This window comes from Macaca fascicularis, chromosome X (genome assembly GCF_037993035.2).
Source record: "Macaca fascicularis isolate 582-1 chromosome X, T2T-MFA8v1.1".
NCBI classification, from domain to species: Eukaryota; Metazoa; Chordata; class Mammalia; order Primates; family Cercopithecidae; genus Macaca; species Macaca fascicularis.
The window spans coordinates 244,456-527,472 of record NC_088395.1 but is presented as its reverse complement, the minus strand read 5'-3'; the positions used below and the strand labels follow the sequence as shown (position 1 = coordinate 527,472).

At 53.5% G+C, this 283,017-nt stretch overlaps 4 protein-coding genes and 9 long non-coding RNA genes across 64 annotated transcripts in view; 6 read left to right on the top strand and 7 right to left on the bottom strand.

Moving 5' to 3' along the window:
- Positions 1 to 47,216: 47,216 nt before the first annotated feature.
- LOC141409419 (uncharacterized) lies at positions 47,217 to 77,338 on the bottom strand. The gene is made up of 3 exons (XR_012430007.1): positions 77,279 to 77,338; positions 72,035 to 72,130; positions 47,217 to 48,020 (listed from the first exon to the last, which is right to left on the bottom strand). It is a non-coding gene; the product is annotated as an uncharacterized lncRNA (long non-coding RNA).
- Positions 77,339 to 121,353: 44,015 nt separating this feature from the next.
- Positions 121,354 to 138,381, bottom strand: LOC123570873 (uncharacterized). Of its 7 annotated transcripts, none has more exons than XR_006695090.2 (3): positions 138,019 to 138,381; positions 125,195 to 125,376; positions 121,354 to 121,689 (listed from the first exon to the last, which is right to left on the bottom strand). It is a non-coding gene; the product is annotated as an uncharacterized lncRNA (long non-coding RNA). The 7 variants fall into 7 exon arrangements; XR_010584309.1 differs by having other exon boundaries at positions 138,068 to 138,381; XR_012430000.1 differs by having other exon boundaries at positions 138,217 to 138,381.
- Positions 138,382 to 138,417: 36 nt separating this feature from the next.
- LOC141406882 (serine/threonine-protein phosphatase 2A regulatory subunit B'' subunit beta-like) lies at positions 138,418 to 179,241 on the top strand. 4 transcript variants are annotated; one of them, XM_074029501.1, is made up of 14 exons: positions 155,588 to 155,963; positions 157,226 to 157,303; positions 158,485 to 158,670; positions 171,304 to 171,407; positions 171,641 to 171,743; positions 171,939 to 172,013; positions 172,423 to 172,509; positions 172,908 to 173,064; positions 174,491 to 174,539; positions 174,993 to 175,082; positions 175,616 to 175,791; positions 176,997 to 177,115; positions 177,187 to 177,293; positions 178,963 to 179,241. In XM_074029501.1, exons 3-14 carry the CDS (start codon positions 158,644 to 158,646, stop codon positions 179,111 to 179,113), a joined length of 1,245 nt encoding a protein of 414 aa, XP_073885602.1. In that variant the 5' UTR covers positions 155,588 to 155,963; positions 157,226 to 157,303; positions 158,485 to 158,643; the 3' UTR covers positions 179,114 to 179,241. The 4 variants fall into 4 exon arrangements, with proteins under 4 accessions (XP_073885600.1, XP_073885601.1, XP_073885599.1 ...); XM_074029499.1 differs by lacking the exons at positions 155,588 to 155,963; positions 157,226 to 157,303 and adding an exon at positions 138,418 to 138,977; XM_074029500.1 differs by lacking the exons at positions 155,588 to 155,963; positions 157,226 to 157,303 and adding an exon at positions 146,306 to 146,768.
- LOC123570872 (uncharacterized) lies at positions 179,208 to 192,031 on the bottom strand. 2 transcript variants are annotated; one of them, XR_012429980.1, is made up of 2 exons: positions 191,509 to 192,031; positions 179,208 to 179,593 (listed from the first exon to the last, which is right to left on the bottom strand). XR_012429980.1 is itself a non-coding variant. In XM_065538270.1 (2 exons), exons 1-2 carry the CDS (start codon positions 191,664 to 191,666, stop codon positions 179,233 to 179,235), a joined length of 993 nt encoding a protein of 330 aa, XP_065394342.1. In that variant the 5' UTR covers positions 191,667 to 192,031; the 3' UTR covers positions 179,208 to 179,232. The 2 variants fall into 2 exon arrangements, 1 of the variants encoding a protein (XP_065394342.1); XM_065538270.1 differs by having other exon boundaries at positions 191,035 to 192,031.
- Positions 192,032 to 192,445: 414 nt separating this feature from the next.
- Positions 192,446 to 206,016, top strand: LOC141409414 (putative GTP-binding protein 6). 7 transcript variants are annotated; one of them, XR_012429979.1, is made up of 11 exons: positions 192,446 to 192,834; positions 194,005 to 194,052; positions 194,449 to 194,586; positions 196,944 to 197,014; positions 197,208 to 197,338; positions 197,780 to 198,043; positions 199,496 to 199,654; positions 201,092 to 201,300; positions 203,607 to 203,755; positions 203,979 to 204,131; positions 205,386 to 206,016. XR_012429979.1 is itself a non-coding variant. In XM_074029502.1 (11 exons), exons 1-11 carry the CDS (start codon positions 192,486 to 192,488, stop codon positions 205,507 to 205,509), a joined length of 1,599 nt encoding a protein of 532 aa, XP_073885603.1. In that variant the 5' UTR covers positions 192,446 to 192,485; the 3' UTR covers positions 205,510 to 206,016. The 7 variants fall into 7 exon arrangements, 6 of the variants coding, with proteins under 6 accessions (XP_073885603.1, XP_073885604.1, XP_073885606.1 ...); XM_074029502.1 differs by having other exon boundaries at positions 197,976 to 198,043; XM_074029503.1 differs by lacking the exon at positions 194,005 to 194,052 and having other exon boundaries at positions 197,976 to 198,043.
- Positions 193,964 to 236,469, bottom strand: LOC141406868 (PI-PLC X domain-containing protein 1-like). Of its 20 annotated transcripts, none has more exons than XM_074029521.1 (10): positions 236,431 to 236,469; positions 233,035 to 233,124; positions 230,868 to 232,907; positions 219,845 to 219,992; positions 216,782 to 216,918; positions 215,828 to 215,956; positions 215,127 to 215,282; positions 213,756 to 213,939; positions 205,346 to 209,685; positions 193,964 to 194,809 (listed from the first exon to the last, which is right to left on the bottom strand). In XM_074029521.1, the coding sequence occupies exons 4-9, from the start codon at positions 219,969 to 219,971 to the stop codon at positions 209,447 to 209,449; spliced, it is 972 nt and encodes a 323-aa protein (XP_073885622.1). In that variant the 5' UTR covers positions 219,972 to 219,992; positions 230,868 to 232,907; positions 233,035 to 233,124; positions 236,431 to 236,469; the 3' UTR covers positions 193,964 to 194,809; positions 205,346 to 209,446. The 20 variants fall into 20 exon arrangements, with proteins under 20 accessions (XP_073885622.1, XP_073885624.1, XP_073885612.1 ...); XM_074029523.1 differs by having other exon boundaries at positions 230,868 to 231,042; XM_074029511.1 differs by lacking the exon at positions 230,868 to 232,907 and adding an exon at positions 222,736 to 222,853.
- Positions 215,848 to 216,621, top strand: LOC141409418 (uncharacterized). The gene is made up of 2 exons (XR_012430006.1): positions 215,848 to 215,979; positions 216,241 to 216,621. It is a non-coding gene; the product is annotated as an uncharacterized lncRNA (long non-coding RNA).
- A 2,619-nt stretch (positions 236,470 to 239,088) lies between the features above and the next one.
- Positions 239,089 to 256,108, bottom strand: LOC141409415 (uncharacterized). 15 transcript variants are annotated; one of them, XR_012429985.1, is made up of 7 exons: positions 256,070 to 256,108; positions 251,757 to 254,166; positions 250,268 to 250,362; positions 245,856 to 247,823; positions 244,959 to 245,178; positions 241,682 to 244,252; positions 239,896 to 240,358 (listed from the first exon to the last, which is right to left on the bottom strand). It is a non-coding gene; the product is annotated as an uncharacterized lncRNA (long non-coding RNA). The 15 variants fall into 15 exon arrangements; XR_012429990.1 differs by having other exon boundaries at positions 241,825 to 244,252; XR_012429987.1 differs by lacking the exons at positions 239,896 to 240,358; positions 241,682 to 244,252 and adding an exon at positions 255,254 to 255,453 and having other exon boundaries at positions 244,621 to 245,178; positions 251,757 to 251,949; positions 253,999 to 254,166.
- Positions 242,492 to 245,333, top strand: LOC141409416 (uncharacterized). The gene is made up of 2 exons (XR_012430004.1): positions 242,492 to 242,603; positions 244,665 to 245,333. It is a non-coding gene; the product is annotated as an uncharacterized lncRNA (long non-coding RNA).
- Positions 256,109 to 256,375: 267 nt separating the features above from the next.
- On the bottom strand, positions 256,376 to 258,020 carry LOC141409417 (uncharacterized). Its single transcript, XR_012430005.1, has 3 exons — positions 257,870 to 258,020; positions 257,031 to 257,353; positions 256,376 to 256,969 (listed from the first exon to the last, which is right to left on the bottom strand). It is a non-coding gene; the product is annotated as an uncharacterized lncRNA (long non-coding RNA).
- Positions 257,897 to 259,614, top strand: LOC102123414 (uncharacterized). 2 transcript variants are annotated; one of them, XR_012429997.1, is made up of 2 exons: positions 257,897 to 258,111; positions 259,347 to 259,614. It is a non-coding gene; the product is annotated as an uncharacterized lncRNA (long non-coding RNA). The 2 variants fall into 2 exon arrangements; XR_010584303.1 differs by having other exon boundaries at positions 259,223 to 259,614.
- Positions 259,615 to 261,343: 1,729 nt separating this feature from the next.
- LOC102146553 (uncharacterized) lies at positions 261,344 to 265,624 on the bottom strand. Its single transcript, XR_012429996.1, has 4 exons — positions 265,495 to 265,624; positions 264,893 to 265,111; positions 263,561 to 263,617; positions 261,344 to 261,913 (listed from the first exon to the last, which is right to left on the bottom strand). It is a non-coding gene; the product is annotated as an uncharacterized lncRNA (long non-coding RNA).
- Positions 265,625 to 280,552: 14,928 nt separating this feature from the next.
- Positions 280,553 to 283,017, top strand: part of LOC135969191 (uncharacterized) — a 9,817-nt gene continuing 7,352 nt past the window's right edge. For both annotated transcript variants that reach the window (XR_012430003.1, XR_010584310.2), the window contains exon 1: positions 280,553 to 280,948. This is a non-coding gene — a long non-coding RNA (uncharacterized lncRNA). The remainder of the gene's footprint in view (positions 280,949 to 283,017) is intronic.

Below are 283,017 nucleotides of genomic sequence, written 5' to 3'. Positions count from 1 at the left end.
TGTCAAGAGCCTGGATGTCGGCTGGGGTTAAGGTCCCACTGGCATCTGGGGATGTCTCCCAAACCACCAGTATCATTACCATAAGCATTTGTAAATAATTTCCCAGAATAACCCTTGTATTCATCTGTTTTCACGCTGATGATAAAGACATGCCTGACACTGGGTAATTTATAAAGAAAAAGAGGTTTAATGGACTCAGAGTTCCACGTGGCTGGGGAGGCCTCACGATCATAGCAGAAGGTGAAAGGCATGTCTTACATGGCGGCAGACAAGAGAGAACGAGAACCAAGGGAATGGGGTTTTCCCTGATAAAACCATCAGATCTCATGAAATTTATTCACTACCATGAGAACAGGATGGGGAAAACCACTCCCATAATTCAATTATTTCCCGTGGGGTCCCTCCCACAATACAGGGGGATTACGGGAGCTACCATTTAAGATGAGATTTGGGTGGGGACACAGAGCCCAACCATATCAGCCCTTAAGTCGGCAGCTCTTTGGTTTGGCCCAACTTGGTGTCACAGGTTGACTTGAAGTGGAGTAAAAGAGAGACTGTCTCTGGCCTCAAACCCAATGACTTTGTGTGCAATTCCCAGGGATCCTGAGACGGCTCAGAATTTGGTATGTGTTTGGGGACATGAGAAAGGAACACAGCTCCTGCCCCTGTAGCAACAATGGAGGGAGAATCTCACTGCCCTAGACTCCTCTTCTATCTCTCCGACTTGCCCATCCTCCTTCCCTCCCAGGGCTACTTCTTTGATTGTCGCTGACGTTTCTCCTTCAGCATTTCTCAGACTGAACCATCCGCCTTTCCTGGCAACCAGCAACTCGCCCACCATGACGCTCAACTGAGACGTTCACGTTCCGGTGGCGCCAAATGAAGGTCTGATCCACTCTGAGTGGTGGACACAGCTGGGCGTTAATGGTTGGTTATCAAACACCAGTGGTGTGGCAACACCTGAGTTTACTAAATTGTCCCAATCTCCCCAAAGGGACATACTGCCTTTGTTTCCCAAATGAGATGAAGAGACATTTTGTGATGGTCGCCTGACCACAAAGTGTCAGGACTCGTATTCCCTCCAGTACCTGCCTGGCCCCAGAGCCTTTATGGGCTACGCCGGACTGTCTAGAGCCATTAGCTGTGACTTTCTCCATCAATGTGGGATGATGGCCACCATCTTGGATTTAGCTCCATTAACTGAACTTGAGTTTCCTTAGGACTTATCCAACAGATACTGTTTGTATCTACTAGATAAAATAGAATGTATGTCTGCTGGAAGGATGGCGTGTGTGAAAGAAAAAGATGCATTTTCTTACAACTGGCCAACCTGTAGAATATTTGCAACTGGTAACACACATGTTTACGGCAGCATTAGTGGCAACATTCAGAAGGTGAGAAGCGACCCAGGTGTCCATCAATGGGTGGATGGATGAACGCAATGAAATATATTCATACAATGGAATGTCTCTGTGATATAATCATACAATGGAACATTATTGAATATATTTATACAATGGCATATCTCTGTGATATAGCCATACCATGGAGTATTATTAAATATCGTCATACAATGGAATATCTCTGTGATATGGTCATACAATGAAATATTATTAAATATCGTCATACAATGGAATATCTCTGTGATATAGCCATACCATAGAATATTATTAAATGTAGTCATACAATGGAATATTATCAAATATATTCATACAATGGAATATCTCTGTGATATACAATGGAATATCATTACATATTTCTGTGATATATTCATATGGTGGAATATTATTTAGCCTCAAAAAGAAAGGAAGTTTCGACACCTGCTCCCACATGGATGAACCTCAAAGATTTGATGCTCAGTAAAATCACCCAGTTACCAAAGGACAAGTATTTTATGATTCCACTCACAGCTGGTCCCTAGAGTCATCGAAATCACAGAGAAAGGAAATAGAATGGTACGTTCCAGGGGCTGGAGGAGGGAGAGTGCGGAGTCTGTGTTTAATGGGGGCAGAGTTTGAGTTTTGCAAGATGAAGAGTTGTGTAGACAGATGTTGGTGACAGTTAAGAAAAGAAAAAAACAGACAAACAAACAAATGAAAAGCAGCACCTTTATTCAGGAAGAAAAATATGTTGAAAAACTCTGAATGAAAAGATCACAGGTCATTCTGATGAGGATCCACCAGGGTCTGAACCAAGCTCTGCTCACTTTTCAAAGTAACCAAATTTAAGAAAAAGAAGGCCAGGCTGTAATCCCAGCACTTTAGGTGGCTGAGGTGGGCAGATCACTTGAGGTCAGGACTTCAAGACCAGCCTGGCCAACATGGTGAAACCCTGTCTCTACTGAAAATACAGGAAAAAAAAAAAAAATTAGCCGGGCATGGTGGCAGGTGCCTGTAGTCCAGCTACTTGGGAGGCTGAGGTGGGAGAATCGCTTGAACCCGGGAGGTGGAGGTTGCAGTGAGCTGAGATCATACCACTGCACTCCAGCCTGGGCGACAGAGTGAGACTCTGAGTTAAGAGGAAAAAAATAAGAAGAAGAAGAAAAAATAAGTGAAAGAAGATATCAGTCCTATTGGATCAGGGTCCAGCCTAGTGGCCTCATTTTACCTGAATCACGTCTTTAATACTCCTGTCTGCAAATACACTCCCATTCTGAGATGCTGGAGCTTACGTTTTCAATATATGAGTCTGAGGAGACAGGGACCAGAATTCAGCCTGACTGTCCCTCAGTGTCTTTTTTCTTTTATTTTTATTTTTTATTTTTTTATTTTTGTTTTTTGAGGTGGAGTCTTGCTCTTGTCACCCAGGCTGGAGTGCAATGGCACCATCTCAGCTCACTGCAGCCTCCGCCTCTCAGGTTCAAGCGATTCTCCTGCCTCAGCCTCCTGACTAGCTGGGATTACAGGCGTCCGCCACCACGCCTGGCTAATTTTTGTATTTTTAGTAGAGAGAGGGTTTGTCCATATTGGTTAAGATGGTCTCAAACTCCTGAACTCAGGTGATCCATCTGCCTCGGCCTCCCAAAGTGCTGGGATTACAGGCGTGAGCCACGAGTCATTTTAAAACATCATCTGGCCGGGCACAGTGGCTCGTACCCATAATCCTAACGCTCTGGGAGGCTGAGGTGGGAGGATGGCTTGAGGCCAGGAGTTGAAGACCAGCCTGGGCAACACAGCAAGACCCCATCTCTAGAAAAATTAAAAACAGAAGGAACAGGCCCAGCACGGTGGCTCACACCTGTCATCTCAGCACTTTGGGAGGCCGAGGTGGGTGGATCACCTGAGGTCAGGAGTTCAAGACCAGCCTGGCCAACATGGAGAAATAGCATCTCTACTAAAAATGCAAAAATTAGCCAGGCTTGGTAGCGGGCGCCTGTGATTCCAGTTACTCAGGAGGCTGAGGCAGGAGAATCGTTTGAACCCGGGAGACGGAGGTTGCAGTGAGCTGAGATCGAGCCACTGCACTGCAGCCTGGGCAACAAGAGTGAAACTCCATCTCAAAAAAAGGAAGTTACTAGATGTGGTGGTGTCTGCCTGTGGTCCCAGCTACTTGGGAGACTGAGGCCAGAGGATTGCTTGAACCCAGGACTTTGAGTCCAGCCTGGGCAACATAGCAAGACCCCATCTCTACCAAACTAAAAATTAGCCAGGCATGGTGCCTGTAGTCCCAGCAACTCGGGAGGCTGGGGTGGGAGGATCACTAACGCATGTTAGGTAGAGTCTGCAGTGAGCCGTGATCACATCACTGCATTCCAGTCTTGGCAACAGAGCATACCCTGTCTCTAAAAAACAAACAAACAGGCCGGGCACTGTGGCTCACGTCTGTCATCCCAGCACTTTGGGAGGCCGAGGCGGGCGGATCACCTGAGGTCAGGAGTTCGAGACCAGCCTAGCCAACATGGAGAAACCCTGTCTCTACTAAAAATATAAAAATTAGCCAGGCGTGGTGGCACATGCCTGTAGTTCCAGCTACTCAGGAGGCTGAGGCAGGAGAATCGCTTGAACTCAGGAAGCAGAGGTTGCAGTGAGCCGAGATCTCACCACTGCACTCCAGCCTGGGGGACAGGGTGAGACTCTGTCTCAAAAAAATAAATTAATTAAAAAGATAAATAGATAAAATAATAAACAAATAATAAATAATATATAAACATAAATAAATCATCAATAAATAAAATAATAAACTATTTATTTATTATATAATTGTTTATTATTTTATAAATATAAAATTATATAATTATATAACATCATTATATAATTATAAAATAATATAATTATATACAAATATAATCATATAATTATATATTATATTAAAATTATATAATTATAATATATAAATTATATAATTATATAATATATAAAATTATAAAATTATATAAATATAAAATTATAAAATTATATAATATATGAAATTATAAAATTATATAATATATAAAATTATATAATTATATAATATATAAAATGTATAATTATATAATATATAAAATTATATAATTATATAATATATAAAATTGTATAATTATATAATATATAAAATTGTATAATTGTATATATATAAAATTGTATAATTATATAATATATAAAATTATATAATTATATAATATATAAAATTGTATAATTATATAATATATAAAATTATACAATTATATAATATATAAAATTGTATAATTATATAATATATAAAATTATATATTATATAATATATAAAATTGTATATTATATAATATATAAAACTATATAATATATAAAATTATATAATTATAAAATAATAAACAATTATATAATAAATAAATAAACAATAATATATAAATAATAAATACATTAATAAATCCATAAAATCAATAAGTAATAAGTAATCAATAAATCTACAAGTAAATAAATAAATAAACCGAAAAAACCTGAAACCAGAAAACCAAGGGTCATCCTTCCCTGAGGTCCAAGCAGCTTCTCCGCCGCCGACGCCGCACCAAATCCCTTTCTGTGCCCTGGAGAGAGAAGCCTGCACGTGAACGTCAGACCTCTGCACACCCTCCGTGAAGGATTTAAAGACAGGTGTGGTCAGGCGTCCAGCTGCCCATTTTTGCAAAGTGCAACGTGCAAAACCCTCCTGGCCTTGGACGTGAGGCGCAAATCCACCTGCTCTGGAGATTTCTGTCACTGGACAAGGGGGCTGGCTTTTCCCCAGAGCCATAAAAGCAGCTGAAAATAAGGTAGCTCAGCTCTGATCGGATGACGTGTGCCTGTTTCTCTGCGTTTAACATGGTGATTAAATCTGGTGAGGTCCCCCGGGGAACGGGGTGGGGGGGGGAGAGAATTTTTGATTTGAAGGTTAAGCCAATATTAGCAAGAAAAATAAAATAAAGTGAGTGAAGTTGCCCTAAGCCACACGGGCGCCATCGATTCCAGGAACGTTTGGCTACGAAATGAGCTTCTGCGTAATTGTGTAAATGCTGCTAATTGCGTGTGCAGAGCCCCGAGCCGGGCCACTGCCTGTAACTAATAAGAAATCAATTAGCTAATGAAGTACCCATTAAATGCATTGCTAATCTGAGCTGGGTTTTTTTATTTTTAATGTTTCTCTCCCCCCGCCACCCCACTCTCTCCTTTATGATTCTGTTTAATTGTGAGTGCCATACGGAGCGTGCAGTGTACGGCATGTCTAATGAAACATCATTATATCGTCGCTGGCATTCTCCGAAGGGCTGAACGAGACCTGCTTCCCAATTATTTTTAATTGCCAGACATTCTCACAACTGCGTCTTCCACGGCACGCTTCAGAGGCCCGGCTGTCATGTCTCTCTCACACAGACACACACACACACACACACACACACACACACACACACACACACACACACGCGGTTTCTGCTTTCTCTGCAGCCTCTGAACGTTCGGCTGTGGTTTCGGCCACGGCCGGTGACAGAGGACAGCGTGGCAAAGTGTAAATAGCGCCAGGGCGAAAATACTTCTCCCTTCCTTTGATGGAGGCTGGGGTAGGACCTCTGCATACGTCCCCTCTCCAGTGCACCTGCTCCATACGCCCTCTCCAGAGCGCCTTCTCCATACGTCCCCTCTCCAGTGCACCTGCTCCATACATCCCCTCTCCAGTGCACCTGCTCCATACGTCCCTTCTCCATACGTCTCCTCTCCAGTGCACCTGCTCCGTACGTCCCCTCTCCATACGTCCCTTCTCCATATGTCCCCTATCCAGTGCAGCTTCTCCATACGTCCGCTCTCCACAGCAGACCCAAGGCGGCCAGTCCAAGCGGGGCTGGCTCTGGGGTCAGCGGAGACCTGGCACCTGACACGCCTGTGCTGTTCCCCCGGGGACACACCTGGCCCCCGACATACGTGTTTCCAGCCCTAGACTCCAGCCTTTCCGACACGTGGGGCACATTGCAATTATGAAGTGGCTTAGACGGCGTAACTCTGCAAGTGACAAGCTGTCACCTCGGCAAAGCACGCTTCTGACCTGGCTGCGGTCCTCGTCCCCTGAAATTGGCAGCCGACGAGAAGACTCCTGGTGCCCCGACCGTTTGATACGTTCCCAGGGAGATTACGTATCTGTATCTCGGTTGCGGGAAGCCTGCATGGCCTGTTGAAGCTTTAAATCTTGGCATCTAAATCTTGCATCCCTGATGTGGACCAACCCGGGTCAGGACGCCTCCTCCTTACCATCCGACACCTGGAATCCATACCATAGCCATTGAAATTCTGCTTTAAAAAGTAGTAATAACGGCAGGGCACGGTGTCTCATGCCTGTCACCCCAGCACTTTGGGAGGCCGAGGCAGGCGGATCACTTGAGGTCAGGAGTTCGAGACCAGCCTGGCCAACATGGTGAAACTCTATCTCTATTAAAAACACAAAAATTAGCCAGGCGTGGTGGTGTGCACCTGTAATCCCAGGTACTTGGGAAGCTGAGGCAGGAGAATCGCTTGAACCCGGAGGCAGAGGTTGTAGACAGCTGAGATCGCACCACTGCACTCCAGCCTGGGCAACAGAGCGAGACTCCGTCTCAAAAATAATAATAGTTAAATTCAAAAAAATTAGCCGGGCGTGGTGACCGGCACCTGTCATCTCAGTGACTCAGGAGGCTGAGGCAGGAGAATTGCTTGAACCCGGGAGGCGGAGGCTGCAGTGAGCCGAGATGGTGACACTGCACTCCAGGCTGGGGACAGAGGAAGATTCCATCTGAAAAAAAAACAGTAATAATAATAATAAGTAATAATAATAATATAATAATATTATTATTATTATAAACAGTAATAATAATAATATTATAATAACAGTAATAATAATAATAATAACAGTAATAATAATAAGTTCCATCAGAGGAGGTGTGTGTCTCTCCTAATTAGTTAATCCAGCCAGTCCCCGTCTACCTCCCCATTTCAGGAAACGCTGCCACCAGCAGCTGCCAGGGGTTCGGACGTCAGGGGAAGAGAGATCTGATGTGACATTTTGTTCATTAAATAAACAAACCTGGTTCGGATAACAGCATTAGGTAGAAAGGCCTATCAATTCTCTTACCGTTAGTTCGCGTAACGAGAAGTGACATTTGTTCTTTTACATTCACAAACGCTCTATCGAGGAACAAAAGGGGGAGAGGCGCCCGGCAACCACAGTTGCTATGAAAAAAAAAAGGAGAGAGAGAGAGAGAGAGAGCGAGAACAGTTGATGTATATTAATGAGAAACGTCACTTCTGGCCCAAGGCAACCTCAAGTCCATGGGGTGTGGGCCTCTACTAACGAGGTTATGGGGGAAAGAAAAAAAAATCGAACCAGTATTTTTTGTGGAACGGTTTCATTATTTGGGGTTTTCCCCCTGGTTGACTTGGGGCAGTCGAGGGAGTCACTGGCCATGAAGAAGACAGCGGGGTTTCTACGTATGAGAAGGAAAAATGGAACCACCGAAGACTTGTACATTTTTCCAGCTGGAGATGATGCGTTGTCTTCAGAATAGGCTCAGATCTGGGAGGAAACGGAGTAAAAATCTGTCTTGAAAGACTCTCAACCCACAGGACGCCTGAGCACGTGGGGACTTTAAAACTTCCATTGCTTTTGGGAGGCTGAGACAGATGAATCATGAGGTCAAGAGTTCGAGACCATCCTGGCTAACACGGTGAAACCCCGTCTCTACTAAAAATACAAAAATTAGCCGGGCGAGGTGGTGGCAGGTGCCTGTAGTCCCAGCTACTCGGGAGGCTGAGGCAGGAGAATCGCTTGAACCCGAAAGGCGGAGGTTGCAGTGAGCCGAGATCACGTCATTGCACTCCAGCCTGGGCGACAGAGTGAGACTCCGTCTCAAAATAAAATAAAAGGCAATTTATGACGAGAATTAACTCAGATGCCATCACAAATGCACCTGTAAACTCAAGGGTCAGGGTCAACAAATCCACCTGTCAAGTCAGCGGTCAGGGTAAACAAATCCACCTGTAACATCAGGGGTCAGGGTAAACAAATTCACCTGTAAAGTCAAGGGTCAGGGTCAACAAATCCACCTGTAAACTCAAGGGTCAGGGTCAACAAATGTACTTGTCAAATCAGGGGTCAGGGTTAACAAATCCACCTGTCAAGTCCGGGTCAGGGTCTGCGGTCAGGGTCTGCGTCCAGCTCTCAGGTTAGGCTCACGGTTCTGCTGTTAGATACAAATCTCTTCCACAGTGGACTCGTATCTGAAAGGACCTAAAATGTGGGACTTGAACACTGAGAACACATGGACACAGGGAGGGGAACGTCACACGCCGGGGCCTGTCGGGGTGTCAGGGGCTGGAGGGCTAGGGGAGGGGAGAGCATTAGGAGAAATACCTAATGTAGACGACGGGTTGATGGGTGTATCAAACCCCCACGGCACGTGTACACCTGTGTAACAAACCTGCACGTTCTGGACGTGTACCCCAGAACTTAAATATAATTTTAAAAGTGAAAAAGAAAATGACAGAGAGACAGGGGGAGGCAAAGAGGCGCACAAAGAGAGACGGGGGGGGGGAAACAAATAGACACACATATATGTAGATGTGTGTATCTATAGGCAGGTTTATACATGCTTAGAAATATGTTTACAGAGATATGTAGACATATGCAGACATCTACACACAACTGCAGGTGTGTACGTATACACACACATGCACGGTTATGCATAGATGTATGCCTAGAGAGAGATATGTAGACATCTATACACATATACAGGTGCTTACATATAGAAGAATGCATGCTTATATATAGACTATAGACATATTTCTCTCTGTGTGCACATCTATACACATGTACAGGTGTTTGCACATAGACACATATATGCTTATGTGTAGACGTATGTCTATGAAGAGATACATATGCATATACACATCTATACACATATGCAAGTGTGTGTATATAGACCCATGCACGCTCATGTGTAGACATATGTCTATAGAGAGATATGTATGCATACAGGTATCATACACATGTACAGGTGTTTACACGTAGACCTATACATGCTTATGTGCAGACATAGGTCTATAGAGATACGTATGAATATACCCATCTATACATTTATGCAAGTGTGTATATTGTATATATACACTTGTGTATATGCAAGTGTGTATATTCTATATACACACTTGCATATATAGACACATGCACACTTATGTATACGCCTTTGTCTATGGAGCGATATGTATGCATACCGACATCACACACATGTGCCGGTGTTTACATGGAGACCCATGCACGCGTATGTGTAGACATATGTCCATAGAGAGATATGTCTGCTTATAGACATCATACACAGGTACAGGTGTTTACATATAGACGCATGCACGCTTATGTGTAGATATATGTCTATAGAGAGATAGGTATGCATATAGACATCAGACATGTGTACAGGTGTTTACATATGGACACATGCACGCCTATGCATAGGTGTATGTTCATAGACAAATATGTATGCATATAGACATAGACATATAGAGGTGTTTATATATAGACACACACATGCTTGTGCAGAGAGAGAGACAGGCAGACATATATAGATGTATACATATACAGAGACCGTGTGCATAGAGACGCAAAGACACGTGCCCTAAAATCTACATAGCTCTAGGCAAATATAGGTAGCCATCTCTATGTATGTATACCCATGCATGCTTATGTGTATCTATACATATCTAATATATGTGTACATGTGTGTGATGTGTATCTCTACATAAACGTGCATGGGTCTCTATGTAAACACCTGTACATGTGTATGATGTCTATACGCATATGTATCTATAGACATATGTCTACACATAAGCATGCATGGATCTCTATGTAAACTCCTGTACACGTGTATATACGCATATATCTCTCTCTACAGATGTATGTCTACACATAAGCATGCTTGCGTCTATATGGATGGACAGATGAATTAACAGATGAATGAATAATGGATAGATGAAAGAATGAGTGGATGGATGGATAGATGAATGGATATATGGATACATGGGAGGATGGAGGGATAGATGCATAGATATATGGACGGATGGATGCATAGATAGATGACTGGAAGGTTGGATAGACAACAGATGAATGGATGGATGCGTGGGTAGGTGGATGATGAATGGATAAATGGATGGATGAGTGGATGGATGGACGGATGGATGGATGGATGGATAGATGCATGGGTGGGTTAACGGATGGATAGATAAATACATGAGTGGATGGATGAATGGATGGAATGTTGGATGGATGGATAAATAGATGAGTGAACAGGTGAATGAATAATGGACAGATGAATGAATGAGTAGATGGATGGATGGGTGGAAAGAAGCATAGATAGATGGATGATTGGGAGGTTGGATGGATAATGGATGAATGGATGGATGAGTGCGTAGGTGGTGGGTGGGTGGGTGGGTGGATGGATAGATGGATGGATGGATGGATGGATGGATGGATGGATGGATGGATAGATGGGTAAATAAATGGACAGATGGGTGAGTGGGTGGATGCATGGGTGAATGGATGAATGGGTGGGTGGATGGATGGATGGATAGATAAATACATGAGTGGACGGATGAATGGATGGAACGCTGGATGGATGGATAAATAGATGAGTGAACAGATGAATGAATAATGGACAGATGAATGAATGAGTAGATGGATGGATGGGTGGAAAGAAGCATAGATAGATGGATGATTGGAAGGTTGGATGGATAATGGATGAATGGATGGATGGGTGGGTAGGTGGGTGGGTGGATGGATGGATGGATGGATGGATGGATAGATGGGTAGATAAATGGACAGATGGGTGAGTGGGTGGATGGATGGGTGAATGGATGAATGGGTGGGTGGATGGATGGAAGGATAGTTGCTTGGGTGGGTTAACAGATGGATAGATAAATAAATACATGAGTGGATGGATGAATGGATGGAACGTTGGATAGATGGATAGGTAGATGAGTGAACAGGTGAATGAATAATGGACAGATGAATGAATGAGTAGATGGATGGATGGGTGGAAGGAAGCATAGATAGATGGATGATTGGAAGGTTGGATGGATAATGGATGAATGGATGGATGAGTGGGTAGGTGGGTGGATGGGTGGGTGGGTGGGTGGGTGGATGGATAGATGGATAGATGGATAGATGGGTAGATAAATGGACAGATGGGTGAGTGGGTGGATGGATGGGTGAATGGATGAATGGGCGGGTGGATGATGTGTAACGAGCTGGCTGGAACGACGTATGGAAAGATGAATAGATAAAGAGATAGATGGGCAGATGAATGGGCAGATACATAAGAAAAAAAAACTGTCATTGAATATATGTGTCTAGACCGTGTCTGTCTATCTAGTTTTTAGACGGTTGAGCTTCCTCATCCCATTTCTTTAGTGTCATCCAAGAATTCCACGTTCGCTTGTTGACGGAGCGATACGGCAAAGCTATTTTTAAGCCAGACAAAGTTTAACTGTGTATTTTGTCATACAGGGAATTTTTAAACAGAAGAAAATTCTCCTTGCCTTATCATTAAAAGTAGGGTAAGTATTTTCTCTTAAAAAGCTTATATATTTTTTTTTGCCTGAGGAAATAAATAAGAAGGGCTGACATTGGTTCAGAAAACGAGTCCGCTGATGCAGCCAGAGAAACCTCTAGATAAGCAGAAAATAAACTCGGACAGAAGCGAGAACCCCCCTAATTAATGGAGCGATCTGCGCAGGCTCTGGCGGTGACTGAGGACAGTCCTGTGTGTCACACGGCGAAGGTGGGGCATTTAATCCTGGCAGGTGCACATTTTTATAGACATCTGTGGAAGTTACGAACAGCTGATTAGTGCAGTTACAGAGATACAGCAAAAGGCCTTCAGGCAGGTCTGTGCCCTAAACTGGGGCACGGAAATTAAGAGCAGTGACCAAAGAAATGCGTGATCAGGAAAATAATGAATCCAGCATCCCCAGAAAGAGAGACGGACAGCCACCCGCTTCGACAAAACGGTGCGTCCCCTCAAGGAGTTCCAAATGATAAAAACACATTAAACGCTTTTCCAGCCACGCCGAGAATCTGTCTTATTCATTTTGGACCCGCTTACATTTTGTTGTACGTGAGCAAACCGTTTCCCTGGGGGGGGGGGGGGGAGGGAACAAATAACCATACAATAAATCAGATTCCTCGAGTCATTTAATCCCAGAGTCAGCTCCAGAAATCAACACGATAAAAGAACGTCAGTATTTGTGTCATAACTATGCAGTTTTGTTTTGTTCTGTTTTGTTTTTTTGAGATGGAGTCTCGCTGTGTTGCCCAGGCTGGAGTGCAGTGGCGAGATCTCGGCTCACGGCAACTTCCACCTCCCGGGTTCAAGTGATTCTCCTGCCTCAGCCTCCCGAGTAGCTGGGATGACAGGCACCTGCCACCACAGCCGGCTAATCTTTGTATTTTTAGTAGAGACGGAGTTTCACCGTGTTGATCAGGCTGGTCTTGAACTCCTGACCTCGTGATCCGCCCATCTTGGCCTCCCAAAGTGCTGGGATGACAGGCTTGAGCCACCGCACCTGGCGTACCATGTAGATCTTGAGTCAGCATTGAGGCTCAACATCCTTCCTCATTACAGACATTAAAACCACGACATATCACTTCATACCCACAGGAATGGCTATTAAAAAAAAAAAAAAAAAGATGTTAAGTGTTTGTGAGAATCACTGTGTGTAGAAATGTCAGCTGATACTGTCACTTTGGAAAACGCGTTGACGGTTTTGTAAAAAGTGGAACACACACGCCTGTCATCCCAGCACTTTGGGAGGCCGGGGCAGGTGGATCACCTGAGGTCGGGAGTTCGAGACCAGCCCGGCCAACATGGAGAAACCCCGTCTTCACTAAAAACACAAAAATCAGATGGGTGTGGTGGTGCACGCCTGTCATCCCAGCTACTCGGGAGGCTGAGGCAGGAGAATCACTTGAACCCAGGAGGTGGAGGTTGCAGTGAGCTGAGATGCAGCCACTGCACTCCAGCCTGGGCGACAGGAGAGAAACACCACTAAAAAAATCAATAAAAAGTTGAACACAAGCTCACCATTCAAACCAGCCATTCATCCTGTGGGCATCTACCCAAGAGAAATGAAAACTTATATTTACTCAGAGACCTGTCGGTCGATATTCCTAGCAGCACGATTTGTAACAGCCAAGACGTGCGAACAGGCTGTTCAACAGCAGGTGAACAGATCAAGAAATTATGGTCTTTGCCCGCAATGGAGTATTATTCAGCCAATGAGATACTAATATATGTTCCAACACGGGTATACCTCAAAAACACTAAGCTAAGTAGCAGTCTGGGATAAAAGACTATATGTTGTGTAAAGGCTAGAAATGGGGTAGAAGGGAAGAGAAGGGAGTGCTGTTAGCTCTACAATTTCTTTTTCGGGGGTGATAAAAATATTCCAGAATTAGATTGTGGTGATGGCAACTCTATGAATTCACTAAGAAGCGTTGAACCGCGTAGTCAAAATGAAAGCATTTCATGGGATGCTGATTAAACCTCAATAAAGTTGTGTTTTTGTTTGGTCGGTTGGTTTTGTTTTGTTGCTTTGTTTTGGAGACAAAGTCTCGCTCTTGTCGTCCAGGCTGGAGTGTAGTGAGGCGATCTCAGTTCACTGCAACCTCCGCCTCCCGGGTTCAAGCGATTCTCCTGCCTCAGCCTCCCGAGTAGCTGGGATGACAGGCACCTGCCACCATGCCCAGTTAATTTTTTGTATTTTTAGTACAGATGGGGTTTCGCCATGTTGGCCGGGCTGGTCTCGAACTCCCGACCGCAGGTGATCTGCCCGCCTCAGCAGTTGTTGTAAAAAAATCAACATGTAAGTTGATTTTAAGATTCTGCATCGTCTAAGTTACCATTTTAGAGTAAAATCCTTTTCCTCTCTGTTCATCCGTCAGTATCCTGATGGATCCTCATCTTTCCCTGGTTTGAACAAACTGAAACTGCGTCTCCATTAAACCCTGACTCCCAGCCCATGGCACCCACCTCGGTACTTCCTGTCTCTATGGATTTGACCACTCTCGGGACCTCAGAGAAGCAAAATCCTACTGTGTTTGTCTTTATGAAACGCTGACTGAAGCTGTTTTATTTACCTATAATACAAATCCTCCTGCAAAGTGGGAGCTGAGTCACCCCGAATGGAGACGGGAGCTTCATGACTAAAGGGTTGGCCAGAGTGAAATGGAGTTCAACCTAGATGAGTTCATACTTCCTGGCACCAACTTTAATTAATTAGTTAATTAATTTAATTATTATTTTTTGAGACGGAGTCTCGCTCTGTCACCCAGGCTGGAGTGCAGTGGTGCGATCTCGACTCACTGCAATCTCCGCCTCCCGGGTTCAAGTGATTCTCCTGCCTCAGCCTCCCGAGTAGCTGGGATGACAGGCACCTGCCACCACGCCCGGCTAATTTGTGTATTTTTAGTAGAGATGGGGTTTCACCACGTTGGCCAGGCTGGTCTCGAACTCCTGACCTCAGTTGATCTGCCCGTCTCGGCCTCCCAAATTGCTGGGATTACAGGCATGAGCCACTGTGCCTGGCCCTTTTCTCTTTCTTTTTTTTTTATTTTCTTTCCTTTTTTTTTTTTTTTTTAAGAGTTTCACTCTTGTCGCCCAGGCTGGAGTGCAATGACACGATCTCGGCTCACTGCAACCTCCGCCTCCCGGGTTCAAGTGATTCTCCCGCCTCAGCCTCCCGAGTAGCTGGGATGACAGGCACCTGCCACCACGCCCGGCTAATTTGTGTATTTTTAGTAGAGACGGGGTTTCACCATGTTGGCCAGGCTGGTCTCGAACTCCTGACCTCAGATGATCCACTCGCCTCGGCCTCCCAAAGTGCTGGGATGACAGGCGTGCACCACTGCACCCGGCCCAAATAACGACATTCTTATCACGCATGACTTCCTGAGGCCTTAGAGGTGACCTCCCAGGGCTCAAAGGTAAAGGTCAGACCTCTTTGGGGACAAGCTTCCATCTTTGCTACACATTCACCCAAAAAAAAATAAAAACTGTTTTTTCTAGATACCAAGACCGCTGCTAAAATTGATTACTGCCATAAACAAGTGGCCACATTTTGCACTTTTCATGACTGTGTGAGTCACGGTCACTGCCCACGTCGGACGCTTCCTGTCCAGCAGGATCCAGGAATTCGCGATGCCCGTAGCCCAGCCGCTTCTGTGGCCCAGCCTGGGCCCTGCACGCAGGAGCCTGCTCTGCAAATGGGATGCAGGGGATGCAGCCGGGCCAGCCAGCGCCGCCGCTCAGGGACCCCGGCCTCCCAGGCCAGCCGGTGACATCCCCTTTCTTGGGAGATTAAGCCCCTATTTGTTGTGGTGATTTGCAGTTTCATCCCTAATGATCCGCGGCCCCGCTGCAAAGCTGTGTTCCTGACAGCCAGTGTCACGTGTGATTAGCAGCCCTGAGAGGGTTGACTCCCCCCCTCCCCCCGCACCGTCCACATGCCTGCAATCTAATCACTTCTCAGACAGACAGCGAGGTTCCAGGGACAGGGAGCAACCCGCAATCTCCCCCCTTCTCCCTGCAATGCCTGCAAACACTAACTGGGCCTTGGTCTTCTCCGTGCCAGTCTTGGTGATGTCCTGGACAGCAGCAGCTCCAGGCAAATCATCCAAAAGACCAACGCCCGCCGGCTAGGGGATGGCCAAGTGGTGTCTGAGGCATGAGGCCAACAAAATGTTCAGAGTTCATCGGATGTCACGGCTGCTAAAGAAAGAAAGGGTGGGCCGGGCGCGGTGGCTCAAGCCTGTCATCCCAGCACTTTGGGAGGCCGAGATGGGCGGATCACGAGGTCAGGAGATCGAGACCATCCTGGCTAATGCGGTGAAACCCCGTCTCTACTAAAAATACAAAAAACTAGCCGGGCGAGGCGGCGGCGCCTGTAGTCCCAGCTACTTGGGAGGCTGAGGCAGGAGAATGGCGTGAACCCGGGAGGCGGAGCTTGCAGTGAGCTGAGATCCGGCCACTGCACTCCAGCCTGGGCGACAGAGCGAGACTCCATCTCAAAAAAAGAAAGAAAGAAAGAAAGAAAGAAAGAAAGAAACGGTGCTTCCCTCCACGTCTCCCAGACACACACAACCAAGACCTGTTTCCATAATTGGTTACATCTCCCTTTTTACTTCTCACCTTGTATTCATTCGGCGACGGCTCCTGCACGCACCTGCCATCCCCCGTCCCCAAACCCCGCCACTCCCGCTCCGCCGCGACCCCCACCGGGAATAAAAAGACAGAACTCTGGAACTGGAACCGGGGAAGCCATTTATTTTTCCTAAAATCATCCGAGACATCACCTAACTCCCGCCTCGCCGAGGTCCCTCAGGTCTTCTTTCAGTAGGGTGAGCCATTCATTTAAAGGGGGATGTGCAGTGTGAGGTCGGCTAATCCCACTGAACAGTTCCCGGCAGGTAATTCGGAATAACGTGAAGCCGTCACAGTCACGGACGTCTTGAAACGAAACAGCAAGGGGGCAGGTTCGTGTCTAGCCCTGAGGAAGCAGCGGGCATCCGACCCTGCTTACACCCGGCCAAAGACAGATCACAGACGCCCACGCCCAGGTCAACTGAAAGCTACAGAGTGTCTACAGCTCCTCACGCATTCCAGCTCCCCCTGGACGGCAGCTCCCCGGGTTAAACGCACAGACCTCGTTTGCAACCTGTTACTATTCGTCGTTTTCTTTTTTTTTTTGAGACGGAGTCTCGCTCTGTGGCCCAGGCTGGAGTGCAGTGGCGCGATCTCAGCTCACTGCAAGCTCCGCCTCCCGGGTTTACGCCATTCTCCTGCCTCAGCCTCCCGAGCAGCTGGGACTACAGGCGCCCGCCACCTCGCCCGGCTAGTTTTTGTATTTTTTAGGAGAGACGGGGTTTCACCGTATTAGCCAGGATGGTCTCGATCTCCTGACCTCGTGATCCACCCGCCTCGGCCTCCCAAAGTGTTGGGATGACAGGCTTGAGCCACCGCGCCCGGCCTATTCGTCGTTTTCTTTACTGAGTGTATGCAAATCTCATTCGAAACCTCCTCACAACAGTTAAGAAACAAGATTCTCCTCCTCAGTGGTCAACGGGGAAGTATCGGTTCGACTTGCCCCGATCACCGGATCCAGCCTCTGGTGTATTTCAAAACATCTCCAACCGTTTCTCACATGATTGGGGTTAGGGATGAGGGGCCGGGCGCGGTGGCTCACGCCTGTCATCCCAGCACTTCGGGAGGCTGAGGCGGGTGGATCACCTGAGGTCAGGAGTTCGAGACCAGCCTGGCCAACATGGTGAAACCCCGTCTCTACTAAAAATACAAAATTAGTTGTGCGTGTTGGCAGGTGCCTGTAATCCCAGCTACTTGGGAGGCTGAGGCAGGAGAATCGCTTGAACCCGGGAGGTGGAGGTTGCACTGAGCCGAGATCGCACCTTGCACTCCAGCCTGGGCGACAGAGCGAGACTCCGTCTCAAAAAACTCACAATTAATCCGTAGACACCTGGTGATACCAGTAGCCAAAAGAAATTCCAAATCGCTCCTTTACGGTGAGTTCATGTTCTCCTTTCATTTCTGGCTCTCCCTTGAAGGGTAATTATTTAAAAGAATTATCTTTTTGTTGGCAATGATCTCATTTTTAACAGTTACCCGCAGACCTACCCCAGACTCAGCTTTTTTTACACGTTATTCCAATGAAGAAAAAAAAAAAAACAGCTGTGAGAAAATTCAGTCTCATATTTCAGAAAAAATGAGGTGGAAGGGGGGGATCCTATTTGCTCAGAAATATTCCTCCTGGAATAACAGAACTTTGCCAGCGTTCCTCCCACTTAGCTGGTTGTATTTTTAAATGATATTCTATCCAGGCAAAGAACGCAGACGACTATAAATAAAACCAGTATTTTAACACTTTTCTCTTTTGAAATTTCTTATTTATTTATTTATTTATTTACTTATTTTATTTTATTTATTTATTTATTTTATTTTTTATTTTTTTTTTGAGGCGGAGTCTCGCTCTGTCGCCCAGGCTGGACTGTGGCTGTGTGATCTGGGCTCACTGCAACCTCCGCCTCCCGGGTTCAAGCCATTCTCCTGCCTCAGCCTCCCGAGTAGCTGGGATTCCAGGCGTGCACCACCATATCTGGCTAATTTTTGTATTTTTAGTAGCGACGGGGGTTTCTCCATGTTGGCCAGGCTGGTCTTGAACTCCTGACCTCAGGGGATCCACCTGCCTCAGCCTCTCAAAGTACTGGGATGACACGTGTGAGCCACCGCACCCTGTCCCCAGTAACCATTTTTTTTTTCTATATGTCTTGCTACATTTATCTCATGGATAGTAGTCGCATCCATATGGACAGAAAGGACCATTCTCTTTCACAAAACCAGTTCCTCTTTCCAAGCAGTTTGAGTGCTGGGTTGCAGTTTCCACAGGACAACCTCCAGCAACCAGATCAGCCCAAGCCGTTTTCCACGGTCCCGTTTGCTTACCTTCGACTCGTGACTGCCCTTCTGTCCTACATTTCCACTTTCCGGTGGCCCCGGGATGCAGCATCTAGAAGGCCAGGCTTGGGGGCTCACACCTGTGATTCCAGCATTTTGGGAGGCTGAGACAGGAGGATGATTGCCTGGGGTCAGGAGTTCAAGACCGGCGTGGGCAACGTAGTGAGACCCCGTCTTTAGAAAAATAAAAGTTAGCCGGGCGTGGCGGTGCATGCCCGTCCTGTAATCCCAGCTACTCAGGAGGCTGACGTAGGAGGATAGCGTGAGCCTGGGAGCTGGAAGCTGCAGTGAGCCGAGATCGCACCACTGCACTCCAGCCTGGGCGGCAGAGTGAGACCCTGTCTCAAAGAAAAAACAAAAAAAAAAATACGTTTTAGATGAGAACAAAAGCAGACTGCATCTGTAGGTGCTCACATCTCGATTTGTGTTCTCATAGAAACCCTCTACTTGTCAATCCAAGGAAGGATTTTTAAAAAAATTTTTTTAAATAACCTGTCAGAGGCACTCCTGGTTCCATGTTTCCAAGCCCCTTCCTAGCTCCATGTTTCTCTCCAATATCCCGCCAGCTTTGTCCTGAATTACGGACGTTTCCATATAGACCCAGGCCCACAGGAATCTTCCAGGATCTCCCTAGACCTACGCAGCAGGACGTGCTGCACGTTTGGCCGGGTACGGCGGCTCACACCTGTCACCCCAGCACGTTGGGAGGCCGAGGCAGGTGGATCACTTGAGGTCAGGAGTTCGAGACCAGCCTGGCCAACATGAAAAAACTCCGTCTCTACTAAAAATACAAAAATTAGCCGGGCGAGGTGGCGGGCACCTGTCATCCCAGCTCCTCGGGAGGCTGAGGCAGGAGAATGGCTCGAACCCGGGAGGCGGAGGTTGCCGTGAGCCGAGATCACACAGCCACAGTCCAGCCTGGGCCACAGAGCGAGACTCTGTCTCCAACAAGAAAAAAGATGCGTTTCAGTGTCTCGTCTCCGGGAGGACAGTGCCCAGGGGCTAAAAACCGCTGAACCGGACCGAGAAGCCTTTGGCTGGAAAGTATGCAACGCTACCAATTTAGCCCAGGAATGCACCCCGCGGTTTCCCGAAAAAAGCATCACGGATTTTCTCAGTGGAAGAACCGCCCTCCGCAGAGCTGGTAGCAAAACCCACAGGACAGAACGTGGCGTCTCTAGACAGCCCAGCCCTTCCTCCAGCTTGGGACCTGGGACTGGGCTCCATCCTCTGCCGGGGGACGTGGACCCTGCCACGTGGATTCACAGAGTGGCATTTGTGCATGATTTTCTACAGGCCCTGCCCCACCAGAACGGTGGCTGGTGCTCACGTCTTTTCGGTCTGGTCGCGTTTCTGAAGTCCTGAACGCTGTGCACGTCCGACCCTGTGGGTGAGAGGGGAGATGGCAAAGTCAGCACAGTCATCAGTGCCAGCCCTGGGATGCCCACAGGCCTCTAGATGCCTTTCTTTGGCATCCAGCGTGTTCGTTGTAAGGAAGACGTTTAGTTTTCCTTCACCAGGAGATAAATGAAAAGAAAACAACACAGGAACGTAAAATCCGGCGAACGGTGGCCTCGCCGCATTTGGGACACTGTCCTCCTTGCTGTTCCCAGCGTCCACGCGTCATAAATATGGAACTGTGCGGTGAACGGCGGGCCTGCCCCGTGTTTGCTCTCGTTACCCACAAATCCAGAGGGTTCCCCCCTCCAGCCCCCCGCTATGTCCACACCACGAGAAGATTTACAACAGCGGCCGGCCTAGGCGGGCTCTCGTTACAGGAAGGTTCTTCTTTGGGAAACACACGAAGAACGATAATTATAATTTACGTGGACTATTTTAAAAAGCAGCAAGCCGGGGTTGCACGCCTCCTGGGTTTTGCAAAATCGCAGGCCTTTTTTTTTTTTTTTTTTGAGATGGAGAGTCTCGCTCTGTCTCCCAGGCTGGAGTGCAATGGATCGATCTTGGCTCACTGCAACCTCCGCCTCCCGGGTTCAAGTGATTCTCCTGCCTCAGCCTCCCGAGTCGCTGGGATGACAGGCACCCGCCACCACGCCCGGCTAATTTTTGTATTTTAGTAGAGACGGGGTTTCACCATGTTGGCCAGGCTGGTCTTGAACTCCTGACCTCAGGTGATCCACCCGTCTCGGCTTCCCAAAGTGCTGGGATGACAGGCGTGAGCCACCGCGCCCGGCCAGTCACGGAGCTTTCAATGTTTCTCTTGTCTCAAAAATTCACCCTGTTTGCCGAGGGACACTCTGAGGTCCCCCGACAGGGGCTGAGATGTGTCTCTTTTTTTTTTTTTTTTTTTCTCAGAAAGGGCCTCGCTCTGTCGCCCAGGCTGGAGTGCAGTGGCACGATCTCGGCTCACTGCAAGCTCCGCCTCCCTGGTTCAAGCGATTCTCCTGCCTCAGCCTCCCGAGTAGCTGGAATTACAGGTGCCTCACACCACGCCCGGCTAATTTTTTGTATTTTTACTAGAGACGGGTTTTGCCATGTGGGCCAGGCTGGTCTTGAACTCCTGACCTCATGATCCACCCGCCTCAGCCTCCCAAAGTACCGGGATGACAGACGTGAGCCACCGCGCCCGCCCTTAGCTTGGGATATTTCTATGACGCTGAAGCATAATGAGGACGGTCAGGGCTGGCTACTCACCCAACTCCCTCCTAAGCCCCCAAAACCCTGAAGGGATACCTGGGCCTCTTCGGGCCCCGCACACTCACAGATCCTTCTCCAGTCCATGCTGGTGTGCACATGATTTTATCCCAAACATGACTTACAAGTTATTCTTCAAATCCAGAGGTTTGCAAAACTGTCTGAGCCAAGATCTTTTAAAGCATGAAATAATCTTTTTTTTTTTCTTTTCCTTTCCTTCTTTTTTTGCAGTGGCGCGATCTCGGCTCACCACAACCTCCGCCTCCCGGGTTCAAGCGATTCTCCTGCCTCAGCCTCCCGAGTAGCTGGGATTACAGGCACCTGCCACCAGGCCCTGCTAATTTTTGTATTTTTAGTAGAGACGGGGTTTCATCGTGTTGGCCAGACTGGTCTCGATCTCTTGACCTCAAGATCCTCCTGCCTTGGCCTCCCAAAGTGCTGGGATGACAGGCGTGAGCCACCGCGCCCGGCCTCTGTCCGCTTTTTATTGGTGTTAGAAGCACCTAAGACTCTAGTATCATCTGCAAATGTCCTTGGGATGCTACCTGTCCCTCTTTTGTTTAAATTTTTGTTGTTTTTTTTTTTTTTTTTTTTTTTTGAGGCGGAGTCTTGCTCTGTCGCCCAGGCTGGAGTGCAGTGGCCGGATCTCAGCTCGCTGCAAGCTCCGCCTCCCGGGTTCACGCCATTCTCCTGCCTCAGCCTCCCGAGTAGCTGGGACCACAGGCGCCGCCACCACGCCCGGCTAATTTTTTCTATTTTTTAGTAGAGACGGGGTTTCACCGTGTCAGCCAGGATGGTCTCGATCTCCTGACCTCGTGATCCGCCCGTCTTGGCCTCCCAAAGTGCTGGGATGACAGGCTTGAGCCACCGCGCCCGGCCGAGATTTTTGTTTTATGAAGTTAAGCTGGAGACAACATAGAATTTGCCATTTTGAAGTGCACAATTTGGGAGCATTTAGCACATTCGCCGTGTAGCGCAACCAGCAACTCTATCAAATTTCAGAACGTTCTCACCGCTGCAAAAGGAAACCTTGTACCCATGAAGCTGTCATTCCCCATCCCCCTCCCCAACCCCTTGATGACCTTCAATCCTTCTCTTGTCCCTGTGGATTCGCCTGTTCCAGATATTTAAAATCAAAGGAATCCTGGACCGTGTCCTTTAGTGTCTGAGTTCTCTCCCTTATGTCCTCAACATCATGCTCAGTGTGGACTGTGTCAGAGTCTCTTTCCTTTTCCTGGCTGTGTAGTATTCCACTAGGTTGTAGTAGTGCACTACATTGGAGCCCATGCCAGAGCCTCTTTCCTTTTCATGGCTGTGTAGTATTCCACTAGGTTGTAGTATTCCGCTACATGGTAGCCCATGCCAGACTCTCTTTCCTTTTCATGGCTGTGTAATACTCTACTAGGTTGTAACCCATGCCAGAGCCTCTTTCCTTTTCATGGCTGTGTAATATTCCACTAGGTTGTAGCCTGTGTGGGAACCTCCTTCCTTTTCATGGCTGTGTAATATTCCACTAGGTCATAGCCCATGCCAGAGCCTCTTTCCTTTTCATGGCTGTGTAATAGTCCACTACATTGTAGTTCAGGCCAGAACCTCTTTCCGTTTCATGGCTGTGTAATATTCCACTAGGTTGTAGCCTGTGTGGGAACCTCTTTCCTTTTTGTGGCTGTGTAATATTCCACTAGGTTGTAGCCCATGCCAGAGCCTCTTTCCTTTTCATGGTTGTGTAATATTCCACTAGGTTGTAACCTGTGTGATAGTCCACTACATTGTAGTCCAGGCCAGAACCTCTTTCCTTTTCATGGCTGTGTAATATTCCACTAGGTCATAGCCTGTGTGGGAGCCTCTTTCCTTTTCATGGCTGTGTAATATTCCACTAGGTCGTAGCCCATGCCAGAGCCTCTTTCCTTTTCATGGCTGTGTAATATTCCACTAGGTTGTAGCCCATGCCAGAGCCTCTTTCCTTTTCATGGCTGTGTAACATTCCACTAGGTTGTAGCCCATGCCAGAGCCTCTTTCCTTTTCATGGCTGTGTAATATTCCACTAGGTCGTAGCCTGTGTGGGAGCCTCTTTCCTTTAAATGGCTGTGTAATATTCCACTAGGTCGTAGCCCATGCCAGAGCCTCTTTCCTTTTCATGGCTGTGTAATATTCCACTAGGTTGTAGCCCGTGCCAGAGCCTCTTTCCTTTTCATGGCTGTGTAATATTCCACTAGGTTGTAGCCCATGCCAGAGCCTCTTTCCTTTTCATGGCTGTGTAATATTCCACTAGGTCGTAGCCCATGCCAGAGCCTCTTTCCTTTTCATGGTTGTGTAATATTCCACTAGGTTGTAGCCTGTGTGGGAGCCTCTTTCCTTTTCATGGCTGTGTAATATTCCACTAGGTCGTAGCCCATGCCAGAGCCTCTTTCCTTTTCATGGCTGTGTAATATTCCACTAGGTCGTAGCCCATGCCAGAGCCTCTTTCCTTTTCATGGCTGTGTAATATTCCACTAGGTCGTAACCCATGCCGGAGCCTCTTTCCATTTCATGGTGGTGTAATATTCCACTAGGTCGTAGCCTGTGTGGGAGCCTCTTTCCTTTTCATGGCTGTGTAATATTCCACTAGGTCGTAGCCCATGCCAGAGCCTCTTTCCTTTTCATGGCTGTGTAATATTCCACTAGGTCGTAGCCCATGCCAGAGCCTCTTTCCTTTTCATGGCTGTGTAATATTCCACTAGGTCGTAGCCTGTGTGGGAGCCTCTTTCCTTTTCATGGCTGTGTAATATTCCACTAGGTTGTAGCCCATGCCAGAGCCTCTTTCCTTTTCATGGCTGTGTAACATTCCACTAGGTTGTAGCCCATGCCAGAGCCTCTTTCCTTTTCATGGCTGTGTAATATTCCACTAGGTCGTAGCCTGTGTGGGAGCCTCTTTCCTTTAAATGGCTGTGTAATATTCCACTAGGTCGTAGCCCATGCCAGAGCCTCTTTCCTTTTCATGGCTGTGTAGTATTCCACTAGGTTGTAGCCCGTGCCAGAGCCTCTTTCCTTTTCATGGCTGTGTAATATTCCACTAGGTTGTAGCCCATGCCAGAGCCTCTTTCCTTTTCATGGCTGTGTAGTATTCCACTAGGTTGTAGCCCGTGCCAGAGCCTCTTTCCTTTTCATGGCTGTGTAATATTCCACTAGGTTGTAGCCCATGCCAGAGCCTCTTTCCTTTTCATGGCTGTGTAATATTCCATTAGGTCGTAGCCCATGCCAGAGCCTCTTTCCTTTTCATGGTTGTGTAATATTCCACTAGGTTGTAGCCTGTGTGGGAGCCTCTTTCCTTTTCATGGCTGTGTAATATTCCACTAGGTCATAGCCCATGCCAGAGCCTCTTTCCTTTTCATGGCTGTGTAATAGTCCACTACATTGTAGTTCAGGCCAGAACCTCTTTCCGTTTCATGGCTGTGTAATATTCCACTAGGTTGTAGCCTGTGTGGGAACCTCTTTCCTTTTTGTGGCTGTGTAATATTCCACTAGGTTGTAGCCCATGCCAGAGCCTCTTTCCTTTTCATGGTTGTGTAATATTCCACTAGGTTGTAACCTGTGTAATAGTCCACTACATTGTAGTCCAGGCCAGAACCTCTTTCCTTTTCATGGCTGTGTAATATTCCACTAGGTCATAGCCTGTGTGGGAGCCTCTTTCCTTTTCATGGCTGTGTAATATTCCACTAGGTTGTAACCTGTGTAATAGTCCTCTACATTGTTGTCCAGGCCAGAACCTCTTTCCTTTTCATGGCTGTGTAATATTCCACTAGGTCATAGCCCATGCCAGAGCCTCTTTCCTTTTCATGGCTGTGTAATATTCCACTAGGTTGTACCCTGTGTGGGAGCCTCTTTCCTTTTTGTGGTTGTGTAATATTCCACTAGGTCGTAGCCCATGCCAGAGCCTCTTTCCTTTTCAGGGCTGTGTAATATTCCACTAGGTTGTAGCCTGTGTAATAGTCCACTGCATTGTAGTCCAGGCCAGAGCCTCTTTCGTTTTTGTGGCTGTGTAATATTCCACTAGGTCATAGCCCATGCCAGAGCCTCTTTCCTTTTCATGGTTGTGTAATATTCCACTAGGTTGTCACCTGTGTAATAGTCCACTACATTGTAGTCCAGGCCAGAACCTCTTTCCGTTTCATGGCTGTGTAATATTCCACTAGGTCGTAGCCCATGCCAGAGCCTCTTTCCTTTTCAGGGCTGTGTAGTATTCCACTAGGTTGTAGCCTGTGTAATAGTCCACTGCATTGTAGTCCAGGCCAGAACCTCTTTCCTTTTCATGGGTATGTAATATTCCACTAGGTAATAGCCCATGCCAGAGCCTCATTCCTTTTCATGGCTGTGTAGTATTCCACTACATGGCAGCCCATGCCAGAGCCTCTTTCCTTTTCATGGCTGTGTAATATTCCACTAGGTTGTAGCCCATGCTGGAGCCTCTTTCCATTTCATGGCTGTGTAATATTCCACTAAGTCATAGCCCATGACGGAGCCTCTTTCCTTTTCATGGTTGTGTAATATTCCACTAGGTTGTAGCCTGTGTAATAGTCCACTACATTGTAGTCCAGGCCAGAACCTCTTTCTGTTTCATGGCTGTGTAATATTCCACTAGGTTGTAACCTGTGTAATAGTCCACTACATTGTAGTCCAGGCCAGAACCTCTTTCCGTTTCATGGCTGTGTAATATTCCACTAGGTCATAGCCCATGCCAGAGCCTCTTTCCTTTTCAGGGCTGTGTAGTATTCCACTAGGTTGTAGCCTGTGTAATAGTCCACTGCATTGTAGTCCAGGCCAGAACCTCTTTCCTTTTCATGGGTATGTAATATTCCACTAGGTAATAGCCCATGCAAGAGCCTCTTTCCTTTTCGTGGCTCTGTAATATTCCACTAGGTTGTAGCCTGTGCTAGAACCTCTTTCCTTTTCATGGCTGTGTAATATTCCACTACATTCCTTGCCTCATTCCTTTTCATGCCAGAGCCTCATTCCTTTTCATGGCTGTGTAGTATTCCACGAGGTTGTAGCCCAATCCAGAGCCTCTTTCCTTTTCACAGGTGTGTAGTATTCCACTAGATTGTAGCCCATTCTGGAGCCTCTTTCCTTTTTGTGGTTGTGTAATATTCCACTAGGTCATAGCCCATGCCAGAGCCTCTTTCCTTTTCATGGCTATGTAGCATTCCACTAGGTTGTAGCCTGTGTGGGAGCCTCTTTCCTTTTTCTGGCTGTGTAATATTCCACTAGGTCATAGCCCGTGCCAGAGCCTCTTTCCTTTTCATAGTTGTGTGGTATTCCACTAGGTTGTAGCCTGTGTGGGAGCCTCTTTCCTTTTTGTGGTTGTGTGATATTCCACTAGGTCGTAGCCCATGCCAGAGCCTCTTTCCTTTTCATGGCTGTGTAGTATTCCACTAGGTTGTAGCCTGTGTGATAGCACACTGCATTGTAGCCCAGGCCAGAACCTCTTTCCTTTTCATGGTTGTATAATATTCCACTATGTTTTAGCTTATGCCAGAGCCTCATTCCTTTTCATGGCTGTGTAGTATTCCACTAGGTTATAGCCTGTGCTGGAACCTCATTCCTTTTCATGGCTGTGTAATATTCCACGAGGTTGTAGCCCATTCCAGAGCCTCTGTCCTTTTCATGGCTGTGTAATATTCCACTACATTGTAGCCCATGTCGGAGTCAGCTGCGGTGACTCATGCCTGTCATCTCAGCACTTTGGGAGGCTGAGGCGGGCAGATCACGAGGTCAGGAGTTTCAGACCAGCCTGGCCAACATGGTGAAACCCCATCTCTACTAAAAATACAAAAATTAGCTGGGCGTGGTGGCATGTGCCTGTCATCCCAGCTACTCAGGAGGCTGAGACAGGAGAATCGCTTGAACCCAGGAGGCAGCTGTTGCAGTGAGCCGAGATTGTGCCATTGCCCTCCACCCTGGGTGACAGAGTGAGACTCCATCTCAAAACTAAATAAATAAACCAAAATAATAAATAAAAATAAAATGCATCTTTCACACCAAAAGGAACCACGGCTTCTTGAAGAGATAGAAAAGAGGCCAGGCGCAGTGGCTCACACCTATAATCCCAGCACTTTGGGAGGCCAAGGTGGTAAGATCACTTAAGTACAGGAGTTCAAGACCAACCTGGGCAGCATAGCAAGACCCCATCTCTACAAAAAGTTTAAAAATTACCTGGGCCCGCTGGTGCATATGCGTGTCATCCCAGCTACTTGGGAGGCTGAGGTGGGAGGATCGCTTGAACCCGGGACGTTGAGGCTGCAGTGAGCTATGATCTTGCCACTGCACTCCAGCCTGGGTAACAGAGCAAGACTCTATCTCTTAGAGAAAAAAAAAAACGTTTTGAAGGTACAGGAAGCATTTTAGCTCAAGATCACTGAGCCGTTTAACAGCTCAGTGTGACCTGTGAAATGTGAAGAGTGTATGAGATGATGTGAGGGCATCATTATTAATCTTCTGATGTGTGAAAATCATATTTATTATGAAAAAAGACTTATTTTCAGAAGGTGGGTGCCACTATACGGTGGGTAAAAAGTTGTATATGCAACGTATTGACAAACTTGTTTTTGGCCGGGCACGGTGGCTCCCGCCTGTCATTCCAGCACTTTGGGCGGCCGAAGCAGGAGGATCACTTCAGGTTGGGAGTTCGAGACCAGCCTGGCCAACACGGTGAAACCCCGCCTCTACTAAAAATACAAAAATTAGCCGGGCGTGGTGATGGGCGCCTGTAATCCCAGCTACTCAGGAGGCTGAGGCAGGAGAATCACTTGAACCCAGGAGGCGGAGGTTGCAGTGAGCCGAGATCATGCCACTGCACTCCAGCCTGGGCAATACAGCAAGACTCCATCAAAAAAAAAAAGAAGAAGAAGAAAAGAGGAAAGAAGAAAGAAAGAAAGAGGAAAGAAAGAAAGAAAGAAGAAAGAAAGAAAGAAAGAAAGAAAGAAAGAAAGAAAGAAAGAAAGAAAGAAAGAAAGAAAGAAAGAAGGAAGGAAGGAAGGAAGGAAGGAAGGAAGGAAGGAAGGAAGGAAGGAAGGAAGGAGAGGGAGGGAGGGAGGGAGAGAGGGAGGGAGGGAGGGAGGGAAAAGAAATCTGTTTTTTAAAAAATACTTGCTTAATATATGTCTCTTATTCATGTGTATAGATAGGTATATTTAATATCATTTCAATGGGTAAATAAATTACTTGTTTATATATTTAGCTCATTTATTTATATGGGCATATCGGTGAATACACACACAACGTGTATATATATATATATATATATACACACATACATATATATATATATATATATATATATATATATATATATATATATATATAAATGGCACAATGCTGGCCAGGCGCGGTGGCTCACACCTGTAATCCCAGCACATTGGGAGGCTGAGGTGGGAGGATCACCTGAGGTCAGGAGTTCGAGACCAGCCTGGCCAATATGGTGAAACCCCGTCTCTACTAAAAATACAAAAATTAGCCAGGAGTGGTGCCAGGTGCCTGTAATCCCAGCTACTCAGGAGGCTGAGGCAGGAGAATCACTTGAACCCGGGAGGCGGAGGTTGCAGTGAGCCGGGATCGTGCCACTGAACTCCAGTCTGGGCAACAAAGCGAGACTCCGCCTCAAAAAAAAAAGAGGAAAAAAAAAAAAAGGCTCAATGTTAGCCAGGCACAGTGGCTCATGTCTGTAATCCCAGCACGTTAGGAGGCTGAGGCAGGAGGATCCCTTGAGCCCAGGAGCTCGAGACCAGCCTGGGCAACGAGGTGAAAACCTGTCTTAACATGAAAATCAAAAACAGAATAAACTGGCACAATGCTAATTACTGAAGCCAGGTGGTGGGTTTACGGGAGTTCTTGTTAGCGTTCTTTTGGCTTTTATATATGGCTGGGTGGTTTTTAAAAACAATACCAATTTCAGCCGGGCGTGGTGGCTCACGCCTGTAATCCCAGCACTTTGGGAGGCCAAGGTGGGTGGATCACCGGAGGTCAGGAGTTCGAGACCAGCCTGGCCAATGTGGTGAAACCCCGTCTCTACTAAAAATACTAAATAATGAAAATACTAAAAAATAAAAATACTAAATAATAAAAATTAGCCTGGCGTGGTGGCAGGCATCTGTTATCCCAGCTACTCGGGAGGCTGAGGCAGGAGAATCGCTCGAACCCGGGAGGCGGAGGTTTCAGTGAGCCGAGATCGCGCCACTGCACTCCAGCCTGGGCAACAAGAGTGAAACTCTGTCTGAAATAATAACAACAATAATAATAATTATTATTATTTAAAAGTAAAAGTCTCGGGAGGCTGAAGGAGGAGAATCTCTTGAACCCGGGAGGCAGAGGTTGCAGTGAGCCGAGATTGTGCTGTCGCACTCCAGCCTGGGCGACAAGAATGAAACTCCGTCTCAAAAAAATTACAATAGTAATTTAAAGTTAAAAGAATCACCGATAATTCTGATAGTCAGACAAGTTAGAGACAAACATTGACATGAAAAGCATGTCAGGGATGGAGACATTCCTGCTAGTCCGAGGCCCTGCAGGCAGCTCAGTGGGCGTTTGTGCAAAAATCCTGGGGGAGGATAGTGGAGTAGGGGGGACCAGAGGGGGTCTCACCCTCATCAGCCCTATCCTGGTGTCTCGTCCAACAACGTTCCCTGGTACACAACCCCCATCTTCCCCACTGCCATCTATGTCATGAGTATGTTCTAAATTTAATTTAATTTTCATTTTTGCCCTCAGAGGAACTGAGTGCAGCTGGTCCCATTGAGCTTCTTGGTCCTCAAGCCCTGAGGACTGTTATTAAATATCCCCTCAGCTGGTGCTCAGCATGCAAATCACATCCCAATTGGTATGCAAACAGCCTGGGTGCACCCCTCGCTGTGTTACACACCTGGGCAGAGGCCTGGGGGCAGAAACCCGGTCTCCAGGGCTCCCTGCGGAGCTTTCCAGCCCAACTCAAGGCCGCCTTTTCACCGTGGGAAGGAAAGGGCCCCTGATTCCAGCTCTAAATGCCAGTGGAAAAGGAATCCAACATTACGAGAGGCTGCGGAATAAAAATGCCTCTTAAAGAAATGAAAAAAGTGGCCACGGGACGATGGTCATCGTGAGGGCTTTGAATCGTCCTGCCCCTCGCAGTGACGGCCCTTGTCACTTTGCTGCTACGAGCTCCATGGGAGAGCCTTAGCCAGGTCCTGAGAGACAGGTACACTCACACCCGGGAGAGGCTCACGCTGGCAAAACCCAATGCGAGGGGAGCAAAAGTAAACAGCCAGGCAGCTTCAAAAAGGAGGGAATACAGTTAAACGGGAGAATGCCACTAAGAGGCAAAGGACTGCTGAAAGTTACCTCGGTATACACGCACACACACACACTATACACACATGCACACACACATATATACACACATGCACACACACACTATACACACATGCACACACACACACTATACACACATGCACACACACATACACACACACATGCACACACACACTATACACACATGCACACACACACTATATACACATGCACACACACACACTATACACACATGCACACACACATATATACACACATGCACACACACACTATACACACATGCACACACACACACTATACACACATGCACACACACATACACACACACATGCACACACACACTATACACACATGCACACACACACTATACACACATGCACACACACACACTATACACACATGCACACACACACTATACACACATGCACACACACATATATACACACATGCACACACATACTATACACACATGCACACACATATATACATGCACGGATATGCATACGTAACATATACAGGCAGAAACACATTTACATACACACGTTCTAAACACATACACACATATATGCACATACACTGAGATATACACACATACACAAATACACACATATTATAAACACATACACACGTATACATACACAGATATGCATAAAGAACATATACATGCATACACACATATACATACACACGTTATAGACACATACACACGTATACACACATATACACACATTATAAACGCATACACATATATATGCATACACTCAAATATACACACATACACATATACACCCATATCATAAACACATACACACATGTATACATACACAGGTACACGTAAAGAACATATACATACATACACACATATACCTACACACGTTATAGACACATACACACGTATACACACATAAACACATATACACACATTATAAACACATACATATATATGCATACACTCAAATATACACACATACACATATACACACATTTTATAAACACACACTTATATATACACATGCATGCACATATATACATACACACAGATATGCATACATAACATATATATGCATATACACATACACACGTTATAAACACACACATATACACGCATACATACATATACACACATTATAAACATACGCATATATACACATGCAGACACATATATACATACACAGATATGCATATACACACGCACGTTATAGACACATACACACATGTACACACATACACATCATAAACACATACACACATATACGTACAGATATGCATGCATACATAATATATGCAGGAACACATGTACATACACATCTTATAAATGCACATATACACATATACACACCTACACACATATATACACAAACACACAAATATACACACATACACACACGTATTATAAACACACACATATACACATGCTCAAATACACACATACACAAACATATACACACATACAAACACATACACACATATACACAAACACTGAAATATACACACATACACTTATATACACACATGCACACATATTAACACACACGGACACATTCACACATATACACACACGTATTATAAACATATACACACACATATAAAAATACACACAAATATACACACACATACACATACGTGTCATAAGCACATACACACATATATACACACATACACAAAAATACATAAAAACATATACACAAACACCTGTTTTATAAACACACACACACATGCACATACACAAATGTGTACATAGACCCATACACATACACACATTATAAACACATATGCACCTATATACACATAGACACAAATATACACTCATACACATATACACACATATTATAAACACATACACATATTCACATACAAAGAAATGCACACATACACTTACACACATTATAAATACATACACACATATGCACACAAATATACACACAGATATACATACATATGCATGCATACACACAAATCCATCCACACATATACATGTGTAAAACATAAGTCTGTGCCTACACACATTATATATACACATATTATACACATATACACACAAATATACACACACAACACATATACATACACACATTATATATACAGTCATACACACGTATACCATCTATACATATATACATATGCACATGTTCTATATGCACACAAACACAGGACATACACATAAACACACATGCACATGCACCTATATACCCACATACACATGTATATGTACACAGATACACACATATGATGTGTATAAATGAACACACACGTATACACGCATATACATACATACACACAGAAATATACACATGCACACAGATACACATACATACACACACATATATACACAGCACATATACATACACACATTCTATACACACAGTCATATACATATAGGCATATGTATACACATATATGCACGCACATGTTACATACACACACAAACACACACATAGTATACACAGCACACACATAGTATACACAGTATACATAGCACAAAAACACAGACACACACATATATACACAGACAGACATCTGTATATACACAGATACATACATATGCATACATATAAATAAATACACACAGATACACATATACACATTCACATTTAAAACATGCACATATATTCACATAGAGAAATACACACATGCATACAACCATATACAAATACATACACACAGGTACACACATACACACACACATCAATATACACATATGCATACAGACATACACACACACGCAAATACGTACGTGTCCACACATAGGCACCTGCATACGGCTATACGCATCCGTGCAAACTCATACCTATATACATGTACATACGTGCACCTGCAGACACATATGGACGCACACCTGCACACACACATGCACATTCGCACACATATGTCAGGCCTCTGAGTCCAAGCGACGCCATCGTATCCCCTGTGACCTGCAGGTGGACATCCAGGTGGCCCGAAGTCACTGAGGAATCACAAAAGAAGTGAAAACGGCCTGTTCCCGCCTTAACCGATGACATTATTACCTTGTGAAATCCCTTCTCCGGGCTCATCCTGGCTCGAAAGCTCTGCCACTGAGCACCTTGTGACCCCCGCCCCTGCCCTCCAGAGAACAGCCCCCTTTGACTGGAATTTTCCTTTACCCACCAAAACCCTATAAAACGGCCCCACCCCATCTCCCGTCACTGACTCTCTTTTCAGACTCAGCCCGCCCGCGCCCAGGTGATTACAAAGCTGGATTGCAGACACGCAGCCTGTTTGGTGGTCTCTTCACACAGACAGGCGTGACAATATACACATGGGATGGCTTCTCTACCCATTACACTTCCGTTAAACACCTGGCGCTTAAAAATATTTACAAACAATCATGGTGAGCTCCTGAGGACACTGGTTCGGCTTGATGAAGAGAGAAGCCTTGCAAAGTTTGCAAGACACGTCCAGCTGTGAACGGCAACATCTCCATCCAGGTTGGGCGCGGTGGCTCACGCCCGAAATCCCAGCACGTTGGGAGGCCGAGGCAGGAGGATCGCCTGAGCTCAGGACTTTGAGACCAGAGTGGGCCACGTGGTGAAACCGTGTCTCTACAAAAACGAAGAAAAAAAAAATTAGCCGGGCACGGTGGTGCTCACCTATAGTCCCAGCTACTCGGGAGGCTGAGGCGGGAGGATCGCTGGAGTCCAGGCGGTGGAGGCTGCAGTGAGCTGCGGTTGTACCACTGCACTCCAGTCTGGGCGACAGAGTGAGACCCTGTCTCTAAAACAAAAAAGAGACAGAGAGACAGAAGGAAGGAAGGAAGGAAGAGAGGAAGGGAGGGAGGGAGGGAGGGAGGGAGGGAGGGAGGGAGGGAGGGAATAGAGAAAGAAAGAAGAAAGAAAGCGAGAGAGAAAGAAAGAAAGAAAGAATGAACGAACGAACAGGGAGGGAGGGAGGGAGGAAGGAAAGAAGAAAGGAAGGAAGGAAAGGAAGGAAGGAAGGAAGGAAGGAAGGAAGGAAGGAAGGAAGGAAGGAAGGAAGGAAGGGAGGGAGGGCGGGAGGGAGGGAGGGAAGAAAGGAAGAAAATAGAGAAGGAAGGAAGGAAAGAAAGAAAAAGAAAGAAAGAAAGAGAGAAAGAAAGAACAGGGAGGGAGGGAGGAAGGAATGAAGGAAAGGAAGGAAAGAAAGAAAGAAAGAAAGAAAGAAAGAAAGAGAGAGAGAGAAAGAAAGAAAGAGAGAAAGAAAGAACAAACGAACGAACAGGGAGGGAGGGAGGAAGAAAGGAAGGAAGGAAAGGAAGAGAAGGACGGAGGGAGGGAAGGAAGGAAGGAAATAGAGAAGGAAGGAAAGAAAGAAAGAAAGAGAGAAAGAAAGAAAGGAAAGGAAAGGAAAGGAGAGAGAGAGAAAGAAAGAAAGAACGAACGGGGAGGGAGGGAGGAAGGAAAGAAAGAAAGAAAGAGAGAGAGAGAAGGAACAGGAAGGAAAGAAGGAAGGAAGGAAGGAAAGAAGGAAGGAAGGAAGGAAGGGAGGGAGGGAGGGAGGGAGGGAGGGAGGAAGGAAGGAATTAATTCTCCATGCAGCCCTCAGAATACCCCGGAGAACGGTTTCTCCAGCAGCCGCTGTACTAGCCTCGCTCCCGTGAAACTCTGGAATGTGTCTGCCCCACTCCCCACGGTCACGTTTCCTTTCCCGTCACTGCCCTTCCTCCAGCTGTCTGTGGCTGCCCCGGGGGCAAGGTCAGGCTGAGGAGAGACCCGTTATCCATCCGGACATGTCGCAGAGTGTGGTCAGCGCCAGAGGGACGACGGCCCATGGTTCGAGGGGACGGTCTCCGGGGATGGTCTCCGTGTCCTGCACGGACGTGAGACAAAAGTCAGGATTAGTAACAGGTACCCAGGGCCTCAGGACAGAAGGAACCACAGCTACTGGAGAAACAGACCCAGGAAGGAGGCAGGTGCACAGAAGGAAGCAGGGCTGTGCCTCCTGGAAAGACAAGAATCCCAGCCCTCACCCCCAGTCCCCTGCACACTCCCGAATCCTCCCTGCCGCCCCACACCAGTGAACACCAGCTGTCGCCTCCCAGATGAAGACACGAGCCGGCTCGCCTACCTCGCCCGGCCGACAGGGCCTGGTCGACTTTGATCTCATTCTGTTTGCTGTCGTCGGATGCGTGAAGCTGTCAGACAAAGAACTGTTGAAACACATCCCGCCTGACCTGTCAGGGCCAACAGGGCCCTGCGTGATGGATGATACAGAAAAACAAAAAAAAACCTGTAGCACCCAAACCACAGACACTCCTTCCCGGGACAGGGAAACGCGTGCAGGCCACACAAGAGGCCGATCCCATGGGCTCATACCACAGTCAACACTTTGGCCAGGACCAGGTCCCCCGGCCCCTTCAGCCTTCTTCTGATCAAAGACTCCGCCGTCGCCCCACTCCTGTCCATGTAAAGATTATGCTTTTTTTTTTTTTTTTTTTGATATGTGAGTTTGGCTCTTCACACGTGCGTTTACCTACTTTGCAGACACGCCAGCCACACATCACAGCAGGTGTCGCCTTGCAAGGAAGCATCAGCCCTGACGTGGGGTCTGCCGACCTCGGGAAGGGACTGCCCTGGTGGGTGCTGTGTTCCCTTTGTCGTGAATCGGGGAAGGGGATGGCTCCATCCCAGGAATGCTTCTTACCGTGTCTTCACGGTCTTGTCCACACCATCTGCTGGTCTTCACGGCAAACGGATGCGAGGCGGAAACGGACCGTGCGCCCTGGCTGACCACGGATGGCTTCAGAGTTGAGGAAGTCTCTGGATAGGCAGGAGCTGTGGACGGGAACCTCTGTCAGATCAGCCTCCAAGGTGGACGGCCCCTATTTCGGTTTATTTTTGTCTCCCCTTCCTTCCTTCCTTCCTTCCTCCCTCCCTCCCTCCCTCCCTCCTTCCTTCCTCCCTCCCTCCTTCCTTTCTTTCCTTCCTTTCTTTCCTTCCTTCCTTCATTTTTCCTTCCTTCCTTCTTTCGTTTTTCCTTCATTCCTTCTTTCCTTCCTTCCTTCCTTTCTTCCTTCCTCCCTCCCTCCCTTCCTCCTGCTCTCCCTTCCTTCTTTCCTTCCTTCCTTCCTCCCTTCCTTCTTTCCTTCCCCCTCCTTTCTTTCCTTCCTTCCTTTCTTCCTTCTTTCCTTCCTTCCTTTCTTTCCTCCCTCCTTTCTTTCCTTCCTTCCTTCCTCCCTCCTTTCTTTCCTTCCTTTCTTCCTTCCTTCATTTTTCCTTCCCTCCTTCTTTCCTTCCTTCTTTCCTTCCTTCCTTCCTTCCTCCCTTCCTTCCTCCCTCCCTCCTTTCCTTCCTTCCTTCCTCCTTTCCTTCCTTCCTTCCTCCCTCCTTTCCTTCCTTCCTTCCTCCCTCCCTCTCTTCTTTCCTACTTTCCTTCCTTCCTTCCTCCCTCCTTTCTTTCCTTCGTTCGTTCCTCCCTTCCTCCCTCCTTTCTTTCCTTCGTTCCTTCCTCCCTTCCTCCCTCCTTTCTTGCCTTCGTTCTTTCCTCCCTCCCTCCCTCCTTTCTTTCCTTCCTTCATTCCTTCCTTTCTTCCTCCCTTCCTCTGTCCCTCCTTTCCTTCCTTCGTTCTTTTTCTTTCTTTAAGATTTTTATTTAGATATAATTCACATACCATAAAATTCCCCTTCTGAGGCCGAGCACGGTGGCTCACGTCTGTCATCCCAGCACTTTGGGAGGCCGAGGAGGGTGGATCACCTGAGGTCAGGAATTTGAGACCATCCTGGCCAACATGGTGAAACCCCGTCTCTACTGAAAATACAAAATTAGCCGGGCGTGGTGGCAGGTGCCTGTAATCCCAGCTACTCGGGAGGCTGAGGCAGGAGAATCACTTGAACTCGGGAGGCGGAGGTTGCAGTGAGCTCAGATCGCACCACTACACTCCAGCCTGGGCGACAGAGTGAGACTCTGTCTCAAAATAATAAGAATAAGAATAAGAATAATCCCGTTTGAATGATTTTCAGCGCTTTGCAATCACCACCTCTATTTCGTTCCAGAATATTTTTATCACTCCAGAAAGAAACCCTGCACCGAGGCAGTCATGAGCCCCCAGCCCCTCCCCGACCCCTGGCAACCACAAATCCACTTTCTGTCTCTTTCTGGGTTTGCCTGTTCCGGACATTTTATATAAATGGAATCCTGCACGACGTGGCTTTTTGTGTCTGGCTTCTCTCACTGAGCATGATGTCTTCAAGGTTCATCCACACTGCAGCCTGTGTCAGAGCTGGCTTCCTTCCTTTTCATGGGTGTATAATATTCCATCGCATGGATGGACCACATTGCGTTTATCCATCAACAGACACTTGGTGTCTGTTTCATCTTTCAGCGACTGTCAAGCTTGCTGCTGTGAACATTGTCCTACAGTCTTTGTTTGATTCCCTTTTTTTTTTTTTTTTTGAGACAGAGTCTCGCTCTGTTGCCCATATTGGTCAGGCTGGTCTCAAACTCCCAACCTCAGGTGATCCATCCGCCTCAGCCTCCAAAAGTGCTGGGAATACAGGCAGGCGTGAGCCACGGTCCCTAGGCCCCCTTTTCTTCTCTATCTGCCTAAAATAATGTCTTAATAACTCTTACCACAGTGGCATGATCTGCCCAAGCAGGCTGTATCCAGAGTCCACGGAGGGCTGGATCCGGGGGGAGAGAAGGGCTTGTTCCCAAGCTTCATCCCTTTTCATGGCTGAATAATATTCCATTGCATGGATTAAATGATACTTTGTTTATCTATTTGCCTATTAATGGATACTTGGATCGGTTCCACCTCTCAGCTATGGAGAATGGTGCTGCTATGAACACACATGACATGGGTGATGTGGACACCTGTTTTCAGTTGTTTGAGGCACATTCCTCAGAAGAGCATTTCTGGGTCCTATCTGGAGATACCGAGGTGATAAGTTGCTCTCAGCCCACAGATTCCTTATCCATAAGTTCGGCTGTGTCCCCACCCAAATCTCAGCTTGAATCCTAGCTCCCATAATTCCCGTATATTGTGGGAGGGACCCAGTGGGAGGTCATTGAATGGTAGGGGTGGGCCTTTCCCTTGCTGTTCTCGTGAGAGTGAATAAATCTCACGAGATCTGATGGATTTATACACGGCAGTTCCCCCGCACACACTCTCTTGCCTGCCGCCATGTAAGGCGTGACTTTGCTCCTCCTTCAGCTTCCACCATGATGGTGAGGTCTCCCCAGTCTTGGGGATCTCTGGGTCCATTAAACCGCCATGATGGTGAGGTCTCCCCAGCCATGGGGATCTCTGGGTCCATTAAACCGCCATGATGGTGAGGTCTCCCCAGCCATGCGGATCTCTGGGTCCATTAAACCACCATGATGGTGAGGTCTCCCCAGCCATGTGGATCTCTGGGTCCATTAAACCTGTTTCCTTTATAAATGACCCAGTGTCAGGGATGCCTTTACTAGTAGTGTGAGAACAGACGAATATATTTATTTAAAGGATGAAGCAATGCACTAGGTTTTAAAGACACATAGCTGATAATTTTCCTGTGTTGATCTCAATTTTTTGAAGTTAATCAATTTTTTTTTTTTTTTATTGAGATGAAGTCTTGCTCTGTCGCCCAGGCTGGAGTGCAGTGGTGCAATCTCAGCTCACTGCAACCTCCACCTCCCAGGCTCAAGCGATTCTGCTGCCTCAGCCTCCCGAGTAGCTGGGACTACTGGCGCTGCCACCACACCTGGATAATTTTTTTTTTTTTTTTTGTATTTTTACTAGAGACGGGGTTTCACCCTGTTAGCCAGGATGGTCTCGATCTCCTGACCTCTTGATCTGCCCGCCTTGGCCTCCCAAAGTGCTGGGATGACAGGCGTGAGCCACCGCGCCCGGCCCCAAATGAGAATCTTAAATGTGGCAAAAGAGGATAAAGTCAAAAAAGTAACAAAAGTTACCGTGCTTGTGGGTTTGTAAACTCCGAATAACCACACATACAGAAAATAACACAAAAGCTACAGGTACAAGAACAGTGATGGTCTTTTGTTTATTTGTTTATTTTTATTTATTTTATTTTACTTTTTTACAGACAGGACCTGGTACTATCACCCAGGCTGGAGTCACAGGCAAGGTCCTGTCTCTAAAAAAAATAAAATAAAATAAAATAAAATAGGCAGGGCACAGCGACTCAGGCCTGTCATCCCAGCACTTTGGGAGGCCGAGGCAGGTGGATCACGAGGTCAGGAGTTGGAGACCAGCCTGGCCAACATGGTGAAACCCCGTCTCCACTGAAAATACAAACACTATCCAGGCGTGGTGGCACACACCTGTAATCCCAGCTACTCGGGAGGCTGAGGCAGGAGAATCGCTTGAACCCGGGAGGCAGAGGTTGCCGTGAGCCGAGATCGCACCACTGCACTCCAGCCTGGGGAACAGAGAGAGACTCCATCACAAATTAATTAATTAATTAAAATAAATAAAAATAAATCACGGTTTACTGCAGCCCCAACCTCCGGGGCTCAAGCAACCGTCCTGCTTCAGCCTCCCGAGTAGCTGAGACTACAGGCTCACACCACCACGCTGGGCTAATTTTCAATTTTTTGGAGAGATGGGGTCTGGCTATGTTGCCCGTGCTTGTCTGAACTCCTGGCCTCAAGCTGTCGTCCTATCTAGGGCTGCCAAAGTGCTGGGATTACAGGTCAAGAACAGAAACATTCCGAGAAACCCAGCAGCCCTTCAGTAGACACTCCCTTCTAGCAAGGAAATCCTCCTTCTTCCCCTCATCTTGACATCTGGGGACATCACTTTCTTGGTTCTTTGTCTGTTTGTTTGTTTGTTTGTTTCGCTCTTTCTTCGTTTTTTATTTGTTTCAGATGGAGTTTCATTCGGTCGCCCAGGCTCCTCCCCCTTTGCGTCAGCAGCCACCTGGGAGAGAAGATGGAAGCTCACACTGGGACACGGGCAGCGTCCCTCTTCTCTTCCTGCAGTCAAATGTGTGCTTCCCACAGCATGAAGCCATCCAGGCGAGACTTACTGCGTTAAAGAAACTAAAACTAGGCAACCATCAAAAAGGATGAGTTCATGTCCTTTCCAGGGACGTGGATGAAGCTGGAAACCATCCTTCTCAGCAAACTCACACAGGAACAGAAAACCAAACACCACATGTTCTCACTCATCAGTGGGAGTTGAGCAATGAGAACACATGGACACAGGGAGGGGAACGTCACACACTGGGGCCTGTTGGTGGATGGGGGACTAGGGGAGGGAGAGCATTAGGAGAAATACCTAATGTAGATGACAGGTTGATGGGTGCAGGCAACCACCATGGCACGTGTACACCTGTCTCACAAACCTGCACATTCTGCACATGTACCCAGAACTTAAAGTAAAATAAAATAAAATAAAAAAGAAACTAATAACATACCAGAAAAAATGAATAAAGGGAAGGTGGTCCTGTGTCTAACACAGTATTACCATGTTTCCAAAAAAAAAGCCTTCCTTATCTGATATTATTCCCTGTCTCTGACCAGGATCATTTGCATAATGGACCACCGTTGAAAAACACAGGAGAGGAAGACAGATGGGGCCCGTCGTCCGCTACAGATATGGTGAACCGCCCATCCCCGGGGGGAGGGCTCCTGGGACAGAAAAATGGGAAAGGGAGAATCCAACTTGAAAAAACTAAAACGAAGTGAACAAAGGCGGCAATATGGAGAGAACGTACATACATCAAATCCTGAGAAGACACGAACTCCAAAGAGACAAACGGACCTTATGTTACAAGAAGAAAATAACGTTATGCAGGCTGGGGTGGAGGTGGGGGGTTAAAGGGAAGGGAAAGGACAGATTGAAGGCCAGGCTCTGCGAAGCCCCTTCACCTCCCACCCCAACTGGTCCCCGATGTCACTCAATCACTCCCCCACTTACTCATTTCTCCGTCTTCGAATCCAGCCGCGAACCTGAATTCCAGCATTGACCCATACAGGGCACAACTTGGGAGAAAATAATAAATACATCCCTCTTGGGACGACTCCCAAATCACTAAGTCAAAGGGAAAAATTCAAGCTGGGAACTATCTCAGGCCAACCCGCTCCCCTTTTTACTCCTAAAAAAAAAGATAGCTACTAGGAGAAAAGAGCTACAGGCTTCCAACCCCACAATCTGTCCACAAGGAAATTCCTCTTGGACAAGAGACAAGAGAGAACTCAAGAACTCATTGCATCCCTCTGTTCCCTGAGATAAATGCGTGTCTCGTGGCCTAATCAAAAGCTCAACAGGGCCGGGTGTGGTGGCTCGCGCCTGTCATCCCAGCACTTTGGGAGGCCGAGGCGGGCGGATCACAAGGTCACGAGTTCGAGACCAGCCTGGCCTAGATGGTGAAACCCCGTCTCTACTAAAAATACAAAAATTACCCAGGCATGGTGGCGGGCGCCTGTAGTCCCAGCTACTCGGGAGGATGAGGTGGGAGAATGGTGTGAACCCGGGAGGCGCAGGTTGCAGTGAGCTGAGATTGCACCATTGCACTCCAGCCTGGGTGACAGAGTGAGAAGAAAGAAAGAAAGAAGGAAAGGAAGGAAGGAGGGAAGGGAAGGGAAGGGAAGGGAAGGGAAGGGAAGGGAAGGGAAGGGAGGGAGGAAGGAAGGAAAGAAAGGAAAGGAAAGGAAAGGAAAGGAAAGGAAAGGAAAGGAAGGAAGGAAGGAAGGAAGGGAAGGAAGGAAGGAAGGAACGAAGGAAGGAACAAAGGAAGGAGAGAAGAGAGAGAGGGAAAAGAGAGAAAAGAGAGAGGACAGAAAAAGGAGAGGGAAAGAGAAAGAGAGAAAACAAAAAGAGAGAAAAGAATGGGGAGAGGGAGAAACAGAGAGAAGAGAAAGAAAGAGAGAGAGAGGGAGAGGCAGAGTCCAGTCCGCAATCCACACAGAGCTTGCAGCCTCTGCCAGTGCGAAAAGCCCCAGCACAGACCCTTCATCTTCTCAGCGGAGAAAGGAGCTCCTGCTCCCGCAGGAAAAGGGGCTGGGGGCAGAGGAGCCGTAGGTGGCCTCTTATCTCTCTTATCCCAGCCGGCTGAGGCTGCCGCTGTCACAGAACAGAATACAGTGGGTGACTTACGAACAGCAGACATTTACCGCTCACAGCTCTGGAGGCTGGAAGACGGAGATCAAGGTGCGGTGGGTTCTGTGCCTTTTCTCTGTGCCCTCACGTGGAGGAAGGGGCCGGGGAGCTCGCCCCGGTGTCCCTTTTATAAGGTCACTCATCCCATCCATGAGGCTCCAACCCTATGACCTCTTACCTCTCAAACAGTCCATCCACCAACACCATCAACTTTGGAGAGAGGATTTATTCTCTTAATTATACTTTAAGTTCCACGGTACATGTGCAGAACGTGCAGGTTCGTTACGTAGGTAGACACGTACCATGTTGGTTCGCTGCACCCATCAACCTGTCATCTACATTACGTATTTCTCCTAATGCTGTCCCTCCCCTACCCCCGTCCCCCAACAGGCCCCGGTGTGTGAAGTGTCCATGTATTCTCGCAAAGGACATGAACTCATCCTTTTTCATGGCTGCATAGTATTCCATGGTGTCTGTGTGCCACATTTTCTTCGTCCAGTCTATCATCAATGGACAGTTGGGTTGGTTCCAAGTCTGGGTTTTAAGCTCCACGTGCATTAGGTATATGTCCTAATGCTCTCCCTCCCCTAGCCCCCACCCGCCGACAGGCCCCAGTGTGTGATGTTCCCCTCCCTGTGTCCATGTGTTCTCATTGTTCACCTCCCACTTATGAGTGAGAACATGCGGTGTGTGGTTTTCTGTTCCTGTGTGAGTTTGCTGACAATGATGGTTTCCAGCTTCACCCATGTCCCTCCAAAGGACATGAACTCATCCTTTTTCATGGCTGCATAGTATTCCATGGTGTCTATGTACCACATTTTCTTTATCCAGTCTATCATCGATGGGCATTTCGGTTGGTTCCAAGTCTAGCTTTTAAGCCACACATGCATTAAGTATGTGTCCTAATGCTCTCCCTCCCCTAGCCCCCACTCCCCAACAGGCCCCAGTGTGTGACGTTCCCCTCCCTGTGTCCGTGTGTTCTCATTGTTCAACTCCCACTGATGAGTGAGAACATGCGGTGTTTGGTTTTCTGTCCTTGTGTGAGTTTGCTGAGAATGATGGTTTCCAGCTTCACCCATGTCCCTCCAAAGGACACGAACTCATCCTTTTTCATGGCCGCATAGTATTCCATGGTATCCATGTACCACATTTTCTTTATCCAGTCTATCATCGATGGGCATTTGTGTTGGTTCCAAGTCTTTGCTATTGTGACCAGTCCCACAATAAACATACGTGTGCATGTGTCTTTACAGTAGAACAATTTATAATCCTTTGGGTATATACTCAGTAATGAAATTGCTGGGTCAAATGGTATTTCTGGTTCTAGGTCCTTGAGGAATCGCCACACTGTCTTCCATGGGGGTTGAACTAAGGACGGGGAGACAATTTCAACACAGGAATTTGGTGAACACAGACTGCTTAGGCCACAGCTGAGCATTGGACAAGCATCACTGCTGAGCGGGCTGCCCTGTGGACACCACCTATCTGCATACCCGCTTACCTGTCAAAGATCAAATGCCAAGGAGGTCAAAAAACCCAACGTTTATCAAGCTCTCTGTGGGAACCACGTCCTTCTGCACACCTGGCCTGATGAAGACACGGATAGAAACCGCGTTTGTTGGAATCTGAACACGGAGATACCGTAAATACCCTGCCAGAAGGAAGGAATCTCTGAAAACATTCTCACAACGGTTATATTAACAGATGTTTCATCTTTTCATCTTCCCTGCCTTGGGTAGGGCTTTGCGAGGTCTTCGTAGAGAATTCCCGTTGAAGCCTTCAAGAATCCTCTGCCTCTGGAAGGATTCGAAGGTCTTGGTGGAGACAGCGTTGAAGAAATATCATTAAAAGCAAAATCTGCCGACCCTGAGGACCTCGCCACAAAGGTAAAAGAAACAAGAAAATGATTTCATTATCGAACCAGCATCAAACCAGAATGCAAAGCCCGTCACAGGCAAGACACTAAAGAGGTGGCAACGACACAAAGAAATCTCAGCCTTCCGTAGAGCGAAGTGTGTACAATCCATTGACTTAGCTGGGTTTTGCAATCTCGAGTCGGGTGACAAGTTAGACCCTCCTCGTCCCCAGACACTGGGGCTACGGGCATCTTCCTCCTTCATGAAAAAGATTGACACGCATTTGAAAAAGACAAAAAAAAAAAAAAAAGAAATTCTGAAAGAGGTAAGGGAGGGGGTTGGGAAAGCCTCTTGCCTTATTTTTAACAGGAAGAATCAAGCCTCTTATTCTTAACTTGTCTACACGGCAGACATTCTGCGCTGGTCCCGGAGGAGCCTTGGGGCTCTTCGGACCCTGGAAGGCTTTCTGGGGTCTTGGTGAAGGCAGGCGGCCCTTGAAGTGATGCCCCAAGCTGCACGACTCAATTCACACAGGGCGGGGCACAGCAAGCCGTGGGTCCCAGGACACCAGCGGCTACGTCATCAGTACTGGGATGCCAGTGGCCATGTCATCAACACTGGAAACCCAATAACCACGTCACCAATCCTGGGAACACAAATGGCCATGTCACCAACACTGGGACACCAATGGCCACATCATCAACACTGGCACACCAGTGGCCACGTCATCAACATTGGGACACCAATGGCCATGTCACCAACATTGGGACACCAATGACTGCATCATCAGTACCAGGACACCAATGGCCGTGTCAGACACCAACGGCCACATCATTGATACCAGGATACCAGCGGCTGTGTCAGACACCAATGGCTGCGTCATTAATACTAGGATACCAACGGCCATGTCATTGATACCAGAATACCAATGGCCGCGTCAACAATATCAAGACACCAATGGGTGTGTCATCCATACTGGGACACTAATGATCACATCAACAATATCAAGACACCAATGGTGTGTCATCAGACCTGGGACACCAATGGCCACATCATTGACACCAGGACACCAACGGCTGCCTCATCAATACTGGGACACCAACAGCCACACCATTAATGGTAGGACAGCAACGGCCAGCTCATCAATACGGGACACCCAATGGCTGTGTCATCAATACTAGATCTCAACGGCCACATCTTTGAGATGGAGATACCAACGGCTCGGTCATTGACACTGGGACAGCAATGCCCACGTCGTCAATACCAGGAGACCAATGGCCAGAACAAACATCAGCGTCCCAGTGTCTGCCTTTGGAATGTATTTGCTGACTCTTCTCTCCACCTCACACAGAACTCAAAGCGTCTCCCCTTCAACACAAAAAGTCCTCTTCTCCTATGCAATACTTTACTCCTAAAAGAGCAATTTGAAGCTTTTGCTGAAAGATGGATGGAGTTTAATGATATGAGTATTTTATTTTCATTTTTTTCTTTTTTTTTCTTTTTTTTTTTTGAGATGGAGTCTCGCTCTGTCACCCAGGCTGGAGTGCAGTGGCGTGATCTCGGCTCACTGCACCCTCTGCCTCCCGGGTTCAAGCGATTCTCCTGCCTCAGTCTCCTGAGTAGCTGGGACTACAGGTGCATGCCACCATGGCCAGGTAATTTTTTATTTTTATTTTTATTATTTTGTATTTTTAGTAGAGACGAGGTTTCACCATGTTGGCCATATCATCTTGATCTCTTAACCTCGTGATCCGCCCGCCTCCGCCTCCCAAAATGCTGGGATTACTGGCCACCGTGCCCGGCCTGTCTCTTATTTTCAACAGAAAGAATCAGGCCTCTTGTGAAGTCTACAGTAGTCGAGCGTAATGTTCCCTGGGTAATCTCCAGGGGGTGGTGGGGGCTGAGAAGGTACCACTAGCCACATTTCTGTGTTTTTCCTTCCTGACAGTAAATATCGCACACTGTAAAATTAGTATTCAGTGGTGCAGAAGAATAAGTAGTTAAACATCCAGAGGGCCAGGATATGAAACCAAAAAAAAAATGCCACTTCCGCATAAGAATTATTTTGCCGCCGGGCGCGGTGGCTCACGTCTGTCATCCCAGCACTTTGGGAGGCCGAGGCAGGTGGATCACAAGGTCAGGAGTTCAAGTCCAGCCTGGCCAACATGGTGAAACCCCGTCTCTCCTAAAAATACAAAAATTAGCCAGGCGTGGTGGCAGGTGCCTGTAGTCCCAGCTACTCAGGAGGCTGAGGCAGGAGAATCACTTGAACCCAGGAGGCAGAGGTTGCAGTGAGCCGAGATCGCACCACTGCACTCCAGCCTGGGCAACAGAGCGAGACTCCATCTCAAAAAAAAAAAAGAAAAAAAAGAAACACTTCTCTGTTTTTCTCCTGCAAGGATCAGCAAGCAAACATGTGACATATTTTTTTTTAGAAAAGAAAAGGTTTTAGTCGCGTGACATAATATGTCAAGAAATGATTCGCATCTCAAGACGAGACACTTGGAGGTCACTGGGGTTTACGACGTTGTCCCTGGCACACGGTTCAGTTGGGAGTCTGCTCTTGACCTGGCACACGAGCCTCTCCTGGGCGCTGCCACGCAACACGGCGTTCAGAATGTCACAGAAGCAAACGAAATGAGGCGTAAACACATCAGGGACATCTGATGACTACGTTGGGGTTTTTCTTCTTCTCTTTTACACATCATGCTGTTTAATTATGGTTTTGTTGTTTTTTGGGGTTTTTTGGAGATGGAGTCTTGCTCTGTCCCCAGGCTGGAGTGCAGTGGTGCGATCTCGGCTCGCCGCAACCTCCACCTCCCGGGTTCACGCCGTTCTCCTGCCTCAGCCTCCCGAGTAGCTGGGACGACAGGCGCCCGCCACCACGCCCGGCTCATTTTTTTATATTTTTAGTAGAGATGGGATTTCACCATCGTGGCCAGGCTGGTCTTGAACTCCTGACTTTGTGATCCACCTGCCTCGGCCTCCCAAAGTGCTGGGATGACAAGCGTGAGCCACCGCGCCTGGCCCCTGCAATTTATTTATTTATGTATTTTTTGGTGGCATATTCTGAAGCTGTTCAGGGTCTCCAGGCTAATTCTTGAGAGAGTCACCATTTTCCCTCCAGTGGAAACTTGCAGCTTCATCGGGAAATGGTACGTTTCCATCAGGATGTAGGGGACCTCGTAGAACCACCATGCTATTTGGACAGGAAAAGCAAAAAATGTTTTTAAAAAAAAAAAAAAAAAAAAAAAAAAAGCTGACGCGCTTGTTTTTTAATACAGGACGTAACTTAATTAATTAACTCTAAAATCCAGCATATAAAGTAGACAGCTGGCCACGAGAAGAACAGTAATTGATTTTTTTTCCTATCCAATACAGTTGCATAATTTATTCTTATTATTCATTTATATGGCATCTCTCTTTTGAGAAGTGCATAATGGTTTTGCAACTTTGGCGTCTTATTAAACATTCATAATCGCCCTCAGAGGACAGAAAGAAGCCGATATTATTACATTATCCAACAATTTCTCCATGAAAACCTATAATTGGAATGAAAAAGCAATTTCAAGGAATGAAATAATGCCAGGGAAAGGTAACACTGAGATAATTGAATGATCGGTTGTTCTGATACTCAGCACAAAAGAGTTGTAAATTGACTCTTGTCCAGCTCGGGTACCACGTTGCTAACTGTGACGTGACCACAGACCCCAGGAATGCAGCTCCCTACAGGTGGGTGTCTGCCTCTCCCGGCGAGGAATCGGGAGGGAGTCACTTCCTGTCGCGTTCTGCCTGCTTTTGGAAAGATCTCAGAAGCAGAGAGGGAGGGGGAGAGGTTGAGAGTGAGAGAGAGACCGCGGTCCCCCCTCAGCCCTCCAGACTGTTCCTCACAAGACAGACACGGCCACCTCGGCCCAGAGACGGACGCAGCTCTGTCCGCAGGACGTAGGGACGGACACAGCTCTGTCTTCAACACCCGCAGGCAGATGCAGCTCCGTCCCGGGACATAAGGGCCGTCTACACAGCAGGCTCGAATCCAGCTGCATCCCAGGACCTAATGGCCATCTATGCAGCAGACTCGGATGCAGCTGTATCTTGGGACCTAATGGCTGTCTACACAGCTGACTGGAATCCAGCTCCTTCCCGGGACCTAATGGCCGTCTACACAGCAAACTTGGATGCAGCTCCGTCTCAGGATCTAATGTCTGTCTACACAGCAGGCTCGGAAGCAGCTGTGTCTGGGGACCTAATGTCTGTCTACACAGCAAGCTCAAACCCAGCTCTGTCCCAGGAGCTAATGGCCATCCACACAGCAGACTCAGATGCCGCTCCGTCTCAGGATCTAATGTCTGTCTACACAGCAGGCTCGAATCCAGTTCCGTCCTGGGACCTAATGGCTGTCTACACAGCACACTCGGATGCAGCTGTGTCTTGGGACCTAATGGCCATGTACACAGCAGACTCAGATGCAGCTCCGTCCCGGGACCTAATGTCTGTCTACACAACAGACTCGAATCCAGCTCCATCCTGGGACCTAATAGCCATCTACACAGCAGACTCGCATCCAGCTGCCTCCCGGGACCTAGCGGACGTCTATGCAGCGGGGTTGGCGGCCCACCCTGAGTTTATTCAGCTGCGGCCTTGCCCTCATGCCGTGGAGACTCCCGGCTCTTTCCAATCTTTTTTTTTTTTTTTTTTTTTATCACTGCTCTTGCAAAGGTTCCGTCGAGCTTTTATGCTGAGCTATCAAATTAGACCGATCGATTTTCTTCCTGTGTGCAGAGGCAGACGGGGCGCGACCGGCTTTATGAAGTTATAATGAACTGAACACCGAGGTTTCCGTGTCCACACTCCACCGAGGATGTTGTTTGCCTCCCAGACACACACACACACACACACACACACACACACACACACAGAGGACCAGCTTGCGGAGGGCCGGATCCTGCAGCCGGCTGGGGGCAGATGTGCACAGTCCTGGGAAGGACGAGCAATCCTCGGACTGGACCCCCATGAAGAGGGAGGGAGGGTTCGAGGCCTGGCCGGTCCCCGTCCCGCGCTCCCGGGACACTCTGGCCGTAGGATTTGCAACCGATTTACATTTCGTGTTGCCTCTGCCGGGTGAGAGGGCTCCGGGAACACAGCACAACGCCAGGCCTGCTGGTAGATAAGATGTTTCCCGGGTGTCTCTCGGAGACCTGGGTCTGGAGAGCCGGGTGCAGGCCCCGGAGGGCTTTGGGGACCGGATTTGCACTGGGGATGGCCATTCTTGCCGGGATTAAGAGGATTAAAAACCATTAAATGACCATCGTGCCACTCCCCACAGCAGACTTCCTTTCCTGCACGTGTCCTTCTAGAGGGCTCCGGGTACCCGGAGTGACGTACAGCAAACAAAGGGTGTCCGTTAGCATGAGAAAGGCAAACTGTTCGCCCCCCGGGGTGCCCATGATCTCTGCCCTATTGTTTTCCCCTTCGACACGGGGCTCCCTTCCTCCCCATTCCCTTTTTTTTTTTTTTTTTTAATGTCTCCATGCGGGAGCTCAAGGTGTCATATTAATTATTTAAATCTTGGGAAGATTTTTCAGCAGCGAGATCCACCAAGGCCCTGCTCGGAGCCAGAAGGCCTCGGATCTCTGTTACTTTTTCTTAATTACAGCTGAAGTAGGAACTTTGATCTCCCGGCACAGAATGGACAGAGAGAAGGCGGAGACACTTCCCATGCCATTCTTTTTCTTCTTTTTTTTTTTTTTTCCTTTTTTCTTTTTTGCCACACCTCTCCTCTGTCTGGGCTGTTTTTCTACCGTAGGACACTGTGATTTACCTCGTTCTGGAAAACAATTCACATAGAAAAGGAATGTAAACAGCTCCAAGGGCCGGCCAGGATTTCTACGTAGAAACCAGTGGTTTCTACGTCGGTCCCCACCTGCCAACGCACTTCTGTTATTTATTTTGGAGGTGGCGGGAGCAGACGAGGGGCCCCCATCCCAGGCCTCCAACATCGAGACCCATCTTGCCTCATTAATGCATCTGTTGCTGCAGAGGAGCAAAGGCCTGTGTTACTCTGCAAAAAAAAAAAAGCCTCGTGATTTTGCAGACCAGAGCTTCCCCCAGAAAGGGGGTCACCTCCCAGGCCTCCTTAGAATTCCTGTTCATTTACATTTATGTCATGCAAAAAGCAGAGGGTGACATGCAGCACACAAGGGGAAAAAATTAAAGAGAGATATCAGAAAGTGAACCAGGTTTCACGGAAGATGAAACTCGTGAAAGTTTGGAGACACCGGAGGCCCCAGAGGAACGACGCTACAGCTCTCTGTGGAGAAAATCAAACAGATGCTCCCATCTCCACCAGCCAGCCCGGCCCTGGGGCTGGAGCCCACCCTGGGTCCGCCCCGAGCCCGCTTCTCGCTGAGCTTTGCATATACAAGCCTTCATTAGCGCCCGACGCAGAACCATCCGGGCCCCCGGTTGCCTTTGGAACGATTCAGCCGCGTGTCACCCCGTGGGTCACGGGCGGTTTCTCTCTCCGTTTGCCGGGAACGGGAGGATGTGAACATTTGCTGCCATGACCCGGCTTTGAAAGAGCCGGTCTCACAATATCCAGCCTCACAGTCGTCCTGAGGTTCTGAGGTTTGGGGTGTAAATTATACCCACAGGATGGCAAGCTTTGAGCTTTTTTTTTTTTTTTTTCTTTCTGCTCTCTCTCTCTTTTTTTTTTTTTAAATAAGCTTGCATATTTGAGAGTGGATTTTCTGCCTCAGAACTAATTGGGGTTTACAGCTGTTAAGGTAATGAGATGCTCTCTCTCTCGCTGTCAGACTGTGGGAGACAGTAGCAGGGCGTTCTCTCCGGCCCGCGGATCCCAGAAGACGAGGGTGTGGACAGACTTTTCCCTTTATCCCCATAATCCAGCACCTCTGGGGCCCAGGGGCAAATGCATGCCTTGTGATGATGTCTGTGCCTCCCCTAAAGACCGCAAGGCCACAGGAGGGCCAGGAACAGGCTGACAGTTGCTCCGATTCCAACAAAGACGCTCCCACGTCTCAGGGCAGGGAACGGGATAAAACCTCTGTTATTTGTCCCGGAAAACGGTCCAAGCCAAAGACTCACCTGGTCAGGTGAATCATGTGGGTTTCAGAGTCCCAGACACCAGCTCAGGACTGTAACGCACCCAAGGGAAAAAAAAAATGGAATTGCTCTAAAACAGTGGTCTGTAGGCAGAGATGGTTAAAAAAAAGCAAATGGGGCCGGGCGCGGTGGCTCACGCCTGTCATCCCAGCACTTTGGGAGGCCGGGGCAGGCGGATTATGAGGTCAGGAGATCGAGACCATCCTGGCCAACGTGGTGAAACCCCGTCTCTACTAAAAATACAAAAATATTAGCCGGGCGTAGTGGCGGGTGCCTGTAATCCCAGCTACTCGGGAGGCTGAGGCAGGAGAATGGCTTGAACCCAAGAGGTGGAGGTTGTAGTGAGCTGAGATCGCACCACTGTACTCCAGCCTGGGTGACAGAGCAAGACTCCATCTCAAAAAAAAAAAAAAAAAAGAAAAGAAAAAAGAAAATTAGCCAGGCCTGGTGGCAGGTGCCTGTAGTCCCAGCTACTCAGGAGGCTGAGGCAGAAGAATCACTTGAACCCGGGAGGTGGAAGTTGCAGTGAGCCAAGATCATGCCACTGCACTCCAGCCTGGGCAACACAGCAAGACGCTGTATCAAAAAGATGCAAAAATTAGCTGGGTTTGGTGGCAGGCATCTGTCATCCCAGTTACTCGGGAGGCTGAGGCAGGAGAATCACTTGAACCCGGGAGGCAGAGGTTGCAGTAAGCGGATATTGCACCACTGCACTCCAGCCTGGGCGACAGAGCGAGACTCCGAGACCCCTTCTCCAAAAAAAACTAATTGAAAAGAAGCTGCGCCCCCAACCACCTTGGACCCTCATTCTCAGGACCTCCTGGAACTAAGTCACGGGCCGTGGTCACTCCTATTTGACTCAGAATAAATCTCTCCAAATATGTTACCGACTTTAGCTCTTTTCATCTACAACCTACTCCCATCTCCCTTCATCCAGGATAATCTCATCTTACTCTTGACAACAATGACATCTACAAGGACCTATTTCCAACAGAAATTGCGTTCTGAGGTTCACAGTGACCACTGAGGACAGAGAGTTGAGAGACTATTGCATCCAACACAGGAGCCATCAATGGGAAAAGGTGAGCAGGTGAATGGCCTGGCGTCTTCTCACCCGTGTCCTCACTCCCCACCTCCAGTGATTCCCAGACCTCAAGGTCAGGGGGACAAAGGCCCCTGTGCTCCCAATGCAGAAACAGCACCAAAGGCCAAGTGTGTAGTCTCACACCTGTAACCTCAACACTTTGAGAGGCCAAGGCGGGAGGACCTGTTGAGGCCAGGAGTGTGACAGCAGCTTGGGCCACAGAGCAAGACCCCATCTCTACGCAAATTACAAAAATTAGCCAGACGTGGTGACGCCCGCCGGGACTCCCAGCTACACGGGAGGCTGAAATGGGAGGATCATCCGAACCTTGGAAGGTCGAGGCTGTCGTGAGCCCTGATGTCAACGCTGCACTCCAGCTTGGGCAACAGCAGAGCAAGACCAGTGAGCAACTTTCGTAAACCAACCCCCGCAAAGCGTCTTGATGTTCTGAAATGCAGCTTGCAAAATCGGCATGCAGCGATGGTTGCAGCTTGCAAAAAAGGCATGCAGCCATAGCTGCAGCTTGCAAAACAGGCACGCAGCGACAGCTACAGCTTGCAAAATTGACACGCAGCGACAGCTGCAGCTTGCAAAATGGGCATGCAGCGACAGTTGTATGATCTTCCTAGAAGCCCGTTTTCTGGCGCCATTGGCTTTCTGTGCAACGTGGGCACGAGCTCACGGCCACCTTTCCAGCAGACAAACCCTGACCTGTCCTCAGCGGAGCCCAGCAGCCTGCAGGTGCAGCAGTGAGCTGGCATTCTGCTGTATGCACCTTTGCTTTATTTCAAAATAAAGCCACATCTCTCAGCACCTGCCCCCTTCCTCTGTCTTTAAAGCTGGCAGGGCATCTCCCCATCTCTTCTTTTTTTTTTTTTTTTTTTTTTTTTTTGAGACAGTCTTGCTCTGTCGCCCAGGCTGGAGTGCAGTGGTGTGATCTCGGCTCACTGCAACCTCCACCTCCCAGGTTCAAGGGATTCCTCTGCCTCAGCCTCCTGAGTAACTGGGACTGCAGGTGCGTGCCACCACGCCCGGCTGATTTTTTGTATTTTAGTACACACAGGGTTTCACCATGTTGGCCAGGATGGTCTCAATCTCCTGACCTTGGGATCCACCTGCCTCAGCCTCCCAAAGTGCAGGGATTACAGGCGTGAGCCACCATGCCTGGCCCTTCTTATCCCTCTTCCTCTTGAAAGTGACATCTAGACAACACGCTGCTGTCACGTGGGACATCGTCGACCAAATATTGCAGCAGTGGCTGTGGCCCTAGCAGCTGGAGAGCGGCCAGCATTGCTAACAAAATACAAAGCACAGCTCAAGGTACCAACAGCTGCAGTGAGGGGACCACACACCCTTCTGAAATCAGTGACACCAGGCCAGTCTCTGAGAAGGTCAAAGGCAACTTCTGGGGGGTCTGCGTGGCCGAGGCTGGGTGAGACACAACCTCATGCATTATGGATCTTTTTTCTGACACGATGAAACTGTTTTCTGTCTCTTTCTTTTTGAGACGGAGTCTAGCTCGGTTGCTCAGGCTGGAGTGCAGTGGTGTTATCTCAGCTCACTGCAACCTCCGCCTCCGGGTGCAAGCGATTCTCCTGCCTCAGCCTCCTGAGTAGCTGGGATGACAGGCACCCGCCACCATTCCCGGCTAATTTTTGTATTTTTTAGTAGAGACGGGGTTTCGTCATGTTGGCCAGGCTGGTCTCAAACTCCTGACCTCAGGTGATCCACCCACCTCGGCCTCCCAAAGTGCTGGGATCATAGGCGTGAGCCACCGCGCCTGGGCAAAAATATTTTCAAAGCCAGAAAGAAGGTGTTTCTCCCGCACCTGTTCAGGTTGGCCAGGCTGGTCTTGATCTCTTGACTTCAGGTGATCCGCCCGCCTCAGCCTCCCAAAGCGCTAGGATGACAGGCGTGAGCCACTGAGCCCAGCCTACTGCCCATTTATAAAGAACCACATCTCATGAAAACTCTCTCACTATACAGTCCTTGGGGGGCGAGGGTGGGGAGTGTTGGTGCTAAAAAATCTGTGAGAACTCTACCCCAAGATCCAGTCACCTCCCACCAGCCACTCATCTCCAATACTCGGGATGACAATTCCACAGGAGACTTGGGTGGGGACACAGACTCCAGAGACTTGGGTGGGGACACAGACTCCAGAGACTTGGGTGGGGACACAGACTCCAGAGACTTGGGTGGGGACACAGACTCAAGAGACTTGGGTGGGGACACAGACTCAAGAGACTTGGGTGGGGACACAGACTCCAGAGACTTGGGTGGGGACACAGACTCCAGAGACTTGGGTGGGGACACAGACTCCAGAGACTTGGGTGGGGACACAGACTCCAGAGACTTGGGTGGGGACACAGAGTGAAACCACCGCACTGGGGTTGCATTTTACATGGAGGAAGGTGCCACGCAGGAGGATGGCATCACAGATCCTGAGTTTGTGGAGAGCTGAGTGTAACTTGTGTTTATTTCTACTCTGAAAGCCCCAATCCCAGCCGGGCGCGGTGGCTCACGCCTGTCATCCCAGCACTTTGGGAGGCCGAGGCAGGCGGATCACGAGGTCAGGAGTTCGAGACCAGCCTGGCCAACATGGTGAAACCCCGTCTCTACTAAAAATACAAAAATTAGCCGGGGATGGTGGTGTGCACACTTGTAGTCCCAGTTACTTGGGAGGCTGAGGCAGGAAAATCGCTTGAACCTGGGAGGCGGAGGTTGCAGTGAGCCGAGATCACGCCATTGCACTCCAGCCTGGGCGACAGAGCCAGACTCCATCTCAAAAGCAAACAAACAAAAACAAGCCATAATCCATCCTTTTCCATCTGTCCTGTACCCCAAGACCCCCAACCTGCAAAACAGGGTTTGACCTGCTTCCTCTGCCTCCTGCTTTCTGCAAGAACTTACCCTAGGGAACCACTGGCAAGAAATGGGCTGTGATGTGGGTATTTACTCCCCAGCTCGTCTCAGGCGAGCCAGAATTCTGCACCACCTCTAACCTCCATGGAAGGCCACCGCTCTCATCCGTGGACCAAAATAAAAGTTGCCATTATCTAAAAAGGAAATAAAGATGACGATTGAAATATGTGCTTTTATGTTTTGAGACGGAGTCTCGCTCTGTTGCCCAGGCTGGAGTGCAGTAGTGCGATCTCGGCTCACTGCAGCCTTCACCTCCCGGGTTCAAGTGATTCCCTTGCCTCAGCCTCCCAAGTAGCTGGGACGACAGGCGCCCGCTACCACGTCCGGCTAATTTTTGTATTTTTAGTAGACACGGGGTTTCACCCTGTTAGCCAGGCTGGTCTCAATCTCCTGACCTCGTGATCCGCCCGTCTAGGCCTCCCAAAGTGCTGGGATGACAGGCGTGAGTGGTATTTACTATCTTGGTAGGTTCATTGCGAGGGGATGACCCATGGCCGGAACATCGCCTTTTCTCCTTGCAGGCTTTGAAAATTATCGAGACTTCCTTGGGACCTCCCGTTTTGAGGAGAAACAGCGCTATTTCTTCGTGACACGTCGTCTGCACTCATTACCTCCGTTTCATCGGGCGTGATTTCCACGGCGACCAAGTCCCGGCCACTCGATGGCCATGGACAGGAGGAGAGAAGGATGCTGGCCAGACAAAGGAGAAACGCCTCTTAGCCGGGCCCACCGTCGTCCCCAGAGGACACAGAGCAGCTCTCCGAGGCCATGGACGTCCGGCCGGCCGCGGCCTACTCTCTTCTGGAAAACGAGTTGTGCTGTTGGTGAGTGCCCGGGTCCTGCTCAGGGCCCGTCTCTGCGAGGGGATCTTTTAATTACCTCTTTCCCCCAATGACTTCTTTCGCCGCTGGAGTGGTGGTTGGAGACATTAGCAATTGAATGGCAAGCTTTCATACTGTATCCCGTTTTAATCTTCCACGTCTCCGGAAACCAGATGGTTCCCGATGACAAGCTCTGCCTCAAAACGGTGCAAACTTTCTATCAGAGGATTTGTAAGATGACGGTTTAAAAAGAGACACAGAGGCTGGGGGGGGGGGGGGGTGGGTTTGCATCCCAGAAAATGGCCTGAATTTTAATCGTACATCATAGTTTGTCAGTGATTTCGACGCGATTACCATTTCTGCTTAATGAGAAGGTGGATTAGACAGACAAGCAAAATGGCATGGAAAGTTCTCAGAAAGGAGATTTGCTTTTAAAATATGGAATCACGAAGCTAAGGTGACAGGTGCACGCCAAGGCGCCCAGCTCATTTTTGTATTTTTAGTAGAGACAGGTTTTGCCATGTTGGCCAGACTGGTGTCCAACTCCAGGCCTCAGGTGATCTGTGTGTGACTGTGTATGTGTGTGAGTCTGTGTCTACCCTCACGCACTGATCTGTGTGTGACTGTTGGCATGAAAATAGACGTGTGTGGCTGTATGTTTCTACCTGTGGGCGTGTGCACATGTGTGTGACTGTGTATGTGTGTGTCTGTGTGTGCTCACGCGCCCTGATTCTTGTGCGACTGTGTATGTGTGTGTCTGCAGACTCACATAAACAGTAGCACTGATCAGGGCGTGTAAGCACACAGACACACACGTACACAGTCACACATGGATCAGGGCGCGTGAGCACACACAGACACACACATACACAGTGAATGCACAAAACTAGGAGTGTGTGCTTTGCATTGTGCATGTGTGTGCATGTGTGTGCATGTATGTGCTTGTGTGTGCATGTGTGTGCTTGTGTGTGCATGTGCGTGCATGTGTGTGCTTGTGTGTGCATGTGTGTGCGTGTGTGCGTGTGTGCACGTATGTGCAGCTTGCATGAATGTGTGCGTTTACATGTGAGTGCTTATGACTCTGGGTGAGGGCCTGTCTTCTGTGCACCTGTGAATAAATGCATGCATGCACCTGCATGTGAGTGCTTGTTGCTATGAGTGCTTGCCTTCTGTACACGTATATGCATATGTGCTTGTGTGCCCGCGGGGACTTGCAAGAATGCGTGCCTGCACCTGCACGTGAGGGCTCACGACAGTGGCTGTGTGCTTACCTTCTGGCTATGTGTGACTGTGTGTGGGGTCAGGCACTTCATACCGTCCCCTGTTCATCCCTGAGATCGCCCACGCCTCTTCTCCCACCTGCCTCCCTGAAACCCCGTCTCCTCCGTCCTTCTCTCTGGTCCCGTGTGTTTGTGAGCTTGGAGGACGGCGCCTCCGTCCAACATTATATCAAACAGCAAGATTTTACACCCTCTTCCTTCTGAAGCTCCCAAAGGCATCTCTAGAAATTCCTCGTTCTTCCTTCCTTTGCAGGTGGAGATTCTCATCTCTGGAGAAAATTGCCTGTTGCCCTGTTTTGTGCAAGACAGCACCGATCCCAGGGCTGGAAAAGCCGCCTATCTTCACCTTCAGGCGGGCCAGGGCCGAGCCACAGGACTCTGCCCACTCAGAAGAGAGCTCGGGCCAGGTGCGGTGGCTCTTCACGCTTGTAATCCCAGCACTTTGGGCGGCCGAGGCAGGTGGATCACCTGAGGTCCAGAGTTCAAGACCAGCCTGGGCAATATGGACAAACCCTGTCTTTACTAAAACAAACAACAAACAAAAAAAGCCAGGCGCGGTGGCTCAGGCCTGTCATCCCAGCACTTTGGGAGGCTGAGGCAGGTGGATCACGAAGTGAGGAGATCGAGACCATCTTGGCCAACATGGTGAAACCCCGTCTCTACTAAAAATACAAAAAATTAGCCAGGCGTGGTGGCAGGTGCCAGTAGTCCCAGCTACTCGGGAGGCTGAGGCAGGAGAATGGTGTGAACCCAGGAGGCGGAGGTTGCAGTGAGCTGATATCACACCACTGCACTCCAGCCTGGGCGACAGAGTGAGGCTCTATCTCAAAAAGATATATATATATATACACACACACACACACACAAAATTATATATATACAAAATATATATTTTTTATATATTTATATTTTATTTTATAATATTTTATATTTATTTTATAATATATTTTATATAAAATAGATACTATATTATATATTATATAATATTATATAATATATATTATATATTATATATATTACATGATATGATATATTATATATAATATATATAATATATTTTATATATTATACAATATATACAATAATATAACAAAATATTTTATATATATTATATATATACACACACACACACACACACAAAATTAGTCAGGAATGGTGGCACAAGCCTGTAATCCCAGCTACTCGGGAGGCTGAGGCAGGAGAATCACTTGAACCCAGGAGGCAGAGGTTGCAGTGAGCTGATATCACACCACTGAACTCCAGCCTGGGCGACAGAATGAGACTCTGTCTCAAAAAAAAAAAATATATATATATATATATACACACACACACACACAAAATTATATATATACAGAATATATATATTTTATATATTTATATTTTATTTTATAATATTTTATAATATATTTTATATAAAATATATACTATATTATATTATATATATTATAATAAATCTCAAAAAAAAAGAGAGAGAGAGAGACCTCGGCCCCCACTGCACACATAATCCTTCACCCCTCCTCGTTAGATGTTATCTGCAGGTTGCATTGTCAGAAAAACACCATCCCAAAGACACACCATTCGTGTGTCAAATGCACGCACCTTGCACGGAAGCAGTGAAGACGCCCACGTTATGGGTGCATTCGCCCAGGTTTAAGGTCTAGTCAGCATTCGGTTTGCCAAAGAGCAGAGGTTTTGTCCTCCTCCTGCCTCCCGTCTTCTCACCTGTGTGCTAATATCCTGGGACTCTGTTTTTTTTTTTTTTTTTAATTGCCTAAATCATATTTTCCATTTAAAGAAATTTCTAAAGAACAGTTGACGAGCATTCAGGTCACCTTCTCCCCAGGGCTCACTTAGCACCTGCATGCAGATGGAGCGTCCGCGCTGGCCGTCTACACCAATCACGGCCGCGTCACTCATGCACAGTCAGCGTCCTGCTGCTGGCCGGCTCCAGCTGGACATCCTGTCTGCCGCTCTGAAAAGCAGTCACATCATATACTGGAACTCCAGAGTGTCCCAAGCACACCTCAGCCTCTGCAGTGCCCATCTCACAGTCTCTAAAGCACACCTCAGAGTCTGCGACGCACATCTCACGGTCTCCAAAGCACATTTCAGTCTGCAATGCCCACCTCAGGGTCTGCAATGCCCACCTCAGAGTCTCCAATGCCCACCTCAGAGTCTCCAAAGCACCTCTCAGAGTCTGCAATGTCCACCTCAGGGCCTCCAATGCCCATCTCTGTCTCCAATGCCCATCTCTGTCTCCAATGCCCATCTCTGTCTCCAACGCACACCTCAGTCTCCAAAGCACATTTCAGTCTGCAATGCCCACCTCAGGGTCTCCAATGCCCTTCTCAGTCTCAGAGTCTCCAAATCACATCTCAGAGTCTCCAATGCACACCTCAGAGTCTCCAAAGCACATTTCAGAGTCTGCAATACTCACCTCAGGGTCTGCAGTGCCCATCTCAGTCTCCAATGCCCATCTCAGTCTCCAATGCACACCTCAGAGTCTCCAAAGCACATTTCAGGGTCTGCAATGCCCACCTCAGGGTCTGCAATGCCCATCTCAGAGTCTCCAATGCCCATCTCAGAGTCTCCAAAGCACATTTCTAAGTCTCCAATACCCACCTCAGGGTCTCCAAAGCACATTTCAGTCTGCAATGCCCACCTCAGGGTCTCCAATGCCCACCTCAGAGTCTCCAACACACATTTCAGAGTATGCAATGCGCACCTCAGAGTCTCCAATGCCCACCTCAGAGTCTCCAAATCGCATCTCAGAGTCTCCAACGCACATTTCAGAGTCTGCAATGCCCACCTCAGGGTCTGCAATGCCCATCTCAGAGTCTCCAATGCCCACCTCAGAGTCTCCAAATCGCATCTCAGAGTCTCCAACGCACATTTCAGAGTCTGCAATGCCCACCTCAGGGTCTGCAATGCCCATCTCAGAGTCTCCAATGCCCACCTCAGAGTCTCCAACACACATTTCAGAGTATGCAATGCGCACCTCAGAGTCTCCAATGCCCACCTCAGAGTCTCCAAATCGCATCTCAGAGTCTCCAACGCACATTTCAGAGTCTGCAATGCCCACCTCAGGGTCTGCAATGCCCATCTCAGAGTCTCCAAAGCACACCTCAGAGTCTCCAAATCGCATCTCAGAGTCTCCAACGCACATTTCAGAGTCTGCAATGCCCACCTCAGGGTCTGCAATGCCCATCTCAGAGTCTCCAATGCCCACCTCAGAGTCTCCAAATCGCATCTCAGAGTCTCCAACGCACATTTCAGAGTCTGCAATGCCCACCTCAGGGTCTGCAATGCCCATCTCAGAGTCTCCAATGCCCACCTCAGAGTCTCCAACACACATTTCAGAGTATGCAATGCGCACCTCAGAGTCTCCAATGCCCACCTCAGAGTCTCCAAATCGCATCTCAGAGTCTCCAACGCACATTTCAGAGTCTGCAATGCCCACCTCAGGGTCTGCAATGCCCATCTCAGAGTCTCCAATGCCCACCTCAGAGTCTCCAAATCGCATCTCAGAGTCTCCAACGCACATTTCAGAGTCTGCAATGCCCACCTCAGGGTCTGCAATGCCCATCTCAGAGTCTCCAATGCCCACCTCAGAGTCTCCAAATCGCATCTCAGAGTCTCCAACGCACATTTCAGAGTCTGCAATGCCCACCTCAGGGTCTGCAATGCCCATCTCAGAGTCTCCAATGCCCACCTCAGAGTCTCCAACACACATTTCAGAGTATGCAATGCGCACCTCAGAGTCTCCAATGCCCACCTCAGAGTCTCCAAATCGCATCTCAGAGTCTCCAACGCACATTTCAGAGTCTGCAATGCCCACCTCAGGGTCTGCAATGCCCATCTCAGAGTCTCCAATGCCCACCTCAGAGTCTCCAAATCGCATCTCAGAGTCTCCAACGCACATTTCAGAGTCTGCAATGCCCACCTCAGGGTCTGCAATGCCCATCTCAGAGTCTCCAAAGCACACCTCAGAGTCTCCAATGCCCACCTGAGTCTCCAAGGCCCATCTCAGTCTCCCATGCCCATCTCAGATTCTCCAATGCCCACCTCAGGGTCTGCAATGTCCATCTCAGTCTCCAGTGCGCACCTCAGAATCTCCAATGCTCACCTCAGAGTCTCCAGTACATGTGGGTGTGCCAGCACCTGCCTCTCAGAATACTTTAGCTCATGTTGAACAAACATGTCGTCAGCACATTAGCAAACATCCCAGACTCAAACGCTTACAGGAGTAGGCAGGTCATGTCAGTGAGTCAGGCGGACCTGACGTGAGAGAGACATCAGGGAGCGGTGGAGACTGCGGCGAACGTCCCATCCAGCCCACTGGTGTTGGGCAAGAACGAAGGAACGCGTGGGCTGCCACTTCCAAAAATATTTCAAGGAATCCAGGAATCGTGTGTCCATGATCAATGGGCCGGTATTTCAAATGTTAGCATTAATTTAAGGATACTCTGTCTTCCAAGAAAAATACGACGGCCAGCTACTCTACAAGGTCGTCTCTGTTTTCTTGCATTCATTCTGCGAGTCTTGAATTACCAGATAAAAATGTGAGTCTAGGCAACTTTTATAAACTGTCTGAGGACTGGGCAGGGGAGGGTAGGACCCAAATTTCAACTCAGAGGCCAGTTTCAAAGACAGTCTCAGCTCCCCACGGCATGAGGCCCCCCCAAAATGCCACTCACTTCTGGATTGGGTCTCTCTTCAAAGTGTCGGGGCTTAAGGAACCAAGTTTAGATTTCATGGGTAATTTAATCTAGTGGGCTGCCTTTTTGTCTCTGTTTTCTTTCTTTCTTTTCTCTCTTTCTTTCTTCTTTAGTTTCTTTTCCCTTCCTTCCTTCCTCCTCTCCCTTCCCTTCCCTTCCCTTCCTCCCTTCCCTTCCCTTCCCTTCTTCCCTTCTCTTCCCTTCTCTTCTTCCCTTCTCTTCCCTTCTTCTCTTCCCTTCCCTTCTTCCCTTCTCTTCTTCCCTTCCCTTCTTCCCTTCCCTTCCCTTCTCTTCCCTTCCCTTCCCTTCCCTTCTTCCCTTCCCTTCCCTTCTCTTCCCTTCCCTTCTCTTCCCTTCCCTTCCCTTCCCTTCTTCCCTTCCCTTCCCTTCTCTTCCCTTCCCTTCCCTTCCCTTCTTCCCTTCCCTTCCCTTCTCTTCCCTTCCCTTCTCTTCCCTTCCCTTCTCTTCCCTTCCCTTCCCTTCCTCCCTTCCATTCCCTTCTTCCCTTCCCTTCCCTTCCCTTCTTCCCTTCCCTTCCCTTCCCTTCTTCCCTTCTTCCCTTCCCTTCTTCCCTTCCCTTCCCTTCTCTTCCCTTCCCTTCTCTTCCCTTCTTCTCTTCCCTTCCCTTCCCTTCTTCCCTTCCCTTCTTCCCTTCCCTTCCCTTCCCTTCCCTTCTCTTCCCTTCCCTTCTCTTCCCTTCCCTTCCCTTCCCTTCTTCCCTTCCCTTCCCTTCTCTTCCCTTCCCTTCCCTTCCCTTCTTCCCTTCCCTTCCCTTCTCTTCCCTTCCCTTCTCTTCCCTTCCCTTCTCTTCCCTTCCCTTCCCTTCCTCCCTTCCATTCCCTTCTTCCCTTCCCTTCCCTTCCCTTCTTCCCTTCCCTTCCCTTCCCTTCTTCCCTTCTTCCCTTCCCTTCTTCCCTTCCCTTCCCTTCTCTTCCCTTCCCTTCTCTTCCCTTCTTCTCTTCCCTTCCCTTCCCTTCTTCCCTTCCCTTCTTCCCTTCCCTTCCCTTCCCTTCCCTTCTCTTCCCTTCCCTTCTCTTCCCTTCTTCTCTTCCCTTCCCTTCCCTTCTTCTTCCCTTCCCTTCCCTTCTTCCCTTCTCTTCTTCCCTTCCCTTCCCTTCTTCCCTTCCCTTCCCTTCCCTTCCCTTCCCTTCCCTTCTTCCCTTCCCTTCCCTTCCCTTCTCTTCCCTTCTCTTCCCTTCCCTTCTCTTCCCTTCCCTTCTCTTCCCTTCCCTTCTTCCCTTCCCTTCCCTTCTTCCCTTCCCTTCCTTTCTCTTCCCTTCCCTTCTTCCCTTCCCTTCCCTTCTCTTCCCTTCCCTTCTCTTCCCTTCCCTTCTCTTCCCTTCTTCTCTTCCCTTCCCTTCTTCCCTTCCCTTCCCTTCTTCCCTTCTTCCCTTCCCTTCTTCCCTTCCCTTCCCTTCCCTTCTCTTCCCTTCCCTTCTCTTCCTTTCTTCTCTTCCCTTCCCTTCCCTTCTCTTCCCTTCCCTTCTCTTCCTTTCTTCTCTTCCCTTCCCTTCCCTTCTTCCCTTCTTCCCTTCCCTTCCCTTCTTCCCTTCCCTTCCCTTCTCTTCCCTTCCCTTCCCTTCCCTTCTTCCCTTCCCTTCCCTTCCCTTCCCTTCTTCCCTTCTCTTCTTCCCTTCCCTTCCCTTCTTCTCTTCCCTTCCCTTCTCTTCCCTTCCCTTCTCTTCCCTTCTTCCCTTCCCTTCTCTTCCCTTCCCTTCTCTTCCCTTCCCTTCCCTTCTTCCCTTCCCTTCCCTTCTTCCCTTCCCTTCCCTTCCCTTCCCTTCCCTTCTTCCCTTCCCTTCCCTTCTTCCCTTCCCTTCCCTTCTTCCCTTCCCTTCCCTTCTTCCCTTCCCTTCCCTTCTTGCCTTCTCTTCCCTTCCCTTCCCTTCTTCCCTTCCCTTCCCTTCTTCCCTTCCCTTCTTCCCTTCTCTTCCCTTCCCTTCTTCCCTTCTCTTCCCTTCCCTTCTTCCCTTCTCTTTCCTTCTCTTCTCTCCCCTTCTTTCCTTCCCTTCCCTTCTTCCCTTCCCTTCCCTTCCTTACCCTTCCCTTCTTTCTCCTTCCTTCCTTCCTTCCATGTCCTCCTTCTCTTTCTCTCTCTCTGTGTTTCTTACGGGGTCTCTCTCTGCTGCCCAGGCTGGAGGGCAGTGCTGCAATCTTGGCTCACTGCAGCCTCCAACTCCTGGGCTCAAGTGATCCTCCCGCTTCAGCCTCCCAGAGGAGCTGAGACCACACACACGGGACACCACACCCGGCTACTTTTTTTTGTAAAGATGGGGTCTCCCTAATTTTCCCAGGGTGGCCTTGAACTCCTGGCCTCTGGCAAACCTCCTGCCTCGGCCTCCCAAAGTGCTGGAATTACAGGCATGAGTCACCATGCCTGGCCAATTACTATGCTTTAAAAGTACATGGCCGGACGCAGCGGCTCACGCCTGTAATCCCAGCACTTTGGGAGGCCGAGGCAGGTGGATCACCCGAGGTCAGGAGATCGAGACCAGCCTGGATAACACGGTGAAACCCCGTCTCTACTAAAAACACAAAAATATAGCTGGGCATGGCCGGGCACAGTGGCTCACACCTGTAATCCCAGCACTTTGGGAGGCCAAGGTGGGTGGATCACGAGGTCAGGAGATCGAGACCATCCTGGCTAACTTGGTGAAACCCCGTCTCTACTAAAAATACAAAAAAAACTAGCCGGGCGTGGTGGCGGGCACCTGTGGTCCCAGCTACTCGGGAGGCTGAGGCAGGAGAATGGCGGGAACCCGGGAGGCGGAGGTTGCAGTGAGCTGAGATCCGGCCACTGCACTCCAGCCTGGGCGACAGAGCGAGACTCCCTCTCAAAAAAAAAAAAGAGATGAGTTATAAGCCCCAAACACCACCATTTTTTGCTATTTGGAGGTTCTAGCTAACCCAATATAATAATAAAACACAATAATTTTCATCTTTCTTTCAAACATTTGTTTTAATGATTTTTAGTGGCATGTGAAAATGGTTTAATTACTACGGATTATTTTTGTAATTTAATTTTTTAAATCAATTTCTAAAATTAATTTAAAACAGATTTTAAATTAAATTTAAAAATTAATTATAAGACACTAACAAAACATTATAGGAATGGGAAGTGGATATGGTGGTTAGATCATATAGGAACCCAGAAAATACAGTATTTCCACCTCATTTTTTTGAGACGGAGTCTCCCTCTGTCTCCCAGGCTGGAGTGCAGTGGCGCGATCTCCGCTCACCGCAACCTCCACCTCCCGGGTTCACACCATTCTCCTGCCTCAGCCTCCCGAGTAGCTGGGACTACAGGCGCCGCCACCTCGTCTGGTTAATTTTTTGTATTTTTAGTAGAGACGGGGTTTCACCATGTTAGTCAGTCTGGTCTCGAACTCCCGACCTTGGGTGATCCACCCGCCTCGGCCTCCCAAAGTGCTGGGATGACAGGCGTGAGCCACCGTGCCCGGCCTAAAATTGTATTTTAAATAATTGTGTAATCAGCTTCTCATTTGTGAAGACGACTGCTGTGGTTGACATTTAAGCAGCTACCATTTGTTTCTAATTTTCTGCAAGCTTTTTCCTGAGAAATTTCCTTGCGAATGTTTATCCAAAGTCTTTTCCGCATCGACGAATAAATTCAAATCGTACGTTCCTTTAACGTGAAGACATCATTAGTTTAACGGTCACAGATTTACAGACACTGAGACGTCTTTGCACTCCAGAAATCAATCTACTGGGTGATGATGGCGTTGTTCTTTTATTTAATACACTGCAGAATTGTGTCTCCTCCTATTGCATCTACCACGTGCACATCAAAATTCACCGGGAAATGGGAACAGACGTATCCTTTTTTGTAATAGTTTCACCAGGGTTTGTCTGTTAAACGCGGCTAACATCTTCAAATGAAGAGAGGAGCGTTCCATCTTTTACCACCATAACTGAAGGTTCTCGGAAGAGGATTCCGCACCAGCAGGAACTCCCCCCGCCCCGGAACTCTTTAGAAAGGGAAATGACTGAAATCCAGCTACGTTCCTCTGTTTATCCTTCTGCAAATACCAGACCCAGACCCGGCGGCTTAAACCACAGACATTGATTCTCCCACAGTCCTGGAGGCTGAAAGTCTGAGATCCAGGTGTGGGCAGGGCTGGTTCCTCCTGAGGCCTCTCTCCTGGGCTTGGAGACGCCGTCTTCTCCCTGTGTCCTCACAGCCTCGTCCCTCTGTGTGTGTCTGTGTCCTCATCTCCTCTTCTTATGGGATGTCTTAGTCCATCTCAGGCTGCTATCACAGAATACCATAGACTGGGCGGCTTATAAACAACAGACATTGATTCTCCCACAGTCCTGGAGGCTGGAGGTCCGAGATCCAGGTGTGGGCAGGGCTGGTTCCTCCTGAGGCCTCTCTCCTGGGCTTGGAGACGCCGTCTTCTCCCTGAGTCCTCACAGGATCGTCCCTCTGTGTGTGTCTGTGTCCTCATCTTCTCTTCTTATGAGGACCCCAGTCCTATGAGATTAGGGCTCATACCCTAGTGACCTCATTTTACCTGGATCACCTCTTTAAAGATGACACATCCAAATGCAGTCACATTCTGAGGTCCCAGGAGTTGGGGCTTCGACCTACGTATTTTAGGGAATGAAGCACATTTCTTCACCATCTCAGACCTACAGAATCAGAAACTCTGGAAGTGGGCCCCCTAATCTGTGGGTTTTTATTTTTTTCTCCGAGACAAGAGTCTCAGTCTGTCCCCCAGGCTGGAGTGCAGTGGCCGGATCTCAGCTCACTGCAACCTCCGCCTCCCGGGTTCCCGCCATTCTCCTGCCTCAGCCTCCCGAGTAGCTGGGACCACAGACGCCACCACGCCCGGCTAATTTTTGTATTTTTAGTAGAGACGGGATTTCACCGTGTTGGCCAGGATGGTCTCGATCTCCTGACCTTGTGATCCACCCGCCTCGGCCTCCCACAGTGCTGGGATTACAGGTGTGAGCCACCGCACCCGGCCCGTAATCTGTGTTTGAACCAGCCCTCCAGGGATATCTGATGGACCCTCAGTTCTGAGAAACACGGGTTTTACCAACGCAGCAGTTTCCCATTTTTAAAACTGAACATAGCGGCCAGTCGGGGGATGGCTCACCCCTGTCATCCCAGCACTCTGGGAGGCCGAGGTGGACGGATCCCCTGAGGTCAGGAGTTCGAGACCAGCCTGGCCAACATGGAGAAACCCTGTCTGTACCAATATCACAAAAACCAGCCGGGCGTGGTGGTGGCGTCTGTAATCCCAGTTCCTCGGGAGGCTGAGGCAGGAGAATTGCTCGAGCCCGGGAGGCAGAGGTTGCCGTGAGCCGAGATCAGGCCAGAGCAAAACTCCATCGAAACGACAGCAAGAAAAATGAACAGAGCAGCAAAAAAAATTGCCGGAAAGGAACGTTTCCACCATGACCATCTACCATCTTCAACCGGCTTTTTCTCCCATTCCTCTCCCATGTCGCTCCCGGGGACCCCGCCTCTCAGAGAAGCCCCTTGGACCCAAATCCTCATCTCAGCCTCTCAACCGAAATGACACCACCACTTCCCCTGTTCTTCCCAGCTTCTCCCCCACCTCCCCTTTCCCCTAGTTGATAAGACAGGAGAGAAGGAGGGAAAGCAAAACGTTGGAAAGAAACAGAAGTAAGATAAACAGCCAGACGACGTTGGCACTACCACCTGGCCCTGGTGGTTAAAATAATAATAATAATAATAATATAATAATAATAATAATATTAACCCTGACCCAAACTACTTGTGTTATCGGTCAATTCCAGACACTGTATGACAAAGCACCGTAAAACTTTCTGTTCTGTTAGCCGATGCGTGTAATCCCCCCCATCACGTTCCATCATGACCCTTTCACGTGGACCCCTTCGAGTTGTAAGCCCTTAAAAGGTCAGTTTTGTCTGCGGCTCGTCCTGCTACACAGAAAGCTACACCCCATCCAAGCAAGGTGTGTTCTTCCTGCCTTCTTTTTACCGTATATCGTCTCAGTCTATCGTACTACAGACTCCAGCCTGGGCAACCTAGTGAGACCCCATGTTTGCAAACTTGTTTCTGCTCCAAGACCTCCTTGGAGGCCCACAGAACCTTCTCCGGGCCACAGAGGCCGGGACAAGTTGGCCCTGGGGGAATCCCAACAGGCGTACCTGAACCAGGAGCTCCTGGACGCTATTCATGTACCATCACGTAAGCCACGTTTCCAAAATTAAAACCCACAGAGAAAGAACAGACTTGCCAACGAGTAGGGCGTGTGATCTAAATGACCGATATTGCGAGGGAGAAAATAAGTCAGGGCCTCACCCGTGATCAACCATCACAATTCCTTCTAAGGAAAAAGTGCTACATGTAAAAATTAAGTCAGGAAACGTAGCTTCAAATGCAGAAGATGGGCCGGGCGCCGTGGTTCACGCCCGTAATCCCGGCACTTTGGGAGGCCAAGGTGGGGAAATCACCTGAGGTCGGGAGTTTGAGACCAGCCTGGGCAACATGGTGAAACCCCGTCTCTACTAAAAATACAAAAATTAGCCGGGCGTGGTGGCAGGTGCCTGTAATTTCAGCTACTCGGGAGGCTGAGGCAGGAGAATCGCTGGAACCCAGGAGGCAGAGGTTGCAGTGAGCTGAGATCGCACCACTGCACTCCAGCCTGGTGACAGAGCAAGACACCATCTCAAAAAAAAAAAATAAATAAAATTAAAAAAAAATATATATATATATATATATACACATGAATATTACATCTCTACATTGAGAAGGACTTTCCAGGAATAAAAACAATGGAAGACATTATATGAACGAGACTGATCAATTTGACTACATTCAATTTTAAAACTCTTTATGTTTAAGAAACAATTTCAAGTAGCATAAAAGAAGCTGAAAAATCTTGATACCATAGGCCAATGATAAAAGAGCCTGTGTCCTTAATATATAAAGAGCTCTGAGAAATCAACAAGAATGATGGCTATTTTTGAACGCTTTCTGTGCATTAAAATTCTGTGCCACTCGATGTACATCTATTATCTGGTTTAAATGTCATCAAACCTCTAGGCGATTGGCTACAGACTCAGAAAATGAGAATTAAAGGAATGAACGAACTTCTCCGGAGAAACAGAGCTAGTACATTGTGGTGCTGTGTTTGGATTCAAACCCAGTTCTGTGTGACTCTGAAGCTCAGGGCTCTAAGAACTGCTAACACCGGAAAAATAAGCAAACCTCCCGACTAATTTACAGACGAGAAACACACATGGCCCGTAAACATGAAGAAGAAGGGTTCCCCCCGAGAAGTTTGTTTGTTTAAAGGCCACGTCAAAACCGTGGATGCCGTTTTGAAACCGTTAAATCTGCAGAGTTCCCCATTTTCCTTTTAAAATGAACCTCGATGTGAATCACGGCGTTAAGTCCCGGGCTACCTCTTGCTCCGCCAGGAGGAACACGTAAATTAGAACGGCTTTTTCCCACAAGCCATTAGAGATTATGAATCGCGCCTTTTAGAGGTTGGTATTTTAAATCCACTCATTTTACCTGGAGGGGTCGATCTTAACAATCCCCGTTTTACAGGCTAAAACGTTTATGGAATCATCTACATTCTCTTAAATAACAGCCTGGTCAAATAGCTGTGGGTGGACCATGTCCTGGAGGAATCCAAAATCTTGTTGTGGAGAGAGACGTCATGACATTCAGACATGCTCATTCTAGAAGGTTCTTGAAAGAACCAGAAACTAGATTTTTAACTTCAAAGTCGTATCCCACGGACCCGTCCCCAAGTACACAGGCAGAGAAAAGACGGGGCAGATGTATTCGCCTGCAGGTTCGGGGAGCCACAGAGGAGAGGGACGCGATGCCACCGTATTCTAGGCCTTCCTGGGACATCCTGCAGCAGAAACAGGGTGAGTTTCCACCACGAGACTGAGCCCCACCGAGGCCTTCACGGATCTTCGCCTCGAAGCCACGGCAAAGCCAGGGTCACCCGGGCCCAGACGGAAAAATGAATGCCCCACGCAGCGTGTCAGGGAACGAGGACCTGGGCTGTCTGCAGACCAGGAGTCCAAGGGATACGGCCTGTGGAGGGGGCGTTACAGGCCTGCTGTATACACACCAGGCAGGAAGACCACAGGCCGGGTGTATACATCCCAGTCTAGGGAGACACCACAGGCCAACTGTATACATCCCACTCCTGGGAGGGAGACCACAGGCTGCTGTATACATCCCACTCTAGGGAGGGAGACCACAGGCCGACTGTATACATCCCACAGTAGAGACGGAGACCACAGGCCAGCTGTATACATCCCACGCCTGGGAGGGAGACCACAGGCTGCTGTATACATCCCACTCTACGGTGAACGACCACAGGCCGACTGTATACATCCCAGTCTAGGGAGGGGATCACAGGCCAACTGTATACATTCCACATTAGAGACGGAGACCACAGGCCACAGCTGTATACATCCCACTCTACAGAGAAAGATCACAGGCTGACTGTACACATCCCACACTAGAGACGGAGACCACAGGCCGGCTGTATACATTCCACTCTAGGGAGAGAGACCACAGGCTACTGTATACATCCCAGTCTAGGGAAGGGGATCACAGGCCAACTGTATACATCCCAGTCTAGGGAGGGGGATCACAGGCCAACTGTATACATCCCAGTCTAGGGAGGGGGATCACAGGCCAACTGTATACATCCCAGTCTAGTGGCTCATCTCAGCACTTTGGGAGGCCGAGGTGGATGGATCAGAAGGTCAAGAGACAGAGACCATCCTGGTTAACAGGGTGAGACCCCATCTCTACTAAAAATACAAAATTAGCCGGGCGTGGTGGCAGGCGCCTGTAGCCACAGCTACTCGGAGGCTGAGGCAGGAGAATCGCTGGAACCTGGGAAGCAGAGGTTGCAATGAGCCGAGATCGCGCCACTGCACTCTGGCCTGGCGACAGACTCCGTCTCAAAAAAAATGAAATAAAATAAAAATTAAAAAAATACAATAAAATAAAAGAAAAAGAAAGAAAAGAAAAGAATATGACCCAGCAAAGAACACGTTAAAAATAGAAAGTTGGGACAGAAATTCAGGTGCTTGGCCTCTGTCTCGAAATCTGGATGCAGGTATAAAACAGCGTCTGAAATTTTTCAGCCAGATACACGTTTGCCTTCCTGTCCCCTCCGGGGAGGCGAGCTCAACTGACTTTATTTTATTTTCATCTCAATGAATGATAGCATGTATTTTGCACCTCCCTTCCCGCCCAGGCCTACCTTATAATAGATGCCGTGTGTGACTAAACACCGTCATTTCGGCTCCCAGCCTTGAAATTAAAACGTGGGCTGCCGATGGGTGTCTGCCGGCATCACCTGAAAACAAACAAACAAAAAAAGGCGGGTTGTGGAGGAAGGAGACCGGCGCTGTCCACATTCATATCTGTGTCACTTTATCTACCAGGAGGATTTGCATCTGGGGACATTTGCACCTGCCCCGAGTGCCTGGTTCACAGAAGAAACGGTAACGTGTAATCTTCTGAGTTGACAATGATGTATGGCTCTGGAGAAAAAAAAAAGCACTATTCAGAAATTATCCTGCAAGAGGCTTTCCCCGACCCTCTACATGACTTCGCACGTCCAAGACATGCACGGCCGTGTCTCCGGACGCCCCTGACCATGCGGCCACCTCATTCTGCGAGGAGTCGAGCCAGACTCATGGCAGCGAGCGACAAAACGCCGTTCCCGGAGGCTTCGCGGTTCTCCTGTGCACAGAGCCTGGGGGGTCTGCGAGTGACTTCAGAGGGGAGTCAGGGCTGCTACCAACGATGCCCTCCGATCTAGAGGACACATCCTCCGGCTGGGAAATGGCCTCAGTTCTCCCTCTTAAGCAACGGACTTGAATTAGGATTTGTTTTTTCTTCCTTCTTTCTTTCTTTCTTTCTTTCCTTCCTTCCTTCCTTCCTTCTTTCTTTCCTTCCTTCCTTCCTTCTTTCCTTCCTTCCTTCTTTCTTTCTTTCTTTCCTTCCTTCCTTCCTTCTTTCTTTCTTTCCTTCCTTCTTTATTTCCTTCCTTCCTTCCTTCTTTCTTTCCTTCCTCCCTCCCTTCTTTCTTTCCTTCCTTCCTTCCTTCTTTCTTTCCTTCCTTCCTTCTTTCTTTCTTTCTTTCCTTCCTTCCTTCCTTCTTTCTTTCCTTCCTTCCTTCTTTCTTTCCTTCCTTCCTTCTTTCTTTCTTTCCTTCCTTCCTTCTTTCTTTCTTTCCTTCCTTCCTTCTTTCTTTCTTTCTTTCTTTCCTTCCTTCCTTCCTTCTTTCTTTCTTTCCTTCCTTCTTTCTTTCTTTCTTTCCTTCCTTCCTTCCCTCCCTCCTTCCTTCCTTCCCTCTTTCCTTCCTTCTTTCTTTCTTTCTTCCTGATCTCTCCCTCTTAAGCTACTGATTTGAACTAGGATTTGTTGTTTCTCTTTCTTTCTCTTTCTTTCTTTTTCTTTCTTCTTTCTTTCCTTTCTTCCTTCTCTCTTTCCTTCTTTCTTTCCTTCCTTCCTTCCCTCCTTCCCTCCCTCCTTCCTTTTTTCTTTCTTTCCTCCCTTCCTTCCTTCTTTCCTTCCTCCCTTCCTTCTTTCCTTCCTTCCTTCCTTCCTTCCTTCCTTCCTTCCTTCCTTCCTCCCTCCCTCCCTCCCTCCCTCCCTCCTTTCTTTCTTTCTTTCTTTCTTTCTTTCTTTCTTTCTTTCTTTCTTTCTTTCTTTCTTTCTTTCTTTCTTTCTTTCTTTCTTTTTTTCTTCTTTCTTTTCTTTCTTTCTCTTTCTTTTTGCCTTTGCACTTAGCTACTTGTTACTACTTGTCCAAACAGCTGGGGAACCTGGCCGGGCATGGTGGCTCAAACCTCTCACCCCAGCACTTTAGTTGGGAATTTCCTGATCTCTCCCTCTTAAGCGACTGATTTGAATTAGAATCTTCCTTCCTTCCTTCCTTCCTTCCTTCCTTCCTTCCTTCCTTCCTTCCTTCCTTCCTTCCTTTCTTCCTTCCTTCCTTTCTTCCCTTCCCTCCCTCCTTCCTTCCCCCTCTCTTTCTCTCTCTTTCCTTCCTTCCTTCTTTTTTTCCCTTTCTTCCTTCCTTTCTTTTTCTTTTTCTTTCTGCTTTTACAGTAAGCTACTTGTTACCACTTGTCCAAACATTTAGGGAGCCTGGCCGGGCATGGTGGCTCACACCTGTCACCCCAGCACTTTAGAAGCGGGGAAGATTGTTTGAGTCTAGGAGTTCCCAACCAGGCTGGGCAACATAGTGAGACTCTCCCTCTATGCAAAAAATTACGAAATTAGCTGGGTATGGTGGTGCACACCTGTAGTCCCAGTGACTCAGGAGGCTAAAATGGGAGAACTGCTTGAACCTGAGAGGTAGAGGCTGCAGTGAGCTAAGATCGTACCACTGCACTCCAGCCTGGGCAATAGAGCAAGACCCCATCTCTTAATAATAATAATTATTATTATTATTATACTTCCCAGGGAGTATATATTATTATATTATAAAATATATTCTAATATACACCATATTATAATATATAATATATACTATATATATATAAATATGGTATATATTATTATATACTAAATATTATATATTATTATATATTATTATATAATGTAAATGTATAAAATATTATATAATTAACATATCAATATAATATATTAATATGTTAATAACTATATATTAATCATATTTTTATATTATATATTAACATACTAAAATGGGTAATTAAATATATTATATATTAATATGTCAGTTGTAATATATTAATAATATGCTATTATTAACATTATTATATATTGGCCCAGTGCAGTGGTTAACGCCTGCAATCCCAGCACTTTGGGAGGCCGAGGTGGGCAGGTCACCTGAGGTCGGGAGTTCGAGACCAGCCTGACCAACATGGTGAAACCCCATCTCTACTAAAATTACAAAATTAGCCGGGCGTGGTGGTGCATGCCTGTAACCCCAGCTACTCGGGAGGCTGAGGCAGGAGAATTGCTTGAACCCGGGAAGCAGAGGTTATGGTGAGCTGAGATTGCACCACTGCACTCCAACCTGGGCAACAAGAGTGAAACTCCATCTCAAAAAGCATATATATACATAATTATATGTTAATATAATTATCATAGTAATGTTATAATATAATAATATATTATGTAATTATTTTATTAATTATAAAATTATTTTGTTATAAATTATATTTATTATATAATTATTTTATTAATTATAAATTATTTTGTTATAAATTATATTTATTATATAATTATTGTATTAATTATTATAAAATTATTTTGTTGTAAATTATACTTATATAATTGTTTTATTAATTATTATAAAATTATTTTGTTATAAATTATATTATATAATTATTTTATTATTATAAAATTATTTTGTTATAAATTATATTATTATATAATTATTTTATTAATTATTATAAAATTATTTTATTATAAATTATATTTACTATAAAATTATTTTTATTATAAAATTATATTTATTATAAAATTATGTTTATTATAAAATTATTTTATTATAAATTATATTTGTATAAAATTATTTTATTATAAATTATATTTATTATATAATTATTTTATTATAAATTATGTTTATTATAAAATTATTGTAAAATTATTTTATTAAGTATTATAAAATAATTATACTATTTTATAATTATAAGATATCATTATACTATTATTATATGAAACAGCGGCGGAAGGCAAGGATATTTAAGGATGTTTTATGTGGTACAACGAGTCTCCAAAACACAGAGCCACCTCCAGGATAGGAAAGCTCCCACCTCCAGCCTCCTGAAGTGCCCAGAGCCTCCCCCTCCCTGGACAATCGTCCCACAGACGCCCGTGAGAGAGACGGCCCGGGCTTCTGATCCGAGCGCCTTAACTTTCTGTCACTCCCTCATCATTCGGAAGATTCCCAAACAACCTTGTCAAAGGTGTTGGAAGCAGAGCAACTCCCCCTTGAACAGGGTAAAATGAAGCTGAGACCTTCTGGGCTACCTTCTCAGAATGCTAAGCCTTTTTTTTTTTTTTTTTTTTTTTTTTGGAGACAGAGTCTTGCTCAGTTGCCCAGGCTGGAGTGCAATGGCACGATCTCAGCTCAGTACAACCTCTGCCTCCCTAGTTCAAGCGATTCTCCTGCCTCAGCCTCCTGAGTAGCTGGGATTACAGGCACCTGCCATCACACCGCACTAATATTGTATTTTTAGTAGAGACGGGCTTTCACCTTGCTGGCCAGGCTGGTCTTGAACTCCTGACATCGTCATCCACCTTGGCCTCCCGAAGTGCTGGAATTACACCACACCCTGGTAACTTTGTATTTTTAGTAGAGATGGGATTTCTCCACGTTGGTCAGGCTGGTCTCGAACTCACGACCTCAGGGGATCCGCCTGCCTCAGCCTCCCAGGATTAAGGCATTCCAAGCCACAGGATGAGATAGGAGGTTGGCACACGATGCAGATTGTAAAGACGTTGCTGATAAAACAGCTTGCAGTGAAGAAAGCTGGACAAATCCCACCAAAACCAAGATGGTGACGAAAGTAACCTCAGGTCGTCCTCACTGCTCATTATACGCTAATTCTAAGGCATGCACTGTTAAAAGACACGCTCACCCAGCGCCAGGACAGTTTACAGAGTCATAGGCACGCCAGGAAGTTACCCTGTATGGCCTAAAAACAGGAGGCATGAGGCCACAGTCTGTGGCTCATGCCCATCATCCCAGCACTTTGGGAGGCCAAGGCGGGCGGATTACGAGATCAGGAGTTCGAGACCATTCTGGCCAACATGTTGAAACCCTGTCTTTACTAAAAATACAAAAATTAGCGAGGCTTGGTGGCAGGTGCCTGTCATCGCAGCTACTCAGGAGGCTGAGGCAGGAGAATCGTTTGAACCCGGGAGGCAGAGCTTGCTGTGAGCCGAGATCGCGTCACTGCACTCCAGCCTGGGAGACAGAGCGAGACTCAGACTGAAAAAACAAAAACAAACTAAAAAGAACAGGAGGTATGAATGATCCAACCCTTGTTTAGCATGTCATCAAGAAATCATCATAAAAATGGGTAATCAGCAGGTCTCCGGGCTGCTCTGTCTATGGAGTGGACATTCTTTTATTTCTCTTTCTTTTTTCTGTCTTTCTTTCTTTCTTTTTTTTCATTTTTTTTGAGGCACAGTTTTTGCTCTTGGCACCCAGGCTGGAGTGCAACGGCACGATCTCGGCTCCCTGCAACCCTTCCGCCTCCATCGTTCAAGCGATTCTCCTGCCTCAGCCTCCTGAGTAACTGGGATGACAGGCACCTGCCACCACGGCCGGCTAATGCTTGTATTTTTAGTAGAGACCGGATTTCTCCATGTTGACCAGGCTGGTCTCGAACTCCTGACCTCAGGTGATCCGCCTGCTTCGGCCTCCCAAAGTGCTGGGATGGCAGGCGTGAGCCACCGTGGCCCAGCCCCTCTACTTTCTTAATAAACCTTCTTTCTCTTTGCACTGTGGACTCACCCTGGATTCTCTTGCGTGAGATCCAAGAACCGTCTGTTGGGGTCTGGACTGGGAGACGCGTCCAGTGACAGAAGGATATCAGTGTCCTGGCTCCAAAAGAAACCGCACAGAAAACGAGTGAAGCTGCAGAGGCTGAAACCGAGATCCCGACACTCCCACGGCGGCTTCCCCGAGGACAAGCAGACCCTGACCCTCAGATGCTCGCTCCTTCCCCGGCTGGAAATAATGGAAGAGGGAAGAGAGCTTCCCCCTGCCCCCCTTTTTCTTTCAGAGTTCCTTTCTCCTTCCTTTTCAAATGCTTGTTAAGTCTCTTAAACGGATGAGTGAGCCTTGTCTCCTGCGGGACCTGGGAACCACCTCTTTGAAATGTGATCTTTAAGGAGAAAAAAACACACACACACACAAAACAAAACAATGCTTCACCTCCCCGTTTCTAGGAAGGATCAGGGTCAAACCTCAGCCGGTTTTGCAGATTCACATCCAGAGTCCCCTATATACGAGAAATTGTTTGTCTCGAGAACACGAATGGGACGGGTTTTGTTTTTCTTGTTGTTTTGTGTGTGTGTGTGTGTGTGTGTGTGTGTGCGCTCAGCCCCACAAAAAGGCAACCTGCTCTCTGGGTTTGCACCTCTTCCCGGGTCAGCTGTGATGTACCTCTCTCCTCTCTTTTTGGTTTCATAATATTTAAATAACAAAACTGGGGCCGGGCACAGGGGCTCACGCCTGTCATCCCAGCACTTTGGGAGGCCGAGGCGGGCGGATCTCCTGAGGTCAGGAGTTCGAGACCAGCCTGGCCAACGTGGTGAAACCTCGTCTCTACCAAATACAAAAAATTAGCCGGGCGAGGTGGTGAGCGCCTGTAGTCCCAGCTACTCAACAGACTGAGGCAGGAGAATCGCTTGAACACGGGAAGTGGAGGTTACAATGACCTGAGATGGCACCACTGCAGTCCAGCCTGGGCGACAGAGCGAGACTCTGTCTCAAATAATAATAATAGTAATAATAATAATAATAATAATAAAACTGTATAAATGAATAAATAAACCAAAGCTTCACTTTTCCCTGCCTCCCATCCTATTCCTTAAAAAGATAGCTCCTAAGACCAAAAAAAAAAAAAAGCTACGTACCTCCCTCACGAGGAATTTCTTTATGGGCAAAGGACACACATCCCTGCGCTCACTGAGATAAATGCGTATCTGATTGTCTCCTTTGGAGACGCTAACCACAAACTCAAAAGATGGTCAGCTGCGGTGGCTCACGCCTGTCATCCCAGCACTTTGGGAGGCCGAGGCAGGTGGGTCACCTGAGGTCAGGAGTTTCGAGACCATCCTGGCCAACATGGTGAAACCCCATCTCTACTAAAAATACAAAAATTAGCCGGGCGTGGTGCGGGCACCTGTCATCCCAGCTACTCGGGAGGCTGAGGCAGGAGAATCGCTTGAACCCGGGAGGCGGAGGTTGCAGTGAGCCGAGATTGCACCACTGCACTCCAGCCTGGGCGTCAGAGTGAGAGTCCGTCTCAAAGAAAAACAAATAAATAAAATAAATAATAATAATAAAGACTAACGGGGACTCCCAAGGGTCAAGACAAGAATAAATACCTTGGAATATTAATATCCCTTTCACAAAGCCTGAGTGTAAATGCCCCTTTTCAAACAAAACAATACCGGCCGGGCGCGGTGGCTCACGTCTGCCATCTCAGCCGTTTGGGAGGCCGAGGCGGGTGGATCACGAGGTCAAGAGATCAAGACCAGCCTGGCCAGCACGGTGAAACCCCGCCTGTACTAAAAATACAAAAAAAATGAGCTGGGCGCGGTGGTGGGCACCTGTAATTCCAGCTACTCGGGAGGCTGAGGCGGGAGAATGGCGTGAACCCGGGAGGCGGAGCTTGCAGCGAGCTGAGATCCGGCCACTGCACCCCAGCCTGGGCGACAGAGCGAGACTCTGTCTCAAAAAAAAAAAAAAGAAAAAGCAACCGTGGAGAAAAAAAATCAGGACGGTTCACGGAGGCATCACCGCTACACAGATAATCTTCTTTGGAGCGAGGATGAATATTAAATGATCACAAGAAGAAGAGATTTTCGCGACAGGGATGGCAGGGACACACCCCACGGCCCCCTGGGATCACCAAAAATCTGACACTGTGGGGGTCGTCGCCACCGTCTCACTACGGGGGCTGCAAACATCCTGGGTGGGAGGCGATGGAGAGTAATGCACCTGCCACCGATGGCAATCAAAACAGGACACTGTGTCACGCTCAGAATGACAAGCAAATCACACTGCGCACATTTAAGTGTCTCTGCGCGCACAGAAATGCAACGGAGGGTTTTGTCCTGTTGCCTCCAAGTGAATAAGGGCCTTGGGGGAACATCGTGCACCCGTCTGATGCCTGTGCAGACGTCGCTAACAAATGCTGCTCACCTGTGACAGGTGCACACCGGTCCCCGGCTGGCTGGACGTCTGGACATCTGGACATCCGGACATCCGGACATCTGTGGACTCCTGTCTCTACTAAAAACACAAAGTTAGCAGCGTGCTTTCCTCCTGTGTGTGGCCCGGAGATCGCCGCAAAGCTGCAACCCGTGTACGAAAACAAACACGTTTTCTTTGGAGGCCACGCCGGGTGCGTTTCAACCGACCGCACTGCCTTCTTTCTAAAGGGAGTGTCTGGAAGGAATATCCTGATACTTCGTTATTTAGGATACTATGGATTTTTCTTCTTCTTTTTTTTTTTTTTTTTTTTTTTTTTTTTGGCTCTCTTTCCTTGTAAGATGACAGGGAGCCGGTGCCAAGCCTAACAATGGCCCGTGAACGAGCGAGTCTCATTGTTCCGCCGGGCTCTGCCTTCGAGGCAGGCTCCTCGCTCTGCCCCCCCACCCCCAGCGCAGAGGTCAGGGGTCACCTGCTAAATCCTATGGCACATCCGGGATCCCAGGTGAACGACGCGGTTGACAAACGGCTGCTAATGATTCAACCATAAATTGCAATTACGGGAATGATGGATGGCGTGTCTAACGAGCGCATTATTGCCAGCGGTGACCTTCCGGGCTGAAGGCCGTGTCAATATAAGCCACATCTCTCAGGCGGCCGGTGTGACGGCCACGTGCGTGTGCACGTGTGTGTGGTGTGTGCACAGGTGCGTGCACCTGCCTGTGTCCTCTCTCTCTCCAGACCTTGCCTCGGATTCTTTGAACCGCCGCACGGGCCATGCCACGCGAACCGCATGGGTCATCTCAGGAACACCCTTAATTAGAGCATTTTCATCCACCGGCACTGAAAACGCCCCACGCATAAAATACACACAGGGTTAAAGCTGAGTTTCCGGGCGTGCGTGTCCTCGTCCTCCGTGGTGGGGAAAAATCAAAAGGGACGGGAGACAAAGGGGGTGTCTCTGGGAAGCACTTCTGGTGGCTGAAGCCGGGGCTGAAAGACGAACTCAGGGGAGGGTCTCTGGAATGAAAGGAAGCTTTCTGCACCCAGGGCAGGACGGGCGGTCTCCGGGATGGCCGCGGTGCAGACTCCCCACGCCACCCAGCCCGGTGACCCCCAGAGACCGACGGCTCAGCTGGACTTCGACACAGGGCCCTGCACCACGGCTGTCCCAGATATAGGACCCACGGGGGTCTTGGTGTCCTACAACATTGAGACGTGGCCCGTCACGGCCACACCCAGGTTAGGCTGGACAGGGTGGGACACATGTCTGCGCGGGCGAGAGCCATGGCGGGTCCCCATCCAGGACACACGGGCACTTCTAGGGGTTGGGACGTGCTGGTCTGGCCGAAACGGAACGTCTTCTGATTCGAGCCAACCAGCCTCCAAGAAACAGCAGGAGTCCCTGGCGGTGGGTGGACACGTCTGTGCGGCAGTTCCACGTCAGACCCAGTCCCAGCCCTTCCCACCTGTCCAGGCTCCAGGTCCCCAGAGGGAGCAGATGACCTAGGAGATGCTGAGTCAGCACTTGGAGTCACATTCCAGAACTATGCTGTCTCTGGAGCCTCTAGGGGAGGCTCCTTCCTGCCTCTCCCAGCTCCTGGGGGCTCCGGGTGTCCCTGGGCTTGTGGCCGCATCACTCCAGTCTCTGCCTCCGTCTCCACGTGGCCTCCTCCTCTGTGTCTGTGTCTCCTCTTCTGTCTCTTAGAAGGACACCTGTCATTCTATTTAGAGCTGAGCTAATCCAGGGTGATCTCTTCTCAAGATACTCAACTGAATGACACCTGCAGAGACCTTCTTTCTAAATGAGATTCTATTCACAAGTCTACGGGTTAGGACATGGACAGATCTTTTGAGGTCACCATCCCAACCCACTGCAATTCTGTCTGGTTCTTTCTGGAGCCTCTAGGGGAGGCTCCTTCCTGCCTCTCCCAGCTCCTGGGGGCTCCAGGCGTCCCTGGGCTTGTGGCCGCATCACTCCAGTCTCTGCCTCCGTCTCCACGTGGCCGCCTCCTCTGTGTCTGTGTCTCCTCTTCTGTCTCCAACAAGGACACCTGTCATTGGACTTAGGGTCCACCCTAATCCAGGATGATTTCATCATAACTTATCTCTTAATTACATCCGCAAAGACCGTTTTTCCAGCATAGCTCCCATTCAAATATTGCAGGTTGATACAGGCTGAACTGTGTTCCTCTCTCCCACCCCCAAAACGTTCATATATTGAAACCTTAACTTCCAGTTTCTCAGAATGTGTATTTGGAGATGGGGAGGTCTTTAAAGAGGAGATTCAGGTAAAATGAGGTCACTAGGGTGGACCATGATCCAATAGGACTGGTGTCCTTATAAGAAGAGGAGATGAGGACACAGACACACACAGAGGGACGACCCCGTGAGGACACAGGGAGAAGACGGCGTCTCCAAGCCCAGGAGAGAGGCCTCAGGAGGAACCAGCCCTGCCCACAGCTGGATCTCAGACCTCCAGCCTCCAGGACTGTGGGAGAATCAATGTCTGTTGTTTATAAGCTGCCCAGTCTATGGTATTCTGTGATAGCAGCCCGAGATGGACTAAGACATCCCATAAGAAGAGGAGATGAGGACACAGACCCACACAGAGGGATGACCCTGTGAGGACACAGGGAGAAGACGGCGTCTCCAAGCCCAGGAGAGAGGCCTCAGGAGGGACCAGCCCTGCCCACACTTTGATCTTGGGCCTGCAGCCTCCAGAATCCTGGTAGAATAAGTGTCCACGAAACCCAAAGGAAGGCACCTCCTTCTTTAAGGCTGGCTTAGCCGTCGCCGGCTGCCATTTACTCCTCATGCTTCTGTTGCGTCTTGCTCTCTTCTCCTTCGCTGTGTTTCATGTTTCTCCTGGATGGTGTGTATCAATGTGAATGCTGGATAACATACACAAAATAGGATAGAGAAGAAGAGAATGGAAAAAATTGAATGCAATGCAATGGAATGGAATACAGTATAACAAGTGGAAAATAACAAGTGGAATGGGATGGAATAGAAAATAATATTATATATATTATGTAATAATAATAAAATAATAAAAAATAAAATAATAAATAAAATAATAAAAATAAATATAACGAGTGGAAAATAACAAGTGGAATGGGATGGAATCGAAAATAATATTATATATTATATAATAATAAAAAATAATAAAAAATGAAATAAAAAAATAAAAAATGCAAATAAATATATAACAAGTGGAAAATAACAAGTGGAATGGGATGGAATAGAAAATAATAAATTGAATGGAATGGAATGCAACAGAATAGAAAATAATGAATGGAATGGAATGGAATGGAATGGAATGGAATGAAATGGAATGGAATAGAATAGAATAGAAAACAATGAATGGAATAAAATGGAATAGAATGCAATGGAATGAAATAGAATAGAAAACAATGAGGCCAGGCACGGTGGCTCATGCCTGTAATTTCAGCACTTTAGGAGGCCAAGGAGAGTGGATCACGGGGTCAGGAGTTCAAGACCAGCCTGGCCAACATAGTGAAACCCCCTGTCTACTAAAAATACAAAAATTAGCTGCGTGTGGTGGCACACACCTGTAGTCCCAGCTACTCAGGAGGCTGAGGTGGGAGAATCGTGTGAACCCGGGAGGGAGAGGTTGCAGTAAGCTGAGACCATGCCATTGCACTCCAGCCTGGGTGACAGAGTGAGACTCCATCTCCAAAAAAAAAAAAGAAAGAAAGAAAGAGAAAAAGAAAAAGAAAAAAAAAAAGGAAAACAGTGAGTGGAATAGAGCAGAATAGAAAATAATAGAATGGAATGAAATGCAATGGATGGGAGAGAATGGAATAGAAAATGGAATGGATGTGTGCCGGTACGAATGCCGGATAGCATAGGTAAAACAGGATAGAGAAGAATAGAATGGGAGAAACAGAATAGAATGAAATTGAATGCAATAGAATGGAATGGAATAGAAAATAATTGAGTAGAATGGAATGGAATAGAAAATAATGATTGGAATGGAATGGGATGGAATAAAAATAATGAATGGAATAGAACAGAAAATAATGAATGGAATGGAATCGAATCGAAAATAATGAATGGAATGGAATGGAACAGAAAACAATGAATTGAATAGAATGGAATGGAATAGAAAATAATGAATGGAATAGAACAGAATATAATGAATGGAATGGAATCAAATCGAAAATAATGAATGGAATGGAATGAAACAGAAAATAATGAATGGAATAGAATGGAATGGCATGGAATGGAATGGAATAGAAAATAATGAATGGAATGGAATCAAATCGAAAATAATGAATGGAATGGAATGAAACAGAAAATAATGAATGGAATAGAATGGAAAGGAATGGAATAGAATAGAAAATAATGAATGGAATAGAACAGAAAATAATTAATGGAATGGAATGAAACAAAATAATGAATGGAATAGAATGGAAAGGAATGGAATAGAATAGAAAATAATGACTGGAATAGAACAGAAAATAATTAATGGAATGGAATGAAACAGAAAATAATCAATGGAATAGAATGGAATAGAATAGAATAGAATAGAATAGAATGGAAAATAGTGAATGGAAAAGAACAGAAAATAATAAATGGAATTGAATGGAATCGAATTGAAAACAATGAATGGAATTGAATGAACAGAAAATAATGAATGGAATAGAATACAATAGAATAGAAAATAATGAATGAGATAGAATGGAATGGAATGAACATAAAATAATAGAACGGAATGGAATGAAACGGAATAGAATGAAGTAGAATGGAATGGAATAGAAGATAGTGGAACGGAATGGAATGGAATAAAATGGAATGGAATAGAATAGAATAGAATGAAATAGAATAGAAAATAATGAATGCAATGGAATGAAATGAAAAGAGATAGAATAGAATAGAAGGAATGGAATGGAATAGAATAGAACAGAAGGAATGGAATGGAATAGACTAGAATAGAAGGAATGGAATGGAATGAAATAGAATAGAAAATAATGAATGGAAATGGAATAGAGAAGAATAGAAAATAATAGAATGGAATGGAAAGCGATGGATGAGAGAGAATGGAATGGATAGAAAATAGAATGGAATCGAATGACAATGGGAGGGATCGAACCTAATAGAATGGAATGGAATGGAACAGAATGCAGTAGAAAACAATAGAATAGAATCCAACACCATACAATAGAATGAGGGAAGGAGACTCACCCAGGTTTTCCCATCACAAACAGGAGGAAGAGAGAATTGGGGTGACCCCAGAGAGCAGGACGAATATGTATCTATTCTGTCTGTCGCCCAAGATCCTTCCGGCAGGTTGAGACCCTGCTGCCTCCCAAAGAAACCCAGGTAGATTGGAGGACCCTGCACCTGCAGGAGGGCCCGACTCACAGACACCTGCACCTGCGCTTCTCCCAGGTTCATTGTGTTCTGTTTTTGTTTGTTTGTTTGTTTTTGTTTTTGTTTTTTAGAGATGGGGTCTTGCTCTGTTGCCCAGGCTGGAGTTCAGTGGTGCAATTATGGCTCACTGCAGCCTCAACCTCCCGGCCTCAAGCGATCCTCCTCCCATCTCAGCCTCCCGAGTAGCTGGGATGACAGCTGCTTGCCACCCCATACAGTTAATTTTTGAATTTATTTTTTTGTAGCGATGGGGTCTTGCTGTATTGCCCCGTCTGGTTTCAAACTCCTGAGCTCAAGTGATCCTCCTGCCTCCTCCTCCCCAGGTGCTGGGATTCCAGGAGTGAGCCAGGGCAGCCGGCCTGTTTGTGGTGGTCTGAATCACAACCCAGCTCCAGGGAATAAAGTTAACTTCTGTCTCTTTATCCTTGTTTTTCTCTCTCCCATTTCAGCTGTGAATACGTTCTCTGGAATACACGATGTAAAGCCACACACTGGTTTACATATCTAAAAGTCAAAACCAACACCAGTGATAGAAGGATAACAAGAAAACAAGCTGAGGCCAGACCCAGTTCAGACATTAAGGCCTCCACGTTCTTCCTGTGTGGCCACGGCCAAGCTCTCGACCTCTCTGGGCCTCAGCAACTTGTGAACCTGAGACCGTAGCAGCATCTCCGTCGTGACCCAGTTGAGAACCAAGTTCGCCGGAGGTGTCAGGTGTTTGGAGTGAAACCTCACGTCTACGGGGACTCGTGAAATACAAATACCTCCCAAGGCCGACTCGGAGACAGACGTCTTAAAGAAGAGGTGGGTACTTCACCTGAGGTCGGGAGTTCGAGACCAGCCTGGTCAACATGGAGAAACCCCGTCTCTACTAAAAATACAAACATTAGCCGGGCGTGGTGGCAGGTGCCTGTCATCCCAGCTTTCTAGAAAAAAAATTAGATTTTCCCAACTTGCATATAGATATACATATATTCTATCCTCCAGGATAGTAACCGTATTACACATTATGATATATTATGTGTTATGTATAAAGTATGATATGGTATATGTTTAAATATCCAATAGTGCAATTTGTAGAAAATATAAGGTTTTCCCAGTTTGCAATATAGATGTGTATCTTTTTATATATTATATTGTCTACAATAGTTACATATGCCTAATAGTATATATAATATATATTATACGCATAATGCATCATATATATACACTTGACGATATGATAGAATATATAATCGTGGGCCAGGAGTGGTGGCTCACGTCTGTCATCCCAGCACTTTGGGAGGCCGAGGCAGGCGGATCACCTGAGGTCAGGAGTTCGAGACCAGCCTGGTCAACATGGAGAAACCCCGTCTCTACTAAAAACACAAACATTAGCCGGGCGTGGTGGCAGGTGCCTGTAATCCCAGCTTTCTAGAAAAAAAAATTAGATTTTCCCACCTTGCATATAGATATACATATATTCTATCCTCCAGGATAGTAACCGTATTACACATTATAATATATTATGTGTTATGGATAAACTATGATATGGTATATGTTTAAATATCCAATAGTGCAATTTGTAGAAAATATAAGGTTTTCCCAGTTTGCAATATAGATGTGTATCTTTTTATATATTATATTGTCTACAATAGTTACATGTGCATAATAGTATATATAATATATATTATACGCATAATGCATCATATATATACACTTGACGATATGATAGAATATATAATAGTGGGCCAGGAGTGGTGGCTCACGTCTGTCATCCCAGCACTTTGGGAGGCCGAGGCAGGCGGATCACCTGAGGTCAGGAGTTCGAGACCAGCCTGGTCAACATGGAGAAACCCCGTCTCTACTAAAAATACAAACATTAGCTGGGCGTGGTGGCAGGTGCCTGTAATCCCAGCTTTCTAGAAAAAAAAATTAGATTTTCCCACCTTGCATATAGATATACATATAGTCTATCCTCCAGGATAGTAACCGTATTACACATTATAATATATTATGTGTTATGTATAAAGTATGATATGGTATATGTTTAAATATCCAATAGTGCAATTTGTAGAAAATATAAGGTTTTCCCAGTTTGCAATATAGATGTGTATCTTTTTATATATTATATTGTCTACAATAGTTACATGTGCATAATAGTATATATAATATATATTATACGCATAATGCATCATATATATACACTTGACGATATGATAGAATATATAATAGTGGGCCAGGAGTGGTGGCTCACGTCTGTCATCCCAGCACTTTGGGAGGCCAAGGCAGGCGGATCACCTGAGGTCGGGAGTTCGAGACCAGCCTGGTCAACATGGAGAAACCCCGTCTCTACTAAAAATACAAACATTAGCCGGGCGTGGTGGCAGGTGCCTGTAATCCCAGCTACTCGGGAGGCTGAGGCAGGAGAATCGCTTAAACCCGGGAGGTGGAGGTTGCAGTGAGCCGAGATCGCACCCCTGCACCCCAACCTGGGCAACAAGAGTGAAACTCTGTCTCAAAAAAAAAAAAAAAAAAAAAAAAAAGATGGTCCAAGACTCCAGCTCCCGTCTGTCAAGGCACAAAAATTTTTTTGTTTTATTTTTGTTGTTGTTTCTGCTTTTGTTTTTTTGTGTTGTTTTTTTTTTTTTTTTCCGTGACTTTTGTTTTAGGTTCAGGCGCACCTTGCAGGTTCGTTACGTAGAAAAATTTGGGTCAGGGGACATTGGTGTACAGATTATTTCATTACCAGGTATGGATTATCACGGCACCCACCCCAACCTCACCTAGCCAGTGCCTGACCCGAGCACCCAATAAAATTATCTTTCCTGATCTTTTCCCTCCTCCCACACAACAAAGATTGGACATCCCTGGTCTAATTAGATCCCATTTGTCAACTGTCACTTTTATGGCAATTGCTTTTGGCATCTTTGCCTTTTTTTTTTTTTTTTTTTTTTGAGATGGAGTCGCGCTCTGTCACCCAGCCTGGAGTGCAGTGGTGCGATCTCGGCTCACTGCAACCTCTGCCTCCCGGGTTCAAGCGATTCTCCTGCCTCAGCCTCCCGAGTAACTGGGATGACAGGTGCCCGCCACCACGCCCGGCTCATTTTTTGTATTTTAGACGAGGTTTCACTATGTTGGCCAGGCTGGTCTCGAACTCCTGACCTCAGGTGATCCACCAACTCAGCCTCCGAAAGTGCTGGGATGACAGGCGTGAGCCACCGTGCCCAGCCCATCACGAAATTTTTATCCACCCACCAATAGACGCCAGTGTGTGTTGATCCCCTCCCTGTGTCCATGTTTTCTCATCATTTAGCCCCCACTTATAAGTGAGAACATGTAGTATTTGGTTTTCTGTTCCTACATTAGTTTGCTAAGGATAATGCCCACCAGCTCCATCCACGTCCCTGCAAAGGACACGAAGTCATTCTTTTTCATGGCTGCATAGTATTCCATCGTGTCTCTGTGCCATATTTTCTTTATCCAGTCTCTCAAGGATGGGCGTTTGCATCGGTTCCAAGTCTTTGCTATTGTGAACGGTGCTGCAATGAACATACACCTACACTGGACTCCTTCCTTTCACCATATACAAAAATGAACTCAAGATGGATTAAAGGCTGAAATGTAAAACCCAGAAGTATAAAAACCGTGTAAGACAACCTAGGTGATACCATTCAGGGCATAGGCACGGATAAAAATTTCATGACAAGCCAGGCGTGGTGGCTCACGCCTGTAATCCCAGCACTGTGGGAGGTTGAGGTGGATGGATCACCTGAGGTTAGGAGTTCGAGACCAGCCTGGCCAACCTGGGGAAACCCCGTGTCTACTAAAAATACAAAACGTAACCGGACGTGGTGGCAGGTGCCTGTCATCCCAGCTACTCGGGAGGCTGAGGCAGGGGAATCGCTCGAACCCGGGAGGCGGAGGCTGCAGTGAGCCAAGATCACACCACTGCACTCCAGCCTGGGCGACAGAGCGAGACTCTGTCAAAAAAGAAAAATTCATGACAAAGATGCCAAAAGCAATTGCAACAAAAGCAAAGATTGACAAATGGGAACTAATTAAACCAGGGATATCCAATCACTTGACTTTCCTGGACCACACTGAAAGAAGAATTGTTTTCAGCTACACATAAAATGCGCTAACACTCATGAAAGCGGATGAGCTATTAAAAAAAAAAAGCAATGCAAAAAAAAAATGATGTTTTAAGAGAATTTACAAATTTGTGTTGGGCTGTATTCAACACTGTCCTGGGCCACCTGTGGCCGGCAGGCTGTCGGTGGAAAGAGCTGGAATTAAACTAAAGAGCTTCTGCACAGAGAATGAGGCTGTCCACAGAGTCAACAAACAGCCCACAGAATGGGCAGAATGGGGGAAATTTTTGCAAAGTACACATGGGACAAAGGTCTAATACCTTTCCTCCTGGGGGGCCCAGTGGGCAACGGTTCCAAACAACAGCTTCCTGGGTGCTGTATGGACCTGTTTCCTCTATGGTTTGCACTGAGGGGACTTGGAGGGTGGTGTCTGCACCTGATTCCTGTATGGTTTGTACTGAGGGACTTGGAGGGTGGTGTCTGCACCTGTTTCCTGTATGGGTTACACTGAGGGGCTTGGAGGGTGGTGTCTGCACCTGTTTCCTGTATGGTTTGTACTGAGGGACTTGGAGGGTGGTGTCTGCACCTGTTTCCTGTATGGGTTACACTGAGGGACTTGGAGGGTGGTGTCTGCACCTGTTTCCTGTATGGGTTACACTGAGGGACTTGGAGGGTGGTGTCTGCACCTGTTTCCTGTATGGGTTACACTGAGGGACTTGGAGGGTGGTGTCTGCACCTGTTTCCTGTATGGGTTACACTGAGGGGACCTTGGAGGGGGGTGTCTGCACCTGTTTCCTGTATGGGTTACACTGAGGGGACCTTGGAGGGTGGTGTCTGCACCTGTTTCCTGTATGGGTTACACTGAGGGGACTTGGAGGGTGGTGTCTGCACCTGTTTCCTGTATGGGTTACACTGAGGGGCTTGGAGGGTGGTATCTGCACCTGTTTCCTGTATGGGTTACACTGAGGGGCTTGGAGGGTGGTGTCTGCACCTGTTTCCTGTATGGTTTGTACTGAGGGACTTGGAGGGTGGTGTCTGCACCTGTTTCCTGTATGGGTTACACTGAGGGACTTGGAGGGTGGTGTCTGCACCTGTTTCCTGTATGGGTTACACTGAGGGACTTGGAGGGTGGTGTCTGCACCTGTTTCCTGTATGGGTTACACTGAGGGACTTGGAGGGTGGTGTCTGCACCTGTTTCCTGTATGGGTTACACTGAGGGGACCTTGGAGGGGGGTGTCTGCACCTGTTTCCTGTATGGGTTACACTGAGGGGACCTTGGAGGGTGGTGTCTGCACCTGTTTCCTGTATGGGTTACACTGAGGGGACTTGGAGGGTGGTGTCTGCACCTGTTTCCTGTATGGGTTACACTGAGGGGCTTGGAGGGTGGTATCTGCACCTGTTTCCTGTATGGTTTGCACTGAGGGACTTGGAGGGTGGTGTCTGCACCTGTTTCCTGTATGGGTTACACTGAGAGACTTGGAGGGTGGTGTCTGCACCTGTTTCCTGTATGGGTTACACTGAGGGGACTTGGAGGGTGGTGTCTGCACCTGTTTCCTGTATGGGTTACACTGAGGGACTTGGAGGGTGGTGTCTGCACCTGTTTCCTGTATGGGTTACACTGAGGGACTTGGAGGGTGGTGTCTGCACCTGTTTCCTGTATGGGTTACATACAGGCAGGAAGGATCCTCCTCTAGAGCCTCTGGAAGGAACTGGGTACAACTGTAGTGGGTTGAACCGTGATCTTCCAAAGAGATGGTTCCATATCCTCATACCCAGAACCTGTGACTGGGACCTCGTTTGGAAATCGGGTGTTTGTAATAAGTGAAGGTTCTTGAGATGAGAGCATCCTGGAGTAGGGTGGGCCCTAAATCTGACAGGTGTCCTTGTTGGAGGCAGAAGAGGAGACACAGACACAGAGGAGGCCACGTGGAGACGGAGGCAGAGACTAGAGTGATGCGGCCACAAGCCCAGGGATGCGTGGAGCCCCCAGGAACTGGGAGAGGCAGGAAGGACCCTCCCTTACAGCCTCTGGAGGGACTGGTGGTCCTGCCCACATCTTGGTCTGTGACTCCTGGATGCCAGGACTGGGAGAAAACACGTTGTTGTTGTTAGAACTCCAGATGCCCCTACAACCCAGAGTTCAACCCTACCGAAAAAAAAAAAAGTTAGCTGGGCCTTGGGGGGTGGTGTCCGCACCCTGTTTCCTGTATGGAAGACCAAAGTCCCCCTTAATATGGTCACATAAACCAGCCAAAAAAAAGGAAGAAAATGTGGCATTCGCTACGACAAACGTGGGTCTCGGAACAGTGACGAAGTCAGACATCGAAAGATAAACCCCTGTGGGATTTAGACGAGGTCCCTGGCGTCCTCGGATTCGTGGAGACGGAGAGTAGCTTTGGCGGCAGCCAGGGAAGGGGGGTGAGTGTGTAAGGGGAACAGCGTTTCAGTTTGGGAAGATGAGAAGCTTCTGGAGATGTGGATGGTGACACGGCTGCAGATGCCAAATGTAGTTCAAACAAGAAGCACCAATAGGTGTCTGAGGCCGGGCCCGGCGGCTCATACCTGTCATCCCAGCACTTTGGGAGGCCGAGGCCGGTGGATCGAATGAGGTCAGGAGTTCGAGACCAGCCTCACCAACCTGGGGAAACTCGGTCTGTACTAAAAACACAATAAAATTACCCAGGTGTCGTGGTGTGCACCTGTCATCCCAGCTACTCAGGAGGCTGAGGCAGGAGAATGGCGTGAACCCGGGAGGCGGAGGTTGCAGTGAGCCGAGATCGCACCACCGCACTCCAGCCTGGGCGACACAGCGAGACTCTGTCTCAAAAAAATAATAATTATTATTTTTTGTGTGCATGATGTACATTTTACTACAATTTGAAAAACACTGGGGACCGGACACCGTGGTTCACGCCTGTCATCCCAGCACTTTGGGAGGCCGAGGCTGGTGGATCGCCTGAGGTCAGGAGTTCGAGACCAGCCTCACCAACCTGGGGAAACTCTGTCTGTACTAAAAACACAATAAAATTAGCCGGGCGAAGTGGGGGCACCTGTCATCCCAGCTACTCAGGAGGCTGAGGCAGGAGAATGGCGTGAACCCGGGAGGCGGAGGTTGCAGTGAACTGAGATCGTGCCACTGCCCTCCAGCCTGGGCGACAGAGCCAGACTCCGTCTCAAAAAAAAATAATGATTATTATTATTTTTTTGTGTGTGTGCGTTATGTACATTTTACTACAATCTGAAAAACACTGGGGACCGGACACCGTGGTTCACGCCTGTCATTCCAGCACGTTGGGAAGCGGAAGCAGGTGGATCACTTGAAGCCAGGCCCTGAAGACCAGCCTGGCCAACACCGTGAAACCCCATCTCGACTAAAACACGGGGGGAAACGTGTCAGGACGTGGCAGATTCAGGAAAGGAAATGGGACAATTTTGTGGCTGGAAACGGGGGAACTTTCTACGGAACCTCCACCCAGGACTCCTGGAATGGAGACGTCAGTGCCGACGGCCACACGGTCACCGTCATCTCTGCGTAAACAGCTCCTGACACGTGTTCGATAGGATTACGTTAAAACAACTGGGGCGTGATTGATAACGTAATATCCCGGCCCCGTGGATCATCTATCACCGGGAGTATATTAATTATTCAAAGGAACTCCCTTCTGTAAGAATCGATGTGGGAAATGGAGCCACAGGACGTCCAATCCTCTGCGGACTCCAACAACATCATAAAATACGAACGCGAAATCCCCTCCACCCGTCATCAGCGGTGTAATAACACCCATTTATTCACCTGTCAAAGCCCGGGCACGATTTCATTTTACAGAAGGATAATCGAATACATTTTCCAGTACTTATTTTATCGTTGCACAAAACGACCTGTGCGTGTTTTAAAGGAGTCGTGAAGGCCGAAATGTGAAACCGACGTTTACGGGTCGATAGCTCCGTCCAGGGTGAAGGTCAGAATCTAATATAGGTCCTCGCCCACACGGCAGGGCCTTAAAGATGGTCACTGGGGTGCAGTCCAGCTGGGAGAACCCCAAATCTCTGAGAACTCAAAAACCCTGTTCAGAGTCATCATCTTTGCTTGACTTATTATGTTTTGTATTTTGCATTTTTTTTGTAGAGATGGGGTCTTGCTATGTTGCCCAGTCTCAAGAGATTCTTTCAATCAGGCTCCCGGTTAGCCGGGATTATGCGCCCAGGCCACCTCACCCACCTTATTTTATTTTATTTTATTTTATTTTATTTTATTTTATTTTATTTTAGGGAGACAGAGTCTCACTGTGTCGCCAGCCTGGAGTGCAGTGATGTGATCTCGGCTCACTGCAACCTCCGCCTCTCAGGTTCAAGAGATTCTCCTGCCTCAGCCGCTCCCGAGTAGCTGGGATGACAGGTGCGTGCCACCACACCCAGCTAATTTTTGTATTTTTTGTAGAGATGGGGTTTCATCATGTTGGCCAGGCTGGATCTCCTGACCTCGTGATCCGCCCGCCTCGGCCTCCCAAAGTGCTGGGATGACAGGTGTGAACCACCGCGCCCGGTTCCACATTTCACTCCACGTCACACCCTCGAATCCCGGAACAATGAGGCATTTGTCCGTCGATCCCTGCCGTGTGGGAAACAGGCCACTCCCAAAGCAAAGCCCTGTGGAACGCGTCTCCCAGCCGTCTCAGAGCCCCGGCCGCTTTGCTGCACACCTGGTTAGTGAGACATTCCTGCTCATCTTCCAAAGTACCCCAGTTTGGATCAGAATATACAGCAACCCCCTCTCTGGGCTTGAGGGAAAAAAAATGATCCTCAAAATCCCATGTTTGTAATTAGCAGTAACCGATGTGTTTTAATACGTTGCAGGGAAAACTGTGTTTAAGACCGTTTACTTCTTCAAAAAAATTTTATAAGTTCTGGGATGCACGGGCAGAACGTGCAGGTTTGTTACGTGGGTAGACACGTGTCGTGGTGGTTCGCTGCACCCGTCAACCTGTCATCTAGGTGTTAAACCCCACATGGATCAGGTATTGGTTAGCATTACGATAGCATCCTAATGCTCTCCCTCCCCCTGCCTTCCACCCCCCGACAGGCCCCGGTGTGTGACGTTCCCCTCCCTGTGTCCACGTGTTCTCACTCACTGATGAGTGAGAACATGCGGTGTTTGGTTTTCTGTTCCTGTGTGAGTTTGCTGAGAATGACGGTTTCCAGCTTCATCCATGTCCCTGCAAAGGACATGAGCTCATCCTTTTTCATGGCTGCATAGTATTCCATGGTGTCTATGTGCCACATTTTCTTTATCCAGTCTATCACTGATGGACATTTGGGTTGGTTCCAAGTCTAGGTTTTAAGCCCCACATGCATTAGGTATGTGCCCTAATGCTCTCCCTCCCCTAGCCCCCACCCCCCGACAGGCCCTGGTGTGTGACGTTGCCCTCCCTGTGTCCACGTGTTCTCATTGTTCAACTCCCACTTAGGAGTGAGAACATGTGGTGTTTGGTTTTCTGTTCCTGTGTGAGTTTGCTGAGAATGACGGTTTCCAGCTTCATCCATGTCCCTGCAAAGGACATGAGCTCATCCTTTTTCATGGCTGCATAGTATTCCATGGTGTCTGTGCCACATTTTCTTCATCCAGTCTATCACTGATGGACATTTGGGTTGGTTCCAAGTCTAGGTTTTAAGCCCCACATGCATTAGGTATGTGCCCTAATGCTCTCCCTCCCCTAGCCCCCACCCCCCGACAGGCCCTGGTGTGTGACGTTGCCCTCCCTGTGTCCACGTGTTCTCATTGTTCACCTCCCACTGATGAGTGAGAACATGTGGTGTTTGGTTTTCTGTTCCTGTGTGAGTTTGCTGAGAATGACGGTTTCCAGCTTCATCCATGTCCCTGCAAAGGACGTGAACTCGTCCTTTTTCATGGCTGCATAGTATTCCATGGTGTCTGTGCCACATTTTCTTTATCCAGTCTATCACTGACGGGCATTTGGGTTGGTTCCAAGTCTTTGCTATGGTGAATAATGCCGCAGTAAACATACATGTGCGTGTGTCTTTATAGTAGGATGATGTATAATCCTTTGGGTATATACCCAGTCATGAGATGGCTGGGTCAAATGGTATTTCTAGTTCTAGATCCTTGAGGAATCGCCACACTGTCTTCCACGACGGTTGAACTAATTGACACTTACACCGATTCACCTCACATAATTGCTACAGAATAGCCAGGCAGGGAAAAGCACATGTATGTCAGCCCGGAAGGATTTGCCTAGCTCGTTTGTATGTTAAAGAAAGCGAAAAAATAATCATAATAAAATTAAAATAATAAAGGAGACAGACTTTAGGGTTGCAAATCTGTTTGAATGTGTGTTTGGGTTTTGTTGCTAGTTTGTTTTTTTTTCTCCCCCTGTCCAATTTATGGCTGAAATCAGCTGGTTAAATGGTGACTCAAGAAGTCAGGCTCTGTGCCACGCAATTATCTCTTCCTTTCCTAACCAGAAACAACAGGTGTCCACGAAGTCTGCAGACAGCATAGAAAAAAAAAAAAAATATATATATATATATATATATATATATATATATATATATATATATATATATATCCGGTCGTTTAAAAATTGTAAATCTAGGCCGTATGAATTTCAACCAGGCGTGCTTCAGCCGAGGGGCAGAGGCTGGTTAAGTACCAGGCAACGGTTTGCAGCAATAAGGGCAAGAAATAGGTCTCATTACATTTCCTTAGCAGACCGTTCTCCCAGGAAATCTCCTCGCTTTCACGTGCGGGCTGCCCGTTAATGACAGTTGCCTTCCCCAAAGCCAAAGCGATTTTGCGAAAAGGACTGTGTGACAGTGTTTGCTCATTATTTTGGATCCGAGTTATCTTCCATGGCAACGACAACCACAACAAAAATACACACACAATTATTAAAGCAAGCTTTTAGGGATGGTTTGTCTCTGATTCATTTGAATTTTTTTTTTCCAGCTTCCTTTCTTTTCCTTCAAATCTCACAGACCCTCAGAGCTCTGGATAGACGCCGGCTTGCGGTCGGTGCACGGTACCTTAGTTGCATTTGACATTATTTATTTTCCGTGAACACCCTGCCCTTTCCACACAGTTCACCGAAGATGTCAAGAATGACAAAGACCAGAGACAGCAAACAATGCCAGTTTACCCCAGCTCTCCTCATTCATCCCGTCCGCTGCCACTGTTTATCCCACTTTCTGAGAACATTAAAATGAATCTAAAAACTTCTCCGCCCTCCCCAGACTGCAGACGTGTCAGACCCACAGAGGTACAAAGGATTCGATATCACTCTGCCGTCCCGGGCCATTCCACCCTTCCCGGGACCCTTGTGTTCATCACACCTGCTGCCCCCACAGCTGGAAAGCTGGGTCTGGGCAGCAGGTGCGGTGGCTCTTCTGAAATAGGTGTGCCTATTTCATTAAAATTCAAGTGATTCGTCCATCCCCACTGCCGCCCCCTGGAAGGGATGACGCCGCTTTCATGCCCCCACGTGTCTGCAGAGAGAGCGAAATGCCAAAATCGGTGCCAGCCACGGGACTGTGTCGGATTCAGCTCCCTCCTGGAAACAGTCCAGGCCTGGAACTCACCTCAGGGGTTCATCCCACCAGGCAAGGAGGCCGCCCTGTGGATGCTCTGAGCCCTGGTCCCCCTCGTGCCCTCAGTGCCACCCCTGGGGAACCTGGTGGAGACCTTCCCAACGTGCAGGACTTGCCAGACACTGCCTAAGGGAAGGTGCTGGCCGGGAGCTCACACCCCTGTCATGCCAGCACTTTGGGAGGCTGAGACGGGAGGATCGCTGGCGCCCAGGAGGTCGAGGCAACTGTGAGCTGTGATCACACTTTTTAAAATATATATATACACAAATGTATATATTATAATTATATATTATATATTAAATATATATAATATATAATATATAATATATAATAATATATGTTAAATAAATATATAATATATAAATATATATTATATATAAAATATATATTTATATATAAAATATATAATATATAAAATATATAAACATATTTTACATAAAAATATATTTATAATATATTAATATAAATATATAATATAAATATATTATATAAATGTATATTATATATTATATTATATAAATATATAATATTAATATTTAATTATATATTAATATAATATATAATATATGAATATATGAATATATAATATATGAATATATATTCATATATTTTATATGTAAATATATATTTATATATTATATAAATATATATAACATTAACACTATATATATACACACACGCACATATATATATATATTTTTTGTATTTTTCTTAAAGACAGTTGTTATTTCAGATCTCATCTCAAAAACAAAAAAGAGGCCGGGTGTGGTGGCTCACGCCTGTAATCCCAGCACTTTGGGAGATTGAGGCAGGTGGATCACTGGATCCCAGGAGGTCGAGATAGCAGTGAGCCACGGTCACACCACTGCACTCTAGCCCAGGTGACAGAGCAAAACCCTGTTTAAAAAATATATATATATGTGTGTGTGTGTACATACATATATATATGTATAAAACATTATATTTATTATTGATTATTAATTATTAATAATATATTATTATTAACGTTATATATTATATATAAAAACATTAAAATGTTATATATACTTAAATATAAAACATTCATATATACATAACATTAAAATATTATGTATATATAACATTAAAACTATGTGTGTGTATATACATATATATATATTTTTTTAAGAGAGTTGTTATTTCAAACCCTGTCTCAAAAAGAAAAAACAAGGCTGGGTGCGGTGCCTCAAGCCTGTAATCTCAGCACTTTGAAAGGCCAAGGCAGGTGGATCACCTGAGGTCAGGAGTTCAAGACCAGCCTGGCCAACATAGTGAAACCCCGTCTCTGCTAAAAATACAAAAATTAGCCAGGTGTGGTAGCACGCACCTGTAATCTCAGCTACTCGGGAGGCTGAGGCAGGAGAATTGCTTGAACCCGGGAGGTGGAGTTTGCAGTGAGCTCAGACCGTGCCACCGCACTCCAGCCTGGGTGACAGAGCGAGACTCTGTCTCAGAAGAAAAAGAGAGAGATTAACTGCTGGCCAAGCACAGGGGCTCACACCTGCAATCCTAGCACATTGGGAGGCCGAGGAGGGAGGATCACTTGAGCCCAGGAGTTCAAGACCAGCCTGGGCAACATAGTGAGATCCTCTATGTACAAAAACATCAAACACTTAGCTGGGCGTGGTGGTGTGTGTCTGTCATCCCAGATACTCAGAAGGCTGAGGTGTGAGGGTCACTCGAGCCTAGGATGTAGAAGCTGCAGTGAGCCATGATCATGCCACTGCACTCCAGCCTGGGCGACACAGCAAGACCCTGTGTCAAGAAAAAATGAAGAGAACCTGCTGGCCGGGCGCAGTGGCTCACACCTGTAATCCCAGCACTTTGGGAGGCTGATGTGGGAGGATCACTTGTGTCCAGGAGTTTGAAAGCAGCCTGGGTAACACAGTGAGGCCTCATCTGTACAAAAGTTTAAAAAATTCGCCACAATGGTGGCACGCACATGCGTTTGAGACCAGCCTGGGCAACATAGTGAGACCCCATCTCTACAAAACATTTTTAAAAAATAGCCAGGTATGGGCCAGGTGCGGTGGCTCACGCCTGTCATCCCAGCGCTTTGGGAGGCCGAGGCGGGCGGATCACTTGAGGTCAGGTTATCGAGTCCAGCCTGGCCCACTTGGTGAAACCCCATCTCTACTGAAAATACAAAAATTAGCCGGGCGTGGTGCCGGGCACCTGTCATCCCAGCTACTCGGGAGGCTGAGGCAGGAGAATGGCTTGAACCCAGGAGGTGGAGGTTGCAGTGAGCCGAGATCCCACCACTGCACTCCAGCCTGGGCCACAGAGCAACACGTTGTCTCAAATAAATAAAATAATAAAATGAAAATAACTATTGCAAGTACAGAACGCGCGGGCCCACGACATCGCCGGCCTGCGGATTTTGAGTGGAACAAGTTGTGTTTGTTCTCAGAACCTCACACGTGAACACACACCGCTCCCTGCTCCCGGCCTCCGTGTCCGTCTGTCTCCGACACACACACACACACACACACACACACACACACACACACAAAGTATGTGGTACTTTCTCCTGTCAATCCCCGGGTACTCCAATGAGACCGTAGGAAACGTGAACACGTACGTGATCGATTCTGACAGTTCTTGGCAGCCCGGGCAGCTGAGCCCTGGCAAGCTTCTCTCTCTCCCCATCCAAGATTGAGTTTGGACGGAAACACAGTCCTCATTGAAGCAGCAATTAAAGGGCCTCATAGACTGCTGGAGAATTGCGATTAATGCAAAGAGTCTTGTTTAATGGGGATATTAAGTAAACGGCGGCTTAAAATGTCCATTTATCATCCACCGGTTCCTAATTGCCTTCCTGTTCGGCCGGCACGACGTTCCTTGATCGCGGCCGTTGCAAAGGCCATCAATCAAGCCGGAGGATTTTTAGTTAATTCTGAGGGAGGCTACGTGGAACCCATAGCAAGCCAAGGGGGTGGCCGTGAGCTTTCATGACAACGGGAAGGGAGTCCGGCCCCAGCTGTCCCCCCGGGGAACACGCGGATGTCCAGAGCCAGGCCGAGGCGCTACTCCCCAGACACTGTGAGGACCCAGACGGGCGGCCGCAGCAGCACGAGCCCCTGGTGTGTTAGGACACAGCTGTCGTCCCTCACTCACAACGGCAGGGACATTTGATTTCACCCCCCGGGGAAATAGGGAGCCACAGACTGTTCTTGAGCAGGTGACAACGACAAGCAAGAAGGGTTTCTGTTCTCACACAGCAAGTGGCACCTGAACAAGGCAAAGAGAAAGGTTTATTTTCTGTGAGGAAGGGCGACCCCCAAGATGTGCAGGTCGAAGCTGTCATCCCCCAGGGCCTTAGAATGTAACTGGATTTGGAGACAGATCTTAAAGGAGGTGACTAAGGTAACATGAGGTCACTAGCGAAGGCCGTCATCCAAGAGGACTCTGGTGTCCTTAGAGGAAGATGATTCAGACAGAGACACACACAGAGGGACGAGGCTGTGAGGACACAGGGAGAAGACGGCGTCTCCAAGCCCAGGAGAGAGGCCTCAGGAGGAACCAGGCCTGCCCACACCTGGATCTTGGACCTCCAGCCTCCACGACTGTGGGAGAATCAATGTCTGTTGCTTAAGTCCCCCGGTGTATGGGATTTGGTTATGACAGGTGCACCAGGGACTCATCCACACACTTAACTATTCGAACGTCTCTTGAACATGTTCCAACTCCTTTTTTTTTTTTTTTTTTTTTTGAGACGGAGTCTCGCTCTGTTGCCCAGGCTGGAGTGCAGTGGCCGGATCTCAGCTCACTGCAAGCTCCGCCTCCCGGGTTCACGCCATTCTCCTGCCTCAGCCTCCCGAGTAGCTGGGACTACAGGCGCCGCCACCTCGCCCGGCTAGTTTTTGTGTTTTTAGTAGAGACGGGGTTTCACCGTGTTAGCCAGGATGGTCTCGATCTCCTGACTTCGTGATCCGCCCGTCTCGGCCTCCCAAAGTGCTGGGATGACAGGTGTGAGCCACCGCGCCCGGCCTTTTTTTTTTTTTTTTTGAGACTGTTTTTTTTTTTTTTTGCTCTGTTGCCCAGGCTGGAGTGCAGTGGCTCAGTCTCAGTTCACTGCAACCTCTGCCTCCCGGGTTCAAACGATTCCCCCACCTCAGCCTCCCAAGTAGCCAGGGTTTCAGGTGCGTACCAGCACACTCGGCTACTATTCTTTTTTTTTTTTTTTTTTTTTTTGAGACATAGTCTCACTTTTGTTGCCCAGGCTGGAGTGCAGTGGCACAATCTCGGCTCACTGCAACCTCCATGTCTCGGGTTTAAGTGATTCTCCTGCCTCAGCCTCCCAAGTAGCTGGGATGACAGGCGCCCGCCACCACACCCGGCTCATTTTTTTGTATTTTTAGTAGAGACAGGGTTTCCCCATGTTGACCAGGCTGGTCTCGAACTCCTGACCTCAGGTGATCCGCCTGCCTCAGCCTCCCAAAGTGCTGGGATGTCAGACGTGAGCCACCGCGCCCGGCCCCTGAGGGATCAGATTTTTTAAGAGCCCCTGGGTGGGTGGTGGGCACGTCAGTGAGCGGAAGTGCTGATTGGTGAGAGGTGAAATCTTCTCGCACTGAGTCTGTTCCTGGGTGCGGACGGCAGGATCAGATGAGTCAGTTTATTCATCTGGGTGGGGTCAGGTGATCCATCAAGTCCATTGTCTGACAAATACCTCAAGCACCGAGATCTTAGCAGCTGTGTAGGGAGGATCAGAGTCCTGTCGCCAAAACCATCATTGCTAATCTTGGGGTTAACCTGTTGGTCTTGTAAAGGCAAAATCTCGTCCCCAGGCAAGAACGAGGTCTGTTGTGGGCATACCCACATTCACATAGACACACATATACGGACACATGTGCACACAGACACATATACAGGCATACGCATGCAGACATACACAATCACACACACATACGTGCAAGGCATGTCCACACTCACACACACATGCATGCACGCAGACACAGGGGCATATACATGCAGACATGCAGAAACATGTACACCCATATGTGCATAGTCATGCCCACACTCACACACTCTCATGTGCACACACAGGCATATGCACGCACAGATACACAGAAACACACACACACACACGTGCATACGCACGCCCACACTCACACACACACGTACACTCACATGCGTGCACCCAGATGCACATACAGGCATATGCACACAGATACACAGAAACATGCACACATGCATGCATAGGCATGCCCAGATTCACATGCATGGACACACACATACAGGTGTATGCACAGACACACAGAAACGTGTACGCACATCAATGCATAGGCATGTTCACACTCACGGACACACATACACTCACATGCATGCACACAGACATACAGACGTGTACGCACACACAGAAACGTGTACACACATCACTGCACAGGCATGTTCACACTCAGACACAGACCTACACTCACATGCATGCCCTGAGACACACACAGGTATATGCACGCACAGACACACACACACACACACACACACACGCATGGAGACACATGCAGACGCCACACACAGATGCACACACACGGGCGCGTGTGCACACACGGACCCACATAGACACACGCAGACACCACGCACACCTGCGAACACGTGTGCACACGCACATACGGACACACCCACGCACCCTCGCGCTGCACGGCGGCGGAACTCCGGCCCGCCCTTCCTGCAAACACCTCACACGCTGTTGCCGGAGTGAAAAACGCACACGCAAATGACTCTTAAAGTGGGGTTAGCGCGTCGCTTCTCCCCACTCTTGCCGGAGTGAAAAACACACACGCAAATGACTCTTAAAGTGGCGTTAGCGCGTCGCTTCTCCCCACTCTTGCCGGAGTGAAAAACACGCATGCCAAGGACTCTTAAAGTGGGGTTAGCGCGTCGCTTCTCCCCACTCTTGCCGGAGTGAAAAACACACACGCAAAGGACTCTTAAAGTGGGGTTAGCGCGTCGCTTCTCCCCACTCTTGCCGGAGTGAAAAACACACACGCAAAGGACTCTTAAAGTGGGGTTAGCGCGTCGTTTCTCCCCGCTCTGCACCTCGTGTGGGGTTAGAACCCGGGAAGCCACGCGTGTGACGGGGCAGGGGGCGGCTGCCGGGGGCCGGAGGAGGTGAGGGCCGGCCGGGACGGACCGAGGAGCCATCGCAGGGTCGGGGGGCCGCGTGTGCCGGGTGAACCGGGGCCTCCCCCCTCACCGCAACCTCCGTGTGGGTTGACTGTCGATGTAATGTGTCATAATTTGGCCTCCGATTCTGACAGGCCTGGCTGACTGGGGTATTAAATCATCGCCTCGAGGGACTCTCAGTCTCGCAACACGGACTGGTACAGCTGTCATCTCCTCCCACACAGTACCTATCACTTTTGACATGATTGGATCAAAATTAGTCAGTGCATTTAGATGTAAATTATAGACATCCAAGAATAGTAATGAGCGCTCACACACACACACACACACACACACACACACAAAATACAGGCCCCTCTAGAGCCCACACGAGCCACGGCTTCCACCCACCCCGCCCCGCGTCCCCCCGGCTGATGAAGCAAAAGCCTGATCACGAAAGTCGCGTATCAAACAAACTCAGGAAACTTTTTCGAGGGGGCGTATTTCACGACGCCTTCAATCCCCAGATAAGTCTGTCATGGGAGCTCACCCTGAAGTTCTCGGCGACCGAACGGCTCCCAACACCGACAGAGACGTACGTGGCCTCTCCTGCAGCCCGGCTCGGTCCCGGCACGGCTTTGCCTCTGTTCATGTATCTAAGATCTTTTTTTTCGCCATCGCTTTTGGATTCCTTCCGAGGGACAAGGAGACGGTGTCCACGGGGGCGACTGACCCGGGCATTCTTGGGGTCAGGTTTGCCGGGATAGGACAACCGGCCGCTGCTTTCGTTCTCGGCAGGTGAACTCCTTCACTGGGGCAGGTGGGATGATCTCCTCAGTCCCTCCTTCCTCCTGGAATCCGCACTCTCAGCTGCCACAAGGCCTTCCCTAAGGAGCGCCCCTAACGCTGTCCGAATACCTTCCAGGCACCGAACAGGGCTCCGCCCCGCCAGCCTCATATTCCAGGCCAAACGTCTGCCACCTGCTCCAGATACAAACAGGTTTGGGCTCAGGATCTGGTAGAAAACCTGCATTCTTTAAGCCGGCTTGTCCACGATGACCGCATTATTCCGGCCCCAAACTGGCCCACTTTGCCAGTAACTGGTTTTAAATTCTGGTTTTTAATCTAGCCACACACACACACACACACACACACAGACACACACACATACACACACACACACACAGACACACACACATACACACACACACACACACACACACACACACACACAGACACACGCAAAAGAAGGAGGGGAATGCTTCTCACTGCGTGCCTCTTTAAATATTCCTTCATCAGACACGGTCGATAAAACTGACAAGGCTGTCCAGAGGGCAGGTGCGAAACCGTTTCTCCTGCAAAACCGTGGAAATCTCGGCGCGCGCAGGAGAAACGGCTCCTCCGGCTCGGGCGGAGAAGACCTGACTTCATAGTTGACATCCGGAGGTAACGACGGGGCACCTGTGTTCATCCCCGGCTCAGCCTGTCCACGGGCCCAGGCGGGCTGGAATTCAATTAGGTAATTAGTGTGTGTTGGGCCTGTCACCAGCGTTTAGGGCCATAGCCCGGTGCATGAAGCCGTCATTAAACATCACGGGCTGCGATGACCGGGTGTGTGGGGGAGGTCTGGGGAGGACAGACCCGGGGTGGGAGGGGGGGTGTCCCAAGGCAGGCCAGGGCTGGGGGAAAATAAACCACCGTACCGTCCACAGGCTCCAGGACCTTTCTGAGGTCTGTGCAACAAGGTGCTCACCAGAGCTGGAAGGTTAAACGGTCTTCACACTCCCCCCAGCAGGTTCACAGCATAAGGTAACATCTAGAATATGCAGACAGAGCCCCCACCATCCAGGGTTTCACGGCAACATAAAACAATCCTGGAATAAAGCAAACATGTACCTGAGCGGTTTTTTTTTCTTTCTTTCTTTCTTTTTCTTTTTTTTCTTGAGACGGAGTTTTGCTCTTCTTGCCCAGGCTGGAGTGCAATGGCACAGTCTCGGCTGACTGCAACCTCTGCCTCCCGGGTTCAAGCGATTCTCCTGCCTCAGCCTCCCGAGTAGCTGGGATGACAGGCACCTGCCACCGCGCCCGGCTAATTTTAGTATTTTTAGCAGAGACTGGGCTTCACCTTGCTGGCCAGGCTGGTCTCGAACTCCTGACCTCATCATCTGCCCACCTCGGTCTCCCAAAGTGCTGGGATGATAGGTGTGAGTTAACGCACCTGGCCTATTTTTTTTTTTTTAATTTTTTTTTAAGACAGGGTCTTGCTCTGTTGCCCAGGCTGGAGTGCAATGGCACAGTCTCCGCTCACTGCAACCTCTGCCTCCCAGATTGAAGCCATTGCCCTGCCTCAGCCTCCCGAGTAGCTGGGATTACAGGCACCTGCCACCACGCCTGGCTAATTTTAGTATTTTTAGTAGAGACGGGCTTTCACCTTGCTGGCCAGGCTGGTCTCGAACTCTCGACCTCAGGTGATCCACCCGCCTCGGCCTCCCAAAGTGCTGGGATGACAGGTGTGAGTCAACGCACCTGGCCTATCTTTTTATTATTATTTTATTTTTTTAAGACAGGGTCTTGCTCTCTTGCCCAGGCTGGAGTGCAGCAGCTCAGTCATGGCTCACTGCAGCCTCGAACACCTGGGCTCACACGATCCTCCCTCTTCAGTCTTCCCAGTAGCTGGGACTACAGGCATGAGCCACCACACCTTTTGTGTGTGTGTGTGTGTGTGTGTAGAAATGTGGGGTCTTGCTATGTTGCCCAGGCTGGTCTTAAACTCCTGGCCTCAAGCGATCCTCCCACCTTGGCTTCTCAAAACGCTGGGATTGCAGGAGTGCAGGCGTGAGCCACCAACCCTGCCGCCTTTGGCCATTTCTGACCTCCTGAGCTGAAAGACTCAGTATATTTGAAAGCAGGTGTTTGTGGCCAGGTGCGGTGGTTCACGCCTGTAATCCCAGAACTTTGGGAGCCTGACGTGGGCAGATCACGTGAGGTCAGGAGTTCGAGACCAGCCTGACCAGCACGGGGCACAGGTGCGGCGCGCACCTGTAACCCCAGCTACTCAGGAGGCTGAGGCAGGAGAATCGCTTGAACCCGGGAGGTGGAGGTTGCAGTGAGCCGAGATCGTACCATTGCACTCCGGCCTGGGGGACAGAGCGAGACTCCATCTCAAAAAAGGAAAACAGAAAACAAAACCAATGTGCTATTTTTCTCCATGAAGGGGTCCTGTCCTTCCCGTATCACTGCTAAACGCATAGTGGGCTTAAACCCATTGATGCCTAGTGTTCCATTATTGGAACGCTGAGCCTCTGGGAGTCATTTACCTCCTCCTGCTCAAGGCCATGGCCAAGGTCTGGGTTTTCACACGTATCTGCAAGGCCGTTCAGTTTCAACTCAGGACAAAACGAAGGTTTTATTTTTTATGTATTTATTTTTATTTTATTTATTTATTTATTATTTTTATTTATTCATTTATTTTGAGATGACGTTTCACTCTTGTCCCCCAGGCTGGAGTGCAAAATCTGGGCTCACTGCAACCTCCGCCTCCCGGGTTCACGCCATCCTCCAGCCTCAGCCTCCCTAAGTCCTAGGATTACAGGAGTGAGCCGCCGTTTCTTTTTCAGCCAGTCTGCGAATGGCAATTTGTTACACCCACGGAAACAGCTTCGTAAGGGTGAGGCTTGTATTTCCAGAACCGTATCTGGATTGATGCCTTAGGTACGTTTACAGATACGTTGGGGGAGGGCCGTGGCTCCCACGCACAATCCTAGCACTTTAGGAGGCTGAGGTGGGAGGATCGCTTGAGCCCGGGATTTCGCGGCTGGATAAGCTATGACGATACTGCTGAACTTCGGCCTGGAACACATAGTAAGACCCCATCTCTACCAAAAAAAAAAAAAAATCACTTAAAAAAATTAGCCGGGCGAGGTGGCGGCGCCTGTAGTCCCAGCTACTCGGGAGGCTGAGGGGGGAGAACGGCGTGAACCCGGGAGGCGGAGGTTGCGGTGAGCCGAGATCACATCACTGCACTCCAGCCTGGGGAGAAAGTCAGACTCTGTCTCAAAACAACACAGTGCAGGGAACCTGATCACTTCACCACACTTCAGCCTGGGCAACAGAGCCAGGCCCCATCTGTACTAAAAATAAAATAACGGGCCGGGCACGGTGGCTCAGGCCTGTCATCCCAGCACTTTGGGAGGCCGAGGCGGGCGGATCACAAGGTCAGGAGTTCGAGACCAGCCTGACCAACATGGTGAAACCCCGTCTCTACTGAAAATACAGAATTAGGCAGGTGCAGGGGCAGGTGCCTGTCATCCCAGCTACTCGGGAGGCTGAGGCAGGAGAATCGCTTGAACCCGGGAGGCGGAGGTTGCCGTGAGCCGAGATCCGGCCACTGCCCTCCAGCCTGGGCGACACAGCGAGACTCCGTCTCAAAAAAAAAAAAATAAATAGAAACAAAGAAACAAAAAAACGCTTATTCCTCCACGACCATCACGTTCAGGTCTGTGTGTCTCGCCGAACCTCATTGAAACAAAGCCCGGCTGTGTGTGGTCCTGAGGAGCCGGTGGCCCAGTGTGGACTCCGGACACTCCGTCGGCCCAATTCGGCACCTGTAGAGGCTGCAAAATACCAGCCCTGCCTGCTGTAGACGGGAGTCCGGCCGCCCTCGTGGGCCACGGCAGGATCCCGGGCACCGTCCGGACGCCCCTCGCCGTGGGTGCCCCGAGCACGTTGTCCGCGTCGGCTTTGGAAGGGACCGGCTGCAGCGGCCACGGGAATCATTCCTGACGTCCAGGCCTCACCAACGCCTGCACGTCGCCCTCCGCGTCACCTCCCATCACACCGGCAGCTGCACCCGGAGCCCACGCCCGGCGGGCCCCACGCTGCCAAATACTAACGAGGGATCATGAGGGCACCCGAGCTAGAATTCAAGGCTCACGAGATTGCAGGTGTGACTCACCGTATCCAGCTATTTTTTTTTTTTATTTGCTGTAGAGACGGGATCTGGCTATGTTGCCCAGGCTGGGCTTGAACTCCTGGCCTCAAGCAATTCTCCCAAAGTGCTGGGATTACAGGCTGGAATTGCGGGTGTGAGCCACCGTATCCAGCTATTCTTTTGTATTTGCTGTAGAGACGGGGTCTGGCTATGTTGCCCAGGCTGGTCTTGAACTCCCGGCCTCAAACCATCCTCCCACCACAGCCTCCCGAAGTGCTGGGATTACAGGCTGGATTGCAGGTGTGAGTCACCATATCTGGCTTTTTTTTTTTTTTTTTTTTTTTGCTGTAGAGATGGGGTCTGGCTACGTTGCCCAGGCTGGTCTCGAACTCCCGGCCTCAAGCCAACCTCCCAAAGTGCTGGGATTGCAGGGCTGAACTACCGTATCCAGCTATTGTTTTGTATTTGCTGTAGAGACGGGATCTGGCTATGTTGCCCAGGCTGGGCTTGAACTCCTGGCCTGAAGCAATTCTCCCAAAGTGCTGGGATTACAGGCTGGAATTGCAGGTGTGAGCCACCATATCCAGCTATTCTTTTGTATTTGCTGTAGAGACGGGGTCTGGCTACGTTGCCCAGGCTGGTCTCGAACTCCCGGCCTCAAGCCAACCTCCCAAAGTGCTGGGATTGCAGGTGTGAACCACCGTATCCAGCTATTTTTTTGTATTTGCTGTAGAGACGGGGTCTGGCTATGTTGCCCAGGCTGGTCTTGAACTCCCGGCCTCAAACCATCCTCCCACCACAGCCTCCCGAAGTGCTGGGATTACAGGCTGGATTGCAGGTGTGAGTCACCATATCTGGCTTTTTTTTTTTTTTTTTTTTTTTTTTTTGCTGTAGAGATGGGGTCTGGCTATGTTGCCCAGGCTGGTCTCGAACTCCCGGCCTCAAGCCAACCTCCCAAAGTGCTGGGATTGCAGGTGTGAACCACCGTATCCAGCTATTTTTTGGTATTTGCTGTAGAGACGGGGTCTGGCTATGTTGCCCAGGCTGGTCTTGAACTCCCGGCCTCAAACCATCCTCCCACCACAGCCTCCCGAAGTGCTGGGATTACAGGCTGGATTGCAGGTGGGAGTCACCATATCTGGCTTTTTTTTTTTTTTTTTTTTTTTTTTTTTTTTTTGCTGTAGAGATGGGGTCTGGCTACGTTGCCCAGGCTGGTCTCACACTCCATCCGTCGCCCCTTCCTGACGGCTGCCCACCGTGGCCCAGGGAGACCGTGAGCTTCCAGGGGGCGAATATACCCAGGGAGGCCCGCCCAGGCGTCCCTTCCTTCTTGGCCTGGGAGCTGTCACCCCTGGGGGCTTCTGTCAGCCCATCGCAGACAAGCCCCCACCACAGCGTCTTCCCCGGCGGCCTGGTCACCCTCTCTCAGCCTCACTGCTGGGAGAAAAGAGGCTACACCTGCTTCTAACGGCCACAGATTCGATGCTCCAGTTTCCACAGCCCAGAGAAACAAGGGGCTGAGATGGGGGCTGTGTCTGGCGGCCCCCAAAGGGCTGCTGTTTGCATTTTTTTTTTTGAGACGGAGTCTCGCTCTGTCGCCCAGGCTGGAGTGCGGTGGCCGGATCTCAGCTCACTGCAAGCTCCGCCTCCCGGGTTCACGCCATTCTCCTGCCTCAGCCTCCCGAGTAGCTGGGACTACAGGCACCTGCCACCTCGCCCGGCTAATTTTTGTATTTTTAGTAGAGACGGGATTTCACCGTGTTGGTCAGGCTGGTCTCGATCTCCTGACCTCAGGTGATCCACCTGCCTCGGCCTCCCAAAGTGCTGGGATGACAGACGTGAGCCCCTGTGCCCGGCGGCTGCTTGCATTTTAACCCTTCAGTCCAAAGAAAAGCCTTAACAACTGCCTGTAGCAGACTCAGTTTTTTTTTTTTTTCCTTCCGGGTGCCTTTTACTTTTATTTTTTATTTCCATAGTTTACTGGGGAACAGGTGGTGTTTGGTTCCGTGAGTTCTTCACTGGCGATTGCTGAGATTTGGGCGCACCTGTCCCCTCACCCCCGTTGCACCCTCTCGCCCCCTCCACCCTCTTCCCCCACGTCCCCAAAGCTCATTATTTCATTCTCATGCCTTTGGTGATGGGCTGAGTTCTGTGCCTTACAAATGCACAGGTGGACGCGCTAACCCCAGACCCTCAGGATGTGACCGTGTTTGAAAACGGGGTCTTTAACGAGGACATTCGGGGAAAATGAGGTCACTGGGGTGGGCCCTGATCCAAAAGCATTGGGGTCCTCATAAGAGGAGGAGATGAGGACACAGACACACATAGAGGGACGACCCTGTGAGGACTCAGGGAGAAGACGGCGTCTCCAAGCCCAGGAGAGAGGCCTCAGGAGGAACCAGCCCTGCCCACGCCTGGATCTCAGACCTCCAGCCTCCAGGACTGTGGGAGAATCAATGTCCGTTGTTTATAAGCCGCCCAGTGTATGGTGTTCTGTGACCATAGCCTGAGATGGACTAAGATATGTCATAAGAAGTGAATTTTTCCCTTTCCTGGGGCCTCACCCAGACCTGGGACCTGGGGCCACAGTCTTGCCCATCCCGGCACCAGCCACCCACAACCAGCCCCGACGTCTGTCCCTTTCCTGGCAAAGGAAACGTTTTTTCCTTTTTTTTTCCTTCCCCCAGTTCATTTATTTATCTTCAGGCCGACGAGATACGCCCGTCACTGCACAAGAGAGCGCGTCCCCATCGCAGCGAACCGATCCGGAGGTAATTAATACAAAGATCGCTGAATTAAAGATGTGAGTCTCCACAATCCGGCGAGGGGCCCGGGGACCTCGTCTCCCAGGCCCGAATGATGCCGGAGACGGACCAATTAACACGGTGTCACCGGCTTTTATGTTCACTTCAATTAGGACCTTCTCACCGTTTGGAAACTTATTTTCTTCTTCGCCATCTGGGAGTGTCAGGGCCCCCGGGAACCCCCCCACCCACGGGTCACCGTAGCGTCCGCCGGCGGGAGACACGGTCACGTTCATTCGCTGCAGGTTTGGCTTCTTTCAGGAAATCTGGGTTTCTAGGGGGGCAAAGCCACAAACAGACGAGGTGAAAACCATCTACGTCGTCTCCCAGGGGTGGAGAACCGAAACCTGAGGGGCAGGTGTGTGAGGACGGGGATCCCTCGGGAGGCCTCAGGGGAGGCTCCTTCCTGCCTCTCCCAGCTCCCGGGGGCTCCAGGCGTCCCTGGGCTTGTGGCCGCATCACTCCAGTCTCTGCCTCCGTCTCCACGTGGCCTCCTCCTCTGTGTCTGTGTCTCCTCTTCTGTCTCTTACAAGGACACCTGCCATTGCATTTGGGGCCCATCGTACACCAGATTCACGTCATCTCTGGATCCTTATTACAAACACCCTATTTCCAAATAAGGTCCCATTCACTGGTTCTGGGAATTAGGATGTGGATGGAGCTTTTAGGAGAACCACAGTTCCATGCACTACAATTGTATCCACTTCCCTCTGGAGGCTCTAGGGGAGGCTCCTTCCTGCCTCTCCCAGCTCCTGGGGGCTCCAGGCGTCCCTGGGCTTGTGGCCGCATCACTCCAGTCTCTGCCTCCGTCTCCACGTGGCCTCCTCCCCTGTGTCTGTGTCTCCTCTTCTGTCTCTTACAGGGACACCTGTCATTGGGTTTGGAACTCACCTACTCCAGAATGATCTCATCTCAAAATCCTTGACTTAGTTCCTTCTCTAAAGACCTTATGTCTGAATAAGGTCCCACTCACGGGCTCAGGGAGTGAGGATGTAGACATGGCTTTTCGAGAAGACGATAGTTCAACCTAAAACAATTTTATTGGGTTTCTTCTAGGGCCTTACGGGAGGCTCCTTCCTGCCTCTCCCACCTCCTGGGGGCTCCAGGCGTCCCTGGGCTTGTGGCCGCATCACTCCAGTCTCTGCCTCCGTCTCCACGTGGCCTCCTCCTCTGTGTCTGTGTCTCCTCTTCTGTCTCCTCGAAGGACACCTGCCATTGCGTTTAGGACCCACCCCAACAGCAAGATGGTTTCACCTTGAGATCCTTCACCTAATTGTCTCCGGAAAGACCCCATTTCCGAATGAGGGTCCATTCGCAGGTTCTGGGAGTTAGGAATGGAAGAGCTCTTTGGCGGGAACGAAGGACGGAGGGAGGGAGGGAGGGAGGGTGGAAGGGGAGAGAGGGAAGAAGGAACGGAAGGAAGGAAGGAGGGAAGGTAGGAAGGAAGGAAGGAAGGAAGGAAGAGAAGGAAGGAAGGAAGGAAGGAAGGAAGGAAGGAAGGAAGGACAAAAGGAAGGAAGGAAAGAAGGAAGGAAGGAAGAGAAGGAAGGAAGAGAAGGAAGGAAGGAAGGAAGGAAAGAAGGAAGGAAAGGAAGGAAGGAAGAGAAGGAAGGAAGGAAGAAAAGGAAGGAAGGAAGGAAGAAAAGGAAGGAAGGAAGGAAGGAAAGAAGGAAGGAAAAAAGGAAGGAAGGGAAGGAAGGAAGGAAGGAAGAGAAGGAAGGAAGGAAAAAAGGAAGGAAGGGAAGGAAGGAAGGAAGAGAAGGAAGGAAAAAAGGAAGGAAGGGAAGGAAGGAAGGAAGGAGAAAAGGAAGGAAGGAAAGAAGGAAGGAAGGAAGGAGGGAAATAAGGAAGGAAGGAAGGAGGGAAATAAGGAAGGAAGGAAGAGAAGGAAGGAAGAGAAGGAAGGAAGGAAGGAAGGAAGGGAAGGAAGGAAGGAGGGAAAGAAGGAAGGGAAGGAAGGAACGAAGGAAGGAACGAAGGAAGGAGGGAAAGAAGGAAGGGAAGGAAGGAAAAAAGGAAGGAAGGAAGGAAACCCCGTCTCTACTAAAAATACAAAAAACTAGCCGGGCGAGGTGGTGGGCGCCTGTAGTCCCAGCTACTCGGGAGGCTGAGGCAGGAGAATGGCGTGAACCCGGGAGGCGGAGGTTGCAGTGAGCTGAGATCCGCCCACTGCACTCCAGCCTGGGTGACAGAGCGAGACTCCGTCTCAAAAAAAAAAAAAACAACTTGGATTTCGGAGTGAGCTGCTTGGAGAAGCCGGTGTGAGCTCATCTGCACCTGTGTGTCTAACTGTGGCCGTCCTCTGTTGACTGCCTTAGTGCAGTGTGGTTCTCAGCCAGGGGAGATCCAGGCCCCCTCCCCGGACACACTCAGCAACATCAGGGGACAGGTTTGGGTGTCACAACTGGGGGGTGCATCTGGCATCTGCTGGGTGGAGCCCACGGACGTGGGTCAGCACCTTACACCACCCAGGACGGCCCCATGACATAGAGTCAGCACCTACAGGGCCCAGGACGGCCTCATCACAGAGACTCAGACTCAACACCCTACAGGGTCCAGGACGGTCCCATCACAGAGACTCAACACCCTACAGTGTCCAGGACGGTCCCATCACAGAGACTCAACACCCTACAGTGCCCAGGACGGTCCCATCACAGAGACTCAGACTCAACACCCTACAGTGTCCAGGACGGTCCCATCACAGAGACTCAGACTCAACACCCTACAGTGTCCAGGACGGTCCCATCACAGAGACTCAGACTCAACACCCTACAGTGTCCAGGACGGTCCCATCACAGAGACTCAGACTCAACACCCTACAGAGTCCAGGACGGTCCCATCACAGAGACTCAGAGTCAACACCCTACAGTGTCCAGGACGGTCCCATCACAGAGACTCAGAGTCAACACCCTACAGTGTCCAGGACGGTCCCATCACAGAGACTCAACACCCTACAGTGCCCAGGACGGTCCCATCACAGAGACTCAGAGTCAACACCCTACAGTGTCCAGGACGGTCCCATCACAGAGACTCAGAGTCAACACCCTACAGTGTCCAGGACGGTCCCATCACAGAGACTCAACACCCTACAGTGTCCAGGACGGTCCCATCACAGGACTGAACACCCTACAGTGTCCAGGACGGCCTCATCACGGAGACTCTGGGGTGGCCGTCTTGTCTCTGAAGTGTCCGTCCCGTCTCTGGATCGGCCCTCCTGTCTCTGTCTCTGGATCGGGCCACAGAGTGAGACTCTGTCTCAGTTTAAAAACAGAAAAACGTTCACGTCCAGATCGGGATGTGCTTTTGGGCCCACAAAGAGCGAATTGAAGAGACAATTACAGGGTTTTTGTGGGGTTTTGCTGACACTTCTTAAAGGATTTCTTTTGTTTGAGATGGAGTCTCGCTCTGTCGCCCAGGCTGGAGTGCGGTGGCGCGATCTGGGCTCACTGCAAGCTCCGCCTCCCGGGTTCACGCCATTCTCCTGCCTCAGCCTCCCGAGTAGCTGGGACTACAGGCACCCGCCACCACGTCCAGCTAATTTTTGTATTTTTAGTAGAGACGGGGTTTCACCGTGTTGACCAGGCTGGTCTCGATCTCCTGACCTCGTGATTCACCCGCCTCGGCCTCCCAAAGTGCTGGGATGACAGACGTGAGCCACCGTGCCCGGCCACTTCTTAAATGATTTCTACAAAAACAACAGCAATAAAAAATAGGCCAGGCACAGCGGCTCATGCCCGTCATTGCAACACTCTGGAAGGCTGAGGCGGGAGGATTTCTTGAGGTTAAGAGTTCAAGACCCGCCTGGACAACACAGTGAGATCCCATCTCTACAAAAGTTTAAAAGTGAGCCAGGCACGGTGGCGGCACCTGTGGTCCCAGCTCCTCGGGAGGCTGAGGCAGGTGAATGGCTTGAGCCCAGGAGGTGGAGGCTGCTGTGAGCTGAGATCAAATCAACAACAACAGAGTAAGATGCTGGACTCGAAAATGTCCAGACACTGAGCCACGTACACGGAGAGTGGAGACCGTTCAGGTCAGCAGCACGGCGTCCTGCGCGCCCACAAGGATTGTTATTCTCAGGGAGAATGACGGGAACGATTTTTGGGGAACTTTTGTGGCCACTGAAACGATTTCTACAAAAACAAAAACAAACAAACAAAACATAGACCCGAGGTGCGGGGGTTCACACCTGTCATCCCGGCAGGTTGGGAGGCCGAGGTGGTGGACGGCTGGATCCCAGGAGTTCGAGACCAGCCCAGGCAACGTGGTGAACCCCCGTCTCTACAAAAAAAATACAAAAAAATTAGTTCGGTGTGGTGGCAGGTGCCTGTGGTCCCAGCTACTCAGGAGGCTGACGCAGGTGGATCACTTGAGGTTAGGAGTTCAAGACCAGCCCAGGCAACGTGGTGAACCCCCATCTGTACAAAAAATACCAAAAAAAAAAAAAAAATGAGTTGGGTGTGGTGGCAGGTGCTTGGGAGCCTGAGGCAAGAGGATCACCTGAGGTCAGGAGTTCAAGACCAGCCCGGGTAAGATAGTGAAACCCCGTGTCTACAAAAAATACAAAAAAAAAGAGCCGGGTGTGGTGGCAGGTGCCTGTGGTCCCAGCTACTCAGGAGGCTGAGGCGGGAGGATCACCTGAGGTCAGGTGTTCAAGAGCAGCCCAGGCAACGTGGTGAACCCCCATCTCTACCAAAAAATACAAAAGAAATAGTTCAGTGCGGTGGCAGGTGCCTGTGGTTCCAGCTACTCAGGAGGCTGAGGCGGGAGGATCACCTGAAGTTAGGAGTTCAAGACCAGCCCAGGCAACGTGGTGAACCCCCGTCTGTACAAAAAGCACCAAAAAAATGAGTTGGGTGCGGTGGCAGGTGCTTGGGAGGCTGACATGGGCGGATCACCTGAGGTCAGGAGTTCAAGACCAGCCCGGGCAAGATAGGGAAACCCCGTCTCTAGAAAAATACAAAATAAAAGAGCTGGGCGTGGTGGCAGGTGCCTGTGGTCCCAGCAACTCGGGAGGCTGAGGCGGGTGGATCACTTGAGGTCAGGAGTTTGAGACCAGTCCAGGCAACGTGGTGAACCCCCGTCTATACAAAAAGCACAAAATAAATGAGCTGGGTGTGGTGGCAGGTGCCTGTGGTGCCAGCTACTTGGGAGGCTGAGGCGGGTGGATCACCTGAGGTCAGGAGTTCAAGAGCAGCCCAGGCAACGTGGTGAACCCCCATCTCTACCAAAAAATACAAAAGAAATAGTTCAGTGCGGTGGCAGGTGCCTGTGGTCCCAGCTACTCGGGAGGCTGGGGCCGGTGGATCACCTGAGGTTAGGAGTTCAAGACCAGCCCAGGCAACGTGGTGAACCCCCGTCTGTACAAAAAATACAAAAAAAAAAAAAAAAAAAAAAGAAAAAGAATGGGTTGGGTGTGGTGGCAGGTGCTTGGGAGGCTGAGGTGGGTGGATCACCTGAGGTCAGGAGTTCAAGACCAGCCCGGGCAAGATAGGGAAACCCCGTCTCTAGAAAAATACAAAATAAAAGAACTGGGCATGGTGGCAGGTGCCTGTGGTCCCAGCTCCTCGGGAGGCTGAGGCGGGAGGATCCCCTGAGGCCACAGGAGACGGGGGCTGCCCTGAGCCGAGATCGCGCCCCCCCCCCCCCACGTGCTCCAGCCTGGATGACAGACGGAGACTCTGTCTGGAAAACACAAACCAAAAACTAACATCAATACATCCAGTTTTTTAAGAAACCCTCAGTGGACGGCAGGGTTTGCAGGCAGAGCCGGGACTGGCGGAGTCTCCGTTTTCTGCCCAGACTCAGGCCCAGGTCGGAGAAGCCGTTTTTCCGTCCTCGGAATGGGGGGCGTGTGGGAGAGAACGGGGGGCTGAGGAGACGGTGCTCCCGGGAACGTGGCTGGTGTTCACCTCCTGGGCTACAGATCGGTCATCGCCACAGCGTTTGCTTTGCAACGGGAGCGTCCGAAACGGGGTCAAGGCGGGTGGCACGGCCCCGGCCGTTGGGAATGAGCTGGTTGCGGGTGTGGACGGCTCGGGGGGTGGCAGCTGGGGGAGGGAAGGGGCTCGATTCCGGTTTGGGGTGAATGGAGGGACCCGAAGGCCAGCTCGGGAGGCGGGAAGGAGGCCCCGGCGTGCGCAGCGGGGGACCCCCGGGGTGGAGGCCGTTCAGGGTTGAAAACGCGGCGAAGGCCCCGACGCGCGTCCACCGTTTCCGTAGGTGACACGTCGCCATCGTGTGGCCGGCGGGAAACGACGCAACGAAAGACGCGGGGCTGGGGTGGCCGTCCCGTCTCTGGGTGTCCGTCCCGTCTCTGGGGGGTCCGTCCCGTCTCTGGGTGTCCGTCCCGTCTCTGGGGGCGTCCGTCCCGTCTCTGGTGTGTCCGTCCCGTCTCTGGGGGGTCCGTCCCGTCTCTGGGGCGTCCGTCCCATCTCTGGGGGTGGCCGTCCCGTCTCTGGGGTGTCCGTCCCATCTCTGGGGGGTCCGTCCCATCTCTGGGGTGTCCGTCCTCTCTCTGGGGCGTCCGTCCCATCTCTGGGGTGTCCGTCCTCTCTCTGGGGCGTCCGTCCCATCTCTGGGGGTGGCCGTCCCGTCTCTGGGGGGTCCGTCCTGTCTCTGGGGCGTCCGTCCTGTCTCTGGGGCGTCCGTCCTGTCTCTGGGGCGTCCGTCCCATCTCTGGGGGTGTCCGTCCCATCTCTGGGGGTGGCCGTCCCGTCTCTGGGGGTGTCCGTCCTGTCTCTGGGGGTGTCCGTGCTGTCTCTGGGGCGTCCGTCCTCTCTCTGGGGGTGTCCGTCGTGTCTCTGGGGGTGTCCGTCCCGTCTCTGGGGCGTCCGTCCTCTCTCTGGGGGTGTCCGTCGTGTCTCTGGGGGTGTCCGTCCCGTCTCTGGGGCGTCCGTCCTCTCTCTGGGGTGTCCGTCCCGTCTCTGGGGGCGTCCGTCCCGTCTCTGGGGGGTCCGTCCTCTCTCTGGGGGGTCCGTCCTCTCTCTGGGGGTGTCCGTCCCGTCTCTGGGGGGTCCGTCCCGTCTCTGGGGGATCCGTCCCGTCTCTGGGGCGTCCGTCCTCTCTCTGGGGGGTCCGTCCTCTCTCTGGGGGTGTCCGTCGTGTCTCTGGGGTGTCCGTCCTGTGTCTGGGGTGTCCGTGCTGTGTTGAGGGAACCGTCGCTTTTCATCAGGGCCGTGGGCGGTCGTTATTTTTAAGAGATATTCACTGAAATAGTCGAAGCCATTCAAATCTTCTCATGGTTTAAATACACAGAGGTACGTCACGTGTATCTATCCATGCACAGACACCTCTACAGCCGTAGGAATGCGTCTATACAGACAAGGTGTGAGTGAGTGTGTGTGGAGACAGAGGAGAAATACTCACTGAAATATCATCGCCATCAAAATCATCTAATGGTTTAAATATCCGTATTTATCATCTATATCTATAGATGCACAAATACCTCTACAGCTATGTAATTACATATATACAGACGAGGTGTGAGTGTGTGTGTGGGTGGAGAGAGAAATATTCACTGAAATATTATCGACCTCAAAATCATCTTCTAATGGTTTAAATATCCATATTTATCATCTATATAGATGCACACATACCTCCACCCCTATATAAATGCATCTATACTTACAAAATGTGAGTGTGAGTGTGTGTGTGGAGAGAGGAGAAAAATATTCACTGAAATATTATCGACCTCAAAATCATCTTCTAATGGTTTAAATATACACATAGATATCTCATCTATATCTATCCGTGCACAAACACCTCTACCGCTACATAAATGCACATATACATACCAGGGGTGTGTGAGTGAGTGTAGAGAGAGAGACGAGAGATACTGAAATATCAGCCATCAAAATCGTCTTCTAAGAGTTTAAATATCCATATTTATCATATATATGTATAGATGCACAGATACCTCTACAGCTAAATAAATGCATATATACTTACAAAGTGTGTGTGTCTGTGTGTGTGTGTGTGTGTGTGGGTGGAGAGAGAGGAGAAATATTCACTGAAATAGTATCGACCTCAAAATCATCTTCTAATGGTTTAAATATCCATATTGATCATCTATATAGATGCACACATACCTCCACCCCTATATAAATGCATCTATACTTACAAAATGTGAGTGTGTGTGTGTGTGTGTGTGTGTGTGGAGACGAGAAATATTCACTGAAATATTATCGACCTCAAAATCATCTTCTAATGGTTTAAATATCCATATTGATCATCTATATAGATGCACACATACATCTACCCCTAAATAAATGCGTATATACTTACAAAGTGTGTGTGTCTGTGTGTGTGTGTGTGTGTGTGTGGAGAGAGAGGAGAAATATTCACTGAAATATTATCGACCTCAAAATCATCTTCTAATGGTTTAAATATCCATATTGATCATCTATATAGATGCACACATACATCTACCCCTATATAAATGCATCTATACTTACAAAATGTGAGTGTGTGTGTGTGTGTGTGGAGAGAGGAGAAAAATATTCACTGAAATATTATCAGCCATCAAAGTCATATCATAATGGTTTAAATACACATCTAAATCCTATATACGTATATATGCACAAATACCTCTACACCTATACAAATGCATCTATACATACGAGGGGTGTGTGTGTGTCTGTGTGTGTGGAGGGAGACGGAGACTGAGAAAGAGAGAAAGAGACAATTTTCTAGGTTTAGAATTATGTGTCTCCCACAAAAGACCTGTTAGCCGGACGCGGTGGCTCGCACCTGTCGTCCCAGCACGTTGGGAGACCGGAGCGGGAGGAGGCCTCGAGCCCAGGAATCCAACCCCAGCCTGGGCAACACAGCAAAGGCGTCATGTCTACAGAACATGAGAAAATCGGCCGGCTCTGGGGGTCCACGCCGGTGGTCCCAGCGGCTCGGGAGGCTGAGGCAGGAGGATCACTTGAACCCGGGAGGCAGAGGCTGCAGTGAGCCGAGATCGCGCCACTGCACTCCGGCCTGGGGGACAGAGCGAGACCCTGTCTTAAAAATAAATGAATAGAAAAGAAAAGCACACGGCAGAAACAAAGGAAGGAAGGAAGGAAGGAAGGAAGGAAGGAAGGAAGGAAGGAAGGAAGGAAGGAGGGAGGGAGGGAGGGAGGGAGGGAGGGAGGGAGGGAGGGAGGGAGAAAGGAAGGAAGAAGGAAGGAAGAAAGAAGGAAGGAAGGAAGAAGGAAGGAAGGAAGAAGAAAGGAAGAAGGAAGGAAGAAGGAAGGAAGAAAGAAGGAAGGAAGGAAAGAAGAGGGAAGGAAGGGAAGAAGGAAGGAAGGAAGGAAGAAGGAAGGAAGAAGGAAGGAAGAAAGAAGGAAGGAAGGAAGGAAGAAGGAAGGAAGAAGGAAGGAAGAAGGAAGGAAGGAAGGAAGGAAGAAGGAAGGAAGGAAGGAAGAAGGAAGAAGGAAGGAAGGAAGAAGGAAGGAAGGAGAAGGAAAGAAGGAAGGGAGGAAGGAAGGAAGGAAGGAAGAAGGAAGGAAGGAAGGAAGGAAGGAAGAAGGAAGGAAGGAAGGAAGGAAGGAAGAAGGAAGAAGGAAGAAGGAAGGAAGGAAGGAAGAAGGAAGGAAGGAGAAGGAAAGAAGGAAGGGAAGAAGGAAGGAAGGAAGGAAGGAAGAAGGAAGGAAGGAAGAAGGAAGGAAGAAGGAAGGAGGAAGGAAGGAAGGAGGAAGGAAGGAAGGAAAGAAGGAAGGAAGAAGGAAGGAAGGAAGAAGGAAGGACGGAAGAAGGAAGGAAGGAAGGAAGAAGGAAGGAAGGGAGGAGGAAGGAAGGAAGGAAAGAAGGAAGGAAGGAAGGAAGAAGGAAGGAAGAAGGAAGGAAGGGAGGAGGAAGGAAGGAAGGAAAGAAGGAAGGAAGGAAGGAAGGAAGAAGGAAGGAAGAAGGAAGGAAGGAAAGAAGGAAGGAAGGAAGAAGGAAGGAAGGAAGAAGGAAGGACGGAAGAAGGAAGGAAGGAAGGAAGAAGGAAGGAAGGGAGGAAAGAAGGCCGAGGCGGGTGGATCACCTGAGGTCAGGAGTTCGAAACCAGCCCGGCCAACATGGTAAAACCCCATCTCTAATAAATATACAAAAATGAGCCGGGCGTGGTGGCAGGTGCGTGTCGTCCCAGCTACTCGGGAGGCTGAGGCAGGAGAATCACTTGAACCCGGGAGGCGGAGGCTGCAGTGAGCTGAGATCGCACCACCGCACTCCAGCCTGGGGGACAGAGCGAGACTCCCTCTTAAAAAAAAAGCAAACCCTCATCACAGGCAGCAGTTAGATACTATTTTCTTTGTCTACTCTCCCGATCTCTCCACTAGAGACGAGGGAACCTCACAGTCACCCCCTCACCCACGCGGCACCCGGCACAGCATCCCGGGCTCCGTGGACACTCAACGAGCATCCACGAGGCCCAGCTCAGCCCGGGCAGTGACCGAACGGAGAAAGAAAAGGGGTATTTGGGGACGGTTCCCCGGGGGTCCGTCCGTCAGCCAGAACCATTTCCAGTCTGTGTTTTTCTTCCCCGTCTCCGAGGCTGAGCAGGTGATAAATCTTTCAGCAACGTCGCGGCCTCCAGGCCGGAGCCGGCCGCCACCTACGTGGTGTGGCTCCCCCGGAACCTCCCCGCCGTCCCCGTCCCGAAATCCCGCTGCCTCGCCCCAACCCGGCCGCAGGTGCCTCGAACTGCTTTGTTCCTTCCTCGGGGTAAAAAACTAAAAATGAAAGGCAGCTGTGAAAACACTCATTTTATCCAGGTGGCGAAATACATGAGGCAGGGGAGGGACCTGCCGTGAACGCCGTCCCCGTTTATCGGGATTCCCCACAGGGCCTGGGAGGTCTGGACAGGGCGGGCTCCGGGGCCCGAGAACCAGGGCAGACGGGAGCGGGGAGCAGGTGGCGGCTCTGAGCGTTTTCAGAGTGAAGATTTTCTCCCACTGAGGCGGTTGGCTCAGGACGCCCGGCCAGGAAGGGTGGGAGGCAGCTGGGCCAGCCTGTGTCTCCCTTAGACGTTCCCTGTAACCCCTCACAAGACGCCGATGCCCTGTGGCCTGTGGGCTGTGTCTGCAGCATGAAAACAATGGCTTTTATTATCTTTTTTTTTTCCTATGTTATTTTTTGAGACAGAGTCTTGCTCTGTCGCCCAGGCTGGAGTGCGGTGGCCGGATCTCGGCTCACGGCAACCTCGGCCTCCTGGGTTCCAGTGATTCTCCTGCCTCAGCCTCCCGAGTAGCTGGGACGACAGGCACCTGCCCCCACGCCCGGCTAATTTTGTATTTTCAGTAGAGACGGGGTTTCACCATGTTGATTGGGCTGGTCTCAAACTCCCGACCTCAGGTGATCCGCCCGCCTCGGCCTCCCAAAGTGCTGGGATGACAGGCGTGAGCCACTGCATCCATCCTGATATCTTTATTTTTTATTTTTTTATTGTATTTTATTGATTGATGGATGGATGGAGATACAGTTTTGCTCTTGCCGCCCAGGCTGGAATGCAGTGGCTCTACGTCAGCTCACCTCAACCTCCACCTCTCGGGTTCAAGTGATTCTCCTGCCTCAGCCTCCCGAGGAGCTGGGATGACAGATGCCGGCCACCACGCCCGGCTAAGTTTTGTATTTTTAGTAGAGACGGGGTTTCACCATGTTGGTCGGGCTGGTCTCAAACTCCTGACCTCAGGTGATGCACCTGCCTCGGCCTCCCAAAGTGCCGGGATGACAGGTGCGAGCCGCCGTGCCCAGCCTTGTTTTTATTATTTTTGAGGTGGTATCTTGCTCTGTCACCTGGGCTGGAGTCCGGTGGTGAGATCATGGCTCATGCCGGCCTCCAACTCCTGGGCTAAAGTGATCCTCCTGCCTCAGCCTCCTCAGGAGCCGGGGGGGCGACAGGCACCCACGTCACTAGGCCCAGCTAATGTATCTTTTATTATTTTTAGAGACATGGTCTCGTTATGTGACCCAGGCTGGGGGACACTCAGACTCCTGGTCTCCGGAGATCCTCGTGCCTCGGCCTCCCAAAGTGCTGGGATTGCGGGTGTGAGCTACTGCGCCCGGCCCAAAACAAAATTTAGACAGCAAGAGAAGCACGGTGGCTCACGCCTGTCATCCCAGCACTTTGGGAGGCCAAGGCGGGTGGATCACCTGAGGTCGGGAGTTCAAGACCAGCCCGGCCAACATGAAGAAACCCCGTCTCTACTAAAAATAATAAAATGAGCTGGGCTTGGTGGCAGGTGCCTGTCATTGCAGCTACTCAGGAGGCTGAGGCAGGAGAATCACTTGAACTGGGAGGCGGAGGTTGCAGTGAGCCGAGATCACACCACTGTGCTCCAGCCTGGGCGACAGACTAAGACAGACGCCCTCTCAAAAGAGGAGAGGGGAGAGGAGGGGAAGGGAGGGAGCTGCTCATAAGAAAAATAGAGGGGCCGGGCGCGGTGGCTCACACCTGTCATCCCAGCACTTTGGGAGGCTGAGGTGGGTGGATCACCTGAGGTCGGGAGTTCGAGACCAGCCTGGCCAACACGGTGAAACCCCGTCTCTACTAAAAATACAAAAATTAGCCGGGCGTGGTGGCAGGTGCCTGTTATCCCAGCTACTCAGGAGGCTGAGGCAAGAGAATCACTTGAACCGGGAGGCGGAGGCTGCAGTAAGCCGAGATCGGGCCACCGCCCTCCAGCCTGGGCGACAGAGCGAGACTCCATCTCAAAAAAATAAAATAAAATAAAAGTTCCGCGGAGAGACGAGCCAGAACGTGTATATTTCCAACCGTTCTCTAGAGACCGAGGCTGTTTGTGCCGCGACGCTTCTCAAAGTTTTCTCGAACTCATTTATTTTTTTCCTTTATCGCGTTCCAGAATTTTCTGCCAGGAGCCTGTATTGCCTTTCATTTGCCAGCAGCAGATGGGAGCCCTTTTTTTTTTTAATTTTTAAAATCGAACCGCCGGTTTCTTTCTGTCTCTGTCAGGAGGATATGCTCCCGTCTTTGTCAGGAGGATATGCTACGGTGACCAATCCCAGCGCCGCACGGACCCCGTTTTGTGGGGACACCCGTGGGCAGCGCGGGTGAGACAGGAGGGTAGAAGGTGTCCTCCGTCCTGCGGTGGGCGCGGCGCCTCGGGCTGGGTCAGGGAGCAGGTGCTGCCACGCAATGCCCTGATTATTCTATTCCGTGGCACAGCTGTGGGCAGGACCCCCTCACGCAGGTGGGCCCCAGGTGAGCAGCCCCAGGTAAACCACACCCTGCCTCACTTGGCAAGCACGCTGGGGAGGTGACCCCACCCGCAGGTCACAGGCACGGCCGTTCTTACGGGAAGCCCGGAGCGTCCTGTGTGGTGAGGTGGCCTGGAAGGCGGTGGGAGGGATTAGCCCGTCCGGGCGTCTGCTGCTGTGGCCTGACGTCGGCTCCCGGCAAACACAAGTGGGTTTCTGAGACGCAGACCCTGTGATGTGGGAGCCGGGCGCCCGGGCTGTGCGGACGTTTCTCGGTAATATTTGTCCAGAAGCGAAGATTGAAACTCTTGGCTGGAGACTGTGAGGCCACTGTAGACAGACCACGGATTCCGGCCGCGGGGAACGTGGCAATTAGCAGGATTTATGATGTTTGCACGGCTCCCAGGGGCGGGATCCTGCTGGAGGCGGCCCTGGGCAGGAGCGTGGGGTCCAGACCGTGTCTCCAGCCCGGCTTCAGATCAGGCCACGTGCTGTCCGGGCGGACCCGTTGTCAGAGATCCTCGCCCGGAGATGTTACGGTTACAGGAACACGCTAGGCTGGGTGCGGGGGGCTCACACACCCTTTGGAATCCCAGCACTTTGGGAAGCCGAGGCGGGTGGATTGCTTGAGGTCGGGAGTTCAAGACCAGCCTCGCGTCTGGTAGAGACGGCGAAACCCTGTGTCTACTAAAAACACAAAAATTAGCCAGGTGTGGTGGCAGGCACCTGTCATCCCAGCTACTCGGGAGGCTGAGGCAGGAGAATCGCTTGAACCCGGGAGGCGGAGGTTGAGGTGAGCCGAGATCACACCACTGTACTCCAGCCTGGGTAACGAGAGTGAAACTCAAGTCTTAAAAAAAGAAAACAAAAGTATTTACTAAACAGACTGAGACTTGGGAGTGTCCTAATTAAAATTATTAATTAATAATTTATAATAATAAATTAATAATTTATTCTAACATATATAAAATATATATATAGGCATTTCTAATTTTGCGCTAAACATAATACTAATTCTTGGCCGGGCGCAGCGGCTCACGCCTGTAATCCCAGCACTTTGGGAGGCTGAGGTGGGTGGATCAGGAAGTCAGGAGATCGAGACCAGCCTGGCTAACATGGTGAAACCCCGTCTCTACTGAAAATACAAAAAACTAGCCGGGCGAGGTGGCGGCGCCTGTAGTCCCAGCTACTCAGGAGGCTGAGGCAGGAGAATGGCGTGAACCCGGGAGGCAGAGGTTGCGGTGAGCTGAGATCCAGCCACTGCACTCCAGCCTGGGCCACAGAGCGAGACTCCGTCTCAAAAACAAAGAAACAAACAAACAAAAAATGTCGCAAAAGGTGAATTCTAGGTTCTGCCCGTGTTACGTACCGCGGTAAACGGACAGGAGAACAAGACTGGGACAGCATTCATCGGCCACAATGTGAAAACCAGGCCTTCATCCATTTTTTATCATGAATTTCAGACGGCCAGTCAGGGCAACTCCAGAAGCAGGTATTTGGTTGAAGAGCCGCGTGAGTCCACGCCACCTGGGGTGCTCGGATGGTTAATTGCTAAATAATTAGAGAAAATTGGTGACTTCTCTCATCTCTCTTTCATCTTTCATCTGCGGCTAATGAGAATTCTGCAGCTCGGAGGGTGAACGTTAAAATCCAGACACGCTTCCGGTTCTATTCTAATGATGTTCCGGACGCCGCGGCCCAGGCACAAAGCAAGCTGACTGTTTTGTGCCATTTGGACTTTTTTTTTTTTTTTTTTTTCTAAATGTCATAAGGGAAATTTAATTCCTTTTAATTAAACGTCTTTAAAAGCCCATCCCCTTTAGTCTTTCAGCTCCTCTGCTCGGGCTGCTCCCACGCTGTGCAATGTCCTTCCGTTCTCCATAAATCCCCTCATTCCTTCCTTGCAAAAAAAATAAAAAATAAAACAGGGCCGGGCGCCGTGGCTCACGCCTGTCATCCCAGCACTTTGGGAGGCCGAGGCGGGCAGATCACGAGGTCAGGAGATGGAGACCATCCTGGCCAACACGGTGAAACCCCGTCTCTACTAAAAATACAAAAATTAGCCGGGCGAGGTGGCGCGCACCTGTCATCCCAGCTACTCAGGGGGCTGAGGCAGGAGAATCGCTTGAACCCGGGAGCGGAGGTTGCAGTGAGCCGAGATGGCACCACCGCACTCCAACCTGGACATCAGGAGCGAAACTCTGTCTCAAAACTAATAATAATAAAATAATTTTTAAAATAGGCCGGGCGCGGTGGCTCACGCCTGAAACCCCAGCACTTTGGGAGGCCGAGGCTGGTGGATCACCGGAGGTCAGGAGTTCGAGACCAGCGTGGCCAACGCGTCGAGACCCCGTCTCCACTAAAAATACAAAAATTAGCCAGGCATGGTGTGGGCACCTGTCACCCCAGCTACTCAGGAGGCTGAGGCAGGAGAATTGCTTGAACCCGGGAGGCGGAGGTTGCAGTGAGCTGAGATCGCACCACTGCACTCCAGCCTGGGCCACAGAGCAAGACTCCCTCTCAAAAAACAAAACAAAACAGAATAAAAATTGGCTGGGCGTGGTGGCAGGTGCCTGGAATCCCAGCTACTCAGGAGGCTGAGGCAGGAGAATCACTCGAACCCAGGAGACTGAGGTTGTGGTTAGCTGAGACTGCACCACTGCACTCCAGCCTGGGCGACAAGAGCGAAACTCGGTCTCAAAAACAAGAATCATCATCATCAAATAAATAAAAAATAAAAGGAGCCATTTCCCCTGCAATGGGTGTGACATGCTTCTCAGCATGACTGTGGGCAGCAGCCGGCCCTTGCCCTGCAGTCCAGCTGCACCTGCTCCTGCCCCGGCCCCGGCTGACCGAGCTCTGTTTGTGTCTCCCCCGTTATCACCCAGCAACGGAGACCTAAACACAGCTGAGCCGCACAGACAAGGGCCTCCGGGTGGCAACCACACAAGTCCTCCTTCTGCAGAGAAAAAGACCTAACTCCTGGGGATTGGGGTTCTCCTCTGCTCTGCACCCCACCCCCCACCCCCCGAGGTCTCCGGCAGCTCCGAGCTCGGCCGTGGGCCCTGGAGGAAGGAGGGAGACGCTGTGTCAAGGTTCCCCGCGGGTGGCACCCAGCGCCCTTCTCATTCGGAAGGTGGCACATTCCCCAGGCCTGAGGTCATGCTGGCTACGAGGGGACCTGGCTCGTTTTTTGGAAGGGCAGGCACTGTGGAGGCTGTGGGGCTCCCGGCTTCTCCCCAGCTTCCTTCCTCCCCGACCAGCCCAGCGGAAAAGCAAAATTCCTCCTGCAGACCTCAGAGCTCCAGCATCTCCGGCATCCAACCGCCCCGGGCCTCTGCAAGCCGCCCTGACCGCAGATGCCAAGCGGGATGTCTAAATCGGGCGCGTGCATTCCTGCCGCGCGGCGTGACCCCCGGTGAATCCCTGGCAGGGGGCGGCTGTCCTGGTCGTGGAATGTGTGGACGGAATGTTGGGGCCAGGAGAGCTGTTGAAAGCTCGTCCCCGGCGCCCACCCAGACTCTGAGACTATTTCCAGGATGGGGGAGCGGACACGGCCCCTTTCGGCCCTCGGAATTCCTGGCGGGGCTGCCCAGCTGGCTTTGCAGAGCGGCAGAGCCACAGCTGTGCTTTCCTGGGTGCTCTCTCCATTCTTATTTAAATCTCGCGGATCTAAAAGAAAAACCCTTTTCTATCTTCCTCTAGGAGGCTTGAGACTCTGTGCCTAGCGGGTCCGTGGTCCCACAGCTCTATTTTCACAGAGCATTGATTTTTTTATTTTTATTTTTTTAGACAGAGTCTCGTTGTCGCCCAGGCTGGAGTGCAGTGGATCTCGGCTCACTGCAATCTCCGCCTCCCGGGTTCAAGCGATTCTCCTGCCTCAGTCTCCCAAGTAGCTGGGATTACAGGTGCACATCATCAAACTTGGCTAATTTTTTTTTTTTGTATTTTTTAGTAGAGATGAGGTTTTGCCATACGGGCAAGGGCTGGTCTGGAACTCCTGGGCTCACGCAATCCACCAGCCTCGGCCTCCCAAAGTGCTGGAATTACAGGCAAGAGCCTCTACGAAAAATTTAAAAATAAAATTAGCCGAGGATGGTGGCTCACGCCCATAGTCCCAACCACTCAGGAGGCCGATATGGGAGCATCGTTTGAGGCCAGGAGTTCGAAACCAGCCTGGACAATATAGCAAGACCCTCATCTCTCCAAAAAAAAAAAATTAAAATTAGCCCGGCATGACGGCATACACCTGTAGTCCCAGCAACTCAGGAGGCTGACACGGGAGACTCAGTGGAGCCCGCGGGGTTGAACCTGGGCAACAGAGCAAGACCTCAGCTGAAAAAAATAAAGAAAAGTTTGATGCCGACAGGATTTTTTCTTTGAGACAAAGAAACAAAAAAACCTCTGAAATGGTTACATTTTGATTTCTCTGAGATCCAGGGTGTATCACCTTGGGACATTATTACATGATTGTTGCCAAATGATCTCCCACCCACGGTGGCCAAAACTTGGCGTTTGAGTCCAGAAACACGCACATACACTAGACAAGTACATTGAGACCTTCATTAAAGCTCTTTGAATTGGCACCTTTTTTTTTTCTTTTCTTTTGGAGACGAGGTCTTGGTCTGTTGCCCAGGCCGGAGTGCAGTGGTGCGATCACAGCTCACGGCAGCCTCGACCTCCTAGGCTCAAGCGATCCTCCCACCTGGATAATTTTTTTCTAGCGACCTAGCTCTTACTCTGTTGCCCAGGCTGCTCTCAATTATTTGGTCCTGCACTGAAACAACTGAGTTTCACTCTGTCCCCCAGGCTGGAGTGCAGTGACGCGATCTCGGCTCACTGCAACCTCCGCCTCCCGGGTTCCCGCCATTCTCCTGCCTCAGCCTCCCGAGTAGCTGGGATTACAGGCACCTGCCACCACGCCCGGCTAATTTTTGTATTTTTAGTAGAGACGGGGTTTCTCCATGTTGGCCGGGGCAGACATCAGCAAAATTCTATTTTTTTTTTTTGTTAGAGACGGAGTCTCACTGTTTCCCAGGCTGGAGTGCAGTGGTGCGATCTCGGCTCACTGCAACCTCCGCCTCCCGGGTTCAAGCAATTCTCCCGCCTCAGCCTCCAGGTAGCTGGGATTACAGGCGCCCGACACCACGCCCGGCTAATTTTTGCGTTTTTTTTTTTTGAGACGGAGTCTCGCTCTGTCGCCCAGGCTGGAGTGTAGTAGCCGGATCTCAGCTCACCGCAACCTCCGCCTCCCGGGTTCACGCCATTCTCCTGCCTCAGCCTCCTGAGTAGCTGGGACTACAGGCGCCCGCCACCTCGCCCGGCTAATTTTTGCACTTTTAGTAGACATGGGGTTTCACTATGTTGGCCAGGCTGGTCTCTAACTCTGGACCTCATGACCTGCCCACCTCAGCCTCCCAAAGAGCTGGGATGACAGGTGTGACAATACTACAATATTATTACCCTATGTAACGTATATATACATAACAGTATTCTATCCAACATCTAATACGCTATATTGCTGCAATATGTATACACCTTATATACGTGGAACGTGTATGTAGGTTATGAAATAGATGGCTAATAGATTATGTATTGCATATTACGCATTATATCATCATATGAGATATATCATTATACTGTGTATAAGTTATATAATCTATAGCAATTGTAGAATATACTTAACACACCGCACCGGCTCCGTAAACATGTGGCACACACGTACTTATCTTAAAGGCAGCACACGATACGCTTGTCTTGCAGGTTGCCTTTCCTCATCTAAAAGCACGTCATGAACATGCTTCTCTTGGGAGCTGAGAGGTCCTCCTCATGCTGTTTCCTGGTGCCCACATCAGTCACCCCAATTCCAGGTGCGTGGCTCTCATCCCGCCCTTCCTGCCGAGGCCCTGGCTTTGTCCCTCGGTCCGTGTCTCGCCTTTGAGCTGTCCCTGTCTGACTAACATAGTGAAACCCCGTCTTTACTAAAAATACAAAAATTAGCTGGGCGTGGTGGTGGGCACCTGTAATCCCAGCTACTCAGGAGACTGAGGCGGGAGAATCGCCTGAGCCCAGGAGGCGGAGGTTGCAGTGAGCCGAGATCACGTCATTGCACTCCAGCCTGGGAGACACAGCGTGATTCTGTCTCAATAAAAATAAAAAATAAAATAAAATGGGCCGGGTGTAGTGGCTCACGCCTGTAATCCCAGCACTTTGGGAGGCCGAGACGGGCGGATCACGAGGTCAGGAGATCGAGACCATCCTGGCTAACACAATGAAACCCCGTCTCTACTAAAAATACAAAAAAACTAGCCAGGCGAGGTGGCGGGCGCCTGTAGTCCCAGCTACTCGGGAGGCTGAGGCAGGAGAATGGCGTGAACCCGGGAGCCGGAGCTTGCAGTGAGCCGAGATCGCGCCACTGCACTCCAGTATGGGCGGCAGAGCAAGACTCCGTCTCAAAAAATAATACTAATAAATAAAATCAAAGTGAGTCAGAAAGGAATCTGGAATTGATAATCCACTTTCTGTAAACCCAGTTCTGACTCTACCATGTGCCCCGTGGTTAGAAAAGTTCTCAAACTGGAGACCAAGGCCTATCTTGACGCATTTGTCTCACCAACAACTGCGGGGGACGTGGGATTTGGGGGACGTCCTGTCTCTGCCACTCAAGGTGCTGTGTTCAAACTGGTCCCAACGCCACAAACGCTTCGAGAAGGGCACGACCTTCTCCTCACCACCAACATCCACTCTATCCCATCTGCCACTGTGGCTATGCCCAGTAGCTGGGATTCCAGGCACGCAGCACCACGCCTGGCTAATTTTTTGTATTCTCTGTAGAGATGGGGTCTCATCATCTCTACGCTATTTCCAAATAAGGTGCATAAAATCGTGCGTTTCTGGCCGGGGGCGGTGGCTCAGGCCTGTCATCCTGGCATTTTGGGAGGCCGAGGCGGGCGGGTGACCTGAAGTCAGGAGTTCGAGACCAGCCTGGCCAACGCTATAGGTGTGAGCCACCGGCCCTGGCGTGGGACCCTATTTGGAAACAGCATAGACATGAAATGAAACCCCATCTTTTTTTTTTGAGACGGAGTCTCGCTCTGTCGCCCAGGCTGGAGTGCAGTGGCCGGATCTCAGCTCACTGCAAGCTCCGCCTCCCGGGTTCCCGCCATTCTCCTGCCTCAGCCTCCCGAGTAGCTGGGACTACAGGTGCCCGCCACCTCGCCCGGCTCATTTTTTTTTTTGTATTTTTTAGTAGAGACGGGGTTTCTCGATCTCCTGACCTCGTGATCCGCCCATCTCGGCCTCCCAACGTGCTGGGATGACAGGCGTGAGCCACCGCGCCCGGCCGAAACCCCATCTCTAGAAAGAATACAAAAAATTAGCTGGGTGTGCTGGTGGGCGCCTGGAATCCCAGCTACTGGGGAGGCTGAGGCAGGAGAATCGCTTGAACCCGGGAGGCGGAGCTTGCAGTGAGCCGAGCTTGCACCACTGCACTCCAGCCTGGGGGACAGAGCAAGACTCTGTCTCAAAAAAAAAAAAAAAAAGTGTGTTTCTGCACGGAAATGCCTGACAGAGCCTTGAAGGTGGGGATTAAGAGTGAATCGCATTCCTGGGATTCTGGAACCAGAAAGTCACGGCAGCACTAACGCAGCGCGTGGCCGAGGCTTCCTGAAATCTGCTGCTCCCTGACCTCTGGGGCACGAAGAGGAGGCCTGAAAATAACCGGAACGGCTCCCGGACGGCAGCTGTTCTCCCCGGAGGCGTCCCTTCCACACAGGCTCCTTCGGAAGACAAAGACGGCAGATGGTGCCCGCCCAGCGAGCCCACGGCCTCCTCAGTCCTGGAGGGTGTGTGTGTGCGGGGGGCGGGGGCAGGCGGAGACGGCCGTGGTGTCTGGGGCAGCCTCCTCCGGCCACTTCTCAGCAAGTCCCTCCGACCACGTCCGGATTTTCTGCTCACACCCAGTGCATTCGCTGTTGCAGTGACAGGGGGGTTGCCAGGGAGTAAAGTGACCACACAACGGCAGCTTAAAACATCAGGAATCCATCCTGTCCTTGTCCTGGACGTATTATGAGTCTGAGATGAAGGTGTCTCAGGGTCACACTCCTTCCAGAGCCTCCAGGGGAGGCTCCTTCCTGCCTCTCCCAGCTCCCGGGGGCTGCAGGCGTCCCTGGGCTTGTGGCCGCATCACTCCAGTCTCTGCCTCCGTCTCCACGTGGCCTCCCCCTCTGTGTCTGTGTCTCCTCTTCTGTCTCTTACATGGACACCTGCCATTGCATTTAGGGCCCAGCCTAATCCAGGACGATGTCATCTCCAGATCCTTAACTCATTACATCTGCAAAATTCGTTATTTCCAAATAACATCTCATTCCAGGTTCTGGGCTCTAGTATACGGACATATCTTTTCAGGGTCTGCGCTTCAACCCATTACAACTGGACCCAGTTCCCTCTGGAGGCTCTAGGGGAGGATCCTTCCTGCCTCTCCCAGCTCCCGGGGGCTCCAGGCGTCCCTGGGCTTGTGGCCGCATCACTCCAGTCTCTGCCTCCGTCTCCACGTGGCCTCCTCCTCTGTGTCTGTGTCTCCTCTTCTGTGTCTCAGAAGGATGCCCGTCATTGGATTCAGGACCGGTCCCACTCCAGGACGATCTCATCTCCAGGTCCTTCAGTTAATCACATCTGCAAAGACGCTATTTCCAAATAAGAAGCCAGGCCGTGGGCGGTGGCTCACACCTGTCATCCCAGCACTTTGGGAGGCCGAGGCGGACAGTTCCCTTGAGGTCAGCAGTTCGAGACCAGCCTGGCCAACACGGCGAAACCCCGTCTCCACTAAAAATACAAAAATTAGCCGGGCGTGCTGGTAGGTGCCTGTCATCCCAGCTACTCGGGAGGCTGAGGCAGGAGAATCGCTTGAACCCGGGAGGCGGCGTTTGCGGTGAGCTGAGATTACATCATTACACTCCAGCCTGGGCGACAGAGCAAAAACTACGTCTCAAAAAAAAAAAAAAAAAGAAAAAAGAGAAAAAAAAGAGAGAGAGAGAGAGAAAAGAAAATGCCGTCTGCATGTCCTTTGCAAACATTTCCTCCCAAACGTCTCCTAGAATATGATAAAAAGCCACCGAGAATCTGGGTCCACTCGTCCCAGGCTCACAATCTTTTCATCTCTGGCCGCCGATTCCCAGGCTTGACATGGTCCCACCCCCGGTTCTGAGCCCCGTCCGCACCCTGGAAGTCACAAGCCTCATCTTACGGGCTGGCGACGGCCGTGTCGGTCGGGATGGGCTTCTGATCCTCCATCACCTCCAAAGATTTAATCTTCCCCTTTTCTAAATTCATCTTAGGCGATCGTTGTCAGGTTCACCCGGCCCAGCAGCTTCTGACAAGGCGACCTCACCGGTCCCTGGAATCTCCGCGACTTCATGTAAACAGCGGCACGTGGCGGCCGCCTCTGGCCCTCGGCCCCGCATCCGGTCGCCCGGTCTCGCTTCCATTAATTCTTCATTGGTGACCACACGACGTTTTTTTTTTTTCTCCTTTTAAACGGAGATGTGGTGAGTAAGGGAATCAGAGAAGGCCGGGGCCCTGGCCATGCAAGGCACATTTCGGCCCCCGATAGAATTACTGAATGGCCTTCATTATTTCTTCCAGTAGCGGACGTCTGACGGCTGGAGCCGTGGTATTTCCACACGCCATCCATCACCGCGGCCGCGGCGGCACGCTGAATATTCCGACTAAATTGGAACGTGTTCCCTGTGAATAAGGGATTTCATTCAACCCTGGAAGATACACCGTCTCCGGGGAGAGGAAACTGAGTTGAAGGTTTTGCTGAAGATCGTATTATCAAAACACAGAGTTTCTTTTCCTCGTCGTCAAAACCTGACACACGGCCGTGGGGGACCGACAGGCCAGCAGAGAATTCAATTAGAGATGAAAACGGAAATCGGGCCTTTTCCCACTTACCTTTTATTTTGCCAAGCAAGTGGCGGCGGAGGCCGCTCGGGACAAAAGCTGGGGCTCGTGTGAAGGGTTCCTGGTTTCTGGAAGATGGATGAGGACACGGCCTGAAGTAGTTACGAAGGAAGAGGCCAGGCACTCTGACGGATGCCACCGCGCCCGGCCTAATTTTTGCATTTTTAATACAGACGGGGTTTCACCATATTGGCCAGGCTGGTCTCGAACTCCTGACCTCAAGTGATCCGCCCGCGTCGGCCGCCCAAAGTGCTGGGATGACAGGTGTGACCACAGCACTCTGGGAGGCCAAGGCAGGAGGATCGCTTGGGGTCAGGAGTTTGAGACAAGCCTGGGCAACAAAGCAAGACGCCCACCTCTACAAAAAGATGCAAAAATTAGCCAGGTGTGGTGGCACATACCTATGTTCCCAGCCACTTAGAGGGTGAGGTGGGAGGGTTGCTTGAGCCTGGGAGGTTGAGGCTACAGAGAACTATGATCACGCCACTGCACTCCAGCCTGGGCGACAGACAGAGCAAGACCCTGTCTCAAAAATAAATAAATAAAGGCCGGGCGCGGTGGCTCACACCTGTCATCCCAGCACTTTGGGAGGCTGAGGCGGGCGGATCACGAGGTCAGGAGATCGAGACCATCCTGGCTAACACGGTGAAACCCCGTCTCTACTAAAAATATAAAAAATTAGCCGGGCGAGGTGGCGGGCGCCTGTAGTCCCAGCTACTGGGGAGGCTGAGGCAGGAGAACGGCGTGAACCCGGGAGGCAGAAATTGGATTGAGCTGAGATCGCGCCACTGCACTCCAGCCTGGGCGACAGAGCGAGACTCTGTCTCCAAAATAAAAAATAAAAAACAGAGAAAAAGAAAAGAACCTTCACACAAAACTCATAGCTACTTTGAGAGAAAACTGACTTTACATCAAACTTACACGCATTTGTGGCTGCTTTGGAGTCAACTGACAGAAACAGAGATTATTTCTGTTTGTTTTGTTTTATTTTTGAGACAGAGTCCCGCTCTGTCGCCCAGACTGGACTGCAATGGCGCGATCTCGGCTCACTGCAATCTCAGTCTCCCGGGTTCAAGCGATTCTCCTGCCTCAGCCTCCCGAGTAGCTGGGATGACCGGCATCTGCTACCACGCCCGGCTGACATTTGTATTTTTAGTAGAGACGGGGTTTCACCATGTTGGTCAGGCTGGTCTCGCTCTCCAGACCTCGTGATCCGCCCGCCTCGGCCTCCCAAAGTGCTGGGATGACAGGCGTGAGCCACCGCGCCCGGCCAGGATTTCTTTCTTTCTTTCTTTCTTTTCTTTTTTTAAGTCATCATGCGGAATGCAAGCAGCAGATATAAACTTGATCCCTGTTTGACCTCTCACTGCATACGCCTAGCTGGGAGCTTTGGGCCAGCCCAGGACCAGGGAGATCCTACACCTGCCAGGCGCTTCCTCTGGGGCATCTCCAGGTCTGGAGCTTTAGCGTTCGATCAACCACCCAGGGCTGCGGTGCGAAGGCCGACTGATATCCAGAGCACGTCATGCAGGGGGTGAGTTTGCACTTCTGAGCAGCTGCAGGTGTGTGAACCTCACAACGTGGGGCCCTGTGGGCTGCAGAGGCTGTGGCCACACAGGAGACCCGGGCTCAGGTGGGTGAAGGGAGGAGCTGCTCTCCCTCTACAACCGTCGTGGCTCCCACCTTCCTCACCCCCCAAGGAAGCTCCGGGATCTTCCTCTCTACTCTTCCCTCCCCGTTCTCGCTTTTTATTTTATTTTTACTTATTTTTTTGAGATGGAGTCTCGCTCTGTCGCCCAGGCTGGACTGCAGTGGCACGATGCCGGCTCACCGCAACCTCCGCCTCCCGGGTTCAAGTGATTCTCCCGCCTCAGCCTCCCAAGTATCTAGGATGACGAGCACCCGCCATCATGCCCAAGTAATTTTTGTAGATACGGGGTTTCACCCTGTTGGTCAGGCTGGCCTCGAACTCCTGACCTCAGGCGTTCCCCCGGCACCTCGGCCTCCCAAAGTGCTGGGATGACAGGTGTGAGCCACCACGTCTGGTTGCTTTTTAAAAATTAATGCTTTTAAGGACAGGGTCTTTCACTCCTGCCTAGGCTGGAAAGCGGTGGTGAGATCTCGGTTCACCGAATCCTCAACCTCCCAGGCTCAATCGATCTTCGCACCTCAGCCTCCCGAGTAGCTGGGACCACAGGTGCACACGACGATGTCCAGCTAACTTTTTTACATTTTCTCTAGAGATGGGGTCTTGCCATGTTGCCCAGGCTGGTCTTGACCTCCTGGGTTCAAACAATCCTCCTGCCTCGGCCTCCCAAAGTGCTGGGATGACAGGCGTGAGCCATTGCACCCGGCCTGCCCTCACCGTTGTCTCCCCAGGATGATTCCGCTGGCCACCCAGCAGCCCTGCAAGACGGACAGACCCAAACGGGCAGGGCGTCCATCCTGCTGTAGGGCAGCTTGGATAACTGGAGCTGGCCACATGCCAGCAAGCTCTGCACACCTCACGCCCTGCCAGCCTGGGGGCCCGACAGCACCTCTTTGTTCTCCCACAGCGGAGCCTGCGCCGAGGCCCCAGCGCACACTGAAGAAACATTCTGTTTCTGCCCTGAGTTTATTTCTGTCCTGTTGGCCCTGGGCCTCGCCACTGCGCCCCAGGACCCTGGCAGATAAAGCTCTCTTGTGCTAGCGTTGAAAGGAATCCTTTCCCCTCACAACCGCAGTGATGCCTCACACAGGGACTCAATGAACACCACGTTTGTTCTTTGAAAAGATGCCTGTGTAGGAGACACACTCTAAACAGAGATCTGTATTAACATATCCACTTCCCCGTAGAAATCACGGCGTCTCGCACACACACACACACACACACACACGTGTGCTTCCCGGTTAGTCAAAATAAGTTCACAGAATTCCTGCGTGATGCGGCTCTTCTGACCAAGAGCGCTCGGATTTTTATGTCCGGTCATGGAACACAACCTGAGATTGAAATCAGGACGGACACAACACAAAACCGTCGTTGATGAGTGACTGACGCCGGGCGCGGTGGCTCACGCCTGGAATCCCAGGAGGCCAAGACAGAAGCAAAGGCAGGAGGAGGGCTTGAGGCCAGGAGTGTGAGACCAGCTTGGGCAACAGAGCCAGACCTTCTCCCTATCAACAACAAAATTAAAAATTAGCCAGGCATGGTGGCGTGTGCCTGTTGTCCCAGCTGCTTGGAAGGCTGAGGTTGGAGGATTGCTTGAGCCGGGAGATCAAGGCTGCACTGAGCTAAGATCGCAGCTTGGGTGACAGACCAAAACCCTGTCTCAAACGAACGAAAAGAGTTACTTAGGCCGGGCGCGGTAGCTCACGCCTGTAATCCCAGCACTTTGGGAGGCCGAGGCGTGTGGATCATTTGAGGTCAGGAGTGCGAGACCAGCCTGGCCGACATGGTGAAACCCCGTCTCTACCAAAAATACAAAAAATTAGCCAAGCGTGGTGACGGGCGCCTGTAATCCCAGCTGCTCAGGAGGCTGAGGCAGGAGGATCCCTTGAACCCAGAAGGCAGAGGCTGCAGTGAGCCGAGATCTCACCATTGCACTCCAGCCCGGGCAACAGAGCGAGGCTCCATCCCAATAAATAAATAAATACGTAAAACTCCAAAAAAGAGTTACTTATTGAGTCTAGCTGGATTGATGCAGCTCAGAAGTAGGAGACCCTGGCTCATAAAAGACCTTGAATTTACTCTAAAAGGGTGCAAACCCAGCTGAAACCCTATTTTGATAAAAACATGAATAAAAGGGGGGGTGGGGAAGACGTAAAGGAAAGAGGTGCATGTGTGCCAGAGAGAGGATAATGCAATGTCTTGATGGACACTGTTGAAAGCACAAACAGACACAACTCCTGGGTCAAGTTATTTAAAGAACTAACGTCACATCCCCGGACGTAGACGATTTTTGCAATTTTCAAAGCAGTGGACGCTCATCCCAGCACTCCAACGTTTACAGGGGTCCAACGCCTCCAACCTGTCTTTACTGTCTGATAAGCAAAGCTAACAGAAACGGGGCCCTTTGGGTCCCACGGAGCCCGTTATATTGAAAAGTTGCGTTTATTTTTCCCCCGCGCGCTCCCGCAGGCCGCACGCTCGCTCCCGAGCTCGGCGGGCGCGCACCCCGCATGCTCGCTCGTTCCCGGTGCCTCCCACTGCGCAGGCGCACTCCCGTCCCCCAGCCCCGCCCGCTCACACACCTTCCAGCCTCTGCCTCGCGCCCCGCGGGCAGGCACTGCGCATGCTCACCCGACCGGCCTCCCGAACGAAGCGCCTCCACCGCTACGCACGGCGCATGCTCCATGCGGAGGCTGCCCCTCCCCTCGCTCTGGCAGGGACGCATTGCGCATGCTCGCATCTCCGCCGCTCTAAGGCCGCCTCGCCGCCATGGGCCGCACCTCTTAAATTCCTAAACGCAGAAAGGGCTCGGGCGGGACGGCCGCCACAGCCCCTCCTCCGTCCTGACCGCAGCCGCTTGGCCCCATCAAAGCCTCCTGCAAAGGCTCCGAGGGCCGCGGTGCGCGCGGGGGCCAGCGGCGGCGTCGCCCGGTGATGACGTCGTCGCGATGACGCGGCGCAGTGACGTGAACGCGGGCGCCGTTGTTTGGGACGCGCCCGTTTTGAAGCTGCCCTGAGCGGCGCGGGCCGGACCGCGCCCCGTCCTCGGTCTCCCCGAACCCCGCGAGTCTGCGCAGTTCCCGAGGCGCGGGCCTCGTTCCCTGCGCCGCGCCCACTCAGCAGGCGGGGCTCGCATCCCCCGGGTCCGTCCGGGCCGGACCGAAGCCCCCGGGGCGGGGTGCGGGCGTTCCGGGGCGCCCCAGGCCCGGCCCCCGCCATGCCGCCCGGCAAGGTCCTGCAGCCGGTGCTGAAGATGAAGGTGGACGAGCTGTTCCTCTACTGGCTCAGCGAGGCCAGCACGCAGCGGATGCTGCAGGACTGCCTGCGCCGGATCAAGGCGCCCGGGCGGGACCCGCCGACCGCGGGGGACGGGGAGCTGCCCGGGGTCTGGCCCGCAGCCCCGCTCGCCGCCCCCAGACCCGGCGGGCTCGACCTCGCGGCAACCCCCGGCCCGGGCCCCGCGCTGCCCCTGGGCGCCGCCTCCAGCCCCAGGAACGCGCCCCACGCTCGAGGCACCCGTAGATCCGCAGGGACGAGAGTAGTAAGTGACTCTTCCTTCTGCTAACACCTGCGCAGGTGGCTCTGGAAGCTTAGCGGACGCGTGGCTGCGCGGTGGAGGCAGGTGGGAGAGCGTCAGACCCCAAAACGGTTTCATATTGAGTCTGTTCCCCGCCCCGACCCGCCCCCCCGCCACACACACAGAAAGTTGCACCTGCTGAACATTCCGTCATTGACAGTTGTCAGCCTAAATATCACACAATTTATAAAGGTACAAAGGCTTTCTTCCTCTTTATTTGATGCTATTCTATTCCATTCTCTTTATTTTATTTTAATTTAATTTAATTTTATCGTGAGACGGGGTCTTGCTCTGTCGCCCGGGCTGATGGCCCGATCTCGGCTCACCGCAACCTCCGCCTCCCGGGTTCAAGCGATTCTCCTGCCTCAGCCTCCCGAGGAGCTGGGATGACAGGCACCTGCCACGACGTCCGGCTCATTTTTGTATTTTTACTAGAGACGGGGTTTCACCATATTGGCCAGGCTGGTCTCGAACTCCTGACCTCAAGTGATCCGCCCGCGTCGGCCGCCCGAAGTGCTGGGATGACAGACGCGAGCCACCGCGCCCGGCCCCTTTTTTGTTTATTTGAAATTTTTTTTTTTTTTTTTTTTTTTTTTTTTTTTTGAGACGGAGTCTCGCTCTGTCGCCCAGGCTGGAGTGCAGTGGCGCGATCTCGGCTCACTGCAAGCTCCGCCTCCCGGGTTCACGCCATTCTCCTGCCTCAGCCTCCCGAGTAGCTGGGACTACAGGCGCCGCCACCTCGCCCGGCTAGTTTTTTTTTGTATTTTTTAGTAGAGACGGGGTTTCTCGATCTCCTGACCTCGTGATCCGCCCGTCTCGGCCTCCCAAAGTGCTGGGATGACAGGCGTGAGCCACCGCGCCCGGCCTTTATTTGAAATTTTTTTGGAGATAGGGTCTTGTTCTGTTTCCTAGACTGGAGTGTGCAGTGGCACAAACAGCTGGACTTCCTGCCTCAGCCTCCCCAGTAGCTGGGATTACAGGCCTGCACCATCACGCCAGGCTAATTTTTGTATTTTTTTGTTTGTTTTTGTTTTTAGACAGGAGGTCTTGCTATGTTACCCAGAGTACTGTATTTCTTAAACGTCATTTATTTCACAGAAGGTGATTATTCACTGCAGGTGAGACGCACAGCCTCCGGCTAATGTGCTTGTAATCTCAGCTAAGCTGGGAGGCTGAGGCAGGAGAATCACTAGAAGCTGGGAGGCTGAGGCTGCACTCTAGCCTGGGCAACAGAGCAAGACTCCATCTCGGAAAAAACAAAACAAAACTAAACTAAAAGCAAGCAGTTGGGGGGAAGAAAAGATGAGACAGGAATTTATGCTCAGTGGGTTGGCCAAGTGTATGTATGCAAGAAGTTACAGGAAGTGCTATGGATTTTCACCAAGGGAGTCCTGACACATGGGTGTTGAACAAATATGCATGTTACCTACTCCCAAGTTGATATTGCAGTGGAGACTTAACATTTAAAGGCAGTATAGTTAGGCACCCCCAGGTCAAAAGGTGAAGCAAGTTTGCAGCCCCTCTAAACCTGCCAGAACCAGTCCGTGGTCGGTGGTTATCAGGAAAAAGTGATTGCAATCAGTCTCTTTTTTTTTTTTTTTTGAGACGGAGTCTTGCTCTGTCGCCCAGGCTGGAGTTCAGTGGCACCATCTGGGCTCACTGCAAGCTCCGCCTCCCGGGTTTACGCCATTCTGCCTCAGCTTCCCGAGTAGCTGGGACTACAGGCGCCCACCGCCACCAAACCTGGCTATTTTTTTGTATTTTAGGTAGAGATGGGATTTCACCTTGTTAGGATGATCTCAATCTCTTGACCTCGTGATCTGCCCACATCGGCCTCCCAGGGTGCTGGGATGTGCCCGCCGACAGCAGTGTATTTTTAAAAATGCTTCCTGTCGTTTTATACTATGCAGTTTAAAGCAATAAAACATTGCTTCCAGATGTTTTAGACACACATATGGCTGGTGCGTCTTGTGGCCCGAGAATATGACGGAAGCCTGAAATACTCAGAATGTTCCCTTGGAACTTGTTTATACCATTTGACATTTTTTCAGCTCAACACTAGCCTCCCATCAGCAGCAGTAATAAGCATGTCACGCAGTGATTATTTATGTAGCACCATAGTTTTCCAGCCCCAATGGTCCGGCCTCTACTTGCTGAGGGAGAGGTGGGTGGCAATCCGAGGTGAGCTCCTTGGGTTCTAAATTCCTGGTGGTTGTCCGACGTGTTCTGATCGATCTAGAACGTTTTCCAAAAGTACGTGTGGATGAAAACGTGAACCAGAAATGGAGGCAGCTTGGAGACCGCCTGGCTCAGGCCCTCCCGATCCCGATCCAGGAGGGGACTCAGGGCCCCAGGACGCATCTCTTGAGCTCCGGCCCAGTGTGCTCTCCCGGTTGCCGATGAGCTGCCATTTTGTCGTTAAACGTGTTGAATGACAGCCAGACACTAAGGTAAATGCTTGAATGTTGTGACTTTGCATGAATTCTCCTACGGCTGGGAATATCGACAGAAGGTCAGGTCTGTGCAAACAAGGCCGTCTGGGTGCATGGGAAAAGATGATACATTCTGTACATCGGGCAACAAGCCTCTAACAAGAGGAAATTAAGTTCCAAAGGTGTTCACAGCAGGGAGAGGTCGTTTCTCTCCTGGAGAAAGTTTTGAGGAGGAAGTGAGTAGCGGGACTTGGGAAATGCACTGAGTTTATTGGGTATGGGGGGGCAGGACCAAGGGAGGCCGCTCCAGGAGGGATGACGGGCAGAGTGTGAAAATGAGACCAGGCACAGTCGCTCATGCCTGTCATCCCAGCACTTTGGGAGGCTTAGGCGGGTGGATCACCTGAGGTCAGGAGTTCAAGACCAGCCTGGCCAACACGGTGAAACCCCATCTGCACCAAAAATACAAAAATGAGCCAGGCATGGTGGTGGGCGCCTGTAATCCTAGCTACTCAGGAGGCTGAGGTAGGAGAATCACTTGAACCCGGGAGGCAGAGGTTACAGTGAGCCGACATTACACCACTGCACCCCAGCCTGGACAGCAGAGAGAGACTCTGTCTCAAAAAAAAGAAAAAAAAAAGAAAAAGGGTAAGATGTTCAGGTCGTGTTGAGCGACTGGAGTGGTCTAACGAGAGAAGCAGAAGGAAGGATGTGTGTGGATCATGGCGTGGCGGCCGTGACTGAGCTTGTCTGGGACCTCAGGTTTGCTTTAAACGTGTCTTCCTGTTTGGGACCCGTGGCTTACTTCAGAAGTGAATAACTTAGAAGGATGTGTCTGTTCATTGGGACAAAAGGGATGCGGAAAAGATTTTCATAAATGAAACAGGTTTTTCTCACCCACACAGGTACAAGATTGGGTATGAGCTGTCAGGAGGGATTGTTCTAGGTCCGTTGAACTCCCCAGGCAAAGGTGAAAGGGAAGGCATGTCCGTTGTGAAAACATTACGTGGCACTTTCAAAGCGGACGTAACCAGCGCTGCCGTGGCTGTTTTACGTCATCTGCACCTTCACGGTCCCTGAGCAGAGAGATTGCACTGTGTGTTTGAAAGCGGTGCTTGCGATGGCTCCCTCCCATCTCTGGGGAAGAGAGACCCGTCGTACAAATTAGAAAATGTGAGCGTTGGCCGGGTGCGGTGGCTGAATCCCAGCACTTTGGGAGGCCGAGGAAGGAGGATCACTTGAGGCCAGGAGTTTGCGCCCAGCCTGGGCAACATAGCGAGACTCCCCCGTGTCTATAAAATAATAAAATCAGCCAGGCATGGTGGTTCATGCCTGAAGTCCCAGCTGCTTGTGAGGCTGAGGCAGGAGGGTCCCAGGAGTTCGAGGCTGCAGTGAGCTATGTCTGTGCCACTGCACTCCCGCCGGGGCAACAAAGCGAGACCCTGTCTCTAAAAAAAAAAAAAAGAAAAGGAAAGGAAATGCCAGTATCGATGGGCTGATGATGCAAGCCAGGGTGCTTCTGCTGGGGGCACCCTAAATGCACCTTTAAAGTAAGTTGTTACAAGGGGAAGTAAGAACTTCATGTCTGGCCGAGCGCGGTGGCTCACGCCTGTAATTCCAGCACTTTGGGAGGCCGAGACGGGCGGATCACGAGGTCAGGAGATCGAGACCATCCTGGCTAACACAATGAAACCCCGTCTCTACTAAAAATACAAAAAAACTAGCCAGGCGAGGTGGCGGGCACCTGTAGTCCCAGCTACTCGGGAGGCTGAGGCAGGAGAATGGCGTAAACCCGGGAGGCGGAGCTTGCAGTGAGCCGAGATCGCGCCACTGCACTCCAGCCTGGGTGACAGAGCGAGACTCCGTCTCAAAAAAAAAAAGAAAAGTGAAGAGATTTTTACGAAAATTTTGCATAAAGGTCTTCTGGACATTTTAGGAGCATTAGAGGTTGATGGTACGATTGTGTCCGCACGGGAGAAGGACAGTGGAGATTCGGGTGCCGTGAGGGCCTTCCTTGGCCCAGATGGCAGTGCTGTCTCGTCAGCGTAGGAGTGTGGGGGACACAGGCTGAAAACAGGCCTCACCGATTCCACGCTGGCTTGTGGTGCACACACACGTGTGTGACGGCCGGTCCCTGCACACAGTCGTGTATAGACAGCTGCATGGTGGCCCCACCGGGTGTGGACGGCCCATCCCTGCACACAGTCGTGTATAGACAGCCGCATGGTGGCCCCACTGGGTGTGGACGGCCCCATCCCTGTACACGTTAGTGGATAGAGAGCCCCGTGGTGGCCCCACTGGGTGTGGATGGCCCCATCCCTGTACACGTTAGTGGATAGAGAGCCCCGTGACGGCCCCGCCGGGTGTGGACGGCCCACCTCCCCCATCCCATGTAGACAGCCCCCTGGCAGCCCTGGGGGTGAGTGGTGCAGGTTCTGCATCCGGCCTGGACGTCCGGGTTCCAGGGAGGCCGTGGGGGCTGCATCCGGAGGGGGTTTGAGGTGCACTTCAGGATTTTGAGGCTCACTGCAACCTCCGCCTCCTGAGTTCAAGCGATTCTCCTGCCTCAGCCTCTGGAGTTACTGGGATGACAGGCGCCCGCCACCACGCCCGGCTAATTTTATATTTTTAGTAGAGACGGGGTTTCACCGTGTTGGCCGGGCTGGTCTTGAACTCCCGACGTCAGGTGATCCGCCTGCCTCGGCCTCCCAAAGTGCTGGGATGACAGGCGTGAGCCACCGCGCCCGGCCGTGTTCCAAAAGCCTTGTACGGAAAGAGGAAACGTGGCAGTAAAGTCCGCAGGGGCGTGTGTCACCCGGCGTGACAGGACGGGGCGCGTGGCCTGAGCGTGAGGATCGCACCTCCATGGGCTGGCTGCCCCCGCATTTCGGGTTTGATCTTTGACTTTGGGAGGGAGATCGCAGGAGGTTGGCTCCTAATCTGGTTCCCCCAGCTGCGTTTGGGAGGCCGTCCGTGTGTGGTGCTGGTCTGAACTCAACGGGCGGCACCTCTGCTCTGTGAGTTTGCGCCCCGCATCGTGGGGGACTGGGCGGCGCCTCTGCCCTGTGCCCTGTGAGTTTGCGCCCCGCATGGTTGGGGACTGGGCGGCACCTCTGCCCTGTGCCCTGTGAGTTTGCGCCCCGCATGGTTGGGGACTGGGTGGCGCCTCTGCCCTGTGCCCTGTGAGTTTGCGCCCCGCATCGTGGGGGACTGGGAGGCGCCTCTGCCCTGTGCCCTGTGAGTTTGCGCCCCGCATCGTGGGGGACTGGGAGGCGCCTCTGCCCTGTGCCCTGTGAGTTTGCGCCCCGCATCGTGGGGGACTGGGAGGCGCCTCTGCCCTGTGCCCTGTGAGTTTGCGCCCCGCATCGTGGGGGACTGGGCGGCGCCTCTGCCCTGTGAGTTTGCGCCCTGCATGGTTGGGGACTGGGCTGCGCCTCTGCCCTGTGAGTTTGCACCCCACATCGTGGAGGACTGGGCGCACTTATTTAAATCGTCTCCTGGTGGTTTGAGCACACTGCCTCTGGGGCTGTCTTTAAGCTTCTGTTTGGAGACTTAGAGGGGGTCAGAGGCCGACTTCTGAATCCTCAAGGACAGTAGGGAAATGAGAAGGATGGAGGGATGCAGGGACGGCTGGAGAAGGGAGAGAGGTGGAAGAGAAGGACGTGGAGAGGGGCGTCCCCCTAAGAGGAGTGGGAAGGGGCGTTGAGGGTGGGGAGCTGCGGTGGGCGTGAGAGGTGGTGTGGAAGGTTGCAGGAGAAGAGGCCAGTCTGAGATGGCTGCAGACTGCTGGTTCCAAGTCTAGGACACTCGGGAAAAGGAAAACGATGGAGACAGGAAACAGATCGGGGGTTAGGAGGGAGGGAGGGGTGCGTCGGTGCCACACGACGTTTTTCGGGGCAGGGGCTTCTCTGCATGACCGCACAGTGGTAGATCCGTGTCATTCTGCGTTTCTGCAGACTCAACAGAGTGTGCGGCAGCGGGAGAGCCCCGTGCACGCTGTTGCCTCGGGGTGATAATGACCCGTCCAGGGAGGTTCATTGACTGTAACGGGCACAGGCGGTCACGCCGGACCTTCCTGGTCGGGGACCCGGGATGTGGCCAGTTTCTGACCGTCAGCCCGCAGATGTCCTGTCTCCCTCCCGGTGGGATGACGGTGCAGGCCCCGGAAGCTCAGCTCATCCTCGGTTAACGTGGCCCGTCCCCCTTTTCCACCGCCCCTCTTTTCTTGTTCTGAATACGGTCGCAAGCCAGTGCAGTTACCACAGTGAGCAGCGGCGGAGAAGACGAGATCCTGGATGCCCACTGCAGCTTAGCTGGATTCTAGAAACTCTTCAAGTTTGGGGAGGGGCGGAGATGCAGGCGTGCCCTGATGCTGGGGCTCCCGGGGCCTGCCGTGCGTGTGTTTGTGGAGGCGCAGCTGCACCTGGTGCGCCCTGGGCTCTGGAGGGGCGGGCCGGAGCGGGCACCGAGCCTGTAGCCAGCTCTGGTGTTGTCATGGGCCAGGGGGGACCCTATTTCTCGGGAGAAGCGCCTTCGACTGGGTCCCCAGGCTCTCCTCTCGGGGACCTGTTCGTGCGCGCTCCACCCAGGCTCTCTCGGGGACCTGTTCGTGCGCGCTCCGCCCAGGCTCTCTCGGGGACCTGTTGGTGCGCACTCCGCCCAGGCTCTCTCGGGGACCTGTTGGTGCACGCTCCGCCCGGGCTCTCTCGGGGACCTGTTGGTGCGCGCTCCGCCCGGGCTCTCTCGGGGACCTGTTGGTGCGCGCTCTGCCCGGGCTCTCCTCTCGGAGACCTGTGGTGCGCGCTCCAGGGCGAGCCACGTGACCGCGCAGAAAGCGCCCCCTGCCCTGCGGGACGGCCCAGCCCGGAGCGAACGGGGAGAGGAGAGGAGAGGACCGGGGGGAGCGGAGGGCAGTGCAGGGAGCGGAGAAGGAGGAGAGGAGAGCAGCGCCGGGGGCGGCCGGGTCTGCACAGTCGCGGGTCGGGAGGGGCGGCCGCCGCCACCCCCGGCGCCATGAGCCCTCCTCAGCCAGAGGAATGCGCGCGGCGCGGGCCCCGGCCCCAGAGCGCCTGGCGGGCGACGCATGGAGCGCGCTGAGCCCGGGCCCCGCCTGCAGCGCCCCGCCGGCCCCGGCCCGGCCCTGCCCCGAGAGCGCAGCGCCCGGCCCGGCCCGCGGAGAGCCCTGCGCGCCGACGGCATGCGGCTCCGCGAGCGCTCGCTGCGCCAGGACCCCGACCTGCGCCAGGAGCTGGCCTCGCTGGCCCGCGGCTGCGACTTCGTGCTGCCCTCGCGGTTCAAGAAGCGGCTGAAGGCCTTCCAGCAGGTCAGCCCCGCGCGCCCCGCGGCTGCCCCACACCGGGCGAGGCCTCCCGGCCCCGCGCGGGCCCCCCTCGCCGCTGCTGGCCGTGCACCCGCTGTCGCGTGGCGGGGCCCGAACCCCAGATTTTCAGCACCAGTCGCGGGCGCGGGGGACCCGCTCGGGCCGCACACGCCGCCGAAAACCGGGTGCTGCTCGTTGGGAAGCTGTGCCAAGCTTGTTAGCAAACCCGGGTTTTGGAAAGAGCCCCCGCTTCTTTCCCGGGAGTTTTGGCTGTGAGTGCGCGCCTCGCTGGGATCCACCAAGGCGGGGGGGGCGGGGGTGAGAACCGTCAGTGCCTGGGAGGCATCGCTGCAGGCAGATTTTTAATTTAAATAACACCTTGCACCGCTGGTAACAAACCCCGGGAAACTCCTTCACCCTTTGTCAAGGCGTCGGGCGGGTGAACCTTCCCCGGCGTTACTGCAATGCCCCGCGTTCCTTCCCACTGGCTGACTGCTTTAAAAGAGTCGGTCGAGATATCGCTCACATACCGTGCTATTTATGCTGCGTGGTTTCAGTCAGTCACTTGCTGGCTTTGAAATTTATTTATTTTTACTTTTATTTATTATTTATTTATGTTGACACGTTGTCTCTCTGTCGCCCAGGCTGGAGTGCAGCGGCGCCATCTCGGCTCACTGCAACCTCCGCCTCCCGGGTTCAAGTGATTCTCCTGCCTCAGCCTCCGGAATAGCTGGGATGACAGGCACCTGCCACCAGGCCCAGCTAGTTTTTGCGTTTCTGGTAGAGACGGGGTTTCACCATGTTGGCCAGGCTGGTCTTGAACTCTTGACCTCAGGTGATCCACCCACCTGGATCTGGGATTAGGGACGTGAGCCTCCGCCCCAGCCGGCTTTGAAATTTAATTTCAGTTCTCATTAGTGCTCAGGGAAGTAACATTTGTGTGTGCACCCCGTGTATATTGTATAAGATGTGGTTTAAACGTGTAAGTCTTCCCGGGACAGCCCCGATATAATTTGAGAGCTTAGGGTTTGGCTGTGGCCGAATCTGATCCGAGTCTCATCCAGGCAGGGTGTGCGTGGCGGGCGCCTCACACCCACGGGGTCCATCAGACCCACTTTTCACGCTTGGTTCCAGGAGTCTGGAACTGGTGGCCTAAACCTCAAGTTGAACCAGAGCATCCTGCTTGAAGGGGGACGGAGACCCACTTCTTTCTGTTGATATTTTAATTGGAATTTTTTCTCTCAGATCACATCAGCTTTTACACTCCCTCAGAGTATTTGTCTGACCTCTGTCTTCCAGGTTTTGACATTTTGCCTGTAAGTGGATAAGGACGAGGCTGGTTTTGTTACAATGGTCTTAACCTGCAGACCCTGAGAGTGAGAATCAGCCCCGTGCGGGATTTGCGTTAGACGGTGGCAGGTGCGTGTTTGCTGGTTGCAGAGTCAGGTGATGAGCTCGCCCGTGGCTGGATGAAGCAGCCCTTCTGCCCTGGGGCTGGGCCCTGGCTCTTCTGCGGGGGGCTGGGGTGACGATGCACCTGAGTGTCCACCTCCAGGAGGCAGAGCCCGTTCCCCACAGTCTGCGTCGTTTTGGCAGGACTGTTTGTTTTTTAAAAGTCACTTTTTGGGAAACCGTGAATTCCGTTTACAGAAGTTTGTTCCGTTTTACAGAGAATCGGTTTCCACGTGTTCAGGGAGTGAGAACAGACGTTGTGTGAAATGCGTGCCGTCTGAGGGGTGGTGGAGGAATCACGGGCTTATTTTGGGGTATTTGTGGGGGCGGTGCTGGGAGACAAGCGGGTGTTTCCTGGCTGCTTTCACTCCCCGCGTGAGCGTGGGCTCTGTCAGGTCCCCCCAGTTGGACACACCCTCAGGAGGGTTGTCCGGGAGCATCAGTGTTGGAGCCACTGGACGTGTCTGGGGGCCGCGCCTCCGCCCTGGGACGCTGCAGGCTGGGCAGCACGGTGCTGTCTCAGGGGTCCCGTGACAGGCACAGCCTTCCGCGGCTGACGTAGACTCTGCAGCCACGAGCCTCCGGTGGGTGCTCCTGAGCTTGTTCTTCCGAATGTGCAGACGTCCCGCCTGGGCTTCTGTTCCTGCAAACCCCCTGGCGGATGCTCCCTGCCCGGCTGGTGAACCCCGGCTCCTCCTCCTCCCGGTCACTGCCCACTTCCCAGTCACCGGCATCCTTGCCAAACCAAACCCGGTTTGGGGGGGTCAGCGACCGCCGGCCTTGGGAGGGGAACAGCATGCGTTCACGCCGTGGGTCCGGGGAGCCCCGTGTGACGACAGCGTGTTACACGTACTCTCGCCGTGGGTCCGGGCAGCCCCGTGTGACGACCGCGTGTTACACGGCACACGCTCTCACTGTAGGACCCAGCGTGTACCTGGAGCGTGGCCATGCAGCTGCCTGGCCAAGCTCTTCTTGCTGGAGCCACTCTGCCTGCGCCTGTGCCCAGGGATTCTCGGGCCTTCTGTTCCCGGGCAACAGCAGGACCGCTCAGACCTTGTTCCCAGCCCAGGACAGCTGTGCTGCCCCAGCCTGGCCCTCCCTGCCTGGGGAGTGACCCTCCCGCTCCCCACACACTGGTTCACACACAGATGCTCCTCTTCACCGGTCCTGGTCACACAGACACTGTCCAGCGTCCCCACGGGGTCCTTCGGGCGGACGCACAGACCCTGCACAGCACCGTCCACGGCTGAAAGCGCCGTGCCCGACGCGGCAGCCCCGCTGTGGTTGGAGCCGACTTCGGCGTGGTGGCAGCCTGGGCTCTGGGCATCCCCGACGCACCCGCTCTCACCGCCAGAGCACGTGCTGTTCCCCTCCCAGGGCCCGTGGTCGCTAGAACCCTTGCAGCCTTTGGTCTGGCCAGGATGCCGCCCAGGATGCCGCTCCCTGGGCAGTGGCAGGGAGAAGGTAGAGCGGGTTCCCCACCTGGCAGGGAGCCGCAGCGCAGCGCAGGGGGTTAACAGGAAACAGAAGCCCGGGCGGGAATACCCACACACAAGACCAGGCTCCGGAGTATCCGCCAGGGGCTTGTGGACGCAGGGAGGGGCCAGATCCTCCCCTCGCTGTGGTGCCCGGCATCCACTGTGCCCCCCGGCTGGTGGACAGAATGACCCCCACGTCCCCCAGCCCAGCCTTCTGAGCTCTGTGGAGACTCACACCTCACTGCAGCCGTGCGTGCAGGTGCCAGCGCCTGGGCCGCAGGGGTGGGTGCAGGTGCCAGCGCCTGGGCCGCTGGGGTGGGTGCAGGGCACCCCCAGTGTCTCTTGGCGTCCGTCGAGGGCCCGTGGCTCGGCCGCGGTCGTGTGTCTGAGTGAACGTTAGCCCCGTGAGCTCTCGCCGACTCAGACACCTGGACCTGCTGCGTTTCCGTGTTGATCCCTCCACAGCGGTTCTCCGTCTTTGCTAGAGAGGGGATTTTTAAACGCACACGCGGGGCCTGACTCTCTCGCCTCCGTGTTCGGCTCCTCTGTGTAAACACCGACGTTTTTGACTCCGTGTTTAGCCGTCCGGCGTGTGGTTTGCAGGTGTAGCTGGCAGCGTTCTACCAGCCCTCGCAGAGGGTCCCTGGGAGTCGAGTGCTGGGCGGAGAAGAATGCTCAGAGCTTGCAGCGGGCCCTGCCTTCCAGGGGGTGGCCGCCGTCTGGGTGGGCGAGGGGCTCGGCTGGAGTCCATGAGTGTGGGTCCCGGCGGAACCCCTCCATCCCATCCCACAGCCTCCCGTGCTTCCGCCTCGCGCTGCAGGCTGGGGGCTCCTGGGGACACGGCTGTGCGTTGCAGCCTCTACTGAGCGTGCCTTCCGCCGGCCCCCTGCTGCTCCGGCCTCTCCCCTGTGGCCTTGACCGTGGTGTCTGGTGCCGCTGGGGTTGGGGCGAGGGTCCTTCCTGCTGGTCACCGCGCCCGGCCTGCTGTGCGCACCCTCTGCACACGCGGGGGTCCCGCCCGCGGCTGGTGTCGCCAGAGGACGTGTGACGGTTGCACGTGGCCTGTGTTCTCGGGAAATTCACCTGCACTCATCAAGCGCACGCTTGAATTTCTGTTTCTGCAACAGGCGGCATCGGTGTTAGGCTCAGCCTTTGTGTTTGGTCGTATATGGACGTGTTTTGCAACACTGTGGGTGTGCTGTGGGAGGGCGACACGTATCTGTGGCTGCTGGAATTGTGACGAGTCAGGGAGCTGCCGTCTCCGTGCCCTCAACAGAAATAGCTTGTCGGGAGGCAGGGCCTCGCCTTGATCGGTGTGCTTCGGGTGGCGGGCGCTTGACGGAGCACTTTGTAAAGTCCACGTGTGGAGGAGGATTTAAAGTGGGTGGCCGGGCCGCCCGAGGCCCCTCTGGTTCGTCTGAACTGTTTAACGAAGAGGCAGCTGACTTTAGAATTCTTCTTCCACACCCCGGCAGCTGTTTTTGCTCCTCGTGTGTTTACCGTGGATGCCCGGCCTCCCCGGCTACGCTCAGGGCAGGGCCGCAGTCCCTGTGATTCCTTCACAGTCCCCTGAGACCCGCTGCTCGGCCCGAGAGGCGGCCAGTTCTCAAGTGCGCTGTGCGTGTTGAAAAGAATGTGTGCCCTGCAGCTGTGCTGGGGCCGAGTCTATTTCTGTCCGTGAGATTAAACTTGTAAATCCCGAGCCTGCATGGGTGGCTGTGCTGTTTGTTGTTCCGTCTCTCGTCTGTCGGTGCCCAGGGTGGGGGCCCCAGCTTCCCCCTGTCGGTGCCCAGGGTGGGGGCCCCAGCTTCCCCCTGTCGGTGCCCAGGGTGGGGGCCCCAGCTTCCCCCTGTCGGTGCCCAGGGTGGGGGTCCCGGCCTTCCCCGTGTCGGTGCCCAGGGTGGGGGCCCCAGCTTCCCCCTGTCAGTGCCCAGGGTGGGGGTCCCGGCCTTCTCCGTGTCGGTGCCTAGGGTGGGGGTCCCAGCTTTCCCCGTGTCGGTGCCCAGGGTGGGGGTCCCAGCTTTCCCCCCATCAGTGCCCAGGGTGGGGGTCCCGGCCTTCCCCGCGTCGGTGCCCAGGGCGGGGGTCCCGGCCTTCCCCGCGTCGGTGCCCAGGGCGGGGGTCCCGGCCTTCCCCGTGTCGGTGCCCAGGGCGGGGGTCCCGGCCTTCCCCGTGTCGGTGCCCGGGGTGGGGGTCCCGGCCTTCCCCGCGTCGGTGCCCAGGGTGGGGGTCCCGGCCTTCCCCGTGTCGGTGCCCAGGGTGGGGGTCCCGGCCTTCCCCCCATCAGTGCCCAGGGTGGGGGTCCCGGCCTTCCCTGCATCGGTGCCCAGGGTGGGGGTCCCGGCCTTCCCCGTGTCGGTGCCCAGGGTGGGGGTCCCGGCTTCCCCCTGTCGGTGCCCAGGGTGGGGGTCCCGGCCTTCTCCGTGTCGGTGCCCAGGGTCGGTGGTTCCGGCCTTCTCCGTGTCGGTGCCCAGGGTGGGGGTCCCGGCCTTCTCCATGTCGGTGCCCAGGGTGGGGGTCCCAGCTTTCCCCCCATCAGTGCCCAGGGTGGGGGTCCCGGCCTTCCCTGCATCGGTGCCCAGGGTGGGGGTCCCGGCCTTCCCCGTGTCGGTGCCCAGGGTGGGGGTCCCGGCTTCCCCCTGTCGGTGCCCAGGGTGGGGGTCCCGGCCTTCTCCGTGTCGGTGCCCAGGGTCGGTGGTTCCGGCCTTCTCCGTGTCGGTGCCCAGGGTGGGGGTCCCGGCCTTCTCCATGTCGGTGCCCAGGGTGGGGGTCCCGGCCTTCCCCGTGTTGGTGCCCAGGGTGGGGGTCCCGGCCTTCCCCGTGTCGGTGCCCAGGGTGGGGGTCCCGGCCTTCCCTGTGTCGGTGCCCAGGGTGGGGGTCCCAGCTTTCCCCCCATCAGTGCCCAGGGTGGGGGTCCCGGCCTTCTCCATGTCGGTGCCCAGGGCGGGGGTCCCGGCCTTCCCCGTGTCGGTGCCCAGGGCGGGGGTCCCGGCCTTCCCCGCGTCGGTGCCCAGGGCGGGGGTCCCGGCATTCCCCGTGTCGGTGCCCAGGGTGGGGGTCCCAGCTTTCCCCCCATCAGTGCCCAGGGTGGGGGTCCCGGCCTTCTCCGTGTCGGTGCCCAGGGTGGGGGTCCCGGCCTTCCCCGTGTCGGTGCCCGGGTGGGTGTTCTCTTCCTTTCCTGGCGTGCTGAGTTTGTGCCCAGTGGTGTTTACTCGATCGGTGCCAAGGCTGCGTTGTCAGGCACGGATAAAGTTAGCGTCATCCTGTCCTCCCGTGACCGACCTCTTCAGCGTTCTACGGTGGCCTGTCCGTCTCCGGGTCTGTCCATCGCCTCGTGTCACTTCGTGGATGTTAGTACGGCGACGCCAGCTTTACTGTCTGCCTGCTCTGTCTTTTTCCACCTCAAAACAATGTGCAGCCTCTGGGTCCTTAAGCCACGTGTGTCTCCTGTGTCCTTCTGTCTCCTGTGTGTCCCGTATACACAAGTGCTGTTTTCTTTCTGCAGCCAGATCTTTGCCTTGTAACCGGAACACTTGGTTCATTGATGTCCATGTCGTCTGCTCGTCCGTGTGATGGACTCTTACGTCTCATCCTGCATCCCTGTCTCCCGCTGTTTTTTGTTTTTTGTTTTTTGTTTTGAGACGGAGTCTCGCTGTGTCGCCCAGGCTGGAGTGCAGTGGCCGGATCTCAGCTCACTGCAAGCTCCGCCTCCCGGGTTCACGCCATTCTCCGGCCTCAGCCTCCCGAGTAGCTGGGACTACAGGCGCCCGCTGTTTTTCAGCTCCGTCACCTCTTCTCTCGTTTGGGGTACACGCTTTCTACGAGCTCACTGTTTATCCCACAGAATCGGCGGCTGGCCGGGCACGGTGCCTCACCCCTGTGATCCCAGCGCCTTGGGAGGCTGAGGCAGGAGAATCGCTGGAGGCCAGAAGTTCAAGACCAGCCTGGGCAACATGGCGAGACCCCCGTCTCTTTAAAGGAAAAAAAAAAAGGAACGTTCACTAAATATTTCAAAGCCCAATATTAATCAATATCTTTTCCTCCAACTCACAAACAGGCACACACTCATCCAGTCACCATTTCACTGACAGTTGTTTTGAGTTTTTTTTTAAGAATTGAACGTACGTTGTTATCACTGATTTCTGTGGTCAGCGTGCCCAGGTTTTCCCACTCGTTACCGCCCTTCATCCCTTCTTTCAATTCCGACCTTCGCTTTGGGAGCTCTTGGCTTCTCCGGGCTGCTTTTGCTCAGCTTTTGTGTCACAGGGTGTCTGTTAACGGCATGTTAATGGTCTGTTGTTGTCTGTTAATGGCGTGCATGCTCTGTACATTCTGGTCTAAACGTGTCTACGTGTTCATCTCTTTTTTTTTTTTTTTTTTTTTTTTTGAGACGGAGTCTCGCTCTGTCACCCAGGCTGGAGTGCAGTGGCGCGATCTCAGCTCACTGCACCCTCTGCCTCCCGGGTTTAAGCGATTCTCCTGCCTCAGCCCCTCAAGTAGCTGGGATGACGGGTGCCCGCCACCACACCTGGTTAATTTTCTGTTTTTTGTTTTAAGACAGAGTCTCGCTCTGTCACCCGGGCTGGAGTACAGTGGCCAGATCTCAGCTCACTGCAAGCTCCACCTCCTGGGTTGGAGCGATTCTCCTGCCTCAGCCTCCCAAGTAGCTGGGATTACAGGCACCTGCCACCAAACCCAGCTAATTTTTTCTATTTTTTTTTTTTTTTTTTTAGTAGAGGTGAAATTTTGCCGTGTTGCCCAGACTGGTCTCGAACTCCTCAGCTCAGGCATCCTGCCCCCCTCAGCCTCCCAAAGCGCCAGGATTGCAGGCACGAGCCACTGTGCCCGGCCAGTTTGAGGGTTTGCGCACCGTCCTGGTGACCTAAGTTTGGTTTACAAACCTGCCGGAGAGTCGGCTGTGGCTGTAAGTTCTCGGGGGAGAGCTCCGCCCTGCGCAGCTCCTACAGGCAGCTGATCCTTTGCTTCCCGGGGCCGGAGGCGCGCTGGGGACGTCTTTGGAGTTCTTCTTCCCACCGCAGGTGCCGTGTTCTGGGCGCCGCACTTAGGGCGGCTTCCCCTGAGGACCCTGGGTTTTGCCTCGTCTTCCCCAGAGCCCTGCAAGACTGAGCGATTTCGGGTGAGCGCGCTCGGCCCACGCTTCTGCAGGCAGAGCCTGTTCAGGCTCCACGGCCTTCCCTGGGCTGCTCCTTCCAGGCAGCCGTGGCCTGAGGTGTCCTCCTTTCCTGCCAGCCTGGGGTGCCGTCTGGAAGACGTTTGTGAAACATTCCATCCGGGGTTCCTGGCGGTTTCCAGCAGGGAGGTTGGTTTGTGTGTCCAGGTCATCATTGTATTGCCAAAATCAGGAGCCCGAGAGCCCCTCTGCACCCCAAATAGCAGAGCGGTGTGAACCCAGCGTGATGGAGGGGAAGAGCCGCAGGCTCCACGGTGGGGCCCCCGCTGCAGGAGGCGGGAGGGAGACGGGAAGACGCCGCTGTGCGGACACGTCGTGGGCCCGGGGAGGTGCGCCGTGGGCCCGGGCAGGTGCGCCGTGGGCCCGGGGAGGTGCGCCGTGGGCCCGGGGAGGTGCGCCGTGGGCCCGGGGAGGTGCGCCGTGGGCCCGGGGAGGTGCGCCGTGGGCCCGGGGAGGTGCGCCGTGGGCCCCGGGAGGTGCGCCGTGGACTCGGGGAGGTGCGCCGTGGACTCGGGGAGGTGCGCCGTGGGCCCGGGGAGGTGCGCCGTGGGCCCGGGGAGGTGCGCCGTGGGCCCGGGGAGGTGCGCCGTGGGCCCGGGGAGGTGCGCCGTGGACTCGGGGAGGTGCGCCGTGGGCCCGGGGAGGTGCGCCGTGGGCCCGGGGAGGTGCGCCGTGGGCCCGGGGAGGTGCGCCGTGGGCCCGGGGAGGTGCGCCGTGGGCCCGGGGAGGTGCGCCGTGGGCCCGGGGAGGTGCGCCGTGGGCCCGGGGAGGTGCGCCGTGGGCCCGGGGAGGTGCGCCGTGGGCCCGGGGAGGTGCGCCGTGGACTCGGGGAGGTGCGCCGTGGGCCCGGGGAGGTGCGCCGTGGGCCCGGGGAGGTGCGCTGTGGGCCCGGGGGGTGCAGGGACCTCCTGCCGCAGGCACAGAGCTCACGTTCTGAATCACACGGGAAGGTAAAGCTCTGCTGAAGGAGCGCTCGGTCGGCACCTGCTGCGGGAAGCCTGCTCCGCCCCAGGTCACGGAGGCGGCCTCCTTCCTCCTAGATGGGGATCAGAGTAAAGCAGCGGAGTCTCACCTGGGGTGAGGGCCCTGTGGAGACAGCAGGGTGGGGACCGTTGGGGCGCTGTGTGTGGGACCCTTGTGACGTGGGGTGAGGGTCCTGTGGGAGTAGCGGGGTGGGCTGTGTTCTCTGTGAGGACACTGGAGCTGGGACCCAGGCCTGGATTAATCCCAGCAGTCAGGATTGTGGCTGCAAAGGCCCCTGAGCTGTGGTCCATCGGACCCTCCTCCCCGGCTTCCTCCCGGGACCCCTCCTCCACGGCAGTTGGTGGAGGAGGACCCGGCCCCGTCCCCTGGGTAGTTGGTGGAGGAGGACACGGCCCGTCCCCTGGGTAGTTGGTGGGGGAGGAGGACACAGCCCGTCCCCTGGGTAGTTGGTGGAGGAGGACACAGCCCGTCCCCTGGGTAGTTGGTGGAGGAGGACACGGCCCGTCCCCTGGGTAGTTGGTGGAGGAGGACACGGCCCGTCCCCTGGGTAGTTGGTGGAGGAGGACACGGCCCGTCCCCTGGGTAGTTGGTGGAGGAGGACACGGCCCGTCCCCTGGGTAGTTGGAGGAGGAGGAGGACACGGCCCGTCCCCTGGGTAGTTGGTGGGGGAGGACACGGCCCGTCCCCTGGGTAGTTGGTGGAGGAGGAGGACACAGCCCGTCCCCTGGGTAGTTGGAGGAGGAGGAGGACACGGCCCGTCCCCTGGGTAGTTGGTGGAGGAGGACACGGCCCGTCCCCTGGGTAGTTGGTGGAGGAGGACACAGCCCGTCCCCTGGGTAGTTGATGGAGGAGGACGCGGCCCTGTCCCCTGGGTAGTTGGTGGAGGAGGACACGGCCCGTCCCCTGGGTAGTTGGTGGAGGAGGACACGGCCCGTCCCCTGGGTAGTTGGTGGAGGAGGACGCGGCCCCGTCCCCTGGGTAGTTGGAGGAGGAGGACACGGCCCGTCCCCTGGGTAGTTGGTGGAGGAGGACACGGCCCGTCCCCTGGGTAGTTGGTGGGGGAGGACACGGCCCGTCCCCTGGGTAGTTGGTGGGGGAGGACACGGCCCGTCCCCTGGGTAGTTGGTGGAGGAGGAGGACGCGGCCCCGTCCCCTGGGTAGTTGGAGGAGGAGGACACGGCCCGTCCCCTGGGTAGTTGGTGGAGGAGGAGGACACGGCCCGTCCCCTGGGTAGTTGGTGGAGGAGGACACAGCCCGTCCCCTCAGTAGTCATGGTGGAGAAGGACACGGCCCGTCCCCTGGGCGGTTGATGGAGCAGGACGCAGTGCGGTCGCTGACGCCGTTAACCGTTTCAGGCGGTGTTTCAGCATCACGGGATGAGATCACACGTCCACCTCGCGGGCTGTGTAGAGACTGAAGCAGGAGACTTTTGAGTGCGTGTTCCGGGGCCTGTGGATGTACTGGGTGAGGGGAGAGCTGATGCTGACTGGGGCCAAGAGCCCGTGGGCGCGGGCGAGGGGCTGGGTGAGGGGCTGAGGCGTGTCCACAGCAGTACCTGGCGGTCGGCCCCTTCGCCCGGCTGTGCGGTTGCCTGCCCTGCCTGTGCCTCTCCGGACGTGAGTCGCCCGGGCTCCAGGGGCAGGGCTGCCTGTGGACGGCACCTGGGCCTCTCCACGTCTGAGCCCTCAGACGCCTGGGGTGCGGCTGCCCGTGTTCCCGGGGCCCTGCCGGGTGTGGTGGGGTCCGTGTTGTGGCCCATGGGAGTCGGGAGTGGGTCTTGGCTGGGCTCTCAGGCGCCTGGGATGTGGCTGCCCGTGTCCCCGGGGCCCTGCCGGGTGTGGTGGGGTCTGTGCTGTGGCCCATGGGAGTCGGGAGTGGGTCCTGGCTGGGCTCTCAGACGCCTGGGGTGCGGCTGCCCATGTCCCCAGGGCCCTGCCGGGTGTGGTGGGGTCCGTGCTGTGGCCCATGGGAGTCGGGAGTGGGTCCTGGCTGGGCTCTCAGATGTCTGGGGTGCGGCTGCCCGTGTCCCCGGGGCCCTGCCGGGTGTGGTGGGGTCTGTGCTGTGGCCCCTGGGAATTGGGAGTGGGTCCTGGCTGGGCTCTCAGACGCCTGGGGTGCGGCTGCCCATGTCCCCGGGGCCCTGCCGGGTGTGGTGGGGTCCGTGCTGTGGTCCATGGGAGTCGGGAGTGGGTCCTGGCTGGGCTCTCAGATGTCTGGGGTGCGGCTGCCCGTGTCCCCGGGGCCCTGCCGGGTGTGGTGGGGTCCGTGCTGTGGCCCCTGGGAATCGGGAGTGGGTCCTGGCTGGGCTCTCAGGCGCCTGGGGCATGCAGCTGCCCGTGTCCCCGGGGCCCTGTGGGGTGTGGCGGGGGCTCAGTGGTGCAGAGCAGCCACCCAGCGTGGGGTCCGTGGCAGCGTCGTGTGTCCTCCTGGGCGGAGGTGGCCCCTGCAGTGCAGTACCCGTGTGGTCCCCGACAGGGACTGCAGCGTGTCCTCTCCCGGCCGGGGTCAGGCGGCCTCGGCACCGTCGGCCCCGGAGAGGCCCCTCGTGTTGTCCGGGTGGAGAAGGCGTTCGATGCTCCCGGGTTGTAACCGAGCGCTGTCCGTCACTCTTCAGGTTCAGACGCGGAAAGAAGAGCGTCTGCCCCCGGCCAGCAGCCAAAGCATTCCGACCTTCTACTTCCCCAGAGGACGCCCGCAGGACTCGCTCAACGTGGATGCCGCCATCAGCAAGATCGAGAGCGCCTTCGCCCGCCTCCCCCACGAGAGAGCCACCATGGACGACATGGGCCTGGTGGCCAAGGTGCGTGTCCCCCGTGTGACGTGGAGCAGCCGAGGTGGTACTGCGGGCGTGAGACGGTGAGGCGGGGCGGCCGGGGCAGGTGCGTGTCACACGCGTGAGAGTGAGGTGGGGCGGCTGAGGCAGGTGCGTGTCACACGCGTGAGAGTGAGGTGGGGCGGCCGGGGCAGGTGCGTGTCACACGCGTGAGAGTGAGGTGGGGCGGCCGAGGCAGGTGCGTGTCACACGCGTGAGAGTGAGGTGGGGCGGCCGAGGCAGGTGCATGTCACACCCGTGAGAGTGAGAGTGAGGTGGGGCGGCCGGGGCAGGTGCATGTCACACCCGTGAGAGTGAGAGTGAGGTGGGGCGGCCGAGGCAGGTGCATGTCACACCCGTGAGAGTGAGAGTGAGGTGGGGCGGCCGAGGCAGGTGCATGTCACACCCGTGAGAGTGAGAGTGAGGTGGGGCGGCCGAGGCAGGTGCATGTCACACCCGTGAGAGTGAGAGTGAGGTGGGGCGGCCGAGGCAGGTGCCACCGGCGTGTGAGGGTGAGGTGGAGAGGCTGGAGTGGCCGAGGTGGGTGTGTGTCACACGGGCATGAGTGAGGCCAGCGGCCGAGGCGGGTGCGTGTCACGTGTGCGGGAGTGGCCCAGGTTTCCTCTGAGGTTACAGTTGTGGCCTGAGGTTTGCTGTCTGGTCGCTGCTGTGTGAATTCTTAAGCATCTGAAACTCAAGTGGGAATTCCGTCTGCATTCTCGTCCTGAGGCCGTTCAGCACCCTCCTGGCCGTGCCCCTTTCTGCCCGAGGAGCCGCCGTCCCAGGCTGGGCGGCTGTGGACCCCTGTCCCCCGGCAGTGGCCCCGAGGGCCCATTTCTGGACTCACCCTGAGTGCTGCGGCGCCATGTTCGTCATTTGCCGCCTGCTTTCCTTCTCAGCTGCCTGCTTTCCAGGCTGCCTGCGTGGACGTCCGCAGATCGGGCACGCTCGGTTTAGTGTCTGTGCGTTACCAAGGCAAGGCTCACTCCAGGGACGTGTGTCCGGACCCCTGGTGGGCGATTGTGTTTCCAGGGACCCGGGCCCACCTCTCCAGCGTCCCGTCCTCCAGGTGGAGTCGCCGGAAGGCAGATGCTCCCACCCCTCCAGGTCAGAGCCCAGAGCCTTAGTGCACGGTACTCGTGAGCCCCTCGGGGCGAGACCCCTGCTCCCCAGCCCTCTCCAGCTCTGCAGCTGTGAAGGCGGTCCTCAGGAGTGGGCAGGTTTTTGTTTTTTCAGTTTGCTTGTTTGTTTTGAGGCAGAATCTTGCTCTGTTGCCCAGGCTGGAGTGCAATGGTGCCCTCTCGGCTCACTGCAACCTCCACCTTCCGGGTTCAAGCGATTCTCCTGCCTTGGCCTCCCAAGTAGCTGGGACTACAGGTGTGTACCACCACGCCTGGCTAATTTTTATATTTTTAGTAGAGATGGAGTTTCACCATATTGGCCAGGCTGATTCAGGAACTCCTGACTTCAAGTGATCCACCTGCCTCGGCCTCCCAACGTGCTGGGATAGAGGTGTGAGCCACCAAAGTGCTGGGATTGAGGTGTGAGCCACCGCGCCCGGCCGGTTTTTGTATTTTTAACCTATGAATACAGTCTATTAAATGAGTGGGTTTTGGGATGTTAAACCAACCTTGCATTCCTAGCATAAATTCCATGTCGTCGGTGTGTCTCGTGTCTTTCATATGTTGCTGGATTCCGGTAATTTTTGCAACTGGATTCACAGAGAACACACTGCCTGAGAGTTTTCTTGTGAGTCCTTTGTCTGGTTTTGGTTTTAGAGAAATACGGGTCTGAAAGAACACGTTGGGAAGTGTCCCCCCTTTCTCTATTACAGACTGTCCTTTTAAAGTATTTTACAAAGTCTTGTTTTATAAATACGTAAAAACCTCTGTGGTTCCAAAGTGAACGCTAACAAAGCAGACACAGTTAGGTAAGTCCAGGTTCCGTCCCTGTCTGCGCTGTTTCTCCCCCCGAGGTAAGAGTTCCCGTAGCTTTAGTTTACCCTCTTATTGTCGTTTTAGCTTTTAATATGAGCAAGTACACGCGAATGTGTGTATGAGGATGAACATGCATACATCCTGCATTTCTGAGAGAAAAATTAGTATGCTGTTTTACACTTGGGTATTTGTTCTTACTAAGTCCGTATCTGTAGAGGTGGCGGCGTCTTGCACGGCAGCGTGGGGCCGTGTAAGGACCAGATAAGCTGCGAGCATGCAAAGCCATCTTACAAGGAAAATTAGGGTCATTCTGTAGTTGCTTTTGTTGAAATATTAGAAAGTTTCTTACAGTTGGTTGCAAACGTGGAGTGAATGAAAACAGCTAATATTTACCTAGTATATGCTGTAATTTAAAACACCACACACGTTAAGAATTGTTTCATGTCTCGGTACAAACGTGCCACAGAGGTAGTGACAGCCGTGCCGTCTCCATGTCCGGTGTGAAGTGGGCACCCACCGCCCGCCCTGGCAGGCTCGCTCGACTCTCCACGTGTGTCTCGGCTTCCAGTGTGTTATCCTCCGTGCTCTTGAGGCTGTGGGATATCGCTGAGAGTTCCTTCACGGGGAAGTCTGTTTGCTTGCACCTGGGACGGCTTCATCCTTTTCAGCACAGCCTCGGTGATGTGGAGAGAACTCGCCCTCGCCGAGTCTGCCCAGCCCCCCACGCAGGGTCTGCACGCCGCCGGCCGGGTCGGTCGCCTCTTCTGCGGCTCGCGTGCTGTGTCCCCTTCGGGTCCTACCAAGCCACTCACGCAGCGCGGTGAGGTTCCTGCACGTGACCCGCACGTACCCCTCGGGGCTTCCCCGCCACGGCGCCTGGTTCTCACGTGCACGCTCCGTGTCGTTTTCCTCCCGGGACGCAGCTTTCCACGTGACCTCACCTCAGGCGAGGCGGCGGCGGCCTTGGTGGCCGTCGAAGGTGGTGAGGCTTCCAGGCTTGAAAGAACTTGGCCCGTTGGCCGGGTGTCACGTTTGGTGGGAAAAAGCAAGTTTTCTCATGGTCTTCGATGCCCCGAGAAGCAGGGTGAGCTGGGTGTGACCCCGCGGGACGGGGAGAGCTCTGAGACTGAAGTTCTCTTGCTTGCAGTGTCTGCACCGCTGGGAGTCCGAGGGACACCTCCACAGGCCCTGCTGTCCGTGCACACACCGGCTGTTCGTACACGCACCGGCCCGGCCCCGGCAGGCAGAGCGCGTGGTGCTCGGGCCCCCACGGTGACTGTGGGCAGAGGCCGGCAGGGGCTGTGCTTTCGTGACTTAATGCACCTGCGCTGTGGCAGCAGAACCCCGTGAGTGTCCCGCATGTGCGGGGGCCACAGGCCAAGTTCCGCTCCCCCCAAGGCCGCTGAGCCTGTCTGGGTGGCGCCCAGCTCACCGCCACGTGCGGGCGTCCGTCCCCGTCTCCGTCGTGTGCCTTTGGGACGGTTTTCTGTGAGCCGGGCCCCGGACCAGGGGACGAACGGGTAGCCCGGGTGTCGCTGGCATCCTCGGGTTTTCGCGCGTGAGGCCCGTGTGGTTTCGAATTTTCTCCGTCAGTGAGTGAGTGAGTGAGTGAGTGAGGGCCTGAGTCACAGCCCACGGCGTGTTCTCAGCTGCCTGAGAACTGACGTCTGAGGGGACGTGGAGTCTGTGCTTCCCCCTGTGGATCTTATAGCTGTGGCCGTGCAGTGAGGTCGGCCCGGCCGTTCCTGTCCGGTGTGTGAGTCGGGGCTGATCTCACGCATTCTTTCCTCCCTGTCATCATGTTCACTCCTCCGTGTTTTCTCTGAAGCCGTTTGGGAAACGATCGTCAGCTCCTTCGCCTCCGCCAGGCTCCACCCCGTCAGCGCCCCACAGGGAAACACGGTTTTCTCTCCCGTAATTTCCTTCAGATGTCGTTGGTTAATTCCGGGTTTTCGTTCATTGAGTCTATTATGATTATTTACATTTTTTCTAAAACACTTTTTTGCATAACTTATCAATTCATTGCCCTAAAGCTCTTGTCTTGTACGATTATCGTATCTGCATCCTCTAGACACTCTTTCTTGACAGAATCATCCATTTCTGCTTCCCTCCTCGATCCACCATGCTGCAGACTAATCTATATCTTTTTCAGTCAGCAGCCGTCAGGGTTACAGAGCATTTCGATTCTTTCTGTCCCATGAATTCCTGCGATCATCTTTCTCACACACCAAGATCCCCGGTTTTAAGTGCACAATCGATCCGTTGTGGTCCAGCACACACCTGGGTATCCACCCCCACAGGGGGGACCGGCCGTGTGCCGCCTGCCCCGGGTTTCCCCTGCGCCTCCTCCTGCACCGTGTCAGTCCCCCCATTTCTCCCCGTCCCAGACCAGCCACGGACGTGCTTCCAGTCACTGTACTTCGCCTCTCTCAGAGTTTCATATTTTTTTTTTATTTTAAATTTTATTTTGAAGGGACAAGTAATATTTGTATATATTTACGGGGTACAGCAACATGCTTCACTGTGTGTGTGGTGAGGATCGATTAAATCCTGCGGTGTGGATACCGTGGGGCTCGCTGTGTGTCTGGCCGGGGCGTGGTTTCTGTGGGGTTCCCCGTGTGTCTGGCGGAATGTGGCTACCACGGGGCTGGTGGGGTGTGGAGACTGTGGAACTCGCGTGTGGCTGGCCAGGGCACGGCTGTTGTGGGGCCGGCTGTGTGTCCCTGGCCACACGGGCAGTTTGTTCTTTGCATCAGCGAGCAGGAGGGGAGAGACGGAGCACACCCACCGCAGACTCCAGAGGCCCTTCCCTTTCTGTTCTTGTTTGCCAGGAGCTCTCTTTTCTTTTTTTATTTTATTTAATTTTTTTTTGAGCCAGGTTCTCACTCAGCCCCTGGGCTGGAGTCCAGTGGCATCATCTCAGCTCACTGCAGCCTCGACCTGCTGGGCTCAAGTGATCCACCCACCTCAGCCCTCCCGAGTAGCCGGGACCCCTGGCACCTGCCACCACACCTGGCTGATTGTTTTTTTTTTCGTAGAGACAGGGTTCCGCTCTGTTGCCCAGGCTGGTCTGGAACTCCTGGGCTGCAAGGGCCCTCTTGTCTCAGCCTCTCCAAGTGCTGGGACGATGACGGGCATGAACCACCATGCCTGGCCTCAGTTTTACTTTATAAAATTACAGACGTGCCTTGCAGTTTGTCCAGTACATCTGAGTATGAAGGCAGCTCCGGTCCCCGGTCCACTGCAGCGTGTCACGCCTCTCGTATGCATTAGCTGTGCATTGCCAGGCCCAGCAGGGTCTGGGTCATGAAGAACTGGTCTTGACCTGACGGACATGAGTGTGAAGGCAACCCCGGTCTTGGGGTGAGCCCCGGTCTTGGGGTGAGCCCCGGTCTTGGGGTGAGCCCCGGTCTTTGGGGTGAGCCCCGGTCTTGGGGTGAGCCCCGGTCTTTGGGGTGAGCCCCGGTCTTGGGGTGAGCCCCGGTCTTGGGGTGAGTCCCGGTATTTGGGGTGAGTCCCGGTCTTGGGGTGAGCCCCGGTCTTGGGGTGAGCCCTGGTCTTTGGGGTGAGCCCCGGTCTTTGGGGTGAGCCCCGGTCTTGGGGTGAGTCCCGGTCTTAGGGTGAGCCCCGGTCTTGGGGTGAGCCCCGGTATTTGGGTGAGCCCCGGTCTTGGGGTGAGCCCTTGTCTTGGGGTGAGCCCCAGTCTTGGGGTGAGCCCTGGTCTTTGGGGTGAGTCCCGGTATTTGGGTGAGCCCCGGTCTTGGGGTGAGCCCCGGTCGTGGGGTGAGAGCGCCAGTCTCTGGTCCAGCACACGGTGTCACACTTCTCCTCTGTGTTGGGTGCAGATGGCCTGGCCTTGCAGGGGTTGTGTCTGCGCTCGTGAAGGCCTGGCCTGTGGTCTCCTTTTCTTGTCATGGCTTGGTCTGGGGGGATGCGGGCCTCGGGGAGCTGCTTGGGAAATGTCCCTTAGAATTCACTTTTTCTGGAGCCGTTTATTTACACCGGGTGTTATTTTATGTGAGTGTTTGCTGGAACTCATCAGTGAGGCCATTTGGGACGGAGTTTTCTCTGTGGGAAGGTTTTTAATGACAGCGTGAATTGTTTCCGTAGACACAGGCTGTCTGTTTCTTGTGTTTGTTTTTGAGAGACAGAGTCTCGCTTGAACCCGGGAGGTGGCGGTTGCAGTGAGCCGAGATGGTGCCACTGTACTCCAGCCTGGGCGACAGAGCGTCCACCCCCATGACCCAGTCAGCCCCCAGCAGACCCCGCTCCAACACTCAGGATCGCGGTGCCCCATGAGATTGGGGTGGGGGCTCCGAGCCAAAGTCCAGCCCGGCTTCATGTGACCCTGAGGACTCATCCGGCTCCACGATGTCATTTGCTGGCATCTTTCCGTGTCTGCACATGTTCCCCTTGTCCTGGCACCGGCCGAGGAAGTCGTGCTGAACTCGCGAGCCGTGGCTGTGGCGTCCTCCTGTCTCCCCTCAGACCCGTCGGTCGGTGTCAGCGTGCCCCGTGCGAGTGCAGACGCCCGGGTCTTGGTCCTCCTCGCGGTGCCCCTGCCGCAGCAGCACCATCACGTGGCCTCGGGGCCGGTGTGCTTCGTGCTTAGGGACCTGCTGTGCAATCACCAGAGCCGTAATGGAATGGAATAGGATGCAGCCGGACACGGGCCGACGATCCACACGGAGCAGCGTGCCGGACTCCTTCACGCGGGCGCTGAGCGAGGGAAGCCAAGCCTAGAAGCTCCAGGTCCTACTGCCGTGGCCTGGAAAAGGTGAACCGGAGCCCCGGGCAGGAGGCCTGGGGGCTGTCGCCGCGCTGGGGTGCGGAGGGTCGGAAGGGACTGTCGGGGCTGGCGGCCTCGATCCCCGTCCTGGCTGTGCGGTGGGCGTGCCGCGGCTCGGCCTGGCCCCACCCGGAGTTGGTCTTTCTGTGTGTGGATCCCGAAAAGACTTTGAGAGTCGAATCAGGTTATCTGGTGTGTTACTCCCTTTCAGATAAGGATTTTGTAACATTTAGGATAAACTCCTTTCCTTTGTGTCTTTTGCATTTTGGAGTTGATTGTCTCCATTTACTTCAGGATTTTTTTTTTTTTAATTGTGAGCTAATTAGTTTGGAGGTGATTTTCGGGTTTGGTGTGGTGGGGGGACTGTGTGCCCAGCACTCCCACGCTCAGTTCTCATCACCCAGACGCCGGGGATGCAGCTGTCTCTGGTTGTGGTGTCAGCCTGCAGTCCCAGCACTTTGGGAGGCCGAGGCGGGAGGATGGCTTGAGGCCAAGGGTTCCAGACCAGCCTGGGCAACATAGACTTCACTCTACAAAAAAAAAAATAGCCACGCATGGTGGCACGCACCTGTGGTCCCAGCTACTTGGGAGGCTAGGGTGGGAGGATGGCTTGAGCCCGTGAGGTTGAGACTGCACTGAGCTGGGATCACACACTGCGCTCCAGCCTGGGCAGCAGCAAGACCATGACTCAGGAAAAAAAAAAGGATCACCGTGTAGCCAGCCTGCAGGACCGGGTAGATCTGACTGTAGCCTGCAGGACCGGGTAGATCTGACACTAGCCTGTAGGACTGGGTAGATCTGACTGTAGCCTGCAGGACCGGGTAGATCTGACTGTAGCCTGTAGGACTGGGTAGATCTGACTGTAGCCTGCAGGACCGGGTAGATCTGACACTAGCCTGTAGGACCGGGTAGATCTGACTATAGCCTGCAGGACTGGGGAGATCTGACTGTAGCCTGTAGGACCGGGTAGATCTGACTGTAGCCTGCAGGACCGGGTAGATCTGACTGTAGCCTGCAGGACCGGGTAGATCTGACACTAGCCTGTAGGACCGGGTAGATCTGACTGTAGCCTGCAGGACTGGGGAGATCTGACTGTAGCCTGTAGGACTGGGTAGATCTGACTGTAGCCTGCAGGACCGGGTAGATCTGACACTAGCCTGTAGGACCGGGTAGATCTGACTGTAGCCTGCAGGACCGGGTAGATCTGACTCTAGCCTGTAGGACTGAGTAGATCTGACTGTAGCCTGCAGGACTGGGTAGATCTGACTGTAGCCTGCAGGACTGGGTAGATCTGACACTAGCCTGTAGGACTGGGTAGATCTGACTGTAGCCTGTAGGACTGGGTAGATCTGACTGTAGCCTGTAGGACTGCATAGATCTGATGCTAGCCTGTAGGACTGGATGGATCTGACTCTAGCCTGTAGGATTGCATGGATCTGACTGTAGCCTGCAGGACTGGGTAGATCTGACACTAGCCTGTAGAACTGGGTAGATCTGACTGTAGCCTGCAGGACTGGGTAGATCTGACTGTAGCCTGCAGGACTGGGTAGATCTGACTGTAGCCTGCAGGACTGGGTAGATCTGACACTAGCCTGTAGGACTGGGTAGATCTGACTGTAGCCTGTAGGACTGCATAGATCTGATGCTAGCCTGTAGGACTGGATGGATCTGACTCTAGCCTGTAGGATTGCATGGATCTGACTGTAGCCTGCAGGACTGGGTAGATCTGACACTAGCCTGTAGAACTGGGTAGATCTGACTGTAGCCTGCAGGACCGGGTAGATCTGACTGTAGCCTGCAGGACCGGGTAGATCTGACTGTAGCCTGCAGGATTGGGTAGATCTGACTCTAGCCTGCAGGACTGGGTAGATTTGACTCTAGCCTGTAGGACTGAGTAGATCTGACTGTAGCCTGTAGGACCGGGTAGATCTGACTCTAGCCTGTAGGACTGAGTAGATCTGACTGTAGCCTGCAGGATTGGGTAGATCTGACTGTAGCCTGTAGGACCGGGTAGATCTGACTGTAGCCTGCAGGATTGGGTAGATCTGACTGTAGCCTGTAGGACCGGGTAGATCTGACTGTAGCCTGTAGGACCGGGTAGATCTGACTGTAGCCTGTAGGACCGGGTAGATCTGACTGTAGCCTGCAGGACCGGGTAGATCTGACTGTAGCCTGCAGGACCGGGTAGATCTGACTGTAGCCTGTAGGACCGGGTAGATCTGACTGTAGCCTGTAGGACCGGGTAGATCTGACTGTAGCCTGCAGGACCGGGTAGATCTGACTGTAGCCTGTAGGACCGGGTAGATCTGACTGTAGCCTGTAGGACCGGGTAGATCTGACTGTAGCCTGTAGGACCGGGTAGATCTGACTGTAGCCTGTAGGACCGGGTAGATCTGACTGTAGCCTGTAGGACCGGGTAGATCTGACTGTAGCCTGCAGGACCGGGTAGATCTGACTGTAGCCTGTAGGACCGGGTAGATCTGACTGTAGCCTGTAGGACTGGGTAGATCTGACACTAGCCTGTAGGACCGGGTAGATCTGACTGTAGCCTGTAGGACCGGGTAGATCTGACTGTAGCCTGTAGGACCGGGTAGACTGGGCGCCAGCCGGTAGGACTGGATACATCTGATGCTCCGTCCGTGCCACCAGGTCATTACGGTGTGTCTTGCACACCATGAGGAGCACAGATGTGAAGGCTGACACATCCCCACATTCCTGGGTGTTGAGTGCTTGGGGTCTGAAATCTGCATGGCCCGTGAGCCAGAACGGCCTGATGAGGTCAGAAGCGTGAGACCAGCACCAGCCCAAGGGCCCAGTGCCCGGCACCCAGCTCGTTCCCTCCCGCTGCACCACGGCACCCTTCCCAGGTGGCCAGGGCTGAGCTCCCTCGGGATCCTCGCCACGGGAGCCGGCACGTGCCTGTGCGTCCTGCAGGGCCCGGCCCCTCCGCTCCACACGGCTGCCTTCGCGTCATCCACAGGTGCACCAGCCGGATAGCATCTTTTCCCGTCGCCGCACTGCGCGCCGTGCTGTGGCGTGCAGCCCCTCCAAGTCCCCACACGCCACCTGTGGTCACTCCCGCCCCGCACCTGTCCGGGCGACGCTGCCGTCAGTTTATTCCTCCAGCCCCTGCTCTGGCATCAGGCTTCTCTCCCCGGGGCACCGTGCATCAGGCAGCCGGCGTCCGCATCCGTGCGGCTGTCACGGGCATCGGCCATCTTCCCGCTGGTGTGCTTCTGGGAGGACGGATGCCCCGGCCGGGCCTCGGGGCTTATGCTCAGCCCCCCTGTGGTCCACTTTCCCGGCAGCTGTGCGGCGTCCCGGTTCTCCCAGCAACGCGGACGCCCGGCTGCCTGGCAGCCTTGCCCGACCTGGCATCTTCAGTCCTTTCTGACTCAGCCGCGTCTCGTGCTCGTGTTGGCACCGCTCCGTGCCCCGTGAACCCTGCCCTCACCAGCGCCAGTGCCGGGCGCGCTCCCCCTTGTCTGCCGGCCGTCGTGCGCCCCTCTCTGGAGGGCAGTGCACGTCCGGGCTCTGTCGTGTTTGGGCCTCTTTCTCGGTGGCTTCTCCTGTCATTCTGTTCACCATGCCGGGCGCTGAGCCGGAGTCCCGGGCCGGGGCGGGGCAGCTGGCCACTCTCTTCCTTCAGGGGGTGCACGTGTGCCCCGTTCAAGAAACCCTGGCCACGGCAGAGCCTCTCGTTTCCTTCCAGGAGGGCCGCTGTCTGGCCTTTCACCCTCGGGCTGGGATCCCCCGGTATTCAGTGTGTGTGAAGTGGGTTTGCTCTGTCCCAGCTCACTTCCTTCCCTTGCTCCCTTAGCCCACCAGTGCCTGAGGGAGACTCTTACATCCATCAACATGGTCCCCTGGAAGTTCTTTTGTGTTCCCTTATAAGTTTTCATGCGAGCCTGTCAGTGTATACTGCACACCCCAAAACAACAAGCCCTTGGTGCATGTAGGTGGGGGCTGCGTGGACCCTGGGTGGGGGCTGCGTGGACCCTGAGTGGGGGCTGCGTGGACCCTGGGTGGGGGCTGCGTGGACTCCGTGGGTGGGGGCTGCGTGGACCCTGGGTGGGGGCTGCGTGGACTCCGTGGGTGGGGGCTGCGTGGACCCTGGGTGGGGGCTGCGTGGACTCTGTGGGTGGGGGCTGCGTGGGCCCTGGGTGGGGGCTGCGTGGACCCTGGGTGGGGGCTGTGTGGACTCTGTGGGTGGGGGCTCTGTGGACTCTGTGGGTGGGGGCTGCGTGGACTCTGTGGGTGGGGGCTGCGTGGACCCTGGGTGGGGGCTGCGTGGACCCTGGGTGGGGGCTCCGTGGACTCTGTGGGTGGCGGCTGTGTGGCCCCTGGGTGGGGGCTCCGTGGACTCTGTGGGTGGGGGCTGCGTGGACTCTGTGGGTGGGGGCTGCGTGGACCCTGGGTGGGGGCTGCGTGGACCCTGGGTGGGGGCTCCGTGGACTCTGTGGGTAGCGGCTGTGTGGCCCCTGGGTGGGGGCTCCGTGGACTCTGTGGGTGGGGGCTGCGTGGACCCTGGGTGGGGGCTGCGTGGACCCTGGGTGGGGGCTCCGTGGACTCTGTGGGTAGCGGCTGTGTGGCCCCTGGGTGGGGGCTCCGTGGACTCTGTGGGTGGGGGCTGCATGGACTCTGTGGGTGGGGGCTGCGTGGACTCTGTGGGTGGGGGCTCTGTGGACTCTGTGGCTGGGGGCTGCGTGGACTCTGTGGGTGGGGGCTCCGTGGACTCTGTGGCTGGGGGCTGCGTGGACTCTGTGGGTGGGGGCTCCGTGGACTCTGTGGCTGGGGGCTGCGTGGACTCTGTGGGTGGGGGCTCCGTGGACTCTGTGGCTGGGGGCTGCGTGGACTCTGTGGCTGGGGATTGTGTGGATTCTGTGGGTCAGCAGAATCGTCTGGAAGAAATTGCAGCCTGTAAACCCAGCAGTGCAGTGAGGTCCATGTTACCACGTTTAGGTCGTCTTTGATTTCACCCCGCCGTGCTCTGTAGTTTGCTTTGTAGACAGTGTGTGTGATTTGTTTTTATTTTTTTCAGACAGTCTCTTTCTATCACCTCCCGGGTTCACGCGATTCTCCTGCCTCAGCGTCCTGAGTAACTGGGATTACAGGCGCCCGCCACCACCACGCCCAGATAATTTTTGTATTTTTAGGAGAGACGGGGTTGCACCATCTTGGCCAGGCTGGTCTCGAACTCCTGACCTTGTGATCCGCCCACCTCAGCCTCTGAAACTGCTGGGATGACAGGCCTGAGCCACCGCGCCCAGCAGGGTTAATTGTTAAGGATCTTTCAAATCATCAAGTTTTGATTTTCCTGATTTTCTCTGTTGAGTGTTTTTCCTTCCATGTCTGCCGTGTGTGTGTGACTTTGAGGTAGAAGTGCAGACGACTGATGTTAAACTTTCCTTCCTCGCGTGTGTATTTAAGGCTGTATTTAACCTGCCATGGGCTCTGCTGCAGACCTGTCCCACACGTTCCATAAGACGTTTCCGTCGCTGTGGGACTCACCACTTGCCTGGCTGACGGGGCCATTTCTTCCCGCACATACTGGTTCTTAGTCTGCGCCGCTTGGTTTGCAGACACTGGGGACGCAGCCGCCTCTGGTTACAGTGTCCGCGTGTGGTCTCTGGTCGGGGGACTGCGTGCCCGGCACTCCAGGGCTCAGCTCTCCTGACTCGGTTCCAAGGCCGGAGCGAAAGCCACATTGAGTTTGCAGATACCCAGACGTGCCTGGCTGTGTGTGCTGCGTCTGGCCACAACAGAGGGTCTCCAGGCAGCGGGTGGTCAGGCGCCAGGAGCGCGGCAGGAGCGCAGTAGGAGCGCGGCAGGAGCGCAGCAGGAGCGCAGGCGTCCGGGTCCCGCTGACCGCCCCTCCTGCCCTCTGTGCCCCAGGCCTGCGGCTGCCCCCTCTACTGGAAGGGACCGCTCTTCTGTGGCGCCGGCGGGGAGCGCACGGGCTCCGTGTCCGTCCACAAGTTCGTCGCCATGTGGAGAAAGTGAGTCCCGGGCCGGGCACGGGGCCGTGTCGGGAGGGCGGAGGCGTCCCCGGGTCCCCCTGGCGTCAGGACAGGTGCCCCCTACGGCTGCCACTGTGAGAGGAGAAACCCGCGCGTGGGCGCAGGCCTGCCGGGGTCGTGCGTGGCGGCCTGCCCTGTTGTTCCACCCTGTGTCTGCGGGGTCGAAACCCCCCCGCCTGTGAGGGTGGCGCGCAGTCATCCTGTCCTTCCAGAATCCTCCACAACTGCCACGACGACGCGGCCAAGTTCGTCCATCTGCTCATGAGCCCTGGCTGCAACTACCTGGTGCAGGACGACTTCGTCCCCTTCCTGCAGGTGAGAGCCGGTGTCTACACGGCACGCCTCACCCTTCACGGGGGGCCGTTGTCTACACCGCACACTCCACGGGAGGGCCGGCGTCTACACTGCACGCCTCACCCCTCGCGGGGGGGCCGGCGTCTACACTGCACGCCTCACCCCTCACGGGAGGGCCGGCGTCTACACCGCACGCCTCATTCTTCCCACCCGCAGGACGTGGTGAACACGCACCCGGGGCTGTCTTTCCTGAAGGAGGCGTCCGAGTTCCACTCGCGCTACATCACCACGGTGGGTCCCCAGCGGAGGGGCCGGGGTGAGCCCGGGGGCGGTTCCGGGGCGGGCGGGGTCCGGGGTCTTGAGTTTCGGGAGGAGGCGGCTGTTTCCTGGGAACGTGTCTGCCGTGCCCGGGAGCCCGGCGTTGGGGGGACTCTGGCTTTCCGGGGTGGCCGCGCCCCTTTCCCACCTGTCCTGGGCCCGCGTAGCTCCGGGGCGTCCCCGGCCAGACCCTCCCCGCTTTGCTTGGCCTGGGGCGGCGCCTCCCGCAGGGCCCTTCCCGCCGCGCTGCCCCCGCCCGTCCGGCCCTGGCGAGCCTGGTGCGGCTGAGACCAAGGCCGCGCCCCTCTCCCCGGCGCCGGGTCTCCGTGCGGGGCGAGGCTCGGGGGTTCGCGCACCCAGCGCACTGACGGCGCCCCCGCAGGTCATCCAGCGGATCTTCTACACCGTGAACCGGTCCTGGTCCGGCAGGATCACCTGCGCCGAGCTGCGGAGGAGCTCCTTCCTGCAGGTGCGCGGCGCGCCCGCCCTGTCCTCCCGTCCCTCCCTCCCCCTCCTTTCCTCCCCCCTCCTTTCCCCTCCCCCGCACTCCCACCCCATCCCCACCGCCCCCACGCTCCCTGCCCACCCCCAGGCCTGTGAGCGCCGCCTGCACTTGGGGGTCCATGGTTGATCTGCGAAGTGGGGGGGGCCGTACTGGGCACCAGGGAGAGCCGAGCCCTCATTCCCTGAGAGCTGCCCCCCACCCCCACGCCCGCCTAGGGAGCCGCCCCCGCGCTGGAGCTCCCCCCACCGCAGAGCTGCCCCCACTCGGAGCGACCCCGCCTTCCCTGCCCCCGCCCGCAGCCACCCGGACTTGGGGCGTCCCCCCAGAGGCCCCGCGCTCAGGCCGCCTGGGTCCTTTGGCAGAATGTGGCGCTGCTGGAGGAGGAGGCGGACATCAACCAGCTGACCGAATTCTTCTCCTACGAGCACTTCTACGTCATCTACTGCAAGTTCTGGGAGCTGGACACGGACCACGACCTGCTCATCGACGCGCACGACCTGGCGCGGCACAATGACCACGGTGCGCAGGGGCAGAGGGGCGGGCGCGGCGCGGGGACACCGAGCAGACCCTTCTTCTCTCAGGGCGTCCCGGGTCTGCAGCTGCCTCTCCTCCCCCACTCCCCGCTCCGTGTCTGGGTCCCCGCGTGTCTGGGTCCCTGCGTGCGCCTCTGCACCAGGCGTCCTCCCCTGGCCGTCTGCAGGGTCCGTGTGGGCCGCTGGTCCTGAGGCTCAGACAGCCGCACCCGGCCCGAGGGCCTGCAGTCCCGCGCGGCTTCGTTGTTAACACCCGAGCAAGGGCGTGCAGACCAGCCGCGTCCCTCACCTCCAGGTTCCAGCCCCCAAGGCCGGGAGCAGTTTCCATCCAGTCCCCGACTGGGTGGAGCGCGGGCTTAGAGGGCGGTCAGATCCCTCCGCGGGAGGCGGCGCCTCCCCGGTGTCCTCACCCGGCTCCTGTAATAGTCGTGCAGCTTCCAGGGACGAGAGCCTGCCTGTGGCCTGTGCGGCTGGAGTTTTCTAAAGGGTTCCTTGAAGTCTGCTTCCCCCCGCCCAAAAAAACCAAGAGTATTTCCCAGTGACGGTGGCATCTGTTGCGCGCAGCCGACTCGCGTGCCTGGTGCCCGGAATGTGAGCTCCGCCCGTCCGGGTCTCCCGGGGCTGCTCCTGGGCCGCGCGGCCGCCGTAGACCCCCGTCCTGCGTGCGTGGGACGCGCCCCTGAGCAGACGTAGCATTGCCTGGATTTGTCCTGTGCCCGGTTCAGGGAGCCACCTGCGCCCTGGACCCCACATGTAGCCGCGAGGAGAGCCCAGCTCGGCACAGCCGCCCGTGTGGCCCGAGCCAGCGCTTCACCGCGGGGAATCGGCCCCGAACCAGGCGTTCGCTGTCCCTGGAAACCCCGGGCCCGCCCCGGCTTTCCCTGTTCCGCTGGTGCCCACCCTGGGTCTCCGGGCAGCATGGCCTGTGCGGCCGGGCGATGGCAGGTGCGGCCGCGCTGGGCTGTTTCTCACACACGGCGGCCTGAAGCGGGGGCGTCTTGGCCCCGTGCGTGCCGGGGACACGGGTGACCGCAGGGATGGCCGCCCGGGCTGCGGGACCTCGTGGGCCGGAGCTGACGGCGTCGGTGCCTCCGCTCTTGCCTCTTGTTAGCGGAGTTTGGGCTGAAACGTGTTTGTTTTCGGGATGGCACTGAGGCCTCCCTCACTCTGCGTCTGGAAGCGGAACCTGTGAGGCCTGAAGGTTCCGCCCTTTAATGAACCACGGTCAGCTTCGTGCGCCCCTGGTCCGCTCGAAGGGCAGGGGTGGCTGCACCCGGGAGGGGCCTGTGCGGGGGCCCCGGGGCCGCCTGTGGGCATTTCGGTCCTTGCCCCGTTCCGGCTCGGCTCGGGGGGGTCGTGACATCGGGGCCGAGGCGCGGTGCGGGCTGCCCATCAACCCCCTTCCTTTCCAGCCATTTCCACCAAGATGATCGACAGGATCTTCTCGGGAGCAGTCACGCGGTACGTGCGGCTCAGGCCCCACGAGGACCCGGCTCCTCCTTGCCTGACACGAGCTTGTCGAGTTCCCACAGCGACTGGCCGTGGGGAGGGGGATACGTGTCTGTGTCACCCGAAAGCCTAGTGGGGGGCACGACACTCTGTCATGTGAGGTCTGAGGAAGGGGCGGCCCGTGCCCCAGGTCAGGGGTCCTCGTCGGGCGCTGGGCCTGAGCGAGCCCCGGGAAGGGGACGTTGCCGGCGTCCAGGCGGCCGTGGCCGTGGTGCAGGTGCACTCCTGACCCCACCTGGATCTCGGGAACGCCCTCTGGCCACGGGGCCTCCACGTCCTCCCTGGAGGGGCAGGAGGAGGGCTGGGCCGGGGGCCCCTCTCGCCCCCGGTCATGGGCAGGGGCTCCACGCCTGGGAGTCTCTCCGTGACACCGTCTTCGTCTGTCCATCCTGGCCTGGGGTCTAGAGGCAGAAAAGCGCAGAAGGAAGGGAAGATCAGCTACGCAGACTTTGTCTGGTTTTTGATCTCTGAGGAAGACAAGAAAACGCCGACCAGGTGGGCTCCTGCCGCGGTGCGGGTTTGTTCAGTGCAGGGCCGGGAGCCGCCCGTGTGACGTGTGTCCCCAGGCGGATGCGCGCACGTCTGGTGGGGGGCTGCAGGGCACGGGCGGATGCGCGCACGTCTGGTGGGGGGCTGCAGGGCACGGGCGGATGCGCGCACGTCTGGTGGGGGGCTGCAGGGCACGGGCGGATGCGCGCACGTCTGGTGGGGGGCTGCAGGGCACGGGCGGATGCGCGCACGCCTGGCAGAGGGGCTGCAGGGCACGGGCGGATGCGCGCACGCCTGGTGGGGGGCTGCAGGGCACGGGCGGATGCGCGCACGCCTGGCAGAGGGGCTGCAGGGCACGGGCGGATGCGCGCACGCCTGGTGGGGGGCTGCAGGGCACGGGCGGATGCGCGCACGCCTGGCAGAGGGGCTGCAGGGCACGGGCGGATGCGTGCACGCCTGTTTGGGAGGCTGCCCCCGGGGCCGCAGGGCACGGGCTGGGAGGGTCCGGGGCGGGGCCGACAGAGCTCGCTGTGCCACAGCATCGAGTACTGGTTCCGCTGCATGGACCTGGACGGGGACGGCGCCCTGTCCATGTTCGAGCTCGAGTATTTCTACGAGGAGCAGTGCCGGAGGCTGGACAGCATGGCCATCGAGGCCCTGCCCTTCCAGGACTGCCTCTGCCAGATGCTGGACCTGGTCAAGCCGAGGAGCGAAGGTGACGCCCCGGGAGGGCCCAGGGTGAGGGGACGGGTGGGCGAGAGGACGGGACAGACGGGAGAGAGGACGGCCCAGGGTGGGGGACCCTGGGAAACGGCCGCTCCTACTCTGAGTTGGTGACGAGGCCCAGCACCGCAGGTGTCCGGTCTCACGGCGCAAGAACCTCCTACTCGGGGCATCGACACCCCCGAGGGTGGCCTGGAGAACCCAGGCCGGGGCTCACTGGGGACGTCGGCACCGGCTGAGGGACCAGTTGCCACGTTTGTGCTGATGCCACACAGGGTGGGGTCCAACCCTCTCTCCCCGTCTCCTCCCCTCACCCCTGTCTCCTCCTCTAACCCCCCCGTCTCCTCCCCTCTCACCCCGTCTCCTCTCCTCACCCCTCTGCCTCCTCCCCTCACCCCCATCTCCTCCCCTCACCCGTCTCCTCCCCTCTCACCCCTCTGCCTCCTCCCCTCACCCCTGTCTCCTCCTCTAACCCCCTCCGTCTCCTCCCCTCTCACCCCGTCTCCTCCCCTCACCCCTCTGCCTCCTCCCCTCTCATCCCCCCCCCCCCCCCCCCGTCTCCTCCCCTCAACCCTGTTCTGCCACCCATCGTCCCAGCTCCTCCCGGCCCGGCCCCCGGTGCGGGAGGTCCTGAGTAGGAGGTTCTTGCGCAGTGAGACCCGACACCTGCGGTGCTGGGCCTCGTCACCAACTCAGAGTAGGAGCGGCTGTTTCCCAGGGCCACTGAGGCAAAGGGGAGCGTCCACGCTGCTCGGCTTCCTTCTGCATCTCAGACTCCAGCTCTGGGACTTTCACTTTGGAAATGGCTCCGAGGCCCGGGCACCGCCCTGTAGCCGTCCCTCTCCCTGGCTGGGGCCCTCCTGGTGCTTGGTGTCCCCGGGACACCCTCTGGCCACGGCCTGCGTGGGGAGCCCCGGGCTCTGTCATTTCACATCCAGGGGTGCCTGCACCACGTCCCCGTCCCTGCGTCCTCGGGGCACAGGTGGCCCGAGCCGCCTCCGCACCGCGGCCTCCACACCTCAGTCCCCGCCCAGAACCACGCGCGTGTCCGCCTGTCCCGTCAGACCCGTGGCGGGAGAGCCCGGAGCCTCGGGCCGCGTCCTTACGCGCGTGTGACCCGAGGCGCGCGCCGCACAGCCCACAGCCGGCCCGAAGGTGAGGCCGGGCTCACGCCTGGGACACGTCCCCTCCCCGCAGGGAGGATCACGCTGCGGGACCTGAAGCGCTGCAAGCTGGCCGGCGTGTTCTTCGACACCTTCTTCAACATCGAGAAGTACCTGGACCACGAGCAGAAGGAGCAGATCTCGCTGCTCAGGGTGAGTGCGGGGGGCGCGCGGGCGGGGCCGCGCCAGGCGGGTGCGTGACGTGACGCGTGCGCTTCCCCCAGGACAGTGATGGCAGCGGCCCCGAGCTCTCGGACTGGGAGAAGTACGCGGCCGAGGAGTACGACATCCTGGTGGCCGAGGAGACGGCGGGGGAGCCCTGGGAGGACGGGTGAGCGCGCGGCCGGGGGGCGCGGGGGACAGGGAGGTGCGGGGGCGCGGGGCACAGTGAGGGGGTGCGGGGGCGCGGGGCACAGTGAGGGGCTGCGGGGACTTGGGGGACAGTGAGGGGGGTGCGGGGACTTGGGGCACAGTGGGGGGGTGCGGGGACTTGGGGGACAGTGGGGAGCGCGGGGCACAGTGAGGGGGGTGCGGGGCAAAGGGGGTGCGGCGGACAGTGCAGGGACACCGGGCACAGTGAGGGGGGCGCGGGGATGCGGGGTGGGACCAGCCCACTGTCCCCCGCCCCGCTTTGGGGGTGTAAACGGTACTTTTAAGATTCCCGGTTCCGCCGGTTCGTTGGCGGCCATGGAAATACGACTGATTGACCTTGTGTTTTGCAACTTGACGCAACCCACTTGGGAGATCTGAACGCTCTGGCGGTTCTCGGCGGCTTTCTGCGCGGACGGCCCGTGTCCGTCAGTGGGTCCGTGTCTTGTCTTCCTTTTCACCCCCGCGTGGCCATCTCTTGCTTTCTCTTCCCCGCTGCGCGGCCTGGACGCTGCTGGGTGGGGTCCGGGCCGACCACGTCCAGCCAGACTGAGCTGTGCGGGTTTGTGTGCGTCCCGGTGCCCGGTCCTGGGGGCGTCTCCCCTCCCCCGGCGGTCACTGGGGGGTGCTCTGGCCTCTTCCTGGTGGGCGGAGGTTTTCCCACACGGGGCTGAGTGTCTCAGATGCTTGCGCTCCATGTTCCTCTGTCCGTCCGTCCGGCCGGTGAGTGACACCGGGGCGTCTTCAGCCAGCCGTGTGTTCCCAGCATAGACCTGACTCATTTTATCCTTGTATAGGGTTGGACTCTCTGCAAGGATTATCTGGAGTCGTTTATAAATTTTTTTTGAGACACGGTCTTGCTCTGTCACCAGGGCCAGGGCAGTGCTGTCGTCACAGTTCACTGCAGCCTCCGCCTCCTGGGTGCAAGCGATCCTCCACCCTCGGCCTCCTGAGCACCTCGGATTACAGCGGTGTCCCCCTGCGGCCAGCTAATTACTACGGGGGTGCCCCCCGCGCCTGGTTAATTACTATGGGGTGCCCCCCCAACGCCCGGCTAATTACTACAGGAGGGTCTCCCAGCGCCCGGCTAGTTTTTTGTTTTCTAGAGACAGAGTCTCGCTATGTTGCCTGGGCTGGTCTCAAACTCCTGACCTCGGGCCATCCTCCCGCCTCGGCCCCCCACAGCGCTGGGAGTGCAGGCCTGAGCCACCGAGCCCGGCCTGTGGCTTTTCCTGGGATGTCGTGGTCTGGCTCGGGTATCAGGGTGCTGCTGGCGCACGGAACGGGGGGCAGTCTGCTCTCCCCGTAGTTTCTGGAGGAGTTTGTGCACAGCACCCGTGATGTCTTCTCTCAGTGTCTGGTAGAATTCACCACTGACCCCATGGGGGCCTGGTTTTATTTATTTCAGACAGAGTCTCGCTCTGCGGGTTTCCACCTGCCCCGCAGGCCACGCCCCGGGCGCGTTCGTGGAGCTTGTTGCTGGCGCAGTGGCCGCAGCTCGGGGTCGGCTCAGGGGACTTTCTGGTGCTGGAGGCTGGGCCTGGGCGGCCTGCGTGTCCCGGAAACCAAGCGCTGTCTCCAGGGCCTGGCTCTGCGCCGCCGGCCCCGCCTTCACCACCCCCTCGTTGCAGGTTCGAGGCCGAGCTCAGCCCTGTGGAGCAGAAGCTGAGTGCCCTGCGGTCCCCGCTGGCCCAGAGGCCGTTCTTCGAGGCGCCCTCGCCCCTGGGCGCCGTGGACCTGTACGAGTACGCGTGCGGGGACGAGGACCTGGAGCCGCTGTGAGGCCGCCCGGGGACCCCACCGCGGGCCCCTCTGCACGGGCCGCGGCCACCGCGGCTTGTGTAAAAACTCTTGTCTGTTGTGGAAAGCGAGTGCGTTTGTACGGAATGGTAAATTTTTATTTATTCACAGAAGCATGTGCTGTGAATTCCCGCCGTGGGTTCGCGGCTGGACCGGCCTCGGGCTCTGGGGCCTGGTGACCCCGCCCCGCTCGGGACTGGGACAGGCGCCCACACGGACACCCGCCGGCCTCTGCCGTTCCGGGGGCCTCGTCTCTCTGGAAAGGTCCAAGCTGTGACCCGCGGCTCCCGGGCACGTCCCCCGCCCCGGACAGGAGCCTCCGCCGCAGCCTGCACGTTCTGTGTAAATGGACAAGAGCGTTGCTGGCGATCGCGCTTGCGTTTTTGAACGAACGTTGGGAGGATTTTCAGTCGCGGGCTCGGCCGGTCCCTCCCAGCCCGGGAGCCAAGGCCGCCAAAGATCCTGGAAAGGAGGAGCCAGCGTCGAGTCGGGGCCTAAACGAGGGGGTTCGGAGACCCCGCCGGGCACAACCCTGAGTGCAGGGAGGACCACGAGCCCTCCAGGGACGCCCGACACGCCTGAGCCCAGGCCCAGCTCTGCTCCTTCCACAGGCCAGGGAGGGTCACGGGTGGTGACCACGGGACGACCCCCGTTCCTCGCACACGACAAAATGTTCCCCCCGGACAGGGACGTGGCCACACGGCCGGGAACAGGCGGGCGGGGCGGGAGCACCCCGAGAGCTGCGCACACGCCCCGTTCACCCGCCGCAGCCCTGGCTGTGAAGGAGCTGGACGCACAGGCGGTCCCTGCGACCCCGAGGAGAGACGGCAGCGGAGGCTGGGGGCAGGGGGGGAACGGCCGCTGCCCCAAACGTGTCCTCAGTGTCTCCAGGTGTCCCCGGATTTCCCGGGGGACGCCCCCACCTGGGTCTGCGAAGGGTCAGGGCCCCCCAACAACAGGACAGGTGCCGGGCAGGAGGGTCCGACGGTGGCCGCCGCAGGGAAATGGCACCGGGAGCCACGGCCTGGGGGCCCACCCTGCCCCGCGCTCGGGGGAGCCCGTCCGGGCGGGCAAGTCCGCCCCCCACCCCCTCAGGGCCCCCCACGGCCATGGTCATGGGACTGAGGGGGCCAAAGCGGGGAGTTCACCTCTGACCGGAACCCTCCATCTCCCACGCTGACGGGAGGAGGCCCCCAATGGGGGGTTGAAGGCTGGGGTTCAAGGCTGAGACATCAGAGGGCTCCCTGGGGCCATGAAAGGAACAGCGTCCCCCACCCACGTCCCTGGTGAGGCCCCCGCACAGCCGCCGACACCCCGTACTCACCGCATCCCCCAAGCGCCCCCTCCTCCCACTGCCGCGGCCCCGATGCCCTGGGCCACACCAGGGCCGGCCGTGCACGCTCAGCCTCGGCCGGGGAAGTGGGGGTCCCCGCGGACAGCGGCGCGGTGGGGAGACCCCGAGCCCAGCAGTCCCGCCCCCACTTGGTCTAAGGGTCCGTCCCCCTGACAGCCCACATGCGGGGGGCCGGGGGTTCCCACAAAACAAGCACCCGGGTCACCCTGACAGTGGCCAGCGGCCGGCGTCCCTCCAGGACAGGGGCCAGGACGTTCCAGGGCTCGGCGGGGGCGCCTGTGGCATCCCCACCCCCCCGGGAATGGCCGTCCCGGGCGCCCTGCGGTTGACGGCCGTCACCCCTGGAGATCCCCCAGCAGGGACTCAGCCGGCCCCTCCCTCGCAGGGTCCCTTCATGTCAGATCCCAGCGCGTCCACGGGGGCACCCCAGGCTCCCGGCATTGGCGCCAGAGCGGCCCCCAGAGCGCCGTCCCCAGGGGCGGCAGGGACGGGCCTGGGAACACGGGGGCTCCCCAGAACGAGGGGCCCAGCCTGGGGCGGGGGACGGGGCCTGGACAGCTGTGAGACGGAGAAGAGGGAGACGGGGCGTTGGGGGAGAACGGGGGGCATCAGACGCAGGAACTGGACGGAGCCGGACCAGCCGCGCCCAGCAGTTGTCGGAGGAGACACGGCCCTGGGGGGGGAGCAGGGAGGCCCTCGGGACTCTCAGAGCCGGGGAAGGAGCGGAGGCCGGAGGTCGTCCCCAGCACGGTGCCCACGTGCCGCCCCGCCCGGGCCAAGGGGTCAGACCCCACGTGGCACAGGGGCCCGTCTGTGGGTGACGGGGACGCAGCCCCCCGGGCCGGCCCGACCCCGCGTGGCACAGACGGCCCTGCCCAGCCCGAAGCCGTAGACGCGGCCCCTCACCCGGCCAGACGCTGCTGTGTGGCTCCCGCGGGGGCCTCGAACCCAGCTCCCCGTGACCCGCGGGCCGACCCCGGCAGGGCAGCGATGCCCGAACCCCGGCACCCTCTGTAGAAGCCACAGCTTCCCCCAGGCTCGGCCTCCGCACCACACCTGGGCAGCCGCCGTTCTGGTCTCCGGGGACAGCACCCGACCGCACCCCGGGCCCCAGGACGCGTCCGCCGGGGGCTGCCGCGCGCCGGCCGTGTCCTCACCAGGGCGTAGCTCTCTCCACCCCGGCATCGGGTCCCACAGCAGCCCGGGCCGCCGCCGCGAGGGGGTCCTGCCCACCCTCTGTGGGGACACAGCCGCCCCGTTTCCCCAGCGTGGCCCGGCCTGACCTCAGGGAGCAGCCAGAGGAGGGGGCGAGGCCCCGTCGGGAAGGGAGACCCCAGAGGTGCAGGCACAGCAGGTCCCGCTCGGACAAGCCCCCCACAGCCCTCCCCCAACAGGCCTCCCGGGCCCGTCCCTCAAACCCCAGCACACAGACCCCTGCCCCGCAACCCAGGCTGGCCTGAGCGGTACCTACAGCCGGCAGCTCACAGGTGCGACCACGGGGGGGACACGGAGGCCCCCGTCCTCCCCGCCAGGGCCTCGGCCCCCAGGGACTCACACAAACCCCGCAGGACACTCGGGGACCAAGGGCAGGAAGCGGGGCTTAGAGGAGCGGCCGCCTGGCCACGGCGATTCCAAACGGGCAGGCTCCACGCTGCACCTCTTTTTTTTTTTTTTTTTTTTTTGAGACGGAGTCTCGCTCTGTAGCCGGGGCTGGAGTGCAGTGGCCGGATCTCAGCTCACTGCAACCTCTGCCTCCCGGGTTCCCGGCATTTTCCTGCCTCAGCCTCCCGAGTAGCTGGAACTACAGGCCTGTGCCACCGCGCCCGGCTCATTTTTGTATTTTTAGTAGACACGGGGTTTCACCGTGTTGGCCAGGCTGGTCTCGAACTCCTGACCTCGTGATCTGCCCGCCTCGACCTCCCAAAGTGCTGGGATGACGGGCGTGAGTCACTGCACCTGGCCTTTAATAGAAAACCGGGCCCCCCCCCCTCCTGCCCAGGCTGGTCCTGGGCTTAAGTGATCCCACCCCGGCCGCCCAAAACGCTGGGATGACAGGTGGGAGCCGCCGGGCACAGCGCAGCAGCCACACGAGCTGAGCACACGGGGGTGCTGACCAGGAACTCGAGCAAACATACCTGCCACATGCGACTCTAGAAATGCCATGGGGGCCGGGCGCGGTGGCTCACGTCTGTCATCCCAGCACTTTGGGAGGCCGAGGCAGGTGGATCACTTGAGGTCAGGAGATCGAGACCATGTTGGCCAACACGGTGAAACTGCGTCTCTACTAAAAATACAAAAATTGGCCAGGTGTGGTGGAAGGCACTTGTAATTCCAGCTACATGGGAAACTGAGGCAGGAGAATCGCTTGAACCCGGGAGGCGGAGGTTGCAGTGAGCCGAGATCGAACCACCGCACTCCAGCCTGGGTGACAGAGCGAGACTCCGTCTCAAATAAATAAATAATGTGCCACGGGAACCTGCTCCGTGCTCACCTCCCCCAACGTCGGAGTCAGGGACACGGGCCGTGCCTCACAGGGTGGGGTGACAGGACGTCCACCCGGGCACTGACCCTCCTGACCTCCCCTCATCCGGGGGTGCCCTGACCCTTCAGGACTGTGGGGTGCCCTGGACATTAGGGCTGTGGGGTACCCTAAACATGACAGCCGTGGGGTACCCCAACTTTAATACCGTAGGGTACCCTGAACATGACAGCCGTGGGGTGCCCTGAACATGATGGCTGTGGGGTACCCCAACTTTAATACCGTAGGGTACCCTGAACATGAGGGCCATGGGGCACCCCAACCCTGTGGGACCGTAGGGTGCTCTGAACATGAGGGCCGGGGGTACCCCAACCTTTTGGGACTGTGAGACACACTGACTTCTTAAGACCACGGCTTACCCTGATGCTTAGGGCTCCGCGGTGCCCCCGACTCCCCAGGCTGTGGTGCCTACGGGACGCCGGGCCTACGTGGGGAGGGGGCGGAGGCACAAAAGCGATGGGGGAGGTGGAGGGCATCGGCTGTCCCTGCCCTGAAGGACAGGATGGGGCCAGTCAGGAGTGTGGCCAGGACCAAACCCAAGGACTCAAGGGAGAGATGGGGCGTGGAGAGAGGAGGGGAGCGGTGGGGAGAGGAGAGGGGTGGGGAGACACGAGGGGGGTGGGGAGACACGAGGGGGGTGGGGAGACAGGAGGGGGGTGGGGAGAGAGGAGGGGGGTGGGGAGACACGAGGGGAGGGGTGGGCAGGCAGAGGGGAGTGGAGGGGGGAGAGAGGAGGGGTGGTGGGTATGGGGGGACGGTGGGGGGAATGGGGGGCACGGACTGGGGGTGGGGAGGGGACAGAGGGGAGGAACCGGGGTCACACGTGGGGCCGGCGCCCTGACTGGAACGTGGCCTTCAGCCACCTGTCACCAGCCTGTGGGACCTCAGGGACACGGTGAGAGGGACACGGTGAGGGGGACACGGTGAGGGAGCCAGGCCTCGGGGCCCAGCCTGGATGCCGCCCCCTCCCATCCCCCAGCCTCACCGAGGGGCCACTGACTTCGTCACACCACAGGGACCCCGTCCCAGGGTTCTGGGGCCCGTGCAGGAAACACGCAGGTGCAGGTGCGGAGCCAGGTCCCCACACCGCGGGCGTCTATTTGTATCCCCGTGGCAGGAAATCCAGGGACGCGTGTAGACGAAGAACCGTCTGCACACCTGGACCCCCAGCGCCTCGGGAAGCCGATGTGGGGGGATCCCCTGAGCTCAGGAGTCTGAGCCCAGCCTGGGCCACATGGAGAAACCTCGTGTCTGGGAAGAATTACAATCAGAGGGACATGGTGGCGGCACCTGTCACCCCAGCTACTCGGGAGGCCGAGACGGGCAGCCATCCTCCCACCTCACCCTCCCGAGTAGCTGGGACTACAGGACCCATGTCCAGCTCATTTTTTTTTTTTTTTAAGAGATGGGGGTATCAGTATGTTGCCGAGGCTGGTCTTGAACTCCCATCCCCACTCGGTCTCCCAAGGCAGTGGGATTCCAGGTGTGAGCCACCGCGGGACGCACACGGACACGGCTCACACCTGCCCCTGACACACAGGTATTTCTGACCCCGAATGGCGGGGCGGTCCCTGCAGAATCAAAAGGAACCTGAAGCCTGCGGCCCTGCACCATCCACGTGCCACTGCACTGACTTAAAGCTTCTCACGGGCGGGCGCGGGGGCTCACACCTGTCATCCCAGCACTTTGGGAGGCCGAGGCGGGCGGATCACCTGAGGTCAGGAGATGGAGACCAGCCTGGCCAACGTGGTGAAACCCCGTCTCTACTAAAAATACAAAAATTAGCCCGGACGTGGTGGCGGGTGCCTGTCATCCCAGCTACTCGGGAGGCTGAGGCAGGAGAATCGCTTGAACCCGGGAGGCGGAGGTTGCAGTGAGCCGAGATCGCACCACTGCGCCCAGCCTGGGTGACAGAGCGAGACGCCGTCTCAAAAAGAAAAATAAATAAATAAAGCTTCTCATGAACGATGAAAACCAAAATTCCCATCGCGTCTGCACCGTACGGATCCGCCTCTGCTCCAACCAGCAGGACCACAGCTGGGCTGTGACTCAGTTTCCCTACGAGAAGCACCAGGGGTGACCAGGACTTAGTCCCCCCCCCACCCCCCCGGGTGCCACTCACATCCCGACCTGCTCTCAGGAGCCCGGCGGACGTGTGGATCAAACTCGATTGGAGACACGCGTCTCATCCCGTTCTGGGCGGCCCACGCGGTGCTTGCCCTGAGCACGTTCAGCCTATGGTTTGGTTTGGTTTTTGCTGTTTTCTGACACAATCTCAGCTCACCGCAGCCTCCACCTTCCGGGCTGGAGCGATTCTCTTTGCACAGAACATACAGGCCCACACGGACCCTTTCCAGAGAGACGTGGCCCCCGGAACTGCAAAGGTCAGTCGGTGTCCGTGTGGGAGCCTGTCCCATTTTTATTTTTTTAAAGAGATGGGATCTCACTACGTTGCCCAGGCTGGTCTGGAACTCCCGGGCTCCAGCGGTCCTCCCCACTTGGCCTTCCAAAGCGCTGGGATTCCAGGCATGAGCCACTGCGCTTGGTGTACAGTAGGTTTTTTTTTTTTTTTTTTTTTTTTGAGACGGAGTCTCGCTCTGTCGCCCAGGCTGGAGTGCAGTGGCCGGATCTCAGCTCACTGCAAGCTCCGCCTCCCGGGTTCCCGCCATTCTCCTGCCTCAGCCTCCAGAGTAGCTGGGACAACAGGCGCTGCCACCTCGCCCGGCTATTTTTTGTATTTCTTACTAGAGACGGGGTTTCACTGTGTTAGCCAGGATGGTCTCGATCTCCTGACCTCGTGATCCGCCCGTCTCGGCCTCCCAAAGTGCTGGGATTACAGGCTTGAGCCACTGCGCCCGGCCTACGGTAGGTTTTAAGTTAAAAATGTCACAAGACAGGCCGAGTGCAGTCTCAGGCCTGGAATCCAGCAGTTTGCGAGGCCACGTGCGGAGACCTGCTTGAGCCCGGGAGTTTGAGACCAGCCTGGGGAACACAGGCTGAGAGTCTGTCTCCATGAAAAAAAAATAAACAACAAAAAATCACACAGTAGCCAGGTGTGATGGTGCATGCCTGGAGTCCCAGCTACTTAGGAGGCTGAGGTGGGAGGATCGCTTGAGCCCGGGTGGGAGATGCTCTCCCATGTGGGCAACACAGCAAAATCCTGCGTCAAAAAAAAAAAAAAAAAAAAAAAAAAGTTTTCAGGCCGGGCGCGGTGGCTCACGCCTGTCATCCCAACACTTTGGGAGGCCGAGGCGGGTGGATCACCTGAGGTCGGGAGTTCGAGACCAGCCTGACCAACATGGAGAAAACCCGTCTCTACTAAAAATAACAAAACAATTAGCTGGGTGTGGTGGCGGGCGCCTGTCATCCCAGGTACTCTGGAGGCTGAGGCAGGAGAATCACTTAAACCCAGTGGCACAAACTGGCTCACTGCAACCTCCGCCTCCCGGGTTCAAGCGATTCTCCTGCCTCAGCCTCCCGAGTAGCTGGGACTACAGGCGCCTGCCACCGTGGACTGCGGGAACAGAACCAAATTTTTTTTTTTTTTTTTTTTTGACACGGAGTCTGGCTCTGTCGCCCAGGCTGGAGTGCAGTGGCCGGATCTCAGCTCACTGCAAGCTCCGCCTCAGGGTTCCCGCCATTCTCCTGCCTCAGCCTCCCGAGTAGCTGGGACCACAGGCGCCGCCACCGCACCCAGCTAGTTTTTTGTATTTTTAGTAGAGACGGGGTTTCACCATGTTGGCCAGGCTGGTCTCGATCTCCTGACCTCGTGATCCGCCCGTCTCGGCCTCCCAAAGTGCTGGGATTACAGGCTTGAGCCACCGCGCCCGGCCAGAACCAAATCTTAACAATGTTCACCTCAGGGCCGGGCGCGGTGGCTCACGTCTGTCATCCCAGCACTTTGAGAGGCTGAGACGGGCAGATCACCTGAGGTTGGGAGTTCAAGACCAGCCTGGCCAACATAGCGAAACCCCGTCTCTATTAAAACTACAAACATTAGCTGGGCCATCGTGGCGTGCACCTGTCATCCCAGCTACTCGGGAGGCTGAGGCAGGAGAATGGCTTGAACCCGGGAGGCAGAGGTTGTAGTGAGCTGAGATCGCACCCCTGCACTCCAGCCTGGTGACACAGTCGGACTCTGTCTCCAAAAAAAAAAAAAAAAAAAAAAAAAAAAAAAAAATTCTTACAGAGAAGAGGGTCTCACTGTTGGCCAGGCTGGTCTGGAACCCCAGGGCTCCGGCAATCCTCCTGCGTTGGCCTCCGACGGTGCTGGGAGGACAGGCCTGAGCCACCGCGCCCGGCCACCTGTGGCTTTTTGTCCCCAAAATCAGACCAGAAAGAGCCACAGCTCAGGCGTGAGCTGCCCGAGTCGACGCCAGGTGGCGCCCAGGCCCCGAGCCAGCTCTGTCTGCAACGCAGCCCTCATCCCCGGACCTGCTCGTCCCCTTCGTCCCAGAGCTCGACCCCCCAGAGCCATCACCCCCCGACCGCAGGGCTCACCCTCCCCACGGACCCCTGGCCGCGCTCTGGGCCTGCGTGGTGGTCCGTGGACTCGCTTACGGACACCCGTTCTGCTCAGCCTCCTGACGCCCTTGGATAGCTCGGAGTGCACAGAGAGCAGGTCCTAAAGGATATCGATGGCTACACACACCTCCCCGAGTTCACCACCTCGGGGTGCCCAGAGCTCCTCCCACAGCACCTTTGAAGCTCTCATTCCGTCTCAGTCTATTAACAGGGCAGACGGAGCCCAGGAGATTGTCGGCTACACACACGCACACACACGCACACAGACGGAGCCCAGATTGACGGCTACACACACACACGCCCCTGAGCTGTCCACCTGGGGACGCTCTCATTCCGTCTCAGCCTATTAACAGGGAAGACAGAGCCCAGGAGATTGACAGCTACACACACACACACACACACACGTCCCTGAGCTGTCCACCTGGGGACGCCCAGAATTCCTCCCACAGCACCTTCAAAGCTCTCATTTCGTGTCTCAGTCTATTAACAGGGAAGACAGAGACCAGGAGATTGACAGACACACACACACACACACACACACACACACAGATGGAGCCCAGCAGATTGACGGCTACACACACACACACACACACACACACACGTCCCTGAGCTGTCCACCGGGGGACGCTCTCATTCCATCTCAGTCTATTAACAGGGAAGATGGAGCCCAGCAGATTGTCGACTACACACACACACACACACACACACACACACACACACACAGATGGAGCCCAGATTGTCGGCTACACACACACACACACGTCCTGACTTCACAACCTGGGGATGCCCAGAGCTCCTCCCACAGCACCTTCAAAGCTCTCATTCCATCTCTCAGTCTATTAACAGGGAAGACAGAGCCCAGGAGATTGACAGACACACACACACACACACACACACACACAACGTCCCTGAGCTGTCCACCGGGGGACACTCTCATTCCATCTCTCAGTCTATTAACAGAGAAGATGGAGCCCAGCAGACTGTCGACTACACACACACACACACACACAGATGGAGCCCAGATTGTCGGCTACACACACACACACACACACACACACGTCCCTGACTTCACAACCTGGGGATGCCCAGAGCTCCTCCCACAGCACCTTCAAAGCTCTCATTCCGTCTCTCAGTCTATTAACAGGGAAGACAAAGCCCAGGAGATTGACAGACACACACACACACACACACACACACACACACACACACCCCAGATTGACGGCTACACACACACACACGTCCCTGAGCTGTCCACCGGGGGACACTCTCATTCCATCTCAGTCTATTAACAGGGAAGATGGAGCCCAGCAGATTGTCGGCTACACACACACACACACACACACGTCCTGACTTCACAACCTGGGGATGCCCAGAGCTCCTCCCACAGCACCTTCAAAGCTCTCATTCCATCTCTCAGTCTATTAACAGGGAAGACAAAGCCCAGGAGATTGACAGACACACACACACACACACACACACACGTCCCTGACTTGACCACCTGGGGACACTCTCATTCCGTCTCGCAGTCTATGAACAGGGAAGACGGAGCCCCGGAGAGGCCTTCGTCCCGCGCTGCATTGGCAAATCTGGGTTCCGAGTCTGAGTTCAGCGGTGTTAAAAAACAATAGTCTACGTCCCCCGCTTGGGGCCACATACAGCAAACCCTATTTACCGCATCCGGGCACATCACGATTCCACCTGCCGAGGCCCCCACCACTGTCCTAGGTCCATCCCCAGCTTGGCGACGGTTCCAAATGCCTCCCCCGACCGCCCCCCAGTCAAAGTCTCGCTCTGTCGCCCAGGCTGGAGTGCAGTGGCGCGATCTCAGCTCACGGCAACCTCCACCTCCCACGTTCAAGCGATTCTCCTACCTCAGCCTCGGGGGTAGCTGGGACTACAGGCACCTGCCACCACACCCAGCTAATTTTTGCATATTTAGTAGAGTCGGTATTTCTCTGTGTTGCTCAGGCAGGTCTCGAACTCCTGACCTCAGGTGATCCACCCACCTCGGCCTCCCAAAGTGCTGGAATTACAGGCTTGAGCCACCGTGCCTGACCTCAGACACCTTTTGGTGCTTCTTGTTTGAGATGTGGGGTCTTAACTCTGTCACCCAGGCTGGAGTGCAGTGCTGCAATCTGAGCTCACTGCAGCCTCCACCTCCTGGGCTCAAGTGATCCTCCCACCTCAGCCTCCCGAGTAGCCGGGACCACAGGCACCCACCACCACGCCTGGCTAATTTTTCTTTCTTTTTTTTCTTTTTTTTTTTGTAGGTAAGGGGCCTTACCATGTTGCCCATGCTGGTATCAAACTTCTGGGCTCAAGCAATCCTCCCACCTCAGCCTCCTTCCCAACGCATAAATGGGGGTGACACTTCTGCCCAATCCCCACTGTCTCCCTCATTCTGTTTTACAACTACGGTCACATAAAGTAACGCAGAGAGGCGAGCCCCGTTATTCCCCCTTAAAACGTAGCCTGGAGCTTGCAGGACGCGGGCAGGTGGTAAAGATTCAGAGGCCAATTGAGATCACACGATTTTAAGCTAATTCAGGTGATTTTTAAGCTAATCAAGGGCCCCTTTCACGCAGGTGACTTTAAATGAATCGAGTTCTCCTTTCACAGAACTAAAAGGGGAGGTTAATTTACACAAATGCGCAGGCTACAGCCACCTGTCCTTCCTAGGGACTTCGGGCTGAAAATGTCACCTCTCGCACCGTTAATCCAAGCCCTGCAGGGCTGTTAGGAAGGGAATTAGCAGCTGGGATACCCCCATCCTACAATGAGGGGGGTTTAGCAAACCCTCCTGAAATCCCAAGGCCACAGCTTCCTGCAGACGCTTAAGGAACATGCCAAATGCAACTGATCTCCTGAAAAATGCAAGCACTGCTGGTGAGGGCTGGGGTTCCGGGACGCTTTGCACACCACAGGTCACAGTTTGTGGGGGAGCTTCTCTGGGACCGGCTGACTCTTACCGTCCCCTGGACCCAGGGGGGCGCCGCTCGCATCCTCCTGGCATCTCCCAGGCCCCTGCCGCACTCACAGCTCCACCGCAGGGGCTCCCGAGGCTGCACTCAGACCCGCTGGATCCCATCCAGGCCCCAGTGTAGACTCAGAGGCCCCTGGGATGGACTCGAGGCCCCAAAGCAGACTTCAGGACCCTCAGAGCTGGACTCCACCCTCCAAGGCAGCATTCGGGACCCTCAGGGCTGGACTCAAGGCCCAAGGCAGACATGGGGACCCCTGGGAGGCGTCCGGGACCCCCAGGACAGGATTCCAGCCCCCCAGGTAGACGTGGGGACTCCTGGGCGGTGTCCAGGACGCCTGGGGCTGGACCCAAGCCCCCAAGGCTAGATGTGGGGACCCACCTGGGCGACGTCTGGGACCCCCAGAGCAGGTCTCCAGCCCCCAGAGCAGAGGTGGGGACTCCTGGGCGACCTCCGGGACCCCCAGAGCTGGACTTAAGCCCCCAAGGCAGACGTGGGGACCCACCTGGGCGGTGTCTGGGACTCCCACGGGGGAATGCCAATCTCCAAGGCAGATGTGAGGACCCCCGGGCGGTGTCCGGGACCCCCAGGGCTGCACTCGAGCCCCCAAAGCAGACATGGGGCCCCCTGGGTGGCGTCCGGGACCCCCAGGACAGGATTCCAGCCCCCCGGCCAGACGTGGGGACTCCTGGGCGGTGTCCAGGACGCCTGGGGCTGGACCCAAGCCCCCAAGGCTAGATGTGGGGGACCCCCAGGGCTGGACTCAAGCCCCCAAGGCAGACGAGGGGACCCACCTGGGCGGCGTCCGGGACCCCCCAGAGCAGGTCTCCAGCCCCAGAGCAGAAGTGGGGACTCCTGGGCGGCGTCCGGGACCCCCAGAGCAGGTCTCCAGCCCCCAGAGCAGAGATGGAGACTCCTGGGCGGCGTCCGGGACCCCCAGAACAGGTCTCCAGCCCCCAAGGCAGACGTGGGGACCCACCTGGGCGGTGTCTGGGACTCCCACGGGGGAACGCCAGTCTCCAAGACAGACGTGAGGACCCCCGGGCGGCGTCCGGGACCCCCAGGGCTGCACTCGAGCCCCCAAAGCAGACATGGGGCTCCCTGGGTGGCGTCCGGGACCCCCAGGGCTGGACTCATGCCCCCAGGGCAGACGTGGGGACTCCTGGGCGGCGTCCGGGACCCCCACGGCGGCACTCCAGGCTCCAGAGCAGACGTAGAGACCCCCGGGCGGTGTCCGGGACCCCCAGGGCTGGACTCGAGCCCCCAAGGCAGACGTGGGGACCCCGGAGCGGCGTTCGGGATCCCCGGAGATTGAAGTCAAGCCCCCGAGGCGGCGTTCCGCACTCTCGCAATCAGACTTGGACTCTACCCAGCGCGGAACGGGGTAGGACGGGAGCGGGAACGAGGCGGGTGAGGGCAGCGCCGCCGGGGCTGGGGGTCCTGGCGCCTACACGGCCGGCGGCTGCACCGGGCCCCGGGTCTGGCAGCAGCAGCCCACGCCTAATGATAAGCGGCCCGGCCCCGCCTCCCCCGCCCGCGATGCATGCCAATCACCAGCACATGATGCGGGTTGACCAATGAGGAGCCCTCCCGTGCTGCAGAGCCCGCCCCGACCGCACGCCAATCACCAGCACGTGACGCGGAATGACCAATGAGGAGCACGCCTTGTGCTGGGGCGTGGCACTGGGGAGCCCGCCCCAGCCGCACGCCAATCACCAGCACGTGACGCGGGAGGACCAATGAGGAGCACGCCCTGTGTTGAGGGGGGTGGAACTGGGGAGCCCGCCCCGGCCGCACGCCAATCACCAGCACGTGACGCGGGACGACCAATGAGGAACACGCCCTGTGCCGAGGAGAGGCGCTGGTGAGCCCGCCCCGGCCGCACGCCAATCACGAGCACGTGACGAGATCGGCCTGTGGGCAGCCCCGCCCCACCGCTCAGCTGCCCGACGCGCCATGTGGGCCCTGCGGGCCGCCGTACGCCGGGGACTGCGGCTCTCCCGCGTGGGCCGCGGCCTCCCGGCTCCGAGGGCAGCCGCGCCGTCCTGCCCCGCGCGCGCGCTCGCCGCTGTCGGCCGCAGGGGCCCCGGGAATCTGGAGGGGCCATGGGGCGGAGGGCCGGGTCTGCGGGCGGACGGCGGCCGAAGCCGCGCGGAAGACGACGAGGAGGAGCCGGAAGATGCGGACGAGAACGCGGAGGAGGAGCTGCTGCAGGGAGAGCCTCTGCTGCCGGCGGGGACCCAGCGCGTGTGTCTGGTTCACCCTGACGTCAAGTGGGGCCCGGGAAAGCCGCAGATGACGCGAGGTGACCGCGGCGGGGCTTCCAGGACAGAAACGGGAGCTGCAGATCTGGGGGCGGGGCTCTGAGGGGAGAGTCTCATTGGTGGAGATTCAGGGGCGGGGCTCCGGGGAGAATCTCATAGGTGGAGGTGCGGGGGCGTGGCTCTGCAGGGAGGATTTCATAGGTGGAGATTCGGGGGCGGGGCTCGGGAGAATCAAATGGCGATTCGAGGGCGGGGCCCGGGAGATTCATAGGTGGAGACGCAGGACGAGGCTCTGAGGGAAAGAGCTCAGCTGGCGACTTAGGGGCGGGGCTTCAGGGGGCGAGGCTCTAAGGAGAGGATCTGATGGGTGGAGATGCAAGGGCGTGGCGTTGAGGGGCGGGGCTCTGAGGGGACGATCTCCTAGATGGAGATTCAGGGGCGGGGTTCTGTGGGGACAATCTCATAGGTGGAGGCAGGGGCGTGGCCCTGCAGGGAGGATTTCATAGGCGGAGATTCGGGGGCGGGGCTCGGGAGAATCACAGGAGGAGACGCAGGACGAGGCTCTGAGGGGAAGATCTGAGGTGGGGACCTAGGGGCGGGGCTTCAGGGGGCGAAGATCTAAGGAGAGGATCTGATAGGTGGAGACGCAAGGGCGTGGCATTGAGGGGCGGGGCTCTTAAGGGAGGAGCTCCTGGATGGTGATGCCGGGGCAGGGCTCTGAGGGGACGATCTCGTAGGTGGAGGTGCCTGGGCGGGGTTCGGGGGAGGAGCCTATGGTGAAAGGGCGGGACTTATGGGGAAGAGGGGAGGCTGTCATAGGTGGAGGTGCATGGGCGGGGCTTCAGGGGGAGGGGCTATGGGGTAAAAGTGAGGGGGCGGAGCTTATGGGGAGGAGCTCGTGGGGCGGGATGGGGTGGGGTCGAGCCCGTGGGATGGAGCCCATGGGGTTTGATGGGGTGAGGTCGAGCCCGTGGGGCGGAGCCCATGGGCTGGGCTGGGCTGGGCTGGTTCTCACTGATGGGACCCGTTTCTCTTGCCCCTGGGTTAGAGGTAGGCACGGCGTGTTTGGGGTCAGGGGAGGGAGGGTGTCCAGCGGACCAATCTGTGTCCAGTCCCCCCACCCCACTCCACTCCCCTAGGAGGAAATGCAAATGAATACGTCGCTGCATGTGCCAGAGTCTCAAAAACGTTGATTTTTTTCCCCTTGGAAGCCCCTGTAGTCGTTGAATGGTTTTCCTCTACGGGTGTTTTCCAAAATGGTCAGTTCTTGGAACAGCGGAAGCCCCAAACTGCTCACAACATTGCGCAGACCTCTTGCCTCTCTCCTCCCAAAACCTGCCCACGGTTCTTCAGTAATCCCTGAGCACCCCCAGCTCCCCGGTTCCCTGCTGCGCCCTCCTGGAGCCCAAATTCCACGTAAGGCAGGGTCGCCCTCGTGTCCCGCTGTGGCTCCGGCGTCCCTCCCCCGTCAGATTCCTGCTTAGAGGACCTACGGGGCACGGAGTCGTATCTGGGGACAAACGCCGGCTGGGGGTGCGTTCTCAGGGGACATTGTCTGAAGGACAGGGGGAGGCCTCCCTGGGCAGGTGTGGACGGGGGCCCCGGGCCTACCCCAAAGGGAAGCATCTCTCACGCTGGCCCTTGTGTCCCCGCAGCCGAGTGGCAGGTGGCGGAGGCCACAGCGCTGGTGCACACGCTGGACGGCTGGTCCGTGGTGCAGACAATGGTCGTATCCACCAAATCACCGGACAGGAAGCTCGTCTTCGGCAAAGGAAACTTCCAACACCTGACAGGTGGGTCCGTCCACACCTGCTCCTTCCCCAAACCTCCTTTCCTGTCCGCTGCTGCCGAGAACATTCGAGCCAGACGCACTGAAGGACGGGGGTCTCGCTGGGCCAGGGGGGAAACGGCCTCTTGGGCTGCCCGGGTGAGCCGGGAGCACACACCAGTAGGAGTCGGAGGACGCCGAGGCCGCACCTGTGTCGAGACTCACAGCCGGCCCTGGAGAGAGTTAAACTGCTAAAGGTTAGGTCGGGGCGGTTTATAGAGTCCAACAAACAGGGTGGGCAGTGGACCGGCTGTATCCCCACCTGCTCCTGCAGTCCCGACAGCCAAATCCTCCTGCTGGGTGGCTCCCCGTGCAGTCTGTAAGGCCGGGGTCCTGCACGGGATCCTTGCGCTTCCCAGGTTTTTGACCGTCCGGCTTATAGTACAGAGTAGGGAAGATGCTACTCACTTGCCCAGGTCGGGGGTCCGGTTCCCTGGGTCACTTGCCCAGGTCGGGGGTCGGCTTCCCTGGGTCACTTGCCCAGGTGGGGGTCGGTTTCCCTGGGTCACTTGCCCAGATGGGGGTCGGCTTCCCTGCCTGACTCGGATGCATGTCATCCCGGCCGGGATGTGTTCACCACGTCTGTGTGTGTTGCACCAGAATGTGTTCACCATCTGTGTGTCTGTCCACACTGCGATGTGTCCACTGTGCATGTGTGTCTGCGTGTGTCCCTGTCGGGATGTGTCACACTGTGGGTGTGTGTCTGTGTCTGTGTGTTCCACCGGCTGTGTCCACTGTGCATGTGTGTCTGTGTGTCCTTGTCAGAATGTGCTCACCGTGTGTGTGTGTCTGTCCGTCTGGATGTGTTTACTGTGTGTGTCTCTGTGTGTGTGTGTGTCCCTGTTGGGATGTGTTTACTGTGTGTGTCTCTATGTGTGTGTGTGTGTGTGTGTGTGTTTACTGTGTGTGTGTGTGCGTGTGTGTCCCTGTTGGGATGTGTTTACTGTGTGTGTCTGTGTCCCTGTTGGGATGTGTTTACTGTGTGTGTCTGTGTCCCTGTTGGGATGTGTTTACTGTGTGTGTCTCTGTGTGTGTGTGTGTGTGTTTGTGTCACTGTTGGGATGTGTTTACTGTGTGTGTCTGTGTCCCTGATGGGATGTGTTTACTGTGTGTGTCTGTGTCCCTGTTGGGATGTGTTTACTGTGTGTGTGTCCCTGTTGGGATGTGTTTACTGTGTGTGTCTCTGTGTGTGTGTGTGTGTGTTTGTGTCCCTGTTGGGATGTGTTTACTGTGTGTGTCTGTGTCCCTGATGGGATGTGTTTACTGTGTGTGTCTGTGTCCCTGTTGGGATGTGTTTACAGTGTGTCTGTGTGTGTCTGTGTCCCTGTTGGGATGTGTTTACTGTGTGTGTCTGTGTCCCTGTTGGGATGTGTTTACTGTGTGTGTCTGTGTCCCTGTTGGGATGTGTTTACTGTGTGTGTCTGTGTCCCTGTTGGGATGTGTTTACTGTGTGTGTCTGTGTCCCTGTTGGGATGTGTTTACTGTGTGTGTCTGTGTCCCTGTTGGGATGTGTTTACTGTGTGTGTCTGTGTCCCTGTTGGGATGTGTTTACTGTGTGTGTCTGTGTCCCTGTTGGGATGTGTTTACTGTGTGTGTCTGTGTCCCTGTTGGGATGTGTTTACTGTGTGTGTCTGTGTCCCTGTTGGGATGTGTTTACTGTGTGTGTCTGTGTCCCTGTTGGGATGTGTTTACTGTGTGTGTCTGTGTCCCTGTTGGGATGTGTTTACTGTGTGTGTCTCTGTGTGTGTGTGTGTGTGTTTGTGTCCCTGTTGGGATGTGTTTACTGTGTGTGTCTGTGTCCCTGTTGGGATGTGTTTACTGTGTGTGTCTGTGTCCCTGTTGGGATGTGTTTACTGTGTGTGTCTGTGTCCCTGTTGGGATGTGTTTACTGTGTGTGTCTGTGTCCCTGTTGGGATGTGTTTACTGTGTGTGTCTGTGTCCCTGTTGGGATGTGTTTACTGTGTGTGTCTGTGTCCCTGTTGGGATGTGTTTACTGTGTGTGTCTGTGTCCCTGTTGGGATGTGTTTACTGTGTGTGTCTGTGTCCCTGTTGGGATGTGTTTACTGTGTGTGTCTGTGTCCCTGTTGGGATGTGTTTACTGTGTGTGTGTCCCTGCCCGGATGTCTTCACCGTCTGCTTGTGTATGTGTGTGAGACACACAGCCCTAGAGACACACCCTCTCCCACACCGACTTCCTGGATCCTGGGTCCCGTGCTCCTGGGGACGCCTGTGACCTGGGCACTCCAGAGGGCATCGCGGGCTCATCCCGCAGTCCAGGGACCTGGACGGCCAGCCTCTGACGGGACCCCCTCTTTCTGTTAGAAAAGATCCGAGGGTCTCCGGACATCACGTCCGTCTTCCTGAACGTGGAGAGGATGGCAGCCCCGACGAAGGTACCACAGAACGTGGCTGGCTGTTCGTTCCGTATTCCCCGTGATGGAGGAGTGGACGCCACAGTGTCCCGCCGGGCGGGGGACAGATGGGGACACGGTGGAGTTAATGACACAGACGTCCTCCTTCCTCTGCGGTTGGCCACCAGCGCCTGGCCTTCCCCTGTGGCTCCTCAGTCGCTCTCTCCTTTTGTAGAAAGAACTGGAAGCCGCCTGGGGCGTGGAGGTGTTTGACCGCTTCACAGTCGTCCTGCACATTTTCCGGTGCAACGCCCGCACGAAGGAAGCCCGGCTTCAGGTGGCCCTGGCGGAGATCCCGCTGCACAGGTATCGTGACGGGGTACCCGGGCCCCTCCGTTCTGTGCTCACCTGTAGGTCGTTCTGGGGGTACGTGAGGAAGAAAAGCATCGTGGGGGGCCGGGTGCGGTGGCTCAAGCCTGTAATCCCAGCACTTTGGGAGGCCGAGGCGGGCGGATCACGAGGTCAGGAGATCGAGACCATCCTGGCTAACACGGTGAAATCCCGTCTCTACTAAAAATACAAAAAACTAGCCGGGCGAGGTGGCGGGCGCCTGTAGTCCCAGCTACTCAGGAGGCTGAGGCAGGAGAATGGCATGAACCCGGGAGGCGGGGCTTGCAGTGAGCCCAGATTGCGCCCCTGCCCTCCAGACTGGGCAACAGAGCGAGACTCCGTCTCAAAAAAAAAAGTGCCGTGGGGTCACTCTGTCCGGGGCCTGATGGGCTGGTTTTCCCCGACCGCCCACCCCAGCTCCCGGCGAGGTCCCCTCGGTCTGGGACACACGTCAGTCACAGTGTCTGAGCTACACGCAGAGCGGGGGCCCCAGCACCAGCCCCTCCCTTCCGCCCGGAGGCCCCAGCTCAGTGCCCCCTTCATCTTCGCCTCGACCTCTGCTGGGAGGGAGACGGCGTCCGCAGAGAGCGAGGCAGTCTCGTTCCCACGCCAGGTCGAACCTGAAACGGGACGTCGCCCACCTGCACCGGGGAGCCGGCTCACGCTACATCATGGGGTCAGGTAACTCGGCCGCGTCCCAGGGCGTCCCGGGAATGCAGTCGTCCGTCCGCGGCAGCCACCCTCAGCCCTGGAAGATGCCGACAGGGTGGGGGCCGGCTGGGGGCTCGTCTCCTGGTGGCATGTGAGGAGATAGGAGATGATGGTGGTTCTTTGAGGTTTTGCCCAAATAGGGAGTCACAAACCGGGGATTTAAACAGCAGAAACCTATAGTCTCCCATCCTGGAGACCAGAAGTCTGAGATCAGGGTGAGGACAGGGCCGCGCTCCCTCCAGAGCCTCCTTCCTGCCTCTCCCAGCTCCCGGGGGCTCCAGGTGTCCCTGGGCTTGTGGCCGCATCACTCCAGTCTCTGCCTCCGTCTCCACGTGGCCTCCTCCTCTGTGTCTGTGTCTCCTCTTCTGTCTCTTAGGACACCCGTCATTGCATTTATGGCCCATCCTAATCCAGGATCATCTCATTTCTAGATCCTTCACTTAGGACAAACACCCTATTTCCGAATAAGGTCCCGTTCACCGGTTCTGGGAATTAGGATGTGGACAGAGCTTTTAGGAGAACCACAGTTCCATGCACTACAGTTGTATCCAGTTTCCTCCGGAGGCTCCAGGGGAGGCTCCTTCCTGCCTCTCCCAGCTGCTGGGGGCTCCAGGCGTCCCTGGGCTTGTGGCCGCATCACTCCAGTCTCTGCCTCCGTCTCCACGTGGCCTTCTCCTCTGTGTCTGTGTCTCCTCTTCTGTCTCTTAGAAGGACACCTGTCATTGCATTCAGGGCCCGCCGTAATCCAGGATCATCTCATCTCTGGATCCTTCTCTTAGGACAAACACCCTATTTCCAAATAAGGTCCCATTCACCGGGAATTAGGATGTGGACAGAGCTTTCAGGACGGCCACAGTTTCGTCCACTACAGTTGTATCCAGTTCCCTCCGGAGGGTCTAGGGGAGGCTCCTTCTGCCTCTCCCAGCTCCTGGGGGCTCCCGGCGTCCCTGGGCTTGTGGCCGCATCACTCCGGTCTCTGCCTCTTAGGACACAGGTCATTGCCTTAGGGCCCACCCTAACCTAGGATGGCCTCTTGAGATCCTACAAAGAGCATATTTCGATATCAGGTCCCATCCCCAGGTTCTGGGACTTCGGATGTGAAGGGGCGTCCCTGAGCCCCACTCCCAGTGACGTCCCGGGCCGGGCCCCGGTCGGAGGCCTCCGTAGTGCTCAGGCCTTGCCTTTCTCCCCGAGTCACGGGAAGCCCTCGTGGGCCTCACAGGGTGGATGCGCCCGGAGGCGAGATCCCGTTCCGCCGAGCACGGCCCTTTCTCACGGAACGGGGCAGCGTCGGGCCGCTGCTGGGGAAGGCGGCCGGGCCCCCAGATGCCGGAGCAGGAGCAGGCCCCGGGCCCTCGCGGACCCTCGGCGGCACCCCCCGCTCTTGCGTGGCTCACGCCTCCCCGTCTTGGCTGCTTTTAGGAGAGTCCTTCATGCAGGTGCAGCAGCGTCTCCTGAGAGAGAAGGAGGCCAAGATCCGGAAGGCCCTGGACAGGCTTCGTAAGAAGAGGCAGCTCCTCCGGCAGCAGCGGACGAGGCGGGAGTTCCCCGTGGTCTCCGTGGTGGGGTACACCAACTGCGGTGAGCACCCCAGGGAGGACGCGCCCAGGGAGGGTGCCCCGGTGTCCGCGTGGGGTGCACCAGCGGCCGTGAGAACTTGCCCAGGAGAGGGGCGCCCCGTGGTCTCTCTGGAGGGGTTCACCGGGGCTGTGGTGAGGACGCCATCTACCCCGTCCTCCTATCCAGAGCATTACCGCCCCGTCTACACCACAGGCTTCCCTCCGTCTACACCGTCCTCCTGTCTACACCATCAGCACTGCCCCATCTATACCACCACCGTCTACACAGTCCATCTGTCTACACCACAGCGTCCCCTTCGTCTACACCGTCCTCCTGTCTACACCATCACCCCTGCCCCATCTATACCACCACCCCGTCTACACAGTCTACCCGTCTACACCACAGCGTCCCCTTCGTCTATCCCGTCCCACTATCCAGAGCATTACCACCCCGTCTACACCACAGGCTTCCCTCCGTCTACACCGTCCTCCTGTCTACACAGTCACCACTGCCCCATCTATACCACCACCGTCTACACAGTCCACCTGTCTACACCACAAGCTTCCCTCCGTCTACACCGTCCTGCTGTCTACACCATCACCACTACCTCATCTATACCACCACCCATCTACACAGTCCACCCGTCTACACCACAGCGTTCCCTTCGTCTACACCGTCCTCCTGTCTACACAGTCACCACTGCCCCGTCTATACCACCACCCCGTCTACACAGTCTACCCGTCTACACCACAGCGTCCCCTTCGTCTATCCCGTCCCACTATGCAGAGCATTACCACCCCGTCTACACCACAGGCTTCCCTCCGTCTACACCGTCCTTCTGTCTACACCATCACCACTGCCTCATCTATACCACCACCTGTCTACACAGTCCACCCGTCTACACCACAGCGTTCCCTTCGTCTCCACCGTCCTCCTGTCTACACAGTCACCACTGCCCCGTCTATACCATCCTCCTGTCTACACCATCACCTCCCCTGTCTACATCATCCTCCTGTCTACACCATCACCCCTGCCCCATCTATACCACCACCCCGTCTACACAGTCTACCCGTCTACACCACAGCATCCCCTTCCGTCTACACTGTCCTCCCAGCCACAGCAGCACCACCCCGTCTCTACCATCCCACCATCTACGCCATTGCCAGATCTACCCAGACGACCCCACGCCCATCCACGCCTTCACACACACACCGTCTGCACCACCAGCTGCCCTGTGTCCACACCGCGGCCCTGCTGCGTCGGCCCGAGAGCGGCGACGGCGGCTTCGTCCCACGCGTCGTGTCCGGCCCGGGGGTGCCCGAGGGGCTCGGGGACCGTGTAGCCCGGCGTGCGGCCACCCAGGAGGGTGCCGTGGTCTCCATTCGGAGGGCCCGGGTGCCGCGCCGGGAGCTGGGACACGAGGGTCTCTGCAGCTCCCTGACCTCCACGCCCTCCTAGGGAAGACCACGCTGATCAAGGCGCTGACGGGCGATGCCGCCATCCGGCCGCGGGACCAGCTGTTTGCCACGCTGGACGTCACGGCCCACGCGGGCGCGCTGCCCTCACGCATGACCGTCCTGTACGTGGACTCCATCGGCTTCCTCTCCCAGCTGCCGCACGGCCTCATCGAGTCCTTCTCCGCCACCCTGGAAGACGTGGCTCACTCGGTGAGTGCGGGAACGCCAGGGGCCGGGCGCTCGGACACCCAGTTAGCCAGGGGCCAGGCGCTCAGACACCCACACAGTGAAGGGCTGGGCGCTCGGACACCCAGTCAGCCAGGGGCTGGGCGCTCGGACACCACTCGGCCCAGGGGCCGGGCGCTCAGATACCCAGTCAGCCAGGGGCCAGGCGCTCGGACACCCACACAGCTACAGGCCGGGCGCTCGGACACCCACTCAGCCCAGGGGCCAGGCGCTCGGACACCCACACAGCTACAGGCCGGGCGCTCGGACACCCACTCAGCCCAGGGGCGGGGCACTTGGATACACACACAGCTACAGGCCAGGCGCTCGGACACCCAGTTAGCCAGGGGCTGGGCGCTCGGACACCCACTCGGCCCAGGGGCCGGGCGCTCAGATACCCAGTCAGCCAGGGGCCGGGCGCTCGGACACCCACACAGCTACAGGCCGGGCGCTCGGACACCCACTCAGCCCAGGGGCGGGGCACTTGGATACACACACAGCTACAGGCCAGGCGCTCGGACACCCAGTTAGCCAGGGGCTGGGCGCTCGGACACCCACTCGGCCCAGGGGCCGGGCGCTCAGATACCCAGTCAGCCAGGGGCCGGGCGCTCGGACACCCACACAGCTACAGGCCGGGCGCTCGGACACCCACTCAGCCCAGGGGCCGGGCGCTTGGACACCCACACAGTGAAGGGCTGGGCGCTCGGACACCCAGTCAGCCAGGGGCTGGGAGCTCGGACACCCACTCGGCCCAGGGGCGGGGCACTTGGACACACACACAGCTACAGGCCAGGCGCTCGGACACCCAGTCAGCTAGGGGCCAGGCGCTTGGACACACACACAGCCACAGGCCAGGCGCTCGGACACCCACTCAGTCTAGGAGCTGGACTCTCGGGCACCCACTCAGCCCAGGGGCCAGGTGCTCGGACACCCACTCGGCCCAAGGGCCGGGCACTCGGACACCCACTCGGCCCAAGGGCCGGGCACTCGGACACCCACACAGCGAAGGGCCGGGCGCTCAGACACCCACACAGCGAAGGGCTGGGCGCTCGGACACCCACACAGCGAAGGGCTGGGCGCTCGGACACCCACACAGCGAAGGGCTGGGCGTTCGGAAACACACAGCCAGGGACCCGGCGCTCGGATACCCACAGAACTCGGGGCCAGAACAACACGTGCCTCCTGGGGCTCAGACCGAGTGTCCCCGAAGCCTGCCATGCCCCGGGGCAGAGGCTGAGCGGTGGCCCCAGCCTCACCCACACTCAGGGCCGTGTTTTTGCCGCCGTGAGCCCGTGTACAAACAGGAAGCCTCGACCCCCTGAGCTCCAGCGATCCTCCCACCTCAGCCTCCCGACTAGCTGAGACCACAGGCGCCCACAACCAGGCCCGGCTCACGTTTGTACTTCGTGTAGAAACCGTCTCGCGCTCTTGCCCAGGCCGGTCTCCAACTCCTTGCCTCAAGCCACCTCCCAAAGTGCTGGGGTTGCAGGAAAAACATTATTTGTATTAAGTGCATCTAAACAAACAGAAAGGAGACGTGGATACCCCGGCCGCATACGTGGTAGAAGTAGACACGGTTGTTTTTTTCCCTGCGTTTTTCATAGTTTGTATCAGGAACCTGTGCCCGTAAGAGGTTTTATTTATTTATTTTATTTATTTATTTTTTTTTTTTTTGAGACGGAGTCTCGCTCTGTCGCCCAGGCTGGAGTGCAGTGGCCGGATCTCAGCTCACTGCAAGCTCCGCCTCCCGGGTTCACGCCATTCTCCGGCCTCAGCCTCCCGAGTAGCTGGGACTACAGGCGCCCACCACCTCGCCCGGCTAGTTTTTTGTATTTTTTAGTAGAGACGGGGTTTCACCATGTTAGCCAGGATGGTCTCGATCTCCTGACCTCGTGATCCGCCCGTCTCGGCCTCCCAAAGTGCTGGGATGACAGGCTTGAGCCACCGCACCCGGCCCGTAAGAGGTTTTAAATGCGAGAAAAAGCATCCTTTAAAGACAAAAGATCTGACAGGGGGATGAAGCTGCCCAAAGCTTTGAAGACCCACCGCGTGGGCGGGTGGTGGTGTCGTCGTACACGGCACCCCCTCGTGCGTGGGTCTGGGGGTGCAGAGCTGCTGACTGTGGCGTGGAAGGCCGGTCCTGGGGTGTCCGAGCGGCCTGCACATAGGGGTACCTCCCACTCCCAGCCTGTCGTGGGGAGCTCGTGCCAGCCCCTCTCCCGGGCCGGTCCGCAAGCTTGGGGTCGGACACCAGGAGCTTCGCAGCTCTGACCGCGCGGCCCGGCCCGCAGGATCTCATCGTGCACGTGCGGGACGTGAGCCACCCCGAGGTGGAGCTCCAGAAACGCAGCGTTCTGTCCACACTGCACAGCCTGCAGCTGCCCGCCCCGCTCCTGGACTCCATGGTGGAGGTTCACAACAAGGTGGACCTCGTGCCCGGGTGAGTGCGGCCCTGGTGCCCGCAGGCGTCTCCTTCCCCTGCATGCACTGGGGCCGGGTGGGGAGATGCCCCGTCTCCTCCTGTGAACCGCAGCGGTGGCAGCCGAGACACAGGGAGTTGGCCCCAGGCTGTACCCCGTGGGCAGCGGACTCCTGGGCAGGACCCTGATTTCGTCCGGCCGCCCTGAGGCTGAGCGGGGCCTGTGGCACCCCGACCCCGGCAGGTACCGCCCCACGGAACCGAACGCCGTACCCGTGTCTGCCCTGCTGGGCCACGGGCTCCAGGAGCTGAAGGCTGAGCTCGATGCGGCCGTTTTGAAGGCGACCGGGAGACAGATCCTCACTCTCCGCGTGAGGCTCGCGGGGGCCCAGCTCAGGTGAGCGGCCTGCCGGGGCAGGAGACGGGCTGGTGCTGTGGATGTGCCCGTCTCTGCCTCTGAGGTGGGCTTTTGGTGGGTACGAAAAGAGCTGTGGGATCCCCCGAGAGCTTTAGGATGTCCAGACGCGATGAATGGGTTTGCATCAAATGGATGTTGCTGACTGCATACGACAGGTGCCTAACCTGTGCTGACAGTCGAGGGATGTAGGTCTCCCTACCGATAAGCAAGGGAGCTCGAATTGGATGCAGTGCCACAGGCCTGTAACCTCAAGACTTTGGGAGGCCAAGGCAGGAGGATTGCTGGAGCTGAGGAGTTTGAGGCCAGCCTGGGCAGCACAGTGAGATCCCATCTCTACAGAGAATAAACAGTTACGCCAGGCGCGGTGACTCACGCCTGTAAAATCCCAACACTTCGGGAGGCTGACGCTGACGCAGGCCGATCACCCGAGGTCAGGAGTTCGAGGAACCGGCCTGGCCCACTAGGTGAAACCCCGTCTCCACTAAAAATACAAAACTTAGCCAGACCTGGTGGCGGGCGCCTTTCGTCCCAGCTGCTCAGGAGGCCGAGGCAGGAGAGTTGCTGGAACCCAGAAGGCCGAGGTTGCAGTGAGCTGAGATTGCATCACTGCCCTGCAGCCTGGGTGACAGACGGAGACTCTGTCTCAAAAAAACAAAGCAGCTGATGGAGGCGCACACCGGTCGTCCCACCTACTTGGGAGGCTGAGGTGGGAGGATGGCTTGAGCCCAGGAGGTTGAGGCTGCAGTGAGCCATGACCGCACCACTGCACTCCAGCCTGGACTACAGAGCAAGACCCCATCTTAAAAAAAAAAACGAGCACGGTGGCTCAAGCCTGTAATCCCAGCACTTTGGGAGGCCGAGGCGGGTGGATCACGAGGTCAGGAGATCGAGACCATCCTGGCTAACACGGTGAAACCCCGTCTCTACTAAAAATACAAAAAACTAGCCAGGCGAGGTGGCGGGCGCCTGTAGTCCCAGCTACTCGGGAGGCTGAGGCAGGAGAATGGCGTGAACCCGGGAGGTGGAGGTTGCAGTGAGCCGAGATCCGGCCACTGCCCTCCAGCCTGGGCGACAGAGCGAGACTCTGTCTCACAAAAAAAAACGAAGGGAAACAGAACAGTCTGATGAATGAATAGTTTGGGCTAAGCTCTTTTTAGCATCATTATTTACTGTGAAACTAAGCAAATACTTACGGGTTCTGCTTGCTTCCGTACAACCCGCGTCTGTCCCCAGCTGGCTGTATAAGGAGGCCACGGTTCAGGACGTGGACGTGATCCCTGAGGACGGGGCGGCCGATGTGACGGTCATCATCAGCGACTCGGCCTACGGCAAATTCCGGAAGCTCTTTCCAGGATGAACGGACCCCCGCGGAGGGCTGGGGAGCTGTGGCGTTGCTGCTGTGTGTCGGGTGCAGCCGGGTGTCGGGTACAGCCGGGTGCCCCCTCGCTGGCTCTGGGCCCGCCTCGTTCCCGGCCATTTGCTGGGATGAACGCGCAGGCTGGTGTCACGGCCACGGCGCCCCAAAGGGGGTCTCGCCCGAGCGTCCACTCCACACGATTCCAGCGGGCCCTCGGTGCCTGCCGTGAACTGGCTCCCCTCGGAATGTTTCCGTAGCAGGACATTAAACCTGTGTTCTGACTTCTGTCAGCAGCGTTTCCAGTTCCTCCTGCACCTGTCGTGAGCCGTGGCCCTTGGTGGGCACCGAATGGCCCCTCCGCCCGTCTGTGTTCACACACGGTCTCATGTCCCATGGTGGCGTCGGGGCAATGACTAAAAATCAAGTTTCCCGACAGCACAGAGAACTGTTCCACAAAAGTAGAAGGGAAAGAAAACAGTTTTATTCAAGAAGAAACTTCAAACCAGACCAGGACGTGTGTCACAGACCATCCGCTAACAGATGCAGGGAGAATTTCACCTGCATGTGACCAGGCTGTCCAGCCGTTACATGTACATTTGCCGTCTCCAACAGGAAAACAAAACGCCTCGCTCTGTCACCCAGGCTGGAGTGCAGTGGTGTGATCTGAGGTCTCTGCAACCTCCGCCTCCCGGGTTCAAGCGATTCTCCTGCCTCAGCCTCCCGAGGAGCTGGGATTACAGGTGCCCGCCACCACGCCCGGCTAATTTTTGTATTTTTAGTAGAGATGGGGTTTCACCATGTTGGCCAGGCTGGTCTCGAACTCTTGACCTTGTGATCCGCCCGCCTCGGCCTCCCAAAGTGCTGGAATTCAGGCGTGAACCACCGCGCCCGGCCTGAATTAACATTTTTTTTTTTTTGGAGACAGAGTCTTGGACTGTCGCCCAGGCTGAAGTGCAGTGGTGCGATCTCGGCTCACTGCAACCTCCGCCTCCTGAGTTCCAATGATTCTCCTGCCTCAGCCTCCTGAGTAGCTGGGATTACAGGTGCGCGTCACCATACCTAGCTAGTTTTTTGTGTTTTTAGTAGAGACAGGATTTCACCATGTTGGCCAGGCTGGTCTTGAACTCCTGACCTTGTGATTCGCCTGCCTCGGCCTCCCAAAGTACTGGGATGACAGGCGTGAGCCACCGCGCCCGGCCACCATACTCAGCCTCACAACTTGATTTTTTAAAACCTCTGACCTGAAAAACGTGCCCTATGAATTAACTTTTCCTTTTTTTTTTTGTTTTGACTTGGAGTCTCGGACTGTCACCCAGGCTGGAGCGCAGTGGCGCGATCTCAGCTCATCGCAACCTTTGCCTCCCAGGTTCCAGTGATTCTCCTGCCTCAGCCTCCTGAGTAGCTGTGAACTACAGACACCTGCCACCACACCTGGCTAATTTTTGTGTTTTAGTAGAGACGGGGTTTCACCCTGTTGGCCGGGCTGGTCTCGAACTCCTGACCTTGTGATCCGCCCACCTCGGCCTCCCACAGTGCTGGGATGACAGGCATGAGCCACCGCGCCCGGCCTGAATGAACATTTTCTAAAGACGCCTCCCGCCTGCCATCCTGAAAGCCACCAAAGCTGTGTTGGCTGCACTGGTGGTGACCAAAGTCATACACAAACTTGACTTTGTCTTCGTTGACTGAAACGATCTGTATGAATTCGGGGGTGGTGTGGAACGCTCCCGACAGACCCCAGGGTTTCCCGATGGGGATTCGGGGCCAGTGGAAGTCAGAGAGGTTCCCTGCAACTTTGGCGTCTCCGCAGGCCCTTCCCGAGCCCTGATCCAGCAGAGTCGTGGGGCTGACGTAGCCGTTGGGTGCTCCCCAGGACTGCGTGTTTCTGGATCTGGGGCACCTTCATTTCCCCATTTCCCGGGTGGCAACTGGGTACCAAAAGCAGAAGCAGGTTTTTGGAAAATGAGTCATTAGGTCCCAAAGAGAACCTATTCCAGCATGGACTGGATAACCCTCTTGAGGACCATCCTGAGAAATTCTGACGTCTGCTGTTACACCATGAAATAAACGGGAGACCTCCTCGGGAAAGGGGAAGAAAAGTGGTGGCTGGTGTCCACCGTGGCTGAGAACTTGAACCAGCAGCTCCAACGAGTGACATAGAAAATGACATATAGGCCGGGCGTGGTGGCTCTCGTCCATCATCCCAGCAATTCTGTGAGGCCGAGGTGGGCAGATCACTTGAGGTCAGGAGTTCAAGACCAGCCTGGCCAACACGGTGAAACCCTGTCTCTACTGAAAATACAAAACAATTAGCCGGGCGTGATGGTGCACGCGTGTAATCCCAGCTACTCAGGAGGCTGAGGCAGGAGAATTCCTGGAACCCGGGAGGTGGAGGTTGCAGTGAGCCAGGATCGCACCACTGCACTCCAGCCTGGGCAACAAGAGCGAAACTCTTGGGAATTTGAGACCAGACTCTGAAACATGGAGAAATCCCATCTCTACCAAAAATACAAAAGTTAGCCGGGTGTGGGGGTGTGCCCCTGGAGTCCCAGCTACTCGGGAGGCTGAGGTGGATCACTTGAGCCCTGGAGGTTGAGGCTGAGTGACCTATGACTGCGTCACTGCACTCCAGCCTGGGTGACAGAGCAAGACCCTGTCCCTAAAAACTAAAGAAATATTGGCGACCGGGCATGGTGGTTCCTGCCTGTCATCCCAGCACTTTGGGAGGCTGAGGTGGGCGGATCACCTGAGGTCAGGAGTTCGAGACCAGCCTGGCCAACGTGGTGAAACCCTGTCTCTACTAAAAATACAAAAATTAGCCGGGCGTGGTGGCGTGTGCCTACAATCCCAGCTACTCGGGAGGCTGAGGCAGGAGAATCGTTTGAACCTAGGAGGCAGAGGTTGCAGTGAACCAAGGTGGTGCCACTGCGCTCCAGCCTGGGCAACAAGAGCGAAACTCTGTCTCAAAAAAATATATATATACACACACACATATATACACACATATATGTATATACACACATATATACACACACACCATATATACACACATATATATATACACACGTATATATGTATATACACATGTGCACACATATACACACATATATAGACACACTATATATACACACACACATACACACATACACTATATACACACACATATATGCGCACACACACATATACACACATACATATACTAGGCTTTGGTGTGAGAGCAGCCGAGGGGCTGCCTGGCTTGCACAAGGCAGGCTGGCCCCTAAGTGGGTTGTTGTCCTGTTCGTAATTAGTGAGCTGTGAGAGGTCAGTGTTTCCCTGGGTCTGTAAGGGGCCCAGACGCCACAGCAAGGAGAATACAGAAATAAAAAAAAACATATTTCGGGCTGCCGTGGTGGTTCCTGCCTGTCCTCCCAGCACTTTGGGAGGCTGAGGTGGGAGGATCACTTGAGGCCAGGAGTCCCAGAGCAACCGGGCCAACAGAGCGAGAGCCCATCTCTATTTTCTTTCTTTTTTTTTTGAAATAAGTCTCACTCTGTGACCCAGGCTGGGGTGCAATGGCAGGATGTCCGCTCACTGCAACCTCCGCCTCCCGGGTTCAAGCGATTCTCCTGCCTCAGCCTCCCGAGTAGCTGGGATTACAGGCACCTGCCACTATGTCCGGTTAATTTTTGTATTTTTAGTAGAGACGGGGTTTCATCATGTTGGCCAGGCTGGTCTTGAACTTTTGAACCTGTGAACCGCCCGCCTCGGCCTCCCAAAGTGCTGGGATCAGGCGTGAGCCACCGCGCCCGACCACCCCATCTCGATTTTAAAAAAAAAAAGAAAGAAAAAGAAAACATATTATCGGTCCTATGATCCCCAATATTTGGCCCCAACAAAGTCACGGTACTTGGAAGTAGGGGGTGAAACTTCAGCCCCCGCGTCCTGAACCCCCACGTCAGCACCAAAGCAGCTTCTGGTTGAGAGCGATGACGTCCCCGACAAAGCTGTCCGCTCCGATGAAGTCGCCCGCGATGACGTTGGTGCACCGTGAGCCCGGCCCCGGGTGCTGCTCTCGGACCCACGCGCTCAGCCGGGGAAGGTTGGGCAGCGTCATCTTCTCCAGGGACTCAGACGGGTGCGCCAGGACGTACTGCAGGTTCTCCGTGAGGTTGGTGCCGGCCACGAACAACCCTCCTGCAACAGGGCGGTGGGGGACGGGTTTACACCGTCAGGTGCCTCACCTGCCCGTTGATCCCCCTAGTCACATGGTTGGACGTTCAGATCTCAGGAATTCGAGTTGGAAAGCATCACATCCAACAAGGAAATCAGGGGAACTTCGGTGGTGGGTGGGGCCGGGCATGGTGGCTCACGCCTGTCATCCCAGCGCTTTAGGAGGCAGAGGCGGGCAGATCACCTGAGGTCAGGAGTTTGAGACCAGCCTGACCAACATGGAGAAACCTTATCTCTACTAAAAATACAGAATTAGCCAGGCGTGTTGGCAGGTGCCTGTCATCCCAGCTACTCGGGAGGCTGAGGCAGGAGAATTGCTTGGACCTGGGAGGCGGAGGTTGCAGTGAGCTGAGATCACACCACTGCACTCCAGCCTGGGCAACGAGCGAAACTCCGTCCCCCCAGAAAATCAAACACGTGGTGGGTGGTGAACAACCCCAAAGGTATCCACGTCCTAACCCCACGTGGGAGACAGAATAATGGACCCAAAGATGTCCATGTCCTAATCCCACGTGGGAGAATAATGGACCCAAAGATGTCCACGTCCTAATCCCACGTGGGAGACAGAATAATGGCCCCAAAGATGTCCACGTCCTAATCCCACGTGGGAGACAGAATAATGGACCCAAAGATGTCCACGTCCTAATCCCACGTGGGAGACGGAATAATGGACCCAAAGATGTCCACGTCCTAACCCCACGTGGGAGACGGAATAATGGCCCCAAAGATGTCCACGTCCTAATCCCACGTGGGAGACGGAATAATGGCCCCAAAGATGTCCACGTTCTTATCCCACGTGGGAGACAGAATAATGGACCCAAAGATGTCCACGTCCTAATCCCACGTGGGAGACAGAATAATGGCCCCAAAGATGTCCACGTCCTAATCCCACGTGGGAGACGGAATAATGGACCCAAAGATGTCCACGTCCTAATCCCACGTGGGAGACGGAATAATGGCCCCAAAGATGTCCACGTTCTTATCCCACGTGGGAGACAGAATAATGGCTCCAAAGATGCTCACGTCCTAACCCCACGTGGGAGACGGAATAATGGACCCAAAGATGTCCACGTCCTAATCCCACGTGGGAGACGGAATAATGGCCCCAAAGATGTCCACGTCCTAATCCCATGTGGGAGACGGAATAATGGCCCCAAAGGTATCCACGTCCTAATCCCACGTGGAAGACAGAATAATGGACCCAAAGATGTCCACGTCCTAATCCCACGTGGGAGACAGAATAATGGCCCCAAAGGTATCCACGTCCTAATCTCACGTGGGAGACAGAATAATGGACCCAAAGATGTCCACGTCCTAATCCCACGTGGGAGACGGAATAATGGCCCCAAAGGTATCCACGTCCTAACCCCACGTGGGAGACAGAATAATGGCCCCAAGATGTCCACGTTCTTATCCCACGTGATACACAGAGAAGAATGCTGTTGTCTGAGGCACTAAGTCTGTGCCGTCTGCTATGAGGCTTACGGAGAGGGCTGACATTGACCAGTGATTCTCTAAGTGGAGCCTCTGCAATAATTACAAATGCACATGTTCGGTCTCCATGGAGATCTGCTGAGCCACAATCTCTGGGGGCAGAGGGATGCGGTCTGCAAGCTGTGTTTGAAGAAGCTGCCCCAGACGTCCGTTCCAGTGCCCCGGTGTTGACCAGCTGGACTGACTCCTCAGCCAGAGACAGCAGAGTCAACAGACGTTTATGGCCAAGTTCTCTGAGTGGTTTTTAACGGTTATTTCTACGCTGGGCACGGTGGCTCACGCCTGTCACCCCAGCGCTTTGGGAGGTTGAGGCCAGGGGATCATCATGTAAGGTCAGGAGTTCAAGACCAGCCTGACCAACCGGCTGAAACCCTTTCTCCAGTAAAAACACACCAAAAAATTAGCCAGGCGTGGTGGTGTGCCCCTGTAATCCCAGCTCGGGAGACTGAGGCAGGAGAATCACTTGAACCCGGGAGGCGGAGGTTAAAATGAGCCGAGATCGCGCCACTGCACTCCAGCCTGGGTGACAGAGCAAGACTCTGTCTGAAAAGAAAAAAAAAAAAAGGCCAGGTGTGGTGGCTCACACCTGTAATCCCAACACTCTGGGAGGCCGAGGCGGGCGGATCACCTGAGGTAGGGAGTTCGAGATCAGCCTGACCAACATGGAGAAACCCCGTCTCTACTCAAAATTTAAAAATAAAAAAATTAGCCGGGCGTGGTGGGAGGCTGAAGCAGGAGAATCGCTTGAACCCGGGAGGCGGAGGTTGCAGTGAGCCGAGATCGCGTCACTCCACTCCAGCCTGGGCGACAAGAGCTAGACTCCGTTTAAAAAAAAGAGACATGGCCGGGCGCGGTGGCTCAAGCCTGTAATCCCAGCACTTTGGGAGGCCGAGACGGGCAGATCACGAGGTCAGGATATCGAGACCATCCTGGCTAACACGGTGAAACCCCATCTCTACTAAAAAATACAAAAAATCTAGCCGGGCGAGGTGGCGGGCGCCTGTAGTCCCAGCTACTGAGGAGGCTGAGGCAGGAGAATGGCGTGAACCTGGGAGGCGGAGCTTGCAGTGAGCCGAGATCCGGCCACTGCACTCCAGCCTGGGCGACAGAGCGAGACTCCGTCTCAAAAAAAAAAAAAAAAAAAAGAGACATTCCTGAAGTCTAATCTGGTTCACCTGTGAGGGCGAGAGACCAAGTTGACAAAAGCTGCTCCTTTGCCCGGCCGGTGAGCTGGGTTTTACGTTGACCCCGTGGGATGCAGCAGGACCGAGATGGCCGCACCTGCCACCATCCCCTCAGGGAGGACCTTCCTTCCTCCAGCCCTCGGGCTCCTGCCAGTGCTGCCTGCACCTCACAGCCCCTCGGTGGCTCTCTTACAAAAATTGTGCTGAAATTCACACACTAGAAAGTTACCTTTTTTTTTTTTTCCCAAGACAGAGTCTCGCTCTATCACCCGGGCTGGAGCGCAGGGGCGCGATCTCGGCTCACTGCAAGCTCCGCCTCCCGGGTTCCTGCCATTCTCCTGCCTCAGCCTCCCGAGTAGTTGGGACTACAGGCGCCCGCCACCGCGCCCGGCTAATTTTTCGTAGAGACGGGGTTTCACCGTGTTAGCCAGGATGGTCTCGATCTCCTGACCTCGTGATCCACCCGCCTCGGCCTCCCAAAGTGCTGGGATCACAGGTGTGGGCCACCACGCCCAGCTGACACAAGGAGTTTGAGACCAGCCTGGGCAACACAGTGAGGCCCCTTCTCTATAAAAGAATTAACTAAAAAAATAAAGAGTGCGTTCACATTGTGCAACTCCGACCTCTCCCTAGTTTCAGAACATTCTCATCGCCCCAAAAGGGAGACCCCGTTTCCGTGAAGCAGTCCGTCCTCATTTCCCCTCCCCAGCCCCCGGCAACCACTCATCCTCTTTCTGTCTCTGCATTGGCCTGTTCTGGGCATTTCGTGTAAACGGATTCACACACTATGTGGCCTTTTGTGTCTGGCTTCTCTCACTGAGCGTGATGTCCTCAAGGTTCATGCCCATCAGAGCCTCGTTCCTTTTCATGGCTGCATAATATTCCACAGCGTGGATGGACCACACCTTGTTGATCCCTCCTCCCACCAATGTATGTGGACTGCTTTCTCCCTGGGTGCTTTTTTTTTTTTTTGAGACGGAGTCTCGCTCTGTTGCCCAGGCTGGAGTAGAGTGGTGCGATCTCGGCTCACTGCAACCTCCGCCTCCCGGGTTCCTGCCATTCTCCCGCCTCAGCCTCCGAGTAGCTGGGACTACAGGTGCCGCCACCACGCCCGGCTCATTTTTTGTATTTTTAGTAGAGACGGGGTTTCACCGTGTTCGCCAGGATGGTCTCGATCTCCTGACCTTGTGATCCGCCCGTCTCTGCCTCCCAAAGTGCCGGGATTACAGGTGCAGGCTTAACCACGCCCAGTTCCTGGATTCCTTTTAAATTGTTTTCAGTCCACGTGGACCCGGCCTCCGGCAGGGCCTCCAGGAGGCTGTGTGGAATCCACCCCCAGCAGGCGCGCCCTGGTACCTGGGCGGCCGCAGCTCTTCATGGTCTCCAGGTAGCGGATGAGGGCCTCGGTCTTCGCCGTGTTTCCCCACCAGTAGGGGATTCCTGGCCACAGCTCGCAGTGCCGGCCCAGGGAGCTCTCGTCCTCGTAGGAGACGATGACCTGCTGTCCTCGGGACCACAGCTGCCGCAGCGTCGGCAGCTCCTGCAAGGGACCAGAGTTAAGGGTGCGGGGGAGAGAGGAGAGCCGGGGATACGGGGGGCACCCGCGAGAGAGGAAGGCCGAGAAGTGTGGACGCCGGAGAGGGAGGACGGCCCGACATGTGAGTATAAACCGAAAATGAAATTCTGGCCGGGCGCGGTGGCTCAGGCCTGTCATCCCAGCACTTTGGGAGGCCGAGGCGGGTGGATCAGCTGAAGTCAGGAGTTTGAGACCAGCCTGGCTGATGTGGTGGAACTCCGTCTCTACTAAAGATACAAAAACTAGCCAGGCGTGGTGGTGTACGCCTGTCATCCCAGCGACTCAGGAGGCTGAGGGAGGAGAATCGTTCGAACCCGGGAGGCGGAGGCTGCAGTGAGCTGAGATCGCGCCACTGCACTCCAGCCTGAGAGACAGAGCGAGACTCAGTATCAAAAAAATTTTTTCTTTTACTTTACAAATGTTTTAAAAGGAGCATTTGTAGCCAGGAACAGATGTGCACACGGGGGGCCCCGCGTACAGAACGGGGCAGGCACGTGTCTCTGCCGTTCTGAGGCTGCTGCCTGGGCTCCTGTGTGCCGGCAGCCCTGGGGAAACCACACGGACGCTGACCGGGGGTGGGGGCTCCATGGAGCCAGGAAGATGCTGTGTGTGTGTGTGTGTGTGTGTGTGTGTGTGTATATATATACTTTTTTTTTTTTTTTGAGACAGTCTCCCTCTGTCGCCCAGGCTGGAGTGCAATGGTGCAATCTCGGCTCACTGCAACCTCCACCTCCCGGGTTCAAGCCATTCTCCCACCTCAGCCTCCCGAGTAGCCTGGATGACAGGCACCTGCCACCTCGCCCGGCTAGTTTTTTGTATTTTTTAGTAGAGACGGGGTTTCACCGTGTTAGCCAGGATGGTCTCGATCTCCTGATCTCATGATCCGCCCGTCTCGGCCTCCCAAAGTGCTGGGATGACAGGCGTGAGCCACCGCGCCCGGCTGGCACTGCACACATTTCCAAACCCGTCACGGGAAGCAGTTCTCACCAGGGTCCCTCCCGCACTGCGGGAGAGCCGGGAGCCCCGTTCAGCAGCTTCGCCTGCTACAGGAATCATCGCGGCACCCACACCCGGGGCGTGGCAGACGGAGTCTGAGGGTCACGATCCCCCTGCCCCGGGACAGACGTGGGGACGTCCTTCCCCCTCCTCACCCCACGAGGACACAGCATGTCCCCGAAAATATTCTTGATGCAGGCGACCAGGTACTCGTGCAGGTCCTCGCTCAGCCCCTCGAAGTTCCTGCAGGCCAGGATGACCACCTCACGCGGGTGCCGCTCCAGCCACTCCGAGATTTCCGTGAGTGTGTCCTGGGGAGGGCGGGGGGCCGGACTGAGTCCTGCATGACTCTAACACGGGGAAGGCCGGGCACGGTGGCTGACACCTGTCATCCCGGCACTTTGGGAGGCGGAGGCAGAGGCGGGCGGATCACCTGAGGTCAGGAGTTCGAGACCAGCCTGGCCAACACAGTGAAACCCCATCTCGACTAAAAATAGAAAAATTAGCGGGGCACAGTGGCACACGCCTGTCATTCCAGCTACTCGGGAGGCCGAGGCAGGAGAATTGCTTGAACCCGGGAGGCGGAGGTTGCAGTGAGCCAAGATCGTGGCCACTGCACTCCAGCCTGGACGACAGAGCAAGACTCCATCTCAAAAAAAAAAAAAAAAAAGCAACAAAGAAATCCCCGTCAGGGACTCCCAGGGGTCAGCGTCTCCTGTCTGGGTCTGCAGGTGACGTCCCCATCCCATTAAAGGCCAAGCATCTCCTGTCCAGATCTGCATGTGGCTGTTTCGTCCCCACGGGAGCTTGGCCACCTCCGGCTCTCCCCGTTGCGTCCCCCTCAGCCCGGCCGCACCTCCACCAGGGCCGTCGTGTACACCATGTGGACGAAGTGCAGGTTCTTCTCCGAGCCCTCCAGCATGTGAGCGATCCGCAGGTCCAGGTACCGCACCCCGGCGTCCAGCTGCTCCGTGACGTCCAGCGCCTGTGGACACAGGCTGCCGTCAGGTCGGCCTGGCTGAGCGCCGCGCCTGGGGGCTCAGGGACGGGCTGTGGGATTGTCCACCCACACGTCCTGCTGTCCAGGGGGACGTGGACGTTGAAACAACAGCTGTTTGTTGGTGCTGGGAGCTCTGCAGCCACGGGGACCTGCACTGGGAAAACCTGATCTCCGGGGACCTGGCCTCTTTTAGCAGAGCCTGCGAGACTCTGTCCTGGGGAAGGGCACCTGCCCCCGCCCTGACACGGGTCTCACCCACGTCCCTGCAGGTCCCCAGTCACCCTCTTTCCAGCTGTCACCAGAAGGGGCTGCAGTTGGGGCAGAAAGAAGGAGACAGGCCGGGCACACGGTGGCTCACGCCTGTCATCCCAGCACTTTGGGAGGCCAAGGCGGGCGGATCACGAAGTCAGGAGATCGAGACCATCCTGGCCAATATGGTGAAACCCCGTCTCTACTAAAAACACAAAAAATTAGCCGGGCGTGGTGGCGGCGCCTGTAGTCCCAGATACTCGGGAGGCTGAGGCCGGAGAATGGCGTGAACCCGGGAGGCGGAGCTTGCAGTGAGCCGAGATTGTGCCACTGCACTCCAGCCTGGGCGACAGAGCGAGACTCCGTCTCAAGAAAACTAAAATAAAATAAGCAAATAAAAACAGTGTTCCCCTCTCCTCTGCCTTTGGGAAGGGGGCTCTGGGTGGGCAGCAGGTTTTGGTTTTCATCCTGTCTCCCTGGCTGGGATAGGGGCTGCGTTTTGCTGCAAAGCCACAGTCACCATCTGCCTCCTGAGCCCACAGGGCACCACTCAGACCCTACCTGGGTGACGGACCATTTCAGCACCACGGGGCGCGTGATGCAGGGGAAGGCCTTGTTCAGCAGCTGCAGCAGCCGGGACTCCTTGTGCGAAATGGGGGACTTCTTGTTCAGGCAGTAGGTCATGGTGTCGTGGCTCCCTGAGAGCGAAGCACACGCGGACATGTCACCATCGGGCCCGTCCCTGCCACCTGCTGTGAGGTGCTCGGCCGCCCGCCCACAGCACGGGCACAGGCATGGCGGGAGGGGTGGACGCCGTCCCCCAAAACTCATGTCCCCTGGAACCTGGGAACGAGACCTGTGTGGAAACCGGGTCTCTGCAGATATCATGAGGTTGAAATGAGATCATCCTGGAGTAGGGCAGGCCCCAAATCCAGTGACAAGTGTCCATGTAAGAGACAGAGGAGGAGACACAGACACAGAGGAGGAGGCCACGTGGAGACGGAGGCAGAGACTGGAGTGATACGGCCACAAGCCCAGGGGATGCCTGGAGCCCCCAAGAGCTAGGAGAGGCAGGAAGGATCCTCCCCTAGAGCCTCCAGAAGGAACTGAACACAATTTAAATGACTTGAGTGGTGATCACCAAAAGAGCTGTTCAAGTCCTAACCCCCCCAAGAACCTGTTTGGAAATAGGGTCTTTACACATGCAAGTGAGTGAAGGCTCTCAAAATGAAATCATCTTGGCTTTGTGGTGGGCCCTAAATGCAATGACAGGTGTCCTTAGGAGACACACACCCAGAGGAGGCCACGTGGAGACGGAGGCAGAGACTGGAGTGATGCGGCCACAAGCCCAGGGATGCCTGGAGCCCCCAGGAGCTGAGAGAGGGAGGAAGGACCCTCCCCTCGAGCCTCAGGAGGAAGTGTGGTCCTGCCCATATCTTGTTTCAGATTTCTATACCTAGAACTGGGAGAAAGTTAATTTCTGTTGTTTGCCATCTCCTAACGTGTGGTCACTTGTCATGGGAGCCGCAACACAGATCTTTGTGGAGTCTGACTGATGGCTGACGTTTGCATTTGCTGCCTATGACACGTAGTTGTTGTTAAGATACGTATATTTAAATGTATACAAATACATTTATGAATATAACATTTAAATATCAACATAAATATTGTGTATATACAGATACGTATATATCTGTATATATAAAACTGAAAATGTATATGTGTATATATACATATATACATGTATATATACACATGCACATATATACATACACATATATACACATACACACACATATACGCATATGCACATACATATATATACACATATACACGTATGCATGTATATATACACATGCACATACAACATACATATATATACACATATACACATTCACATATATACACATATGCACATACACATATATATACGCATATACACATATATGCATATATATACATACATATACACATATATACATACACGTACATATACACATATACACATAGCTCTATATACATATACAAAGATATACATGTATATGTACTCATATGCACACATGTACACATATACACATAGCCTCATGTGTACACACGTCTGTATATGTGCATGTGCATATATGTGTGCATAAGTACAAATGTGTATACATTGTGCATGTGTATGTGCCTTATCTACATGTGTCCATGTGTAGGTATATGTGTACATGCACATATACCTGTGCGTGTGCATAGGGGCAAGCGTCTATACATACGTGTATGCATATGTGTCTATGTGCATGTATGTACATGTTTGTGGACGCATATGCATGTATGTGTATGGATACCTGTGTGTGCATATGTGCAACGTTACATATGGATATACACGTGTGTGCATGTGTAGGTGCATCTGTGCATGTGTGTGTTCATGAATATGCATAAGTATTGTGACACATCTGCACATCTGCATGCATATGTGTGTGAGCCTACATCCATGTAGACATGTGTGCATGAGTATGTGTGAGCCTCTGTCCATGTATACATGTGTGTGTACATGTGTGTGCTTATGTGCATGTATACATGTGCCTGCATGGGCCTCCATGTGTGTGTATGTGTGCTTCCATGTGCATATGTGTGGGTACGTGTATGTGTGCATACATGTGTGCATGTATGTGTTTATAGGTGTATGCATGTGTGTGCATTTATGTGTGTATGTGTGCACATGCATCTGTGTTTCCATGTGCATGTGTGGGTATCTGCATGTGTGTGTGCATGTATGTGCATGAATGTGTGTGTGCGTGCCTGAGTGCATGTGTGTATTTGTGTGTGCATGCATGTGCATGAATGTGAGTGTACGTGCCTGAGTGCATATGTATTTGTGTGTGCATGCATGTGTATGTTTCCGTGTGTGTGTACATGTGTACATGCGTGTGTGTGCATGCACGTGTGCCTATGTGTCTATGTGCATCTGTGTATGTGATATGGTTTGGCGGTGTCCACACCCAAATCTCATCTTGAACTGTAGCTCCCACAATTCCCAGGTGTCATGGGAGGGACCTGGTGGGACATCACTGAGTCTTGGGGTGGGTCTTTCCCATGCTGTTCCGATGACAGGAAGTCTCTTGAGATCTGATGGTTTCAGAAAGGGGAGCTCCCCGGCATACGCTCTTGTCTGCCACCAGGTAACCCGTGACTTTGCTCCTCATCCACCTTCTGCCGTGACTGTGAGGCCTCCCCAGCCAGGTAGAATGGTGAGTCCATTAAACCTCTTTCTTTTATAAATTACCCAGTCTCAGACATGTCTTTCTTCGCAGGGTGAGAACAGACCAACACAGTATGCACGTGTGTGTGTGTCTGTGTGTATGTGTGCATATGTGTGTGCGTATGTGTGAATGTGTGTGTGTGCATGTGTGTATGTGTGCATATGTGCACGTGTGCATGTGTGCATAGATGCCTGTGCATACGTGTGTACATGTGTGCATGCCTCTGTGTGTCCATGTCTGCGCATGTCCATGCCTACGTACATATGTGTATGCACGTCAGTGTGATTTGCAGGATTTCCCCACACCCAGGATTGCTCCTACAGCCAGCATCTCCACTGGGGAATGCAGAGGTAACAGCCCCCGCCCCACCCCACCCCACCCTCACCTGGGATGGAGAGGTGGTGGAGAGGCACATCCCAGAGCTGGGGACACAGTGCCGACATCCAGTCCTCGTTCGCATTTCTGCAGCGCAGGTTGGAGAAGCTGCTGGAAGTGCTCACCTGCCCGCCCATCGGAGGTGAACCCTGGGCAACCTGAGGAAGAAGAGGAGAGAGATATTTTTTATGGTTAAAGTTGTGCTGCTTTCACAGGGGTCATGGCTTCCCCTGGGAGGGGCTGGGGTGGTGGAGAGTGTGGGGTGGAGATCAGACTTCCTGAGAAAGGGGAGAGAGGGGCCGGGAACGGTGGCTCACGCCTGTCATCCCAGCACTTTGGGAGGCCGAGGCGGGGTGGATCGCGAGCTCAGGAGTTCAAGACCAGCCTGGCCAACATGGTGAAACCCCCTCTCTACGAAAGATACAAAAATTAGCCAGGCGTACTGGCGGGGACCTGTAGTCCCAGCTACTCGGGAGGCTGAGGCACCTCGTGATCCACCTGCCTCGGCCTCCCAAAGTGCTGGGATGACAGGCGTGAGCCACCGTGCCCGGCCTTCTCCCTTCCTTCTTTGTTGCCTAATAAATTCTCCGTTCCTTAAAACCACTCCACGTGTGTCCACGCCATGTCATCTAAACTGGCGCAAGACCAAGGACCCGGGTGTCCCTCCAGTCACCGGAGCCGTAGCAGTTTGGTGCATTGGCCAGGAATTCATTCACGAGAGCGGTGAGGATGGGACGAATGTCACCCTCAGATCTGTCCTTTAATCTCAGGGTTGTCGTCCAGCTATCCTACCGCAAAGCTTTCCTTCTTCCCTTCCTTCTCTATCCGCGGTCTCTCTGTCGAATGCACGGGAATTTTTACAGCCTAGGGAAGGAATCCTGTTGGGCCACACCAGGAAATGCTGTCGACCAGGGATACAGCTCAGGCTTCCAGGAATACGGTTCTCTCCTTTCCCCCTAAGTAAAGTTACTTGGTACTAATTCTCTAGCAGGTGCATGGTATTTCCTTTTTTTTCTTTTTTTTTGAGACGTTGTTTCGCTCTTTTTGCCCAGGCTGGAGTGCAGGGGCGCGATCTCAGCTCACCGCAACCTCCGCCTCCCGGGTTCAAGCGATTCTTCTGCCTCAGACTCTCGAGTAGCTGGGATGACAGGCACCTGCCACCACGCCCGGCTAATTTTTGTATTTTTAGTAGAGACGGGGTTTCTCCATGTTCGTCAGGCTGGTCTCGAACTCCCGACCTCAGGTGATCCACCCACCTCAGCCTCCCAAAGTGCTGGGATGACAGGCATGAGCCACTGCGCCCGGCCAGTGTACGGTATTTCTAAGGCAACAGCGTCCCCTAGTGGGAACAGAAATCCTCTTCGTGGCCGGGCAGCACTTTGGGAGGCCGAGGCGGGCGGATCACGAGGTCACGAGTTCGAGACCAGCCTCACCAACATGGTGAAACCCCCGTCTCTAGTAAAAATACAAAAATTAGCCAGGCGTGGTTGCACACGCCTGTAATCCCAGCTATTCAGGAGGCTGAGGCAGGAGAATCGCTAGCCGAGATCACGCCACTGCACTCCAGCCTAGAGCAAGACTCCGTCTCAAAAAAATAAATAACAATAATAATAATAGGCACCAGGAGGAGGCACAAAAGAAAAAGAGAAACCTCAGGAGAAGGACAAAGCCTCTAGCAACAGCTTGGCAGGCTTGCAAACTCCAAGATCTCCCCAGGTGCATCCGGTAGTTGCTAAAAGTGTGGCAGGCCAGGACATTTTAAAAAAAGGAATGGCTGGGCGCGGTGGCTCAAGCCTGTAATCCCAGCACTTTGGGAGGCCAAGACGGGCGGATCACGAGGTCAAGAGATCAAGACCATCCTGGCTAACATGGTGAAACCCCGTCTCTACTAAAAACTACAAAAAACTAGCCGGGCAAGGTGGCGGCGCCTGTAGTCCCAACTACTCAGGAGGCTGAGGCAGGAGAATGGCGGGAACCCGGGAGGCGGAGCTTGCAGTGAGCTGAGATTGCGCCACTGCACTCCAGCCTGGGCAACAGAGCGAGGCTCCATCTCAAAAAAAAAAAAAAAAAAAAAGGAATGGCCGGGCAGCAAGACAGAGTCACCTCGCTCCTGCCCAGCCTGTGGTGAAAAGCAGTGGGGACAGAACTGCTCCCAGAGTGGGAGGTCAGTGGGTGCAAACCCCCTGCTCCAGTGGCTCCAAATGCCATCACAGCACACGGCCCCGGGCGATTCCGGAAATGGAAGGAAAACAGACCTCCTTCTAAACACTAGAGCCGGCCTCCCTCCTTTGTCCTCTCTCCTTTATCCTCCCTCTTCCAGGCCTCCCCACTTCCTATAAGGGGCATCTCAGGAAAAACTCTAATCCAATCATTTTCTCAATCTGAGTGGTAGTTAGGAGGGCCTATTTACATACATTTCCAAGCCACTGTCATGCCAGCTCTACTGTCATGAAAAGCCTCCAAGTTAAGCCTAGGAAATAACTGTTTCCACTGCACACAATGTGCCAGGACGACTGCCCTCTAGGGACAGCTCTTAGCCAGCAAACAGCCAGTAAAGCAAGATAAGCAAAGTCACTCTCCGGAGACTCAAGAGCTCAATTAGCTGACAGCTCTTATAAAAGCACTTAAATTACGCCAGGGAAACATAGCTAACGTGGATGCTGATTCCTTGGACGCTTTCCTGATTATCCATGCTCATGCTGCCATTCAGAAGGAAAAGCATCTTCTTACCACGAATGGATCTCCTATAAAATATCACCAGGAAGGTAGGGCGCAGTGGCTCACGCCTGTCATCCCAGCACTTTGGGAGGCCGAGGCGGGAGGATCACCTGAGGTCGGGAGTTCAAGACCAGCCTGACCAATGGGATGAAACCCCGTGTCTAGTAAAAATACAAAAGTTACCTGGGCGTGGTGGCGGGCGCCTGTCATCCCAGCTACTCAGCAGGCTGAGGCAGGAGAATCGCTTGAACCCAGGAGATGGAGGTTGCAGTGAGCTGAGATTGCACCACTGCACTGCAGCCTGGGCAAGAAGAGTGAAACTCTGTCTCAAAAATATAGACAGACAGACAGATAGAGATAGAGAGATAGCTATAGATATAGAGAGATAGATATAGATATAGAGAGAGATGATAGAGAGATATATATAGACACATAGATATATATAGAGATGATAGAGAAGATAGATAGATAGATGATGGAGATAGGTAGATAACAGATAGATGGATGGATGGATGGATGGATAGATAGATAGATAGATAGATAGATAGATAGATAGATAGATAGATAGATAGATGATGGAGATAGGTAGATAACAGATAGATAGATGATGGAGATAGGTAGATAACAGATAGATAGATAGATAGATAGATGGATAGATAGACAGATAGATAGACAGACATATAGATAGACAGACAGATAGATAACCTCACCGGAAATTAGCAGATCATTATTCTCAGTTTTTCTTCCAGGAGAGACAGCAGGGATGTATTGTAACATCAAAAGGGAACAGACAAAGTAGCCCAAAGGAAAGAGATTAGCTGATCAGGCGGCCAAATCAAAGGCAAGGAAGCCTCAAGGCAGTAACACACTTCCAGCCCTTCTAATCCAGGAGGACTCCATAAAAGCAACTAAACCTCAGTATTCCACTACAGAAATAGAGAAAGCCCCTTCTCAAGAGTACGCTTGTCAGCTGTTGGGCTCCAGTCAGGATGGCAAACTCTATTTGCCAGGCTGCAGCCAATGAAGGTTTTGTTTTTTGTTTTTGTTTTTTGAGATGGAGTCTCACTCTGTCACCCAGGCTGGAGTGCAGTGGTGGGATCTTGGCTCACTGCAACCTCCACCCCCTGGGTTTAAGCGATTCTCCCACCTCAGCCTCCCGAGTAGTTGGGAGTACATGCGCCCGCCACCATGCCTGGCTAATCTTTTGGTTTGTTTTTTTGTTTGTTTTTTAGTAGAGATGAGGTCTCATCATGTTAGCCAGGATGGTCTCCATCTGCTGACCTCGTGATCCGCCCGCCTCGGCCTCCCAAAGTGCTGGGATGACAGGCGAGAGCCACCGTGCCCGGCCAGAGTTTCGTAAAATCCTTCACCAAAGCTTTTCACTTGGGAGAGGATAAAACGTATCAAATGTGCTCAGAGATTTGTTTTCAGACAGAAAAACCTCTCAACTGGGTAAGCATGTAACCTCTCTAGCTCACTTCCAACAAAAATTAACCCAAGTACCAGAACGGCAGCCCCAGGAAATAAAAGCACCTTTATCTCACCCAGGAAATCTGGTGTTAGTGAAAACTGTCATCTCTCTCCTTCACTAAGCCAAGCTGGGAAGAGCCCTAACCATGTTCTTCTCGAACCCGCTCAGCAGTGAAAGATACTGGAATGAACGCCTGGATACATCACGCTCAAGTCAAAGTCTGACTCGCTGAGGGCACAAGCCCTGACAGCTCAGAGGAATGTCCTGAAAAATAGGGGATCTTAGGCCAGACGCGGTGGCTCACGCCTGTCATCCCAGCACTTTGGGAGGCCGAGGCGGGTGGATCACGAGGTCAGGAGTTCAAGACCAGCCTGGATAAGATGGTGAAACCCCATCTCTACTAAAAATACAAAAATTAGCCAGGCGTGGTGGCGGGCGCCTGTAATCCCAGCTACTCAGGAGGCTGAGGCAGGAGAATCACTTGAACCCGGGACGCGGAGGTTGCAGTGAGCCAAGATCGTACCACTGCATTCCAGCCTGGGTGACAGAGCGAGACTCCGTCTCAAAAATAATAATAATAATAATAATAATAATGGAAAAAGAAAAATATGAGATCTGAAGCTAAACCTCATTAAAAAAAAATAGCTGGGCATGGTGGGCGTGGTGGCTCATGCCTGTGATCCCAGCACTTTGGGAGGCCAAGGTGGGTGGATCACGAGAGGTCAGGAGTTCAAGACCAGCTGGCCAGCACGGTGAAACCCCGTCTCTACTAAAAACACAAAAATTAGCCGGGCGTGGTGGCGGGCGCCTGTCATCCCAGCTACTCGGGAGGCTGAGGCAGGAGAATCGCTTGAACCCGGAGGCAGAAGTTGCGGTGAGCCGAGATTGTGCCTTTGCACTCCAGCCTGGGCGATAGAGCGAGACCCCATCTCAAAAAAAATCTGAGGTTCCTTCCCAGGACTGTGATGGTACCGGAAGGGAACGTGGAAAAGCGCATACAGGACCCTAAACGGAATCCTCACTATGGATGGGCTCACGGAGGACATTAAACGCATCAGCTGTATTATGAGAAGTGACAAGATCAACTTCTTGAGGGGAAAGAATCAGGCAGATCCGTGGCAGGGCTGCTGAGGCCCGTGAAGGGACCATCTCTTTTCTTTGTACAATCCCATTTCCTGTTACCATTCTCTACAATAAACTCAATCACACGCTGGCAAAAAAAAAAAAAAAAAAAAAAAAAAAAAAAAAAAAAAAAAAAAAAAACCAACAACAACAAAAAAACAAATCAAGAACAGACCGGGCACCGTGGCTCACACCTGTAATCCCAGCACTTTGGGAGGCCAAGGTGGGCGGATCTCCTGAGGTCAGGAGTTCAAGACCAGCCTGGCCAACACGGCGAAACCCCAACTCTACTAAAAATACAAAAGTTAGCAGGGCGTGAGGGCAGACGCCTATAATCCCAGCTGCTCAGGAGGCTGACACGGGAGAATCACCTGAGCTCGGGAGGCAGAGGTTGCAGCGAGCCAAGACTGCGCCACTGCACTCCAGTCTGGGTGACAGAGCAAGACTATCTCAAAAAATAAACAAACAGGTTGTGCTGGGTGACCCACGCCTATAATCCCAGCACTTTGGGAGCCTGAGTTGCGTGGATCATTTGAGGTCAGGAGTTCAAGACTAGCTTGGCCAACATGCTGAAACCCCGTCTCTACTAAAAATACAAAAAAAATTAGCTGGGCAGTAGTGACATAGCCTGTAGTCCCAGCTACTCGGGAGGCTGAGGGAGGCTGAGGCAGGAGAATCGCTTGAGCCTCTGGGAGGTGGAGGTTACAGTGAGCGGAGATTGCACCACTGCACTCCAGCCTGGGCAACTGAGTGAGACCCTGTCAAGAAAGAAAGAAGGAAAAGAAGGAAGGGAAGGAAGGGAAGGAAGAGAAGGAAGGGAGGGAAGGGAGGGAAAGGAAGGAAGGAAGGAAGGAAGGAAGGAAGGAAGGAAGGAAGGAAGGAAGGAAGGAAGGGGAAGGGAAGGAAAGGAAGGGAAGAAAGGGAGGGAAGGAAGATGGGGTCTTGCTATGTTGCCCAGTCTGGTCTGGAACTCCCGGACTCAAGAGATCCTCTCATCTCAGCCTTTCAAAGTGCTGGGATTCTAGGTGTGAGCGTGTCCGTGCCCGGCCTGCTTCATAACTTTAATCCTTAACCGAGTAAATTAACTCCTGGGCCTTCTGTGCACACACACAGAACAGAAAAAACTGCATCTGTAATGCAGGTGAACTTGGAAAACGGGGCTTGAGAATCTTGCACATTAGGTGGGAAGAAAGCCCCATTCTGGGCTGCATATTAAATTACTGTGGGGCCGGCCGGGCGCGGTGGCCCTCTCCTGTAATCCCAGCACTTTGGGAGGCCGAGGTGCGTGGACCACCTGAGGTCAGGAGTTCGAGACCACACTGGCCAACATGGTGAAACCCCGTGTCTACTAAAAATACAAAAATCAACCAGGCGTGCTGGCATGCACCTGTTATCCCAGCTACTTGGGAGGCTGAGGCAGGAGAATCACTTGAACCCGGGAGGCGGAGGTTGCAGTGGGCCGAGATATCACCACTGTGGTAAGAGTTATTAAGACATTATCTTAGACAGATGGAGAGGAAAAGGGGGCTGGGGGCGATGGCTGACGCCTGTACTCCCAGCACTTTTGGAGAACGAGGCCGGTGGATCACCTGAGGTTGGGAGTTCAAGACCAGCCTGACCAACATGATGAAACCCCGTCTCTACTAAAAATACAAAAAATTAGCCAGGCGTGGTGCCATATGCCTGTGACCCCAGCTAATTGGGAGGCTGAAGCAGGAGAATCGCTTGAACTCGGGAGGCGGAGGTTGCAGTGCACAGAGATGGGGTCACTGCCCTCCGGCCTGGGCAACAAGAGTGAAGCTCCCCCATCTCCAAAAAAAATTTAAAAAGGAGGGAAAGAGAGGAAAAGGGGTCCTTGGAAAGTGTTTTTGCAGCTCCAAAAAACGTTTCTTGTCTAGCGTGAAAGCCCCGGCTCTCAGACCCCGCTGGGCAACCCTTAATATGCAAATGCGAGCCGTTAAAGCTGGGCGCTGTCAACAGGCCGATTCGATTCCCACCGTTGCCGTCTTGCCGTCGCCCCCACACATTCCCGCCATCCCGGCCGCCCCCACACGTTCCGCCCTCCCGGCGCCCCCACACATTCCCGCCATCCCGGCCGCCCCCACACGTTCCCGCCCTCCCGGCCGCCCCCACACGTTCCCGCCCTCCCGGCCGCCCCCACACGTTCCCGCCATCCCGGCCGCCCCCACACGTTCCCGCCATCCCGGCCGCCCCCACACGTTCCCGCCATCCCGGCCGCCCCCACACGTTCCCGCCATCCCGGCCTCCCACACACGTTCCCGCCATCCCGGCCGCCCCCACACGTTCCCGCCATCCCGGCCTCCCACACACGTTCCCGCCATCCCGGCCGCCCCCACACGTTCCCGCCATCCCGGCCGACCCCACACGTTCCCGCCATCCCGGCCGCCCCCACACGTTCCCGCCATCCCGGCCGCCCCCACACATTCCTGACATCCGGGCCGCCCCCACACATTCCTGACATCCGGGCCGCCCCCACACGTTCCGCTGTCCCGGCCGCCCCCACACGTTCCGCTGTCCCGGCCGCCCCCACACGTTCCGCTGTCCCGGCCGCCCCCACACACCGCCAGGCGCGTAGAACATCATGGCGCCTGTATTTGCATATGACGGGGCTGGGCTGGGCGGGCCACGTTTTTCGCGGGCTACGTGAATGACAGGCCTGGTCAGACCAATCCGCTGAGCGCTATGCAAATCAGCCAGGCCTCCTCCAGGCGCCGCGTTACCCGCGCTGGTCTCCTCCCTCCTCCCTCCGCTTTGGAGGCCCCGGTCCCTCGGCCTCCGTCCGGGGAGATACTTCCTTTTCCTTTCCCCCTTGTCGCCTTTTTTTTTTTTTTTTTTTTTTTTGAGACGGAATTTCGCTCTGGTTGCCCAGACTGCAGTGAAATGGCGCGATCTGGGCTCCCCGCCGCCTCCGCGGTGCCGGGATCCCAGGCCTGAGCCACCTGCCCGGCCCTCCCTTCCCTTCTTGCCTATTAAACGCTGCGCTCCTTAAAAACCACTGCACGGGTGTCCGTGTGGCCTTATTTAATTCCACTGGAGAGGAAGAACCTGGTGTTCCTGCACCACCAGAGCCTATCACCACTGCACTGCAGCCTGGGCGACACAGCAAGACTCTGCCCCCCAAAAAACGGATATATAAATATATAATATAAATATATATTTATTTTATATGTAAAATATAATATAAATATATATTTTATATGTAAAATATAATATAAATATATATTACATATAAAATATAATATAAATATATATTTATTACATATAAAATATAATATAAATATATATTTATTACATATAAAATATAATATAAATATATATTTATTACATATAAAATATAATATAAATATATATTTATTACATATAAAATATAATATAAATATATATTTATTACATATAAAATATAATATAAATATATATTTATTACATATAAAATATAATATAAATATATATTTATTATATATAAAATAATATAAATATATATTTTATATATAAAATATAATATAAAATATATATTTAATATATATTTTATATATAAAATATATTTTATATATAAAATATATAATATAAATATATATTTAAAATATAATATATCGGTGGCTCAAGCCTGTAATCCCAGCACTTTGGGAGGCCGAGACGGGCGGATCACGAGGTCGGGAGATCGAGACCATCCTGGCTAACATGGTGAAACCCAGTCTCTACTAAAAAATACAAAAAACTAGCCGGGCGAGGTGGCGGGCGCCTGTAGTCCCAGCTACTCGGGAGGCTGAGGCAGGAGAATGGCGTAAACCCGGGAGGCGGAGCTTGCAGTGAGCTGAGATCCGGCCACTGCACTCCAGCCTGGGCTGCAGAGCGAGACTCCGTATCAAAAAAAATAAATAAATAAATAAAAATAAAATAAAATAAAATATAATATAATATATATATAATATAATATAAATATATATTTATTACATATAAAATATAATATAAATATATATTTATTAGATATAAAATATATAAATATATGTACATATAATACATATTATATAAATTATAATATATATTATAATTTATATAATATATAAATCATACAATTTATATATATTATATAATTTAATTATATAAATATATGAATATAATATTATATAAATATATAAATATATTCTTATATAAATATATATTACATAAATATATAATATATAGGCCGGGCGCGGTGGCTCAAGCCTGTAATCCCAGCACTTTGGGAGGCCGAGACGGGCGGATCACAAGGTCAGGAGATCGAGACCACAGTGAAACCCTGTCTCTACTAAAAATACAAAAAATTAGCCGGGCGTGGTGGCTGGCGCCTGTAGTCCTAGCTACTCAGGAGGCTGAGGCAGGAGAATGGCGTGAACCCAGGAGGCGGAGCTTGCAGTGAGCCGAGATCGCGCCACTGCACTCCAGCCTGGGCAACAGCGTGAGACTCCATCTCAAAAAAAAAATATATATATATATATATATAAAATATATTTATTACATATTTATCTAATATATAATTTTATATATTAATATATATAATATTTAATATATTACATAAAATTTTATATATTATGTAAATATGATATATACATATATGATATATTATATAAATATATGATATATAAATATATAAAATATAAATATATAATGCTGAAAATAAGGGAAGAGACTCTTTTCGTAAGGGCATTTTAGAAAGCCTGTAAATTCTTTCTCTGCCTCTGAACTGTATATAACTTTTTGGGTTTTTTCTTTTTTTTTTAAATACAGAGTTTCACTCTTATTACCCAGGCTGGAGTGCAATGGCGCAATCTCGGCTCACTGCAGCCTCCACCTCCCAAGTTCAAGCAATTCTCCTGCCTCAGCCTCCTGAGTAGCTGGGATTACAGGCGCCTATCACCACACCTGTCTAATTTTTCTATTTTTAGTAGAGACAGGGTTTCACCATGTTGGCCAGGCTGGTCTTGAACTCCTGACCTCAGGTGATCCGCCCGCCTCAGCCTCCCAGAGTGCTGGGATTACAGGCGTTAGCCACTGCGCCCAGCTGTATGTACGATTTTTTTTTAAGACAGAATTTCACTCTTGTTACCCTGGCTGGAGTGCAATGCCGCAATCTCGCCTCACCGCAACCTCCACCTCCCAGGTTCAAGCAATTTTCCTGCCTCAGCCTCCGGAGTAGCTGGGATGACAGGTATGCACCACCACGCCTGGCAATGTATGTAAGATTTTTCAGGGCTAAATCAGCCGGTTGAGAGTTTCACGTCTCTGCAATGTTCCCTGGTGGACCAGGGACCTCCTCTTAGAAATAAGACCTGGAGGGGCCAGGCGCGGTGGCTCACACCTGTCATCCCAGCACTTTGGGAGGCTGAAGCAGGCGGATCACGAGGTCAGGAGTTCGAGACCAGCCTGGCCAACATGGTGAAACCCCATCTCTACTAATAGTACAAAAAGTAGCCGGCCGTGGTGGCGAACGCCTGTAATCCCAGCTACTCAGGAGGCTGAGGCTTCAGAATCGTTTGCACCCAGGAGGCGGGTGCTATGGTGAGCCGAGATCACACCCCTGCACTCCAGCCTGGGTGACAGAGTGAGACTCTGCCTCAAAAAAAAGAAAAAAGAAAAGATAAAAGAAACGGGACCCAGAGGAAGGGAAGACGCCCAGGCCTCCTGGGGAAAAGGAGACAAACTTCAGCTGAAGCTGCAGACCCACCTTGGGCCCCAAGCACAGGGGGACTTCGGAATTCGAATTGTTGATCTTGAGCCCAGAATGAAAGGCCTGGTCTCTCCCTGGGCCGCAAGAAAGGACGAGATCCTCTGGGTCTGCAGCTCCTGGCGGCTGCCCCTGCTGCCTTCTCGTCCACACTCAGGCAGAGATTCCCAGTTGGCTGCAGGTTTTGTTTTTATTTACATCTTCCCAAAATCCCTTCCTCCCAGACCCAGCTAACTTGATAAGCTCAGGCCTTCCCGGCTGCCAGGACTGGGCGGGCGGGAGGGAGGGAGGGAGGGAGGTATGGAGAGAGGGAGGGTCCCCAGAGCCTGCAGGGCCCAGGAGGAGGAACCCATTCTTTATCAGCTCAGCCTCAGGCTCTTTCTTCAAGAGTAGCAACCACACCTGTGCTGTGGCTCTGGGTCCCCAGGAGGGTGCTGGCCCCTTCTCTGCAGCCGTGCAGTGATCTGCCTGGAGCAGCCCAGGAGGGCCGCTGTGAACCTCCGGATGCCCAGGGTCCCAGGGCCGCAGGGTGGAGGGGAGGTTAAAATGCAGGTCTCGGTGGGGCCCAGCGGCTCAGGCCTGTCATCCCAAACACTTTGGGAGGCTGAAGCAGGTGGATCACCTGAGGTCAGGAGTTCGAGACCAGCCTGGCCAACATGGTGAAACCCCGTCTCTGCTAAAAACACAAAAGTTAACCAGGAGTGTGGCAGGTGCCTGTCATCCCAGCGACTCGGGAGGCTGAGGCAGAAGAATCCCTTGAACCCGGGAGGCGGAGGTTGCAGCGAGCCGAGATGGTGCCACTGCACTCCAGCCTGGGGGATAGAGCCAGACTCCCATCAAAACACAAAAAATCTTCATCTCCACACCCTCTTTTTTTTTTTTTTTTTTTTTTTGAGACGGAGTCTGGCTCTGTCGCCCAGGCTGGAGTGCAGTGGCCGGATCTCAGCTCACTGCAAGCTCTGCCTCCGGGGTTTACGCCATTCTCCTGCCTCAGCCTCCCAAGTAGCTGGGACTACAGGCGCCCGCCACATCGCCCGGCTAGTTTTTTGTATTTTTTAGTAGAGACGGGGTTTCACCGTGTTAGCCAGGATGGTCTCGATCTCCTGACCTCGTGATCCACCCGTCTCGGCCTCCCAAAGTGCTGGGATTACAGGCTTGAGCCACCGCGCCTGGCCCACACCCTCTTATCTTGTTTTTGTTTTTGTTTTTTGAGACGGAGTCTGGCTCTGTTGCCCAGGCTGGAGTGCAGTGGCGCGATCTCGGCTCACTGCAAGCTCCGCCTCCCGGGTTCACGCCATTCTCCTGCCTCAGCCTCCTGAGTAGCTGGGACTACAGGCGCCCGCCACCGCGCCCGGCTAATTTTTTGTATTTTTAGTAGAGACTGGGTTTCACCGTGGTCTCGATCTCCTGACCTTGTGATCCGCCCGCCTCGGCCTCCCAAAGTGCTGGGATTACAGGCTTGAGCCACCGCGCCCGGCCCACACCCTCTTATCTTAATGCAGATATTCCTTTCTACGAATAACTCCTCTGTGTGTGCGTGTGTGTGTGTGTGTGTGTGTGTGTGTGTGTGTGTGTGGAGCGACAGGGTCTTGCTCTGTTGCCCAGGCTGGAATGCAGTGGCACGATCTCAGCTCACTGCAGCCTCCGCCTCCTGGATTCAAGTGATTCTCCTGCCTCAGCCTCCAGAACCGGTGGGATTACAGGCCCCTGCCACCATTTCCAGCTAATTTTTCACATTTTTAGTCGCGAATGGGTCTCACCGCGTTGGTCAGGCTGGTCTCGAACTCCCGAGTTCAGCTGATCCACCCGCCTCGGCCTCCCAAAGTGCTGGGATGACAGGCTTGAGCCACGGCACCCGGCCTAATAAGAGCTCTTTCAACCAATTGCCAGTCAGAAAAATTTTAAAATCTAGTTATGACCTGGAAGTCCGCCTCGCCGCCCGTCGAGCTGTCCTGCCTTCACATATTTAACCCGTCAGGCCTCTGAGCCGAACCTCAGTCATTATCACCCCCGTGACCTGCACGTACACGTCCCGGAGGCCTGCAGGAGCCGAGAAGTCAGGAGCAGTCAAAGCAAAGAACGACACAGAAGTAAAACAGCCAGTGCCTGCCTTCACTGAGTAACTGAAATTACCACGTTTTCCTATTGTGACTCGTCCCTGCCCTACCTTAGCTGACCCATCGACCGTGTGCCGTTCGTCTTCTCGACAATGAGTCTTAGGAGCTGTCCACCGTGCACCTTGTAACCCCTTCCTCTGCTAACAATAAATAACCGTGGGGAAAAGAAAGAGGGATCAGACTGTTACCGTCTCTACAGACATAAGAGACTCCATTTTGTTCTGTCCTCACAGAAATTCTTCTGCCTTGAGATGCTGTTAATCTGTAACCCTATAGCCCCAACCCTGTGCTTGCAGGAATGTGTGCTCCCTGTGCTTGCAGGAATGTGTGCTGTGTTGACTCAGGGTTTAATGGATTTAGGGCTATGCAGGATGTGCTTTGTTAAAGAAGGGCTTGAAGGCAGTCTGCTTGGTAAAAGTCATCACCGTTCTCTAATCTCGATTACCCAGGGACACAAACACTGCGGAAGGCCGGCCGCAGGGACCTCTGCCCAGGAAAGCCAGGTATTGTCCAAGGTTTCTCCCCATGGGATAGTCTGAGATATGGCCTCGTGGGAAGGGAGAGACTGACACCCATAAATGGTCTGTGCTGGGGAGGATTAATAAAAGAGGACGGCCTCTTGGCAGTTGAGACACAGGAAGGCCTCGGTCTCCTGCTGGTCCCTGGGCAATGGAATGTCTGGGTGTAAAACCCGACTGTACGTTCTATTTACTGAGATAGGAGAAAACCACCTTAGGGCTGGAGGTGAGCTGTGTGTGCTTGTGGCAATGCTGCCGTTTCGTGTTTGCATTCCAGATGTTTGCATACGAGATGTTTGTGTAGATGTTTGTATCCGTGCAAGGCCCAGGCACAGCACCTTTCTTTAAACTTATTGATGACACAGAGATCTTTGTTCACATGTTTTCCTGCTGACCCTCTCCCCACTGTTACCCTATTGTCCCGCCACTTCCCCCTCTCCCCTCTCCGAGATGGTAAAGAGATAATGATCAATAAATACTGAGGCAACTCAGAGACCGGTGCCTGCCTGGAGTCCCTCAGCGCCGGTCCCCTTTCTCTATACTTTGTCTCTGTGTCTTATTTCTTTTCTCAGCACCTGACACACAGAAACCCCCACAGGTGCGGAGGGGCCGGCCGCCCCTTCAGATCCGAACCTTTGGCTGTCGTTTTCCATGACCTCCCCAAGTCCTATCAACCCACCCCTTCCCCATCTCCCCCTTTGCTGACTCTCTTTTCGGACTCAGCCCACCGGCACCCAAGTGAATAAACAGCTTTTATGGCTCCCACGAAGCCTGTTTGGTGGTCTGTTCTCACGGACACGCTTGACAGAGCCCAGGTTCCTCTTACACGTTCTGATTCAGGTCTGCCGTCTCCTTAAAAGGCATAAAACCAAGCTGTCCTCGACCACCTGAGGCCCAGGGCGTCAGGACCTCCTCAGGCTGGGTCACAGGCTCGTTCCCAACCTCAGCAAAAAACACTTTTTTTGTTTTTTTTTTTTAGGACGGAGTCTCGCTCTGTCACCAGGCTGGAGGGCAGTGGTGCGATCTCGGCTCGCTGCAACCTCCTCCTCCCGGGTTCATGCCATTCTCCTGCCTCAGCCTCCCGAGTAGCTGGGATGACAGGCACCTGCCACCAGGCCCAGCTAATTTTCTTTTCTTTTATCTTTCTTTGTTTTTCTTTTTTTTTGAGACGGAGTCTCGCTCTGTCACCCAGGCTGGAGTGCAGTGGCGAGATCTCGGCTCACTACAACGTCCGCCTCCCGGGTTCAAGCGATTCTCCAGTCTCAGCATCTTGAGTAGCTGGGATGACAGGCACCTGCCACCACGACCGGCTCATTTTTGTATTTTTAGTAGAGACGGGGTTTCACCATGTTGGCCAGGCTGGTCTAGAACTCCTGACCTCGTGATCCGCCCGCCTCGGCCTCCCAAAGTGCTGGGATGACGGGTGTGAGCCACCGCACCCAGCCAGCAAAACACACTTTCGAAATGTCCTGAAGCCTGTCTCACATACTTTTTGGTTCAGAAGACTCGAGGAAGCTGGTGTCTCCCAAGATAGGCCAGACGCAAAGGTGAACAGTCACATCCTCTGTGTCATGAACGGTTCCACCAACTCCGGCTGCGGTCATCCTCCTCCCCTCCCGGTCATCCTCCTCCCCTCCCGGTCATCCTCCTCCCCTCCCGGTCATCCTCCTCCCCTCCCGTCACAGTCCCTCCCCTCTCGTCAGAGATGCCGTCCTCACACCCCAGGTCCCCGGACCACTGAGGGGCGTCCCCTCCTGTCCCCACGTCCCCCCAGCCCCTCCCCAGACATCCCAGGTCCCCGGACCACTGAGGAGCGTCCCCTCCTGTCCCCACATCCCCCGACCCCTCCCCACACATGACAAAGTTGAACAGGAAGGAGCCCCGGGTGGCCCCCAGTCCCAGCCATGTCTGCCATCTCATCCGGATGGCACATGGGAGTGGGGTCTGAGGCCGCCCCGCAGAGCACTGATCCTTCCTGGGGGATGTTCTCTCCACCCGGGTCCTCTCCACCCCGGTCCCCTCCACCCGGGTCCCCTCCATCCCGGTCCCCTCCACCCCGGTCCCCTCCATCCCGGTCCCCTCCACCCCGGTCCCCTCCACCCGGGTCCCCTCCACCCCGGTCCCCTCCACCCCGGTCCCCTCCACCCGGGTCCCCTCCACCCCGGTCCCCTCCACCCGGGTCCCCTCCACCCCGGTCCCCTCCACCCGGGTCCCCCCCACCGTGGTCCTCTCCACCCCGGGTCCCCTCCACCCCGGTCCCCTCCACCCCGGTCCCCTCCACCCCGATCCCCTCCACCCGGGTCCCCTCCTCCCCGGTCCTCTCCCCCCTGCGGCCTTCGCCGTCGCCGTGGGACTGCACAGATGACGGACGGGCCGAGCCGCCCGGTGACCCGCCAGCCAGGTGAGACACCTACACCTTCCCGCCCGCTGAGTCCTCGGGGAGGCTCACGTCCCAGAGGCGTGAGTGGCCGTGACCCGCACCTGGAACGCACGCACGGGGCGAATAGCTGCTGGGTGAATCCACGGAAGGACCTGCGTGCTCAGATCCCAGCAACCCCCCCAGTCCACCGTCCCCACAGTCCCAGCTGCCCCGACCTGTCCCCATCCAGGCCCCGGCGGCCGAGTGAGGACGTCCGACCGGTCCTGCAAGCCGTGGCCCCCAGGCTCATTCCCGGACCGTCCCGGGCCGTGTCCACACTGGCTCTGGCCCAGCAGACAATTCCGGGCCTGCGAGGGTCACAGGCCACGGATCCCAGGCGACCGTCCCCCGGCCCGTGCCCCCGGCTAAGGCTCCCGGGAGGAGGAGGAGAAGGAACCTGAATGATGGAAACGCGGGTTCCCGATCCCCAGCCCGCAGCGGGGCTGTCCCCCGCCCCCACGTCCCCCGCAGGGGAACCGGCATCAGCAGCACGGGGTGGACACACTCACCTTCCAGCCGCGCGAGTCTCAGAGCTCCTGGCCGCTCCCGCCGGTGTCTAAGGGGGACTGTCCCTAAAACACACCCCGGCCGCTGCCATTGGCGGGCACGGACATTCCTGCCGGAGGAGGAGGGACGTCCCGCCCCGCCACGCTTCTGTCCCCACCCGGCTGGGCAGTGAACTCCGCCCCGAACTCACACGGGGACCCCAATGCCCAGGTCAGCGCAGGGGCCGGAGTCCCCCAGGGAACCCAGCAGTGTCCCCGGAGTCCCCCAGGGTCAGGGCAGAGGCCCCGGTCCTCACAGACCAGGAGTGGGGGCAGGAAGATCCCCCCAGGGAACCCAGCAGTGTCCCCGGAGTCCCCCAGGGTCAGGGCAGGGGCCCCGGTCCTCACAGACCAGGAGTGGGGGCAGGAAGATGCCCCAGGGAACCCAGCAGTGTCCCCGGAGTCCCCCAGGGTCAGGGCAGGGGCCCCGGTCCTCACAGACCAGGAGTGGGGGCAGGAAGATCCCCCCAGGGAACCCAGCAGTGTCCCCGGAGTCCCCCAGGGTCAGGGCAGAGGCCCCGGTCCTCACAGACCAGGAGTGGGGGCAGGAAGATGCCTCCAGGGAACCCAGCAGTGTCCCCGGAGTCCCCCAGGGTCAGGGCCGGGGCCCCGGTCCTCACAGACCAGGAGTGGGGGCAGAAAGATCCCCCCAGGGAACCCAACAGTGACCCCGGAGTCCCCCAGTCAGGGGTTTGCAGACAGCAAGGACGTCCCCAAGCTGTGTTCAGAGGGGCCCTTGCAGGGGACATGGAGGTTCTGACGGACGGGCCCCACTCGGGGCACTGTCCGCAGCCACGGTGGGTCCCCCGGAGCCCCCAGGTCGAGGTGAACAGGTGCTGTCCTCTGAGCCCCGCGGACAAGGCACGGGACCGGCAGACTGAGGCCTGCAGGCTCTGGGCGCCTTGGCCAGCAAACCCACCGGGGTCGTCCCCTGCAGGTTCCCACCTCTCCCGGCCCCCGTGGGCCTCGTCTGGGTCCTGAGCAGCCTGTGACGCCTCCGTGGGTGGAAGTGGGTTCTCCCAGCCCTGCCCATGCCTGGGATCTCTCCCCCGGGGCTAACCAGGAGCCCGGGTCAGGGGTCTGTCCGGGCCCCGTTCCTGCCTCCGCCCAGCTGCTTCCCGTCCACTCTGCAGGTGCTCCCCACGCACCCCGCTGTCTCCCACCCCAAGCTGGACGCCCGGACAGGGCCTCAGAGAGTGCACGGAATATTCGGGGCGGCTGCTGTCCTGGCACAGGGACATCTGATCGGCCACCGAGCCACAGGCCACCGGCCTCTCTGCCTCTTTCCATCCTGCCTCAGGCCCCAGGGGCTCCCCACACTCCGCCCTCCTGCCTGCTCCTCCTCCCCTCTCCTCCCTCCTCCCCCTGCTCCTCCTCCCCTCTCCTCCCTCCTCTCCTGCTCCTCCTCCTCTCTCCTCCGTCCTCCCCCTGCTCCTCCTCCCCTCTCCTCCCTCCTCCCCCTGCTTCTTCTCCCCTCTCCTCCCTCCTCCCCCTGCTCCTCCTCCCCTCTCCTCCGTCCTCCCCCTGCTCCTCCTCCCCTCTTCGCCGTCCTCCCCCCCTCTCCTCCGTCCTCCCCCTGCTCCTCCTCCCCTCTCCTCCGTCCTCCCCTGCTCCTCCTCCCCTCTCCTTCCTCCTCCCCTGCTCCTCCTCCCCTCTCCTCCATCCTCCCCCTGCTCCTCCTCCCCTCTCCTCCGTCCTCCCCCTGCTCCTCCTCCCCTCTCCTCCGTCCTCCCCCTGCTCCTCCTCCCCTCTCCTCCGTCCTCCCCCTGCTCCTCCTCCCCTCTCCTCCCTCCTCCCCCTGCTCCTCCTCCCCTCTCCTCCCTCCTCCCCCTGCTCCTCCTCCCCTCTCCTCCCTCCTCCCCCTGCTCCTCCTCCCCTCTCCTCCCTCCTCCCCTGCTCCTCCTCCCCTCTCCTCCGTCCTCCCCCTGCTCCTCCTCCCCTCTCCTCCCTCCTCCCCCTGCTCCTTCTCCCTCCTCTCCCTCCTCCTTCCTCTCTTCACTGAGACTCCCCGTCTCTGCCCACAGCCCCCTGCGGCTTCCTCTTGGCCCATCTGTTTCCTCCCTTCTGCCTCTTTCCCCCTTCGCCCTCCTCCCTCCTCCCTTCACTGAGGCCCTGCGGGGACACCAGCCACCTGTTCTCCGCCTCCTTCCGCAGCCCTGGGAGAGCCACAAAATGACCTGTGCCCTGGTGTGACAGGGAGCAGGAGGGCGGCTTCCACGCCTCCTCACACAGTCACCGGGCCCGGCCCTTCCTCCCTCTGTGTCCTGGGCGGCCAGTTGTGGGCTGGACACCAGGTGGGGACATCATGTGGGTGGAGGGACGTGGGGTCCGAGCCTCGGCGCTGCCTCTTTCCTGCGAGCCGAGGGTTGTGAATGGTGCTTGAGTGAAGTGGGCCCAGAGTGAGCCCCTGTCAATTGCTGGGACTTCCCTGTTGACCGTGCCCTTGTGCCCGGCAAGGGGTGTTTGCAAACCCCTCCCAAGGCCGGGCACGGAAGCCCTTGGTCCAGGTGCTTCCCGGAATGGAAAATTCTCTTCTCCACTAGAAAATCACATGAGGCGGGGTTGAGTTTCGAATATTCAGGATGGGGAGCAACCCTCCCACGCTAGGAGAGACACCAGACGGAGATAAAGCTTTGATTATTTGCCAGTCCCAGGTCTGCGGCCTGAAGGCGCCCCCGAGGCAGAGATGAAAGGTTGGATGATTTATGGGGTCCTGGTCAGGAATGCAGGAGACAGAGACGGACCCGCGGCCACCACCTTCACTGGGCCCAGAGCGTTATCCCATCCTGTTTCCGGCAATTCTCACCGGTGGTTTAGAGCGAGCAGGGAGGGTTTCCGGGAGGCTGCAGTGTGACCAACAGAGGGTCCCTGCGGGTCATCGCCGGGAACAGAGGCACAAACCTGGGAGCCCGGGACACAGGTTTCCAACAGCACCGGGCAGCCGGCGGCTCACGGGGCCTCAGGCCGGGCCGTGACGGGCTGAGATCACAGCTGCGTGAGCCGAGACTGGAGGCCACGTGATCTCATCCGCAGGTGCGATTCCCGAAGCTGCTGTGTTCTGAGCTGTCACTTCTTTAAAACCGTCACCAGGCCGGGCGCGGTGGCTCACGCCTGCAATCCCAGCACTTTGGGACTGAGCCTAGTTCAGGAGTTGGAGACCAGCCTGGACAACATGGTGAAACCCCGTCTGTACTAAAATACAAAAAAAAAAAAAAAAAAAAAACTGGGCGAGGCAGCGTGCACCTGTAGTCCAAGGTACTCGGGAGGCTGAGGCAGGAGAATAGCGGGAACCTGGGAGGCAGAGGTTGCCGTGAGCCGAGATCGCGCCATTGCACTCCAGCCTGGGTGACAGAGCCAGACTGTCTGAAAAGAAAAAAAAAGAAAAGGAAGTTACAATAACCCAGAGAGAAACTTCAAACGGGACCCTGATGAAAGAATCTGCTGCTTTTATTTTTTTTGCTTGTGCAAACAGTAGCTGCTAATGTCAGAGGCGTTCAAACCGGAGCCGCTCCTTCTTGGGCTACTTTCCTGGGCTTCCCAGTCATAGGACCACATAAGAGGTTGACACGGATACAGGTCCCAAAGATCCTGCTGATAAAACAGGTTGCAGGGCCAGGCGCGGGGGCTCACACCTGTCATCCCAGCACTTTGGGAGGCCGAGGCGGGTGGATCACGAGGTCAGGAGTTCGAGACCAGCCTGGCCAACATGGTGAAACCCCGTCTCTACTAAAAATACAAAAATCAGCCGGGCGTAGTGGCGGCGCCTGTAGTCCCAGCTACTCCGGAGGCTGAGGCAGCAGAATCGCTTGAATCCAGGAGGTGGAGGTTGTGGTGAGCCGAGATCGCACCACCGCACTCCAGCCTGGGTGATGGAGTTACAGAGAGAGGCTATCTAAAAAAGAATAAAAATAAAAATAAAAATCCTGCCAAATTGTGATTGCACTAAACGCCATTCCAGTGCACACTTTGAAACGGGTAAGTTGACATTATATAATTTCACATTGCACGATTAAAACTAAATATGCAAACTGAATGCAAAATTCAGGGATTAAATTGCAAATTGAATGATTAAAAATAAGTATTGGCCGGGCGCGGTGGCTCAAGCCTGTAATCCCAGCACTTTGGGAGGCCGAGACGGGCGGATCACGAGGTCAGGAGATCGAGACCATCCTGGCTAACACGGTGAAACCCCGTCTCTACTAAAAAATACAAAAACTAGCCGGGCGAGGTGGCGGCGCCTGTAGTCCCAGCTACTCGGGAGGCTGAGGCAGGAGAATGGCGTGAACCCGGGAGGCGGAGTTTGCAGTGAGCTGAGATCCGGCCACTGCACTCCAGCCTGGGCCACAGAGCGAGACTCCGTCTCAAAAAAAAAAAGAGATTCTTTTCCTTTTTTTTTTTTTTTTTTTTTTTTACTTTATAAACATCTTTACTGGGGCATTTTTATTTTTATGTATTTATAATGATTATTTGTTGGAGAGACGGGACCTGGCTGTGTTGCCCGGGCTGGTCTCTAAATCTGGGCTCAAGCCATCCCCACACCTCGGCCTCCCCAGGTGCTGGGATGACAGGCGTGAGCCACTTCACCGGCCTGTTTGCGTTTTGAAAACAAGCTTGCATCACCTTTTAGATAACAATTAACTACAGATAACCTCAACGGACCCCAGCAGGAACTGGCGTCTCGGCTGCCCCTTTGAGGCCCTCGGCTGCCCCTGAGTGGGGGCCCTCTAGGCAGCCCCCAGGAACAGGTGGGGCCTGCATGGTAACCCCCAGAGACCCCCACCCCTGGCATCCTGCAGGGAGGGAGCTGGCGAGCCGGTCCAGGCAGGTCCCACAGGAAAAGACTGTTCTCCCTGGGCTTGAAACTGCTTTTGCAAAAACAATTTTTTTTGAGACTGAGTCTCGTTCTGTCCCCCAGGCTGGAGGGCGGTGGCGTGATCTCGGCTCACTGCAACCTCCGCCTCCCGGGTTCAAGCCATTCTGCTGTCTCAGCCTCCTGGCTGGCTCGGACCACAGGCACCTGCCATCACACTCGGCTAGTTTTGGTATTTTTAGTAGAGATGGGCTTTCGCCACATTGGCTAGGCTGGTCTTGAACTCCTGACCTTGTGATCCACCCCCCTCAGCCTCCCAGAAGTGGTGGGATGACAGGCGTGAGCCCCTGCGCCCGGCCCGCCAAAATCGTACGTGAGCACATCCGGACAGTGAAGGGGTCTGACCTCACTGAGTCCGTCTTGCTTCGAACCTCCCAGCTGTCCTTCCTCCCTCCAGGGTGTCGGCCACAGTGTCTTTGGGAGGAACTTGCTTTATAGTCGTTTAGCTTGGAAACAAAGACGATAATAGTCCCTTTCCCAAAGCAAACCTGCTTCTTGCCCGGGGACGAGACTGTGTTTACAGGACTAACAAATTAGCCGCTGGATTGGAAACGATGGATTCGGACTCAGGCCGCTGGATTGGAAACGATGGATTCGGACTCAGGCCGCTGAAGGCTCCAAGACTCTGGCCGTCCTCGAATTGCTCCTGGGGAGACATCCCTCTTGTGAAACCCACGGTCGTGCTGAGATATGTCCCCGCGCTGGACGGGGCAGCTGGTACCACGCAGACGACCAACCGGCTCCTCTGGTCTGTGGCCGCCACCCAGGAACTGACTCAGCGTTGAGTCCCTGTGACCTCATCTCTGACCCAGGCGATCAGCACTGCCCACTTTCTGACCCCCTAACCCACCAAATTGTCCCGGAAAACTCCCCTCCGGTGAGGAATAAGGACACGCCGGCTGCAATAGCAGCTCTGTGGTGGTGAGAAATCCCTCTGTCTACGCAGCCGGCGAGAGGGGAGCCCCTGGGGCGGTGACAGGAGAGACCAAGGAGGATAAAGGAAACCCAGCTCCGGGGGGCACCAGGTCACAGCCGTGGCTCGGGCAGGAACCCCAAGGTCAAAGGACAGCAGGTGCCGGCCTTGGAAGGGAGCGGCTCAGATTCCACAGAAGCCTCCAGCGTCGTCGTCCCAGGCACAGGCCGTGCTCCACGTGCCGGCGGTGGGAAGAACGGAGACGCCTTGCCAAGGCCGGGGCACGTCCATCGCCAGAGGGCACAGGTGCCAAGGGGCCCGGCCGGCCCAGAAGACAGGGCCCCGGAACCCCAGGTCCACATCACGGCCGGAGCTTGCCCAGAACCATTTTCCCTGTTGATTCCCAAGACGTTCTGTGCCCCAGAAAGCTGCTTGGAAACCCACACACAGTGTCACCCCAAAGCCCATCCCTGGACTTCATGAGCTGCGGCTCGAGACCCTATTGTTCATTTTTTTTTTTTTTTTTTTTGAGACCTAGTCTCATTCTATCTCTCGGACTGGAGTGCAGTGTTGTAATCTCAGTTCACTGCGGCTTCCGCCTCCCGGGTTCAAGCCATTCTCCTGCCTCAGCCTCCGGAGTAGCTGGGATGACAGGCACCTGCCGCCACACCCGGCTAATTTTTTTTTTTTTTTTTTGAGACGGAGTCTCGCTCTGTCACCCAGGCTGCAGTGCAGTGGCCGGATCTCAGCTCACTGTAAGCTCCGCCTCCCGGATTCACACCGTTCTCCTGCCTCAGCCTCCCGAGTAGCTGGGACTACAGGCGCCCGCCACTGCGCCCGGCTAATTTTTTTCTATTTTTAGTAGAGACGGGGTTTCACCATGGTCTCGATCTCCTGACCTTGTGATCCGCCCGCCTCGGCCTCCCAAAGTGCTGGGATTACAGGCGTGAGCCACCGCGCCCGGCCTAATTTTTGTATTTTTAGTAGAGATGGGGTTTCACCAGGTTGCCGAGGCTGGTCTCAAACTCCTGACCTTGTGATCCGCCCACCTCAGCCTCTCAAAGTGCTGGGATGACAGGCGTGAGCCACCGCGCCCGGCCAAAGTATTTTTTAAAGCTTTGTCTTGTGGTAAATCTCACAGCAGACGAAAGCAGCTCGATTCATACAATAACCTGGCGTTGGCCTCATGGTGGCAGCAGCGAGCAGCCGGGGCCTCCTGTGGTTCCTGCATCCGAGCTCCCGGACTCCCCACCCTCCTGTCCACCTGCCCGCCTCAGGGGATGGAGACAGGTGGATCACCTGAGGTCAGGAGTTCAAGAGCAGCCTGGCCCACGTGGCGAAACCTCGTCTCTACTGAAAATCCAAAAATTAGCCTGGCGATGGCTCACGCCTGTAAGCCCAGCACTTTGGAATGCAGGCTCCAGGGAGCATGGAGGGGAACAGGGTCTGTGGGGTGTAGGCGGGGGACACAGGATCTGTGGGGCATGGGAGGTGTGGCAATGCAAGCTCAGTGGGCCATGGAGGGGAACAGAGACTCGGTGGGGCAAGGGGGTGGGGGGTGAGGGGTGGAAGAGAGAGTCTGTGGGCCGCGGGTAGGACAGGAGTGGAAGAGGCTCCATGGGGCATGGGGGTAAGGGGACCCAGGTCCTGTAGGGTGGGGGAGACACAGGCTCCCTAAGTGTGTGTGGCTTTACGAGGCTCCACAGGGCATGGAGGGACCGAGGCTCCGTGGCGTGTGGGTCTGGTGGTTGAGCTGTCTGGGGAGCTGCCTGGGGAGCTGCCTGGGATCGAGGGCCCCGAGGGAGGCGTGGAGGGACCGAGGGTCCTAGGCTGCAGGTGTCGCAGAGGCTTTGAGATTGGGGACCCAGAAGGAGGGTCCCAGGCGCTTGGGCGGCCCGAGCTGCAGACACTGACGCTGTGCAGACGCCTCCTGGTCCTCAGAGATGGGCCCAGTCAAGGCCCACGAGGTCAGGAGTTGGAGAGGAGCCTTTGTCCCCGGGCTGCTGTAACAGATACGGCAAACCGAGAGCTTAAAACAGCAGAAGTGTACTCCCTCCCAGTTCCGAATGCCCCGATGGTGTCATTTCTTAAATGTGTTTGGCCTTCGTGTATCTTGGTATTTTCTGTGTGAAATGTCTTGTCAGATGGAGCCACCTTGGTCTCCAGATAGGCCGTGGGGCTGGGGACCTGGGCCACTCACTGGGCACCTGGCAGTAGCTGCTCTGGGCTGACCCCAGCTGACCCCGGGTGTAGGAATTGTCATATGTGTAGGGTGAACACACCAGCCACACGCTTCCTCCAAGGGCGCATTTATGGATCCACAAACCTATGCATGGCTTCTGGTTGGTGAGATACAGTAGCTTCCTTCATGCAAGGTTTCACTTTTATTTTTATTATTATTATTTTTTGAGACAGGGTCAGCCAAAATTCCATCCCCAGAGCCCCTAGGAGACCCTGGCTAAAGGGAGCCTCGAATGCTCTGGCTGGCCCTGGCTTCTGGGGAGAAGTGGTGGAGGTCTGCAGGGAGAACCCTGGGACCCTCGTGTCCCCAGACCAGGCATGGCCAGCGGGAAGCTCAGGGCAGGGGCACTCAGGGGAGCAGGTGCTGCTCAGAGACCTGGTGGCCCCCACTCTGCTCACAGGACACCTGCCTGCAACATCCCCCGCCCCAGCACAGAACTCCAGCCTTTTCCACAGCTGAACTCTGACCTGCCGCAGAGCCGTGCTGCCGAGAGTCCGGGAAGAGGCAGCCCTCCCGGGAGACCAAACGAGGTTCCTCAGCGGTGGGCACCACGCGGGACGTTCCAGGACCTCCGCGGCGGTTCCCGGGACACCAGCCGGGTGCATCATCCAAGCAGAGCTGCAGAAGCAACCAGGAGTTCCCCAGGAGATGAACAGATGAACAAATTCAGAACATCCGTGCAGGGGCCTTTGAAAACAGTATACTAAAAAATAGATAGGGCTTAAGGACAGTATCTCCAATTAAACTTTTAATAAACTCCCGTAGGCGCCAAGAAGGCGGGCAGATAAAAAAGAGCATAAAAACAAAAAAACTGAGTAAAAGGTTACATGTGAGAAAAGAAAGTTTGTTTTGCACTGCATTCTTTCTACTGACGTGTTTATAAAATATAAATAAAGTGAGGCGGAGGCTCTGAGGACGGCCCCCATGTTCTCTGTGTGTCTTTATCTTTTGTGTGTTCTTTCATTCTCCACGACCCCCGGCACAGACCCCAACACACCCGGGGCACGCATGAGGACACACACGGCATGGGAAACACACATGGGAGAGTGAACACGGGAGGACGCACACTCGCACACACTCGCACACTCGGGAGGGCGCACACGGGAGGAGGCACACAGGAGGACGCACTCCTGGGAGGGTGAACATGGGGGGGAAGCACACTTGGCAGGCACACATGGGAGGATCCACACGGGAGGACGCACACGGGAGGGTGCACACGGGAGGAGGCACTCCCAGGAGGGTGAACACAGGAGGATGCACACAGGAGGGCACGCGGGAGGACGCACACGGGAGGATGCACACAGGAGGACACACGGGAGGACACAAGGGAGGGCGAACGCAGGAGGGCACACGCGGGAGGGTACCTGGGCCAGCAGTGGAGTCATGGACCAAGTAAACGCAGTTGTCCACAGCAGAGAATAGGCTTCATCCATAGAAAGGTGTGAAACTCGGAGGCCTGCCACAGCACAGAGGAGCTTCGTAGACACCACGGCAGCGAGAGACGCCAAACACCAACAGCCACCTGTGCTGCGATTGTGTTGCCACGAGACGTCCAGAACGGACGAGTCGCTACACACAGGGCACAGGACACTGCTTGCCAGGGGCTGGAGACGGGGCGTGGCAGAGGCCCATAAAAGCAGGGGATCCTGGCCAGGCGCGGGGGCTCACACGTGTCATCCCAGCACTTTGCGAGGCCGAGGAGGGCGGATCACTTGAGGTCAGGAGTTCCAGACCAGCCTGGCCGACATGGCAAAACCTCATTTCTACTTAAAAAAAAAAAAAACAAAATTATGGAGGCGTGGTGGTGCACACCTGTCGTCCCAGCTACTCGGGAGACTGAGGCAGGAGAATTGCTTGAACCCAAGAGGGGGAGGCTGCAGTGAGCTGAGATCACACTGCTGCACTCCAGCCTAGGCGATCAAAAAAAAGAAAGAAAGAAAGAAAAAAGCAAAAAGCAGAGGATCCTGTGGAGGCGACGAGAACATCCTGGAACGAGATACAGGCACGGGTTACACCACACTGTGCTGCACAGAAAGGCACTCAGTTGGGCACTTTGCAGAGCTGCAGAGCCGGGCCCTGAGGCTCCCAGTCCGTGCACGTCCCCTCTGCAGGCCCCGGTCAACATGCAGTCGCCCGGGCCCCGTTCAACATGGAGTCACTCAAGCCCCATTCAAGATGGAGTTGCTCAGGCCCCGTTCATCATGGAGTCGCCCGGGCCCCGTTCAACATGGAGTCACTCAGGCCTCGTTCAAGATGGAGTCACTCAGGCCCCGTTCAAGATGGAGTCCCCGGGCCCCGTTCATCATGGAGTCGCCCGGGCCCCGTTCATCATGGAGTCGCCCAGGCCCCGTTCAAGATGGAGTCCCCGGGCCACGTTCAAGATGGAGTCGCCCAGGCCCCGTTCAACATGGAGTCGCCCGGGCCCCGTTCAACATGGAGTCACTCAAGCCCCATTCAAGATGGAGTCGCTCAGGCCCCGTTCATCATGGAGTCGCCCAGGCCCCGTTCAACATGGAGTCACTCAGGCCTCGTTCAAGATGGAGTCACTCAGGCCCCGTTCAAGATGGAGTCCCCGGGCCCCGTTCATCATGGAGTCGCCCGGGCCCCGTTCAAGATGGAGTCGCTCGGGCCCCGTTCAAGATGGAGTCGCCCGGGCCCCGTTCAACATGGAGTCGCCCGGGCCCCGTTCAAGATGGAGTCGCCCGGGCCCCGTTCAACATGGAGTCGCCCGGGCCCCGTTCAACATGGAGTCACTCAAGCCCCATTCAAGATGGAGTCGCTCAGGCCCCGTTCATCATGGAGTCGCCCAGGCCCCGTTCAACATGGAGTCACTCAGGCCTCGTTCAAGATGGAGTCACTCAGGCCCCGTTCAAGATGGAGTCCCCGGGCCCCGTTCATCATGGAGTCGCCCGGGCCCCGTTCAAGATGGAGTCGCCCGGGCCCCGTTCAAGATGGAGTCGCCCGGGCCCCGTTCAACATGGAGTCGCCCGGGCCCCGTTCAACATGGAGTCGCCCGGGCCCCGTTCATCATGGAGTCGCCCGGGCCCCGTTCAACATGGAGTCGCCCGGGCCCCGTTCATCATGGAGTCGCTGAGGCCCCGTTCATCATGGAGTCGCTGAGGCCCCGTTCATCATGGAGTCGCTGAGGCCCCGTTCATCATGGAGTCACTCAGGCCCCGTTCAAGATGGAGTCGCTCAGGCCCCGTTCATCATGGAGTCCCTCAGGCCCGTTCAAGATGGAGTCGCTCTTGTTCCAACGCCTCTGACAGGTTTTCACGGTGTAAGTCGTGGCTTCTTAATGAGCAACATGAATGGTGACATTGGAGTCTCCACTGTTGACAAAAAAACCAAACTGTAAAATATTTGAATAGGTTTTCTCCGAGCCAAATGTACAAGTGACCCTGGCCCGTGACAAATGTAGAAGTAACCTCGGGAGCCTCAGGAGGGTCTGAGAACACGTGCCCGGGTTGGCTGGGTTCCAGCCTGATTTTATACGTTCTGGGGAGACAGAAGTTATAAGCAGAGGCATAAACCAGTGTTGGGAAGGTGCATATTGGTTCTGCCCCGAGACGACGTCTCTCAAAGTGGAGACTTCTAAGTCATCGGTGGATTTTAAAGACACCCTAATTGGCAATTGGCTGAAAGAGTTAAGCTTTGCCTGAAAACTTGACGTCAGCATGAAGAAATGCTTGAGTTTAGATGAGGAGTTTTAGAAAGCAAACTTCCCCCACAACAGACGGCTTCGAGGGCCATTTTGAAGTACGTGAAAGAAATACGTTTCGGGGTGAAAGCCTTTGACGTATTTTAACGCCTGCTCTCTGTCATGCGATGCTATACTGTAGCCGGACGAGCCGCAGACAAAACTCCTCAGACACCGGATTAAAGAAGGAAGAGCTTTTTTATTTGGCCGGGAGCGTCGGCGGACTCGCGTCTTAAGAGCCGAGCTCCCTGAAGAAGAAATACGTGGCCGTTTTAAAGGCTTACAACTTTAAGGGATCCATGTAAAAGGGTCATGATAAATCAAGCAAGCATTGAAAATGTGATGGGGGGTACATGCATCAGCTAACAGAACAGAAAGTTTTCCAGTGCTTTCTCATACAATGTCGGGAATTTACAGATAACACTAGTAGTTTTGGTCAGCGGTTAATATTATTATTATTATTTTAACTGCCAGGGCCAGATGGTGGCGCCAAGGTCGTCTAACTATTTATCTTCTGTTTTTTTTTTTTTTTTTTTTTTTTTTAATACGGAGTCTCGCTCTGTCGCCCAAACTGGAGTGCAGTGGCCGGATCTCAGCTCACTGCAAGCTCCACCTCCCGGGTTTACGCCATTCTCCTGCCTCAGCCTCTCGAGTAGCTGGGACTACAGGTGCCCGCCACCTCGCCCGGCTAGTTTTTTGTATTTTTAGTAGAGACAGAGTTTCACCATGTTAGCCAGGATGGTCTCGATCTCCTGACCTCGTGATCCACCCGTCTCGGCCTCCCAAAGTGCTGGGATTACAGGCTTGAGCCACTGCGCCCGGCCTATCTTCTGTTTCTTTCCAACTTTTTGCTTTCTCCCCCTTCTCCTGTCTTATAAAGTAGGGAAAAGGGGAGACAGGGAAAAGCTGGGAAGGACAACAGGAGAAGTGGTGGTCTCATTCTATAATACTAGAGTCCGGTTGGAATTTGATATCTTATTGCTACAGCGAGTCCGTTGTGCCCACGTTACGATCTGTTTTCACACGAATGCTGGTCAGTTGTGCCTGAGTTCCAAAGGGAGGATGGTATCACGAGGCCTGTCTGACTCCCTCTTCCTGTCACAGCCTGAGCTACCTTTTCAGGTTCCTTTGGGATCCCCTTGGCCAGAAAGGGGGTCCATTCAGTCAGCTGAGGGGCTTAGAATTCTATGTTTGGTTTACACCAGTATCAGGAGGTTGTCTGAGAGACACCAGCCCCTCCCACCCCCGCAGGCACAGGCTGGAAAGCATCAGACCCCGGGCAGGCCGGCGCTCAGGTGCAGGGCGCTCAGGCCACGGCCACAGGGATGGTCCAGACGTGGCTCTCCAGCCGTCCTCGGACCACACACTGATTGAGGATTTCGGGGGTTCCGATGCAGACTCTAAATGTTGCCAGTCTGGTCTCTAAGGGTGTGTGTATTTTCTGGGGCCGCTCCAGCAAACAGGGCTTAAAAGATATTTATCCTCACGGTGCTGGGGGCAGAAGTCAGAGGGCCGTGCTCCCTCTCGAGGCTCTAGGGAAGGCTCCTTCCCGCCTCTCCCAGCTCCTTGGGGGCTCCAGGCGTCCCTGGGCGTGTGGCTGCCTCCCTCCAGTCCCTGCCTGTGTCTCCACGTGGCCTGCTCTCTGTGCGTTTTCTGTCTTTCCCTTCTCCGGTAAGGACACCACGCATTGGATTTATAGCCTACCCTACTCCTGGATGACCTCATCTCAGCTTGATTACATCTGCAAGTATCCTGTTTCCAAATAACGTCCTATATCTTTTGGGGATATCTTTAGGGCTTGTTTGCAAACGAGGCACGTGGCAGAATCTGGCCTGAGACTTGCTTTTAGGGCTCTCTAACTCTCCCCGTTGCACCATCTTCACGTGATTTTCCAGAGCACCCATGGGCTGCGTGTTGGCCCGCACAGAGCCCTGCTTGCTGTGAACGTCAGGACTTCCTGCGGGATCTCTTTAGGTCTGATCGGAAGCCCTTTGACTTGCGCCCTGACTGTGCTGGAGAATTCAGAGCCGGCTGGCTCCTTGCTTGTGGCCTGGGAGATTTGTGAACACGCTGTACCTTCAAGATGCCGCCTGGATCTTCCTGCTCCCTCCCTCGGGAGCCTCGCAGGGACGCCGTCTCGTTGTAATGTTTCAGTACAGCACCCACGAGAACTGCCGGGGAAGGGAAGACACCACAGGCCATAAACCACAGAAACTAGAGCTGAAGTGGCCCCACGTGGCCCTCAGTCAAGCGGTATCCAGATTCTTCACCCTGAGGCACTTTACCTTATTTTTTATTATTATTATTATTATTTGACATGGCATTTCACTCTTGTTGCCCAGGCTGGAGTGCAGTGGTGCGATCTCAGCTCACTGCAAGCACCTCCTCCCGGGTTCAAGCTATTGTCCTGCCTCAGCCTCCCCAGTTGCTGGGATTATAGGCTCCCATCACCACGCCCAGCTAATTTTTTGTATTTTTAGAGACAGGGTTTCTCCATGTGGGTCAGGTTGGCCTCGAACTCCCAACGTCAGGAGATCCGCCCACCTTGGCCTCCCACAGTGCTGGGATGACAGGCGTGAGCCACTGCGGCCGACCCCATCTTATTCTTTTTCTCTCACCAGGGACCCCGAATTTGGAACCATAATCACGTTTATTGACATCATGTTAAATTAAGCTTCCCACATTTATTAATAAAAAAAATCATTAGCCTGGCCTTTTTATTTTAATTTTACTTCATTTAATTTTGTTTTTTTGAGGCAGGGTCTCACTCCGTCACCCAGGCTGGAGTGCGGTGGTGCCATCGGGGCTCACCACAGCCTCCACCTCCTAGGCTCAAGCAATCCTCTTGCCTCAGCCTCCTGAGTATCTGGGGATTATAGGTGCACACCATCACACTCAGCTAATTAAATAAATTTTTTTTTTTTTTTAGCAGAGTTGGGGTCTCACCATGTTGTCCAGGCTGGTCTCAAACTTCTGAGCTCGAGTAATCCTGCTTTGGTCTCCCAAAGTGCTGGGATTACAGGGATAAGCTACCACACTCAGCTTTTATTTTGTTTAATGGAGGTAAAAACCAGATAATATAAAGTTAACCCTTCCGACTACTTTTTTTTTTTTTTTTTTTTTTTTTTAGACAGAGTCTTGCTCTGTTGCCCAGGCTGGCGTGCAGTGGTGCGATCTCAGCTCACTGCAACCTCCGCATCCCGGGTTCAAGCGATTCCCCTGCCTCAGCCTCCCGAGTAGCTGGGATTACAGGCGTAGGCCACCACGCCTGGCTAATTTTCTTGTATTTTAGTAGAGACGGGGTTTCACCATGTTGGCCAAGACGGTCTGGATCTCCTGACCTTGTGATCCACCTGCCTCGGCCTCCCAAAGTGCTGGGATGACAGGCGTAAGCCACCGCGCCCGGCCCCTTTAAACTATTTTTAAAGATACAATTCAGCAGTGTTAATCATATACGCATTGTTGTATAACAGATATTTACAACTTCTTCATCTTACGAAACAGAAACTCCGTCCTCATCGAACAAGGGCGCCCCATTCCCCCTCCCCCAGCCCCTGGCACTCACCATTCTACTGTCTGTGTCTATGGATTTGAGTCCTCCAGAGACCTCGTAGGAGTGGGGTCACACAGCGCTTTTGTGTCTGGCTTATCTCGTTACCCGCAGGTGAGTCCGTGTGGTAGCCTGTCTCACCATTCCTTCCTTTTTAGGGCTGATTCCTATTTCATTATATGTGAAGGGGTGGCCTGCCCCTCCACACCTGTGGGCGTTTCTCGTCAGGTGGGATGGGATTGAGAAAAGAAAGAGACACAGAGACAACGTATAGAGAAAGAAAAGTGGGCCCAGGGGACGGGCGCTCAGCATACGGAGGACGCACTGGTCTCTGAGTTCCCTCAGTATTTATTTATTTATTTATTTATTTATTTATTTATTTTTTTTTTTTTGAGACGGAGTCTCACGCTGTTGCCCAGGCTGGAGTGCAGTGGCGCGACCTCGGCTCACTGCAAGCTCCGCCTCCCGGGTTCCCGCCATTCTCCTGCCTCAGCCTCCTGAGTAGCTGGGACTACAGGCACCCGCCACTGCGCCCGGCTAGTTTTTTTGTATTTTTAGTAGAGATGGGGTTTCACTGTGGTCTCGAACTCCTGACCTTGTGATCCGCCCGCCTCGGCCTCCCAAAGTGCTGGGATTACAGGCTTGAGCCACCGCGCCCGGCCTCCCTCAGTATTTATTGATCATTATCTCTTTACCATCTCGGAGAGGGGAGAGGGGGATGTGGCAGGACAATAGGGTAACAGTGGGGAGAGGGTCAGCAGGAAAACATGCGAACAGAGATCTCTGTGTCATCAATAAGTTTAAGGAAAGGTGCTGTGCTTTGCTGTGCAAATACAAACATCCCACAAACATTTTCGTGCATTAAAGAGCAGCATTGCCACTAGCACGCACAGCTCACCTCCAGCCCTAAGGCGGTTTTCTCCTATCGCAGTAAATAGAACATACAATCGGGTTGTACACCAAGACGGTCCATTGCCCAGGGACCAGCAGGAGACTGAGGCCTTCCTGTGTCTCCACTGGCAAAGAGGCCTTCCTCTTTTACACTGTTGTTTCACGTGCAGAAATGTTTAACCTCAATGTTGGACCATCTGTCTGTTTTTGCTTTTGTTGCCTGTGCTTGTCTGGGCTTTTGAGAGGCCCGAGGTAAACGGCAGGCGTTCCTGTACCCAGTTCATAACACTGAGCCCAAAACAAAGGAAGCGACACAGTCATGAGCTAGTGTCTCGCCCTGGCAAGAATATGTATGACTTTTGCTGAGAATTTTCATTAATGTTTATTTTGACACAACTTCAGAGTTACATGAAGGCAACGATACGGTACAAAGAATTCCTTCCCATCGGGCATTCATATTCCCCAAAGGCTGGCAGTCCACACTGGCTTCACTCTGGATCAGAGCCAAGTGGAGGGACCACTGTGTCTGTGGGCTGGTTTCCTGGGGCTCTGTAACCAGTGCCCAGAAGCCGGGTGGGTACGTCAACAGGAATTTATCATCTCCCAGCCTCGGAAGTAGATGTTGAAGCCCTAACCCCAGTGCCTCAGAATGTGAGTGTACTTGGCCTCATAGTGTTAGCCCGAGGCTGTCAGAGTGTGCCCTAAAGCAACCTGCTGTTCTCGTGAGAGGGAAGAGGTGCCAGGGATACTTGGGCACAGTGAAAAGACCCTATAAGCACAGGCCAGATGGCGTCCGCAAGCCGAGGAGAGGGGCTTCGGGAGGAACCAGCCCGACTGAGGACACCTTGTTCTCAGACCTCAGCCTCCAGGACTGTGGGAAGGTAGTTTTCAGTGAAGCCCAGCCCTGAACACTCACACAGACGGGTACATTTACTGTCCCTATTCTTTTTTTTTTTTTTTTTTTTGAGACGGAGTCTCGCTCTGTGGCCCAGGCTGGAGTGCAGTGGCCAGATCTCAGCTCACTGCAAGCTCCGTCTCCCAGTTTACGCCATTCTCCTGCCTCAGCCTCCCGAGTAGCTGGGACTACAGGCGCTGCCACCTCGCCCGGCTAGTTTTTTGTATTTTTTAGTAGAGACGGGGTTTCACTGTGTTAGCCAGGATGGTCTCGATCTCCTGACCTCGTGATCCGCCCGTCTCGGCCTCCCAAAGTGCTGGGATTACAGGCTTGAGCCACCGCGCCCGGCGGTCCCTGTTCTTCTGCCAAGGAAACTGAGGCACAGAGAAGTTTAGGGAACTTGACCCATATGAGAGAACCAGTCATGGTCAAGCTTGGGTTGGAACAAACCACCCCTTTTGCAGCACTCACGCTCTTAGGCACTACACGTCTCCTTGGATACGCTGGAAAAACAGAATACTGCAGCACACCGCGAACACGCAACGTCACAGTAACAAAGGCGACACTGAGTCTTCAGCAACATGGGAATGCGTCAGAAGAGTACGGGGGTCTCTCATGGATGGCACGAATAGAAGACCCCTAGAAAGGAAGACACGGCTCAGCCCACCACCCTCAGGGGAAGGTGTTGGTTCTGCTCTACCTCCCAGTAGTATCCCACCTCCGACAGGGGAAGGCCTCAGTGCCTAGGAGACCTCAGTACCTGGAAAGTCTCAGTACTGAGGCGACCTCAGTATCCACGAGGTCTCAGTGCCTAGAAGGTCTCAGGACCTAGGAGACCTCAGTACCGAGGAGGTCACAACACCGAGGCGACCTCAGCACCGAGGAGGTCTCAGGACCTAGGAGACCTCAGTACCGAGGAGGTCACAACACCGAGGAGGTCTCAGTACCTAGGAGATCTCAGTGCCTAGGAGACCTCAGTACCTAGGAGGTCTCAGCACTGAGGAGACCTCAGTATCAACGAGGTCTCAGTACCTAAGAGATCTCCGTGCCTAGGAGACCTCAGTACCCAGGTCTCAGCACCGAGGCGACCTCAGCACCGAGGAGGTCTCAGTACCTAGGAGATCTCAGTGCCTACGAGACCTCAGTACCTAGGAGGTCTCAGTACCTAGGAGATCTCAGTGCCTACGAGACCTCAGTACCTAGGAGGTCTCAGCACCGAGGCGACCTCAGTATCAACGAGGTCTCAGTACCTCGGAGGTCTCAGCACCAAGGCGACCTCAGCACCGAGGAGGTCTCAGTACCTAGAAGGTCTCGGGACCTAGGAGGTCTCAGCACTGAGGCAACCTCAGCACCGAGGAGGTCTTAGTACCTAGGAGATCTCAGTGCCTAGGAGACCTCAGTACCTAGGAGGTGTTAGCACCGAGGCGACCTCAGCACCGAGGAGGTCTCAGTACCTAGGAGATCTCAGTGCCTAGGAGGTCTGAGCACCGAGGCGACCTCAGTACCGACGAGGTCTTAGTACCTAGGAGATCGCAGTGCCTAGGAGGTCTCAGTACCTAGGAGGGCTCAGGACCTAGGAGGTCCCAGCACCAAGGCGACCTCAGTACCGAGGAGGTCTCAGGACCTAGGAGACCTCAGTGCCTACGAGACCTCAGTACCTAGGAGGTCTCAGCACTGAGGAGACCTCAGCACCGAGGAAGTCTCAGTACCTAGGAGATCTCAGTACCTAGCAGGTCAAACTGAGAGACGAAACGTGGAAGGGAGGTTGTCACGGGCTGGGGGAGGCGGAGTGGAGAGCTGTTCATGGAAAGATGTGAACGTTCTGCAGACCGACGGTGGTGCCGGGCGCACCACGCCAATGTGCTCAGAGTCCCACCGACCTGCGCCCTGAAGAAGGCCAGCATGGCCAACTCCGTGTTCTGTACACTGCGCCACAGGAGGGAACAGAGCCGTCGGGAGAGAGGGAGGGAGAGGAGCGAGCGCGCCAGCCCCGCCCCGCCGCGCAGCCCCGTCCAGGCCCCGCAGCTCGCGCAGGGTCGGGTGTCCCCGGGCCGGCTCCCCCCGGGGCTGGGCCGCTGCGGGAACGGGGTTGGGCCAAGGCAGCCGCGGGTGGCAGCAGCAGGCGCGGTGCGGGCTGGGCCGGGCTCCGTGGGCCCCTCCGCCGCCCTCTCGGTCCGCACGAGGGCCCCACTCGGGCTCGGCCGGGCTCCGGGGATGCGGCCTGGGGTCCGGGGGCCGCGAGCCTCCGCCGCTCCTCAGCCTGGCGGGCCCGGGCGCTGGCTGGAGCCGCAGGTGCGCGTCAGGGGCCGGGCTGGGCGCCGAGGCCCGCAGAGGAGCGCAGAACACGGGCTTGGGCCCCGCGCAGAGGCCGCCAGGGGGCCGCGGTGCGCCTCCCACCCGGTCACCTCGGTGCCAGCCCTGCGGCCTCAGGGTAGGCGGACCCACGGCCCTCCACGCCCTCCCTCGCTCGCGTCCTGCCCGGCTGGGAACTCCGCGGGGTCCCGCCGAGTCGGGGACGGGCCGCCGCAGCGCAGCAGCTCACCTCTGCGGTCTTCCCTCACTCAGCTCTTCGCCTTCAACCGCTTCGGCTCTTTTCGTCACCCCTCTTTACTCCTCGTTCCTCTTCGTCACTTTCCGTCATCTCCGATTAGGCTCGGCCTGCTTCAGCTCGCCAGTTCGCCTTCCTCTTTGTCGCCCTCGGATCATTTCCGTGACTCTTCGTCAGTATCCGTCAGTCCCGGTCCCTGTCCGTCCATTCTCGCCACTTTCCGTCGCTCTCCGCCGCCCTTCAGCTCCGCTCGGCTCTTCTCCGTCAGGCATCGTCTACGTTCGTCGCTTTCCGTCGCTCCCCGTCGCTCCCCGTTCATTCTCCGTCACTCTGCGTCACTCTCCGTCAGGCATCGTCTACCTTCGTCACTCCCCGTCACTCTCCGTCGCTTTCCGTCGCTCCCCGTTCATTCTCCGTCACTCTGCGTCACTCTCCGTCAGGCATCGTCTACCTTCGTCACTCCCCGTCACTCTCCGTCGCTCCCCTTCGCTCCCCGTCGCTCCCCGTTCATTCTCCGTCACTCTGCGTCACTCTTCATCAGGCATCGTCTACCTCCGTCACTCTCCGTCGCTCTCCGTCGCTCCCCGTCACTCTCCGTCACTCTCCGTCAGGCATCGTCTACCTTCGTCGCTCCCCGTCGCTCCCCGTCCATTCTGCGTCACTCTCCGTCAGGCATCGTCTACCTTAGTCACTCTCCGTCGTTCCCCGTCGCTCCCCGTCACTCTCCGTCACTCTCCGTCACTCTCCGTCACTCTCCGTCAGGCATCGTCTACCTTCGTCACTCCCCGTCACTCTCCGTCGCTCCCCTTTGCTCCCCGTTGCTCCCCGTTCATTCTCCGTCACTCTGCGTCACTCTTCATCAGGCATCGTCTACCTTCGTCACTCCCCGTCACTCTCCGTCGCTCCCCTTCGCTCCCCGTTCATTCTCCGTCACTCTCCGTCAGGCATCGTCTACCTCCGTCACTCTCCGTCGCTCCCCGTCACTCTCCGTCACTCTCCGTCAGGCATCGTCTACCTTCGTCACTCCCCGTCACTCTCCCTCGCTCCCCGTTCATTCTCCGTCACTCTGCGTCACTCTTCATCAGGCATCGTCTACCTCCGTCACTCTCCGTCACTCTCCCTCGCTCCCCGTTCATTCTCCGTCACTCTCCGTCAGGCATCGTCTACCTTCGTCACTCCCCGTCACTCTCCCTCGCTCCCCGTCGCTCCCCTTCACTCCTCGTAGCTCCCCGTCGCTCTCCGTTCATTCTCCGTCACTCTCCGTCAGGCATCGTCTACCTCCGTCACTCTCCGTCACTCTCCGTCGCTCCCCGTCACTCTCCGTCACTCTCTGTCAGGCACTCCGCGTCGCTCCCCTTCGCTCCCCGTCGCTCCCCAAAGCTCTCCGTTCATTCTCCGTCACTCTCCGTCACTCTCCCACAGGCATCGTCTACCTTCGTCGCTCTCCGTCACTCTCCGTCGCTCCCCTTCGCTCTCCGTCGCTTCCCGTTCATTCTCCGTCACTCTCCGTCAGGCATCGTCTACCTTCGTCACTCTCCGTCACTCTCCGTTCATTCTCTGTCACTCTCCGTCACTCTCCGTCGCTCCCCGTTCATTCTCCGTCACTCTTCGTCAGGCATGGTCTAACTTCGTCACTCTCCGTCACTCTCCGTCACTCTTCGTCAGGCATCGTCTAACTTCGTCACTCCCCCACTCTCCGTCGCTCTCCGTCGCTCTCCGTCACTCTCCGTCAGGCATCGTCTACCTTCGTCACTCTCCGTCGCTCTCCGTCACTCTCCGTCAGGCATCGTCTACCTTCGGCACTCTCCGTCGCTCTCCGTCACTCTCCGGCTGCTCCCTTCCCCGCACGCCGGCTGCAGAAAGCCTCATGGCCTTTGCCTGCTGTAGCCCTTCTCCGTCCCTCTCCGGTGCTGCTGTCTCTGTGAGTCCCGGGTGATTTCTGCTCGGCCGGTGACTCTGTCTTCCTCCCTTCGCTTCTGGGAGAGTGGCCTGAGCCCTCCCGAGACGCCTCTCCCCGCTACCCGGCCTGACGGATGGTGAGGAGCGGGGGTCTGGGGGTGGTCCCGAGGGGAGAAGCGGGGGTCTGGGGGTGGTCCCGAGGGGAGGAGCTGGGGGTCTGGGGGTGGTCCCGAGGGGAGGAGCCGGGGGTCTGGGGGTGGTCCCGAGGGGAGGAGCTGGGGGTCTGGGGGTGGTCCCGAGGGGAGAAGCGGGGATCTGGGGGTGGTCCCGAGGGGAGGAGCCGGGGGTCTGGGGGTGGTCCCGAGGGGAGGAGCCGGGGGTCTGGGGGTGGTCCCGTGGGGAGGAGCGGGGGTCTGGGGGTGGTCCCGAGGGGAGGAGCCGGGGGTCTGGGGGTGGTCCCGAGGGGAGGAGCTGGGGGTCTGGGGGTGGTCCCGAGGGGAGTAGTGGGGGGGTCTGGGGGTGGTCCCGAGGGGAGTAGCGGGGGGGTCTGGGGGTGGTCCCGAGGGGAGGAGCTGGGGGTCTGGGGGTGGTCCCGAGGGGAGAAGCGGGGGTCTGGGGGTGGTCCCGAGGGGAGGAGCCGGGGGTCTGGGGGTGGTCCCGAGGGGAGGAGCTGGGGGTCTGGGGGTGGTCCCGAGGGGAGGAGCCGGGGGTCTGGGGGTGGTCCCGAGGGGAGAAGCGGGGGTCTGGGGGTGGTCCCGAGGGGAGGAGCTGGGGGTCTGGGGGTGGTCCCGAGGGGAGAAGCGGGGATCTGGGGGTGGTCCCGAGGGGAGGAGCTGGGGGTCTGGGGGTGGTCCCGAGGGGAGAAGCGGGGATCTGGGGGTGGTCCCGAGGGGAGGAGCTGGGGGTCTGGGGGTGGTCCCGAGGCGGAGGAGCGGGGGGTCTGGGGGTGGTCCCGAGGGGAGGAGCGGGGGTCTGGGGGTGGCCCCGAGCGGAGGAGCGGGGGTCTGGGTGTGCTTTGCATGGGGTCTCCCTGTGGTCCGGAGGGTGGAGCAGGGGGTCTGGGGCTGGTACTTATGAGAGGGACAGGGCTGTTTCTGTTTTTGGTCCGTTTCCCATCTGTCCTCGTGATCCGGACAGGTGGGGCATAATGGGAGGGTCAAGGTGAGGGGAAGGAAGGCGTGGCGGCCTGGTCCCGAGGGGCAGGAAAGGGGTTCGTGGTGCGGTTCTGACGTGTGACCCCATCCACAGGAGAATGGACACCTCAGACTCTCCCATCCCTGGCCATTGGTGTGGCCCAGGAGCTGCCTTCCCTGGCTGTGTTCGAGGCTCATTGGAGGGAACTTCGCTTTCATTGTGGGAAATTTTTGAAAAGTCTCTTACAGATTTCAGTGAGTTCAAAGCCGCCCGTGCTCAGACGTAGGTCCGTTCTTCGCCTAGCTTCACTCTAGCCTGCCGAAAGGAAATGGTAATAGAGCTGGAAAAGGTGTCCTGGGGTTGATTAGAGGATTTTCCGTTTCATCTTGGAAAGGGATATTGACGGGAGGCCAGAACTTCTAGATCCTCTTCAATTTCAAGAAATACTTTAAAGCCTGGACAATATCGGGAGGCCTTATCTCTACAAAATAAAAATGGAAAAATCAGCTGGGTGCGATGGCACACTCCTGTGGTCCCACCTTCTCTGGAGGATGAGGTGGGAAGATCACGAGCTTGGGAGGCTGAGGCTGCAGTTAGCTGTGATTGTGCCAGTGTACTGCAGCCTGGGTGACAGAGCAAGACGCTGAAAAAAAAAAAAAAAAAAAGGGAAGGAGGGAGGGAGGGAGAGAGGAAGGAAGGAAGTAAACAAATGGCTCAGGCTCAGAGAGCTGTGTGTGGCCCCCAGCTCCCACCCCCACCAAAGGGCCTGCAAACCCACAGGGGGGCAGGTTGTCTTTAGCTGGAACCACAGGGACGGGGGGCCCTGAACTGTAGGGGTTGGGGTTAGGGTTAGGCTTTGAGGTTTGGGGTTATAGAATATAGATGGGTTTGGTCCTGGGAAAATTCCAGGTCTGGGTTTTGTGGTCGGGGGTTGGTCTCCGGTGAGATGCGACATGTTTACAGGGTTTGTGAGGTATGTACAGATGTGTACGGTGCTGTTGTTGGAATGTGTTCTCCAGATTTCATGTGTTGGCAATTTTGTGTTCCTTTTTTTTTTGAGATGGTGTCTCGCCCTGGCATCTGTCACCCAGGCTGGAGTGCAATAGTGTGATCTCAGCTCACTGCAGCCTCTGCCTCCCAGGTTCAAGCCATTCTCGTACCTCAGCCTCCCAGCGGCTGGCATTGTAGCAGGACAAGCCAGAGACAAAATTCCTCAGACACCAGGTTAAAGAAGGAAGGGCTGTATTCGGCCAGGAGCACTGACAGACTTGCATCTTAAGAGCTGAGCTCCCCGAAAAGGAAATTCCTGGTGCTTTTAAGGGCTTACGACTCTGAGGGGTTCACGTGAAAGCATTGTGATAGCTTAAGCAAGTGCGGGGAACGTGACGGGGGGCTGCATGCATCAGATAACAGACCAGAGAGTTTTACGGTGCTTCCTCATATGATGTCTGGAATTTACAGATAACACAAGTAGGTTAGGTCAGGGGTTAATATTATTATTATTATTTTCAACCACCAGGGCTGGGTGGTGGCCTCATGTTCGTTTAGCTATTTATCTTACTTCTGTATTTTTTTTTTAAACGTTTTGCTTTCTCCCTTTTTCCTTGTTTTATAAACTAGGAAAGTGGGGGTGGGGAAGGGCAGGGCAGCAGGAGAACTGGTGGTCTCCTTCCTGAGGATTACAGGCACCAGCCTCATTCCTGGCTATTTATTTATTTTTGTATTTTTAGTGGAGATGGGGTTTCACCATGTTGGCCAGGCTGGTCTTGAACTCCTGACCTCAGGTGATCACCCTCCTCGGTCTCTCAAAGTGCTGGGATTAAAGGGACGAGCCACCGGGCCTGGCCATGTGTTGGCAACTTAATCCCCAAATTCATGTGCTGATTGGAGATGTGGCCTTTGGGAGATACTTAGGATTACATACGGTCATTAGGGTGGGTGCCCAGTATTGGGACTGGTGGCTTTATGAGACAAGGAAGACAGACTGGAGTGGACAGACACTCTCTCTCACCCTCCCCTCCCCCGCCATGAGTGGACACGCTCTCCCTCCCCTTCCCCGCCCGCACACTCTTGCCCTCCCCTCCCCCGCCATGAGTGGACACGCCGACCCACCCCCACCACCATGTGCCGCCCTCACGGGACTGGGATGCTCTGGTCCTTCCCAGCCGCTAGAACTGGAAGAAATACGTTTGGTTTATGATCTGCTCTGTGGTATTCTGTTACAGCAACAGAAAATGGACTAAGACACATGGTTTATAGGTTTTGGGTTTGGGGTTTTTAGGGTGTGGGCAGGAGTACCAGGCAGGGGTTAGGGAATAGGGTTAGTGTCAGTTTTAGGGTTGGGGGGAGGCAAAAGAGGCCACGGTCAGAATCAGAGCCAAGACTGGCTCAGAGCTTAGTATCCGGAGCCACCTCGTTGTAGCCTCCGTCGCCTCCTCCAATCTCAAACAATTCCACAGCTTCGAAAACCTCAAGTAAGGGCTTCCTGGAACGTGTCCACTGTAACCACCAGGTTTTCCAGTATGTTGTTTACACCCTGTAACCCTGTTACCTAGAACACTTCCCAGCAATCTTTAAGTTCTTCACCAGCACTCTGAGTACATCCAAAAGGCCAAGATGCTTTTTCAGGGGCGAATGTCACTGCTTTTTACAGAAGAACGCAAAAGGCAGGTTTGCAACTCTAAGTCTTTCTGCAAATGATGAAGCGTGTTACCTACTTCACTCGTTGCTGTGATGCATTTTCAGTTCTAGGTTCTCTTGGTTTTTGTTGTTTTTTCTGTGTGAACTCGACATCACTCACTCACTCTGAATGACAGAATAAAAGACATTGGTCATCATATCATATTTGGAAGGACAATCACAGCCATGAGACACAAAGCACTCGCAGCCCTGGGCCCAGGCCCCTGTCACACGCAGCTGTCAGGGCCTGAATGGTCCTGAATGGGCCGTGCGCACCGCGGAGCCCCCACGCCAGGAGACCCCAAACTGCACCCGAACAGGCTTAAGCTGAGTGTGGCCTCCATGCCCGGGTTTGCCCTGATGCCCTGAGCCCACGTGGTGTACGGCCAACTCCTCTTTCTCCGCCCCTGACTGGCCCTTGCTTTGCAGACACGCTTGTCTGCGTAGGGCCTGGTCTTCGTTCTGTGGGAAGGACTGACTTGCAGGAGAGGACCGGCAGGAGGAGGAGCAGAGCGGGGCACCCGTCTGCCCTGCCCAGCCCCTCTGGTGGCCTCGGGCACTGCACACTGACTTCGCAAACCCTCGCTCTGCTTCTGGGCTGCAGGCAGGTAACAATGAGGTCTCCAAGCTACTGCCCCGACTGAGCCTCTCAACCACCCCTTCTGTCCCGTGACAGCCCTTCCCTCTCCAGCCCTGGCCTCCCGATTGTTCCTCCTGGAGCCAGCGTTGTAGTTGAACATTTGGGTGGGGGTGGCGACCTGCCCAGGAGCATACCCCAGTCAGGTGGGGCAGCCTCAGACACAGCCCCCAGCCCCCTGTCGCCATAGACCCAGTTTCCAGGCACTCAGGGCACAGTGGCCCGAGAACCCATAGCTGGGGAAAGGTCTCTCATGACGGGGCTCAGCTCCATCCCCAAACTACAGCCCCACCCTGGGGTGTCTGTGGTGATGGCAAACCAACCACAGATTTTGGGGGTACGACTGCTCACTTTGCCATGATATCTCCTCCCACGTGCCCCCGGCCTGGTGAGCAGACTGGTGGAGAGGGGAGGCCTGAGTCCTAGGGGTGGGTGGGCTGCAGGCAGAGCTGGGGCTGGATGGACGGTGAGTGGTGAGATCTCAAGATACAGAAGGGGCTCCTGCCAGGAACTGGGTCAACAGGGACCAGGGCGACAGAGACGGGACTCCCTAGCTGAGAAAGACCTTTGTCCACAAAATGTTGGCACCAGGACCTAACAATGAAAACAATAAGATAAATAACAGTACAAAAAGGCAATCAGCAGAGCAGCTCAAGGCACTGGAACAAGGACTTGTGTGACCCAGAGACAGCAGATCTCAAAGATAGAAGATGCAGGTCCCCAAATCCCCACAGGGGAACTGGGTTTCAGACCAGAAACTCACGTAGGGGGCTGTCCCGGGTCCCTAAAGCCCCACATGTGATAGCAGCTTCTGTTACTTAAGCCACACATCCTCCTTCTCTTCCCACAAGATCAGAACTTCCTGGGGGTTGAGGAGCCTCACACCCATCTCAGATTCCCTCTCCCTACTCCTCCCACCCAGGTGTCCTCACAGGACTGGGCTCTGAGCAGAAGGCTGGGTGGGACCCTGGGGGAGGATCCGGAAGGAGGCAGCTCTTCCTGGTCCAGGTGTGGGGCCTGCCTGTGGATGGCTGGAGCCCGTTGTTTTGGGCAGGAGGTGGCTGCAGGGCGGAGGCTGCTGGAGGGAGGGCTGGGGGCAGAACGTCGGAGGCAGGGCCCGAGATGGGCTCACTCACCGGCTGTGGCCATCGTGCTTTGGCGTGTGTGGCTCCTCTGCCTCCTATCTTGAGCTCCTGTTGTGTTGGGTTAGGGTCAGGGTCAGGGTCAGGATCGGGGTTAGGGGTTACGGTCAGGGTCGGGGTCAGGGGTTAAGGGTTAGGGTCGGGGTTAAGGGTCAGGGTCAGGATCGGGGTTAGGGGTTATGGTCAGGGTCGGGGTCAGGGGTTAAGGGTCAGGGTCGGGGTTAGGGTCAGGGTCAGGATCGGGGTTAGGGGTTATGGTCAGGGTCGGGGTTAGGGGTTATGGTCAGGGTCGGGGTCAGGGGTTAAGGGTCAGGGTCGGAGTTAGGGTCAGGGTCGGGGTTAGGGTTGCTAGGGTCAGGATGGGGGTTGGGTTAGGGTTGGGGTCAGGGTCAGGGCCAGGGTCGGGGTCAGGGCCAGGGCCAGGGTCAGGGCCAGAACCAGGGCCAGGGCCAGGGTCAGGGTCAGGGTCTGGGTCAGGGTTAGGGTTGGGACAGGGCGTCATCCCTCAGCTCACCTGAGACAAACACCTATATGATTGCTTCCTCTGCCCTGTGTAAAATGCAGCTTCACTGAGCCACACTAAGGAGTAAGTCACTATTCCTCTACCCCCACTCACAAGTCAATTGTGTATTCACCGAAAGGCTTATGAAAGACTCAAAACAAGGCCGGGCGCGGTGGCTCACGCTTGTAATCCCAGCACTTTGGGAGGCCGAGGCGGGCGGATCACAAGGTCAGGAGATCGAGACCACGGTGAAACCCCGCCTCTACTAAAAATACAAAAAAATTAGCCGGGCGCGGTGGCGGGCGCCTGTAGTCCCAGCTACTCAGAAGGCTGAGGCCGGAGAGACTGCGTCTCAAAAAAAAAAAAAAAAAAAAAAAAAAAAAAAAAAGACTCAAAACAATGCAATCCTTTGTCTCTTGTCCACCTATAACCTGGAAGGCCCCCACCTTTGTGTTTTCCTGCCTTTCCAGATGGAACCAATGTACACCTTACACCTACTGACTGATGTCTTATGTCTCCTTAAAATGTACAAAAATGTATAAAAGCAAGCTGCGCCCCAAGTACCTGGGGCACATGCTGTCAGGATCTCCTGAGGCTGTCACAGCACATCCTTAACTCTGGGAAAGTAAACTTTCTAAAAGGATTGAGACCTGTCTCAGATACGTTGGGTTCATACTATCAGTTGTGAACTCCAAGTATATCAACACCTGTCGATGGGTTCAGTGAGGGGCCTACTGTGTGTGACTTCAGTGGGGACTGGAACTGCATCTGTGACGACTTCCTGCCCCACAGTGCCCCTCCAAAACAGGAAAGTGAGCGCACACCTACTCCATATACACAGGTAGTTCTGCCGCTGGCAAGACCGCAGCATCCTCTCCACCCACTGCCTGTGTCTCAGCTCCGAGGCAATGGTGACCTGACCAGACACGTGGTGACACTGCTTGCTGATGCTTTGGAGCACAACCAGCACTTCCAGCACAATCCTGGGGCAGAAGAGGGTAGGAAAGGGTGTGCTGCAGAGCTCACGGAGCAGCTGGGGCCACCTGCAAACAGAGCCAGACTTGGAGCAGGCATCATGATCCTCACCTGTACCTCACTCTCCTTCTGTACCTGCAAGGCTGCGGCTTTCTGGGAGCCAGGGCTAGCTGCGTATCACTGGTGGGTCTGCAGGGACAACCGTGACATACGGCAAGTGTTAATTAAATACACTGAATTGTGGCAAACAGAATGTGACATTCACAGCCTCATCAGATGTGCCACGCTTTCACAGAGATTGTCAAAACTGATCTCATAATTCCTCTTGGAGTAGTAACAGTGGGATTCTAAGACTACTTTATAAAATCTAAAACATAGAAAATGTCTAAGTTTGCTATGCTAATCTGCAGAATCAATGTTTCAACAGTTGTCAGGATGTCCTGGAACTTACGTCTCAGTAGGAAGATGATCCAAGTCCTTTAAAACACAATGATTCTCAGGCACATGGTGATACAGCTCATCCGTCATTTTTGTAATTAAAGAGTGGCTGGCATTTGTTTCAGAATTATCTTCCAATCTGAAAAATAGAAAATATTTAAAGATACATGACAATTAAAATGCCCACATTAGTGCCCATGCACAATAATGGTTAATGGTTCACTGAGCAGCAACCTGACTGTGAATCTTAGTTTCCCCAAATATAAAATGTAAAAAGCCACCATCACGGGACAGTGGAGAAAGAAACGATGCCCTATGCCAAAAGCAAAGTCCAATGATGACTGATGACGAGACGATGAACCACCTGCATATTCCTCCTGCTGAACAAGTATGTCTGCTGTTGTCTACGATTCCAGAATGCATGCCTCCATCCCCACTTCTCTCCTGAGCTTCAGACCCATCTTTCTTTCTGCCTACTCAGTAGTTCTCATGGAAGCCATTGTCTACCTACAAAACCTGCCTCTCGTTCCATGTTCAGTCTCCACCAGGGCCCCAGGACAGCTGGAAGATCGCATTCAGCATCACTTGCAGCTCCTCACAGTCACCAAGGCCCAGAAATTCCTCCTTCCCCTTTTATCTTCCAACAGCCTAGCTAAAGAAGAAATGCTGCTGAAACTAACAGTACCAGACAAGCTTGATGTCAGCCAGGCCCCAGGATGCCACGTACCTGACTGCTTCTCAAGTGAGTTCTTTGGGGAAAGGCAGCAGAGCCCAAACCCTGATACTCTCCTCAAAGCTCAGCACCTGAGATGAAATGTTTTATTGACTTTGTAGATTTCACGGTAACTTCCTAGAAAATCTGTTTTTAGAATGTTATGGATGTTACATCACTCTCTAGAAAATATGTATCTATAAAATTATTACAAATTCTAAACATTTTAAAACCAGATGGTGGATGTCAGTTCTTCAGTACAGATGGGGGAAGGCTGGGGAAACTACCAGGGAATTGGTAGGGAGTGAACGTCTGGGGTGGCTATGACCATGTCCACAGGTTCTTTCGACACCTGCCATTGAGAGGGAGGACCCCACCAAATCTGTACGAGCTCTGGCGACTGGCCTGGAACCAGCAGAACACAGCAGGTGTGAAGATGCTGCGTGTTATGCAAAGCCATGTCAGAGGCGCAGGTGCCTCTCCAGTTCAGGCCGCGCTCGGGGTGCAGCCTCTGTCACCTTGAGACTGTCCCCATGAGGCCTCTGGCCAACTTCCAGTCTTCTCAGACGCAACATCCACGAAGCCCTGGGGGACCACAGCCGTCCACACCCAGGCCAGGCCACAGGACAGATCCCTCGGCAGATGCTCCCCATTTCTAACCCACTAGCACATGAGCAAGTCAAACGTGGCTGCTGACACCACGGAGCGTGAGTAGTCTCAACAGCAGGAATAACCGAAGCCCAGGATGCAAAGCTGCCTGAATACCTGTGAGATGCCAGGAGGGGGACAGGAAGTGGTAAGGACCCAAATAGCCACTGTGGGGCACAGGAGAGGATGGTCTGGAGCCTCAGCAGCTCTGGTTGGAAGACAAAGGCTGCCTTCTTGAAGCTCCTCTTCCTTCCTAAATCTTCCCTCCTCCCTACCTGCCCACCTCTACCTTCCTAAGGGCTTGCACTTGGAAAGCACGGCCATCCCCACTGGTAAAGCTGATCTGCGGCGCCAACGGGGAATGGCATCCGACCAGTGCAGCCCGATGCTCTGCCTCCAAGCCACACCTCCAGGAGGCTGTTTTCCCAACTTCACTGCTGACAACCCCCTTCTTACAGTATTTTCCTTAAGGCATTCTCAAGGGGGCCTCCGACTTCTCAAGGCACCATTTCTTTAAAGCGCCTTTGCAAATCTCTCCTGACCCACTGTGTGTTGATTTTACAGCTTCCTTTTGGAGGTAGTCTCATTTATGAATTTTCACCTGCACAGCTGTCACGATGCTTATATTCTTGGGGACGGTCTTTTTCATCCCCTTGCACTACCCTTGTATCCTCCCGTATGTAGAACAAAGCACCTTCGCTGATTGCCAAACTGGAACTTCCTGGCAGAAATGCTTAAAAAATTGTTTGTTTCAGTAAGTTAACAAAAGCTAGTCCGTGTAGGAGAAGAAAAACTGACAGTACTCACCACTGACAAATAAAAACTGCTCCCAGCTCTGCGTTACTGCCTACAGCAATAAAAGCCTGCCAGGGGATTCAGCAAAAACACTTCCCAGTGCTCATCCATTTAACACTAAAAACCTCAGTGCCATCAGCACTGCATTACTTTCAACTGTGAGACATGGAACTTGAGGCTCAGAAGACTGAGCAACCAGGCTAGGGCCACAGCAAGCGCCACGCTGGCTAGAAAGCTGGATCTGCCCAACTCAAAGTCTGACTCAGCAGGCAAACTGCACCCTTCCAGCATCTCTGCAAAAGACAGGTGGTTTCAGAGACGTACACACCCCTCCCAGCACCCTGCATTCGGCATACCTGTTTTTTAGGCTGAAAAACCGGATAGCAGCGAGAACTATAGCCTTCTTCAAGACTAATCAACAATTCTACTGCTGCTTTTTCCTAGTTTAGAGAAAACAGTGGCTACTATCGTGTTTGGGTAGACTTAGTTTTCTTCTATCGAACTGTAGGCCAATTCGAGTCCCCATTTCTCATTATCTTTCTTCAAACAATTTTTTGCAGCTAGAAAAGCAAACGCTGCATTAAAATAGGTTTCACATCGCAAGGAAATCACAGCCAACAAAATGATTTTAAATGGATACCATTAACAATAATAGATCACAAATGCCACACCCACCCTCTGTGCACAAAACTGGAGATGAATAAGAAAAAAAGGATTCCAAACAATTGGAAATTTAACTAGGAAATAGTTACTTAAACACTAAAAAACAATACAACTAAAGAAAAATCACATAATCATTTAATTGCTAAGCACATACATATTTTTACAAGCATAAAAATTACATTATTTGAAGCTGATATAACCACATAACTTAAAAATCCAAGTCAGTCAACTAAAACCTATGAGAAACAAAGTCAGTGAATTGATAGTTGACAAATTTAAAAATCTGTAACTACCTACAATTCTTTTTTCTTTTTTCTTTTTTTTCTTTTTTTTTTTTGAGACAGAGTCTTACTCTTTTTGCCCAGGCTGGAGTGCACTGGTGTGCGATCTCAGCTCACTGCAACCTCTGCCTCCCAGGTTCAAGTGATTCTGCAGCTTCAGCCTCCTGAGTAGCTGGGATTACAGGCACCCACCACCACGTCTGGCTATTTTTTTTGTATTTTTATTAGAGACGGGGTTTCACCACGTTTGGCCACACTGGTCTTGAACTCCTGACCTCAGGTGAACCACCTGCCTCGGCCTCCCAAAGTGCTGGGATTACAGGTGTTAGCCACTGCACTCGGCCCGCTACCTACAATTCTTAAAAGCACAAAACAAACAACTCAAGTAGCTAGATGTTAACTACGGAAGAAATGTGCTGGCCTTCCCTTCACTCAGATGTGTGAGAGCCTGGAGTGCACCAGGGAGTGTGCTGGGCAGAACACGGGAGGCACACACATGTGCCTGCACGGGTGATGTCCCCACAGGGCAGACCCACACGCAGCATATGTGTGCCACTGCAGAGCAGCGTATGTATCCCACTGCAGAGTGGCGTATGTGTGCCACTGCAGAGCAGCCTACATATCCCACTGCAGAGCAGTGTATGTGTGCCACTGCAGAGCAGCATATATATCCCACTGCAGAGCGGCGTATGTGTGCCACTGCAGAGCACCTGGCTTCTGTTCCAAGACGTGAACCCATCTGAGGGCTTCTGAGGAGAGGATGACATGTTGGGGAAGGATCAGTCTGGCTGCTGTGTTATGACAAGGGGAAGGGCTCGCAGAAGTCAGTGGGCAGACCAATCAGTGCCAGCGACATTCCAGGGAGGGACCAAGGCGGTATGGCCAGGTGGTGGCACAGGAGGGACAGGAAGAAGCAGATGTGGAACATATTTCTTTTTTTTTTCTTTTACTTTTTTTGAGACGGAGTCTTGCTCTGTCATTCAGGCTGGAAAGCAGTGGCACAATCTCGGTTCACTATAACATCTGCTTTCCATGTTCAAGCTATTCTCAAGACTACAGGCACCCACCACCATGCCCAGCTAGTTTTTGTATTTTTATTAGAGACAGGGTTTCACCATGTTGGCCAGGCTGGTCTCGAACTTCTGACCTCAGGTGATCCACCTGCCTTGACCTCCCAAAGTTCTGGGATTACAGGCATGAGCCACCGTGCCCGGACTGTGGAACATATTTCTAAAACCTGTTCCAAGGACGTAGTATGAAGAGAGGAGAGGAATCTGAGGCTTCCAACCTGAGCAGCCAACTGGGAGGCTGGAGGTGCCACGTAGATGGAAGGACTTGAGGAATGAAGATAGGGAGACACTGTGTCCCTGAATAAGCTTCAATATTGTGAAAAATGTCAATTATCCCTAACTCAATCCATGAGGTGTTCTTATTTGTTTTTGGGGTTTTATGTTTGTCCAAGTTTACACAGAATAATAACTATTAATTTTTTTTAAAGTAAAGCTAGACTCTGTACCTTACTCTCAAGATGAAATAAATTCCAGTTGGATCCAAAGACGTAAATGGAAAATAAAGAAAAAATAGGTAGGGCACGTTGGCTCATGCCTGTAATCCCAGCACTTTGGGAGGCTGAGGCGGGTGGAACATAAGGTCAGGAGTTCAAGACCAGTCTGACCAACATGATGATACCCCACCTCTATTAAAAATACAAAAAAACTAGCCGGGCGTGGTTGCAGGCACCTGTAATCCCAGCTACTCGGGAGGCTGAGGCAGAGAACTGCTCGAACCCAGGAGGCAGAGGTTGCAGTGAGCTGAGATTGTGCTACTGCACTCCAGCCTGGGTGAGAGAGTGAGACTTTGTCTCAAAAAAAAAAAAAAAAAAAAAAAAAAGAAAAGAAAAAAGAAAAAATAGAAGTACCAGAGAAAATGTATACCTATATTTTTAATTTTGAAAAGCAAAGATTCTTTTCAGAATGACTCCAAATGTGAAGCCAGAGAAAAGAAAAATCAAAACCTATGAACAAATAACAAAGCAATATGTATACAAATAAGGCTAATGAACCAGTGGGAAAAATGAAACTGAAATAAATGGAGAAAATACATTAATAGGCTATTAATGAAATAATTGTAAACATCTAGTAAACATAAAAAAAAATGAAAATAAAAACATAATCTTGGCTGGATATGATAGCTCGTGCCTGTGGTCCCAGCTACTCGGGAGGCTGAGGCAAGAGGATGGCTTGAGCCCAGGAGGTCGAGGCTATCATCAGCCATGACTGCACCACTGCACTCTAGCCTGGGAGACAGAGCGAGACCCTGTCTCATAAAAAAAAATAAATAAATAAATAAAAGAATTTTAAAAACCTTATTGATATCTTTTGTCTTAGAACTTTACTTTTTAAGAGTATTTACATAAGTGCCCAAATGAACAAAGATGTTCATTTCAGCATAATAATTAGGAATTTTCTACATCAGGAACATTACAACTCATCCATCAATGAAGGACTGCTTAGGTAAATAATAACATATTGATAAAATGGAATATCAAACAGCTGACAAAAAGAATAAGGCAGAACAAAGATGCCAAAAACACACTGTTAATGAAAAATGCTAGCTATGAAACACAACGTACCTTCCTACGAACTCACTTTGGTACACTCATAGCAAAAATGAGCAACACTACCTAATTATTAACAGTAGTTATTTCTGGGAGATGGAATTCTTGAGGGCTGTTACTTTTCACTTTAGTTTTTCTATTTCTAGTAATTTTTCTTTGAACATTTAAACATTTTAAAAATAACTGTCAAATGTATAATCTGAAAAAAGATTAAAATGTCAATAACAAATATTCTAACCTAAATTATTTACTTTGAAATAATAAAAGAATTAGTTTATTGATGATGCAAATATCCTACCCCATCGATGCAGCAAACATCTGTAAAAATTTCCTAATATTTGGTTAATCCTGTTTTATAATTTGCTCTTTGATTTTCAATACTTAGCTGCTGTTACATACAAAAGCAAATGTGTTTTTAAGAAACAAGTTAAATTATTTTAGCTAAGATTAATATTGATTGATCTGTGATAGAGAATATAAACTTATGTGTAATCCAGTCACTTTTTTTTCTGATGGAGGATACTGTAACTCAGATATACTAAAAGATGATTAATAGTTAATTACATTTGAAAAATAAACTATATCCTTTCATAGCTGAATGAGTTAATCTAATTAATGATTTTCTTCCCTGTAAATTACCTTAAAAACTTATAGTAGACCTTCATCAACAGATCTGAGTAACAGTACAACAGAAAATGCTAGCAACTGATTAGTTGTTTCTTTTGAAAATTCATGTAAGTTGATCTCCCCGTGGCTTAAATGATCTCTTATGTGGGGACCCTCCTGATGTTTCAGGAAATCCCAGAGAAATTCCTTTCAGAAATTAAACAGAGAAAATGTTTTGTTAGTATCCGCAGCAGAGAGCCGTGCCTGGTGTTGCTAACAGAAGGAAAGAGTGAATCCATCAAGTCCTCTGAAGCCCTGGGTGGGACCCTGCTGTGGAGAGCTGTTCTTCTACACCCACGGGACAGAAAAGGGACCTGGAGAGACTGTGGGGGAAGGCAGAGCTGCCCAGGTGGTACTGGAGTCTCATCAAATTCCAGTCTTTCTTGTTTTCACAAGGGGTGCCTCACAATATCGCAGTTGGTTGTACACTCCCTGCAGTACAAAGAATACTATTCTCTTCTCTTCCTTTAGCTCTTGAGAACAATATCACATGGCGGGGGACACGCCGTGCACTATTGGAAGTAATATCATTCTCTCTTTTTCTGGATAGTAGGAACAATATCTCAGGCGGGATGGACAACCCCTGTGATATTGAGAGTAATATCATCCTCTCCCAACGAAGATATTCGGAACCATATCACAGGGGGCGTGTACACTTCTTCGATATTGGTAGCGATATCATCCTCTCCTCCCTGGGTATAGGAAACAATGTGACAGGTGGGGTGGACACCCCCCACGTCTTGGGGAGTAATTTCCCTCCCTGGATATTAGGATCCACGGTGGACACACAGTGTGTTTACGATTCTGAGAGTAATATCATCTCCCCGTCTAGACATTACGAACAGTATCAAAGATGGGTGTACACCCTCTGCAATATAGGGAGGAATATCATCCTCTCCCCGCCTGAATATTAGGAACAATATCAAAGGAGTGTTTATGACCCCTGCAATATTGGGAGTAATATCATCCTCTCCCAGGTAGAAATTAGGAACAGCATCACCAGGGGCGTGTACACCCCTGCGATATTGAAAGTCGTATCATCCTCTCCCCTCTTGGATCATGGGAACAACATCCCTGGGGGGTGTACACTTTCTGCGATATTGGGAGTAACATCATCTTCTGTTCCTTGGAATATTCAGGATAATATCACAGGGGGAAAGGGTGTGTACATCTTCTGCAACATTGGGAATATTATCCTCTCTACCTCTGCAAATTCGGAAAGATATCACAAAGTGGGTGTTCACCTCCTGCAATATGGGGATTAATACCGTCTTCTCCCCTTCGGGATATCAGGAAGACTATCACACAGGGGTGTACAGTGTCTGCGATACTGGGAGTAATATCAGCCTCTCGGCCTTGAGATATTGAGAAGAATGTCACAGGGTGGATGTACATCCCCTGCCATATTTGGAGTAATATCAACCGCTCCCCTCCAATGGATATTTGGAACAGTATCCCAGGCTGGGTGTACGCCTCCTGCTCGACGGGGAGTAATATCATCCTCTCCCTCCCAGGATATTAATTACAATATCACTGGGTGGGTGAACACAGCCTGCAAATTATTATTATGCTCTCCCCCTCCGGATACTAGGAACAATATCGCAGAAGAGCTGTGCCCTCCCTGTGATATTGGGAGTAATATAATACACACTTTCCATGAATATTAGGAGCAGTATCACCGGGTGGCTGTCCATTCATTGCTATGTTTGGAGTCATGTCATACTCTACCCCGTTTATATTAGGATCAGTGTCACGTGGTGAGTGTACACCTACTGCGATATTAAAACTAAAATCATGCTCTCCGTCCCTGGATATTAGGAACAGCATCACAGGTAGGTGTACACCCCCTGCGGTATTAGGAGTAATAATATAATTAATTATTAAACATCAATGATCGATTTTAATAATTATCAATGATACTATTAATTAATAGGAATCCATTTATTAATTATGGATAATTATTTTAAATATATGATTATGCATACTTAAAATTAATTATTAACATTAATCACGTTTAACAATATTATTAGTTCTTAATATTAATTATTTTATTACCAGCATCACTTAGTATTGATTTAAGTAACATTATTGCTGATATCATTATTTTATTATTAACAGTGATATTACTATTAATTATTAATACTAATCGTTAACATTTTTAACCAGTATTAATTTTTACTATCTTTATTGTGATTATTAACATCGATGATTACTCTTAATTTTTCTTATATTTATTAATATTAATAATTAATAGACTTGTTCCTGATATCCGGTGGGGAGAGGATATTACTCCCAATATCGAAGAAAGTATACACCCCTCTATGATGTTATTCCTAATAGCCAGGGGGTAGAGGATGACATTATTGAAACTATCGCAGTGGGTGTACAACCCTTCGGTCATCTCGTTCCTTATATCCTGAGTGGGAGAGGATGATAGGACTCCAAATATCGCAGAGGGCGTGGTCCTCCCCCGTGATATTGTCCCTAACATCCAAAGGTGGAAAGGATGACATTTCTTCCAATTTCGCAGGGGGTGTACACCACCCCTGTGATATGGTTCCTAATATCCAGGAGGCGACAGGATGATATTAGTTTCAATATTGCAGGAGGTGTACACTCCCTAGTGATATTGTTCTTAATATCCAGGGACGGAGAGGACTATATCACTCCCAATAGAGCAGGGGGTGTACACCCTTCTGTGACATTGTTCCTAATAGCCAGCGGGGGAGAGGAAGATATTACCCCCAATATCACAAGGGGGTGTATACCTTATATCCTGGAAGGGAGACGATGATACTAGTGGCAATATCGTAGGGGGTGTACACACCCACTGTGATATTGTTCTGAATATCCAGAGAAAGAGAAAATGATATGACTCCCAATATCACAGGAGGTGTACATCCTCCTGTGATATTGTTTCTTATATTCAGGGGGAGAGGATGATATTACTCTCAATATCACAGGGGTTGTACACACCTCCTGTGGTATTGTTCTTAGTATCCCGAAGGGGAGAGGATAATATTACTCTCAATATGGCAGGGGGTGTACACCTCCTTTGTAATATTGTTCTGAATATCCATGATGGGAGAGGATGATATGACTCCCAATATCACAAGAAGTGTACAGCCGAGGCCGGGCGCGGTGGCTCACGCCTCTCATCCCAGCACTTTGGGAGGCCAAGACGGGCGGATCACGAAGTCAGGAGATCGAGACCATCCTGGCTAACACGGTGAAACCGCGTCTCTACTAAAAAATACAAAAAACTAGCTGGGCGAGGTGGTGGGCGCCTGTAGTCCCAGCTACTCGGGAGGCTGAGGCAGGAGAATGGCGTAAACCTGGGAGGTGGAGCTTGCAGTGAGCCGAGATCCCACCACTGCACTCCAGCCTGGGTGACAGAGCTAGACTCCATCTCAAAAAAAAAAAAAAAAAAAAAAGAAGTGTACAGCTGCCTGTGATATAGTTCCTAACATCTAGGTGGGGAGAGGATGATATTACTGCCCATATCACACGAGTTGTAAAACCACTTCAATATTTTGCCTACAATCCTGAGGGGAGAGGGTGATATTGCTCCAAATATTGAAGAAAGCTTACACCCCCCATGACACTATGCCCAATATCCACGTTGGAAGACGAAGACATTACGCCCAATATTGCAGGGGATGTACACCCACCTTGGGATATTGTTCCTTATATCGAGAGGGGGAGAAGATGCTATTGCTCCCAATAACACAGGGGCTGCAGAGGTACACCCCTCCTGTGATATTGTTCTTAATATCCTAGGGAAGAGAGGAGGATACTACACCCAATATCTCAGGGTATGTACACCCACCCAGTGATATTGTTCTTAATGTACTCCACCTCCCACCACCAGGGATATCAGTCCTAATATCCAGGGGAAAAGAGGATAACATTATGCTCAATATCGCAGGGGAGTGTACACACCCTCTGTGATGTTGTTCCTAGTATCCAAAGGTAGAGACGATGATATTACTGGCCATATTGCAGGGGGTGTACACCCTTCTATGATACTGTTTTTGACATTCAATAGGGGAGAGGACAACATTAATCCCAATATCGCAGAAGGTGTACAGACCCCTGTGATGTAGACCCTAATGTACAGGGGAAAGAGAAGAATATTGCTCTCAATATCCCAGGGGCTGTAACCACCCTGCTCCCCGTATATTGTTCCTAATATGCAGTGGGGTGGAGGCTCATAGTACTCCCAATATCCCAGAAGGTGCACACACACCTGTGATAGAGTTCCTAATATCCAGCGGGAAAGAGGCTGATTTTACTTTCGATATCACAGTGGGTGTACACAGCCCCCAAACCCGGGGTATCGTTCCTAATATCCAGGCGGGAAGAAGATGACATGGCTAACAATATCGAAGTGGGTGGACACTTCTTCAGTGATATGGTTCCTGATATCCAGGAGGTGAGTGGATATTATTCCCAATAAAGTAGGAACCGTTCAGTCACCCTGGGATTTTGTCCTTAATAACCACAAGGGAGAGGTGATATTACTACCAATATTGCAAGGGGTGTACACGCCTCCTGTGATACTGTTTCTTATATCCAGGAAAGGAGAAGATGGTATTAGTACCAATATTGAAGGGATGGACAGCCCCCATGGGATATTGTTCTAAAGATGCAGGTTGAAAGAGGATGAGACTCCCTCCAATACAACAAGGGGTGTACACCCTGCCTGTGATATGAATCCGAAAACCTAGAAGAAGAGAGAATGACATTGCTTCCAAAAACACACGGGGTGTACACCCACCCTGTGATATTGTTCCTGTCATCTAAAGGAAGAGATGATGATACTACTACCCCTACCGGAGAAGGTACACACCCCCCTGTGATATTGTTCCTCATAACTTGGGGGAAGAGCATGATATTACTTCCAGTATGACAGTGGCTTCACACCCAGTCTGTGATATTGTTCCTAATTTCCAGTAGGTAAAGTATGATGTTCCTGCCAAGAGAGTAGTGGGTGTACAGCCGCCCTGTGATATGTCTCTGAATATTCAGGGAAAAATAGGAAGACATTACCCCAAATCTCCAAAAAAGTGTACACCCATTGTGTGATATGGTTCCTAATATCGGGAGGTGCAGAGGATGGTAATCTTTCTCCCATCGCAGGCTGTGTACACATAACCTGTGAAATTGTTCCTAATATCATGAACAAAAGAGACTGCTAATAATGGACACACATTTCAGGGGGGAATAATTATTAAAATCCACATCATAAAGGGGAGTAACAGCGATCCTCTCTCTCCCCCTCACTGTTACAATCCACATCGCAGGGGGTGAGAAACCCCCCACGATATGGGGAGTAATAGCATCCTCCTCTCTCCCCCTGGCCTTATATAAGGAGGCTGGCCTTATATAAGTGCCCCCCAATGCCATCGCAGGCTTTAATGTATTCACTTAAAGTTTTTTCCTCATTTAGATCTGCCATTCCCTTAATAGTTCTAATTGCTGCCTGACATTCTGTATTAGCATTTTCATGAGCAAGCAGCTGAACGATCACTTTCTTGGCATGAGAATTGGAAATAGCCTTTTGAGCCGCATCCTGCAAACGGGCGATAGAATCAGGATAAGGCTCCCTTGGACCCTGTTGAAATGTGTGAAAAGAAGGATAAGCAGTAGCAGGGTCGTGAATTTTTTCCCAGGCTCTTAGGCATGTAGTTCTGAGCTGATCAACAGCCTCATCACCCATTACCATCTGTTGATTTAGAGTACTCCATGCCTGTCCAATTCCAAGCAATTGATCAGGTGTGATATTAACGGGACGTTGGGCTTGAGCATTTCTGCCTGATTTGTTGCTTCATCCGTCCACCAGGTTTTCATTTGGAGAAATTCAGAGGGGGACAGGGTAGATCGGGCTAATGTCTCCCAATCCATATGTATTCAACGTCTGTTATAAGCCACACATTGTAACAAGGAATGAACATAAGGGGAATTTGGCCCATATTGTCCAATTGCTTGCTTTAAGTCTTTTAATATTTTAAAAGGAAATGGCTCCCAGCATGCTTGAGTAAGTTCTCTGGCATCCTCAGCTGGTGAAATAAGTACCAGAAACTGCCAAGCATTCAAATCCCCCATTTCTTGTGCCTGGCGAATGGATGCCTGGATTGTCCCTGTGCCATAATTTGTATTTGGACCCGCTCACAGCACTCCTCTACCATAACTGACAGGTGGGCAAGCCTAGATCATTCCCTCATCCTAATTGGCTGTTGGACAAGCCTGAAGCTTCCCTTCGCCATAGTTACTGGCGGGGCCTCCAACAATGGGAGCCGCAAGGCGCGGGTCTCAGGCTCCCCTTTCAAATTTTCACGAGGCTGGCCTGGGGGTGGCCATTCCAGACCTTCCCCTAAAGGTGCAGTAGGTGGCACAGTTTCTTTTATAAGTCTTTGGAGATTAGCATACATACCTTCCCGTTTCTCACCCTTTTTTAAACGAGACTGTCATGGTTCACTTAGCTGATAATTAGACTCCTGATTATTCAACTTTCCTATGTCATCCTGAAAATCCTCCTTCTCCTCCTCAGCGTGGAAGGGCTCCAGGGCCGTTTTAATTGCAGACCACACAGACCAAGCAGAGACGGGAATATCGCGGCCCTCTTGTTGTGCTCGTTTTAAGTCTGATCCCACTTTGTCCCAATCTTCTACATTCATGGTTCCATACTCCGGGAACCAAGGAGAATACTTGTCTACCAGGCGGAACAAAGATGTGAGATTTTTGGGTACTGACAATTACCCCTCCGTGGCGCAGTAACTGCTGCACAAGGCTTAAGTAATTAGCGAACTTACTCTCAGCTCCACCCACATTTTCCCGAGGTTTCCCTGGAATTCCCCAAGCGCCCTCCTTACCCTAGAGCTTGAAGTGAAAACCTACTCGAGAGTCCTTTGTCGGTCGTCCTCAGCTTTCCACGCTCTGGTGTTCCTTCACTGGATTATTTGTAGAGATTACGGGGAACCCTGAGTTGGGCACCAGAGACAGCCTGGGCAACCGAGGGAGACCCCCGTTTCTACCAAAAAAAAAAAAAAAAAATAGCTAGGTGTGGTGTCACTCGCCTGTAATCTCAGTCACTCCATGAGAAGTCAGACAAAACCTGCCACCAAAGACTGATTTTCTTCTAAAATGCTTTCTCCAAAATATTTTTAAAACAAAAGGGGGAAATTGGAAAGGAAAATATTTTGGGCCCCGCAAATCACTAAGATAAAGGGAAAAATCAATCTGGGAACTGCTTAGGGCAAACCTGCCTCCCATTCTATTCAAAGTCATCCGCTGCTGGCTAAGAAGAATGCATATCTTATTGCCTCCTTTGGAAAGGCTCATCAGAAACTCAGAAGAATGCAACCGTTCCTCTCTCACCTACCTGTGACCTGGAAGCCCCCTCCTGGCTTCGAGTTGACCCACTTTTGCTTCAGGTTGTACCGGATCAAACCAGTGTTCATCTTACATATGTTGATGTCTCCTGTCTCCCTAAAATGTGTAAAACCGTCAGATACAGTCAGTTTCTCTTCCGAGGTTCGACAAGTTAACGTTCTTGTGTTTTGTTCTCGAACTCAACTTTCTTGTTCTCCATGTCTCCTTGCCCTTAGTTACTGTAAACAACCTTCCCCCCGTCAGTTCTAATCAATAACTCACATCTGTTCCCTTGGTTACCTGCTCTGCACCCATTTCTCCCTTTCAAACCACACGTCCCACCTGTAACTCACGATTCCCTTCCTCCTTCCTTATTTGGGAAAGTATTCACAAATAGCCAACCGGGTCAGTTTAGATCTTGAGGTCTGGCCCCAGCCCATGCCAGAGGTAGGGATTGCATTAGGAATAAAAACCCCTGCTTTCCTTTGTTCCGTGTGCTCTTGCGATTGTGATTGATGCGAGCAGCACGCTTCCGCAGAGGTAAATTGCGTGGCTGAGAAAACTTTTGCTTAAGTGCTGGTTTCACTTAGCGTCTCTGAGCATTTATCTCCAACAAAACCAAGCTGTGCTCTGACCACCTTGGGCAACTGTCATCAGGACATCCTGAGGCTGTGTCATGCACAAGCATCCCCAACCTTGGCAAAATAAACTTTCTAAATACTCTTTTCCCCAAATGCTCAGGGAGACTGATTTGAATAATCATAAAACTCCGAGGCTGCACTCCAGCCTGGGCGACAGAGCAAGACTCTGTTTCAGAAATAATAAAATGAAATGAAATGAAATGAAATAAAATAAAATAAAAATCAAATCTCCGGTCTCCTGCACAGCCGACTTTGCGTGAATTACTCCTTCTCTATTGCTATTCCCCCCTGTCTTGAGAAACCGGCTCTGTCTAGGTAGCGGGCAAGGTGAACCCACTGGGCAGTTACAGAATTGCCATTATATTGCTTGCAATTTTATATCTATATTATGCACAAATAGCTATAATCTTGTATACAAGGTTAAATGCGAATGTGCTCCTTGCATGGTCAGATCCCAGCGCAGGAATGATGCACGCCCTACAAACCGCTAGGCCAAAACGGTCATTCTGGCCTCATCCAGCCTCACGTGAGATCGCAATCTCCTGTCACTCAGGGCCTGAGGGGGCGGGGCCTGAAGCCCCATACAATCAGGGACGCTGGAGTGGGGACCCGTCAATCAGGCGCGCCGCCGGAAAGGAGAGGGCGGCTTCCGGGATCCGGCTGGCGGGCGCTTTGTCTCGCCTTCGCCACCGTAGGCTCTTCCTGTGAGTCTCCGCTGCTACTTCCTGGCTCTGGGAGGCCCGGTGCCTCTGCAGCAGCCTCGGCCACCCTGTGACCTGCGGGTGTTGGGACATCCCTAGCTGACGCCGGCACACCTGGGAAGCCGAGGAACCGTGAGTGGACTGCGCCTGGCTTCCGGAAGTGGGGAAGAGGGCTGGTTGAAACCTGCTGGAACCAGCCATGGGCTGCGGAACCTGCGGACCGAGTCGCCGGGCGCAGCCGGACCTCAGTCCCCTTCTGTGCAGGGCCGGGCGGCGCGGGCAGCGGGACCCCTGCGTCCTGTCTGTACCTGCGGGCGCCACTTCCGCCGGCCGGAGCCCTCTCCGGAACCCCGCGCCTCCCCCACCCAGGTAGTGCGGTGACCACGGGAGGGTGATCCGGGAGAGCCCCGACTCGGTGAGCGGGGTTCCAGCGTGGGAGGAGCTGTGGTTCATGGAGCTTCCAGTCCCACCTTTCTCCCCCTAAAATTAACCTGAGGCTTTGTTAAAACGTTAAACGGCGCGTTTGAGCAAACGCGATTCATAAACGGGTACGGCAGTCATGGTTTGTGGTTTGGGGTTCACGGGAGGGGCGTAAATGAGAGGCTTTGATAAGGTGAATGAGGAAGCAAACCATACATATATATATACACACATACATATACACATATATCCACATATATATATATATTTTTTCTTTTTTTTTGAGACGGAGTCTCACCCTGTCGCCAGGCTGGAGTGCAATGGTGCAGTCTCAGCTCACTGCAACCTCTGACTCCCGGGTTCAAGCGATTCTCCTGCCTCAGCCTCCCAAGTAGCTGGGCTTATAGGCGCCACCACGTCCAGCTAATTTTTGTATGTTTAGTAGAGACAGGGTTTCGCCATGTTGGCTAGGTTGATTTCTAACTCCTGACCTTAACTGATCACACTCCTCGGCCTCTTAAAGCGACGGGATTACAGGCGTGAGGCACCTTGACCAAAATATTTTTCTGTTTCCAAACATTTTACATGAGAGGAAAGTGGAGAATAAATCATGACACTCTACTGTAAAAAAAAATCTTTGTGCCTCTCTTTTCATCTTTCCTAAGTGTACATATTACCAAAATGTCTTTAGGTTGAGGTCCCCCCGTGAAAACTTTACAGGGTGTTGTGTCCTCAGCCACACTCCTGTCTTTTCCTAGTCCTGGCATTTTAGAACTGTCTGGGGATGACCCAGGATACCCACAGTGGCCATGTCTATTGGAGGGTCTAGTGAGTATCAGCCCCCGGGGTCATCTCATCCCCAAGGACAGCCTGAGGTAGGGGGTAGAGTCTCTCAGGGGAGCAGCTGGATGCTCTTGGCCTTAGAGGAATCTCCTGGTATAGTTTCATCTAAAATGGTGACCCCTTAGGGTCATTAAATTTTTTTTTTTTTTTGAGATGGAGTCTCGCTCTGTCGCCCGGGCTGGAGTGCAGTGGCCAGATCTCAGCTCACTACAAGCTCCGCCTCCCGGGTTCCCGCCATTCTCCTGCCTCAGCCTCCCGAGTAGCTGGGACTACAGGCGCCCACCACCTCGCCCCGGCTAGCTTTTTGTATTTTTTTTAGTAGAGACGGGGTTTCACCGTGTTAGCCAGGATGGTCTCGATCTCCTGACCTCGTGATCCGCCCGTCTCGGCCTCCCAAAGTGCTGGGATTACAGGCTTGAGCCACCGTGCCCGGCCTAAAATTTTAGGACATTAAAATTAATGGACAATACAATGTAATGTCATGACCTACAATGTTAGGTCATTAAAATTATTCCTCCAGGCTGAGTTTTTATTCCTCGAAGACACATTGATGGTTTGCCAATTGGATGCTGATATTGAGAGGAAAAGGCAGAAATGATTTCTACTCTCTAGCTTGTCTCAGACTTATGGAGAGAGAAAAACCGTCCCAAAGGACAAGGAAAACCCACCCCAGAGAGGATGTGCAAGAACCTGAATATTAAAATGCACTTAAGGCACACAGGAGGACAAAGAGCAGTGCCAGTGCCTCCTAGGTGGTCATTGAGTACTTTACTGAACAAGATGGGTGTCCTGAGGGATGGAATGGCCTGCTGTGACACTTAGAAAGGTCTGCGTTGGAGTCAGCACTGCCTCTCCCTGAGTTTGTTACCTTGAAAAGGCTTGTCCGCTATTTGAGTTTCAGGTTTTCACTGACTGCATGATACATTTTGTCAGTACAGCTTGAAAGATAAAAATACTATTTCCAAAGAGGCAAGGTAAAATGATGTATTTCATTTGCTAAAAATTCGTATTTATTTCTTCCCCGGAGTGAGTGTAGTAAGTTTTAAAGGTCTGTTCTTTTTAAGGGTAATTTCAAATGGAATTGTAGGACTTAGCTTTGTAAATGCTACTGGTGAAATAAAAGTGTGATAGATAAATTGATGATTTATAAAGATTCACCAAAATGTCAGTTCCCC

Excerpts from the sequence above, each read along its gene's own strand:
- LOC141406868 (XM_074029511.1), bottom strand. The coding sequence starts at position 222,762 with ATGACAGGCGCCCGCCACCACGCCCAG. Across the intron at positions 216,919-219,844 it reads CCACCACCTCTCCATCCCAG|GGAGCCACGACACCATGACC; the intron begins GTGAGGGTGGGG and ends CTTCGCTCTCAG. Across the intron at positions 209,686-213,755 it reads GAAGAGCTGCGGCCGCCCAG|GAGGGTTGTTCGTGGCCGGC; the intron begins GTACCAGGGCGC and ends GCCCTGTTGCAG.
- LOC141409414 (XM_074029502.1), top strand. The coding sequence starts at position 192,486 with ATGTGGGCCCTGCGGGCCGCCGTACGCCGGGGACTGCGGCTCTCCCGC. Across the intron at positions 197,015-197,207 it reads GGATGGCAGCCCCGACGAAG|AAAGAACTGGAAGCCGCCTG; the intron begins GTACCACAGAAC and ends CTCCTTTTGTAG. Across the intron at positions 198,044-199,495 it reads ACGCTACATCATGGGGTCAG|GAGAGTCCTTCATGCAGGTG; the intron begins GTAACTCGGCCG and ends GGCTGCTTTTAG.
- LOC141406882 (XM_074029498.1), top strand. The coding sequence starts at position 146,529 with ATGGAGCGCGCTGAGCCCGGGCCCCGCCTGCAGCGCCCCGCCGGCCCC. Across the intron at positions 171,408-171,640 it reads TTCGTCGCCATGTGGAGAAA|AATCCTCCACAACTGCCACG; the intron begins GTGAGTCCCGGG and ends CTGTCCTTCCAG. Across the intron at positions 172,510-172,760 it reads GGAGGAGCTCCTTCCTGCAG|GGAGCCGCCCCCGCGCTGGA; the intron begins GTGCGCGGCGCG and ends ACGCCCGCCTAG.
- LOC123570872 (XM_065538270.1), bottom strand. The coding sequence starts at position 191,666 with ATGAGTCCAGCCCTGGGGGTCCCGGACGCCACCCAGGGAGCCCCATGT. Across the intron at positions 179,594-191,034 it reads GAGTCCCAGACACCGCCCAG|GATCTTTGGCGGCCTTGGCT; the intron begins GTGGGTCCCCAC and ends CCTCCTTTCCAG.